This window comes from Malaclemys terrapin, chromosome 1 (assembly GCF_027887155.1).
Source record: "Malaclemys terrapin pileata isolate rMalTer1 chromosome 1, rMalTer1.hap1, whole genome shotgun sequence".
NCBI lineage: Eukaryota > Metazoa > Chordata > Testudines > Emydidae > Malaclemys > Malaclemys terrapin.
The window spans coordinates 300209430-300486748 of NC_071505.1; the positions used below are offsets into that span (position 1 = coordinate 300209430).

Sequence of the window (277319 nt, forward strand, 5' to 3'; positions counted from 1 at the left end):
CTGCCCTGGATCTGCAGATTGCGGGCATAGCAGACCCCGAGAGAATCCCCAATGACCACAGAGTCCGATAAGGTACGAAGGCACCCAGCCAGGTTTATTGTCAAAGAGAAACACAGTATCTAGCTCCCCGGATTAGATATCTATGGTTCTGCTAGTACATATGTGCTTTCTGGCAATGAACCAGTTCAGTCAGTGGCGGGACTTTCCACTGCCCCGTAGGCCAGACAAAGACACTGCCCCAGGGATGCGTTCTTATACACAGGTACAAACAAGTTACACATCACTCCTGACGTATTGAGGTGCAACCCCTCTACATAGCAAGGTACAACCCCTTTACACAGTAAGGTGCCGCCTCTCACCTTGTACATGGTGGTTCGAACAAAACTCTATCCATCATATTACCCTTTTGCCCCCATCCTTGTTATTTGCATGGAATGTGCAAGTATGCGAATGTTCTGATATCTGGTGTCCAGTACCTTTTAGATACGTCTCTTTTTGCAGCATCAGCCCTTTCCTTGCCAGCTTCTATGAGCAGGGCCTGCCTCTGGCTCACAGCTTAACTTTGCTTTATGTTAGCAAAGTCTTGACCATTGTTTTAGTTCAGGCCTCATACTGGGCCTCTGATATAAAGGTTTATGTTTCAGGGCCTCATCTTACTACATTCCCCCACTTTTTGTCTTTTTATGGGGAGGATGTTTACCCATCGTCCCGGAAAAGCATAATGCATGGACTAAAGATAACCCAGTGGGCTAAACACTGTTACGTGGTTACCTTATTTTACCATCCATACACTCATGCCCCATCTGTCTTTTTAATCTGCACATTCCCTCATACAACTGATAGACAGATTTTATTATCCAATTATTTTTTAGTCCCTTATGGTGGGCCTGGGAATGTTAGGCCCGGGACCGTGACTGAGGAATGTAATATTATGATTGAGCCTTAGAGGCACTCCCAAATCATTAATATATATGAATAATATGGATATGGGGCACCTGGCATTGGCCACTGTCAGTAGACAAGATACTGGGCTGGATGGACCTTTGGTCTGACCCAGTATGGCCGTTCTTATGTTCGTAGTGTATATGGGCATATATGTATAGTATGTATGTATACAAATAATAGCACTTTATATCCAAGCATAACAATTCTTTTCCAATCTGTTGAGGTAGTTTGGCCCTTGTGGTACTGCAGATAGCAACCCGCTTTTATTAGGGCAATTACAGTTACCATCTGTATCATTATTCGTAGTAGGCTGAGTGTTTTTGAAATACTGGGATAGGGATTGTGATAATGTGTCCCACAGTGCTATGTATATGAGAAGTAAAACAGAAATTTGAAGTAGTGACACTACCACTGAGGCCTTTATATATAAATATAGTGTAATTAGTTACTACACAGTACTGTCCATTCATGTTATAGATTACCCTTACTGCTGGTTGTCAAACTCTGGTAAGCTTCACTGTTGTCACCTTCTGGTAAGCTTCACTGGGCAGGAAACAGAAGTAGATAGCTTCTCTGTTCCATTGATTGAACTGTTCCAGTGATACACCAGTAGTTGATGTAGATCCAGTTGTTTTTTATGGATGCTGTCTTTCAGATAACCTACTGAATGGACAGTAACCAATTTATCAAATATTGCTGTCAGGATTAGTATTGGTAGCCAGATACTGAACAAAATTGTTTTGAATAACATGCGCCTTAGTTAGGATGCAGTGTCAGTAACCCAAATTATGACTGGTACTAACGGAGAATTTGTTTATCCAATTTGTAGTTACTGTGTAACTTAATTTCTTTACCAATTTGTTTTTTCCTTGCCTTCATGTTGTTTGCTGCCATTAATTTGTTGATATTTACCTGGGTGTTGGTTAAACAGTTTAGCAAGGTTATGCACATTGTATATGTTGTACAGCAATACTACAATACAGCAATAATACAACAGTACAACAATAATACAGTAGTACAGCAATAATACAGTTGTTTTTACACCATAACCAAGTTGAAATTAAATCACGGTTTATCCTGGTCCAGCTAGTGGTTTTTAGCTGTTTGTTAACTTAATTGTCCATATATGGTAGATAGAGGTGTATTTGACCAGTCTCTTAGGCTGGGTCTACACTACCCATCTGAATCGGCGGGTAGAAATCGACCTCTCGGGGATCGATTTATCGCGTCCCGTCGGGACGCGACAATCGATCCCCGAATTGACGCTCTTACTCCACCAGCGGAGGTGGGAGTAAGTGCCGTCGACGGGAAGCCGCAGAGGTCGATTTTGCCGCCGTCCCTACAGCGGGGTAAGTTGGCTGCGATACGTCGAATTCAGCTACGCTATTCGCGTAGCTGAATTTGCGTATCTTAAATCGACCCTCCCCTCCCCCGTAGTGTAGATGTAGCCTTATTTATAAAGCACTTAATTTTTCTTTTCTTGATGCTTGGGGGTTTCTTCCCTGTATACTGATATTTTCTGGTGTCTTCAGGGTGTGATATTTTCTGGTGTTTTTAGTCTGTGAGATACAACTTAAACAACTTTTGTTAGTTAACATAGTAAAGTTTTTTGTTTCTTTTCCTTTTTTGTTTTTGTTTTCAGTAACCCAAACTTAATACACAGTTTAACTTAGTTTGTTTACAATGTAATAAGGACAATATAATAGGGACCAAGTCTTTTATAACACAAGCTATATTTTGCAATTGTTGTATAGACATTAATTTTCACTTGAGGTGCATTACTAATATTTTATACTAAATAAAATTCTTAACTGCTAAAATAGATGCTCACAATTTTCCATGAGAAGGTATATTGCTTTCCCTTGCAGAGTACTCTGTTTTAGCAAAAGAGTTAACAGAGTTTTTACCAGCTTTTTAGAGTTAATTTGCTTGTGATACCAATTTCACTCTTGTTAACTGTTTAGAAGCACAAACTTTAACAACTACTGCTTCCCATTAACATAACATAACAAAAGAAAAGCATATAAAATTAAACCAACTATAAAATTAAACCAAAATAAATTTTAAATACAGGTCCATACAAATACTTTAAGGGTATTAAACTTTCATGATGCCTTGTTGTGTTTGGGAGCCAAAGGTGGAAACCTGTTGAAATTATTTGGTTAGCTATATACATAAGTTGTTATTTTTAAATATTTTTGCTATCACATTCTTATAACTATATTTAAAAGTGCAAATAAATTTATAAAAAGCCCAAACAAGAAATTGACATTTTGTTAATATTATCTTTATCTTAATGTTGAGGTTTCCCCTTACATTTTTTCTTGAATAACAAATAAAAAAACCTTAAAAAACAAAACAAAACTGTGATTGATAAAAGAGAATTCTTTTTGTTTGCAATTGCATTATTTGTTGAGGCAGAAATATATGTATATGTAACTGAAACCTTTTTGAACTTTGCACAAAACATTGGTGCTAATAATACTATGATTATACCCCAACCATGATCTTAAAATAGTGTGGTACCACTATACATATATTTTTAAAAGGGTATAAAATTGACTTTTGTTGCAACAAAATAAAAATAATGAAAAATAGTCACGTGACACACACAACATACAACACAGGACAACACACATGACGTACAGGACAAACTTACAATTAAAAACAAATGGTGCCAGAATTCTATTCATAATTATACAAAATAAGGCAAACAAAAATAAAAAATAAAAAGGGTTAAACATTTGAATAAACAAGTTACTACCTAATTTAAAACTTTTAACATAAATTGATAAAAATATATATTAATATTTGCCAACTGTAGCGTATTAATTTGGTAACAAGGAATTTTGTATTACTTTATATTTAACATTATTTTAAAACTCTGCTATATGGAAATAAGAAAAGTCCATGTTTTAAATATTAGTGAGTGGTTAGGATTAGAAGCAGAGTGTGTATTTCTGTTGCTTGGCACCCATATCTTCAAGAAAGTTAGGAATAATTCCAGCTGTTGCATTCCTAAAGGGTTAAAATAATTAATTTACTGGATTTATTTAAAGTAAAGCTTTTACCTTGTTTTCTTTTTGTTTCTTGTTTTGTTCTATTTTCGATTGCTTTATCTTTTGGAGGTTTCTGTAAAAACTATAACTTTTAACTTCTAAAACAAAGAGAGAGAGACGATGTGAGGAGAGGCAGGGGAAAGGGGGGGGTGAAGAGCAACCTAGGAAGGTAGGGAGACCTGAGCTAAGAGTGATTAACTCTATCAAGGTATTTGAAAGTACTGGCCGCAGCAGTGAGTTTAGCAAATTGAGAAAACATATAAAGGACAAAACTTAACCGGTATATAAAAATATTTGAAAAAGAAGGTTCTATTTTTAGATATGAGCGCGGAGTGTGGTTCCATGGGTCAAAGCGGTTGGGAACCTGCACAGTTGGGAACCGCGCCCCTGGTTTTTAGCCTGGCTCTGAGAGGAGAGTGGGGGTAGTTACATGCTCTTGTAAAACCTGAATTTGTTCCCCCAGTGTTCATTGCTTTTGTGTGCATGCCAAATGGATTGCAGGAGTGCCCTTTTTTACTGCAGTTAACTGTTTTGGGGCAGCTCCATGTGTTAATGTATTAATTCTAGGTGTTAACCCGCTTAATTTTGGCTGCGTGCATGTGTTCCCTCTGTGTGCTGCCCAGGCTCTGCAGATCGCTGGCACAGCAGACCCCGAGAGAACCCCCAATGACCACAGACTCCGATAAGGTATGAAGGCACCCAGCCAGGTTTATTGTCAAAGAGAAACATAGTCTCTAACTCCCCAGATTAGATATCTACAGTTCTGCTAGTACATATGTGCTCCCTGGCAATGGACTGGCTCACTCAGTGGCGGGACTTTCCACTGCCCCTAGGCCAGACAAAGACACCGCCCCAGGGATGTGTTCTTGTACACAGATACAAACAAGTTAGACAATACTCCTAACGTATTGAGGTACAACCCCTCTACGCAGGAAGGTGCCGCCTCTCACCTGGTACATGTTGGTTCGAATAAAACAACTCTATCCATCATATTACCCTTCTGCCCCCATCCTTGTTATCTGTGTGGAATGTGCAAGTATGCGAATGTTCTGATATCTGGTGTCTCTTTTTGCAGCATCAGCCCTTTCCTTGCCAGCTTCTGTGAGCAGGACCCGCCTCTGGCTCACAGCTTAACTTTGCTTTATGTTAGCAAAGTCTTGACCATTGTTTTAGTTCAGGCCTCAGGCCTCATACTGGGCCTCTGATATAAAGGTCTATGTTTCAGGGCCTCATCTTACTACAGCTGTATATGAACATTCTGGCTTGGACTCCCGGGTTTGAGACCTACCCCCGCTCGTGGGGGTCTCAGAGCCTGAGCTCCAGTCTGAGCCCAAACATCTACACTGCAACTTTATAGCCGTGCAGCCCAAGACCTGTGAACCTGAGTCTGCTGACCTGGATCAGCCACAGCTGTGCTGTGGGTCTTTTATTGCAGTATAGACATGCCTGAATCCCAGTGACATTGATGCAACCTGGCAGTGGTGTAAAAATCCACCCTGGTGGACCACTGTTTGCAGGATCAGAGTCTATATTTACATTCCCGAGTTGTATATACTGAAAATCCTCAAATCTCTTCATGCAAGCAATATTTGAGAGTGCAAGTTGGTTAATTCATTAAGCATTCATAAGTCTTGGTTGCATATATAAACCCTAGCTTTTAGAAACACAAAAAAACTGGTTATTCAAAACTGCACATATAGAAAGACATGAAAAGGCAGGCATTGAATTTTGAGAACAAATTTAGGAGCCCCATTGAGGCCGCTCTGAAAATTTAGCCCAAAAGTTAACTTAGATTAAAAGAGGAAAAAATGAGCTTACACATGCCTACTATTAATTGCCGCCCCATACACATACACATTAAGCCATGGGTCCCCAATGCCCTGAGATGGTATAGAGGGGCTTCCACATAGAGGGAGGGGAGAATATTACTGCTTAGGATCATGTCCCACCCTTCCTCTGGAAAACTGGGCTCCTTTCTGTTCTTTTCCTGCCTTTTGAACAGAATAGTTGAGCACATGATCTAATTTAACACGAGTTATGATATGATAGTCCTGTGCTTTCTTTAAATCATTCTGCCAAAAGGCCATGCAAACCAGACAGCTGGAAAACCTGAAGAAAAAAAAAAATAGAGGAATATTCTGAAAGAATGCCAGAGCTCAATGAATAGCTGAGACATCTGGGAACAAACATTGTAAACTCATATTATAATAGATTTTAAAAACAACGTATCATTCTGTAATGCCAACAGACCGCGGTCGTCAGGATCGAACCTAGAATCTCTGGAGATTAGTGCATGAGTCTCTACTGCATGAGCTAAAAGCCAACTGGCTGCTAACTAAAGCTGTAGAGCAAACTCATTAATCTCTCTCTCTAAGTGGTCTCGGTGCCACTAGATGGGACAGAACACCACACCCAGGAGGTGTGTGGGTTACAATTCTGCCAGGTACAATGAACTTCTGTAAGGATCATTGCACTTTAACACGCAAACATCACCAGCTAAAAGGAGAAAAATCAACCTCAATTCCTCCAAAAGCCAAGGGGGTAGAAGTTATTTGTAGCACACCCAGAGGTTTAACAGACCTGGACACCAGTGAATTGAGGGAGTGGAGGAAGAAAAGGGAAGCGAGGTCTAAAGATAGTGATCCCTTACAAAGAACATCCTACCAGTAGTTTCTTCTCATTTGTATTGAGGAGCACTCCAGCTGGGGAATTGTCAGGGATCTCAGCTACAGCAGCATGACACAGGGAGAGAGGCAGCCAAGTCCTGAGCCATTAAGGGTATGTCTACACAGCAATAAAACACCAGACAGCTGACTCGGCCTTCTGGGGCTCAGGTTGCATGGTAATAAAACTGCATGTACATGTCCAGCTTCGAGCTTGGGCTAGATCCTGGGCTCTGGGACCCTGCAACAGGGGCAAATCTGAGAGCCCAGATTCCAGAGTGAGTCCAAATGGCTACACTGCAAGTTTATAGCCCCCCAGTCCAAGCCTTGTGAGCTCAAGTCAGCTGACATGGGACAGCCTCAGATGTTTTATTGCAGTGTAGACATACTCTTAGGGCTTTGTTATGGAGTGAGGACGGTTGCTTAATTGTTTATGACTGCAGGTATGTTTAGATGCTAAGTTTCTGGACCCCACTATTCGGAACCACTTTGATGGCAACAGCCTTCCACCAAGGCTCACTGTTTTGACCAAGTTTGGATTCAGTGAAAAAACAGAGTCTTGATTCTCATTGGTTGCTGAATATTAGTTTTCTTATTTGGATTTCTACAATTATAAAAAGGACTTCTATCCAGAACTAGGTGCCTGGTCAAGTTAAAAAAATAAAACCAAACAGCAGTTTTACCCCAGGTTCAGCCCACAGAACTAAACCTCCTGAGAACATAACACACAAAAGTCCTCTCCTTCGAAGAACCTGACAATCCTGGGGCAACCACAGAGGGAGCCAAGTCAGGCAGTGCCGTGACCTGTAAGAGGATGTGAAATGTTTCCAAACCGTTTTCAAATAATGTTGTTTAGTAAAGTCCTTCCATATGTATAATAAAAGTACTCCCCTAACACCTACAAATCCTGCTCCATGGTCTCTATTCATTCACTAAAAAGGACCTTTTCATAGGTATGCAACTTTAAAGGCTTTGGTTTGGAGCCCTAGTCTGCATTTAAGCACAGAAATGGCAATACAATACACTGAGTGGAGGAGAGAGCATTAATAATATGGAAGGCCTGATGTGGGTTGGCTAGAGCAATTTACCCCACGCAAAAAGGTCTATGGTTGCCTGGCAGGTAACAATAGAACTAATGGAATTAACCTGTTACGAATTTCAGAAATTAGACTAATAAAGAGCAGAAATGCTAATCTCTATTCTGTGCAACAATTTAGCCTCCAAAATAAAGGTAGAAAATCTCTGCACTGCAATTAGAGATAAGTACTGTATTTCATAGTATTTTGCATTTTGTATTATTTTGCATAATAGTAATAGAACTATCTGTATATTTTCAATTGTATGGAAACAGCAAACACCTGAGGAAAACTTCCTCCTTTATGCCTTACCAATGAAAAGGTAAAATGCATTTATACTGAATTGGTTAGTGAGATTATTTTAAATAAGTGTTGCAAATTCCTTTTTAATGCATTTTATTATGTAGTAAATCTCCATCTTAGGGAGAATTTCACATTATATCCCTTTTAAATTTCATCTCTCCTATAAGAAATGTCTTTATTAATACAAAGGGAAAGGATGATCCTGACATTAAAGCACAGGAATGGAAATTGGACCTGTGTTCTATTCTTGGCTATGTGACGGACTTCTCGCCTGAAATTAGGCAAGTCATTGGTTAACTTTTCAAACCCTCAGTTTCCCTCATCTGTCATATAAAGATAATGGACCATCTCCTCAGTGGGTGTAAACTGATGCTACTTCATTGATTCCCTTGGTAGAGCTCTGGTGTTTTACATCTGCTGAAGATATACTCCATTAATTCTTACCTGCCTTCCACTGCTGTTGGGAGGCTGAATTAATTAATATTAAGTGCTTTGGTATTCTCAGATTCTCCACAAATGCAAACTTTCATTAAACTCTGTTTTCTGCCTGTTTATGAGTCCAGGAAATAAAACCAGTGATACATCCAGTGTTAGTTACACATACTTCATGTACCAGAAAAAATAAGCAGCTTGGATGGTATTTCAAATACATAAAATCCGATAAGACCAGGAGTATCAGAAGTGATCAGCAGCTAACATATTAATGTGTTTTGAGGAGATTTTAGTATGAGGAGTGGAACTTGAGAAGGAGGGTCAGGTTTCAAGAGGTTCCTGATTTATTGTAACATCATGGGTTTAGGAATGCAGGCCCAGCCAGGCTGCTATATCACAAACTGTATTGCCTCAGCATATAACACTGGCCTCTCAGTGTCTTCCCTGTAACTCTGCTTGTGTGCCATATCAATTACTACTAATGATAAAGTTGGCACCTAGACATATGCTAGAAATATCTCAGCTTCATTTAGATGTGTAAAGACAAAAAGGGCCACATCCTGCTGATCTTAATCACAGGAGCAATTACATGAACTTCAGTAAAAATTCCCATAGGAATAAAACCAGCAGGATTTTATCCTGAAAATTAACTTCATTGCACATGGTAATCACTAGCAAGATGCACAGGGGATTGCTAAGAGGTTATGATATGGAAAATGCCAAAATATTTTAAAGCACATCTCTACTGGCTTATAAAACTCCCCACACAATTCAGTTCATCCCTGGAAATAGGTAATCTCACTTTGACGCACGTGCAAATATAAGGGAATACTGATCATTAAAGGTCTCTTTGAAAGTGATAAAGTAAATACCTTTCATATGTGCAAAATAAAATTCTCCCTCTTTTAAGATAAAATATGGGAACATGCACAAAAAAAAGATCCTATTCCCCTCCTGCAAGTAAAGAATAACTACTTCTGAAGGCAATGGCCTTCTTTACACTAAGAATTTGAAGCAATATCCCTACCTTTGGTCTAGTACCAGTTCAGCACCCCTCCCGCCATGCTAGAAAAGACTGAAGCACAAATGTACAATGTATGCAGACATTTTTACCACTGTATCACCTGGACCTGCTTTGGTATGGTGATGCCCTGATGTCCATTCTAAGCTAGCACTTCTACTCCAGTCCAGTGGTGTGATTTTCCCTCCATGCTTCATCCCAGACTGTCTTTGCACTGATATACCTCTCCCAAATGTAATTTACATAGTTAGGAAGTAATGGGTTGAATTCAGCCAGGAGGTAAGCAGGCGCCACTTGATTGGCCTCAGAGTAATTACACTTGCTTATGCCATGGCTGAATTTGGACCAATATACCTTGACCTCATCAGTCCAATTAGCATATTCAGGGAAGGATGAGGCAGAGGTCCACTGCTGTGTTTCTGCACTGCCTGCTGCTTCATACAACTTCCTAGGGGCCCTATTCTTTGCATAATAAGACTCCCACTGGCTACCTCTCCACTGAGAATTTTAGCAGTTCCCTCACCAATGGTCAAGCACAAATGCATAATGCTAGCCATGATGGAAGTGTCAGAGTAAAGCCACACAGGGATTTTTATCATTGTGTCAACTAGATCTAGGTTTGGTCAACATGTGATGTTGCATGAAATCACCGACATCTCCCTTGTCTGTGCTAGCATCCTAGGGGCTGGAGCATGTGCAAACTGCAACCATTAACAATGCTGCTTGTTGATGTTGCAATCCCCTCCTTCCTCTATTTTCAATGTGACAACCTGCAGTTGTATAGCTCATTGCCACAGGCTGGCCTCCTGCACTGGGAGTCCCCATAGGATTTGATAGAGCCCTGAGATGAAAGCAGGATAAGTGACTATCAGGGCACAACCTCTGCCAGCACCATACTGAACACTGGGCAGAAAGACAAGGGAGGAAGGGGGGCCCTAAGCATAGCCAGGAGCCCTCTGTTTCTGTGGCATAGTGCCTGCCAGTGAGCATGCATCCCTAGATTTGTTGGTTTAGCCTATTTGCCATCACCATCCTGTGCACACCACTGGACTGGAGTGTGTCTGGGACTGTCACCTCCTTGCTGATGGGGGCCATCAGGAGCTGTGTCTGCACAGCTGAGTTAGGTTGGAGTCGTGACCAGACCAGCTCTTAAGTCATGGTTCTGAATTGGGAGTAACAGGACGTGTCCTAATTCCACCGACATCTGCCTCTCCCTTTGCCTGGTCAGTCCAGGGAGCTTTCTGCGCAGGTGGAGATGGGGGGATGGAGGGGAGGAGGGCAAAATGCTCCACCTACATTTACAAGTGTGACTCTATCAGGTTATTGGAGATCAAGTGCCTGATGCATCCGAAAAGACGTGGTGGTGGTGGTGGGGGGGAGGTCAGCACTGAACTATGCCCCTATTGCCAAGACACTGGGGTTTAGTTTATTATAGGCAATGCATTGCACCATCTGTAAAGTGCCCACATGCAACTCCAGTGTTAGCACTGGAAGGGACTTTCAGAAAGTTGCATCTCCAGGGAGCTGCAGTCTGCAAGGAGAACGGGTCGAAGTGAGTTTAAGTGTTTTCAGCTAGTTATTGGTGAAGCTAAACACAACTGATTTTTGTATAAATACCAGTTAACTCCAGTCTTTGACATAACGCTCCTGATTAATTGCTTCTGCAGCATGGTTGTGCCCAGGCACTGCTTTATGTCATTATGCTGTTTGAATACTTCCAAGAAGTGTTGGCTGGCTAGTTGGTCTTTCCCTTTAAGACTTAGCAATGTTAGAACACACATGGTTGTGAGCTTTGAAAAAACAAACAAAACTGGTTTCTAAATGGATGAGCTGAAGCAGAATGAAACACCAAGACTTCATGTAGGGTTTGTGATGCTAATTCTAGGTCTGCTCAAAAAAAGGAAAGGAAATATTGTATATATTTAATGTAAGGGCAGGCTTTTTAATCATTTGTTTACCATGGAAGTGTGGCAATTTCCTCATCTTAATCTCTGCACTAGCGACAGTAGAAGTTCTTTCTACGTTGAGCAGCAGTTCAGAATCAACTGGGATATGATTTTAAGCAGGCAAGCTAGGATGATGGTTGAGTCTGAGGACACAAGATAAGTTAAGCAAGGAAATCCTGAATTACCATGTAACCGACACTCGTCTGCCTGCGTTCCTTTCAGCGTATACAATATACAGCCGTGCACACTCCTCGGGACCTCGCTCATGCCCAAACCCAGATTTAAGCACGTGGACTTCTTCCTTCTGCACAGTGTCTCATTCCTAACGTTTTAACTTGGTGCTATAGCTCCTGTCCTCATTTTGATTAAAGTTGTAGGGAAACGGTGACTAATCCCTTTCCCCCTAGTCTACGAGCTCTGGATTTCTCTGGTATCTGAGTTTCGCGGGGAAAGTGACAGTTCTTGCATTAAAAGAGAGCAGCCCCGCTTTCCGCAGAAGTTTATCACACGCACTTCCATTGAAATGGTAACGGGTCAAGGAGGTCCACAGCGGGATAATGCTACACAGCAGGAAGGCAGATAGAAAGCTACCGCTAAGAGAGAAACTAGTCCAAGCTAACTGCAGAGGTTTATTGCTGATCAAAAGAAAGCAGCAGCTGAAACAATCTTACACTTCTACAAGGTGAGATGTTACTGCAGCTGGGGATGATTGACTCCCCTTTACGCTGTAATGTTTAGCAGGAACGAATACCTAACATGACTGAGTGCAAATATCGTAGAGTTTGAAACTACTGCACCGATCATTGTTTTTCGAGGGGAGTAGGCAATCAAACGATTATTTGCGGTGTGTTTTCATTGTGCATTTCAGGGGGTTGTCAATTACAGCTGTCACACAAGGGTTTCTTTTGAGTCTGTCCTTTATTTTTTAACCAGTCCTTTTCGCTCTTGTTGGCGCACGGCTGCAAGGTGTAAGCACATTGATTGTTGGTTGTTCACGCCTGACTTCACCCTAGGGACACACGTGCTCTTGGACGTTTTATAGAAAATCAAAAATAAAAAAATCAGCCTAAAACATTTTCAAAAGGAAGGAAAAGGTCACGTCAAACTGGCGAGGAATTTCTCTAGGAGGAGGGTGGCTGAGGCTACCAGCAAAGAGGCCACCTGCACCCTGTGTTCCATTGGAACGGAGCCTGCAGAAAGCTGGTTTTGCTCCTCTGTGGGGACTATCCCCTGATGATCCTGCAGGCGGCGCTTTTAGGTATTTACTGTGCCTCCCCACCAGACCAAAAGAAAAAAGTCCCTAGGAGAAGCGGCTCAGCCACACACCAGGGAGGGAAAGACAGACAGAACTGATCGTGCGGAGAAGCTGACAGAACAAACCAGCGCGCAAGACAATCCAAGGCTTAGATGCGAGGTATCTCTTCTGTGCAAGAGGTGCCTTAATACCGGAGAGCGGATCTCCTGGGCAGGAAAGCATCAACTTCAGCTTATTTGTGTTCTTTTCCCTCTGATGTTCATGCCTCGCAGTTTCTCTTCCAACAGGAAACATTTCATGGAGAGGGATTGTTACTTTTTGCAGTCGGCATGGGATACTCAGGAAGAGGAATGAGACGCCACAATAAACAGCCAGGGAGGAATTTGCCACTCATCTGTTGCACTAAAGCGAAGCTACAGGCGCTGTCTCCTTGGCTGGAAGTGTTGAAGACCACCTGAATTGAGGGAGAGTGTCTGAAAGATGAAGAGAATAACATAGACATGGGGAAAAGTGGATGAGGTGGGCGACTGGAAAAAAAAATCCTAAACGGATTTAATTTATAAATGGAATTGAAATGTGCCCTGATAACAGTTGAAGTAAAAACGCTGGATAGCAACGCATGCATATAAACCAAGTAAGTTCTCACCCATTTTGGAATATTTTCTTCTTGACGCTTTGGTTTTATTGTTGTTCCTCTTAAGAGACGCCACCAATTACTGGAATTAACCAACTTTTGCCCACGGTGACTACAGGGGTTTTGTATCCTTTTGGACCTAGCATTAAGTAACATTTAGATTTTTCCCCTTTACATAATAAACGTGGATTTTTTTTTTTATCGCAATCAGTTTAATTGTTGACATTGTAGACAGTGCCATCGTTTGGGTTATTGCAAGCGAAGTCTGACACCTGCAGGACAACTGAGTATATGAAAAAAAACTGAAGGGAAATAGTTTTGTGACGCCGACTAGATGGCTCAGAAGTAGCGAGTAGACAATAGAATTGGGTGGGTGTGTTTGCGATTCTTGTAATGTAAACCAAAGGATTTATGCAAAAGGCTAATTCTTTGAGACGGTGCTTTCAGGGAGGCGAGTGAAGCTGTTTAACTGGACAGAAGACTGGTTGTAGAGTTAGCGTGAGTTTGCCTTTAAAGTATAGCGGAGAGCAGCTAAGTGACCGTGACCCACAGCTGTTCAGGTGAGGGCTCAGACTGTATCAGGAATCACCTTTGTCTCATTTTAGATTTTGAATTTTACACCCATATATTATTATTTGGCTACAGAGGTACATAAAAGACAGCGCTTTCAGAAAAAAGAATTGGTCCTCCCCTCCCTCCAGGTATAGTGTTTGATTATGACAACTATCATGCTATAGCAAAATATTTTTTCATGGGTTACCAGCCTTGTAATTGCTAACACTCAACCGCTTGGAAGGCAGCTGTACAGCCATTGATAGGACATTTTTCTTTTGTTAGGAATACTGAACTTTCTGAAACTATGATGTAATAAAACTGCAGCACTTGAATAACAGTGTATTTTCATGTAGGAAAGGATAAGTGATAAGCGTTCTAATAATAATTTATCAGCTAAAAGCATGGGGATCTCACAATGGAGTTTTATTAGGATGTAATTTACCAGACAGTAGCAACTCTGCGGGCTGTTTCTTTATCCTGCTATCAACTTGCTATCAGGAAGAGTTACTTATTTAAAATAGTGTTTCTTTCCCCTGATCTGTCTCTGAAGCTTTGACATATCAGCTTTCCTATGTGTCCTGTCATTGTGAAGTTAAACATTGTTTCAATTCTGAAAATCAAAGTGGATGGGGAACAGCTACACACTAAGTGCAGCAAATTTCATGTACATCTTGTATTTTTTCAACATTAAAGTATTGTTTTGTTTTTTTAATTTACAATTTCCCTACTAACCATTGCTACTACAAAATCCTGAAAAAAACATAAAGAGAATCTGGTGGAAGGAGTGTGAGGTTGATGGCAAATGAACATGATGAAAATGAGCCTGAGAATGACTTATATGGTAAACAAACTGACTGAAGGAATTCACCCGTGCATTGAATTTACATTTTCAAGCTCCTGAATATTTTGGCTATTTTACAGTAGTCATAATCCTGTTGAAAAGAAGCAGTTGATGTTCTGGAACCTTAAACAAACACTGACAGAAAATATATACTAAGTAAGGGTTGAATTGTAAAATCCACTGCGATTGGCAAGACCTGCAGCTTTGTTGTTGTATTATTATTATATTTTACAAGGCAGTGTCACTAAATTTTTTTTTTGTTTTACTGGCATCAATTGAGTGAGCCCATGTTAGCATGGCAACTGAAATTTATATTTATCCAAAGTTGCCTCATAAAAGAAGTAATGCCAGTTCTTCCTGAACTAAAATACCTTCTAGCTAGAAGTAAATAGAAATGCTACTCCAAAATGCTTTCTGGTTAGTAGGCACGTCTAAAAATTTAAAAGAAAAGAGACCATAAAACAAAGTTCAGACAATATATTCAGAGAAGGATGAAATTAACATCTGGTTTAGTTATGATAAATGCATCCACATAAACTCTATATAATATAGCATGTATACAATTAAACAGTAATAAGTCACCAGGACCAGATGGTATTCACCCAAGAGTTCTGAAGGAACTCAAATGTGAAATTGCAGAACTACTAACTGTCATCTGTAACCTATCATTTAAATAAGCTTCTGTACCAGATGACTGGAGGATAGCTAATGTGATGCCAATTTTTTAAAAAGACTCCAGAGGAGATCATGGCAATTACAGGCCGGTACGCCTAAATTAAGTACTAGGCAATTTCTTGAAACTATAGTAAAGAACAGAATTATCAGATACATAGATGAACATGATTTGTTGGGGAAGAGTCAACATGATTTTTATAAAGGGAAATCATGCCTCACCAATCTACTAGAATTCTTTGAGGCGGTCAATAAGCATGTGGACAAGGGGGATGCAGTGGATATAGTGTACTTAAATTTTCAGAAAGCCTTTGAAAAGGTCCCTTACTAAAGGCTCATAAGCAAAGTAAACTGTCATGGGATAAGAGGGAAGGTCCTCTCATGGATCAGTAACTGGTTAAAAGATAGGGGGAAAAGGGTAGGAATAAATGGTCAGTTTTCAGAATGGAGAGAGCTAAATAGTGATGTCCCACAGGGGTTTGTATTGGGACCAGTCCTATTCAACATATTCATAATCTGGAAAAAGGGGTAAAATTTGCAGATGATAAAACACTACTCAAGATGGTTAAGTCCAAAGCCGCCTGAAAAAAGTTACAAAGGGATCTCACGAAAATGGGTGACTGGGCAACAAAATGGCAGATGAAATTCAATGTTGATAAATGCAAAGTAATGCACATTGGAAAACATAATCCCAACTATACATAAAAAATGATGGGGTCTAAATTAGCTGTTATCACTCAAGAAATAGATCTTGGTGTCATTGTGGATAGTTCTTTGAAAACATCCACTCAATGTGCAGTGGCAGTCAAAAAAGCTAACAGAATGTGGGGAATCATTAGGGAAGGGATAGATAATAAGACAGAAAATATCATATTGCATCTATATAAATCCATGGTATGCCCACATCTTGAATACTGTGTGCAGATGTGGTCACCCCATCTCAGAAAATATATTGTAATTGGAAAAGGTACAGAAAAGGGCAACAAAAATGATGATGGGGTATGGAACAGCTTCCAAATGAGGAGAGATTAATAAGAATGGGACTTTTCAGCTTGGAAAAGAGACAGCTAAGGTGGGATATAATAGAGGTCTATAAAATCATGATGGGTGTGGAGAAAGTAAATAAGGAAGTGTTATTTACTCCTTCTCATAACACAAGAACTAGGGGTCATTGAATGAAATTCAAAGGCAGCAGGTTAAAACAAACAAAAGAAAGTATTTCTTCACACAACGCACAGTCAACCTGTGGAATTCTTTGCCATAGGATGTTGTGAAGGCCAAGAGTATAACTGGGTTCAAAAAAGAATTAGATAAGTTCATGGCGGATAGGTTCAGTGGTGAGCTGGTGCCGGTTCGCACCGGTTCACGTGAACTGGTTATTAAATTTAGAAGCTGGTTTAGAACTGGTGGTTAAAGGGGTGGGCAAACTCCGGCCCGTGGGACCATCCTGTCCGGCCCGCCTGAGCTCCCGGCTGGGGAGGCTCCCCTGGCCCCTCCCCCCCACTTCTCCCCTCTCGCAGAGCCTCAGCGTGCCACGCCGCTGGCGCCAGCACTCTGGACCGCTCCTGGGCAGCTCTGCAGCTCCTGCCGCTTTGAGCGGCATGGTAAGGGGGTGGGGCTGCGAGCTCCAGTGGGCCACGTGGCACCCATACACGCTGCCCTGAGCAGCATGGTAAGGGAGCTGGGTCGGGGCTGGGAGGAGGGGTTGGATAAGGGACAGGGAGTGGTTGGAGGGGACGGAGATTCTGGGGGGGGGTGTCAGGGGATGGGGAATGCGGGGGCATTGGGTAGGCATGGGAGCTCCAGGGGTCTGTCAGGGTGGTGGTGAATGGGGTCGGGGCAGTCAGGGGACAGGGAGCAGGGCGAGTTGGGTAGGGGGTAGAGCCCTGGAGGGGCAGTTAGGATGGGGGGTCTCAGGCTTGTACTCACCAGGCAGTGCTTAATAACCGGTTCCCTACCGGGTCGTCGTTGGCACTTTGGTGGCGGGTCGTTCACTTGTTCCAGGTCTTCGGCGGCACTGAAGGATGTGCCGCCAAAAACTTGGAGTGAGTGAAGGACCTGCCGCTGAAGACCCAGTAGGGAACTGGTTATTAACATTCTGGCAGCTCATCACTGGATAGGTCCATGAATGGCTATTAGCCAGGATGGACAGAGGTGATGTCCCTAGCCTCTGTTTGCCAGAATCTAGGAATGGGCAACAGATGATGGATCACTTGATGATTACCTGTTCTGTTCATTCCCTCTGAAGTACCTGGCATTGGCCACTGTCAGAAGACAGGATACTGGGTTAAATGGACAATTAGTCTGACCCAGTATTGCTGTTCTTATTTAATGTAGGTCCTACATCCCAATACAAAAAAAGAAAATTATTAGAGGCGGCTTCATCAGGAACTTAAATACTCTAGTGGTAAGGGACATTTCACTTCCTAGATTGATTCCTTTATGAAAAGAATGGACCTGAATAGTTTGAACAAACTTGCCTACACAATATATCCAGATTTTGTATAATATAGCACTATCCACCACAGCAGCCAGTTTTCTGTGAAGAAAGATCAGCTGGATATCACAGTGATTGGTGCCTTGGAAATACTCAAGAAAGATGGATAACTCTTAAGATCTGATCCTGTAGACCTTACTGAGGCAAAAGGAAGGATTGGACCCTAGGTTTCATCACCAAAATAATTTAAGGGCTCTATTCCCCATCCATGGAAGACATTGGCAAAACTTCTTATGGTTGTAGGATGGGGCCCTAAGACAGAATTATTGCTCTCTTTTTCCCCATAGCTTTCCTTTCTGTTCAGACTGTCAAACAGAGAGATTACTTCAAAGACAATCAAAACATACGGATGGATGTCTCTTAAATTCAACCGTACTCTCCTTCTATTGATGCTGACACCATTTCTTCTAGTAGCTGGTCCTCCTTTTTAGAAGACAGTCCATGAAGAAAGCATTCAGACCCTCAGTACCTCTTCCTACGTAGGGCTCAACACTGCTAGGACCACACTCCTCACTTGGCAGGATTGTGACCATCACTTTGAATATGCCAGGGCCAAAATACGTTGCCTGTTAATACACACATGATCAGTGAGCAATAGCACTCCCTTTTTAATAAAGGTTAGTTTGCGTTCGACCACTCAGGCCAACCCATCAAGTACTTGTTCAAGGTGACTTGTAGAAGAAGCTATGTGGCCCAGAGAGCTAAAGTACTAACCTCTCTGTTCCAGAGAGATCTGTTTAAATCCTAATTTAGGTGACAAGTAAAAAGTGAGTTTGTCTCATCCAACACCTGTGGAGATTTGTCTCTATCCCCAAAACACTATGCAGTTTGGCAGCCTCTTCTAGGGAGATACACAGGAATGGTGAAGCTGAAGTGCTGCAGGTCAGGATTGGCGTGTACTGGCAAAACAATAGGGAAAGTCCTGCATAGCACCAGCCTCTGCCACGCCTGACCAGATAGGCTGTGCTATTATTCCCTCACTTCCTCAGGGCTACATTCCCTTTTCAAATGTTAATTTAAAAAAGAAACAGATTTGCACTGGATCTGAAAAGACAACATGGAAGCAGCTAGAAAAGGCTTATTTATAGCATATTTTGAGACAAAGTAAACAAGAATGGAGAGGGGAGGCATTCACAGCAGTTTTTCTACTCAGACTAGAGCACATAATGGCTTTATTTATTGTCAGGCATACTGTTATCTCTGATCTTCTATGTGACTTCAAATCCAAGCTATGTTAGTTTACAATATAGCTGTTTCATCAGCCATAAGTTTTAAAATGACTAAAAGCAAGATGATTTAGAATTAAGATGAAAATTTGCTTTTAATTCACCCCTTTGTAGCCATATTTTGCATCACTGTATGGTATTAAAAATCAATCTATTTTTTTAAAAAAGCCCTAGACTCATTGAGGCAGAGGAAAGACAGAATTCTGCCCTTAGTTCTGATCTGAGTGATTTAACATAGATTTTGATTATATTCAAAAGCTATATGCCAGTATCCAAGTGTTATTGAGATATGATATTGCTGAACAATTCCTTGTGGTTTAATACACTGTAAATAAAAAGGCTCTAAAAACTGACCACACACAAAGGGCTAATAAATTAAAGCTACTTTTTTGTAAAAAAAAAATAAATGGACATCCAGGGAGAAATCCTTTCTAGGTACATTAAATGTCTGACTAATGCAATTTGAAACTGGTAAGGTAAGAAAGCATGAAAATAGGAGTTAAATGCTTTGCACAGCAAGGTTTACAAGGTAATGAAAGATTGTCAGTATGCTGCATAGAAAAAAAAGTAACTAATATACCTTCTGTAGATCATTTCACAGCTTAAAATTCCAGAAGTGCTGCCTCTACTTTTAAAAAATGTATTTCTTATTTAAATAGAACAAGAGGTGTGCTAAAAATGTCACAGAATAAGTACGTATAAAATTAGATTTGTCTTTATTTCCAAATTATTTTGAAAGTAAATTTTGGAAAAAGAGCTTCTGAAAATTTGCTGGGTTTAATTTTTCTTATGTCAAATGTTCAAGAGCCTGAGCCAGGCAAAGCTAACCTCTACATCTGTGAGCCCAGAAGCTGTGGAAGATTCCTGGGTTCATAGATTTATAGATTTCCAAGCCCAGAAGGGACAATTGTGATAATCTAGTCTGACCTCCTGTATAACACGGGCCAGAGAACTTCCCCAAAATAATTCCTAGAGCCCGGCAGGCTAAACTTGTCTGAAAATATCTCCCTGCGTCTATGGTATACAGAATTAGGTGCTCAAATACTATGGTAATGAATGGGAAACTTATAAATATGATTTTTTTAATTAGCCTTTTCTGTGGTAGAGTCTATGAGGCCACAGCACTCCATTCTCTGGACTGGCTCCATCCTTGTGGTGATCTTCCCTGTGATCTAACTGTTCTTTTAGTGTCTAGTGGTGACTTCTCCATCCCAAGATATCACCTCTATGGTTTCCCAGAAGGTTCAATTTCTTTGGCCTCTGCTCTTTCATCTTCACCCTTTCCATCATTTTCTCCCTATTTGCCTTTACTCTCGTGTTTACATGAATGATAGCTGGAGATATCCCTGGATACTTAAGTGATTCCTCGTTCTCAACCCTAACTTTGATCAAGTAAACTTGTTGCTTTTATTTCAACGGTCAGCCAAATATCTTACATGCAAAAGTGGATCTGCTGAGTGAGCAGGAGGAGCACTGCCAAAAACAACCGTAGTTCCAGATCTCCTGTTTACATCCACTAAGCAAAACTGATTCCACTTGCATAAAACCAGAGTATCCAGGCTGTATGTGCGTGGGTGCAGAGCAGCTGGGGAGATAGAATCTATCACTACTGCAGCCTAGAGCCGGGGTTCAGACCTGCGGTTCATCCCTTCCCTTCCCAACCTTTGAGAGCTGCAGTTCCAGTGAAAGGGAATTTCACCCATTGTTTGTAACTGTGGGGTCACACTTAAAACTCAACTCTCTCTTTCCTCCCCACATTCTCTAAGGTCCAAACCTCAGACAAAGTTATTCAGGGGACACATTATGTACATCTCAAGAAGCAGACCATTGGCTTACCAAGTCTAGTGAACAAATAGTTGTGCCCCACGGAGCAAAGTCACAAGGATATTCTGTGCTTAAGTAGCCCTGATTGGCCAACTTTTATGGTTATGCACCGTCTGCATGCTCTCAAACCTGCTGCAGGCCATATAGTGGGCCTAAACCAAAAAGTGGGCATGAGTTTTCTTGGTTTTCAGTTTCTGAAAATTTGCCTGTGATGGGGTGTTCACCCTCACACTAGCCTAGAAGGGGTTGATGAGGCTGAGAAGTGGCCAATTGCTCAGATAAGCCACAGATGAGGTGGCCTGAATGATGATGGAACCCAGCTGAGAAGAAACAGAAGTGGCTAGTATAAAGCCAGGAAGCTGGCAGCAGAAGGAGGCCACAGTGAGGGCTCTGGACAGTAGAGAGGAAAGGAAGGAAATCTAGGGGCAGGGCTTAGGGAAATGGCAGCAAGGTTTAGATGGTACAGACATTGGTTCCTGATTAGAGGGTCCCAGAGGTGGAACCTGGAGTAGAGAGTGGGCCCAGGTTACCCTACCAGCCACTGGGGAAGTGGCACAGTGCTGGCAGTGAGGGAGAAAACTACCATTTTTGGATGGACAGACTTTGATAACCCCCAGAAGGGATTAACACACAGGTGACCTGGATGAGGGGCCAATCCAATGAAGAGAGAGGACCCTGAGTCACTGAGAGAGAGAGAGGGAGAGAGAGAGGCAGGGGGATGCACGAATGAGTGACAGACTGGGGTGCTGGACCTGGATGGAACTCCTCACCAGAACAGCGAGAAGGAGGCACCCCATTGGTGACAGTGCCCATCATCCATGTACAACTTTTAAAAACCAGGAAGTTCCAAGTATCAATTTGAAGAACCAACAAAAATAAAATCTCCACCCTTGAATCCAAATAAACATGATACTCATTTCATCTGCTCCCACTCCTAGTGAATGGCTCAGGAAAACAGATGGCTGTGCTACTTAGTATGATGCCCAGCATACTTGGGTTCTGTCAGACCAAGGAATTGGTAGTGAATTCCACAATCAAAGGCCCTACACTGAAAACCACCTCAACCAGCTGTCAAATATTAAAATCTGGAGGCTGTGAACTCAAGCGAATTGGATATCTCTATCTTCATGTCAGTACATTTGGACAGAGAGAGAGGGGAAGTCTTTTAGGTAGCCATGTAGGGTTTTAAAGAATGAGCCCAACAGTTTGAATTGCAACCAGAAGTGAAGAAGAAACCAATGTAGTGTCTGGAGAAGTGATATAATGTTTTTACTATATGGTCAATATGTTTAGGCAGATAAATTCCCACATTCTGCATCTGCTGTAGATTCCAAGTGATCTTCAACTCTAACCATGTGTAGAGCAGACTGTAGTTATCCAATATGAAAATGAAAAAGGCATGGATGGCAATAGCAAGATCTACATCGAAGAGAAATAGTCACTATTATATGACCAAATGCAGATTAAAAAAAAAAAAAAAAAAAAAAAAAGACATCCCTGTTGACTTTGTCAACTGGGAAGGAATCCATGAATTGCATAAACTTCCAGTTGCCTGTTTGAGATCCACTGTTGGCAAGTTGTTAGCCATCATCTGTGCAATCCATTTACCCTAGCATCAGGTCTTTGAAGCAAATGGCTTTATGCAGAGCAGCACTGAACAGCTCACAATAGCAGCTGTGTGAAATGTGGGTGACTTTAAAGGCTTATTTGTCCAATTTGTTGTCCATCTTATTAAAACAGGTAGAAACTCCAGCCAATGGATCTACAAAGTCTATCACCTGCCTAGTCTAGAGCCAGCTGGTATGTTGACCAATCTTGTTCATACTGCATGACAGTGGCATCAGTAGGGTGATGCCTCTATCTGCAGTGTATTATAGGAAGTTGGCCAGGACACCTGGGGACCACTTTACCATTCCACTACATTTCTACTGGTAAAGGATATAGGACATTGCTGAGAGTGGAATATGGGCTGGGAACTCTGTCTCCACTTAGTCAAGCTATACATACCATAGGAAGTCAGTAATTATTGGATGATATGTGGATAATATACACAACCATCTGTTTTTTTGTGGGGAGATTAGGGGCTTTTGCCTTATCTCCCTACTACGTTGCACCCATTTCTCTAGGTCAGGACAAGAACTAGAATGTTAATTGTCCTCATCTGGGAGAAAAATGTAAAGGCATTCCTACTTAGCATGTATTTTATCTTTAGTAGACTAGAAAACTGGTGTCATATCTAAGAAGTGTACTGGACCACAGAGAGAGCACAAGCTTAGTCCTAGGACAATTTCATCTTCTTCTATATTGCTGTAAACTTCTGGTAACTTGCTATGAAAACAGAAATGCTGTAAATACAAGTGCTGTTTGTTAGTAAATATTTTCTTATTAAAACATTTCCTTTTTAAAAAGTGGGACAGTCCCACTTACATTTTCCATAGGGGATTTAAATTAATAGCAATGGTCTTGTGTGCATTTTGGGGCATATTGTGTCTGATTCAAAACTTACGTACAGTAAATATGTATACAGAGACTTTCAGCAAGAATGTTGGTGCTGACAAATCCACAAGCTGTGGAAAGGGATTTCCAGGCCAACTGTTTCCTAGGCAAACTAAATCAGTGACTGAGTCCTGTCCCCTTCTGCAGGATGCGCTGAATCCTCACCCACTGGCGTCGTAACTCCCATTGAACTTCAAATGTGCAGGGTCTGGCCTTCCAATCACAGCATTGGGAATACAACATACCAAACCAGTGCAAGCGCCCTGTCATCTGTTCTCAGAGTGAGTTAAAATTCGTGTGCGGACAGATTAGCTAGACTAAAATGTGGTGTTCTGTGTGTTTGTGTGAAATTCACCCCTCTGCAAAGTGCCAACACAAAGACTATGCACTATCTATGAAAACTTCAGATGTTTTTCATCAAAAACCCCAATATCCCAAACTGGAAAGTTTTCAGCTGTACTCAGACTCACTGAAGAGTCTAAATTTTCCATGGGACTGCCCCCTCCACCATTATCCAGTCAGATCTAGGGTGGACCCTGCACTGGCTGCTCAAATCCCGCCTCTTGGGAAGAAGAGTTGCACAACCTACACTGCATTCAGTCTGCTTCTGTGGAGGGGGAGGGCAGCATCTAGCCTTTGCAGATGGTCTCAAGAGTGGTTTTTTTCCCCCTTACAACCTACCTTAGTCCACTGAATACTTGGTTATAGCTAAAAGTATTATCTTTGGGTTCTCAGGTGGTAATATCCTAGCTTTAATCTCTAGCTATGTGGAGTTGCTTGTTCTTAATAGATCATTTCCAGGTAAATCCTCTTGTTAAGCTTGAATGCTAACTACTGCGGCATCCTCTGTTGGAGAGGAATTAGAATATCTCATTTGCATTTTGTTTAGACACAATTTTATTTAAACTAGGAGAGAGAATGTTAGCCTTTCATTTTGGATAATAATCCTTTAAGACAAGCAGTGCTGCAGTCAGCCAACAATATCAGATTTTAAATGTTGTTTATGCTGATCTAATCAGCTTGGTTTTTACATTTAACTTATTTGTATAGAGTGCTTGAACCTGCAAAGTACTCACAGCTGTAAAATTTACGCTAAAAAATTCTGCGTGGAGGCTTCAAATACTGGCTAGGTGCCATAGAGAGGGATAGTCTGACCTTGTGTAAAATCAGGGACTACCTATAGAAAAGTGTTGCTAACTTTCCCACCCTTCTAGCAAAAGAGATGCCCATCAGAAAGGCCAATCCAGTGTCCGAACTCTTATACTTTTGAATTTTAAAGGAATTTTTTTAGTAAGTGGACCCTACAGTGCTATAAAATAATTAAGGTTTATGACACTGATGTAAAGCATATGTTATATCCATTTTTAACTGATGGCGGTCTTGTCAAGCCTCAGTTTCCCTAAAGTCTCTCAATGCATATCAGTGGGAGAAGAAGGAATAGAATCCATATTCTAATTTATGTGCTCTAACTATTAGTCACATTTTCTTTTATAGTGAAAATGAAGTCTAGTATAGCACAATTGTGATGCCATATTTTGGTCTCTCCACTTAAATAGAAATATTTTCATTCATGGTTGTTTAACTTAATGGTCTTAAGTTGGAACATATTTGTTTATGTATTGAAGCCAGTTATACCAAATACTTAGAGCTTGGATATTGTACAGTATGTTTATTGCTGCAATATCTTCATGTGTAACTAAACTTCTAATGTGTAGCTCTTCTCTAAATTCTCCTGAAGGTCTATTTTTTTTCCACTGTGCTTACAATATGCTTGCTAAGTAAGGACTCAAATCTCTCCTGTATCTGAGTTCCATTTGGTACAGAAGAGAGGTGGGGGAGCTATCAGAAGCTGGTTGTCTCCTTGATTCTGTGCCCATCAGACCCCAGTGTGAGTAAGAATAACCAAGGGATTGCTATAACTTAGGCTCCTGACAGATGGTCTGAAGGGCCAGCATAGGGCGTGGAGCACTACCACAGCCCTGACATGCTCCCTCTCCTCCCTGGACATAGCTGCTACAACTGGGTGGGGGGCTGGCTGGCTGAGGCAGGAACTGGTTCTGCTGTCTTTATGCCAGTGAGGAGTTCTTTTCTACCAGGGGAATTCTCCATGGGCTAATTACATATCCAGAATCCAGCCCCTTTACTGTTAGTGGTGGAAACAGGCCAGATCATAAGATAGAATCTGGACTGAAGTCTACCCATTCACTCTATCCATTTATCTAAAAAACCCAAGCCAAAACACATCTTTCCTCCATCATACTATGCATTCATTACATTGAATAAGCATGTATTCTTATTGATATTCTAGAGTCATAGGACTGGAAGGGACCTCGAGAGGTCATCTAGTTCAGTTCCCTGCACTCATGGCAGGACTAAGTATTATCTAAACCATCCCTGACAGGTGTTTGTCTAACCTGCTCTTAAAAATCTCCAATGATGGAGATTCCACAACCTCCCTAGGCAATTTATTCCAGTGCTTAACTACCCCGACAGTTAGGAAGTTTTTCCTAATGTCCAACCTAAACCTCCCTTGCTGCAATTTAAGACCATTGCTGCTTGTCCTATCCTCAAAGGTTAAGAACAATTTTTCTCCCTCCTCCTTATAACAACCTTTTATGTGATTGAAAACTGTTCTCATGTTCCCTGTCAGTCATCTCTTCTCCAGACATCTCTTCTTCCCTCACAGATATTTTCTAGACCTTTAATAATTTATGTTGCCCTTGACCTTCCTCGCTTGCCCTTCATTACTCTTGTCACCCGCCACCTCATCATTCTGTCAACTCCAAAAATAGTGCATAAGCTCCTTGAAGCAGTGATATTGCCATCTATTTGTTTTGCAATGCGATAAAACTCAGAAAGGAACCAACCCATTTCACCTTCAAGAATATGGCTGGTCCAAGTTATCCTGTGTGTGGGTAATACATACTCCTTAATGCACAGATAAGGAAGATGTGTCCAAGGAACCCATTAGATGGTGTATCTGCAAAGCAGCTGTCTATTCTGGAGTATTACCAAACGGATTATTAGTTTGTCACAGCTTTCAACTGAACCTATCAGAAAATCTTAATTATCCAGAAGCATTGCTGTGGAGCACTGCTTTCCCCTGGTGTTTATCACCCTGTTTCCATACTATTCCTACTAGGCAATACTGATTAAAGGCAAGGTGGATTGGAGTTGAATGAGAAATCCGGACTAAAAATCAAAATACGATTTCCAACATGGCAAAAAAATGGATGGTATTTCAAAAAAACAACAAACAAAGAACCCCAAACAAGTCAAAATAGCAGGGCCCTTCATTTCAAAACAGCCACATAAATGATTTGTGGGAAAAGCTTAAGACAGCTGTGAGTAATATCACCAAATTAGAATAGGGCTGCTTGTGTATTTATCACAGAGAATTCTTACTGACAGCTCCAAAATAGACATACTTGTATGGCTTGTTTTGCTTTTATTAACATAGCAGTTTGGTACACATTGTACAAGGAGAGCTAAACATGTTCAAGTCTCTAGTTATCTTATTGCATTAGTGTTCCCTTGTTCTGTTTCTTATTTACTCAGAGCAAATGTAATATTCTTGCCTTAAACAAACCCTTTGCACCTACGGAAGGGGTATAATTAAAGGCTATGTTAATCAATAAACACTTCATTGTAAGGAACCTTTATGAGCAACAAGGAATACACTACATTTTGCAGTATTGGGTAATAGAGGCTCCGATTTTAGGAAAGTATTTGAATTATATGCTTAACTTTAAGCATGTGTTGAAGCCAATAGGATTTCAGCACATGGTTAAAGTTAAGAACATGCTTAAGTGCTTTCCTGAATAGGGATGCTTTCCTGAATCAGGGCCTAAGGATTGTAATTTGAAGTATGAGGTGAAATATTACTTATGGTAACAGAGAAAAACAACAGCATGTTCATATATGGTGTTGATGAACCTCAGTTCATGGGTTTTATACATATAAGATAGTCCATTAGTGCATGTTCCTTTTTTAGTCTAAATCCTTTTTTGCATTCTTCCCAGGTATCAGCATATCTGTTCATACACATACAGTTGAGTGTTTCTTCTTTTTTTCCCCTTTAGTGTCCATGAGTACCCCCTCTTTTACAATCTCTCAATGGTGTTTGCTACTGTCTAAGAATACAGTATTTCACTGTTGAGGATGCTATAGTCAAAATTCATTCCATTGCTCTTGCATATCAAAGCTCTTCTCAAAGTCCCAAAAAAGCTAGCAATTTATTTATTTTCCATTTGCACCTATCCTTATTCTCTAACCACCCTACAAAAGATAAAATCACAATGTTGATCAAAATGCATGTACTAACAATAAAATTACTTGGAATTCTGGTGCCCTGATATGAAATCACACAAAACGTTTCCTTGTTCTAGATCTGTCAGATTCAAATTTTCTCAAATGGAGGCTACTCCTTCGAAAACTTGGCCCATTAGATATGAGAGAAGAATAATGTTCTACCCATTTTCTGTTTTATTCAAAAATTCATTAGTTTATTACAAATATATATGCTTTTATTCTCCACTCCAGTAAGCCAAGATACCTTTATAGTGGCGTAGTTCTAGTGTAATGGCATGAAGAATCAAGCCCAAAGTCTTGTTATTGATCATTTAGAAATGTATTTAGTTTAAAACAAGATTCTATTTTCCATAATTGTTACTTTTCATTATGATCTGTTCATTAAGAAAAATTCCACCCAGTCCTGCACTGCAAAACCTTTGGCAGGTCTCCATAAATCAGTTTTTTGTGGCAATGCATGAATGTCTATTTTTAAAAATTGAATATACCTCCATTTATAGACCATCAAAGTATTTTTTCATTGAATTTTACCTTAGCATTTGCACACACACTTTTCTTCAAGAGCAGCACTCACTTGATTGCCTTTACAGCCTGACAACATAGCCCTGAAATCATGTAGCAATTTGGGTGCCCAGTGATCTTTTACATTGGTTATCTTAAAAGTATTGGCTAATTTGCATGGTCCTTAATCTTCATAGGACTGATCTTCCAAGACCAATGTACACTTAGTGCTTGATCCTGCCAGGTGCTAAGCTCTCTGACCTCAGTCCCACAAAGCACATATGTATATACTTGACTCTCAGCACAGGAACAGTCCAAATGAAGTCACAGGACATAAACTTGTGTAAGTGCGTTCCTGTATTGGAGACTAATCTACTCACAGTTTTTGTAAGGGTATAACTAATTCAGTTAGGGGTGTGATTTTTTTTTTTTAATCCAAAATTGTTATGCCAGTACGAGTGCTTATGCCGGTATACTTTATACTCTCATATTGGCTACATCTACACTACAGGGGGGAGTCGATTTAAGATATGCAAATTCAGCTACGTGAATAGCATAGCTGAATTCAACGTATCGCAGCCGACTTACCCCACTGTGAGGACGGCGGCAAAATCGACCTCTGCGGCTTCCCGTCGACGGCGCTTACTCCCACCTCCGCTGGTGGAGTAAGAGCGTCGATTCGGGGATCGATTGTTGCATCCCGATGGGACGCGATAAATCGATCCCGGAGAGGTTGATTTCTACCCGCCGATTCAGGCGGGTAGTGTAGACCCAGCCTCAAGGGAATAAGTTATACCAGTATAAGACACCTTTACACTGGTATAACTGTGTCCACACTAGAGGGCTGTATCACTTTAATTATACAAATATTTCAATATACTGGCATAGTTAAAGTGGTATTATTTGTCAGTGTAGACAAGGCCTATGTACTTGATTGCACTGGAAAATCAGATTCTTAAGTGTCTGAGGGCATCAACTAAGTCCACAAATCACAAGAAGATTTTTTACAAATGTGTCCATGAGAATTAATATACATTTTTCTTGCTGTGAACTGAAAAGGCAGAGCTGATATAAGGCTGATTAAAATACCCTCATTGTTATACCAAATCTTTGGTTACCTCTTCTGGTTTACCATGTTTTAAAGACATTCAGGAATCAGTCTGAAGAATTTTTTATAGCATTGCCAACAGAGAGTAGATCAGTTCTAGGCTGGTGGTCACAACAAAATAATTCAGTCCCAAAAGCTCTAATCCAACAGCAAGCACTGGAAAAGTCCAGTGTTAAACATGTATGTGTTCTTAACCAAATTTCCATGAAAATCAGTATAATTATTCTGACTCAAGGCTGCTAACTGCTTCTGTTTTTATCTATTTATCTTAAACATTAAGCTAAAAATCATACGTTATTAAGGAGTATCAAGTCCTTTTTTTTTTTTTTTTTTAAATTCTTTGAATTTGTGTATTTCCTTATGAAAATGCCACAGAATTCTATGGTAAGAGCTCTGAACACTATAACACATTAATGGAAGCTGTGGCTTTCTACGCCATAGACTTTTTGGCATTTTCTTCTAGGAGGCCATAGACTTTTTTGGCATTTTCAATTATTTGAAAGATACACAGTTCCCAGCTGTGGTATATATACACAGAATAAACATTCTAATGGTTTTCTTAGACTCCGTTTTTGACCCCAGTTCGGCCCATTTTCACCACTCAAGCACACAGAGGCCATAAAGTTATCTTTTATGGCTACCTGTCAGTATAGGGGAAATCCTAAGGGGAAGAGAGACAGTTCTACTCCCCATTAAATCTCCAGTGAGCTCCAGTTTGTGGAATGAACTTGTGGGGGGTCAAAGACATCTTGAGGTTTAGATTACAGCAGTCCTAAGGCTGCTGTAATTTATACCTGGCTGGCCCCAAAATCTGAGATCCAATAAAGGTGATATAAAACTACTTTTGTCCTCCCCCATCCCCAGATCCTGTGGCAAGCGCTGTTTGGCCTGACCCGAGAATTAAGCCAATATCTTTGATTCCATTCTTTATTATCCACAAAGTGCCCCCATTCCCCACAAGGTTTTATGTACAACAGTTCTTCAATCAATTAATCAAATTCATGTAAGTAAGCCTAACAACAACATCTTAAAATGTTTGATTTTTAGATGAACTGCACATGGCCTCCATCATATAAAACTGCTGGAGGAAGCAGGACACCATACTCTAATCGGGCTTGGGAGTTTTCATGAGAAATCTGCTTCTGGTTTTTGATTAGTGATTGGTTAGCGTTTTTGCTGTGCCTGATAGACAAAGAAAAGGTGCTGAGGATGAATGTGATGAGGATGAAGAGGTGACCAGTAAGCTATAAAGGTTTAACTTGGGATGCAGATTGAAAACAAGGATCATATACACAGTATACACAGAACATAGAATTGTTAGTTCAAGTAAAGCCAACTGCAATTTTTTCCAATAACATAAAAACATATTTTTAACAAGGTCCTGTAACAGTAAATTATTTTCTTCAATGATCAGTCTCTGGATAGGGAGAATTCACAGACATTCACTCAGTGTGTTGTCTCCTTTATTGTTTGACAGCTAATCTTTTTACTATTTATAAACTTCTTATTTTTATTGCTTTTCAGTATAATAATATTTTTTTTACTGATTAAAAAATTATATGCTCCATGCTCCAAAGAGCTTGCAAACTGATTACATTTTCTCATTACGGCCTGTCAAAATTAGACAAAAGGTTGGATCTGAAGAAAGAATGACAGGAGCAACTCCCATTTCTCCCATTAGTCTTCTTAGACTTTCTTAGTTTCAATTTTTGTCAGAAACAGCCTTTGATTCAAAGGCAAAAAGACCCTTCTTGTGGTAAGTTAGTTTGCCCTAAACCCAGGGAGCAGGAGGAGCATAATTTGAATTAACATTAATATTTTACCTTGTGCAGATTGTTTCCCAAAACTTTTCATAAAATTAAAATATTTTTTTTAAAAATAAACAAGTTAATCAGTTCATAAATCAAATTGCATTTGAGATATAAAAGTTGATTAGAAAAGAAAGCTAAAAGCAATAGTAATTAAGCATGATTTAAAAGGAGGATTAACAGCTGTAGAATTGAGAAAGATTAGGAAGGTATTTAAATAAAACACATCACATAGAAGGAAGCACAACAGGGAATAGACAATGCCCATGAGATTTCAGAGAGGCATTGCGAATACAGGCAGTGTGCTGTTTAAAAGTGAAGAGCATGGTTTGAAGTATATCAGATAAAAAGATGAACTAGTACAGTGTAGATAGATCACGGGGAGCTTAAATGTTAAGAGAATCTTGAACTCAATCTTGCATTTGTCTAGAAGGCTGTGGAGTGAATAGCACATATGAGGAACATTTGGTTTTTAAGGCAAACATGAACTTGAGCTGCTGAACTATTTTTCAATTGAACTGATATTTTTAATTAATTTAGCTATTTTCATAGTGTTCAGCTCTATGCCAATCAAATGGTGATTCTAGATGCATGAACTAGTATATATCCTTTTGCAATCCAATGCTGCAAAGATTTATGCATATACTTATAACTTCATTCACTGTGTTTGATATCTTAGCCAATATCCTGCAGTCAATGGGAATCTTGCCATTTGGGGGATATCAGTATAATAATAATAATTAATGGAGATATCCCATCTCCTAGAACTGGAAGGGACCTTGAAAGGTCATCGAGTCCAGCCCCCTGCCTTCACTAGCAGGACCAAGTACTGATTTTGCCCCAGATTCCCAAGTGGCCCCCCTCAAGGATTGAACTCACAACCCTGGGTTTAGCAGGCCAATGCTCAAAAGTATGTTAATGATACTTTTGTCTATATTGCACAAACTATCCTTTGGAAGGAGAAGACAAAAGCAAAGCAGAATGATCTGCTATGAGTCTTGGAAGTTGGGTAAGGACAAGTAGGAACAAAGATAGAAAGGCTTCAAATAGGGATCACTGATGAGAAATATGCTACATTTCAACAAACTAATGCAGTCATGCAAAAGAGAACAAATAAAATTGAAAAAGATACTTCAGTTTCAGGCTAGGAGTAGTAATTCTTACCACTATGTATTTTAAAGTGCTGCATAATTGTTGTTGTTATTTACTCTGTGAGGTAAGCATTGCTATCCCAATTTACGGTTTGGGAATTTGATAGCTTAAACAAATTGTTCCATGCAGGGTGTGTCTACACAACAACGAAACCCTGTAGCAGCAAGTCTCGGAGCCTGGGTTAACTGACTGGAGCTGGCACGATGGAGCTAAAAATAGCAACATAGACATTCCTGTCTGGGCTGGAGACTGGGCTCCAAGACCCTCCCTACTTGCTGGGTCTCAGAGCCTGGGCTCCAGCCCAAGCGGGAACAGCTACACTGCTATTTTTAGCTCCATAGCGCAAGCCCCAGTCACCTGACCTGGGCTCTGAGACTCACTACTGCAGGGTTTTCTTGCAGTGTAGACGTACCCTTAGTGACCCAGTGAGAGAGCTGGGATTAGACAGCTGGTATCCTAGGGTGAAATCCTCATCCCACTGAAGTCAATGGGATTTTTGCCATTGACTTTATAAGAGTCAAGATTTCAGCCCTAGAGTTCAATCCTCTAGGCCACACTGCTTCTCAAGAAAGGCATGCTATTTTTGATCAGTCAGGGAAAGACATTACTTATTTGACTGCAGATGGATACATTCATTTTGGAAAAGTAAAGGTTTTGCTCCTGGAAATGTTGAATCAGAATTGTCATGCTCTGTGTTTAATAACTCTGAGTTGGATTCCCTTTCTCCTTGAACCAACTTGGGAATTGTTCCTGAGAGAAAGTTAACACGAACGGAAATGTAATTGGTCATGACTCATTCAAGCTTAGACAAGAGAGGAACATTTATCAGATCTCTGCTATTTTGTTTATGGGAGCCTATTTCAATGCTGGGAGCATAACTCTCATTCTTCCATTTCAAATGTAGATCAAACAGTTCTGTTCCTCAACATGAAAACCCCTGAATCATTGTGTTCTGGAAATGTTTGCTAATACTAGTAATCAATTGTTTTAATTCCAAAAAAATGCATTAAAGTTCTGCTTGCTATATTCCATGACAATCCAGTATTAGAACAACAGATCCAACATGTTAATTTTAAAAAGGAGTTTTGCTATTCACTTGAGCCTTCAATGTTTCAGTATGTTTATGCCAACTCTCCACCCACCTGAGCTTGTCATGCTGAGCTTGGTGAAGATATGTCTCCGTCAGTCCTACTGACTGTATGACAGAATTTAATCGAGTAGGAATCCACTGAGCCATTTGCCCATGTGAAAATGGGTAGAGTTAGACTAGACATTGACCCATTCAGAATACAGGATTGTTTCTCATTCTTTACAGTGTGATTAAAGAAGTCACAATTTTAACATCTCTCTATCTCTCCATCCTCATCTCTCACTCTATCCTTAAACCATTAGTTCAGTGTTTCTGCTTCTCTTCAGGAAATCAAGGGAGAATAAACCCAGACCCAGTCTCAGGATTTATGAGTAGGCCATTAAGATGAGCCATTGCTTCACCTCTTTTCCCTTCCCATTTGTCTATCTAGAAATGCCTACTATTATTTGTACTGAGGTAGTATCCAGGAGTCCCAGTCATGGACACCGAACCCACTACGCTAGGCACTGTACAAACACAGAACATATAGACGGTCCCTCCCACAAAGAGTGTGTGACCGCCTCCATCACTATAGTATCTGAGCACCTGACAGTCATTAATGGATTTTATCAGTGCAATAACCTGAGAGGTTTTAGCCTCAGCATTACAGATGGGCAACTGAGGCACAGTGTAGATTAAGGCCCAGATTTTTAAAGGTATTAAGGCATAGCTCTGCACAGCACCGCAATGCCTAACTGATTTAGTAGCCAAAGTCCTTGAAAGTCAATGGGACTTAGATTCCATAGTGCCTATATCACTTTTGAAAATGGGACTTAGGTGTTGCAACTTCTAAATATCCTTCAAATATGGGCCTGTGACTTGACCAAGGCTGTATAGAAAATCTTTAAGAACATAAGAAGATAAGAACGGCCGTACCGGGTCAGACCAAAGGTCCATCTAGCCCAGTATCCTGTCTATCACAGTGCCAGTGCCAGGTGCCCCAGAGGGAGTGAACCTAACAGGCAATGATTAAGTGATCTCTCTCCTCCATCCATCTCCGCCCTCTGACAAACAGAGGCTAGGGACACCATTCCTTACCCATCCTGGCTAATAGCCATTAATGGACTTAACCACCATGAATTTATCCAGTTCTCTTTTAAACGCTGTTATAGTCCTAGCCTTCACAACCTCCTCAGGTAAGGAGTTCCACAAGCTGACTGTGCGCTGTGTGAAGAAGAACTTCCTTTTATTTGTTTTAAACCTGCTGCCTATTAATTTCATTTGGTGACACCTAGTTTTTTGTATTATGGGAATAAGTAAATAACTTTTCCTTATCCACTTTCTCCACATCACTCATGATTTTATATACCTCTATGATATCCCCCCTTAGTCTCCTCTCTTCCAAGCTGAAGAGTCCTAGCCTCTTTAATCTCTCCTCATATGGGACCCGTTCCAAACCCCTAATCGTTTTAGTTGCCCTTTTCTGAACCTTTTCTAGTGCCAGTATATCTTTTTTGAGATGAGACCACCACATCTGTACGCAGTATTCGAGATGTGGGTGTACCATTGATTTATATAAGGGCAATAATATATTCTCAGTCTTATTCTCTATCCCTTTTTAAATGATCCCTAACATCCTGTTTGCTTTTTTGACTGCCTCTGCACACTGCCTGGACATCTTCAGAGAACTATCCACAATGTCTCCAAGATCTTTTTCCTGATTTGTTGTAGCTAAATTAGCCCCTATCATATTGTATGTATATAATATGATGGCTGAGGCAGGAATTGAATTCAGGCCTCCTGAATCCCAGTTCAGTGCCCTAGCCACCAAATCATCCTTTCTACCTCTTAGGTCCAACCTCTTGCTCTCCTTTTAACCATCGTGATCTCTCCCACCCACTGGTTGCTTTTTGTCATTGTCCCCTTTCATTCTGGGTATGCTCCTCCTGTTTCGCTCCTATCTCATAGGGAAACTGTCCTATTTCCTCTTCCTCCCCATCTCACCCACAATGTTCCAGCAGCTAACAGCAAAGCCAGCTCTTCCATTGCCCCTTCTTCCCCTCCCATATGGCCAAAGGTCTAACTGGGGGATGAAATGAAGGAGCTAATTCAGTTGGAGGTAAACAGCTGATATCTGGGAGAGAGCTTGCAATATCCCTAGCAAAAGCAGGGAAAGCTTAGGCAGCATCCAATGGCCATAAATTGATCAGGGTGCCCCCAAAAAGTTCAGAAAAGCTGCGGTCACAGGCTTCAGGGCTGGAAAACAAGAACTCCACTCATGACAAATGTTGACATTTATTTTCATTAACTAGACATTTTGAAAAAAAATTGTGTGGGAGAAAAAAAAAACAGAAAAAGTGAGACCCCCCCTCCACACACCCAGTATAGCCAATAGCTTGAGCCTGTATGTCCCAGATTCGTTGTGAGTGCTCTAAGCACTAGACTATTGGTTATACTGATGGGGCTCTCTCTCACTGGTTTTCACAAGCAATTCCCTCTTGAAACGGAGAAAATTTGATTTTATTTAATTGGAATTTTCCAGCAAAAAACTTGTCAGAAAATTCCCTGCCAGCTCCATTCAGTAGTTCCTAAGATCAACTTTGAGTGGGTACAAGGAAGACCACGAATAATCAGTAATTTTTAGGAAAAATATCTATGATGCTCTTTCCATCCTAACAATTACCTTCCATTTTGTAATGAAAAGGGCTGGAGACTTACTTAAAAAAAAATTAGTCCATAAGCTAACAGGCTATCCAGAACTGTGAACCCACATCTGCAGGTTTCATGGGCAACTAAATCTCAAGTAAACCCACTAATTGTGTAAAGTATGCTATGTCCCAGTACTGTTATGTGATTTGAAAGTAATATAGGTGATATGGTCATGAGACACTTAAATTATCTCTGCATTTTACATTGTATGGAGTGCTACAGTGTCCTTTTCTCAGATCCTCTAATGCAGCGGTTCTCAAACTTCATTGCACCATGACCCCCTTCTGACAACAAAAATTACTACATGACCCCAGGAGGGGGGACCAAAGACAGAGCCCGCCCAAGCCCCGCTGCCCTGGGCAGGGGGCAACGGACAAATCTGAAGCCCAAGGGCTTCTGCCCTGGGCAGGGGGCATGTAACCGGCTAACCTGATCAGTAGGGCTTGGGCTTGGGCTTCAGTCCTGGGCAGTGGGGCTTGGAGTTCAGACTTGCTGGGGCCCAGGGCCAACACCAGCCTTGGCGACCCCATTAAAATGGGGACGTGACCCACTTTGGGGTCCTGACTCACAGTCTGAGAACCCCTGCTCTTGCAAAGCTTGTCATCTTTAAAGTGTGTTTTGAACTGAGTGATCAAACATGAATGTCCGATGTATTGTTGTTACTGATATGTATCACACTAGTTGATAGCTCTTCTACAACATAGACCCGGGGAAATGACACATTTAGAAATCATGCATAACTCTTCCTGAAACAAATTCATACATCTACAGAGTAATTTTATTTGAGCTGAAAATCTTGACAGTGATACTCTGCTGTGACTATTCTTTATAAATAGTTCTATTTATACAAAATGTGGGTGAAAGTAAAAGTGAAATGGCAGAACACACTAGCATATAGAACCTATGAGGTCCTTCAGACCTCTGTCCTGGGTGATGAGTGGTGCATAGTCCTTACTGTCTTCATGGTCAATCAAATGGGTCAATTTGTAACCAACCATTACAAGCCAGTATGGATGTATCTCCGCATTTCTTTTAAGCCTTGAAGCATCACTCTCATTCATACAACACATGAACGAAATGGGTCCTATAGAACTGAACAGTGTAATAATGAGTCAGCAGTAGCAAGGGCATGAAGAGCAAAACGTAGTAACCAGATTTCATTTGCTTTTTTTTGTTCATACTGATTGCACTGGACATCTCTGGCTGTTTGCACTGCTTACACGTGTAGCAGCTATTTGCCCTCTGAGCTGTATCTTGAAATCAAAGTGCTGCGGAACATACTCTCTCCTTTCTCAGCAGTTTTGGTACAGAAAATACAATGTATTTTTATACTCTGTGACTTTAGGATCAATTCAGAAGGACCTTGCTGACATGGCTTTTCTTCGTAATACATATTGTAGGAAGTCTGTCTGTGGAGAATGACACTACGGCCAAGATTTTGAAAAGTGATTTTGGGTGCCTCAGTTTTTAGTTGCTCATCTTGAGACACTTTTAAAGGTCCTGATATTCATTAAGTGCTGGGCACTAGTCCTCTCCAAATCAGATCTCTTTAAGATGTCTCAGTTTTGCCAACCAAAACCTGAGCTATCCAATATCACTAATTGTTTTTAAAAATCTTGGCCTATCTGCCCACTGTAGAACTCTTACTCTGTGATTTTATACTTTCTTGAGGGTTTCCTCTTTGGGGAAATGAATTTGCTTGAAAAGAAGAATTTCACTGCTCCACCATGTGAAGCCATTTCTATTGTAACAGTAGCCAAAGACTCCAGTGAGTGCTGTATTGTACAAGGTACTGTACAAACAAAACACCAGTATAGTCCCTGTCCCAACGAGCTCACAATGCAAGATCATAAATATTATTACTCCTTGCATTAGATATAAGTAGTTCCACAAGGTCTTTTAATTCACCCCAGTGTAAGGGATCTCATTCCTATTTAACTGATTGCCTTTTTTTTCTTTCTGATTTCATTATAAAAATATTTCTCTCTCAAACCACACAAGCAGCATGTATCCTAATAATGACTATTAATAATAATTTGTAATATAGTAGTGCTTAGAGACCCCAATCAAGGATTAGGGCCCTATAGTGAGAGGTGCTATACAGATAAGTAACCAGAAGACATCCAAGATATTTATTAGTCATTGAAGTCCAAGAAACAAATACATATTACCATTTTAAGTCAGACAATCATAAAAGGGACATACAGCTAGATCTGAAAAGGAATTGTCACAGAAAAATTGTTCTCCAATATGTGAGAGTTAGCTTATGGGTCAAACAATTCCATCTATGACCTGTGTATTACCCTGAGAATCAAGAGTGAGTTGGAGGAAAATAGCATTCAGGAGAAGAGAGAAACCCTACCATTCTGCACCCTAGATACAATTCTCTGCTCTGCCAGTGCAGCTAGAAGCATAGCTAATGAAGGAACAAAATTCAGAGATAGACACTGCTATTGGAAAATACATTCCACAGCTTGGCATCTGGGTCTTGCAGCTGCCAAGTGCAGTCTGTTTATAGTCATCATAAATGTTAACTCTATTGCTAGAAGAGAGTAAAGAGGAAGACAGGAAGAAGCAGCAGGAACCCTAGCAATAGTGAAGATGGTTCAAATTCAGAATTCTCATAACAGAGTACTTATGGCAAGGCAAACGGGGTGGCACTTCATTCTAATCATTTATGCGCTGTACCTGATAGCTGCTATGTCAAAGATCTTTATAAATGGACGTACAGCATGAATTGCAATGGAGTGCAGTGAAACTATACATTTCACTCACGTGAATATAAAAAGAACGAATACTTAAAAGAATGATCATGATGCGCTTTTATCATGGTGTTCTGTAAAGTAGGAAAAGAGATATTAGGGGACAGTATACATCAAAAGTGTTACTGAAGCTTGCCTCCAAATCAAAGTCTGTATCTAAACTCATATCAGCAAACTATGCAATAAGTAATGCTGGCTGTAGATGTTACCATGTTCTAACAGTTTAGGTAGAATAAATAGTAAGTATTTCAACTTTGTTTAAATGTAAAGGAGTACCTGAAATGGTACTGTACTGCATGTCCTTTATTGTCATCTTATGAATGACTAATATTAAGGAGATGACCTTTTAAATAAAAATGTTCTAGATTCCTCAGTCTAACACAGGGGTTCTCAAACTGGGGACCGGGACCCCTCAGGGGGTCGCAATGTTCTTACATGGGCGGTTGCGAGCTGTCAGCCTCCACCGCAAACCCCACTTTGCCTCTAGCATTTATAATTGTGTGGAATATATCAAAAAGTGGTTTTAATTTATAAGGGGGAGTTGCACACAGAAGCTTGCTATGTTGAAGGGGTCACCAGCGCAAAAGTTTGAGAACCACTGGTCGAAAACACATTGAAATACTTAGAAGAATAGAAAATAATGTTAATAACTGAAAACAAAAATACATAAACATTTATTTAAATATAATCCCACCACAATGTGCTCATGCAATTTATTGTTAGCATAGTGAGTCTGCAGAATTGCTTGTTTGCTAGTACGGGCTAAAACAGTTACAAAGAAAAATAATTGGTTAGGAAAAAAAAGTGATTGGCCCTGCATTTGAGAGTACTTGGTTAGTTGCAGGGAGTAGGGACATTTTGTGTAGAGCTGCCTTTTAATAACAAGAGTTGTTATATAAAACACAGAGCATTCTTTCTTACATCAACAGGTACTGCAGCTTCCAACAACTCTGCAAAACATAATTCTCCTTGGACATTTTAATTTAACATAACCTTTAGAAGTTGCTACAAACACTTTGTGCAACTCTTTCACTTGGACTGTAATTATGAAAAGCTGTGGGCATGGGGCAGGGGAGGGGAAAGTCACCATATTAATGTTCAAAAACCTATTTTGTTTATTGATCTTGAAGTACTGCAGTATGTGCAAATACAATGTAATATGCATATTTCTATATTAGCTCGTGAATTTATTCACTCAGGAATGAATTATTGTCTTGTAAAATGAGACACCCATCCTATTCTTCCTTAAGTACAGCGGGTGGGCTTTCCACGTGTATTAGTATTCAAATACAACTGTGAATGAATGTTTTAAATCTTTAGCACTTTAATTAGCACTGGCCTTTGATGGGCAAGCAGTGGAATGTCAGATTCTGTGTAGTCCCACATTTAAAAATATATTGTCCCCAAACCCTTTCCAATTAAAGATTAGGGGGGAAATCAGGTCTCCACTCTCATAAACAATGGAATATTTTTTATCATTAAATACATGTTGTGACAGAGTGCTGGGAACCAACATCTATTGAGTTCCGGGGGTGGGCAGGCACAAACCCTCCCACATCTGAAGTCTAAAGGGAGGAGCTACTGAACCTGGGGACCAAGCAAATTCAAGGAACCAGGAATGACAAACATGATCAGGATCAGGAGTGAGGGTCACAGGGACATAAGCAGGTAACCTGAGGGGGACACTGAGCAGAGAACCCTGGACAGAACCCACTGCTTCTAAAAGGTGTCTATGGAGCCAGCGGATGCGACCTTGAGGAACTCTGCCCGGACACATGAGAGAAGGGAAGAGTGGAAATAGGCCCCAAAGTTGCAGAACCCCTGCCTGACCAGCATCCTCCTCCTGGTAGAATAGATGGCTATCTTGCCCAGTGCCAGGAGGAGGTTGACGAAGAGGTCTCATGACTTTGTGGAGCCACGGATGGGTTGGAAACCAACAGCTGAGCCAGCACTCTGGTCACTTAAATGCCAGTTAATTTCTGCCAAGGACATTGGCCCTTAATTAATGGATTAGAATGGGCTGGAGGGGAGGACTAATGAGCAAATTGGCCTATAAATACAGGAAGTAAGAAAGCGTGAGAAGAAAGTGTATGTGGGTGTGCTCTGAGTAGAGAGAGCTTCTCCTCTGGAGAGAATGAAGAGAAATTAGGTAATACAGTCTATAGCTCAGCAAGGTGGTAGGAAGAGCAAATGTAAATAAACTACACTGGGGTGTTTATCAACGGAAGGTCTCTACATCTGTAGACAGAGTGGAAGACAAGAGGAGCCTGTCACATGTGATTATGTGGGCATCTCCCTATCTAGTTATATTGCAACATCTGATTGTGGCATAGCAGCAAGAGCATGGTGAGTGGGTATTCTCCAGAAATTCTCCTCTGTGTGTAACACCACTAGGGTATTTTGCTGCTGATTTCCTCTCTCTGACAAGCCTCCAGTATACCATCATTAGCAGTGTTTGCTTCAGATATAAGCTGCTTCCATTGTTACTACTGTAATAATCAAGCGGAAAGATATGTATGTATGTAGTGTTAGCATCTAGTAGGTGGTCTATGATTGGAGTGGGGGGGAAGAGAAGCAACATCATAAAATCAAATGCAAAAATGTCATGAGCAAAACATAGTTGAAATAGTACATTTTCTCTCCTTATCAGGAACAGCCTGGAACTGATCCTGTTCCTACTGAAGTCAGTAACAGAACAATAGGTGAAATTCTGGCTCTGCTGAAGTCAACAGCAAACTCCCATTGACTGAAATATGGCCAGAATTTCAGCCAGTGACGTCCTTTGTGCAAAATCAAATCCTTAGTTATAAAATAATTATAGAAGCTAAAGATGGAAAATTTTTATTTTTACTAGATCATCCACTCCATTTCCTGGCTGACATGGGATTTTCCCTGCAGTATGCTTTGGCAAATGTTTTGGCCAGTCTAATTTTAGAATATACTAATGTGATGGGGATTCCACTTCTTCCTTTTGGAAACTGTTTCATGGTCAAATACATCTGTTAGAGTTTCCCCCCCCCCCCCCCAGCTAACAGATTAAAAATTCTTTTGTACAGGTTCATCCTTATGTTCATATTTATACCCACTGGGACAAGCGTATTTCCCCCCCGCCCCATCCTTGATATCTAAACTCTTCAGCTACACGTAGATAGTTCTACCCGTCCCTAGCTGTCATGTAGCCAAGTGAGACATATTCAGGGCCCAATCTAACTCTCACTGAAATCAGTGGTGCTCTTTCTATTGCCTATAATAGGAGATAGTTATTTTAATCTTTCTTTAGAAGACCGTTTCTATTTATGAGTAGAACTGGGTGAATAATACAAACATTTTCCCATTAACATTTGTTCAATTTTAGGTATGAATTAGCTTTTGGCACATGAGTGACCCATTTGAGCTTGTTTTCCATGCATATTTGTGGCTGAATTTTACTAGCATGAATTTTCAGAGAGTAGATTTAAAACCAGTTTTCCATAGACATTCACCCATAAGAACATTAGAATGGCCATACTGGGTCATACCAAAGGTCCATCTATCCCAGTATCCTGTCTTCTGACAGTGGCCAATGCCAGATGCCCTAGAGGGAATGAACAGAACAAGTAATCATCAAGTGATCATCCCCTGTCGCCAATTCCCAGCTTCTGTCAGACAGACGCTAGGGACCCCTGCCCATCCTGGCCAATGGCCATTGATAGACTTATCCTCCATGAACTTATCTAGTTCTTTTTTTTTTTAACCCTGTTATAGCCTTGGCCTTCACCCAATCAGGGAACAGGAAAAATGCCATGCAACAAATCATAACTGAGCAGTATTACTTGAATACAACTATTGAGATTCAAATAGCAACCCAGTAAGTAAACAAAATACATGAAAATGTTGTTAAATAACCAATAAATTGGAGCTAATCACTATCCTGCTCATGGACATTCTGCAAACTTTCATCAAGGAAACTGTTAAGCTTTCTCTCAGCAATAATGATGAGCATGAATGTATTGTAATGGAGATATTATACATCTGATTGGCAACTGCAGGGGGAGGGAAGTGTAAAGAAAATCTTCATTTTTAGTAGTGTTTATTTTTGGAGATCCTTTAAAATGTGGTTGAGTAGAACAATGGGTTGAACATGGGGATAGTGTGTATGTGCACACAGGACCAAGGGCTTGATCCAAAGTCCAATTAATTCAGTGCCAGCTCTTCCATTGACTTCAGTAGGCCTTGGATCAGGTCCCAAAACACCCAACTTCTTTCAAAAGCCTGCCAGCTGCAGAGCACAAGCATAACTCTGCTGGCCTTTTGCTCCGCCTCCACAGGATTTTTTGGCTACCAGTTATACGTACTTTAGGGCATGCTAGCCATCTTGAGTTAGCACAGCAACCTCATTTTTCTATTCAGCCACATTTATGATGCAGATGTGGCCTTTGGATCAAGCCATTGGTCCCAACAACTAAGAGAAAATCGCTTGATATGTAATTGATGTGGATATTGGGCAGATGAAATGATAGATTCACAACGCTATCTTGTTTGCATTTTAAATGGCCCATGCCTTCATTTTATATTAAATTGCACCATTACGCCTGCAACTCAGAGATGGAAGAAGCCTCAGACTGTGCTATAGTCAATTCTTCTGTAAATACTTTACATTTAAGGCATCTCACTAGGCATTTAAGAGGCTGAAAAGATGTGACCTTTTTGACATCCATTCCACAATTTTCTGGGTAAATTCTGGCATGCATTATTCATACTGACGAGAAATGGTATGAATCTAAAACGGAGATGCACAGGGCTGTAGACAGGGAAATGACCTGAATTGATAGCTTCCTTAAAAATATTAGTTAGATCCTCAGCTGGTGTAAATGAATGAAGCTCTATGAAACCAATGAGGCTCCAAGAAGTCAAGGATGCATCCTCACATCCATTCTTTTTATGAGTGCCTTGGAACTGCCCGTCACAATGTCCTTCATAATGGCCCCGAAGGAACAAAGCACTTAAGCACGACAACCAATCCAATTCACATGCTTAAGTACCATTTAAGTCACTGGGAGATAAGGACATGCTAAAGTGTGTTGCTGAATCCTGCACAGCTTTCCCCAGCTCTGTGTGGTAGATTGTGATCGACTTCTGAATCAGTAGCTGCTACCATTTACATTTGTCCTTCCTGTAAATACTGCCTCAAATACAGAACTGCCAGGACATTTCCCAGAAATGGCCATTAAACATCAGTCTTTACTGGGACATCAACCTTTGATATAACCCTTGAATGAAACATGGCATCTCACCGTATCTAAGTGACTGACTGGTATTCTTAACTGGGAACTGAGTAGGTCCCTAGGGAAAGGGGGCAGCTCAAATATTTCACTATAAACTCATCCCTATTGGTATTCTTGAACTGTCCTTAAAAGAGGGTCCTGATTGTTAAAAATCACATTGTGTGTAAAATGAGAGGGGTTTTTCCAAGCAGAGACAATAATTATGCAGCTTCCAAAGCTTCCTGTGAGCCTATAAAATTAGCATTCCACGCATGATCCTCTCTCCCACTTCTTTCTGAAGCTGTGTTAGCTTTATTTAGAGTGAACTGATTTCCCTTAGTGATAGCGATTGAGTTGTTAGCTTCTGTAGGATGATTTGGCCAGGAAATCTACAGCAAGTGTGGCAGGTCCAGTGTTGTGATACGCTGTAAATTGTTGTCTCTACTAGTTTACAATAGCAGAAAGAGAAATAGTCAGGTGCAACAGGTAATTGTTGTTTTCCTTTCCTATTACTGCTACTATTTTGTATTCTTTAGCACTGCGTGCTCAGAAGTCCTTGGGCATCTTAACAAATTCAACCCAATATAGCAACATGTCCTTATAAGTATCTGATAACCCCTTGGGTGCAAGATGAGATGAAAAGAATACAAATCCCCCTCATCTAAATAACAGTAAACACGTGGCTGGAAGGATGCTCTTATGTTTTAAGGTGTTGGACAAGAACTGAAGAGGATCTGGCTTGAACTCCCAGTGCTGCCACAGATTTCTTTAGTGACACGGAGCAAGGCAGCACAATCTCTCTGTGCCTCAGATCCCCATCTATAAAATAATGGATACTGATATTTCTTTTCATCTAACTCTGTGTCTGTTTTGACTGTAAGGTTTTCAGGGCATGGATTATTTCTTATTTTGTGTATGTACAGTGCCTAACACAATGGGGCCTGGTCTCACTTGGGAGTTGTAGGCAGACTGTAATAGAAACAATTATTTGAGGAATACCAAAATACAATACAACAGGTACCCGGGAATAAGTGTGTCCAGATAATACTGCTGTGAGGGAATATCTCAAGTTGTCAGCCAGCATCTTAATTAGCCCAGAATTAGGCTACTTCTGACGGCTCTTCAAGTAAAACTTCTGGTAGGGATCATGTGCAGCCCAGAGTCCTGCTTCTGAGTCTGACAAGAAAATAAATAAAATTACCTGTTTACTTTTTGGTGACTGAAAAATAAGTGTGGGAAAGGGAATCGCTCCCCAAGTGAGTGATGTCTTATGTTTATACAGACTTTACATTGTTGACTTCGCAGTGTGTTACCTCCATATGTTGTATGGGCAAATAAATGTTGGTTGAGCACCCCACTGATTTGAAAGGAAGTTAGTGTCCATAGAAAAAAACAACAAAAGAATAAGAAGGAAATTAATGAAAACTATATTGCAAACCTTTCAAGCATCTAAATAGTGCCTGTGGTGGTATTGTTAATTAGGACTCTGTTCCATTATCCTGTACTAAAGATATTCAGAATAACATGAAGTCTTATATTGCCCCATGTAGGGATAAGTTAAGGAAACTGGCAGCATTTATTTCACATCTTTGTTTTTATTAGCACTCTCTCTAATTTAATGCAACTTTAAAGCAATGTTGTTGCTGTTTCTTAATTATTTGCCACTTGTAAGTAATGTGTTTTTAAAGGTTTTTATTTGCTATTTGCAGTAATTTAGGGAGCAAACTTCTGCCATTAGCGGACCTTTTTTCCCCAAAAGATTTTTGACTCGACGAAGTATAGTTCTTATTGTTACTTATATTCAGGTTATTTATGATTCATATCTGCACACAGCTTTGTGTCCTTGAGGCAACAGAAATTGATGCACAACAGAGGTAAATTTTAACCAAGCAGAACACACCCAACAAACCCACCTACCAATGTACAGAAGTAATCTGTACAAGACTTTCATTTCACACAGCATGAAGTGTTAGACACCATCCTCAACTCCAACTGTTCAGTGTTTGTAAAAGACAGAACTCATTTGTAAATTAATTTCTACTGTGAAACACCTGAGCATTCCTTAATATAACAAAGAAGCTCTCCTGCAGATCAGTGGAGCACCGATTACCTCAGTGAAGCCTGGGTTCTGTAAGGAGCAGGTTAGGGTGGATAGATATGCCTACACTGCCATTAGACACCCACAGCTGGTCCGTACCAGCTGGCTCAGGCTGCAGGGCTGTTTAATCGGGGTGTGGACATTCGCAGGGTCCTCGAGGCCAGGCTCCAACCTGAGCCCGAACATCTATACTGCAATTAAACAGCCCCCAAGCCATATGAGCCCAAGTCAGCTGGCACTGGCCAGCTGCAGGTTTTTGATTGCTGTGTAGACATACCCTACGTGTACAACTGCCCTGTGTGGTCTGGAACTGGAATTGCTCAGCTGGGCTGCAAACTGCTGAACATTTTCATTAGATCAAGTGTTCGATATCTTTAATTTGAATCAGTAGGATCGGAGTTCTGTTTGGTTCTTCTAAGGTTCCTTTATGGTACCTGCCACTGGGATAGTGGAGAACCTTACAAAGTTGAATAATGCAGTATGACTAGGCTCTGTCTTGTGTGATTTTTGTCTCTGTTCCTCTCCCCATGGAGAAGAACAGCGTGATTGCTTTTAAAAAAAAATATGTACTATGAGTTTTTGTTACTTCGGCAGGGGCCTGAGCACGGCTCAGCCACTGCAATGAACATGAAGACTCTACAAAGAGATTTGGTAAGAGCAAAGGCCACAGCTTTTATTAACTGTATAATATAGCAGGTCTAGGAGAGGAGGAGCCAGACAGCCTCTGCCCAGCAGGATCAATCCCATGCAGTTCTCTAACCAAAAGTCCATAAAAGCTGTGTAATTCTTAACTGTAATTCCAGTGTTCAGGACAGCAAAGTCCTTATATATAAGGCATGAAGGCTTAGACAAGGTATGCATTAGATAGTGAAGCCCGTCCCTCAATTTGCAGTACGCAGTAAGGTCCTGCCAGGCACCACCAAGCCATTGGCTGGGACTGCAGCAGCAACCTCTTGCTAATCATTTAAGCTGCATTGTCAACTGGTTCCACAATTATGACACCAACAGTACAAATCCCACCTCCAGTGCTGCAGAATGTGAAAGACCCATGCTGTTAGCTGTAGGTTTTACCATGTATTTGCAGGGGAATGGGGAAGGACATTGGGAAAGCACCCCCCATGATACACAAATGAGCAGTCAAGCTGGGAGTAGGGACTGAAGGCCCCTAAATCCTGCCACCGCACAAAGCCCCAAGGGGAGGAGTGGATGGTCATCACTTCTTCCTAGAAGCCTAGAGGTATCTTTCTCCCCCTACTCTCTGGTGAATGAGGGCTTGCAATTAAAAACCCAGTGAATAACGAATGGGAATGTTTTGCTGCATGCACCTGGCTCTATAATTCCTGTGGGTCAAATCCTATGCTCCTTACTGTCACCTTACTTCAGCAAAACATCCATCGAAGAAGTGAATGAGTACAGCAAGATTTGGATCATTGTACATTTCATGCAGTTAAATTCAGACACTTGGATTTCTAATAAATTCTGATTCTCTGAAGGTGTAACAAGCATTTCCTAAGGGTGCTCTCTGTGCTTTATGGGGGAACACCAGAATGCTTTGAAGCTTTTAATCTGCATAGTTTGCATAATTAGCATGGAATCTCAGGATGGAGTTCAACTAGCTTTGTTGATTCAAGGAATATGAAGAGAGTGGGAGAGAGATGTCAGTTTCCAAGACAAAAGGAAGAGGGTTTTTTCATCTCTTATTAATGTGTCATTGGTAATAGGATGGATCCATAGTTAGATACTCAAGTTACAGTCATGTTAATTGAAATTCATAAAAAATGTTAAATATGTCACATCTTCAAGCCTACCTTTTGATCCAAAATCTTCCTTCACATCACAGAGAACTGGAGTTTTCATGATTTTATTAGTTTAATTACAATAGATTCAGTCTGTTAAAGCCACAAGATATAACAATACCTTTGCTGAGGTATTATTTTTATCAGTTGGGAGTGGAGGAGTCTTGCCTCCCCCCCTTCCCCCCCAGTACTGATATTGTCCATAGACTTTGGCAATATGCACTTTTACAAACTGAAAGTAAAGAAATACATATCACTGCATCTGGAGTGCATTATGAGGCAACAGTTAATGAGTGTGATTCATCTCATTTATACTAGTCCAAATAAGGAGTAACTTTATTCAGTATAATTCAGTCAATGGAATTACATTAGTGTAAAACTGGGATCTGGTCTACATTTAAAAATTAGATTGACCTACCTACGTCACTCAGAGCTGTGCCCAGAGCGCTGCAGTTAGGTCAGCCTCACTCCCGATATAGATACAGCTAGGTCAATGGAAGAATTCTTCTGTCAACCTAGCTGCTGCTTCCTGGAGAGGTGGATTAACTACATTGAGGGAAAAACCTCTTATGTTGATGTAGGATGCCTCTAAGCTATGGCACTACAGTGGCAGAGCTACAATGCCAAAGCTGTGCTGCTGTAGAGAAGGTATATCCTGAGAGGGGAGATGAGAATCATGCCCAATATTTGTAGGAGAATTTGGCCTATTCTATCTACTCTATCACTTGGTTTTGTAATAGTCTGACCCCACGGACTTCCAAATTGACACCAGCATATAAGTGAAATCAGAGTCATGACCAATAAGTGTGTTCCATACATCTGCCTTTTCACTCCACTAGTTAAGGAATGACCTAACCTGAGAGACCTTGTAAGAATTATGAACCTTCAAATTTTCCATTTAGCTACTTGGCAGCAGATTGCAGAAGAGAGTCCATACGTTCCAGAAGTGAGTTGATTCCAGCCACTAACAATTGCACAATCTTTATATTGTTCTGGGAAAGGTTTAATGAAATGCATATTATGAATTATTGATATAGATATATAAAGAGAGATACACACACTCAGTATGAAGTTCTCCATAGGGAGGGTTAAGTGTAGAGACCCATGCCCAAATGACTCCGACCATATCCAGCCAGTCATTAAAGGAATTTTGTGTTTCAAGTGCAGACTGTGCAGGTGGAGAGAAGATGGCTTCACTTTGAATTGGTTGTAATTGAACCTGTCTGCAGAGAACTTTTGACATGCAGAGTGTTACCCCGGGTTCTTTCAACCCAAAGCTCTTGGTAACTTGTATTCTGTGTGAGGTGTTGTCAGGAAATAAATCCGGGGAGACACGGCCGTCCGACCGATAGATGGCTGGCACAAACAGGACAACACAAGAGTGCTTTCACTTAAAGCTAAACTTTACTTAGTCTCACACACTTATACATGTCCGCAACACGTTAGTAAAACACCCTCAACAATTACCGAAGCTGAGTGTGGCTCTCGAGTGGCACAGCGGCTGCCAGTGGGGAACACAAAATGTATCCAGAGGGCGAGTCCAGTCCTGAAGAGTCCCCCTACCTCAGACTTTTCCCCCTTATTTTATACATTAGTCAAGCAAGAGGTTTTCTTCTGATTATTGATTAACTAGGTGTGGGTTTTTCCAGAGTTTGCAGCCTTGAGACCCTGTTAGACACATTCCTGAGGGCATATCCTGCTCTTCTAAGATTCATGTATCAGCAACTTCAACACAATTCTTATCAGGAAGGACGCAGGGTCAAGCTGCCCTTTCTGTGGCATTCAAACCCCCCTCCCCTCCTGCCTTGGTCAAGATGAGCTTGCTGCATGGCCACTTTACAGCCTGCTGATGGCTGCTTTTAGCAATAAGCCATAGTGGGTTCAAACACTTTACTGGTTTGCTGACATCTCCCCGTACACACAGCAGCTGCACAACACTGAGGAGAAGACAGGAGTGTCACGACTGAGGCTTGAGCAGTCCGATCTAGTTAGAGCATGAGTTGAGAATAAAGCCAGGTCAGATACCTTGAGGGTAGAGTCCAAGACAAACCAGAGGGCTAATGAGGAGTCAGGAGGTGGGTAGGGTCAGGTTACCAGGAGAGCAGAAGTAGGTGTTGCAGGAGAAGCAGCCCAAAGCAGGGAGATCCCAATTGCATGGACAACTTCCTGTGCCTGTGCTGGGTTTACATAGAAGCTGTGAACCAACCAGGACCCCCAGCATTCTGCCAATCAGATTCCAGGACTGGAGTCCACTGTCAGAGTTCAGTTTCAATTCTGACAATTGCTAGCTGGTCATTTGGTAGCAGGCTGGAACTTACTATCTCCTAAGAGCCCAGAGAACCAGGGTCCAAGACCCATGGTCTCTGACAAGGGGAGTCAATGCTTGGGGGTATCTAAATTAGCCCATGTTCTGCTGAGGGCTGTATGATTTTGAACTGAAGGGTTTCTTAAGTGAGAATGAGGAGGAAAGGCAGAACATGGTGTGCCCACTACATTTATTTTCCTTAGCATTTCCTTGTGTCATCACTATCGCAGGAAAAACTAGTGCAGATTAACCACTGGCATTTTAATCATTATGTACTTAATGTATTAAAGTATTTCCAAACTTTGACCTTCAGCATTTTTTTCAAGAACTGATACAACCTTCTCATTTTCTTACTTGCAAATATGTGTGGTTTTTTTTAAATTATTAGCATTCTAACTTTATTTTTAAATAGTTGAGACTTGTCTACAATCTTAACTTTGTTTTCACAAAGTTTTTCTTTTTTTACCTTAGAATATATAGTACATGTTGATCTGCAGTATATGTTAAATCCAAAGATATATAAGGCAGAGCAGACTTCTTCCTTATAACAAGTTGCTGCAAATTAGCCAAAAGTTACCAGATTGAATATCCCTTGAAATCAGTGGAGTGTTTCAAGTGGATACCAGTTAATCCCATTGATGTCAATGAGAGTTTGATCAAGCCCCCAAAAATGAATTGGGTTAGGCTGCAATTCTCTGAGGTATGGATAATGTGCTAGTAGCAAAAGTAAACTTAGTTGTGTTAACAGCCTCAATCACATAATAAATCAGACTCAGAACGCTAACTGGAGCCTTTCCTGAGGAAGGAGGACTGTAAAAGATGGTCCATAATTGAGTTCTTCAGATCTCTGTGATCAATCCCATTTTTAAAAACTAATGAACAGATTACCGTATTTTCCGGCGTATAAGACGACTGGGCGTATAAGACGACCCCCAACTTTTCCAGTTAAAATATAGAGTTTGGGATATACTCGCCATATAAGACTACCCCTCTTCCAATGCACACCAAAAAAAAATTAAAAAAACATCAGATTTGATTTCAATATGGTAATTTTAATTCAAATACTTATGACATGCAGGTACTTAGCAGGAAAACTGTCACTTATAAACATAAGGCTGTTTGTCATCAAACATGTAAACATAAAACAGTGCAAGTGGATTAAACTTTTCCTAATTCACTCTAAAGCCAATGGTAAGCGATGTACCTTACCGGCGATTGGCTGGTTGTTGTATACAAAGCCTGCTTGGATTGGTCAGCTCTCCCTGCCTGCCCAGCCCTCCCTGTCTCCAAGACTATCAGAGCGGTAGCGCAAACACGCCTCTTTCACCCATCTGGCCCGCCCTTGTATCCTATTACCTCCTTCTCTGCCTCTCAGATCTCGCACATGCGCGCCTGCGCCGCTTCACTGCAGTCCTCAGGAGCGAGATCTGAGAGGCAGAGAAGGAGGTATGGTAATAGGATACAAGGGCGGGCCAGACGGGTGAAAGAGGCGTGTTTTTCTGGGCACAGCGCCGCTCTATCTCTTTTTTCCATACCCCCGGCGTCCCGGACGCCTGCAGCTTGCTCCGCCCTTCACTTACACCTTCCCGGTGAGGCGCCCCCTCACCTCGTCATCGGGCAGGGATGCGGCCGTTTTTGAGCTCCCCCCACCATATGCGGCGACCGCAGATTCTCCAGTCCGGCTCAGAAGTTTCAGCACCCGCCCTATAAGGCGACACCCGGCGTATAAGACGACCCCCGACTTTTGAGAAGATTTTCCTGGGTTAAAAAGTAGTCTTATATGCCAGAAAATACAGTACTTTGCTTGTTCAGGTTCTATTTAACAAGATTGCTTTATCATGACTATGAGGAGTTTTCTCAATTCATGCAGGGTGCGGGGTTGGGTGGGACAGGGGAGCACACAAAAAATTACATTTCCGGTCTGAACACTTTCCCCCCCCTCAGATCGTTCCTGACTCAGTGCCACACAAAACTCATTAAAAACTTATTCTCATTAAGAAAGACCTATTGAGTCCCTAGATCCATTGAGAGACATAATTTTACTCTCAGGTTTCAGAGTAGCAGCCGTGTTAGTCTGTATCCGCAAAATTAACAGGAGTACTTGTGGCACCTTAGAGACTAACAAATTTATTAGAGCATAAGCTTTCGTGGACTACAGCCCACTTCTTCGGATGCATATAAAGTGGAATAAATATTGAGGAGATATATATACACACATATATCTCCTCAATATTTATTCCACTCTATATGCATCCGAAGAAGTGGGCTGTAGTCCACGAAAGCTTATGCTCTAATAAATTTGTTAGTCTCTAAGGTGCCACAAGTACTCCTGTTAATGTTACTCTCACCAATTTGAGGCAAAGTTTTGGTATTTCACCTTGCACAGCTTGTAACAGGGGATAGTGAGCAACACAGTGAGTCTTCTTAAACTCATAGTATTTTTTATTATATATAGTCTTACCAGTGATGATATATTCCACTGCTTCATTTGAGAAGCATGATACTTAGGTAATTCTACTGCAGCATCTTGTTCCCTATCCTAGTCTATAATTAAAGTGGTGTCAACAGCTGTCAGCCAGCACTTCCATCATGAGCCCCTGTTTTCAGTTTATATTATTAATTAACATTTATTTGTAGATGAGACTTAGCTTATTCCACCCATAGGACAAATTCTCATTGATCAGTTAAAAAAAAATACTATTGTATAATTTCAGAATAGTTTTAAGATTTTTATCTAATCACACAGAGATGAGTTGTTCTGAGTTTCAATCTGTGCTCAAATAAGCATCCATCTGAAGGACAAAGCCCACCGGTGAATATCTGTACTAGAAATAGCAAAATGTAGTAGAAATGTTACCAAAGCACTCATCACCCATAACATTCTATTATTTCCTCTGTCTTGAGAAAGATATGGGGCCTGAAGAAACTCTACAAAAGGTGTATAATTGAATATATGAAATTAAGGTTTCTGTCTACTGGGCTACATTGTTATACAAACACCAGTGCACACTCCATTATAGGAGAAATTTGTCAGGGATTCTTTCTGCCACTATCTCATATGAAGTTATTGTCTTAAAAAAATCAGAGAAAACTGTAAATGCTGTCATCTCCTGAGGTTTGCACTTTCTAAATTTTATTTTAAAATATTTATTATGTTTCGAGCTGTAAGTATTCTTTCCGTAGTCTTTGCTATATAGGGCAGATGCTGATGTTTCACTTTATAGGGTTATGGGTCAAGAAATGTTTTGATTCTTAATTTAGGCCCAAGAATGAACTGTGGAGTCACTTGGAAGGAATATTCTAAGTTAAGACCAAAACATTCCATGATCCTTAAACTGAAAGATCAACATCTGACCTTTGTATAGTGGTATGACAAAGATTTAAAGTCCAGATCCACTGATGTGTTTTAGAACTGTGTTTCCAAATGCATCTGATTATCTTTGTGAGCACCATTTAGATTCTAAACTCTTCATGGCAATGACTGTCATTTTGTGTCACAATTCAGATCCAAGAATATTGTCTGCTGCTAATAATTGAGAATAAAAATATATTGTCATACTTTCAAAATTACTGTTAAAATGCAATTAAACCTACCCTAAAGCCTAAAGAAATGAAAAATGTCAGCAGTAACTAGTTAGAAATGTACAGAGAAACAGCAGAACTAAAATTCATTTTCAAATTCAACACCATTAATCTGGGCTTGAATAGGGATTGGGAGTGGCTGTCTCACTACAGAAGCAGCTTTTCCTCTCCTGGAATTGACACCTCCTCATCTATTATTGGGAGTGGACTACATCCACCCTGATTGAATTGGCCTTGTCAACACTGGTTCGCCACTTGTGAAGTAACTCCCTGCTCTCCATGTGTCTGTATATAATGCCTGCATCTGTAGCTTTCACTCTATGCATCCGAAGAAGTGAGGTTTTTACTCACGAAAGCTTATGCCCAAATAAATCTGTTAGTCTTTAAGGTGCCACCAGACTTTTTGTTGTTTTTTTACTTTGTAACTACTTGAAGATTACCTCTTTTTGCAATTAACAGAGTCTTTGTGAGAAATTCAGATACAGGACCACAGGGCTGAAAATCAAAACAGCAAATACCATTCATTTCAAAATGAGTGACTCTCAAAGTGATGTATAAAATTATTATAGAGCAAGCCAAACCTGATAAGGGATTTGGATGGCTTAGGGGTCAGGTAATTGGTACATAGCTTCTGTGGTGTTCAGTGATCACTCTGTGCTCAAGGTGCTTACAAGAGCTTTGCTTTATTCGGTTTATGGTTCCAGCCGGATAAGCATAACAGTTTTACTTAGCCCTGTCCAGACTCTGCCTTGGAATCTCAATTCTTAGAGGCACAATCCCTAATGCTAATTACCATCAGATCAATGATTCAGATCCAGAGTAGGTCTTCAATGAACAAAAGTCATTCACATTTTATTTTAAGGTTTAATGTGTAAATGACTTATAAGGGGCTAATCATTCTGTTATAGGAATTTTACAGAAATAAGGAGATGGTTATAATGGTTCAATAGAAGGTGTTATAAAGTATTATAGCCAACTTTAAAGTGTGACCAATAGTCATTGCCATTTGATGACTTTTCTATGGCCCATATGGAATGAAAGGGTGGGCTCAGTCAATTGCCTTGTGGACAAGGGTTTGCATCACAACTGGGACTAACTGACAGTTTCCAATGTGGGGAACAAGGACTGAATAGACACAGAGAACAAGCTATTGTCTCTCACAAAGAGGTGCTGCATTCAGCTCTGGGTTGAAGCACATTGAGCAACAATTCCTTCTCCTTTCCTGCTATTCAGTACCTGTTCTGAGTGTTAACAGAGGGCTACTATAGCCAGTTCAGGGCATTTCTGAAGCAGTAATGTCACTCCAGCACTGGAAAGAAAATTATGGTTTTGGGATACCAGAGGCTGCTGTGACCAAGGTGGATGTAGGTTGCTTGATCTCTGAAATGGCCCACAGGCAACCCCCAAACATTGTGGCCTAAAACCCACATCCAACCCCAAGAAATATTACACCCAATTGCTGAAACTTCCAAGATGCCCTCTAGCTCTGCATCTTCCTTTCTGAATCTGAAAACACAGAAGATCTGCCACATGCATGCCCCCTCCTCAAACAAAATGGTGCCTGAGCCAGATGGAAAGCAGATACTGTTGAAATTAAATCTACAGTTTCCATCCTACAGAGAACCGTGACTGAGATTCAGAACACACTACAACTTCTATCCAGATGAGTGGGTGAAGCAGAACACCATTTCTGTAGTGGAAGATTTCAAAGAGAACAAATTACAGGTTATGAAGAACTGCAATGATATCAAGACTGAAGACCAAGCTAAATGATCTAGAAAGCCACTCAAGATGATGTAACATCAGGATTGGGGGTGTCCCTGAGGGAATAGAGAGTTAAACACCTTGAATTTGTCCCTAAACTGCTAAACTAAGGGCAGGGCTACACTACTGCTTAAGTCAATCTAACTTAGGCCACTCAGGGGTGTGAAGAAAACACCCTCCCGAGCAATGCAAGTTACAGCAACCTAAGTGCTGTCCACACTGGTGCTATGTCAGTGGGAAAGACATAGCTTCCGTATCTTGACATAGTGCATCTTCACTAGACGCACTACAGCAGCGCAGTGGCATTGGTGAAGCTGCGCTGATGTAGAGCTTCTAGTGTAGACGTGCCCTAAGTTGTTGGATCTTTTGGTAGATTTGCTTTTATATAGAATGGGCACACTGGACTATTGCCCCAAGCCAGCTCCAGGAGGTTGGCCTCGAGCACTGATTGTGAAATTCCTGAACTTTTCCACTAAGGAGCTTATGCTGCGGAAATCCAGAGGGGACAAAAGGAGCTGCTATTCGGAGAACCAACAATTAAAATACTGTTCTTTCAAGGTTATACCTGTGATGGGGTTGCAGTGAATGCAGCTTTTAACCAAGCGAAACAATTGGCCAGGAAGATTTACATGAAGAATTTTATTAAATACCTAGAATGCTCCATATTAAGAATGGTGAGAAGATAGTATCATTCAGTTCCCCTCAGGAGGCAGAAAAATGCCTAAAAAATGTGCAACCTCCTCCCTCACTAGGGGTCATCTATGGAATGATCTGACTGTATAGAACTTATGTATTGCTCTCTGAGATCTGATATAGTTTCTTTAAGGAAGTTGATGGGTGCTAGTTGGTACTGATATGATAGAGAAAAGAAAAGTAACTCACATTGGAGTGGAAGGGTTATCAATTTACTTGGTATTGCCTTAACTCACAGAAAAGGAACATCAATCTAAAAATCTAACATTTGATTAGAAATTATGTATCTTTTAGCATTGTTTTGCTAGATGGTGCTTCCTTATGAGTTAATGTATCAAGATTCTAGGGTTACTATAGCTGTGATGATTGGACCCCACAGGCTGTGAGAATCTCCAAGTTTCACCTGATCTGGCTGCCCCGCTGGGCAAAGGTGGGTAGTTTCTGTTTTGTTTTTGGACTGTTTAAACAGATTCTTCTTTTTGATTGTATGATACTAATGTGTATTTCTCTCTCCACTATCTTTTCTGCTTTGTTTTTCCGCCACTTATTTTATTCCTCTCTGTCCCGCTCCAGTTGCTGGCAATTTCCTTCATACTCCTCTAGAATATGTACTTGGACTTGACACCCCACCCTTGGATTATATAGCTTTCTCTTGGATATGAAAATTGTGTGCTGCTCAGGAAAATTTGCAATTTCTCATTTATTCAGAAAGTGACTTTATATTTTATCTGGTGTAGTTTAACAGTGAAGGCTCCGAAAATTAAATGCATCTCTTGGAATATAAAGGGTTTTAATTAGCCTATTAAAAAGAAAATACACTCATTGCTTAAAAAAAGAATGTTGACATTGCTATGTCCCAGGAGATGCACATGACAGAACTTGAAGCTTGTAAACTGAAAAGAGATTGGGTGGGTTTCCCAGTTTCTAGATTCTTTAATTCTAAAGCGAGGGGCATCATATACTAATAAATAAAAAGCTGAACAATGTCTGACACTGAGGGCAGATTTACTGATTCCAGAAGATTGGAAAAGGGCAAATATAGTGCCCATCTATAAAAAGGGATAAAAGAACTAGGGAATTACAGAGGAGTCAGCTTAACTTCAGTACCCAGAAAGATAATGGAGCAAATAATTAAACAATTTGCAAACACCTAGAAGATAATAAGGTGACAAGTAGCAGTCAGCATAGATTTATCAAAAACAAATTGTGTCAAACCAACCTGATAGCTTTCTTTGACAGGGTAACAAGCCTTGTGGATAGGGGGAAATAGTAGACATAGTATATCTTGACTTTAGTAAAGCTTTTGATACTGTCTAGCATGACCTTGTCATATAAACTAGGGAAATGCAACCTAGATGGAGCTACTACAAGGTGGGTGTAAAACTGGTTGGAAAACCATTCCCAGAGAGTGGTTCACAGTCATGCTGGAAGGGCATAATGAGTGGGGTCCCACAGGGATTAGTTCTGGGTCTGGTTCTGTTTAATATCTTCATCAATGATTTAGATAATGGCATAGAGAGTACACTTATAAAGTTTGCAGATGATACGAAGCTTGGAGGGGTTGCAAGTGTTTTGGTGAATAGGATTAAAATTCAAAATGATCTGGACAAAGTGGAGAAATGGTCTGAAGTAAATAGGATGAAATTCAATAAGGACAAATGCAAAGTACTCCACTCAGGAAGGAACAATCAGTTGCACACATAGAAAATGGTAAATGACTGCCTAGGAAGGAGTACTGAGGAAAGGGATATGGGGGTCATAGTGGACAACAAGCTAAATGAGTCAGTGTAACACTGTTGCCAAAAAAGAAACCAAACACCGAACATCATTCTGGGATGTATTAGTAGGAGTGTTGTAAGCAAGACACAAGTAATTCTTCCACTCTACTCTTTGCTGATTAGGCCTCAACTGGAGTATTCTGTGCAGTTCTGAGTACCACATATCAGGAAAGATGTGGACAAATTGGAGAATGTCCAGAGAAGAACAAAAAAATTAGTAAAGGTCTAGAAAACATGACCTATGAGGTAAGACTGAAAAAATAGGTTTGCTTATTCTGGAAAAGAAGACTGAGAGGGGACATAACCTTTTAAATACTTGTAAACTGTTACAAAGAGGAGGGAGAAACATTGTTCTTCTTAAGAAGCAATGGAGTTAAATTGCAGCAGGGGAAGTTTAGATTGGACATTAGGAAAAAACTTCCTAACTGTCAGGGTGGTTAAGCACTGGAATAAATTGCCTAGGGAGGTTGTGGAATCTCCATCATTGGAGATTTTTAAAAGCAGGTTAGACAAACAACTGTCAGGGATGGACTAGATCAGGGATCGGCAGCCTTTGGTACGTGGCCCGCCAGGATAAGCACCCTGGTGGGCTGGGCCAGTTTGTTTACCTGCTGCGTCCGCAGGTTCGGCCGATCGTGGCTCCCACTGGCTGCGGTTCACCGCTCTAGGCCAATGGGGGCTGCGGGAAGTGGTGCGGGCCAAGGGATGTGCTGGCCGCCGCTTCCATTGTCCTGGAGCGGCAAACCACGGCCAGTGGGAGCTGCGATCAGCAGAACCTGCAGACGCGGCAGGTAAACAAACCAGCCTGGCCCACCAGATGCTTACCCTGGTGAGTTGCGTACCAAAGGTTGCCAGTTCCTGGTCTAGATAATACTTAGTCCTGCCATGAGTGCAGGGGACTGGACTAGATGACCTCTCGAGGTCCCTTCCAGTCCCATGATTCTATGCCTCCTTCAAAAAGGACTGGAGAGAACATAGAATTGATACCCTTGTGAAGGTACTGATGTCCATTGCTTCTGCCCCCTCTCCAGTTAACCTCAGAATCCACATCAATCTAAGATATGAAATCAATAAAATTCTGTCCTGAAAGACTGAATTGTCTTTGTTTGAAGCAAAGCTGCTAGGAATCTGGCAAGAGAGCTGGCAAGCTATTGGCATATAGACTTAAGCAAAAGGCTAACAGAAATAAGATGATTGCTGATGTTGCAAATAGCAGTAATAAATTATGTACAATAATTTCAGTTTTATTCAAAACTATATTTAGCTGAAGAGGGAATCAGTCCAGAGGCCCTAGATAAAATATTTAGTGGATTCTCTGCCACAGATCTGACTTTCAGAAGGAACTTTTAGATGCACCTCTACAAATCACAGAACTGACACAGGCTATAAAAGAAATGAAGGTTGGAAAGACTCCTAGTGCAGACAGATTCCCAATTGAATTTACAAAATGTTCTCTGAAACTTTAACACTCAGATTATTGAATATGTTCAATGAGGCCAAGGATGAGCAAACTCTCCCACCTACTCTGAGAAGTTGTAACCTCAGTTATTCCTAAACCTGGGAAAGACCTTGGACTATGTAGTAATTACAGGACAATTTCCTTAATCAAAGGTGATAAGATTTTAGCAAAAGCTCCTGCTACGTGATTGGACAAAGTTCTCTCACACATCAGACACAAGTCAGGTAGGCTTCCTTCATAATAGACGTAGCTCAGATATTTTGCATCAACTGATTGATATTATTGCCTCTTTGAGTTTCTAAAGAACCCTTAACTGTCATTTCTTTAGATGACAAAAAGGCCTTTGATGGCATAACATGGAACTCTTTTTCATGTGTTTTATCAAATCTAAATTTTGCTACCAATTTAGTGCTTGGATTAAGCTTTTGTATGCTAACCTGACTTCCCGAATAGTTACCAATGATATTATTTCTTCCCCATTTTCATTGCAGAGAGGTATGAGGCAGGGGTGCCCTCTTTCTGTTTGATTTTAGCTGTGGAATCTTTAACCATTGCCATCCAAGCAGATCAACATATTCATGATATTAGGGTGTACCAAAAAATCCCATAGTTATGCTCTATGCAGATGCTTTTATTCATATCTAAGCCCCAGGTTACCATTCCTACCTTCTAAGCATTATTAATATATTTGGACTCCTCTGGATTTAAAATTAATTGGGGGTAAATCAAAAGCCTTAGGCGTTAAATATACCCACAAAGACCTTTTCTTAAATTGGGACTGTCAATGGCAATCTTATATGAAATATTTAGGAATACCAATTCCCAGAAATATTTAGGGCATCCCAAAGATAAATATAGAACGAATTATTGCCCAAGTGGCTATTGATTTGGAGAGATGGAGTCTGTTAACCCTCACTTTGTGGGGTAAAATGAATATACTGAAAATGAATGGCCTTCCCAGAATTGTGTGTGTCTCAAGGGGGTCTCCCGATTTCTATTCCTCATACTTATTTTAAGAATGTTCCTTTGGAGCACAGGTAAGACCCTGACATAACTAGCAATTTCCCATACTCCCCAATCACAGTGGAGTAGTTCATTGTTAAAAACACTTCAACTATATAATGCTCAATCCATCTATCTTGCTAGGCAATGTGATCTGGGGGATACGACTCTAACCAGCCTCATTCCTACCTCCACCACTGACTTTCTGTGTGATGTAGTTCAGTTTCCCCGGCCATCCTTTGCTAGTATTGTCTATGAATAAGATTGTCCACCCCATAAGATAGGGACTGTCTCCTGCTATGTCTTACAGTGACTTCCACAATAGGTCCCAGGCTTAAAACCTCTCAGTGCAACTGTAATTCAAATAATAACTAGGTATTTATACCATGCTAGTCATTATGGGTAGGTCTACGCTGACTGTGGCAGCGAGCCTCCCAGCTCAGGTTGACAGACTCAGGATCACAGGGCTCATGCTACTGTGTAGACAGCACTTTGATGTTGCAATGCAGGCTAGAACTTGGGCTCTGAAACCACACCCCTCCCTAGGCTTCAGAGCCTGAGCTGTACCATCTACACGGCTATTTTTAGTGTGGTAAGATGAGCCTCGCAAGCCTGAGTCTGTCGACCTGGGCTGGGAGACTTGCTGCTGCAGGCTGTGTAAACATACCCTACTAGGCCATCATAGAAGGCTTAGTCCTAACCTACTTACTTTGAGATTTTGCTTGACAAAAAAGTGCATAATGGAGCTCTCAGCGAGTTAGAAATGTTCAGCCAGTTGGTTGAACACACATTAATGGTTTAGAATCTTGCTCTAGAAAACTGGCCATTGTGAGACTTTAACAGGAAAGTTACTTGCTTGTTTGTTGAGCTAGTCCATTTTCTAAAGCATTTTAGCCAAGCCCTGAAGAAGTCCCCTTTCTTCTGTACTATTGTTCTTGACATTCAATTAGCATAGCCCTTTGATTTTCATTATCCTGGAAACATCCAGCTGTTATGGAAGACATCATCATGGAGTAGGAAATGCCTCTTCCCTTTTAATGTCATGCTACCAGACTGCTTGGAATCTCTCCTGTCTTTCTCAGACAACAGTAGTTACACAAGCTGTGCAAAGAGAGGCTTCAAAATGTGGATTCATTCTCAAAGGTGGATCTCTCTTCTGAAGATATTTTGGATCATCTGAGCCCTCTTACTTAAAATATTTCTTTATCTACTGTGACAGACCCAGACCAGTGGGGTACAGGAGTCTGGTAGAGGGCAAATATACTGGTCATTGGATGAGTAGTTTTCTGTTCCCTGAGTGACCAGAGAAGGGGCTGCACTAGAGTAATCAGGAACCTGCTAGAAGCAGTTAAGGCAGGCAGGCTAATTAGGACACCTGGAGCCAATTAAGAAGAAGCTGCTAGAATCAATTAAGGCAGGCTAATCAGGGCACCTGGGTTTTAAAAGGAGCTCACTTCAGTTTGTGGTGTGAGGAGCTGGGAGCAAGGTGTTGAGAGGGTGTGCTACTTGAGGACCACAAGTGTTATCAGACACCAGGAGGAAGGTCCTGTGGTGAGAATAAGGAAGGTGTTTGGAGGAGGCCATGGGGAGGTAGCCCAGGGAGTTGTAGCTGTCCTGCAGCTGTTACAGGAGGCACTATAGATAGCTGTAGTCCACAGGGCCCTGGGCTGGAACCTGGAGTAGAGGGTGGGCCTGGGTTCCCCCCAAACCTCCCAATTGACCTGGACTGTGCCTTCTTCCAGAGGGGAAGGTCTCTGAGCTGTTCCCCAACCAACATAGTGAATCTCTGAGGCAAGAAAATCTGCCAATAAGCACAGGACCCACTAAGTTAGAGGAGGAACTTTGTCACACTACAGAAACCAGCATTAGAACAATTAAGTTGTAGGTGGAGAAGGGATGTTTTAAGACTTTCTAGTAATTATTAGGAAAGGCTTCACCATACAACACAGGTTCATTTAACCAGTTTGCCACTCTTGTAGGAAAATTGGAGAGTACATTATGTATTTTCCTAGTGAGGAAAATTATGAGGGAGCAGAAATTTTGGCAAGTCAAATATAATAAGGCAAACCAAAAAAGAACTCAAAGAGGAACTAGCTAATGCCACAAAAACATTTTTGTAATTACATCAGAAGCAGTAAGACTGCCAAACAATCAATGGTCCTACTGGACAATCAAGGTGTTCTAAAGAATTCAAGGAGGATGAGGCTTTTGTGGAGAAGCAAAATGGATTTTTTTGCATTGGTATTCACTATAGAGGATGTAAGGGAGATTCCCATACCTTCACCATTCATTTTAGGTGACAAATAAGGCACTGTCCCAGATTGATGTGTTAGTAGAAGACATTTTGGAACAAATTGATTAATTAAACAGTAATAAGTAACCAGGTCCAGATAGCATTCACCCAAGAGCTGTGAAGGAACTCAGATATGAAATAGCAGAACTGCTAACTGTGCTATGTGAACTATCGCTTAAATCAACCTCTGTACTAGATGACTGGAGAGTAGCTAATGTAATATTTTTTTTTTAAAAAAAGGCTTCAAAGGTGATCCTGGCAATTACAGGAAGGTAAACTTAACTTCAATAACAGGCTAATTGGTTGAAACTATAGTAAAGAACAGAATTATCAAACATACAGATAAATAGGATATATTGTGGAAGAGCTTTTGTAAAGAGAAATCATGCTTCAATTCATTAGAATTCTCTGAGGGAGTTAAACAAACATATGCACAAGGCTGATGCAGTTGATATAATATACTTGGAGTTTCAGAAAAAAAATTGAGAAAGTCCCTCACCCAAGCCTCGTAAGCAGTCATGGGATAAGAGGAAAGGTCCTCTTATGGATCCGTAACTGGTTAAAAGTTGGAAAACAAAGGGTAGGAATAAATGGCCAGTTTTCAGAATGGAAAGATGTAAACAGTGGAGCGCCCAGGGATTTGTACTGGGAGCTGTGCTGTTCAACATATTCATAAATGATCTAGGTAAACAGTGAGGTGGCAAAATTTGCAGGTGATACAAAATTACTCAAGCTAAATAAGACCAAAGCTGACTGTGATGAGTTACAGAGGGAACACACCAAACTGGGATGACTGGGCAACAAAATGACATTCAATGTTGATAAGTGCAAAGTAATTCACATGGGAAAAAATAATCCCACCTATACATACAGAATAGGGTTACCATTCGTCCGGATTTACCCGGACATGTCCTCCTTTTGTGTGCTAAAAATAGCGTCCGGGGGGAATTTGTAAAGCACTCACAATGTCCGGGATTAGCAGAGCGAGCGGCTGGGAGGGCTGCAGGGAAGTCCCGGGCTGGACTCAGGAGCAGCTGTAGAGGAGCCGGATCCGCCCTGCATTCTGAGCCGGCAGCTCCCTTGCAGCCCAGTCCAGCAGCACTGTGCAGGGCCAGACCGGGTTTTGTTGTGCAGGGCCAGACCGGGTTTTGTTGTGCTGGGGAGCTCAGCCACGTGTCCGGCTCGGCTGCACAGAGCCCAACACTCTGTTCTGAGCAGCAGGGTAAGGGGGACCGGGGGCAGGAAGGTTCTGGAGGTGGCAGTCAAGAAACGGGGGGGGTTTTTTGGGGGGAGTGGAGAAAGTTTTGGGCAGTCAGGGTACAGGTAGGGGGTAGGGTCCTGGGGGGCAGTTGGGGGGGGGGGTCTTAGGAGGGGGCAGTTAGGGGACAAGGAACAGGGAGTCTTAGGTAGGGGGTGGGGTTCTGGAGGGCAGTTAGGAGCAGGGGTCCCAGGAGGGGGCAGTCAGGGGACAAGGAGCAGGGGGGGGTGTTTGGGAGTTCTGGGGGGGGCTGTCAGGTGGCAGGGGTGGGGAGATGGATCGGAGCAGTCAGGGGACAGGGAGCAGAGGGGTTTAGATGGGTTGGGAGTTCTGGGGAAGGGGTGGGGAGTGGTTGGATGGGGCGTGGGAGTCCCAGGGGTCTGTCTGGGGGTGGGGGTGTGGATAAGGGTTGGGGCAGTCAGGGGACAAGAGGCAGGGAGGCTTAGATAGGGAGTGGAGTCCTGGGGGGCAGTTAGGGGCAGGGGTCCCAGGAGGGGGCAGTCAGGGGACAAGGAGCAGGGGGTGTGTGTTTGGGAGTTCTGGGGGGGCCTGTCAGGTGGCAGGGGTGGGGAGATGGATCGGAGCAGTCAGGGGACAGGGAGCAGAGGGGTTTAGATGGGTTGGGAGTTCTGGGGAGGGAGTGGGGAGTGGTTGGATGGGGCGTGGGAGTCCCAGGGGTCTGTCTGGGGGTGGGGGTGTGGATAAGGGTTGGGGCAGTCAGGGGACAAGAGGCAGGGAGGCTTAGATAGGGAGTGGAGTCCTGGGGGGCAGTTAGGAGCAGGGGTCCCAGGAGGGGGCAGTCAGGGGACAAGGAGCAGGGGGGGAGTGTTTGGGAGTTCTGGGGGGGGCTGTCAGGTGGCAGGGGTGGGGAGATGGATCGGAGCAGTCAGGGGACAGGGAGCAGAGGGGTTTAGATGGGTTGGGAGTTCGGGGGGGGGCTGTCAGGGGGTGGGGAGTGGTTGGATGGGGCGTGGGAGTCCCAGGGGTCTGTCTGGGGGTGGGGGTGTGGATAAGGGTTGGGGCAGTCAGGGGACAAGAGGCAGGGAGGCTTAGATAGGGAGTGGAGTCCTGGGGGGCAGTTAGGGGCAGGGGTCCCAGGAGGGGGCAGTCAGGGGACAAGGAACGGGGGGAGGGTTGGGGGTTCTGGGGGGGCGGGAAGTGGGAGGGGCAGGGGCGGGGCTAGGGCGGGGCTCCTCCCGTCCTCTTTTTTTCTTGCTGAAATATGGTAACCCTAGGGGTAGTCAGGGGACAAGGAACGGGGGGAGGGTTGGGAGGTCAGGGGGGGCGGGAAGTGGGAGGGACAGGGGCGGGGCTAGGGCGGGGCTTCTCCCGTCCTCTTTTTTGCTCGCTGAAATATGGTAACCCTAATACAGAATGATGACTTCTATGTAGGCTGTTACCTCTCAAGAAAGATCTTGTGATTGTTGTGGATAGTTGTCTGAAAACAGCTGCTCAATGTGCAATGACAGTCAAAAAAGCTAATAGAATCTTTGGAACCATTAGGAAAGGAATAGATAAAATAGAAAAAAATCATAGTGCCACTATGTAAATCAATGGTACGATCACTCTTTGAATATCGTGTGCAGTAATGGTTGCCCCATCTTAAGTAAAGATATATTAGAATTGGAAAAGGTATTAAAAAGAAAAGGAAGTACTTCTTCACAATTCACAGTTAACCTGTGGAACTCATTGCCATGGGAATATTGTGAAACCAGATTCAAAAAGAATTAGATAACTCATGGAGGATAGGTCCATGGATGACTAGTACCCAAAATGGTCAGGGATGCAACCCCTGATCTGGGTGTCCCCAAATCTTCAACTGCCAGAAACTAGGACTGGATGACAGGGGATGGATCACTAAAAATTGTCCTGTTCTGTTCATTCCCTCTAAAGCATATGGCCACTGGCAGAAGACAGGATACTGGGCTAGATGGATCATTTGTCTGATCCAATATGGCTGTTCTTAAAGGTAAATAATATATGAACCATCATTGTTAAGACCGAGTTTCATGGTAGCGTCTAATTAATTTCTGTCTCTGGATTTCAATAGCCAGATGAAATGTAATTCTACAGCATTTAGGGATCCAATATGATGATGGTTGTCCTGACTTACAAGTGAATACAGGATAACTAAGAGCCTTCTTTCAAAATAGAAAGGCAGTGAATATTTTTTTCTACAGAGGCTTCTCTGGATGTATTTACAAATTTGAAGAGTTTGTTATGTTTTACTACTTGGAATAATATTTTGCTTCCAAGTTTGATTTGCATAATTCCTGAAGACCAGTTATAAGGGACTATATTAAAACACAGCCTCAGAATTTGATTTTTTTATGTAGGGATGAAAATTTAGGGCTAGATGTAAAGAAATCTCTCTACTGGTCCGGTCCTGCACGTTTGAGCTTGTCATCTTGCAATATAAAACTTGGGTAGAATTTAGAAAAAAACCTCCACCCCACTGTCCCCTATATTGCTATCCAAAAGAAAATCCCCATACCTGAATATGGTGTGCATGTGTGTATTTAGACACAGACACCTGACAATACTATGGCAGCCTGTATTATAGTACATATATCACAGTACATGAATCTGGACTGTTTCACAATTTACATTTGTATTAAAAATCAAGCATATAAAATATCAGTGGAAAACTTTGGGAGGCCTGAAAATAATCCAATAGTTCCTTTACACAACACTCATACAAACCACAGGGAGATAAGGAGTGGCTGAAACACAGGTAATCAGACCTGTACAAATATGTTTCATAAGGCAGAGGATTACGGAAGGAAAAACCTTCTGGGGAAGAAGGAGGATAGGTGCCCTTTGTCTACCAGCCAGGGGAAAAGAGACCTTTTTCCAAGTAGTCAGAAGGAGAAAAGGTAAAACCACCTTCTCAGCAACCAAGTAAGAGGCAAGGTAGGGGAATCCCTTTCCAACAGCCAGGAGGAGATGGAGGGCAGAAACTCCCTTGCTAAGAAGGGAATTAGTTACAGCTTTGAAGCTAAAAGGAGGGAAAGCCCTTTGCAAGCCTGTTTTGCAAAGCATAAGGGAGAAAAGTCAGTGCATACACAGGTACATCCAGCCCTTTGTTTGTTCCCAGAACTCAAATAGCAGCACTGCCATGAAATAATGGTGAGCTAGGGGAAGCATTATAGCTAATTAATGATCTGTCTTATTCATACTAGTGGTGGTGTTTGAGCTCTGGAAATGAACAGGTTGGTCATAATTAATCACTTAAGTGTTCTCCTGTGCATGACATGACCAGAAATGTCAATAGTGCAGGAGCACAAATGGACTTACTTTATACCATATATTTTTATGTGCCATTGCAAACTTGTGTGCAGATACTACAAGGAGCCTCTGTCTTCATGAACAAGGTCAGCTCCCAGACTACTGCACTGGGCAGCACAGCATGGGGAGGAGGTGACCAGTCCTCTGTGGAGAAAGCAGGGCCAGCTCCAGGCACCAGCTTAGCAAGCAGGTACTTGAGGTGGCCAATTCAAAGGGGCGGCACTCTGTCCAGTATCGGGGCGGCAGGTCCGGGTCTTCGGCGGAAATTCGGTGGTGGGTCCCTCATTCCCTCTCTTCCTCTTTGAGCTGCCGCCGAAGAGGAAGAGAGGGAGGACCCACCGCTGAACTGCTGCAGAAGAAGCGGCGCAGTTGAGAAGCAGCAGAAGAAGCAGCGCTTGTCTTTTTTTTTTTTTTTTTGCAGCTTGGGGCGGCATAAAAGCTGGAGCCGGCCCTGGGAGAAAGAAGTTGTTTGGGACTATTTAGAAAAGTTGGATGAGCACAAGTCCCTGGGGCTGGATGCGCTGCATCCAAGGGTACTAAAGGAGTTGGCGGATGTGATTGCAGAGCCATTGGCCATTATCTTTGAAAACTCATGGCGATCTGGGAAAATCCTGGATGACTGGAAAAAGTCTAATGTAGTGCCCATCTTTAAAAAAGGGAAGAAGGAGGATCTGGGGAACTACAGGCCAGTCAGCCTCACCTCAGTCCCTGGAAAAATCATGGAGCAGGTCCTCAAGGAATCAATTCTGAAGTACTTAGAGGAGAGGAAAGTGATCAGGAACAGTCAGCATGGATTCACCAAGGGCAAGTCATGCCTGACTATGACGAGATAACAGGCTCTGTGGATGAGGGGAAAGCAGTGGATGTGTTATTCCTTGACTTTAGCAAAGCTTTTAATACGGTCTCCCACAGTATTCTTGCCAGCAAGTTAAAGTATGGGCTGGATGAATGGACTATAAGATGGATAGAAAGCTGGCTAGATCGTCGGGCTCAACGGGTAGTGATCAATGGCTCCATGTCTAGTTGGCAGCCAGTATCAAGTGGAGTGCCCCCAGTGTCGGTCCTGGGGTCGGTGTTGTTCAATATCTTCATTAATGATCTAGAGGATGACGTGGACTGCACCCTCAGAAAGTTTGCAGATGACACTAAACTGGGAGGAGTGGTAAATATGCTGGAAGGTAGGGATAGCATACAGAGGGACCTAGACAAATTAGATGATTGGGCCAAAAGAAATCTGAGGTTCAACAAGGACAAGTGCAGAGTCCTGCACTTAGGACGGAAGAATCCCATGCACTGCTACAGACTAGGGATGAATGGCTAGGCAGCAGTTCTGCAGAAAAGGACTTGGGGGTTACAGTGAACAAGAAGCTGGATATGAGTCGACAGTGTGCCCTTGTTACCAAGAAGGCTAACAGCATTTTGGGCTGTATAAATAGTGGCATTGCCAGCAGATCGAGGGACATGATCATTCCCCTCTATTCGACATTGGTGAGGCCTCATCTGGAGTACTGTGTCCAGTTTTGGGCCCCACACTTCAAGAAGGATGTGGAAGCACATGACTTATGAGGAGAGGCTGAGGGAACTGGGATTGTTTAGTCCAGGGATCGGCAACGTTTGGCACGTGGCTCACCAGGGTAAGCACCCTGGTGGGCTGGGCCAGTTTATTTACCTGCTGACGTGGCAGGTTTGGCCGATTGTGGCCCCTACTGGCTGCGGTTCGCTGTCCCAGGCCAATGGGGGCGGCGGGAAGCAGCGCGGGCAAGCGATGTGCCCGGGCCGGCGAACCACAGCCAGTGGGGGCCACGATCGGCCAAACCTGCCCCGTCAGCAGGTAAATAAACTGACCCAGCCCACCAGGGTGCTTACCCTGGCGAGCCGCGTGCCAAACGTTGCCGACCCCGGTTTAGTCTGCAGAAGAGAAGAATGAGGGGGGATTTGATAGCTGCTTTCAACTTCCTGAAAGGGGGTTCCAAAGAGGATGGATCTAGACTGTTCTCAGTGGTACCAGATGACAGAACAAGGAGTAATGGTCTCAAGTTGCAGTGGGGGAGGTTTAGGTTGGATATTAGAGAAAAACTTTTTCATTAGGAGGGTGGTGAAGCACTGGAATGGGTTACCTAGGGAGATGGTGGAATCTCCTTCCTTGGAGGTTTTATTTGGGGATTGGTCCTGCTTTGAGCAGGGGGTTGGACTAGATGCCCTCCTGAGGTCCCTTCCAAGCCTGATATTCTATGATTCACACAGTAGGTCTGGATAAATAAAACGGTAAAATGTGTGCTTTATCTTCATTAGTGCTAGTGCTGCTATTGGTGGATCTGCACCAGTGAATGTTTTTCTGAAAAATCCTAGTGTAGAGACATCCTGTGTGATGAGACACCTAGGTACATCTGCTTCTACTTCCCCTTTAACAGCGGCTCTAAAGCAGGCCAGCTTTGCATGTTTAAAATTAATGCTGAAGCATTTAATTATTTTGTGATTTCCAGCTGCTGTCATCAAATCAGAGTGGGCTTGTTCGTTGAAATAGATCTGGCCACCAGCCGACTGGGTTCTTTACTTTCCCACCTGATACAAACTGAAGTTTAACATTTGATTTCATTCCATTCTGACTTGTTTATATTCTATTCTTTTTTGGAAGGGAGGTGTGGGGAGGATTAACTACTAAATAAAGGCATTTGAAAGTCAAGATAGTGGTAAAGATTTCTGCCTACTGAAGACAGATTCCCAGAAATGTAAAATATGACTTCAGTTTTGGAACTTTATTATGTACATGCTGAAAAAGTGAAATCAACAAACTTCTAAAGCACTGCAAAATAGTTGTCTATATACCCATTCAGGGGTACAGATTTACTCAGTATAACCACAGTTTTTTCAATGATTGTAATAGATGCTTGCAGACAACCCCACACAGCCTAAAGATTTGCAAGGAGTGAGCATATTTGCTTAGGTAGTTCATTGTGGATATAATTATAAATCATGGGATGAAACTGAGCATAGGATAAATATCAGGGAAGCATTTTGAAGTGAAGCTTAGTTCCATAATCTTATATCTCCCTTGGTGGGTGATGGAACATTTTCATTTTGAGTCACCAAAATCCTGGACTGGTAGGGGGAAAATCAAAAGTCAAATATTCCTTCTCTAATTTCTGTGATAATCATTGGGAAATCCTTATTCCTGATACTACTAGTACCACTGGGTATTATAGTGGATGACAAAGTGAATACAAGTCAAAAGTGTGATGCTGCTGTGGAAAGATTGATATTTCCCTTTTTCCTCTATCACATTCTGGGGTGTTTTAACAGAAGCGTCATATGTTAGTGTAATGGGGTCAGCACCTGCCTTTCGTGAGCACCCCCCTTTGGCCGATTCCATGTCTGTAATCTCTCATTTTGGAATGGGGCAGTACCCACCTCTCTCAAGTACCCTCTTCTAGTTAGGTGTGAGCCTGCTGTTCTTAGTTCTTAGTTCTTGGTTGAAATGGGGTGGCAGCCCCCCTCACAACTGCCTTCCCCCAGCTGATGGTTTCTTTGGTGGCTCTTCAGTGACTCAGCCCTCTGGCTGAATCACACTGTCTGTAGGTGGAAAAAATAACACCCTTCCAGGGTATAAAGTCTTTACCTTCCCACCAAGGCTTTCTCCCTGGAGACACTGCCCTCCTGTAACTGTCCAACAGGGGTCTTTTCAGCAGCCCATTACGGTACCCTCGCCTGGTCTGGCTAGCTTTTGGGCTCAGGCCTTGCCTGATCCCTTCAGCCATCAGCTCCTCTTTCACTCCCCTGATCTTCAGTAGCCCTCCCTGGGCTCAGTCTTGCCTGCACTGAGCTGTCCATGGTCTTGCTGCTTTTCTACCCAGCCAGGAATCCAGCATTCCCTCTCTCAGCTCCAAGCAGCAGCTGACTGCTTTGTCTCTGCTACTTCCTTTTATATGGCCCTCCTAATCCCGGATTGGCTGCTTCCCCTGCCTCCACTCTAGGCTGCCTGGAGGACTTCTCCTCTGCTCTTTTCTGGGGCACGGTGAGGCAGGGCTGCAAGGCCTCCATCAGGGGGCCACCAGACCTAGTCTACACCATCACAGTAAGACACAGTTCTGCTTTACTTAGCATATCTGAGGCCTCATCTGAATATTGTGTCCAGTTTTGGGCATCACACTTCAGGAAAGATGGGAGCAAATTGGAGAAAGTCCAGAGGAGAGTGACAAGAATAAGTTTGACATATGAAATATGAGGAAAGGTTGAATGGGGGGACATAAGTCTTCAGATATACAAAACAATTGTTAGTGGGTGGGAGTGGTGATCAATTGTTCTCTGAATCCACCAAGGGCAGGACAAGAAGTAAGTGGCTTAGTTTGCACTAAGGGGCATTTAGGTTAAATTTGAGGAAAAACAGCTTGGGGTTATCAATGCTTATGTTAACAACAGCAGTGGGATCTAGCTGGGGACTAGGGTGACCAGATGTCCTGATTTTATAGGGACAGTCCTGATTTTTTGGGTCTTTTTCTTATATAGGGTCCTATTACCCCCAACCCCTGTCCCGATTTTTCACACTTGCTGTCTGGTCACCCTACTGGGGACAAAGTCAGATGGTGTAACTCAGCTGTGCTGGATATACACTTGTGTACTTTCTCTCTCATTTGACATTTGCACTCATCTTGCTGCTTTTGTTCCTGCCACTGCTCACGCTGGCTGTGGACAAATACTGCTGATCCATGTTCTGCCTGTCTGATATAAATTCCATGAACCCCAATTCAGGTCCTCCAGGGGTGAATAACTTAAAGGACTTACTGGTACACCGGAGTCCTGAGTGGGGGCATGGCCTCAACTGGAAGAGGCAGGGCCTTTCAAGATTTAAAGGCCCTGGGGCTCTGGCTGGAAGCCACAGGACCTTTAAATCACCCTGGAGCTACCAGCTGCAGAGGCCTCTGGGAGCCCCAGGGCAAATTAAGGTGCCTGGAGCTCCGGCAGGGATTTAAAGGGCCCGGGGCTCCCTGCAGTGGCTGGAGTCCTGGGCCCTTTAAATCACCGCCGCGGAAGCCGGTCCAGTCTGGCATAGTGTACTGGCTCTTGCCGGTATGCTGTACTGGCTTACTTTCACCTCTGGGGTCCTCTTATAATCATGGAATAGAATCCTAGAATATCAGGGTTGGAAGGGACCTCAGGAGGTCATCTAGTCCAACCCCCTGCTCAAAGCAGGACCAATCCCCAAATAAATCCCCAAATCGCCCCCTCAAGAATTGAACTCACAACCCTGGTTTTAGCAGGCCAATGCTCAAACCACTGAGCTATCCCTGTGCCCCGCTCTGCCCCTTGTTTAATGTCAGGTGGATATGAAATGTTGGCACAATTTAATGTGATTCCCATTAGCTATCTGGGAGAATGTGTGGGAAAGAATTGGCTTCTTAGAAGAGATGTGTGAATGATTAACACTACACTACCTAAGCTGTGTGAACATGAGGTGGGTCAGCTTTGGGAGTGAAAACTAGGTCAGGGAGAAAGAGACAGGGATTGGTGTTGTAGGAGCAGCTTGCGATTTTTTTTTTTAACGGATTTTCCAAAAATCTATTTGTTGCACACACTGAGAGGCAATAGATGTGTGGTGAAGCAGTCACTATGTGTGTGGCTTCATGCAATGGAGCCATAGCACAGATGTCCATTCACCCTACTTTATTCACATCATAAATTCTAATGTTAAGGGATTCCATGACCTCTATCTCCTCCACTCCCAACCAGGTGGAAATGGTCTGTATCAGCTACTGGTTAAAATTCTGAAGACTCAACATTTCATTTTAAACTTTCTCATATTTTGAGGATACAATAAAATAAAATACATCTGAAATTCTAAGGAGAGTGAAATTATAAGAGTATAAGGTTGCTTGAGATGTAACTGTGAAACATTTTCTAATGAATGATTGTTAATCTGTTTGTCACTTTTACACAGCTCTCATCCAAGCAGCTGGTTGCTTTTCAGAAAGAAACCTTAGAATACCGTGAGGTCCCCTCGTCCGTGACAGTGAACTCAGATGCTTCAGCATAAATAGTGTATTCAGATGGACACATTGTGCTGCTTGACATGTCGCTCATAAATTTTGCTTGGCCGAAGTTTCAGACACGTTGCCCTGCCAATTGCTGAGCTCCTTCTAAGTTGCGCTGAGCGCCCTCCACTCCTGTTGATTTCACTGGAATGCTCAGCACCTTGTGAGATCAATTTTAGATATTTAATGAAGTCAAGCAGAATGACTATTTCTGAAGATGAGGAGAGGACTTTACAAGAATTCCTCCCCTCCATCCATTGTGGTTTGTCTTAAGTTTTCAGAAACTATTAAATTCTGCTTGCCATGTCACTGTCTGATAGCCCATGTAACTGCACTGACCCAAGCATGGTGTGTAAGTAGTCTCAAGAGGGGACTCAGTAAGCCTGACCCTACAGTTCCTCTTCAGCATCCTCCTTCTTCCAGGTAGCCCATGTAGAGATGTGAGGGGGTGTTCTTACACCCTTGTCTGGACACTTTGTCCACATCACAATCTAGCCCTAAGCTTTCAGTGTGGGCATAATGAGCTCACAATCCATATTGTTTTTTCAGATTTTAAACGGCTTCTGAGTCTCAAAAGAAATGCTCCTTACATTCACAAGTCTAACTGCCAGTGGGATGACTTACATGCTACTGTGATGTTTTTATTGTTTTGTTTTGTCTTTTAAGGCTCATGTAAGTTTTGATTCTTTTACGATTTTCAACATCTATACTCACCAAGATTGATAATACAGCTGATACAGTACCTATATTTGAATGGCAAAAAAGAGTATTTTTTAGGTATTATGAACCAAGAAAGATTGCTAATGTTAAAGAGACCAGTGCATTACCCAGATTCAACTCCAGTTGTAGCATTCAATTCAGTTGGCTGTAATTGGGATGGTAGTAACACATACCACATGTGACTATTTTTGCATGTGAATTAACATGCATTCTTCATAAACAATAAATTGGTAGGTCACTAGGTGGTGTTTAAGTTGTAGGGAAGCTCTGGTTAAGGTGAGCATTGCAGAGAAGACGTTTGCTATCCGTGTGGCTAGATAGAAAGAGATGCTAATATCAATCCATTTCCATCTTCTCTTTATTAATCCACTCAATTGGACACCAGATCCAGAAAGGAATCAAAAGCTGGTTTTGATTATTTTCCTTGTGGATTTCTTTCTGCTATTGCTCTTATTTCTGTTATACATATGTGGCTTGGATACTTCTGTCAGAGTCCAGTATCTCCACATTTCTCTGAATCCCTTGTGGGCTCATTTCTCCGTTTCCTTACGTTCGTCCTATACTCTGGCACATTTTCCTGCCAGCTCGTATACATTTTGGATTGAGCCCTTACCTGTTGTTTTGTACTAAGTAGGACTCTGAGGCTATGCTGGATCTCTAAATTTAAGTTCCAAAATCCAAATTTAAGCACTTAAATAAGTGTCCTACTTTTCAAAAATGCTAAGCAGCAGTAGTTTTCATTGACTTTGATGAAAGCAGATGAGTGCTTGCTTTTGAAAATCAAGCCCTTTGCTTAGTTGTCTAAGCATTTAAGAGTCTAACTTCAGGCAGTCTTTTTAAAAAAAAACCTTGCTGTGAATGTATATTTACATAACTGCTTTTATTATTTATACCATTTAGAAACATCTTGAGGATTATAAGTATAAATGGTGTAGGTACTACATAGTATCTAAGTATACATTTCCTTCATAAAATCTTTGAAAGTTCTATAGATAAACCATTTCATAATATTTTTCATACTTCCTTTTCATAATACTGTAACAATTTTACTAATTTACAGTACAAAGTAATAAGCTAGTTTCAAAAAGTCAGCATCCAAATAATATTATTTTCAATGTTCATATGCCTGAAAATCATGGAGACAATGAAATTCCTTCTCAAAGGGGAAAGCAACACTGCCAACTTATCTCTTTGTCTAGAGATAATTTAACACAGGGCTGGCTTTAGGAAGTGCAGGGCCCGATTCGAATATCTGGCAGCAGTCCGGGTCTTCAGCAGCACTTCGGCGGTGGGCCCTTCACTTGCTCTGGGTTTTCTGCGGCACTGAAGGACCCGCCACTGAAGTGCCGCTGAAGACCTGGACCACTGCCAGGTGAGTAAAAATTAAAAAGTTAAGCGCTCTTCTTTAGGGCACAGGGCCTTCTTAGGTGCAGGTACGGGACCCTCTGAGGTGCAGAGCCCAATTCGGGGAAATCGGCCTAAAGCTGGCCCTGACTTAACATTTCTCTAATCTTTTGTCCCCCATGAATCACAGACTGATGGAACTCAACCATTTCTGGGGTGACACGTAGCAAACATTTATCAGCACTATAACACACACACTATATAGCACTTTAAAACAGGAAATAAAGAATAACTAGTTGAAATAAAAGGGAATTCAGGTGGCAAAATATAATCGGGCACCATCAGTGTGCTCAAGACTGTATAAAATACAGAAGAAGAAATAGTGCTTCCCCCAATATGTGTCTATAATAATTAATAGTAACTTACATAGCACCTTTAATTCAAAAGAACCCAAAACACTTTATGTACTATATTACCTACAGATGTAACGTCACCTACAACAAGAATAATTCCCAGAACAAGTAGACAACATGTATCAGGTACAATGAGTTTGTCCAGGATGCAAGGATTAATAGCTCTAATCTTGCAACATGTTTCATGTTATTTTGAATAACCACCAGTTATTTCATTGTTGGTTTCACATCTCATCTGAAAGGTGACATATCCAGCAAAAGATTATGCAGATACCATCTAAGTATCATGTTTATTTGTCTCATACATATTGTACTGTAATGAAAACATGTTGGAATGATGCATGTTGAAAGAATTCAGGCACTTCCTAACATACAGATGCTCTTGAGTGCTTAATATTTGTATACCACTTACTCCATTACAACAGTACCACAGGATTTTTTTTTAATTAAATATATTTGCAATGTATAAGCCATGGTAGGCCTTCTCTTTGGAAACCACCCCCTGTATGATCTGTGACTTCACACAATGCTGCTTCTCTTAATAGGCGATGTGCAGGCACACATCTGTGACCATGGATAGAGATAATTTAAGAACACAATTAAATGACTCAACTCAAAGATTCACACATAGGAAAGTATTTGCTACTGTAGTTAATATTCTACCTGTTCCTGCTGGGGGAATCAATGGAGGTTACATTTAGAACAAACAGAAAAAAATAGCTTTTTTTTCATTCAGTTTGCAAAGACTACGTGTGGCATTCATGGTTTTAAGAGGTCATGGAGTCAAAGATTGTAACTGGATTTTAAACTGACCTGGAGAGCTGCTGTTATTGCTGTGCATGCTAAGATAAAGTTGATCAAAACTTGAGCTTCAAGGTAAAAGATGACTGCCATAAGGATCACAGAAGGATTTTTTCTCATATGTGCATCATTGTACAATTAGTTACATGCAGCATGGGATTGCTTTTGCCTTTCTTTGGATCATCAATTACACCTCTACCTCAATATAACGCTGTCCTCGGAAGCCAAAAAACTTATCATGTTATAGGTGAAACCGTGTTATATTGAACTTGCTTTGATCCACCGGAGTGCGCAGCCCCGCCCCCCTGGAGCACTGCTTTGCCGCATTATATCTGAATTCATGTTATATCGGGCCACGTTATATCGAGGTAGTGGTGTATTTGGTCTTGTAGGAGAGAAAGTATTGCACTTCTATCTAATCCATGTACTGAGGTTTTTGTACAATGACATAACTTTCTGGAAGTTATGCTCTTCTGCAACCACAATTGATTGGGCTAGGTACGGGAATCACTGGATGATATTCCCTTGGCCTGTGTTATGCGGGACCTTAGTGAGGTGCTCAGAATAGTCCCTACTCTATGACCTTATCTTAATAGATGAAATCTATTCAGCTTTATAGATGAAATCCTGCTACAAGGAATTCCTGGTACTTATGACCCCTTTTGTTGAGATTTTCTAACCATTTTTTGATTTCTTTAATTGTTACCAGATTCGCAAATCAAGTAAGAACATAAGTGATCTCTCTCCTGCCATCCATCTCCACCCTCTGACAAAGAGAGGCTAGGGACACCATTCCTTACCCATCCTGGCTAATAGCTGTTAATGAACTTAATCTCCATGAATTTATCTAGTTCTCTTTTAAACCCTGTTATAGTCTTGGCCTTCACAACCTCCTCAGGCAAGGAGTTCCACAAGTTGACTGAGTGCTGTGTGAAGAACTACTTCCTTTTATTTGTTTTAAACCTGCTGCCCATTAATTTCATTTGGTGGGCCCTAGTTCTTATATTATGGGAACAAATAAATAACTTTTCCTTATTCACTTTCTCCACACCACTCATGATTTTATATACCTCGATCATATCCCCCCTTAGTCTCCTCTTTTCCAAGCTGAAGAGTGCTAGCCTCTTTAATCTCTCCTCATATGGGACCCGTTCCAAACCCCTAATCATTTTAGTTACCTTTCTCTGAACCTTTCCTAATGCCAGTATATCTTTTTTGAAATGAGGAGACCACATCTGTACACAATATTCAAGATGGTATGCATACCATGGATTTATATAAGGGTAATAAGATACTCTCCGTCTTATTCTCTATCCTTCCCCTCCCTCCCTCCCCCCCCCTCCCCCAATGTGTGGATACAGCTGTGGGAATGACTTCAATTCAGACTCCACTCTGGATACACAAGGTGGTTCAAACTCCATGGCTTGACACTGGTTGAATCAGTACCTAGTCAGACCCCAGGTTTGGGGTACCATAAAGGGGGATACTATCCCTTGTGTGTGTCTACTTAGTTCTCTCTCAAAGAGGAAGTATCATACTCCATAAATCAAATTCTACTCAGTCACACCAGGCAAAACCAGAAGTAACTCCTTTGAAGCCTATGGAGTGTAAATCCAGTGTGAATCAAGTTTCTGATCACCCAGAAGTCATGATATTATGTATGGTCTAAATATTATAATGTTCCTGTGTTACTTAATTCTCATTTGTCCTGAGGCAAATGCATAGTTTTATGTTTAAATAACATGAAACATATTGGAGCAGAATTATATATCAGAGAGGAATAGCTTATATGGGAACACAGATCCTATATAAAATTTAAAATGTCATGTTACAAGTAGGTTTCATCTCAGTGAGCTTTAAAATAACTTTCCGTGACCGAGATGAAGAAGATAAGCTGTTTGATTTATAGCCCAGTTCCAAAATAGAAAATTGATTGTAAATGTCTCTTCTCTAAGAAGGAGCTGGAGGTGATGAGACTGAAAAAAAGTTTGAATTTATTTTTAATTTTACTAAAGGATGAATTTTGAGTGACAGGATTTGGTTGCTAGTTTTGTCTCCCCTCCCCCCCGCAAATTAGCTATTTTACATTGAACTTTCCATAAACTTGTGGTGGCATAATATCTTTTTAAAGACCTTTTCACTTGGTTTAGACCATGCCAACTTCCTCAAAACTGGCCTCATGTATCTGGATTTTTTATATTTTGGTTGTTGTCACAGACTTACTGGCTCTGGGGTATGTAAAACACCAAATATTTTTAAAATAGGTGTTTTAAGTGAGCTTACTAACAGTGACTTAATTAAAATCTGACTGACTAGGTTGCATGGCTTCAAGATAGTACTGCACCTGATTTGCCCAAAGACCTTGGAGAGAGGTGTTGTAACGCAGATGGATTAAGCCAAGTTTGCAAACCATAAGAATCAAGGGTAAGGTGGAGAAGCATCACTTTCCAGGTCGACAAGCCACCTGAGGGAAGACTGACATTCCAGAACCCCCAAAACTGATCACCTCAGGAAGAGGAAGTCATGACCCCAACAAACAGGCCACTCCAGCCTTTGGCCAGTCCCTCCCTGCACCCAAAGGAGTCCTGCTAGTAAGAAGTGCTAGCCAGCATAATATCACTGTCTGGTCCTTGGTGGCAGTCCCAACTCCAACTTGCTGAGAATCCAAGAGACTGTGAGAGTTGAAGCATTTTCAAAACTTTTTTTTATCTTAAGTATCTTTTTATTTTTCCCACTTCTATTTTGTTTGTCTCTTGTTTTTATTAACGAGGAGACATCCCAGCCTTTTTGTCCTTTTTTATTTTTAAGGTATGAAAGTGCGGCTGCCTGCAAGTATGTATATGAGCACACCCATAAAGTCCATATGGGGAAGGCACGAGAAAGAAATGTTCCCCAGGTTTTGACAGCCCAAAATAATGTCTTATAAAATTACAGTGTGCTCTGTGTTCTATGTTTAAAAGCCTTGAGAGACTTGAAATTATCATCTCTAACTTCTTTTAAAGTCTGTATTACAGTATTATAATACAGGAAAAAGGGGTTAGCTAGCACCTAAGAATAGAATTCTAAGGAGGAAGTATTATAATTGGTTTCTGGTTATGGCATAGACATTAGATAATAATTTGGTTTCAGTATTAAGCTACTAACCATCCAAGTTACAGATTTCATTGACTTTGGTTAAATTCCTTAGCTGGGATTTATAACGAATGGCCAGCCACCTTCTTAAAATTTGTATAAGGATGGATTGCTTTGGGCATTAATTTGATGATTTAACTAACTTGATAGTTTAACTCCAATCAAATACTGAGTCTAGTTTTTTTGATTTGATCTCAGTTTGATTTTGATTTGATAGTTATAATGCTCTTAGTCTAGTTTAATATTATTCATAGCACCTTCGCTTCAGTGATATGGTGTTTTGATTTTATTTTTGTCTTAACAAAATGTACAAGAGATTCTGACTCACATTTCTTTCAATACTCAACCTGGGTCCAGTACCTCTGAGGACCTGGGAGAATATTAGCCAATCAACTTAAATCCTGCCCCGTTCCCCCTCATTAATCCTTGGTTCTCAAATTTTATTCCGTTTTATTTTTCTTTAACAAAATCAGTCTCCTCTAGGGACCCCTGCAAAATCCACATAAGATTTCAAGTGCAGCAGGCTGCATTAGGATGTTTATACTAGTGAATATATTTATACACAGACATGTTCACTGCTGGCTCCCTATGAGCTCTACATCCGTCGAGGGTGCTTATGGACAGTTTAAGTTTATTCTTAGGGGGGGTGGCTTAATTTATGTCTGACATGGGCCACACTGAAAATTTTTATTAGCCAGAAGAGCTTGTAATGGTTAGGCAGTGTGTCAACCACACCCCTTTTTTGACCAAATCACACCTTCCCTTTAGAGCGTCACTAGCTGAAGCACAGAAAACATGCAAATCTGCACATAAACATCCTAGAGTATTGAAGAATCACTGCAGCCCTCAGCACACCTCCCTCAGATCTCTTTTCAGAGAGAAGCCAATATCGCAAGGATACTTCAGGATTTCACCATTAGCACAGACATTGTGCTCTATTGTTGGAACTGTTACATAAAGAAACTCTGGTTAGTGCAGCGAGCCTTGAAAGCTTTGCTTTGTAAAAGATGAAGTTGGAGAGAGCCCCTCTGATTTAATCCAGAGGATAACACTGGCCAAGGAGATAGTGAGGTCAACTAAATTGGATGGAGTATTCCTTCCTTTAAAGCATTCTCTGGGTAATCTCCTGTTCCCTCCTTTCTTGCAAATTGACTGCTTCCAATTAATGGTAGGTGCCAGGCTGACAGCCTTGCAGACTGGAGTCCTCTGTGAATTCACAGAACAAGTCCAGTTAAGACAGCAGCAAGCAAGTTTCTCTTATGTTGCTCCACCAAAATGCCTTAACCCTGATCCAGAGAGATCCACCAGTAAGGAGGAGCAAGTGGTGAAGTCTCCATGTTCATTCCCTCTCTTTCCTGAGAATGCCAGCATGAGTGCTGCCTGGCAGTGAAAGCTAGTTGCAGTAGTAAATTTTTAATGAAGGCAGCTGTCCAGTAAGAATAGAACTGAGACCAACTAATTTCATATATACCACTGAGCAGTTATCAGCTAATAACTCTGTGAACTGAACCTTGCTCACTCTACTCACAAGTAGCCACACTGATTGAATCAGGGCTAGTTGTGCAAGTGAGGCAAGTAGGCTTTGGTCCTGTGTTGCTGCCAACTTGGGCTTTATTTGAAGAAGTGTTAGGCCAATTCTTGAGCTTCTGTAAATTCATGTAACTTTGTTGACTTCAGAGCTCTACTGCTCTACACCAGCTGAGGTAATTCCACTCTAATGTCTCCATATCACTTAAGTCACCCATTGATTCATACTTCACATATTTTAAGGGGAAAACAAACTCTGTAATAGTACTCAATGATATAATTCTCATAAGCCCCTGAAACTTGGTCATTAGGCATTTTTCAGTCTTGAGAGAAGATCCCTTAGGGCTTGTCCCCACTTACTGGGGGAATCAATATGCGGCAATCAATCCACCATGGGTTGATTTAGCAGGTCTAGTGAACAGGGCCGGCTTTAGGGCAATTCACCCGATTCCTCCTAAGAGGGCCCCCACAATGTCCCTAAGGACTCTCCGCCGATGTGCCACCGAAGGTACTGGCAGCCAATGAGCTGATGCCGAAGTCCCACTACTGTCTTCGGCAGCAGCTCTTTTGAATCGGGCCCTGCAGTGCCTAAAGCCGGCCCTGCTAGTGAACACCCACTAAATCGACTGCCAATTGCTCTCCTGTCAACTCCAGTACTCCACTGGAATGAGAAGCATGAGGTAAGTCGATGGGAGAGTTTCTACGAGCGACCCAGTGTGCTGTAGACATCACAATAAGTCAACCTAAGCTACATAACTCCAGCTACGTTATTCACGTAGCTGGAGTTATGTAACTTAGATTGACTTAGCTCCATCGTGTAGACCTGCCCTTAATCTGTACTCTTTTTGACCAACATCTTGAGTGACATTGGCTCTGGAGGGTGAAGTGTTTCATGTCTTCTGGGATAGCCTGCAAAAAATGTCCAAACAACCACCTAAATGGTTTATAGCAAAATGTTTATTACGAAAATAATTAATTCAAACTGAAGTAGTGCAAGTATATCCAGTCTTGACAAGAACTAATCTAGAAAGGTACAATCTGTGTAATCATGTTCAAGGTTTATGTCTTAGTTTTATTGTTTCTGTACTCCAGACTGCTAGTTTGTTTGTCTCTTACTTGATGTCAGTGTGAGGCAAACCCACAGCCAAACCAGGGCTGCTCGCTCAGCTGCCCCTCTAACAGACTTCTTCATAGAGCCATGAGCACAGGCATGTACTTGGTGCAGTTCACCACTTCCCCTGACACTTGCCCCGTCTGTGGCATGAGGGAGACCCTGGCACACAATTACATTGAGTGCACCAGATTGCAGCCACTTTTCCAGCTCCTCCAGAACTGTATCTTCAGGTTCTGGCTGCACTTTTCCCTGCACCTCCTGATTTACACACTCTATCTGTATCCCCACAAAGTCACGAGATCTCCTCATCAACCTCTTCCTGGCGCTGGCCAAGGTGACCATCCACCATGTCAGCAGGAGGAAGCTGGATGTCGAGGTGCTCTGTGACTCTGGGGCCTATTTCCAATCCCTCCTGGAGTCATGTCTCCACGCAAAGTTCCTCTGGGCTGTGTCCACTGGCTCCCTGGACACCTTTGAGGAGCAGTGGGTGCTGTCAGGTGTTCTTTGCTGAGTGTCCCCCTCTGGATTCCTGCTTTTATACCTCTGATCCTCACTCTCATCCCTGTTTTTGCATTTGTTGCCCCCTGAACTTATTTGATGCCTGGATCCAGTGACTCCTCCCCTTATGCTGAGTAACACGGCTTTTAGATGTGGGCAGGTTTACGTCCTCCCATTCCCAGTGCTTCAATAAGCACCCCTCCAAAAGAGCTTCAGTGAGTCATCCCTCAGGCAGGTGGCAACATTTCAGCAGGACTAACACACCTTACCCACAAAGCCTGCTGTGACTGAGCCTTCAGGCATGTGGCAGCAGCCTATCTCTGAGCAGAGCCTGGGCACATGCCCCCCAGGCTCAGGTAGTTTCCCAACCTCAGCAGAGCTGCAGATCAGTCTGTCCAACTCAGCCAGGAGCCCTCCTGCTGCGCCATAGTGTAAACAGACTCTCTAGACTCCCAGCCTGCTCTTGATGCAGTTCCTGTTCCTGTCCCAGTCTTGCCTGAGCCCTGTTCCAGTCCTGTCCGTCCCAACTCTGACCTTGCTCCAGCCCGGCCACTGACCTGCTCTAGCCTTCTCTCTGCCTCCTGACCCTTTGGACTGACCACCCAGCTTCGACCTTAGGCCTGTATCTAGACTCCAGCTACACTACTGATTTGCCTTGTCCACAGACTCTGACCACCCAGCTTTGACCTCTTGCCTGCTCCTGAACTCTGTCTGCAGTACTCATTTTGGCTTGTTTATGGACTCTGCTCTTGATTTTGACCCCAGATCTCAGCTCCAGCACGAGTCTTGGCCCAACCCCAATTCTAAATCTGACTTCAACCTCCATTCCAACCACTAGGCCTGAGTATTGGGAGACAACACCTGGCAGTCAGTAGGGAAGTCAATGAGAATTCTAGCCCCCAAGTCCAGTATCTCTTGAATCCAGCTAAGGGTACTCTAGTTGCCTTTGTGACCTGGTGTGATTTTGTTCAGACAGTTGATCTCACAGGGAGACATGACAATCTGTCTCCATCATCCACTGTTCATTGCATACTCTTTAGAATCAGTGGGTTTTGCTGTCAGTTGGGGTTCCTGGCTTCTTGTAACCTTTAGAGCAAGTAAGAGCTACCAACTTAAAGTGCAACCTCAAAAGGAGCACCTCCAAAATTCAATCTCTCTTGCCACATAAATGGCTTTTTGTTTCTCAGCCGAAATTAGTTCCATTCCCCCAGTCCTTGGCCCTAAGAGTGGTCTTATATCAAATAGGACTTCTTGTCAGATTAAAGTCAGTCTATCACAGATATAGACTTTAAAAGATCTCACTCTTCCATCAATCTAACAGATGTCAGGCAATTGCTTTTGCCATGAATAATACACATACAATATGTTAAATTGATCAAAGAGAAATGTGTTCTGCACTTGTCCTAAATGTGTAGGTTTCTTGAGCACAGTGTTCCACATTCACTACCTATGAGATCCTCACCTTACTCACACAGCTAGTCCTAAAAGCAAACCTGCAAACAAAATCCAAAGTGCTCCTTGGACATTGTGAAAGCACATGCTACCCTCCCACTGCTAATCCCAACAAAAGGGTAAAATGTACATGCAAACCTACATGCATTAAAGCTGCTGGACTTAAAGTAACTTTCTCCCCTCAAGAAAAACAATGGCTCAATGGTGAACACAGAAGTCACTCCTGTGGATTTTACAAAGCACTCTACCATCCTCCCAGCTCCCTGACCTCCATCCAATTGCACGGCGCCTGAAGGAGACATGCTGTCATTCGCCATCTTCCCCAGACCTATGCCCAAAAAGGTAAAAGGGACAAGGGGGGAGTTAGTGTGGATTCCACCAAAAGTAACTCCAATTTACGAAAGAATTCTTTTTGGTCCTAAGGGGAGCATGACCTGGAAGCCAGCCACTTTCTACCCTCCCCAAAACAGTGGAGATCCAATTTCATGCAGTTAAGTGTGGAGGCACCCTTGTGCTGTCTAAGGCCAGGGAGAAGTATGCAGCGGGAGCTTATTTCTGTGGGGAAAAAATAGTATGTGATTGTTTAATTAAAGACTGCATGTGCAAGGGGTGGGGAGAGCTGAATTAAAGCTGCACATGCAGCAGAGACTGAATAGAAGTACTAAGGACTTCAAGACAGGTCCCTTGGTGAGGGAATCATAAACATGAAGCAGTACCTTCTAAGCTTAGACAGTTCATTTTGTATAGGGTCCAGTGTATGAGTCAGAGGTCTACACTACATTTGCTTTAATTTAGCACTTTGCACTAGTTTTCCAACTTTCATCCACTTAGGTTTAGAATAAGTTGTATCTAAATCTTTTCATTTTAACAGTAATTTTAATAGTTTATTTTATTAATCAGACAGCAATATACTTTGGATGTTTATATTTTAACATACCTTAATTTGTATAGTGTACATATTATATAGTATGTGTTGTAAGCTGATCAAATTTAATCACAGAATTTACATGATTTATATATAAAATGAAATTATTTACCAACTGTTTGCTCAACCATCTCTAGGACTATTTCAACCATAAAAATAACTATTTGCAAATATTTGAAGAAAGATAGAAACATTTGTAAGCTAAATGATTTGGACTGAATAATTTGACCAGCTGTGCTCATGATCATTTTTCTGGATAAGGAAAACCAGGGCTAAATGCTTTTTGCAAGTAATTCTGTATTTGGAGATCTGTGCAAAATGCAGATTTTTCAAAACATAATATTTCCAAAAAGCAATGAAGAGTCCCATGTCAGTCCAGGCATCTGACAAAGTGCGTATTCACCCACGAAAGCTCATGCTTCAATACATCTGTTAGTCTATAAGGTGCCACAGGTCTCTTTGTTACTTTTTACAGATCCAGACTAACACAGCTATCCCTCTGATACATAATATTTCCAGTGATCTAAAAGTAATCATCCATGGATAATTTTGAAATGTATGAAGTCTCCATTACTAAGTGAGGCTTGTATTTCAGTTAAGTCTTTTGTTCTATATTAAAATGAAGATTGCTTTGTGCAATCTTGCAAAATAAATGTAGGTACGTTCAGAGGAGTCATTTGTGAAAGATACAATAAACTGAAGGAGATCATGTAAACTTGACCCTAGAGATTGAGAGTCAGAGCTGATCAATGTTTTTCTATTAATTTTTAAAGTAACATTATTTTTCACTGTTTATCTCATTGGCGGTAGGTTGGCAGGAGCCCAGAACTCATTGCATGTTGAATTCTAGCTGATCGACTTTTCTAAGTACAACACAGTGGTAGGCGACACTGACATCCAGTGAGCTAGTTCAACATTAAGACTCTTTTGCTCACATATAGCTCCAGTGTATGATCTTGCTTATTTTAGGTTTGATCCTTCCAGGTAATGAGCATTTTCTAGGAGGTGCAAGGTGCCCTCTGCTCATCTCACTCACTTCATAGGGAGCACTGGGTACTGATCATTTTGCCCAAGAAGCAAAGCACCTCCCGGGATCAGGCCCTTTATTTGCAAGATCTCCTTTCTCAGTCTCTGGTTTGCTTCATCAAGTTATATCGTAGATTCATAGGGCCAAATGCTGCCCTCTATTACACCAAGTGCAATCCCATGGACTTTAATGCTTATGTAACCCTTCTGCCCATCTAAGTTGGCAGCAACAAGGGCCGGGTTCTGTATCTAGGGGTTCTGTTTCAATAACGCAATGCAAAACCGGCTCGAGCCCCCACCCAGTGACCTGGGACAATTACATACCACCACCCTGGGTGCCTCTAAGAGGCAATACTTCCCCTCTCGCAAGCACGGAGTCTAAGTGTAACAGAAAATGTTTAATAACATGAGGTAAATGACATCAGCATTAAATTGGAAAAACACCACAAACAGGATTCATAACACAAACCATGAGCAAAAAACCCCACTCCAGCAAATTGGGCTGTGTCCTTTCCCTTTGGTTCTTGAATCCAGCAACCCAAATATCACCCAAAGTCTCTTGGGTCCAGCAACCACCCAAAGTCCCAAAAGTCCAACAGACCCCAAAGTCTCTGTCCCTAGTCAGTGCAGCCCCAGAGTAAAAGGGGGGGGGCACACAGGGTGTTAAGGGGCACCTTACGTGATCCGAGGCCGGCTGGCCATCTCTCCGTGGGGTTCTGCCACAGTCTTCACCACGAGCCAGTCCACTTCCTGCCGTCCACAAACTGCTCCGCTCTACAAGCTGCTCCGCTCCGCTTACCGACCTGTGAGCCGCTCCAGCCATCCCCGCAAACAGCTCCGCTCACCGTTCCTTGGGCCGCTCCAACCAGCCCCGCAAGGCTCCATGCCACTCGCTGCTCCTCCAGTTCCCACAAATTGCTCCACCAGCTGCTTAGCAATATAGCTTCAGGCTCCCCCACTAGTTAACAGCACTCAGTGATCTCAGCTCTTAGTAACTTTAGCTCTTTTGTGATTTCAGCTCTTAGCAATTAGGGGAGCCCCAGTGCTAGTGCACCATTGACCCACAGTGAATTCAGCTCAGCAGCCTGTAACTAGACTCCTAATAGAATCAAAGTTAGCTCTGACATTCAACCATGGACAGAGGAGGTAGTGCAATTGGTGTTTCAAACCCTCAGAGGGGGCCCATGCCATCAGGTACAAATACCTATCCCCATCCTCTCTCCATTCACTGGGTTTTGTAACCCATGCCCCTTGTAAAGCAAGTGCTAGTTAGGTAATGATGAAGAACTCACTCAGTCCTTCTGTCATACAACAGTTCCACTGGCCTTGATTCACAGAATCAGGGTAACAAAACTTTATTCTTCCTGCCCCAATAACAGAGAAAACTGGGGATCCCACGCCAGCCAAAGTAACCACTTTGAGTTGCTGTTGTTTCATGCCAGGCGAGTGGGTGTGCCTATGCAAACAAGATCAGCCCCTGGAGTTCTTTTCCACACTCGCCATAATTCACCACCAGATGTCAGGGTAGAGCTCATCCTGACTCTGCTTACACTTGTGTGCAACTCAGGACAGAAATTTGGCATAAAAGATGTATATTGCCTTCTGGGTGTGATGGAAGATTAAATCAGTTCTAAATCCACATTTGCTTAGCTCTGCCTTCTCTGTACTTTAAGCAGTGGGTTTTTGGCTTGTCTCTTGATTTTTAAATTTAGGAGGTGGTGTTTCTTCTCTGTTGCAATGATTCTGCAAAGGTTGCACAGTCCTTACAAGCAGCACACAAATCTTCAGGAACTATCACTTTCCAAACCAATGTTCTCATTTCCTCTCAGTCCCCACCCCAGGGCATTGGTGGACTGGATCTCTAGTTTCTTTTATGATAGGGAAAAATCCAGCCCAGAGCAGAAGAATTCAGCGGAAAACTTTGGGAGTTCCTGTCTCTGTTTGCTATTTCTGCATGAGGGCACATCTAGCTCTGAGTAAAGATACCAACAAGTGCCACTGTCGATCTATATGTCAAGATGCTTGACGATGCACATCCACTTATCTGTAGAGAGGGTCAAGCCCTAAACTGGTAGTTTGATACATCTGTAACCACCTTGTGCATTACTATGACTCATGAATATATTGTAAACCATTCACGGGGCACTACACCTGTAATCAAGCTCTATGAATTAATTACATGTTTTAAACATTTTAGTTCAAATAAGATCCTCATATCATGAGGCTGATCTCTTTATTTGCTGAAAATAGAAAGAGAAAAACAATCAGCAATTACCAAAAGAAGGAAAAGTGTTATTTAGGAAAATGTGTTTGTTAAATGCATGTCAGCAGCAAGAGGGGAAAAGGTTATACTTTGGTTTTGTTCTTCCTTGTTATTCCCTGGTCCAAGAATGAAGATGTTAGTATCACATATTCTCTAGAGATTTCTGAAAGCCTGAGGCCTTCTTAATGCCCATCTAAGAGTTAAGAAAGAGTAATACCATACAAAAAATGAAAAGCTCATCATAATGTTGTCAGAACTTTTCTTCCAATAAACCACTCTGCTCATATTATGCCATAAGCATCTCCATCTTCTCCGATCTCATGGGGTCAAATTCATCTCTGACTTCCTTCCAAATAAATGGAGTTGCACTAGAGATGAATATACCCCATTTATTTTGTACCAAGTCCAGGAGAGAAGGGGAGGGAAATAACAGTTTCTTTTTAATCAAACATAAATAATTCAAGTAGCACAAGAACAAGAGGACATTCAATGAAATTAACAGGTGGGCAACTCAACCCTGATAAAAGGAAATTCTTTTTCACACACTAGTAATTAAACTGTGGAACTCAGTGCCCAAAAAAGTCATTGAGGCCAATAACTTAAGATTCACAAAGGACTGGAGATTTATAAGGATATCAGGAACATTCAGAGTTATTGGCACTCAACTTCCGGGGATTTCTCTGTTGTATGTAGCACAATCATTTTTAATACCACAGCCAATTAATCCCAGAATTTCCAGGAATATTCTAGTCATCTGTATGCAGAATCCAATTGGTTTCCGTGAAAATCAGAGCACCAGAGAAGCCTGGTTCTTAGGAAGTCAGGACACAGATTGCTTGATGCTGCAGGTGGAGGAATCTCTCCACCCCCATATCACCGCCCCTCCCCCGCCACATAACTGCCTACACATATTGGATGCAGCAGGTAATCTACTATGTAGGGAAGTTGTCTGTGGGCCGTAGTCTAAGGCCTGGTCTACACTAACCCCCCAATTCGAACTAAGGTACGCAACTTCAGCTATGTGAATAACGTAGCTGAAGTCGACGTACCTTAGTTCGAACTTACCGCGGTCCAGATGCGGCAGGCAGGCTCCCCCGTCGACTCCCCGTACTCCTCACGCCGAGCAGGATTACCGGAGTCGACGGGGAGCACTTCTGGGTTCGATTTATCGCGTCCAGACAAGACGCGATAAATCGAACCCAGAAGTTCGATTGCCCGCTGCCGAACCAGCGCGTAAGTATAGACAAGCCCTAAGAGAAGTAATGGAGCCATAGAGAGAGGCAAGGACCTAGAGAGTGCAGGGGAGCAGAGTGGCAAGAGAAAAAGTAAGGACTTGGGGAGGGAAGAGAGTGTGTGGCTGTGTGGGGAAGGGGAAGGCAGCAGGGACCAGAAGAATGGGATAGTGGCGGTAAGGGAAGCAGGGATCCATGGGAGGGGGCGCGGACAAAGGCAATGGAGCAGGGTGAGGAAGCAGGGAACCAGAGAGGAGTGGGAGAAATGGTATTGATGAGGGAAGCAGGGACCTGGTTGGGCAAACTGGAGTTGGGGATGGGAAGGAAAGCAGGGGCCTGGGATGGGATGGGGAAGTGGTGGAAGGTGGAAGAAGCTGGGATCTGGGATGAGGAAGCAGAGACCTTCGCGGGGGGAAGTGTGGAGGTGGGAGAGCAGTGTAGAGGTAGAAACCAGGGACCCCAAGGGGGGAAGGGGGATGGAGGGTGGCTAGGGGTTAAAAGCAGGGACCTGGGAGGAGTGTAGATGGGGAGGGGGAAACAGGGACAGGGTGAGAAATGGAAGGTGGAGGGGAGCAGAGACTGTTCATAACAAAGCCTAGATTTATCAGCTCAACTGCCCCAAGTATTGACTCTGGAAGGAGAAGGGCCGTGTGGGGAAAGGGAGGAATAAATTCCAGCCTGGGGATTGGATGGTGGTGGTAAAGGAGCGTTCTGGTGCCGGAAGAGTGTGGACCTCAGGTGGGAAGGGGATGGTGAGCAGGTTGACGAGTCACTTAAAGGAAAACATTTAGAAAAGAAGGTACTCAGACAGACCAAGGACATATGCAGCTTGGTTACTGACTTTCCTTATACCACTTACATAGGATTACATTAAATTAGTTGTAGTTTGTTAACTAGGGTTTGATACTAAGGTTGCCAATTTTGGTTGGACGTATTCCTGGGGGCTTCATCACATAAGATAATTTTAAATTAAAGATTAATCTTTAATTCCTGGAGACTTCATGACAATCCTGGAGGGCTGGGAACCCTATTTGATACACAGGTATTTTACTGGGTTTTCCCCCTCCTTCAGAGGATTTTCTCTATGTCTCTGTCAAATATCCAAGATTCCCCCCATTTCCTCTTGTTTTTTTATGACTCACCTTTCTCAAGGCCCTTAGAAATAATTCCTCCTTCTGCCTGAGCAAGATTGGAGCCCATCAATGTCACTCCTAAAGTGGATGGAGGGGTTATAAAATAAGGGGCTCACTACTGCTCAAAGGCTAAGTGCTGTGTGAGCTACTCAAATTCTCACAGAGGGAGACAGAGGGAGAAAGAATCTAGGTCACCTGACACTCAGTCTTTTTAACCACTAGGCAATGCTGCCTCTCTACTTGAACTGCAGGGGGGGGTATTTTATTGATCATGTAACCTAACATTTTAGATCCTATCATGTTACTACTTTCTTTTAGACCACAGAGGTTACCAGCTAATTGTTGCCCTGACAGAAGGAACAGATATTGGTATGGTCTTACATGGGCAAAGAATACAGTAACAGAGGCAATACATGCTTGGTGATGTTTAAGATATTAGAATTGCGATTGGATATTTGTTTTAGTTTAGAATGTGCTAAGGATTAAACCAAACCCTTCACCATTATCTGTTAATTCTGGGGATTTTTAAATATTAAGAATATCATGGGCAATGTATAAATGTTATTTTACCTTTTTAATTCCTAATTCTAGTTTACAAGCCAGACTCAGGATACTTGCTAGAATATATTAGTTTAATAGTGATAAGGCTGAATCACATACAAATACTCCAGACTTTAGAAAGTTCACACCTGGATCTGAACTGTGCAAATTAGGTCCGTCTTAGGCTAGATAGAATGTGCCAGGAAGGAGCAAAATCTAGTTGATATGGCACCAGAATCAGCATGGGGAGACCTGAGTGCTTGGCTTGGTCACTGTGACCTTGGCCAAGGCACTTCATCTCTTTGATTCTCTGTTTCCCCTTTTGCCCTTTGTCTCTGTTGTCTATTTATACCAGAAGTTTTCTGGGCAGAGACCATCTCTTATTATGTGTTTATACAGCACCTCTAAATGCTACTGTAATGCATATATAATAATAGTAATCAGAAGCTGAACTGTATTCCAGGAATCCATAACCGATGCACTCTTTCTTTTTAAATTGCAGAGACAAAGTATTAGAATGGCATAAAATATGGCCCAGTTCTATTACAAAAGAAGCGTCAATGCCCCTTACAGAGACCGCATCCCTCTTCGTATAGTGCGAGCAGAGTCTGAACTCTCCCCTGCCGAGAAAGCCTACTTGAACGCTGTGGAGAAAGGAGATTATGCCAGTGTGAAGAAAGCTCTGGAGGAAGCCGAAATTTATTTCAAGATCAATATTAATTGCATTGATCCTCTTGGAAGAACAGCTCTCCTTATTGCAATTGAAAATGAGAACCTGGAGCTCATTGAGCTGCTCTTAAGCTTTAATGTGTATCTCGGAGATGCGCTGCTGCATGCCATACGAAAGGAAGTCGTTGGAGCTGTGGAACTTTTATTAAATCACAAAAAGCCGAGTGGGGAGAAACAGGTACGTGCAAAATTCACTCTTGCTCTTGGTTTGCAAGCAAGTTTCTGTAGGTATATGCCAGGAATTGTCAAAAGGGAACCAAGAGTTTAAAAAAAAAATGACTCTTTCAAATTCAACATGTAGTGTTTTCAATATGATCGGTATCATTTTCATTTTGATTTGAGTGTCTCTGTTCTTAGCATTGGGTATTCTGTTCAATACAATAATATAATTCATGCTAATACATGGGAGATAAAAAGAAGTGTTTTCCTGGGATAGGTGAATGGCTTTGGAAAAACTATGTAATTTGAAACTGGGCATTTCCTTTGAACATTAATTCGATTTCAGATAATTCTGCCATTTTATTGGTGAAATGATTCCTGGACATATTAGGGCAAAATCCTGCTTCATGCAAAATTGCAACCTAACAGGAAGAGAATACTATGGATGAAATCCTGGTCCCATTGAAAATCAATGGCAACACTCTCATTGACTTTAATGGAGTCAGGATTTCACCCTTGATGTGGAGACCATCTACCACTTCAGTGACTGTGAGGCATGGTCAGCGTGACCCCTGGTCTTCATGGTCAGAACCTCAGCCTTGGCTGCATGCATAGCGATAGGCCCTCAACCTGTTCTCATAGGAGTGAAGGCAAACCTGTTCTTTCTCCCCATCATCCCTCAAAGGATGCATCATTAGATAGAAAATCTTTTTTAGAATAAATTGAAAGAGGCTTTAAGGTGTGTCCCTCTCTACCTCCCCCTGACTGCACTAAGCCATCCTCCTTTAGGCGGCCAACATCCTCCATGCCAGACCCATTGTAAGGCCCTATTGAGGCAGGGTAGGATGTAAATTGTAATTTGGCAGATTCTTAGGGATCCTTTGGGATGAAAACCACTCTATAAATAGATGTAAGAGTCTATTCTATTCCTGTCTATTCCAATTTCCATATATTATAGGTGCTATATTAGTGCATAGTGAATTGAAATGACTGGAGCCCTTTCATAGGCAATGCATACAATATGATGTAATTACAGTATCTAGTACTTGCTATGGATATAATTGCAGATGATAAGTAAAAAGTATAATTTTTGTGTCAATAAAATAATAGGAATTCAATGTTATTTTTGGTGAAAGAGTACAATATGTTGGGTCCTTACCCAGCTGTGTATAGAACAATGGCTTTATCTCAGCATAAATGGATGGAAATTAGATTCATTTTATGCTTGCCTCATTTCCATTATTTCTCACCCTATTGCATAGCTCACAGGGTATGAGGAGACAATTCAAAGGAGAAGAATGGTCTTGTGGTTAAGGTACTGGATGAGGAATTAGCAGCTTTAGGTTCAACACCCCACTCTCCATCAAGTCACTTAAACTTTGAAGGCCTTAATTCCTCATCTGTGAAATAGGAGTATGTGATAGGCTCTCAGAGGGCCAGGTTGCCTAGCAGTTAGCATACCTGACCACCATACCCTGGTGTTTCTGTTAGAGGTGATAGAGATGCCCAATCCTAAATCACAAATGTTTGGAGCCTCTACCCACATCTGGGCCTTTTCTCTTAAGTCGGGGCTTGGTATGGGGGGACCAGGCTTTTACTTTCCATCAGGTCCTGATCCAGGGCCCTGTGGGAAGTAACACTTGGAGGGTCATCCCTTCAGAGAGTCAAAGCCTGCCAGCCTGAGCTACTGCCTACCTATGTGCTCCTGGGGTATGGCCCCGAAAGTCCAATCAATCATTTAACAGAAAGTCTAAATGAGCAGGGCCTTGCAGGTTTCAAACGGGGGCAGGGTGGTTGGAGAAGAACCAGCCTGGGACTTTATCTGCTTTGTGGTCCCATTGCAGGCTCTACCTTCAGGCTGACTTCCCAGAGAAGGATTCATCTCTCTTGCAGCCTGTCCACTATTCTTTGCCTGTGCTTCTGAGGTTTTTTTTTAACCCTCTCTTCCAATTGCAGTGGGCTTGCCAGGCCCAGAGGAGTGGGGCTACCTGGGCCCAGTATTGCCTTTTAATAATGATAGATGCTGTAGGTTGGTAATCATGTGGCCTGATGCCAGCTATTCATGATATAGCAGGATGAAGTTCGGATTTCCTTTTGTGCATGTGTTATGTTTTCTATTATCATGTATTATTTGTATTACCACAGTGAATAGGAGTCCCAGCCATAGGCCAGGACCACACTATGTTAGGCACTGTAAAAACAGAGTCCTAAAGGATGGTCCCTGCCTCAGAAGGTTTACAATCTAGCAATAAGACAAGAGACAGCAAATGGATACAGACAGGTGGGGGGTGGGGTACAATGAGACATAGTTGGTCAACATCATAGGTAGTGGTCTGTGCACAGTAACATTCGGGTGGGAAGCCACAGATAAGGTTGTAAGTTCATATCCTGAGAGAGTTTTTGAACTTCCGCTGTCTTTGGCAAAACAATCCTCCTGTCAGTTTGAAGCTTTTTGTACCTCGTCTTAGAGGAGAACTCAGACTTGTATTCCATAACCCACAACACCCACATTCACTCATGCAAACAGCACATCCCAGCATACCCGATAGAAACCCTGTGGGTGGGCTCTGCAAACACTGCAAAAATCTATGAATCAGTTTGCATACTTTGAAATGGTTATGAAATGTTTCATAGACACAAAAGGTGCGAATCTGCCCAAAAATATGAGGTGTTTATAAACATTGCAAGGCATTTTAGCAGAGATTGTGGCCTGGATTTCCAGCCATGTGCCTCCATTTGTGGGCATGCAAGATTCCTCCTGCACAAACATGAGCCTCCACATTGCAAATGCAAACATTGGCATGCGAACATGGACTTTCAGAAAGTCTCCTACAAGATCCCTCACCAAAGGCTCTTAAGCAAAGTAAGCTGTCATGGGGTAAGAGGGAAAGTCCTCTCATGGATCCATAACTGGTTAAAAGACAGAAAACAAAAGGTAGGAATAAATGGTCAGTTTCAGAATGGAGAGATGTAAATAGTGGGGTCCCCCAGGGATCTGTACTGGGACAAGTGCTGTTCAACATATTCATAAATGATCCAGAAAAAGGCGTAAACAGTGAAATGGCAAAAAGTGGAGACAATACAAAATTACTCAAGATAGTTAAGTCCAAAGCAGATTGCAAAGAGTTACAAAGGGATCTCACAAAACTGGAGGACTGGGCAACAGAATGGCAGATGAAATTCAATGTTGATAAATGCAAAGTAATACACACTGGAAAACATAGTCCAACCTATACATACAAAATGGTGAAATCTAAATTGGCTGTTATCACTCAAGAAAAAAATCTTGGGCTCATTGTGCATAGTTCTCTGAAAACATCCACTCAATATGCTGGGGCACTCAAAAAACAAACAAACAAAAATCTAATGGAATGTTAGGCATCATTAGGAAAGGGATAGATAATAAGATAGAAAATATCATTATGCTACTATACCAATTCATACCTTGAACACTGCCTGCAGTTCTGGTTACCCCATCTCAAACAAGATGTATTAGAATTGGAAAGGATACAGAGAAGGGCAACAAAAATGATTAAGGATGTAGAACAGCTTCTGTGTGAAGAGAGAATAAAAGACAGGGACTTTTCAGCTTGGAAAAGAGACAACTAAGAGGGGATATGATAGAGATCTATACAATTGTGAATGGTGTGGAGAAAGTGAATAACACAAAAACCAGGGGTCACCAAATGAAATTAATAGGCAGGAGGTTTAAAACAAACAAAAGGAAGTATTTCTTCACACAATGCACAGTCAACCCGTGGAACTTTTTGCCAGTAGATGTTGTGAAGGCAAAAACTAGAACAGAGTTCAAAAAAGAACTAGATACGTTCATGGAGTATAGGTCCATCAATAGCTATTAGTGGACGACAGGGGATGGATCTCTTGATGATTACCTGTTCTGTTAATTCCCTCTGAAGCACCTGGCATTGGCCACTGTTGAAAGACAGGATACTGGGTTAGATGGACCATTGGTCTGACCCAGTATGGCTGTTCTTCTGTTCTTATGTTGGCCCTTTAAATAGACTAATACTTTACTCACATGCATTGACACCCAAAGAAGCCATTAGCATTAGGTTTCTGCAAATGCAAATGATTTATTTGTTTTTAGGAATTAGTCATGTTAAAGGGAACATGTAAAATGTTTAATTTTTTTTGCAGGTATTTGCACCTGTAAAGCACATGAACATGTGTGCATATTTTGCACTTGCACAACTGGAGGCTACGCTGAGGCCTGACTGAAAATTCATTACAATAGGCTTAGGTTTTCCAACTCAAGTGCCTAAAATTAGCCACCAAAATCCTTATTTTAAGTACTTAGGAAGAGATTTTCAAAAACACAAAGGGCAGTTAAGCCCCCAACAACCCTGAAAAGTCAACTCCCAAATGTGTCTTTGAAAATCTCCCTCCTAAATTGTGGCTTGATATTTTAGCGTATTTTTGTTAATTTGTTATATTTACCATATGGTTTAAATGAATTGTTTTCATACTGGGTTGTTTACAACCCGTTAGCTTTGACTATTTGCGACTTGCTCTTCATTCCTCCTCATGTGTAGTTGGTCACCTAGGCTCTGTCTGTACTTACGGCAGTGTCTAGAGTACAGGCACTACATGTGTAGTTGCATGCCACAGTGAAAGTCAGGCTGCGTCCACACTTTTCACTGCAGTTCGTAGCTTCACGCTGCAGTGAAGGCTCAGTAACCTACAGGAGCCTTTCCCTGCTGCCAGAGCCTCCCTGCTGCCTCCCACTGCCAGAGCCTTTCCCCACTGCCGAAGCTTTGTTCTGTGGTGGGAAAAAGCTGTGGCGGCGGGTAAGCAGTGGAATACTACACTACTAAAAAAGATCAAGGTAGACGTTGGAGGCACTGCTTGGGCCTATAGAGAGTCGTAGGATATATATCCTAGGGTTCAGGCATGTAGGGCACTTTACTCACCTAAGCTGTCTCTCTTGGTCTACACTGCTGTTTATGCCCATGCTAGCTGTGCCTGCAGTGTCTATACTTCTACATGCTGCCATAAACCCTATGGCTTCACTGAGGTCAGTGGGGCCAGGATTTCAGCCCTATCACTATTTCCTCTCCTTGACTGAATGACTGAAACCATTTAAAAAGGAGAAAAATAAAAAGTGCACAAGGATTAATCCATTTCCACTATATTGCTAAAGCTCATGGAACGTTCGGGATTTTCATTAATACATGGAAGTTGTCTGAATACTAGCAAATAATAATGACTATGGCTTGAGAATTATAGTTAGGAAACTTGCAGCTGTTATTTACAGAAGTATTCATGTACAATATCGTTTTACTATTTGACAAGGGGATAATATGTTGTGTGGGGAGGTTGTCGCTAAAACTTACTTCAGCATCATACTCAAAAAGCAACATAAGAACATTTGATTAAACTAAAAGTAATTATTAAATATTTTTAGAGTTTAGAAATTCCTAGATAAGAGTCTATCACCAGCCATCCACTAGATCCCCAGACCCTACCTACTTTCCACATGCAGTATACTCTGCATTCCAGATAACACAGCCTGTGTACTATGGGGATTTTGAGTTTATTATCATTATATGTATCTATTTGGTGCCATCTGGTGCCTAGTAATGAGGTATATACATTTAATCGATTTGGATTCTACTTGACTCCTTCTGTCATTCAGTTAGTGAGTGAGGCTTCTGTGGCATCCATTATAGCAATTCAGGAAAAGGTCATTTTTGTCACTTGCATTATGTTTTCTAAACTTTCTGAGTTTCCCCAGCTGCTGGATCACATGTAAAAGCCAATAACAGGATTTAAGGTAGCTGAGCTGACTAAACTTATCCATGTTCTTCCAAATTATTAATTTTTCATAACCAGATGTCTCAAAAACTATCTGCCAAGATCTTATTGCCTATTATCCTGACCAATAGTAGAATATCTTTCTGAGAAAAGCTGTTTTCCTTTCCACTTTAGGATGAATAACTGGTTGTTATATCATGCTATTTTGCACTGTGCATACACACCCATGTAATAGAATGGAGGAGACTTTAAGCAGATAATTGAATAAAATGGAATGCCGTAGCTTTAACTTAATGTAATAGGTGTGTGCGGCTAGCACCATATATGGAATGTACTGTATTTCATTAAAATTGTGTGCATGGGTATTTTTGGAACCACATATTTCAGAAAGTTAGACAGTTGGAAAGTCTTTGAAATAGCTGATTAGTGGAGTGACAAATCAGTGTGGTAACTCTTCCACTGGTACCGCAGAGGAATTAATTTGTTAAGTTATTCTATTGGAATTCCAGAGGGTATATCAAAAATATGTATCAAGTGGATATGCGTTACATGAAGAGTGTATTTAAATGTTTCTCTGACCTGGAGTGTAGAATGACATTGTCACCTGGGCACCAGCAGATAGGCTCCCTGCTTTCAGTTCTGGTGCCTAGCCATGATATGGCTCACAGAAGCCAGAGCTGCAATTGCAGGAAAAATCCTGTTCAGCCCTTGGCTGGAGCATGCTTAGTCTGGATGGAATCTTTGGGGAATGTAGCAAGGCTCCACTGAGCATGTGCTAACTACAAAATTTCAAAGGCCTATAACTAAGGCTGCGAGTCTGTCATGGAGGTCACAGAAAGTCACGGATTCCATGACTTTCTGTGACCATCATGCAGGGCCGGCTCTAGGTTTTTTGCTGCCCCAAGCAAAAAAAAATTGTGGCTGCCCATCCTCCCCCCGCATGCTTTTTTTTTTGGCTTTTACACATGCTTGCACTTTGCAGTTTTGTTTAGACTGTTTAAAATTTAAAAAAAAATGAAAACAGAGAATTTGTAGTTAGTGAAATAAAACAATTTCCTACTAGTGTAATTTTAACATTTAATTTTAACAAAAACAATTACAAACAATTTGAGTTCAGCTATACACTGTAATGAAAAACATTAGTGTTTTCCAGTTTCTTATAAATTAAAAGAATTTATATGAACTGAATTTTTCTGGTTTTTATACTTGCATAGTCTTTTAATAAGTTGGTGAAATCTAAATTTTTTGCAATAGTACTTTCAATTGAAATTAATGCGAGTCCTGACAAACGATTTTGAGACATGGTGGACCTCAAATAATTTAGCAATTTCAGTTTTGAGAAACTGCGCTCACCAGAAGCCACTGATACTGGTAATGTTAAAAGAATGCGTAATGCTATAGCAGTGTTTGGAGTGAAAAAATCATTTCTTGCTATAAATTCTGATACTTTTAGAGGAGAAGTTTTAGGACTTATTAGCTCAGATAAAGCTATTAATTCATCATACAATTCTACTGCATCAATGTCAGCAGCGTTATCATTACTGAGCGCTAAATGTAGGTCTTGGCAGTGCTTCATGAGTGCTTCTTTGGAAAACTGATTTTTAATATTTCCAATATCCTATAAAAATTCAAAAGTTTCACAATGACCATGCAACTGACAAAATCTTTCTTCAATGGAAGTTATAGCTACATCCAAAATACAATAGAAACATTCAACTTTAAACCTTTCGTTTGGATCGAGACTAGGATCATCATGAGCCTCATAACAAAACTGTCTTGTTTTTTTTCCGAAGACGAATGAATTGTTGAGGTGCAAACGTCGGTTCAAAATCAAGATCCTCTGCTATTGTTGTTGCTTCTTTGACAGTTTCTTCAAAACCTTCATCTGATTGGTATTTTTTTAAAATATTCCAGCGTTTTATTCAAAATCGTCTTTGCCTCAGATATGTCTATGGTTATATTCTGCATAACTTTGCTGGTCAAATTAATTTGATTTAGAATATTATGCCAAATAACCGTGCAACATTAAAATTGAAACTGCATCATTTTCTGAGCCAATGTTTCAGCTTCATGTCGAAATGAAGGATCATACGACAAGTCCTGGCTTATTTCGAATAGTGCATCGTAAATCTCTCCTGATGAATATTGGAGTGGTCTAATAGCATCTATCCTGCTTTCCCATCTAGTTTGAATTAGAGTTTAAATATGAGTTTTTGTTCAAGATGCTTCTTCAAGATTTCCCAACGATGTGTGGAAGCACTAAAAAAGTTGTAAATTGCTTGCACTGTGGTAAAATATGAAACGGCATCTTTAGATGATTTGGCGGCATCACTGACAACCAGATTGAGCGAATGCGCATGGCAAGGAATGAAAAAAGCTCAATTGTTTAAATTCAATATTCTTTGCTGTACACCTGCATGTCTTCTTCGCATGTTTGAGCCATTATTGTACCCTTGGCCATGCATATTTTCTAAAGGTATTCCACAGTGTTCCAATCCCTGTAGAATTACATCTGTGAGGGCTTTCCCAGTAGTTTTGTTCACTGATATAAATTCTAGAAAGTGTTCACAAATTTTCACTTCTGCATTTTCATCAATTTTCAGAAATCGTAAAAATATTGACATTTGCTCGGTTTTGCTCAGATCTTGAGTACGATCAACTATAATTGAGTAATATTTGGCATGTTTCAAATTCGATAAAATTTCATTACGCACTCCATTAGAAATTAATTCTATTATCTCATTTTGTGTATTTTTACCCAAATAATGGGTGTGATCTCTCCATCTTTCACTCTTCGTACATGCTCAGCCATAACATTATCAAATTTTGCCAATAACTCAACCAATTTTAAGAAATTTCCATTGTTATTCTCATATAAAATATCCGAGGATCCACGGAATCCGAGGCACTGTTCGGCTAGGAAATTAATGATTGCCAGTAAACATTCCAACACCGCTTGCCAATGTAGAATTTCTGAATTTAGTTGACGTTGCTGTACTGCATCGATTGTTGTACCGGAACGTAATCTGTTTGACAGCTCAATCCAATTTGTCAATAAGCGTAAATGATTTTTTGATGTTTCATGTTCTTTCAAATGCTGATGCAAATTTCGTCAGTCATTAAAACCTGCAGTTGCCAGAAGAATGTCCAAGTTACAGAACAGTTTACAGCAAAAACAAAAAAATACATCTTTGGTCTGTGAATACACTAACCACGATCTATTAATTTGTTCCCCATTTTTCATTTTTTTTCTTCATACTGGATGTCATAAATCGATGATTCGACTCATTAAATGGATATTCAAATGTAGGATCTAGTTTTGACGGACCTTTTTTCACAATAATCATTCGCATTGCATCAGTAATTATTGTTGGCCATGTACTTGTATCCGATCCTATGTCAGTCTCTCCACCTTCCAATAATTGTTCTTCAGTTTTAGATTTGGATAACAGTTATTCATTTCTGGGCTCTTCTACTGAAGTAGCAAATCTTTGGATGGATTGTGATTGTTCATCTTTATCAGCTAGCGAAGATAATCTTTGGTCAGATTGTTGTTCATCTTTATCAGTTGATAAAGGTAATCTTTGGTTCGATTGGGCTTCATCAGTTGATGAATAATCACCTTCAATGCATTCCTTAGAGCTTTCTCCTTGATTGTCGATATTTTTAAAATAGTTTTTTTCTAATTCTTTTTGCCGTTTCTCTCTTTGTTGCTGGTAGGCAGCACCGGAAAGTCATTTTCATTTTTGGCCTGGCATTTTAGCCCTATAACCACTGGCAATGACGCAAAACGGAAATTAGCACGAAGGGCGCCGATAGAGCAGCACAGTACACACACGTAATCATTATTTGAGTGACCGTGTCACAACGTGACACGATATTTTTCACGTCATGCTCCTATTGCACTACTGTACTTGCCATAGGTAAGGCGCTAGTCACTGGGGCAAGAGAGCTCCTCACGAGCTCGGATACACACTGGATCCAGCCCTGGTGGCGTTTTCCCAGCACTGAGGCCGCCCAGCTGGGAGCCCGAGGGGCATGCAATGGAGAGAGCTCTGGGGCTGGAGGAGCCAAGGAAGAGGTGCTGAGCTTGCCAGACAGATGCTGCCCCTCTCTTGCCAGACAGGTCGCTTGCCCCCTGCAAGGGGGGAGGAAGAAGGAGACTCCAGGCACCGGCGCACTGTGCGGGGCTGGGGAGGGAGGTGGCAGCCTCTGGGGCTCCAGCAGGCAGAAGCTCCCGAGGGGTCCTGGGGACCCTCCCGCCCGGCCCGACTCTTACCTTACTGTGGATCTGGCCCGAGGTGGATTCATCTCCCATTGCCGCTGCTCTTGCGGCTGGGGGTTGGGGCTGCTTCTGGATCCCAGCCCCGCTCATCCTCGGTCTTCGCCTTGGCCCCGGCACGAGTTCGGCTCAGCCCGGGCTGCCGTTCCGCTCCGCTCCCCTGGCAGGAGGTGGTGCGGAGGGGAAGAGGAGGAGGAGGCAGAGGCGAGGGCAAGCCGAGGAGGAGTGGCTCGCCTGGGCACCGTGTTCCGCCCGTCCTTTGCAGCCGGGGCAGGGCTGCCCTACCGGCTCCTGCCTGAGGGGTGGCCGCTGACTATGGGAGAGCGCTGGGGACAAGCTGAGAAGGAGTGGCCCGTCCTCTGCAGCTGGGGCAGGGCTGCGCTAGCAGCTCCCGCCGCTCTCCCACAGTCAGCGGCCATCCCTCCACCTCGGGAGGGAGCCGGTAGCGTGGCCCTGCCCCGGCTGCAGAGGACAGGCTGCTCCTCCTCGGCTTGTCCCCGCCACTCTCCCGCAGACAGCAGCCATCCCATCCCCCAGGCGGGAGTCGGTAGCGCAGCCCTGCCCAGCTGCAGAGGTCAGGCCGCTCCTCCTTGGCTTGCAGCAGCGGGCACAAGCCAAGGAGAAGCGGCCCGTCCTCTGCAGCCGGGGCAGGGCCGTACTACCGGCTCCCGCCTGGGGAGGGAGAGTGGCCGCTGCCCGTGGGAGAGTGGCAGGGACACGCTCCCCACTTAGCCGGCTCCCTGCCCTGCTGCACCCCGGCGGCAGAACAACAAGCTGTTTACTGCCCCCCCCCGGGCGGTCAGGATCCAGCTCAGGACGCTGCCTCAGGTTTGAGCTGGGGCCTCAGCATTATGTTGCCCCATATATTTTGCCGCCCCAAGCACCTGCTTGTTTAGCTGGTGCCTAGAGCTGCTCCTGCCTTCATGACTTCTGCAGTGGCCAGTGCTGGCTCAGGGCAGCCCCTGGGCCAGAGCAGCAGTTTGGGTGTGTGGGTGGGGGCTCGGGGCAGGGTTGGAGGGTGCGAGGGGGCGCTTACCTCAGGGTGGGGAGCTCCCCGGGTCCCACTGGCATGGCTCTTCAGCTCCTAGGTGGAGGGGCCAGGGGACACTGCGCGCTGCCCGTGCCCACAGGCCCCACCCCCACAGCTCCCATGGGCTGCAGTTCCTGGCCAATGGGAACTGCACAGCCCGCACTTGTGGTGCGAGCAGCACATGGACCCTCCTGGTCCCTCTGCTGCCTAGGAGCTGCTGGGACACGCGGAGCTGGGTAGGGGGTCCCTGCCAGCCCCGCCCCCCCAAGCACCAGTGGGGGTCCTGGGCCACGCACCGCAACCCAGCCACCCGCAGCACCAGTGGGGTCCGGGGCTACCTCCCCCAGCTCCCATGGTACTCCTGGACTGCCGCCCTGGAAGCACCCGTGGCCCCCTGGCCAAGTTTTAGTTAGGGGTATATAGTAAAAGTCATGGACTGGTCCCGGGCCATGAATTTTTGTTTCCTGCTCATGACCTGTGCATGACTTTTACCAAAAACACCCGTGACTAAAATGTAGTCTTACCTATAACTTAATCAAATTTGGGCAGATTTTCACAGAGATAGCAAAAAGCACATGCCTGACAAAAAAGGTCAAATGCTGTGAAATGTCAAGTCCCAATACTGAAATGCCCAAATCAATGCTCAAAGCATGGAGGTGCTAAAGTGTCTTAAAGAAAAGGTCACTAAATTTTTTTTAACATGGGCTAAAACAATGTATTTTTCATTAGCTTCATCCCTAGAAATGGCTGAACTGTTTGAGCTGAAAGTTTCCCCAAAAATTCCAGCCTGAGGCAGACTTTTAACTTGGAAAATTTCAGCCCAAACAATTAAAATTTGACAAAGATATAAGCAACTGAAAACATGCTATAATGGAAAGTATTGGTTAACCTTAATACTAGTTGATGCTCCCAGCCTTGCTTATAATATAACATACATACATACCTATTTATAGCCATATTTACTCCCCAGTCCTGCAAAGAGGTCTGTCCACAAGGAATTCCTTGCAGGATCAACACCTTAGTTGGTAAATGTTCAGCTTTTTCATGGGAAGAGGATATCTGCAATATTGAGGCAATAATATTGCAATTATTTATCATGATGGTTTTACCATGTCCAAACGTCTGCACTAGACGTATCACAGAACATACAATTAAGCAAGGATGCTGCCCTGCAGGGTTTGCAGTGCAGATATTAGGCAGGACATGAGTGAAGGAGAGAAAGCAAGATGAGGTGGGTAAGGATGAACAGCAGGCTTAAGTCTGAAGGGGGGAAATGCAATCACTTGATCATTCTGAGTAAACAATGATAGCAGTGGAATTGTTGCCACCAGTCAAAGAAGAGGTTTGCATATTCATCATAGAGTTATTGAGAAATAACCACACATTGTGTTTATGCAGATCCATGAATTCTGACAGCCATAAATAGCCAATCAGAGTATAAGTATACAACTACTGGGAAATAACTGTATAGCGATTATGCAAATCAGACACCCAGAACCTCAGTGTACGAAATTGCTTGATTTGGAAAATACTGTAGTTAGCTTCAGTAACTGTACAACAACCTTGCAATGTGATTGACTTAGACCTAGTCCGTTACAGCGTGTCTTGTAACATTTTTTCTTCATAACCACTGTCTGAAAAGAAACATAAGAATATATTGTAGGGGTTGCCATGTTTAACTATTGCTTTCCTGCAAGCTATTTCCAATCTTGCCCAGTTCTGGATGATTCAGAGGAAAGCAGGAAAACCCTAGGATTGTGCTGAGATTCACTAAGGAACTGGGGGGCAAGTATTTCTTCTATGTCTTCTGGCAATTGGTTTATGCACTGGAGCAAGTGGATTTCTACTTAGCCAATACTTGGCCATGAAGCTGCCTCTTTTGGAATGTCCTTGTTAAGAAATTAATTCAAAGTATGCCCTAAATGAATGAATAGGGAATTACTGGTGTGAGGCAGAGGCAGGAAGAGAGAGAGGGCTGTAAGCAAGTATGATATGATAAATTGTACATATAGTAAACAGTGCAATCTGTTCATGCAGTCTTTTGAAAATGCCATCCCCAGAAGCTCATAAATTGCACTCTATCCATTAGGCACCAGCTGTGGTATTTGTTTTGAAAATGTCTCCCACAGAAGCTCATAAACTGAGTTCCGCACAGTAGATATCAAGTATGCTGCTTAATTGTAGTCCATATGGTAATGAGGGTGGAGGAAGCGATGTGGTGCCATTTTATAGAGCGTGAAGAGAACTATCTTGATGTGGAATGTGCGGGCATTAGAGTTCATTTTCCCCCCTACTAAGCTGCCTGAGTGGTAGCAGAGGATTTTCCCCAGTGGTATCTGATTAATCAGAATTTTCTGACAGGTTGAGAATACTGATAGGCAGAAATGGATGTGAGAGGCTAGGGGTTAGTCTGGTTTGTTAAGAGAGGACACAAAGCAGTCAACTCACATGTTCCATCTTTTCATGTAATCATTTGATTAGTTGAAGTGTACATTTGGCTGCTAGGGAGAGATACGCTGTGAAGATGGAGATGATTACTTGTCCGCTAGATGGAAAGCTGGGTTTGTGGCTAGCTTTCCAGGAGTGGTTTTTCCGAAGATTTTCTTTTTATGTTTGCAGTAGAATTGTTCAAAAGTGCACTAACCTCTTGGCAAGAAGCTTTAACAATGTAGATGTTTTTGTGCACCAGTAGTGGGGTTGGTGGCTTTGCAGAGAAATTTGGGATCACTACTAAAGCAAAACGTTTGTTTCTGCTCCCATAGGATGAATGAATTTTCATGACTTTTCCCAGTTCCTCTTGTATTGTTGCCAGTGTTTTGGCTTCATAGTGACATTGGCAGGTATTCACCACTCATGAAGGTAGTATGCCAAATGAGATGGACCCATGGCCTTTTCTAGTATGCTAAATCCTATGCTCCTAAATTGGACTAGATGCTAAGGAAAAGGGAGTATAGGAGCATCTAACGCCAAACAAAATGATGAGCCTCTTTGTTATTGGCAAGATGAGGAGAATATGGCCACAGTTAAGGCTTACAGAAATCTTAGGGTCAGATTCTCAGTAAGTGACATCACTGATGCTGATTTACACTAGCTAAGGATCTACTCCTTATTTTATTAGGGTTCGGTGCACTAGTTCGATAACTTTATGCAAATATGTGTAATACTTATTTCATATATAGTCCTTTTTATAGACAACTGAGCCAACCCTCCACCAAAAATGTACAACTTTTTTCAAGGTTTCAAAAGGTTTAGTTAACTTTTTTCATTATTTATTATTTTTGCACACTTGCTGGTCCCAGCTGGTACTGTAAAAAGAAAGTGCTATAATACAGAGAGAAAGGTGAGTGTTGAACGGTCATGGTAATTTTTTTTTTTTTAAAGCTTTGAACTAGAACCAACCAGAGGACAATTCCATTTCACAAGCACTTTTGAGGTTTCAAATTTTGTTTTTATTCCTCGTTAGAGCAAAAACAAAAGTCTTTGAATGTTTTTGCAAAATGGAATCAATTGTGTTAAAACATCCATTTTCCACTCTAAAAGCTTTTTTCAGTTCTGCTCTCTCTCTCATCACAAGTGACCAGAGAACCTTGGACCTCGAATGTTTTCTGGAAGAAAGCTTTATCAGAATCAATATATTTCCACAAAATGATTCAGCTTTCACAAAAGAGAATATTTCAAAATCATTTCACTGAAAATGTTCAGACCAGTTCTACTTTGAACATTCAGGCAGTTTGATTTTTCTTTCTCCTAATATGCTAACATCAATCACGGTTTGATTGATCAGTGATATGATGTGACAGCGAGAATTCTAGTTTTCCTTTAATAGTTTTTCCTTAACACTATCATATTTTTTTTCAGTGTAATCATGGGCTGATGTATTTTTTCAAAACATTTTCACTTTGGGTTTCTTTTTCACCACTGCTGAGTGAGAAAAACACACATCCATGCTTGTCGTTAGTCATTACGTGCACTTGGGCAATGCCCTGTGTTACTGGTTATTGACTAGTTACAAAGAGGTACAATGTGGGGGCACATGGATTTAATCAGAAGCAATTCTCAATAATTTTAGAGTATTTTAGCTGCCACTTTTGGAGTGTCTGCTTCTAGGCCGCTAAAGTCATTGACAGTAACTGAATGAAGGATATGTCTGCCTACCAGTAAAGTTGACAAGTCATTGAAAATGAGCATGTTTACCTACAGGCTATGTTTTGGAGCAGTTTACAGACCCAAGGGAGGAGGAAGAGGGATAAAATGCTGAGGGCTTCTTTTGTCACTAATCACACACACATTAGAAAAATCTAAACTGATACAAATATATGGCCTTCTGTTTCTCCCGCTACATGTTGTCGGAGGAAGGGAAGAAAAATAGTCCCCATGCATTTGGGGAGGCGAAAATGATTTTTTTGCAGGAAACTCTTGACCCCTCAAAAATGTTCTGCCTCAGTCAGCATCACATTTGTCATTCACTGGGTAAAACACTCCTATGCTTCCCCAGCCCAAATCTATCAGTTCCATAATCTTTCCTGCCCCCTCCAAAAAAAAAAAAAAAAATCATCCGGTCTCTACTCTTCCCTCCCCAAATTCCATCATTTCACACACATTCCCAATCCTCATATGCCATACTCCCTCTCCTCAGAAAAACAAAACAAAACAAGAATTCCATACTCTTACCCTTGACGGAAATACGTCACTTAAAGTCTGTAAGCTCTTACTCAAGATAAATCTACACAGCAGCTGGAAGGGCACTTCCCAGCACAGATAGACAGACCGGAACTAAAAATAGCAGGGGAGAGTTAAACTCAGTTGAATGGAATCAAAATGCAAGGGGAGGTTAAATGTGACCAAAGACAAAAAAAAAGAAGGTATAATTAATACTACTGGTATCCCAGCAGAGCTGAATCAGTATTTTGAAGAAAGTAAACAGACATGCAAAACCAGTCTTTATCTGGAGGAAGGCTATCCACAGCTTATTATTGTTATTTATATTACAGTAGCAGCTGGAGGAACTTACAGTTGAAATAGACATGGTAAACAGAAGCATAGAGAGGTCAATAGACTTGACTGAGGTGACCCAGCAGCAAACTCAGGACTAGAGCTTAAATCTTCTGAGTCCCTGTCCAGTGCCTTATCTATTGGACCTTGCAGCTTCTCTAAGTGCCCCTGTCATAGCCTGCTATCAAGATTTGCCCTCAGACTGACATCACCCCACTATTTCTTTGTGCAAAGGATTAGGGCACTGACAAAGGAGTGCTTCTATCTGTACTCTTGTAGCCCATTCAAATCCTCACTGAAGATCCTGGGATTGTGATAGGTTAAAGACATCGTTGCTGCCACATAGAGAGTTTAATCTCTTAAAATATGTTTTCTAGTTAGATTTAGGAGATGATAAGCACGCATCTTGGAAAGTCATTTATTTTAAACTAATGTGGGTTAGTTTATTTTGCAATATTTTCCATGCTGTGATTTAACACAAGAGTGAGTGTGTATGGGTATCAGACTGTTAGGGTTTATAGCTAGTGGATTTTATTTAGGAATGAATAAAATTTTAAATGATGTATTTCTAAACGAGAATGCATCATTTAGCTTTTAAATGTACGGATACATTTTTATTATCTGTGTTAGTTGTAATTAGACCCTAAAGAGAAGAAAATACAGACTTCACCTAGCCAATGTCAATCAGAGCTGTGGCCAAAATAATTTTTGAAAAGACACCTTTTGCGTTGGAAATTGAAGTGCTGGGTCTATGCAGGCAGCATCAGTCACATCAGGTAGTTGCTTAATATTCAATGGACATAATCCTAAAAAATCAGAGCATGTCTCTAAAATGTGAGTGCACATCTGTGAGTCACTGCAGACCTTAGTCTCAGCCATTGTCACTCTACTTACAAATCCTTAGAGTGAGGGTGGTGGTGATTTTTTTTTTTTTACAAAAATATTATGTTACTAGATATGTTACTAGGACTTTGTTTTGTTCCTTTGGCACAACAAGTGTGTGCTTTTCTTCTATCCTAATTTTAGATTTAGGAAACTGAATCAGAGAGTTATTAATGGGGTAGAACACTTTTCAGTGAGGTCTTGGAAGCCACGGTAAGGGAGGCAGAGGTTGACAAAATGTTGGATGGCTTTTATTTAACCTATTTCCCATGAAAAACAAAAGCTAAAAATGCTTGTAATAGAGTTATGATGTCACATTTTTACATACTTATGCCTATTTTAACTAGTTTCTTTTAATCAGACACTAGTTTATAGTCATCACCATCATATATGATATTCATTAGAGCTGATCAGGAACTGGACTTTCCATTCTGTGGGAAATTCTGACATTTCAAATGAGAACAAAAAGCCAACATTTCCTGAGAAATGATGTTTTTTTTATAAAGGTTGGAACTATAAAAATGCTTATTTTCAATAGCATTGAAACTTTTCTTATTGACTTTATCATTTTAATTCATTTCATTTTTACGTTATTATATTAAAATAGTAATGATATTACATTTAATATTATATATATATATATATATATATAATTGCATTTGATATTGACTATAAAAGTCAAAACAAAATGAATCAAAACATTTCAGCATTGTCAGTTTGCTTGCTTGCATAGACTCAAACATACTGACATTGTCAAAATAACACATTTTAACTTTTTCTCATCAAAAATGTAATTGAAATTGGTGTGTTCCCACAATACATTTAGATTTTGACAAATCTGTATTTTTTAACAGAAAGCTGTTTCACCGAAATATTTTCAACCAACTCTAATATGCATGTGATAAGAGGATGGATGTATGCTCTTCGTATTATCTTGGAAACTATAACCCAGCTGAGAGCTTTTCAGTGGCTTGCTATATATGAAATGTCTTTGGTGGCTCTTAGTTCAGTTCTAAGTGGACCCAAGTACTTAATAATAATGAATAAAGTACTTTGGCCAAAATTTTAAAACAAGCATAAAAAAGAAGGGAAGAACTCCACAAATTCAATGCCCTGAACTTGCAACTAAATCTGTGTAGGAGCACCCTGCTGCCCACATGGAGCTCCTGGTGGAGCTCTGCATGGACTGGGGCTTGGTCTTTAGTTTTAGAATTGTTGGATTGACAGGTCACTATAGAATGGTGAGATGTACAAGGAATTCTATTGGTTGGCCTAGCGAAGCAGCACTGGAGCTTGTTATAGACCAGAGGTAGGCAACCTATGGCACGCGTGCCGAAGGCAGCACGCGAGCTGATTTTCAGTGGCACTCACACTGCCCGGGTCCTGGCCACCGGTCCGGGGGGCTCTGCATTTTAATTTAATTTTAAATGAAGCTTTTAAACATTTTAAAAACCTTATTTACTTTTCATACAACAATAGTTTAGTTATATATTATAGACTTAGAGAAAGAGACCTTCTAAAAACGTTAAAATGTATTACTGGCACGCAAAACCTTAACTTAGAGTGAATAAATGAAGCCTCAGCACACCACTTCGGAAAGGTTGCCGACCCCTGTTATAGACGGATGTCACTGCTGTATAGTGACAGTTTCCCAGGCTAGCCTGGTACTTTTTCTGTCTGATGCACTACGTTCTGCTTATTATCTTTCTTCATTTCTTATACCTTGTTTCTCTTTTCTTTTTGCTTTGGTTCTTTTTCTGTGCATTTTCTGACAATATATAGCAGCCAACAAATGTACAATTTTATTGTCTGAGATAATGAATCTGGCTTTGTATTGTATTTACCTTTGTATTTTTGTCCTTATTTATTTGCTGCTGTTACAGCTCATCTTTCTTTTCCTTTAAAACAAATAGTTCAAAACAAAACAAAACAAAAACATTGAAGCTTAGAGATAGGTACCCAATATTTAGGCACTCAAAGAAGTGGGCTCATTTTCATAGGTGCTGAATAGCCACACCTAAAATTAAGGTAAGTAGGAGGTGTGGGTGAACCATATAAGTGTCTGGATGGATGAATGGAAGGATAGATATTAGTGCCTAGGGTCTTACTAAAACTCAGCAGGGTGTTGGCTAGCTCCCAGTCAGGGCCGGTGCAAGGAAGTTTCATGCCCTAGGTGAAACTTCCACCTTGAGCCCCCCCCCTCAGCTATCCCCACCCACCCCCCCTGCAACAGCTAACCTAGCCTCCCACCCCGGGAGCCCGCCACCCCCCCTGCCCGGGGAGCCCCCCCCCCAGCAGCTACCCCCCCTCTGCAGCTATCCCCACCCAGGGAGCCTCCCCACCCCCGCGGCAGCTAACCCTGCCCGGGGAGCACCCCCCTCTGTGGCAGCTAACCCGCCTGGGGAGCCCCCCCCTTGCAGAAGCTAACCACGCCCGGGGAGCCTGCCCCAGCTCACCTTGGCTCCACCTTCTCCACTGAGCCCGCCCCGGTGCCATTCTAATTCTCCTCCCCTCGCAGGCTTGCGGCGCCGATTGGAGGAGACTTAGAGCGGGGGCTGAGTGCTCAGCGGAGGAGGCAGAGTGGAGGTGATCTGAGGCGGGGAGCGGTTCCCCTGTGCGCCCCCCCCGTTACTGCAGGCAGCCCTCCCCAGCTCACCTCACCTCCACTCCACCTCCTCGCCTGAGTGGGCTTTTAGGCGCCCGCAACCACTAGGCATCCTAGGCGGCCACCTAGTTTGCCTAAATGGTTGCACCGGCCCTGCTCCCAGTACCAAAAGAAAGGGGACGGGTTGGTGGGAAATCAGCATCCTGAGACTTACACTCCCCGGGAACAATGGGGAGAGGCCAATGCACCAGGTCAGCCTGATTGACAGGGCGGGCAGGCTAATCAGAGAGTCAGGAGGCCAGGGGGTCCTGTCCTCTGTGTGAGCTGGAATTGCCTGGGTCAGACAGAGTGGGGCCAAGCTAGGGAGAGAGCAGGGGCCCCAGCTGAGCTGGGGAGCAGAGCTACACCAGCCAAAGGGGCCAGAAAAGCAGCCCAGGAAGCAGGTCAGTGCTGGGAGCAGAGTCACAGAAGCAGCTCAGGGAGCTGGAGGCAGAGCAGCAGCAGCAGCTGTACTGAGGCAGTGTGGAGCTGGAGCTGGGGCTGGAGCAGTCCGGAGCTGGGTGCAGTGATCAGCTGGGGAGAGTGAGGGGGACCCTGGGCAGTGGGCTCAGCGCAGGGAGATGCCCTCAGCCAAGAGACCTTGCAGGACAGACTTGAAGGGGGATCTTAACCCGATGGGGTGGGGGCGATGCTGGGAAGAAGGGCCCTGCCACCCAGAGCCTGAGGGCGTGTGGCCACCGCCAGAGCAAGTGTCTGACCTGCAGCATCTCTGCAGCACAGCCAGGGCCTGAGAAGGGGCCTGGGACTTGTGAGGAATAGACTGAACTTCCCTTACATCCCAGAGACGCTGGTTGTAATGTCCCCGTGCCACAGAGCAGGGTGATGTGTTTTCCTTTAACCTTTCCTATTTTTTCCTTATTTTTTTTAATTGCTGTTTAATAAATTGTATTTGCTTTGAACTGTATGTAATGATCAGCGGGTCAGGGAAGCGTCCAGTGCAGAGAGAGCACCCTGGAATGGGGACACGCTAGCCCCTGCCCTAAGTGACCACAACAAGGTTGGGGATTGAGCCCCTCAGGAATCCTGGGCCCAGCCTTGTTGGGGTTACGAGGACTCTGCCACACGGGAGAGTGGAAGGGGAACTCTTGAGATCAGGCAGGCCTCTGGGTAAAGGGAGTGGGAGTGAGGACTCAGATCCTTTCGCTAGCCCATTTCACTGGGGTAGTGTATAAGCCAAGAAATTTCCCCACAATAGCGGGACCGTTCCCCCACTTACACAAATACAAACCTGCCCACAAGTACAAGCCAGTGGGTATGTTCTCATCACAGCTCAGCTGTGCCTTCGCTACCACTTCTCCTGCCATCGCAGCTACATTGCTATTTATACTTGTGCTAGCTCCATGAGAGCTAGTGTGAATATGTGTACTCAAGCAGGAGAATCACAGCCCTAGCTCCAAGTGTAGACGTCTTGAATATCTTATGGGCATTCAGGAGTAAGTCCCTTTTCCATGATATCACATTGCAAGGAGCAGAAAAAAAATCTTTGATCTATTTTTATTATTAATATTAGTATTATCATAGTACCTAATAAACCAAGCCATGGACCAGGACCCCAATTTGCTAAGAGCTGCACAAACACAGAGCGGATCGGGTGCTTTCTTTACAAGGCTCTGGTCAGCTTCCCTGTTTAAATATCTTATGCACTCTACACTTTCCCTGGGTCAGGAGTGCTCAAGAATGCCTCACTCTTACCCCAGGAATGGTTTGAAACTCAGTGAGTTTGAAGCAGTCATCACAACAGAGATTTAGATGGATTTCAAAAATGTTAGCAGGCAAGATTGAGATCATAGTACAGTAACTCCTCATTTAAAGTTGTCCCAGTTAACGTTGTTTCATTGTTACATTGCTGATCAATTAGGGAACATGCTCGTTTAAAGTTGTGCATTGCTCCCTTATAATATTGTTTGGCAGCCACCTGCTTTATCCACTGCTTGCAGAAAGAACAGCCCGTTGCAGCTGGCTGGTGGGGGCTTGGAACCAGGGTGGACCGGCAGCCCCCCATCAGCTCCCCGCTCCCCTAAGTTCCCTGTGCGGCAGCTACCCAGCAGGCTATCTATTGCCAGCAGTTCAGCTGTCCCTCTCCCCATTGCCATGTGCTGCTCCTGCCCTCTGCCTTAGAGCTGCTCCCGGGAGCCTCCTGCTTGCTATGCAGCGGGGGGAAGACGGGGACTAATGTCAGGGTATCCCCCTCCCCCCGATCCTCGCCCCTGCTTACCCCTTCTCCATATAGAGCAGGGTGGGGACACAACAGGGCTCAGGACGGAGAGAGCGGGCCGCAACTGCTGTCCCAACTTCCTGATCTTTTTAAAGGCAATGTACTTAGAGTGGGGTCAGCGTACTTAAAGGGGCAATGCACATCTTTCTCTCTCACATCTGTCTCTGTCTGCCATGCTGCCTCCCCTCCCTCAATTCGTTCTGCCTTGTAGAGTGTGAGGCTACATTAACAACCATGTGTTAACCCTTGAGGGCTCAGCCAAGTGCTAGTTCATCATTTAGCAGTAGGGCATTCCCTGGGAAATATCCCACCCTCTTCCAACCTTCTAATTTCACCACCTCAACCAAGCTTCACAATCATCATCTCTGTATACAGTATTAAACTGTTTGTTTAAAACTTGTACTGTGTTATAATATAGTTTTTTGTCTGGTGAAAAAAATTTCCCTGGAACCTAACCCCCCCGTTTACATTAATTCATATGAGGAAATTGGATTTGCTTAACATTGTTTCACTTAAAGTTGCATTTTTGAGGAACATAACTACAACGTTAAGCGAAGAGTTACTGTACACACGACTTATGAATTCTTCTTTTTATTATTGCACTAGGTACTTATAGATGAATTAGAACAAGATCCCTGCCACAGCCTGCTTATATTCTACAAAGACAATGTGCAAACAAGGGATGGGGAATGGAAGAGACTGAGCACTGAAATTTGCTTTTAGTTCTGCTTTTCTCTCTTTCATGCTTACACACCCATACCCACACACACACACAGAGTTCTTGGACTCCCCAAGCTTGTCTGCTCATCCATATGAATAATCTTGAGTTGCAAAAACTTCAGGAAAATGTAACAAGAAAACAAAAATCATGTGACTTGGGGCAAATGTAAACAGCTGCACACTAGAAAGCCTTCTTAACTCTAGGATATGTCTAATAGCCATGCTGCTGCTGAGCCTGTGAGAGTCACCGTTACAATAAGACTTGCTAGCTTTCCATCCTCGCAGGACTTAAAGAAGCTTTGCATATCTTTTCGGAGAACTCTGTCAAGGATTTCAAATGTGTGACTCATTCCAATGAAAAAAGAACAGGAGTACTTGTGGCACCTTAGAGACTAACAAATTTATTAGAGCATAAGCTTTCGTGGACTACAGCCCACTTCTTCGGATGCATACAGAGTCTCTGTATGCATCCGAAGAAGTGGGCTGTAGTCCACGAAAGCTTATGCTCTAATAAATTTGTTAGTCTCTAAGGTGCCACAAGTACTCCTGTTCTTTTTGCGGATACAGACTAACACGGCTGCTACTCTGAAACCTGTCATTCCAATGAGACATTTGAATAGGCCAGATCCTGCGCTCAGAAACCCCGATGAAAATCTGGCATAACTTCATGAACTGCAGTGGAATTGGAGTAATAGTGAAAGATGCTGAGTGCCATGAGAGCAGTCAACTCTAAGCAGGATTAATACCTGATAATGTTGTAAATGAGAGAACAATTTGACTCAATCACTTTGGCGTTCCATATATATTTGGTCAAAAGTCAGTGGGAAATCTTAAAATAATAGAAGGAGATTCAGGGGCTAAACTCACGACGTAATAAAAGCCATAGTCTTTTAGGGCTTACCATTTAAGTGTAAATGTTTCTGTGAGTTAATGTTGCAGTGATTAATAGACTTTTCTATATTTGGGTAAATTCAGATGATCTGAATTCCAGAATGTCTGCATCAGCCTTTAGCTGAATTACTTCAAGATGAAAGACTTTGATAAGCTATGAGAAAAACAAACAGCTAATGGACCAGATATACAAGTCAATCATTGTAATGCTATGCTGTTTGAAGCTGCATCGACATTAACATTTCAGAGAAGATTGCAATTAATGTCATGTTAAGAGAGCCTCGGTTTCGAGCAGGGCTAGAAACAAATATTAGTTTAGTAGAGTCAGACTACAAAAATAATAACTTGTCATAGAGACATATGAATATCTTGAAAAATCTGTGGGTTTTGACTTGTATCTTTATACCCTTGTGTTTTACTCTTTTATCTCTCTCCTCTTCCCCTCTGATTCTCTGATTTGGATACCCAGGGCAAAACTGATTGGTCGTGGCAAATGCTGTCAAAGTGCAGTGGCTTTACTCACAGTAAGCCTTTGTTCTGCCATATAAGGGTCCAGAAAATCTCTTCAAATAACTTCAATTTCCTCAACCTTACTTTGACTTCAGAAATCAAAGTACTGTACCATCCTCGACAGCCGCAAGCTGTGCACTAGTCAGCTGGCATTTCCATCTGTTTCCAGAGCTAGTGAGGAAAGTACTTACTGCAACTGAAACTTAGAGGAGAGAAAAAAAGGGACAAATCTAATGTATTAAACAACCAAACACCAGGACAGATTAATTTAGTAGTGTGTGATGCTATTTTTCCACTAATATTGGCTTTAAGTCTCCAGTCCACACGACACTGCGTGAAGAAGAGATGTGAAGGAGCAGGAGTCCCCAGAGGCCAGAGTTCTTCCAGGGATTCTGGGGGAGTTTACACTAAAGGAGAAGCTCTGCTACCCTTTCACAGGGCAACCCTGAGCTCCTGGCAAGCTGCTCCAACTCTACTGTATGAGGCGAAGGAGGGCTGGGCTATAAAGAATCTGTTGTGAAGGCTACGGCCAGGATAGCCTCGGTCTAATGCAGTGCTTGTGTTCCTGATTGTGATACGGGAACAATGGGGAGACCTTGAGCTCATCTCCTTTTCTTGCATACTGCCACAAGGACCAGCCACTCTGACCCCAAAGGACCCCAATCTTGCTGTATCTAAAGTGCCCAAATGGCATATTCTTCCCTCTCTCTCCTTGCACACTCACAAGTGGTACTTCAGAATCAAAAGTAGTAAAGCAAAATGTTACTGGAACTAGAGCAGAACCTACTCAGCTCTGAGCTGGGAGGGTTGAATCCGCAGCACAGAGTTCAGCCCTGTATGGGCCCTCTGTTTTCCAGTACATCTGATGGACACAGGGCATGGGCAACCTGCTGCTATGACAATCATGTATTCACCCCTGGAGGTGGGAGGGCCATGTCAGGCATTCCAGAACCCACTCCTGCCATTGGGCTGCTGTAGGCTCTGTGCTGCACTTCACCAGTGTTGCACAGGTCTCTGTGTGTGTGTGTGTGTGTGTGTTTCCCATCCATCTCCTCCCCTTCCAATACATCTTCCCAGCACCTAATCTACTTATTCTGGTCTAGCAACATGCTCTGATTTTAGCAGTCAAGGTCAGAAGGCATTTCACCTAAGGATGTGTGTAGCTGTGACCCTGAATTTGCACACCATATTACAGAAACATTTCAGATTAGCAGTATTGCCTCCTGAACTTACTTTTCCATTACCAGAATACAGCTAATTAATGCCTTTGGGCCCATTCTGCAACCCATACACTGAGTAGCGCTTACTTGCAGAAGAAATTGAAGGCGTTTTCCTAAAAAAGCTGCTCTATGTGAAGAAGAGCTGAAAAATCAGGCACTTAAAGGGGAAAAAACAGTACTCACTGGCAGGGCAAGAAATATTCATTTTTATTACCACGCAGTCATATTTCTTTTCAGTTAAATGTCACTCTTTTCCTTTCTCTGCTAATTTCTGCCTAATTCTTCTGTTTCTTCTTCTCCTCCCATTATTTTCATGCACTTTCCCTGTTTGTTCTTAACGTTTCCTCACTCCCAGGGTAGCATTCTCTGAAATGCTTCTAGTTCCATGCGCAGGGCTAATTAAACAGGCAGAACTGCAGGGTCTCAATGCAAGGATGAGATGATGGCATTGGGAGGAGAGATTTAAGTTTATTAGGAACTGGGGAACTGTGATCGGGGTTGGCCCACCTACCCGCTAGGGGGCGGTGGGGAGCTATGAGATCACTGGCCGGCCTGGGTCACGCCTCCGTCAGCGGGGAATTAGCGGCGGGGCAGCCGCCAGCCAGAGTCTGTAGCGCGCCCCTCAGGCAGGGGAGCGCCGGCAAAGGTCAGTAGCGCGCCCCTCAGGCAGGGGAGCGCCGGCAAAGGTCAGTAGCGCGCCCCTCAGGCAGGGGAGCGCCGGCAAAGGTCAGTAGCGCGCCCCTCAGGCAGGGGAGCGCCGGCAAAGGTCCCGGCGTGGCTCGGCCGGGTAGGGGAGCGCAGGCCCACCCTACACCACTGCGCTCCAGCCCAGGGCCCTGACAGTGGCAGAACGGGGGTCCCACCACTGGGTCAGCGGGGTCGTCCCGCTACATAGACTCACCACTGTGCAGCTCTGTCCCTGGGCTACTTCCTACCCGATTGCTCGCCCGAATCCCTCTGGTCCCGTGAGTGCGTCGGGGTAGTCCGCTGCTGGCAGCTCCGGCTCCCCCTCAGGCTCCTCTAGCTCTTCTGGGTACTCGGCTGCTGGCAGCTCCCGCTCCCCCTCCGACTCCTCCAGTTCCTCTGGGTACTCGGCAGCGGGCAGTCCTGGCAGCCCCAGTCCGTCCTCCAGGTGAGGTTTCCATGGGTCCAGGGCCTCCCCTGGTGTGGCAGCAGGCTCTGAAGGGAGCAGCCCACAGTCTGTGTCTGCCTCCCTCCCTGGTGCTGCCCTAACTGAGCTAAGGGCCCCGCCCTTTATACTTCCTGTTCCACCCCTCCCCTTCTGGGGGGTGGAGCAAGCTTGGGCTGGCCCCGCCCACTCAGGCTGAGGGAAAGGCCCTTTACCCTCAGGTTCGGAGGGCAGCCACCCTGGCCCCCTACAGGAACTTTTGGGGAAAGGAGAATCCTATACAAGAAGGATGGGCTCCACCTAATTCAAAAGGGAACCAGATTGCTGGCATGTAAAATTAAGAAGGTTGTAAAGGAGTTTTTAAATTAAGGGCTGGGGAAAAGCCAACTGGTGCAGAAGAGCACACAGTTCAGACAGAGACATCCCTTAGGGGACAGTTTATTGAAGGGGATATTCTGTATCCTAGTAAAGAGGAGAGGCTAGAAATTGATAAAGTACTGGTAGGAACTGAAGAGAACCAATCAAACAAAAAAAGTGCCATTTACTTGCATCACATGAAAGCAGACAACTATATAGTGATAATTTTTATAAATGCTTATATACAAATGCTAGAAGTCTAAATCCTAAAATGGGTGAACTTGAATGCCTGGTCTTACATGAGAATATTGATATAATAAGCCTCACAGAAACTTGGTGGAATGAGGATAGACAGAGGGACATGGTAATACCAGGGTACAAAATATATAGGTCTCTCTAGTGGAGGAGTACCACTATATGTGAAAGAAAACAGAGAGTCAAATATAGCAAATATCTTAAAGGTATCAAACTGTACCATAGAATCTCTATGGATAAAAAATTGTTGCTTGAATTATAAGAGTATAGGAGTAAGAATTCTCTTCCAACCACCTGACCAGTGATTGTGAAATGCTCCAGGAGATTAGAAAGGCAACAAAAGCAGAAAACCCAATAATAATGGGAGATATCAACTATTCCCATATTGACTGGGTACATGTCACCTCAGGATGGCATGCAGAGATAAAATTTCTAGACACTATTAATGACTGCTTCTTGGAGCACCTAGTCCTGGAATAAACAATTCTTTAGTGAATCCTAAGGGGAGCACAGGATCTGGACCAAGAAGTGAATATAGCTGAACTGCTCAGTGATAGTGACCATAATTTAATTAAATTTAACATCCTTGTAAAGGGCAAAATATCAAAGAAACCCACCAAAGTAGCATTGAACTTCAAAAAGGAGAACTAACAAAAATGAGGAAGCTAGTTAAATGGAAATTAAAAGGAAGAGTCACAAGAATGAAATGACTGGAAGCTGCATTTAAAAACACCATAATGGAGGCTCACCCTGTGTGTATACCCCAAATAATAATAATAATAAAAAATAAGCAGAGTAAAAGATGTGGTTGGAGGCAAAAGGCATCCTTTAAAAATTGGAAGTCAAATCCTAGTGAGGAAAATAGAAAAGAACATAAATTCTGGCAAGTCAAGTGTAAAAGTATAATTAGGCAGGCAAAAAAATAATTTGATAAGAACTAGCAAAAGACATAAAAACTAAATTGTTTTTAAGTACACCAGAAGCAGAAAGCCTGCCAAACAATCAGTGGGGCCCTGGATGATCAAGGTTCTAAAGGAGCACTCAAGGATGACAAGGTTTAATGAATTCTCTCTATTGGTCTTCACTGCACAGTAGGTGAAGGAGATTCTCTCACCTGTGCCTTTCTTTTTAGGTGACAGATCTGAGGAATTGTCCTAGATTGAGATGTCAATAGAGGAAATTTGGAACAAACTGATAAATTAAACAGTAATAAATTACCAGGACCAGATGGTATTCACCCAAGAGTTCTGAAGGAACTCAGATATGAAATAGCAGAACTACTTTCTGTGGTATGTAACTTATCACTTAAATCAGCCTCTGGAAGACAGCTAATTTGATGCCAATTTTTTTTTTAAAAAGCTCCATAGGTGATCCTGACTATTACATGCTAGTAAGCCTAACTTCAGTACTGGGCAAAATGATTGAAACTTCCGTAAAGAACAGAAGTATCAAACACGTGGATGAACACAATATGTTAAGGAAGAGTGAACATGACTTTTGTAAAGGGAAATCATGCTTTACCAATCTATTAGCATTTTTGAGGGAGTCACCCAGCATGTGGACAAGGGTGAACCAGTTGAGATACTGTACGTAGATTTTCAGAATCCTTTTGACAAGGTCCCTCATCAAAGACTCTTAAGCAAAGTAAGCCTTTATCAGATGAGAGGGAAGGTCCTCTCATGGCTCAGTAATTGATTAAAAGTTAGGAAACAAAAAGAATAAATGGTCAATTTTCAAAATGGAAACAGGTGAATAGTAGAGTCCCCCAAAGATCTGTACTGGGACCTATCCTGTTGAACATACTTATAAATGATCAGGGAAAAGGGGTAAACAGTGATATAGCAAAGTTTGCAGACAACACTCAAGATTGTTAAGTCCAAAGCTGACAGTGAAGAGTTACAAACGGATCACACAGAACTGGGTGACTGGGCAACAAAATGGCTGATGAAGTTCAGTGTTGATAAACGCAAAGTAATGCCCGTTGGAAAACATAATCTACATATAAAATCACAGGGTCTAAAGTAGATGTTACCACTCAAGAAAGAAATCTTGGAGTCGTCATGGATAGTTCTCTGAAAACATCCTCTCAATGTACAGTGGCAATTTAAAAAAAACCAAACAACTCCCCCAAAATGTTAGGAATCATTAGGAAAGGGATAGATAATAAGACAGAAAATATCATAATGCCACTATACAAAGTCATGGCACACCCATACTTTGGATACTGCATGAAGGTCTGGTTACCCAATCTCAAAAAAGATATATTAAAATTAGAAAACGGTAGGAACAGCTTCCGTATGAGGAGAGATTAAAAAGACTGGGACTGTTTAGCTTAGAAAAGAGATAACTGAGGTGGGATTTAATAGAGGTTCTAAAATCATGAATGGTGTGGAGAAAGTGAACAGGAAAGTGTTATTTACCCATTCACATAACACCAGAACCAAGGGTCACCTAATGAAATTAATAGGCAGCAGGTTTAAAACAAACATAAGGACGTAAAATTGTAAAGGCCAAAAGTATAAGTGGATTAAAAAATGAATTAGATAAGCTCACGGAGGATAGATCCATTGATGGCTATTATCCAAGATGGTCAGGGACGCAACCCCATGCTTCACATGTCCCTAAACCTTTGAATGCCAGAAGCTTGTACTGGGTGACAGAGGATGGATCACTTAATGATTGCCTTGTTCTGTTCATTCCCTCTGAAGCATCTGACACTAGTCACTGTTGGAAGACAGGATACTGGGCTAGATGGACCACTGATCTCACCGAGTATGGACATTCTTAGGTTCTTATGCCTATGCACTGTCTCTCTTCACCTTATAGAGGTCATTCTGCTGTCACTACACTTTCTTCAGACATCTTTTCCCTTCTCCAATGGTTTATTTATTCACCAGACTTCAGGTGAACTTTCTGATTCAACTGTTTATCCCTTTTCCTTTTTAAAGAGGCACTGTGACCCAAGGACCTCTTGGTGCCAGCTGGCAGGGGGCATGAGGGTACATAGGGTTTTACAGGAATCCCCTGCGTAATAGTTCACTGAAGGGTAGCATGTGAAGTATCTATTGAGAGCCAGGAGCCCACTGGTCATCACAATTGTTGTGAAATATATATACAGATAATATTTAAGGGCTTCTTTATCTATACTGAAAATTATATTCTTAAGGTCTTGGAGTTAAGGCAGGTCACCAACAGATGACATATCTCAGAAATGTTCTTTCAAGGCAGGAGGTAACAGACACCTATCTCCCTGTCTGTCCATTTGTGTATTGTATATTGTATGCCACATACTTAGCCCAATTCGAATTGAGAGATTGCAAAATATACAAGAGAGGAAATCTACAGGAAGAAATAAATAGCAGTGGGAGGTCCTGTTTATGAAGAAAGACAAAGGATTGCTCTGGAGTGTAAAGAAACTCACCGAGTCCTTTGCCTAGGAAGCAAACTGACACATGTGCTTGTCTGATGAAAGAAGGGTCACAGCCAAACTGTCTGCAAAAATGCAGCAGGAATTTTGGGTGAGCAATACTGTAGTAGACAGTAAAGCATCCTATTAATTAAGTCTAAGCTCTAGAAGACATGCAATGTTTTATTTTATATGTAACCATTTGTTTCCAATACTTCTACATGAATCTCTGTGCTTTGATAATAAACTGATACTTGATTTCACTGTAAACATGTCTAAGTGCTGTGTGCTGAGAGGAGCAGTGATCTGAGGTGGTACGGGTAAGCTGAAGTGTAACTGTTTCTTTGGAAGCAGTGGATTGGTGAATGCTGTGAGTGTCCAGTGGACATGAGGCTGGACACTCCAGGGAGAGACTTGGAGGGCTCGGGGGTTGGAGTGTGCCTGTCACTAACCTGTAGAGTGACAGTGGGGCCTGTGAGGCGTGGCGACTGCTGGTATTGCCCGTGGCCAGTGGGTTTGGGAGGCAGAGACAAGGCTTCCTCATGTTAAAGGCAGGTGGTGGCAAGGTGCCTCCCAATGCTGGGTACCCCCGGGAAGCATCACAGGCACCATTCCAAATGTTCTTTGTGTTGTTTATATAGCAGTGGGGGAGGGGGGAATCATTCCTTGTGCACCATGTTACAAAGTGACTGTAAAAATAGCGCATTGGTGCTGTAAACAGCTGCTCCCTATGTGCCTTCGAAGTCGTATGTGCTGAGTTCACACTTCCCTTCCTCTCAGCACTGCAAAGCTGTACAAGAGCAAGCTGTTCTTCATTATATATATACATACTTAGTAGAACTGCTGGATAAGTTCTGATTGCAGACTCTTTATAGCTAGTAAAGATGTACAAAGTAGACACATTTTCAGGATCAACTAGGACTGGTAGCAGTTGGCGACATTTTATATTGTGCTAAAAACAATGAATCAGAAGTTGTGAAAGAGGAACAAATGTGGAGTATAAGGATGTCATAGTTACAAGGTCACTTTCTTGACTGGCACTTTAATAGCTGGACTGGGAAAACAGAAGTTAAGCCGGGGTTCCAAAAGAGAAGGAAGATAGAAAAGAATATAGGCTAGGTTTACTCCTGAGGACATTCTGCACCAAAAAATTAAAAATTCTGTGCACAATATTTTAAAAGTATACAAATTTTATTTGTCAAATAAACATGGAGGCTCCAGCATGGCACTGGGGAGCACAGGCCACTAGCTTCACAGAGTTGGGAGATCACTGTGGAGCTCCCCATCACCCCAGGACATGGACTCAGTGGTAAGGCTGCACCCAACTCTGACACAGTGCAAGTATTGGGCCTGCCCCAGAAACACCCCAAGGCCCTGCCCCACCATGCCAGGTGCACCAGGTGTGGGCAGGCAGGCTCAGCAAGACAGAATCCAAGTGGAGGGGCCTGGTGTGGGTTGAGAGGGTTCTGTGTGGGGCAATCTGGATGCGGCTGGCTCAATGTGGGATCCGCGTGCGGGTGGGATTTGGATGCACTGGGGTTGATGGAGGGTTCTGGGTGCAACGGTAATCAGACTCTGTAGGGGGGGTCCAGGTGACAGTGGTTGGGGCTCAGTGGGGAGGGGTCTGGGTGTGGGGGCATAGAGCTCAGAAGGGGGGTCCAGGTGTAGGGGGATCAGTCTGGGGGTCCAAATGCTGGGGTAGTGGGGCTCAGTGGGGTGGGGATCCAGGTGTGGGTGGCTCATTGGGGTGATGGGGAGGTGAGGCTCAACTGGAGGGTCTGGGTATGGGGGGGGTCTGGATGCACAGGGGTTGGGCAGATGGGGGAGCAGCTCCCTTTACAGTGATTCCTCCCCTTGCAGCTGACAAGCGATGGATACAGGAAGTGTGGGGGGGAGGGGAGTTTGCAGAGCTTCCTACAGCTGGGGGAGAAATCCGGGGTTGGGTCTGACATGGCCCTGGATGCCATGAAGGGGAAGAGGAAGTCCTGTCCTCCCCAACCCAGCAGGATAGGAGCCACCAGCTGGGTCTTCCCCAGTCCCTCCCCCTGCCCCACAATGATTTACCTCTCTGCCAGCTACCCAAAATATACTGCTGGAGGAGGGTCGCATGACCACTCTTGTGGCTTCCCTTTGCATCCCCATCAGAAAGTCATTTTTCTGTGAGGAAGCAAAGAAATCTATGGGGGACATAAATTCTGTGCATGCACAGTGGTGCAGAATTTCCCCAGGAGTATAGGTTATAGAATTGTATACAAGGAAAATTAATAAGGGTCAAAGAACAGTTATGAGACAAGGGTTTACAAAAAACCTACACACAAAAGGAAGAGTATTTTAAAACTCTCTTGTGTTGTTCATTGTCTGTCCTTTATATGTTACCTACTTAGGGTCCTATCCTACAAACCATCCCATTTTCCTTCAGTTACACTTATTATTAGGTGTCATGATTAGTGTATTCAGGATTGGGCCTTACAAATGCAAGCTCACTATGGCAGGGACCTCTTTTTCTCTCTGACGGGGAGACTCAAAGCCCCAGTGATTTCTAGAGCCATGCCTCCTCATTATAAAATTTATATTATCGCATCAGGGACCAGAAACAAACCAATCTTTCTTAAGTGACTCATCACCCAGCCCAAATAGATATTGTGAAAAGCTGTAGCCGATAGTTTGAGAATAACCATAGGCTACAATTTGTTAGCGCAAAGGATTGATTCAACAATTACAAATAACAAACAGATGTTGAGAAAAGATCACAATTTATGAATCAAAAAAGGAGCTCCATTTGCAAAATAGAATATTAATTCCAAATTGTTTTGTGCAACTTTTTACAAGAAGAACTATCTGTAGCTTAATTTACTGTTGCTGCTGTTGAAATAAGAGTCTATACATTTTCTCACTTTTTTGCACAGGTGCCACCAATACTGCTGGATAAGCAGTTCTCAGAATTCACACCAGACATTACACCCATTATTTTGGCTGCCCATACGAACAATTATGAGATCATAAAACTTCTTGTACAGAAGGGGGTTTCTGTACCTAGACCACATGAAGTCCGCTGCAACTGTGTGGAATGCGTCTCAAGCTCAGATGTGGACAGCCTTCGCCATTCTCGATCCAGACTCAACATTTACAAGGCTCTGGCAAGTCCATCTTTGATTGCGTTGTCCAGTGAGGATCCTTTCCTTACAGCATTTCAACTCAGTTGGGAGCTTCAGGAACTGAGTAAGGTGGAAAATGAGTTTAAGTCGGAATATGAAGAGCTGTCGCGTCAATGCAAGCAATTTGCAAAAGACCTCCTGGATCAGACACGGAGTTCCAGGGAATTGGAAATTATTCTCAATTACAGAGATGACAATAGCTTGATAGAAGAACAGAATGGTAATGATCTTGCACGATTGAAGCTGGCAATTAAGTACCGACAAAAAGAGGTAAGTGTGCTGGAGAATATTTAGGCATATTTAGTAGCAATAATGTGATAGATAATTGCCTGGAATACATCCCTTTAAGTGAGACAACTTCAGATTGCTGCTTATTTTTTTGTTCTACCGGGGCCTCTTTTTATTATTGGAAGAACATAAGAGGTTGTTACGGTTTATTCAAACTGGAATTTGAAATATTCTATCATATCACAGATCCTGGGGGACTATCTGTTTTGCACCTGAGCATACGTTATCACTAGCACAGAATAATATTAAGCAAGTCTTTGGTAACAGAGTAAGAACTGCAAAGAGTACGTCTCAAAACTGATTAATTAACTGTGTCTGGCTGGTAAAGTGGGCATGTCACATGTTTACATGCTAGTTAAATTACATGCCTGTTGTTACAGAATGGTTTTCTCCAGGAAGGAGTTCATTTTTCTAAATAGATGTAGGCTTGGTAAGTCATTATTATCAATAGGTAAATCCTAAAAGTTTGATATTCATTTTTGGTTTGAATAAGCATCCAAAAGTAGATACTATTCTACACATTTTCTGAGTATGCCAAACTGGACTGGAAATTTAATGAGAATCTGAAATCCCCTGTGTGCCTTTTAAAATTTGTAAGGTTCTTATATGCTGTGGTACAGAATAAGAAACTAGATAGAAAGATCAGTTTTTCATGAGAGTTCCAAAACATGTGCATCTGATCCTAGCCAGAAATTACTGTCATTTGGGAGTTTTGCTTTCAACAGCAGCTCCAATGCAGAAGTGTAAAGTCAAGCAGAAAAGTATATCAGAACATTTCAAACCTTAGTTCTATTCAGGTTTTAAAAATGGGCAAAGGTTCAAAGTGTCGTTACTTTTAATTGAGCCTATTCACCCATTGCTATTAATTCCCTGATCCTGCAAACAATAATCTATATGCTTTACATTAAGCACATAGGTAGAGTTTGCAGAATCTGGTTTAAGCTAACATTTATCAACACACAGAAGTCAACATGATCTACTAATATATATATATATACATATATTTGACTTGGAAAAGGCCTATATTGCTCACTTATTTCATATTTAAATGGCATGGTATGCCATGGTTAAGCCCACTCCATATGATCTAATTCTGGAGAAGGACCTACAGGTGGCCTTTAATATAGCAAGAAATGATTGACACTATCTTTCACTTGCTGTTTCATTATTTCAGGATGCATGCTCACCAGTTTCCTAAATTACTTACTGTGATGTACTTTCAGACATTGTACCTCAGTCCTTTTTGAGAAACTAATCTCTGTGTGTCTCATTTGTATTTCTTAAAATGTGAAATACTACTTTATAATTTATACTTCAATATTCATTTAGCAAATGTTAGCTGTGACTTGGATTTTCCAATGGATTCAAGCATTTAAGAGCAGTTCTGAGTTTGCACAGTGATTTGAAATCCTAATTGTAAAGCTTGAATTTTTCTAATTTGAGTCTTAGGTAGTGAGAGACATCTGAAAGTGCAAATGGCTTATATAGTCCCAGCTGATTTCCATGCCTAATTAAATTGCAGTAATACAGATGATTACCCTTTATAGAGTCCTTGTAATGGCAAACATTAAAGCAATACTGACTCTTGAGACAATGATTCCAAATCACTGGATCATCTACATTTTTGATATTTTTTTCAATTTCTATTAATCTTTTTCACTATTTCTCCCCTGACTAGCCCCTTAAATGGAAGTAGGTTCTACTTATTTTCTCCGCCATATTATTTATTTGCCTATTAGATGCTGGAACAAATATTGTGAAGCACAACAGACCAATTATTTTATTTCTAATGACTACAATAAGAGAAGGTATTGTATGAGATACAAATATGGAAAACCTAGAAGACAAAATAGTTATATGACAGCAAACTCAGAGCTAAATTCTGTCACATCCTGTGCAGATGTATTCTGGGAATTCCATCTTGCCTCATCCATTGTATCCACCCTGGCATAGGCACCAACTCCAGGGTGCTCTGGGGCTGGAGCAAGCATGGAAAAAAATAGTGGGTGCTGGCGGGCCCCGTCAATCAGCTCCTCCCCATTTCCCCCAGCACCTCCCACCCACTGAGGATCAGCTGTTCAGTGGCAGGCTGGAGGCGCTGTGGGGGAGGAGGAGCAGGGGCAGAGTGAGGGTGGGGTACACTCAGGAGAGGGGACAGAACATGGGAAGAGGCAGGGTGGGCAGAGCAGCGGTGGGAAGAGGTGGGGTGGGGTGGAGCAGGGGCAGGAAGGGTGGGGCGGGGGTGGAATCTTGGGGAAGGGATAGAATGGTGGTGGGGCCTGGGGCGGAGCAGGGGTTGACCACTGCCTGAGAAATCAGAAAGTCAATGCTATCTGCTTTGTGCATTTCTGGTGACTGGCAGAAGGTGTTGGAGGCAAAATAGGCTATTTCTATGTAAAAGGAATAGCAGGGAAAGATGTGGGTTATTCTTTAATATTCTATTGTTGATCTGACTTGCCTTAGAACATCGTCTCTTGAGTGATACAACTGTTCTCCCTGCTCTATGGGCTTAAGCCACTGAGAATCAGAATTACGGCCAGATAAATTTGTGTTGTATCAGGAAAAAATATGATTTTGTTTCTCAGCAATCTTATTTGAGTTTTAATCGTTTGGTGGTGGTGGTGGTTGGTTGGTTTTTGCTTTTGTTTTTCTCTCTCTCAACTTAACTCAGTCAAGAAATAGAGGAAAAATAGCCTTTACTTTACATCCAACCCCACAAAATAAAAAAACAAACCAGCTGAACAATAAATTTCCTTCCCTCCCTGACACATCAGTCATCTCATACCTCTCATCCTTTATTATTATTACCATTCATTATTAAAATTACAGCAGGGCTGAAATTGGGGCCCACTGTGCTAAGCAGAGTACAAATACATAGTAAGAGACAATTCCTGCCCTGGAGAGCATCCAGTCTAATTTAAGACAAGAAGCAACAAGTCAACATAACAAAAACTGGAGGAAGGAGGACAAGGATGATAGGAACATCATTTTTCTTTTAAGTTTTACGATGGGACTATTTTTGTTTATTTCTGATATCACTAATTTGTACTGACATCTGTAGGTGGTTTACCACAGACATCTTAGCAGAAGTAGGGTCTTGAGAAGGATTTGAAGTAGATCAGGATTGTGACTTTATGGTCTGACATGGGGGGAGAGTGTTCCATGCACCAGTTTTGTCATGGAACTAGTTCAGAGGTGCTTGTGGGAGAAGAACACAAATGGGTGAAGAAGAATTGCACTGCTGGTGTGCAAAGGAAGGTGACTCTTAAAAACACAAGGCAGGAGAAGTGGAGTCGTGGAGGGGTCTGAAAAATGAGGACAGGATGCTTGATTGAACTGACATAGAGAATGAAAAAGCCTCTCTCGAGTAGATGTGGTCCCTTCAAAGGCAATGTGGTGGTTTACAAGCTGCTGCTAATGTCTGTATATTATTCTTCATAAAGATAAATAGTGAGCATCCGTTTGCAGTGCTGTCAGTCCACATCTTTCTTGAGCGCCAAATTCCCTTTGTAAAGAAAAAACAAAAAGCCTTCAAAAACGTATGCAAATCATTTTGGAAGCTCTGTGCAGTAAAAATTGCTCATGTTCTGCATTTCCATTCTGTTGATATCTGCCACAATACTGTGATCATGTCATTCAGACTTTCTCAGGAGGCATCCCAGCAAAATTCCTTCCCAGCTCTTGGAATCCTGTCAGAATGAATCACTAGGTGGCGAGTCTGATGAAGTGGGTATTCACCCACGAAAGCTCATGCTCCAATATGTCTGTTAGTCTATAAGGTGCCACAGGACTCTTTGTCGCTTTTTACAGATCCAGACTAACACGGCTACCGCTCTGATAGGTGGGGAGTCTATCGGATGGGCAGCCTGCCTCTTTTGCTTCATTAATAAATAACAAGGTTGAAAGACACTTAGAGTTTGAGATGCAGAATGCCTGATAACACCATTGATAGTGTCTGTTGATAATGATATTATCAGTCCAGTGACCAGAATATTACACTCTATATTTTTGGAGTACTTAGTGGCAATATTGCTTTAACACAGGATGCAGGTTAAAGCCCCCAAGCTAGAATTTTTCTCCACTCTGTTAACACTCGTGGTGCTGATTGATTGCAAGAAATGACATTTTCCTGCTGCTGCTGGTCTGACTCCTGTCCCTTCCTTCCCCCACTTGCCTGCTTCCAACACCTATTGTTGCTAGGTAACAATTAGCAAAGTGCATCAGCTGTTCCCTAATGTCCCACAACCATTCAGCACTGTGCAGTGTGACATTTCATTGACCAGCTCTCAGTTGTTTACACCAATGGACGTTGACAATGACCCAATTAGTCATTTCGGCTATCACTGTGCTAGGATCTTGGGGCATGATGAACAATGCCAAAAAGCTTCCTGTTTTCCTGAATCAAATATAAAACTTTATCTGATTCACATATGATTCCTTTCATAGGTGTAGAAGGGATGATACAAATCATAGAATTGTAGGGCTGGAAGGGACCTTAAGAGGTCATCTAATCCTCCCCTCCTACTCCCCTCGTCTAACCCCATATCTGAATTACAGGCCAACATTTTTCTATCAACAAATCCAATGGTCAATCTGAATGCATGTAGATTGTAAACTGCCCAGGACAGGGGATATAAATAAATAAATAATAAACAATTATCAACTAGTCATTTTTCTTTGCATTGATTTCAAAATGCACATTACAAACCTGAGGGATATATACAGAAGAGTTATATTTCTGTATTATTTCTTCAGATATATGTACTTACATGGTATCACAGATCTAAAATGGTACTTTAAGAATGACAGGAAATACTATCACCTTGAGAAACTCCCTCATCTAACCAGGCACTGAGCTTGAATGCCAATATATGTTCTTTTGAAGCTAATAGAAAACATGTATGTGCATGCTCTCTCACGCATGCACGCGCGCACACACACACACACACACACTTTGCTTCTATTATAGTGACTATACTCTTACAATAAAGGTATTGTAATGTTTGTGGTTCCAGATTAGATTAAAGTGATTTTTAAAGATTATTTTTCCTCTTAATATCACTACAGGGCAGAGTTAAGGTTATTTTGGTGCTATAGCTGTACAGTTCTATACCTTGACATGTTTGGATTTCTTTTAAGTGACTCTTAACTCTGAAATATCTTGGTTTATAATGGTTGCTTTTGGGGATGAGCATAACATCCTTGTGATGTTTATTACTCTTAAATTATTTATACATAATCTCAGTTTTAACTCGCTTTTACCTTTTTTTTTTTTTTTTTTTTTGGTCAGGGGATTATATCTTAGTATCTGAACATCTGGAAACATGTACTCAATAAAACGTGAAATGGGAAAAAAGATGCTTGAATGGTTTAATGTTCTCTGGGTCAGTGTCTGATATCACAGCAAATGTTACAGTAATGTAATAGAATTGAATTTAGTGTATTATTCTCAGTCTTTTTCTTCAGCATCTGCATCCTTGTTCAGTCTCCATTCCTGTTCCTTGAAAAGTCTTCCTCCTGTCCTCTGACTTTTACCATTGGCTGCATTTTCAGAATTTGGTCATTGATTTTAATGCAAGTCAAATGAATAAAGTCAGGTTTCTTTGCCACTTATCATTCTGCTTTTCCCCCTTACATCCTTATTTTATTGTAATCCTCCTTTCCTTCCCTTGCATATCTATATGGCCGAATCTCCTTATCTGTCCTATGGTACCCTGAGTCCTTTGCTTGGCTTCTTACAGCAATTCATTTAAGTTTTGATCTAAGTGCATCTGTTTACTGCCCATTCCCAAGTCCATATTCTTGGGACTCTGTCAGCAGGCATTAGTCTGGCCTAGGTGCTGACCTCTTCTCTTTGTTGTTGCTATGTTCTCTACACAAATATATTGATTTTTTTGCAATACCAGCAATTAGGAAAATTAGTACCCCAGTAGATGGAGAGGAGCAGCAGTAGAGAAGTCAAAAGCAACAATCTACCATGTGTGCAAGGGTTGAAGAAGGAGACAGCATCTGATAAATTGAGGAATAATATCAAGAAACAGCAGAGAGCTTTTAGGAGACCAGACAGATAAACATTGTTCAATTTGAAAAGCTACACAGAGTAAAGGGCCTTTGGGAGGTCTTTCAAACCTGTTAACAGCATAAAAACAGTCAATGCTAAACAAAATCCACAGAATTTTCTTGCAGACTTTACAGTATATATTATGTCTTAATGCTCCAAACCTCTGTTTTTCAAGAGATGTTAAAGCAATATTTGTGTTGTTGTTAGTGAAGCTGTTTATGGAGTGACTGATAAATACGAAGCACATTTTTTGAATGATTAGTGAGCATTTGTTAAAATTTGCCAGTCATGCTGTATTCCAGTGTTCCTCATTCTATCTGTAGTCACTAAATGGTTCTTTTGAGACCAAGGGCTTGTTTATACCACCTGTCGGATCGGCAGGCAGTGATCGATCCAGCAGGGGTTGATTTATCGCATCTACTCTAGACGCAATAAATCGACCACCAAGTGCTCTCCTGTCGACTCCAGTATTCCACCAGAGCGAGAGGCACAGGCGGAGTCGACAGGAGAATGTCAGCAGTCGACTCACCGCAGTGAAGACGCCACGCGGTGAATAGATCTAAGAACATTGACTTCAGCTACGTTCTTCACGTGAAGAATGTAGCTGAAGTTGCGTAACTTAGATCGATTCCACACACACACACCCCAATGTAGACCAGGCCCAAGTGCTGCAAACCTTGTTCATTCAAGCAATCTTTATTCACATGGGAGGTCCCATTGACTTCAGTAAGTCGTAAGAGTTACAGGATGGAATCCTGGGTACCCACCCTATTTAGTTAGGTGGTTCATGTGAAAGGGTTAATACAGAAAAGAAGGGTTTCAGAAGCTGGTAGAAACGGTGTCATGGCCTTAGGTTATAGTTAACCAGTGGGATGTTGTTCTGATGTTTTGGGGTTCAGACATGCTTCAGATTAAATCAATGGGAGTTTTATTATCAACTTCTGTGAGGGTATAGCACAAGCAGAATTGTATGTTAGTTCAGTGAATTTTCCCTCCACCAGTTGTAGTCCAGGTAAACGCTATCTGATATTTTTTTCCTAACTTGTATTTGACTCAGCCTCAAAGTTTTTCTTGATTAGACAGACAAGTTGTTTCTTCTCCTTCTCATTCTTGTACCAATTTCCTTCCCCACTACAGCTAGCCCAAACCTTTTAACTGAAACAATTTTATGTCCAAAAATGCAGTCTTGTTAAAATCTGAACATTTTTGTGGGAACGTGTTGTGGGAAATCTAAATATTTGGTGAGAATATGTTGATTTTGATACCATTTTCAATGGGAAAAAAAGTCAAAATGTTTTATTTTGACAGTGTCAAAACATTTTGATTTGACAATGTTTAAATAATTTGTTTTTTCTCATTTCATTTAGACTTCCATATTATATTAAAACATGAATTAAAATTACATTTATATATTATATTTCATAGTATGTAAACATTATAATATTTTAATATAATAGAAAAGTTTAATCAAAATGATAGTCAAAATAAAATGTTTTGACAGTGCTGAACCAGAACATTTCGATAATCCTGACTTCATTTTTATCAGAGTTTTATTTCATGGGGAAATTTTGAAATTTTGGCTTTTCATTCCAGTTTGGAACAAAACAAATGTCAAAATATCAGAATTTCCTGCATAGTGGAAATTCCAGCTTCAGACCAGCTCTGTTTAGCACCATTTCCTCATTGTTTTATCACTTTGACGCTGGTGCCAGTGGAGAGCATACCTGAGGCAGGAAAAGCGAGATGGAAAGAACTACATGTCAGGGATTGCTGTTAAGAATACAAGAATAGAATAACTATTTCTGGCTTTGGCTTTTGTGTACCCACCAAATATTCACCAGTGATTAAGAAATGTGAGCAAGATTATACCAGTTGGATACCAGTCCTCCTCTCTCACAAACGCAAAAACAGAGAATCTGATACATACCGTACCATCTCCCTTTTATTTGTACCTAACATACAATAGCATGAGATTTTCATTTTTTATAGTTAAGCTTGTGAGTGGGGCCCTCCAAGGAAACACATGCACATTTCAATTTGTAACTAATGATGGGCATATTTGTTGTTGTTTTTTTCCCGCTCAGAGGAAGATCTACAGGGGTCAAAACATCAGCTGCTTGCTGCACAGTGACATATTATGTATTAGAAAATAAGATTGTCCAATATTTTTTACATTTTGTTTGGTTTTACTCTTAAAAGTTATATTTAACTTTGATTGACTTTTTGCTTTTTAGCTTTATTATTTAAGGTTAACCCCATTTTTGTTTATTTTCCTTTCTTTTAAAAAGAAATCTTGTTCTTGGTTTCTTATTTACCCAATCTTCTTCCCTCTCTGTGAGTCAAGGCACACCCAAGCTAGATATATTAAACATTTGAAAACCCAAGTGCCGAAAGTTAGACTCCTAAATCCATATTTATGCATGTAAGTAAAAGTAGCCTGATTTTCACAAGTACCACTCACATTGACTTTAATGAGATTTCAATGTGTTGTCAGACTTCTGGAAATCAGGCTCCTTTAATCTGGTGCTTTGAAGTGAATTTCAGAGCTGACTTTCATACACTCAAGGTTAAAAATGTTGACCAGCATTTTCTGAGTTTTGAGTGCTTAACACAATATTCTCATAATATAGTTTATTTGACATGGAATGTTAATAATTTGATGATGGTGCTTCTTGTGTAACTAAGAGGTTATGGTCTCCTGAGCACCTAGGCTAATAAACAGCTCAGCCTTAGTGTTTACATTCTATTAACATCTTGGCCTGTGACTCCTGAGCTTGTTCAGTCTGGCTAGCACTGCATAAACAAGAAGCAGCCACAAATTTCCATATTATATTTTTGAGCAAATTGATGTTGAAAGCTCAATAATCCTTTCGTGGCTAGCTTACCAATAACTCAGTCTATTTAATAAGTTTCCCAGGCCAAATCTTGAGCACCAGACTCAGTGTGAACTCAGTTCTTACTGTAGCTTCCTTAATGAAGCCGCTACGAGCTATTCTTTGAGTAAATGCTGAAGAATGGATTCTACAATCCATAAAGTTCATTTTGTGCCAGGTAAAGGAGGTAAGGGGGAGCGTTGGGGGGCGGGTGCTGAGAGCAGGATAAAAGGGGACATGGTGGAGCCAACCTCCACTACACTAGATTCACTGCTGTATAAGCTCCGGAGCAGCAGAAGTTAGAGTAGTAGCAGTTCGAATTTGCGCTCGGTGTCTGGAGACAAGGGAGTCAAAACCAGTTCACTATAGACACCACTCCCCGCTAGATTTAAGTGCAGCTTGGATACAGTGGAGAACCGGAGCCTGAATAAATGGCTCAGGATTAATAATTACAGCTAATAGGGGTGATCTGATACCAGACAAGCCAAACCTCTGCTGCTGCCCTGCTTGCTAAAACAGAACCGATGGTACTGGTACATACTCTGGACCTGATCCTGGGAGATGCTCAGGATTTCTGCTTGGCTTTGACAAGAGTGCCAGGTGCTCGGCACCTGTCAAGATCAGGCCCAGGCTATTCTTTACAATGTAGTGTGTACTTTGCAGCAGATTACAACAGGCAAATCCTAAGGTTCTCAGTCCAATAGTAGGAGTAGGAGTATTCAGGTTGTCCAGTAACCTGCATGGATAATTATCCCTGAGTGCTTTTTGAATTCATATACATTAACATTTGTGCTAAGAGCAAGAGATAGAAACTGTTCAGTGATTATGAGGCAAAAATAGTAATACATTTCAAAAACCTGAGGTACCTTTTGTGAGGGCCTTAAAGATTAGAATTTGCATTTAATGTTGCAGATATACTTTGAATGACTTCAGCAGCCCTTCTTAATTAACATCCTTTCAGAATCAAATGACTGAATGATTATATATCTAAGAGATATACAAATACCAGGTCAAATATAACACCTCTGGGCAGTTCTTTGAAAGAAACCCGGAAGAAGTAAAGAACTTAGTTATTTTGCAGCCATGTGTCAGGTAGTGAGTGTAGCCATGCAAGCATTAACTAAAAGAATGAAAAGGTGCCGCCTAGTCAGGCGTCTCCATCTAAAAATAATAATAATAATAATAAAATTACCAAACCCCAGAAAAGCTACCTTGGATAATATTTGGACATTTTAACACCAGGAGAAGATATGTTTAGTCTGTGCAGCCCATAACTGTAAGAAGTGAAGTATTCAAGTTTGGGACTATGTCTCCAAAACTCCCATTTCTGCAAATTCTCAGTCACAGTCCTCAAGCTCTTAGATAAACATTTGCCAGGCAGGGGCAAGTTACTCTAAAATAGCCCATATGTTTGCTTTGTAAATCATTTAGAAGCCGTTGTGTTTATAGATAAGACTCCACATAGTGTTAAATAGCATAAATTATGTAAGCAACTTATCTGCTTCACAAGTTTGAAGTATTACTATAATTGGTTATATGCTGCCTATGCTGAATGGGGTTTGGATTTCCCAATGGAAGGTGCAGTGGTTCCTATTAAAAAGATCACATTTACTCACAGTTACCACAACAATGGCAATAAACATACCATCATTATGGAAGTATAAGGATCCACACGATGTAAAATGAATCTCAACATTTTAACTTTTTAAATTGTTCAGAGTGTGTCTACAAGCTTTTGTGAATAATGAATGCCAGGTGCATACTTATCCCATTTCATTACAGTGCCAATTAAATTGTTAATGATGCTGATATTCTTCAATTCCTGAAACTTAGCACAAGTTATTAAGCTGGAGAGAATAACAGTACACAGCACTAATAAGGAACAGCAGCTCTTTTCCATTTTCAGTTCCCTTCCTGTAAGCATTTGGATGCAACTGTATCTTCCTTGAGAAAATTGTTAGTGTGGTTAGCCCTACTAGATAGTATCATTAATAGAGGTTATTCTCCTGTGAGTGTATGTCCATTAGCTTCAGCAGAGTTCCATGTGATTTATGTGAGAAGAACAGACTTGCATTATGCATCTTCTTTTACTTATTCTGAAATTAAAAGGAAGGGGGTTGGTTTTGTTGTCCATATGTCAATGTAGAATCATCATCACTCAAAAGGAATCATTTCCATAATGCCAACTCTAACAGTTCAAAAATTATTACGGTGTGCCAAACATGGAATTGCTTTTAAAATAATATGTTTGTTCTTGTGAAAGTCATATGATTTTTAAGTCTGATTTCTGATTTTTGAACTTTTGGCAGAAAGCCTTCTGATGCCCATCTCTGTATAGGTGTTTCAGGATGAAAAGGTCTGCTTGATATGAAAAGAAAATGGTCCCATAAAAATTGGATGTCTTCCTTCTGACAGGGAGACTCAGTTTTCCTTCTTCAAAATGAGGGATGACATCTCTCCCATCTCCACTCCCTGTTGTCTCTCACCGGAAAACCCCAAATCCACCTCCGCACATCCCTGGCACAATTCAAAATGCCTCCTGCATCCTCTCTCCTCTGACGTTCTCTAACCTGGTACCTGGGAAATACTGCAAAATAAATTCTGGTAATAGTCATTTGAATTTTTAAACAAATTAGCTTTGACTGTGCTCACAGACCTCGTGTTCAGCTTACTGTGGCTATTCTAGCAATGGAGCTAACAGGCTGGAATGTTCAGAAACACTGACTTTCAAGTAACTATTGAAGAATATCAGTAGAAAATGAATTTAGAACTTGTAAATCACTTCAGAAACGCATTTCTTAGAGTAACCTTTATCCGATTAGGCAACACAATATACTTGTCCAGTCAAATTCTCCACTATAGACTAGTCCACACAGCCAGGGGCGGCTCCAGGCACCAGCACAGCAAGTGTGTGCCTGGGGCGGCAAGCCGTGGGGGACGGCCTGCCGGTTGCCGTGAGGGTGGCAGTCAGGCTGCCTTCGGCGGCATGCCTGCAGGAGGTCCGCCGGTCCCGCGGTTTCGGCAACAATTCGGCGGCGGGTACGCCGAAGGCGCGGGACCGGCGGACCTCCCGCAGGCGAGCCACCAAAAGCTGCCTGACTGCCAAGCTTGGGGCAGCAAAATACGTAGAGCTGTCCCTGCACACAGCAGACATTTTGAATATTGAGCCTGTGCATTTAATTGCTTGTAAACAGTCTACAGAATATAAATAGTTTGTAGTGAATAGTTTCAAATAATAGAGAAATTTGAGAAAATTAAGAGCAGTTCATGGACGATTTGTGAACAGAAAAAGATGCAACATTCTTTGAATAAATTATTCACTATGAATTATCTACTCCAGTTCCTCCATCCTCCTCCCTCTCCCAGATGGCACGCTCCAATGTTCTCTCTGCTTCTCCCAGGCATGCTCCACCATTCTCTTTGGTTCTCCCAGGCACGCTCCAGGACCCATGGCAAATTCTAGCCACTCTCCCTTCATCCTTAGCTCACCTTTTCCAGTCTCTCTATACATGCCAGTACCCTCCTGTTCACCTCCCCATTGGCAAACTCCAGCCTACCTACTCCCCTCTTCCCTAGCATACTCCAACAGGATCCTTCCCCTGCTATATCCCTCAACCCACCTATTGCTGTCTCCACTGATACATGTCTGCCTCTCTCTGATTCCTGGTTAATTGCACTAATTTCTTGCTTACTTGGGTGGGAATACAATTGGAATCAGGACTGCATCCAGAGTGGTGGCGAAGCTGATTTAATAAACAAGGGAAAGAATTGTGTGCACTTCGCAAACAGATGTAAGGGGAGAAAACAATTCAAAAGTTCTTTTCCCCAATCCAGATAGTGTCCCTTTAATTCAGAAATGCTTAGTCAGAATTTTAAAATGATCTCACTTCATCGTGCCTGACTTCATTGTTTATCCCTATTGTTCCTTATGATCTTTACTTTAAAAAACTAGCAAAGTTTCTTATGTATATTTTTCTTGTTTGCTCTAGAGCAGTGCTTCTCAAAGTCGGGCCGCTGCTTGTTCAGGGAAAGCCCCTGGCGGTCCTGGCTGGTTTGTTTACCTGCCACGTCCGCAGGTTCGGCTAGCACATCCCTCGGCCCGCGCCGTTTCCCACAGCCCCCATTGGCCTGGGACGGCGAACCACGGCCAGTGAGAGCCGCGATCGGCCGAACCTGCGGATGCGACCGGTAAACAAACCGGCCCAGACCTCCAGGGGCTTTCCCTGAACAAGCGGCAGCCTGACTTTGAGAAGTACTGCTCTAGAATACTTTTAGGGCCAGGCACAGATGGAAGGGCCCTATTGTTCTAATGAGATAGCATATTCGCACTGCTTGCAATGTAGACAGAGTCAGAGTCAACCACTCAAGGCTAGACAGTGGCATTTCTGTGGCAGCCCTACAGTTGCTCCTAGTGTGTCTCTTTACTCCATAGGATGGAATAGCTTCTCCCCCTCATATACTGACCCACTCTGTAGGTCAGTGCAGAGGAGGATTTGAGGATGATGGACTGCAACTTAAAGGACTTTGTGAATCTCTACTTTTCCCTTATCCCAATGAGAGGCAGTTGGTCCAGTGACCAGGGCCCTTGCTTAGTAGTTGCACAGCCTGGGTTCTAATCCTTGCTCTGCCATTAATTTGCTTTGAGAGCTTGGCAAAGTCATTTTGTCTCCTCCAAGCCTTTATCTTTATTATTTGATTGCAAGATTTGACTGTTTCTCACTATGTTTCTGAGCAGTGCGTAGCACAATCAGTCTCTCATCATAGGTGGGGCTATATTCTACAGCAGCGGTTCTCAAACTGTGGGTTGGGACCCCAAAGTGGGTTGCGGCCCTGTTTTAATGGGGTCGCCAGGGCTGGTGTTAGACTTGCTAGGCCCCAGGGCCAAAGCCAAAGCCCGACCCCCACCGCCCAGGGGCCGAAGCCCAAGGGCTTCAGCCTGGGATTGTGGGGCTCAGGCTTTGCCTTTCCTGCCCCCCACTGCCCAGGGTTGTGTAGTAATTTTTGTTGTCAGAAGGAGGTGCAATGAAGTTTGAGAACCCCAGTTCTACAGTAATAAATAACACGGTACTCTCTCAGTCTGGCATTTATTCTTCCTAATGTGTCATAGAGATCATTTTTATAATCTCCCTATTTAATCATAATTCAAGATAAATAAATTATAAGCCAGATTCTCCCCAGCTAATGCCATTTATTTTTGTTTTCAATGGTGGCTAATCCACTGAAAGACTCTGGCAGAACGAATAGTCCAGAGCCTCATCGACACAGGGAACTGGGAGGAATAAAGCTAGCACAACCCCAAAAGTGAGTGGCATTCATTGGAAAAGGCTTATCATCAGGGAGGCTGAGGAAATGCCCTGATTCAGCATCCACCTTTATCTTCAGATAAAGCTCTTGATGAGCCTTGGCAAAAGTGAACACTGCCCCGGAGGTATCCCTGAAGGCAGTTTCAGGCCATATTACAGCTTGGATCTCTGCCTGAGTGAATCTTTTCTCCTGTTTATGGGACTTAGTTGGTGCACGGAGGGGCAATTTACACCACCCTCTACCTGTTTATGTGAATTTGTCCCTATTAATTTCTTTATTTTATAGTAAAGCTCTGCCTAGATTAATTATGCATTGAGAAAATGATATTTTTAAAATCATGTTGTAGAGAAGCAAAGAAGATCATGCCTTTTGGTAATAAAAGACCAGAAGAAATAGCTGTTGTGTTAGCTACCCCTTCAGTTCATTTGAAGTTAGTTCATTAAAGTGTATAAATTCAGCTAGAAGGTGTGCAGAATACGGAAGGAAGGCTGGCTTTAGTCAATGTCCATTTACATCTAATGAGATGGTACAGTATGCACATTTCTGCCTTGGGTTTTGTAACGGAGCAGAATGAGTTTGCTTTTTGCTAATATGAGTAAGAGATACAGACCATGACCAGCTTGACATAAACACAGGCCAGAAATATGCAGGGACAGAATAAGGAAAGGAGAGCACCCAAAAGGATGTGTCCTTTAACTGTGCTCTTCGTTTACTGTTTATAATAATGCATTTCCCCCGCCCCAGTTCATTTGAAATAGAACAGATAACAGGTGGTGTGTGCTGCAAACAATGATCAGCAGTGGCACAACGACCTCTCTATTCATCTGACTTCACAGGTGTTTGCATTTGATTTGGCTACCTGGGTATCAGCAGCCTAGTAGAAGGAAGGGATGGCCAGTTGAGGATGTGCAATGTTAATCCTCTAATTAACACACTGCACCAAAACCATCCTGTCCTTCAAAAGATTTCATTTCTAGATATAACACAGAAGAGATATCATCAGTGTCACAGCTTATCTAAATGTCCAATCCTGAAACCTTCTGAATTTTACCTGCATGTTGCTGAGCCCTTGTAGTGCTTTCTGCACTCGTTGATGTCATGAGAAGGCTTAATTCTTAAAATAGGATTATTTTATATCACTATAAATTATTTGTAAAGGAATATCATATGGAATGCACGCCAGCTTGTCTTACACAACTGTACATACAGTAAGTCACAGTACAGTATATGTAAGGCCAGATTCTCTCCTGGGGTAAATTGGGGTCGCTGCATTGAAATCAATTTACACCAGTTGAAGCCAATGGAGCAATTCCATTTTGCATCATCTGAAGAACTGGCCTTCAGTTTTCAGTCTTGGCTTGATTTCCCTCTGCTTTAATACAATCTGCACTAAAATAAAAATTGTTTTTAAAAAATGTGAGTTTGAGCCCAACGAAAGCAACTCTTACAAATTTCCCCCAGCTGAAATTTAATCGTGATTTACGCTCAGGAAATTGAGCAAAATCCGGCTCATAGAACTCAGTTCCGTTCTAAGATGTATAGAGTCAATAAGAGTTGCATCAGTATATCAGAGGGTAGAACTGGACCTCAAATTGGTTTTGTTTTCTGAGGCTACGTCTTCCTGCCTGAATCGGCGGGTAGAAATCGATCTCTCGGGGATCGAATTATCGCGTCTCGTCGCGACGCGACAGTCGATCCCCGAATCTACGCTTGTACTCCACCAGCGCAGGTAGGAGTAAGCACCATCGACGGGGGAGCCACAGAGGGCGATTTGCCGCCGTCCTCACAGCGGGGTAAGTCGGCTCGGATATGTTGAATTCAGCTACGCTATTCGCGTAGCTGAATTTGCGTATCTTAAATCGACCCCCACCCTGTAGTGAGGACGTAGCCTGAGTCATATATATGTAATGTGCTAGCGAATGGGAATGTCCAAAAAGAAATAATGCCATGAGCTAGGGTTGCCAAACCTCCAGGATTGTCCTGGAGTCTCCAGAAATTAAAGATTAATACAGGGGTCGGCAACCTTTCAGAAGTGGTGTGCCGAGTTTTCATTTATTCACTCTAATTTAAGGTTTTGCATGACAGTCATACATTTCAATGTTTTTAGAAGGTCTCTTTCTATAAGTCTATAATATATAACTAAACTATTGTTGTATGTAAAGTAAATAAGGTTTTTAAAATGTTTAAGAAGCTTCATTTAAAATGAAATTAAACTGCAGAGCCCCCCGGACCAGTGGCCAGGGCCCGGGCAGCGTGAGTGCCACTGAAAATCAGCTCACATGCCGCCTTCAGCACACATGCCATAGGTTGCCTACCCCTGGATTAATCTTTAATTAAAGATTATGTCATGTGACGAAACCTCCAGGAATTCATCCAACCAAAGTCGGCAACTCTATCATGAGCTGGCAAGGCAGCAACTGCATTCACCAGCTTAAACAAAACTGGGTTATCGAAAATCTACAATTTAAAGATCAAACTACAAGTTTTCAACTCAAACATCATTCCCTTCTTACCATATGGATATGAACACTGGCAATCCACCAAAGGTACTGACAGATGTCTCAATAGCCTTGAATACAAATTCCTTAGAAAAACACTAGATATTAATTGAATTACAGTAGAATCTCAGAGTTACAAACACCAGAGTTACGAACTGACCGGTCAACCGCACACCTCAAGTACGCAATCAGGCAGCAGCTGAGACACACACAGTCAAATAGAGTATGGTACTGTGTTAAACGTAAACTATTTTAAAAGGGTAAGTTTAAAAAAAATGGACATTAACAAAACTGTATCTGTGCTTGTTTCATTTGAATTAGGATGGTTAAAAGCAGCATTTTTCTTCTGCACAGTAAAGTTTCAAAGCGGTATTAAGTCAATGTTCAATGGTAAACTTTTGAAAGAACCACCATAACGTTTTGTTCAGAGTTATGAACATTTCAGAGTTACGAACTACCTCTATTCCTGAGGTGATCATAACTCTGAATTTCTACAGTCAATTATAGCAAATGGCACGATTCATCAGAGAGGCAGGAAGGCAGCAGGACACTACAGTGTTAAAAATAGCAATGTAGACATTGGAGGCATTGTTTGTGAGTGCAGAGAGCCATGTAGAGTACATTCCCTAGGGCTATGGAATGTCTTTACTCACCTAAGCAGTGCCTCACCATCTACACTGCTATTTATACCCATGCTAGGGATGTGTGCAGTGTATGTCCTCTACAAGCCTGTGAATTACAGCATAGAACTCACACAGGAGAAGGGGGGGGAGGCGGCTGTGGTAGTTTTAAGCCACCTTTGTGCCCTCCTGGTCTTGTGCTGTTCTGGGGACCGGAAGGGTCCCAGATGTAACTTGGACTACCCTTGAGATCTCTTAACCGCTTGACTCTTTTAGCTGATGCACAGAGAACAGTTTGGGGTGAGGACCTCACCCAGAGTGTTCCACATCTTGCAGGGTGGAGCCCAGGTGTCAAAGGATGTGCTGTGTGAAAATCAATGAGTTTTTACTTGTGCCTCAAGGTTCTGTCTTATGGTTTCACAAGTAAGCTTTTTGCAGTAGGTTTGATTTGAGGAAGATTTCCTGTACTATCAGATGGTTTTCAAGATACTTTGTGGGAAAAGCTTTGTAGGGGAGAGTTGCTGAAGGATCAGTTAGGGAAAGAGAGAGATCAAGATAAGAAAGTAGCTACAGCTGTGACAGCTTGCAAAAACCCACCAATGTTGAACAGTCTCTTTGTCATTCTTTCCAAGCCTGCAAGCTTATGGTGAGCTTATTTTAAGTCAAAGGAGAAATCTCTCTCACACACACAAAAAGCAAGCTCTTAAATATCTCTGAAAGTATTTCCCTTTCTATCTGACTGGCGCTACTCATAAATAAAGTAACTAAAGCAAATTATAACACTAAGTATCATAATCATACTTTAAAGGAGAATAGCTTATCCTCCTTCCCATTAAAGCCAGTATTTCAAGGGCTTTGTAACCTCACTGAAAAATGTGCTGCTTTATTCAGTACTAAGCCTAGGCATAAATGGTTGGAGAGTGGGAGTGGTTTTTTTGTTTATGACAACAGGTTTTTCCAGGTGTAATCATTTTTATAGTACTGAAATTACATGAATGTTAGATAAGACCTTGCCAATGTCTCAGATATGAGATCTTGTTAAGTGGAAGCCAAAGTTGCTTTTAAAAACTGAATGCTCCATTGTAGCTTTTACAGCTGAGCCACGGCTGTACATGCACAGCGGTACCCTACCAGTGACAGGAAGCATTCTTCTGTGGGAGTGACATGCATTGTGCCATGTGCTTAAAAGCATCTCATATGCAACTTTCACCCAGCTGGTAGTGAGGATCAGAGCCCTTACCCTGCCCAGTCCCACTCCCTTTGTTTTATGAAGAAATCCAGCCATGGTAGCCTTGCATATACAAATCTGGCCTTGTGTAAACAAGACTCAAGCACTGGCATTCTGGCTGCAAGTGCAATAGGAGGGATCTCGCTGCATCATCTTCATCTTCAGCCATTGTGCTGATGCAGGCGAAATGTTGTTAATATTATGGCAGCCTTCTAAGAATATTTAGTCTAATATGTATTTTAATTGGTTTGAAGTGGAATAAATAACTGTAGATTTTCAAAGGAAGAGACAATGAGAATAGTGGATCAGTATCAGTATGGAACGCTTTGTTACCACAGCACAATATAGAGAAGAGCTCAGTAAAAAAAGTTTCCTCTTTGTTCCCAGAGGTAGAACACGAACACTTAATAAAATGGAATCCTTAGCAGTTTTGTGTGCTCTTCATCTTCAAAACTTTTACAAATTAATTATTACAACAGTCTTGTGGGGTAGTTAGGTGATAATTATTGTCTCCTGTTTTTTAAACTGGGGAAGGTTAACTTGACAAAGCCAGTCATTGTCAGAATTAAGAATATTTCTTTCTTTCTTTCTTTTGCTTTGGGCACTTTCACATTAATATTAACTTACTGTAGCAAAGTGCAAATCAGCAAATACAATATAATAAATTGTCCATACTCCTAAAAAAATAAATGTTGCCAATAAATACAAATCCACATGTAATTCCTTCAGTCATAACTCAAGTCCTTTGGTCTATCTCCTCTCTAAACTCCTGGGGGGAAAGATGGGCTTTGCAGCATGTCCAGAAGGCTGACAAATCTTGCATATTTCAGAAGAAGAGGAAAACATATCCAAAGATAAGGAGCCTTCAGAAGAAAGACCTCCCTCTACCCACTTCTGTGGAAACTGAAGGTGAATTGTTACCTCACTAGGCTGACATATTTTGCAAGGCAGAGAGTTCTACAGCTAATGGGAAAATAGAGTTACATGAGGGAGATTCTTTTTCCTCTTTAAAGAAAACCCCAGAAAATTCCATTTAAAAATACTACATGAGAAGAACTTTAAGATTATAAAACAAAGCATGGAAAAGTCTTGCAATGCCAAAGATAAGTTTGCCTGGGCATCCTTATTTCTACTCCCCTGTGCACATGCAGTGCAGTACGGTCTATAATAGCTGATCGGGTATTGTTTTACTGCTGGTCCTCTGTTTTTTTCATTGCACAGTTTGTATGGTGAGTAAGTCAGAGTTCAGTAATTAATGAAACTGGAGTCCAGAGGACCATGGTCTCTTTCAGCAACAGTGTTGAATGGTGTGTAATGAATTAGACAGGATGAGTGATAAGTGAGGCTGAGGTCTTCTCATTCCCTGCATAATTCAAATGTTATATAGAATGAGGCAGGGGTGTGTAATGAATGAGAACTCCTGTCTCATTCGGTGCAGCATTCAATGACATTAGCAGTCTGAGGTATGGGGCCACAAATGTGACCAGTGAGGATAAAAATAGCTATTGAACAACAGTCAAATTCACGGAGCACCATCCAATTTGTGCTCTGAATGAGGCAGAGGTCCCGCTGGAATAATAGAATGTGACCATATAATTAAAAACTGTAGCAGACATGTGGGGTCTGAGGGATGTGCAGGGTGAAACTTGCATGGACCATCTAAACTTGGGCATGTCCAGCCTTTTAAGTGATTTATTTTGCTCCTTTAGGGCTCTTTTCATGTAGCACTTAGTATGGAATAGGATATTCAGAATCACATTCTGAAAAATAACAACATTCTGAGTTTAGAGAATGTTATACATATGATTAGGACAGGGTTACTTAATACAGCAAAGTACAGTGCAGTGGAAATGAATAGAATAGAAAACCTTCCTTTAAAATAACAGTGGGCTGTCTATCTTAGTGATTAAAATGGCCATTTCTTAGAAATGTATCCTGTATGACTCACTGGAGCAGCAGTTTGTGCATCCATGCAGGCAATGACAACAGTCTCTGGCGTACGTTTTCCTGCAGGCAAACAAGTGTCCTGTGTACTTTCCATGTGAGAATGTGCCCTCAATCATTAAATGGTCCAAAAGGAGGTGTTTGCTTATGGCCCTGCATATACTGTACAGATCTCCTCCACCCGTCTTGCTTCTTACCCCTACACTGCTAATATGTGCAGAGGCTTATATCTTTAAGAATACAAAATAAAATATATTTGTTTACTGGGAACTAAAAGCAAACACTTTTTTCTTTCATGTTCATAAAGTCTAGCTGGGCAAATATATCCATTACTTTTTGAGCCATGATGCGCTAGGAGGCTACACATTTTGGAAAGATCAATCTGTTACAGAAATGTAACATTGCAATACAGTGAAGCTCATATAAGAGACCACTCTGATCATGCAACCACCCCAGAGTATCTCCAAAGGTACTAAATACATCAGTTTCCAAGAGACTGATATAGGAGACCTCACCCTTGGGGAAAGTGTGGGACATTGCATGTACACAGGAGAGGGGCAAATTTCCTTTCAGATGAGCAGTGAACCTCTATGGAGCCCAGGAGGCCCACAAAGCATTTATGGGCCAGCAGTTGCAGAAGCTAATTTCTATTATATCAGCAGCTGATAGCCAAAACCGTCTCCTTTCTCCTTGCCCATTAGCCTCAGAGGTGTCTGGCCCATGTGATTTCTCTATGGGAGAAAGCAGGCTTGTAGGGAACCCACACAGGAAGTAACACAGACCTCTGGTCTGCATAGACTTCCTGGGCCACCTTGCACAGGGATCTTTGGGGAGCAGGATTTGTGGATCTGTGATCAGGGCCGACGGGGGGAGGTGGGGGTGGAAGCCGGTACAAATTACCGGGGCCCAGCTTCCTGCCCCCTCTCATTGCCTTACTGGGGCCCAGTGGTCTGGAAGGGGACCCGGGACCCGGGTTCTTCCTCCCACCTCGTCGGCCCTGTTTACCCTGTTCGCCCTTGCTGGGAGGCCTGAAAAATATTTTCACCAGGGCCCGAACCGCTCTTGGCGGCCCTGTCTGTGATTATGCTTCCCACATACCAGTCAGAAGTCCCCTCAGCACTATCAGGCCATTCAAGCTGCATGCCGGAGTCCACAATTTCAACCTTCAAGAATAGCAACATGGGACTTACATAGTACAAAACTGTAAAGACATGTAGAGCTCCACAGACAGTGAAAGACCAAATCTGTTACACAGAGTGCCAGATGGAAACTCCAGTAAGAGCATGTTCATAATGGTGGCTGATATAATTCATGCATCTCTTATCATCTGGAAAAAGCATTAAGTGGGTGACTAGCATTTCTTTTGCTAATGGTCTCTGAACAATGCTCATTGAGAGTCACAGTTACAACCTAGTTTTCATGCACTCACTAGTGGCTAGTGATTAACCTGATATCTTAATATTTAACATTTGGGGCCAACTTATACATCTTAGTAAAACAGGACCTATGAGTTAAAGATGGAAATAAGTAAACTACTTGCAAAGAAAAAAAAGCATATATATAGGCTGCTGCACACTTCATGTTCATGTTTATTTACTGAACTAGAAAACCAGACTTCCCTACAATATTTGAATAGCTGTATTTTAAGGAGAAGTATTATATGATATTATTTAATTAAATCTCCTTTGTAATTGTGCTGAGTTCTTATTTATCCCTAGGTATTTAATTCTGCATTCAGTCGGTCTGTGCTTTCCAAAGACACAAAGACAGATTTTTTCAGGACTTGGGCATCTTTGAGCAAGCTTCAGTTCCATACAAACTTGACAGAATACACAGACAGTTTTAAGGAAAGTGAAATAGTTTGGAACACAGCATGACTGAGTTGGTAGCTTTCTAATCACTGAACCTGAACACCATGGGCTCAAATTCTACAGTGGGAGTTGAGTGCATATGTATTTTTTCACACAAGGATGGCAGGGGGCTGCCAGGATGGAACCTAACCCCGTGCAGCTGTTAAAGGTGGTGGTGATGGTGATTGTTGTTAAAAATGTGTTAGATGCTTTAAAATCAAGTAACTAGACAAGGTCCCTATTCCAAGAAGGTTCCAGTCCAGACAGGTATTAGCCAAACAATGGAGGAAGGGGTGCAAGGAAGAGCTCTGGAGTGACTGAATTGTCTTCATCACTGGGGTAAGTCGACCTAAGTTACACTACTCCAGCTATGTAAATAATGTAGCTGGAATTGATGTAGCTTAGGTCAACTTGCCCTGGTGTCTTCACTGTGCTGCATCGATGGGAGATGCTCTCCGGTCAACTCCCCTTACTCTTCTCAGAGAGATGGAGTACTGGGATCGAGCGAAGAGTACTCTGCCATCGATTTAGTGGGTCTTCACTAGACCCACTAAATCAAACCCTGATGCATTGATTACAGCAGTGTCAATCTCCCTGTAGAGAAGACCAGCCCAGAGTGAGCTCCACAATCAGGGACTCTCCACTAGCAGAATGCCCTTCCTTCAGGTCTGCAAGGATGCACATGTAGGGAATGGTAGACAAAGCCCCTCAGCTGATCTCAGCCCCTGCAACGAAGTGAAGGGAGAGAGTGTAGGGAGATCTCCTGTGATGCTCTTACAAATGTTTAGAGGTACAAGAATAACCTAGAAGGAACTCATCTATTTAAGTCACTTTCCTACCCTGCCCTCATTGAAACCTCCCCTAACTCCTGCTTCTTCCCATGAAGCTCCCACTACTTCCATCCCTTCCAAAAGAAAAGCTAAAGTTGTTGTTGTATCTCCCTTCTGAAAGAGTAAGGTGAGCATTGTGAGTAATGTGGTATTATGTGCAACTGCACTGTTAGAACATCCCTGAGCCTGGCTCTAATATAATCATGCCACAAGCTATGCAACTTATCGATTCAAATAATTTTATTGATTACTTTTATGATTGTATATTTATTACAGTAGTGCCCGAAGTATACTAGGGGCGATACAGACATAGATCTCACCTTAAAGGTCTTACAATTTAAAGAGAAAAAACACAAATGGAAGGTGAGGGTAAGGAATATAGCATATAAGAAAAGTGATCAGGGGAATAATTGTGTTAGCTCTATGGATCTTTCCACCTCCTATAAACAGATGTGAACTTGAGTAACAAACTCAGATTGAACTTCTCCATTAAGCTGGTAGATAGAGCTGGTTGGGAATTTTTTATCAGAACTATTTCCTATCAGAAAATGCCCTTTTCACAAAATCAGAATATTCCACTGAAAAATGTCAATTCCCCCTCCCCCAATTTGATTTCCCCTCAGGAAAATCGAAGTGCTGGCTCCCTGGCTGGATGGCTCTTACCAGTTTCATTTTCTGGTGTCAGCTAGGCAGCCAACGGGCCACAGCGGATCTTGGGGAAGGACCCTGCTGAAGGGGAGGTTAAGAACCTGGGAGATCAGCTTCTGGCAGCCCACTTAGAAGACTTGTCAATTTCACTTGCTGAAAGTGAACTTGAAAAGAGCCTTCCAAGCAGGCAGACAGCCACAAGCCAAACAATTTCATTTTAGTTCTCCCTAAACAATTTTTTTTCTGGAAATCCCTTCCCGTCCCTCCCCCAAAATCATGTTTCTGACTTGGGATGGAAAAAATTCAGAAACACACGTGTAGGTGTGTGGGGGGGTGGAGGGAGGAGGATTTCTATTTTCTGGCCAGCTCTACTGGTGAGTTCCTTCATTCTGCACTAACAGGAGCTTGGAAATGGAGTTCAAAGACAGCACTACATAGAATGCATTGGAGTGGATATACAGGGAGATGGGTTTTTTTTGCTTTTTCAATGGTTTGAGCCATTTCAGGACTTTGATGATAGACTTTGCTGATAACCTCTCAGGAGCTAGGCTATTTGGTAGGAAATGGTATAATGTCTCAACTTTATCCTGAGCAATACTAGTAATATTTTTTTTCATTCAGATTCAAATAACAGGGTTGCAAATTGTTTGAGGAATAGAATTCCAATAGGACATTGGAAAAATAAATTTGATCTAGCACGTTTAATTAAAATTGATAATTGAATATCCAAAAAGTAATTGTTATGAAGTTGATTAAATTCACTCTAACTTATCCTTGATGTTTTCTCAGAGCTAAAAATGCAATTTAAGTTTTACATATATATTTTCAGATCTCTCAGTTAAACACATCTAGCTAATTAAAGTAGTGGATATAGATGTGAATTAAAGCATATAGTTGGGTACCTGAGAGGCACAATATTTTCTGTTGCTTTGACATTTTAATGATACCCATTTGCTGTAGTGATGTTGGGAACTAATGGAAAAACAAGAGGGAGAGCCCCAACGCACAGCCTTTCATTTGTGAGACACAGAGGAGGTGGATAGGAAGCCTAAAGAGACTAGCTTCAGTGGCTAGTCTGCAACAAAAACTAGTTTCTGCGAAGTCAAGAGGATGGTTATGTTACTGGGAGCAGGAAAAAAAGATTTGTGAACAGAAAGTTGCAGATGACTGGTGGCAAGACATCCCGAGGACCTGGTTCTGTCCACCGTGATGCAATGAGAGCTTTGTCATTGACTTCAGTGAATGCAAGATCAGGCCATGAACTTTGATGGAGTAGTCAGTGGGTACTGCTGCTATATTAGAAAGCTGGACACCAACAGGGCATCCAGAAAAGCTCTAGTCAAGTTTGGGAATTGCCACAGGACATAGGGTAAGGAGAGTGGACAGATCTCTCAATGCGGAAGCTATCACTGAAGGGGTGAACTGAATAATGGCTATAGTAGCAAGTGAGGGCCAGAGGGAGCAGGAGCCATCAAGAGGGAATATTTAGTTCTTAACCCTCAAATACAGAAATTGGATTTTGGCTGATCGACCAGGTAAGTTAAAAGTTCAGGTGACAGTGATGCATTGCAAAGACCCCGTGTATGTTATCTAGACCAAGTTGCTTCATTTTAGAGATTATTTATCTATTTACTAACTTATTAATTATTTATTTTCATGATTTTTAGGGGTCTGATTTACTATTTTTAAATGTCTGGGGTAGTCAGTACGGCAGCCATCAAAAGGCAGTAGAATGATACACCAAGCTACATGTGAGAGGGCTTCACATACCTGTCATATGATTTTGGACTAGCCAGGAGCTCACAGACTAGCTATTCTATTAACAAAAATAGGAATAAATCATCATTTTTCCCAATGGAGAAAGGTATGCAGCCGGGTCCCCCATGGATCTATAATGGGCCCTGTGCAGTTCAACATATTCATGAATGATCTGGAAAAGGGAGTGAAAAGTGAAGTGGCAATGTTTGCAGATGATACAAAATTATTCAAGATAGTTAAGTCCAAAGCTCACAGCAAAAAGTCACAAAGGGATCTCACAAAACTGGGTGGCTGGACAACAAAAATGGTAGATGAAATTCAACATTGATAAGTGCAAATTAATTCACATTGGAAAAAATAATCCCAACTACACATATATAACAACGGGGTTTAAATTAGCTGTTATCACACAAGAAAGAGATCTTGGAGTCATCATGGATAGTTCTCTGAAAACTTCAGATCAGTGCACAGTAAGGGTCAAAAAGGATAACAGAATATTAGGTACTATTAGGAAAGGGATAGAAAGTAAGATATAAAATATCATAATGCCACTATAGAAATCCATGATGCTCCTACACCTTGAATACTATGTCGGGTTCTGGTCATTCCATCTCAAAAAGGATACAGTGGAACTGGAAAAGGTTCAGAGAAGGCCAACAAAGTGATCAAGAGTTTGTAACGTCTTCCATACAAGAAGAGACTAAAAAGACTGGGACTGTTCAGCTTAGAGAAGAAATGACTGAGCGGGGCAAGGATATGATAGAGGTCTATAAAAAAAGTGAATTGAGAAGTACCCTTTCCCACAATACAAATCCAGGGGTCACCCAAAGGAATTAATAGGCAGCAGGTATATAACGAACATAAGGAGGTACTTTTTCACACAATGCACAATTCATCTGTGGAATTCATTGTCATGGGATGTTGTGATGGCCAAGAGGGTTAAAAAAACCTGAAAAACAAAACAAAGTAAGTGCATAGTATAGGTCCATCAATAGCTATTAGCCAAGATAATTAAGGATGCAACCCCATGCTTGGAGCTACCTTGAATCTCTAGCTGGAGAAGACGATGGGTGGATTTCTCCAAAATGTCCCTGTTCTACTCTCCCTGAAGCTCTGGTATGGCCATTGTCAGTGACAAGATACTGGGCTAGGTGGACCATTGGTCTGACCCAGTATAGCAGTTCTTATGTTCTTAATAGGTGGTAGCAGTTCTAACATAAGGACTAAGGGCTTTTGGACTCATGGGTCATCATACTCAATCGCCTGACTGTGGATTTTTTTTTTTTTTAACAACCTTTAGGAATCACCGTGTAAGATTCTGTGCACGCAATAGACATTTGGTCCAAAAGGGGTTTGAGTGGGTAGCATGGGTTTACATGTACAATAGGCTATGAAATATATATGGTACCAACCGTTCTATTTTGCACCTGTATTAAGTAGTAAAGAAAGGTACAAATTACAAAGAATAGGATAATTCTAGTAGCATAAAAAAAACACCTGCTGCGCAGAGACTGAAGAATAATGAACAGGTTTGTTAATGTTATGTGCCTTAACTTATTGAGTCTTGGAAGGGACAACCAGGAGAAGCAATATTTCACTCATCCTCTTAGCCAGTAATATATATCAGAGAAGCTTTTAGTACAGGCAACAAGCCTTCATTGTCACAAATTTCTGAAGAATGTTTTGGGAGTAGTATGGCTGAACTGACAGAGAGCTAAGTAAATATTTTGGCTGCTGTGTTTTATCCCTACACATGATCCACAGACAATTACAGTATAAATGTTTGAAAGTGGTTAAATAGTTACATGCATTTGGCCATAATATGTCTCGATGATATGAAGCAGACAGGCCCTGTTTGTTATCAAATGGAATAAACATGGGTGGCAAAGAACTGACAGGAGTAAGGGCCTGCAGCTACTCTGCTTACCTGCAGGGCCGGTGCAACCATTTAGGCGACCTAAGCGGTTGCCTAGGGACTAGGATTTGGGGGGCACCATTTTCTTCGGCAGCGACTGCGGCGGCTGGATCTTTGGCCGCCCCGGTCACCGCCGGCATTTAGGCAGAGGGAGCTGGGGCAGTGGAGCGCGGGGAGGGCCGCCTGCAGCAGGGGTAAAACACAGAACATGAGACATACAATGGAGCTGGGGCGGCACGCGGGGGAACTCCCCGCCCCAGCTCACCCCTGCTCCGCCTCCTCCCCAAGCACGCCGTGGCTGCTTCACTTCTCCCGCCTCCCAGGCTTGTGGCACCAATCAGCTTAGGCGCCGCAAGCCTGAGAGGCGGGAGAAGTGAAGCAACGACGGCATGCTCGGGGAGGAGGCGGAGCAGGGGTGAGCTGGGGTGGGGGAGGTGCCTCAGGGTGGGGAGCTGCCGCAAGGGGGGCACCTCAGAGCGGAGGAGGGGAGCTGCCGCGGGGGGGAGCGGGGGTGCCTCAGAGCAGGGGCTTGGGGATGGGGGGGCGCAAGGTGGAAGTTTTTTCTAGGGCGCGAAACATCCTTCCACCGGCCCTGCTTACCTGCTAGCTTAACCCCCAGACAGTCTAATGAGCACAGGTAGGCCCCAGTTAGATGGCTGATTGGTCCCACCTCTGGTTGAGGGGATCAGCAGACCCAGCTCTTAAGGCCAGCAGCAGCATGGCACTGGCTAACAAAGCATAAGCCTGTAGCTATGTTAGCTTCTGCCTTGCTCCTGGCTTCCCTGACTCCAGATAACCCGTTTCTGACTTCTGGTTTGGACTCTGGGTTTGACTCTTGGCTCTGATTCCTGGTTCTTACTTTGGCTTTGACCCTTGCTTCTGATTTCCTGCTCTGGATGCCTTCTCCAACCCCTCGGCCTGCCTCCTGCTCTGACCACTAGGCTAGACTGCCTACACCCCAGTCCCTAACAGTATCTCAGAAATACCAAGAATGCCTTCCGGAATAGTGGGTGAGGAGGAGCTATTGCTATTGCACTTACTAAGAATCAGTTTACATGAAACAGTCTGCTTACAATAATGCCATAGAATACATAATATGAGCACTGATGTAATTCTCAAATTGCTGTACATAAAACCCACATCTATTAGATATGCTAAAACCGGGACTGTACCTCTTTTAGATTGTCCAGTTTAACTTAAAAAGAAGAACAGGAGTACTTGTGGCACCTTAGAGACTAACAAATTTATTAGAGCATAAGCTTTCGTGGACTACAGCCCACTTCTTCGGATGCATATAAGAAGTGGGCTGTAGTCCACGAAAGCTTATGCTCTAATAAATTTGTTAGTCTCTAAGGTGCCACAAGTACTCCTGTTCTTCTTTTTGCAGATACAGACTAACACGGCTGTTACTCTGAAACCAGTTTAACTTAATCTCTGAAGCTAAAAGGCACCTAGTTTATAGTCTATAACAGGGGTCAGCAACCTCTGGCATGCGGCTTGCCAGGGTAAGTACCCTGGTGGGCCGGGCCAGTTCGTTTACCTGCTGCGTCCGCAGGTTCGGCCGATCGTGGCTCCCACTGGCCGCGGTTCACCGCTCCAGGCCAATGGGAACAGCGGGAAACAGTGGCCAGCACATCCCTTGGCCCGCGCCGCTTCCCACAGCTCCCATTGGCCTGGAGCGGCGAACAGCAGCCAGTGGTAGCTGCAATCGGCCGAACCTGCGGACATGGCAGGTAAACTGGCCCAGCCCGCCAGAGTGCTTACCCTTGTAAGCCGCGTGCCAGAAGTTGCCGACCCCGGTCTATAATCTCTGCAGATAATAAGATTTAAAAATTGTTTACCACTACAGGGTTTTTTTTATTGTTGTTGTTTTTTTACTACTGTAAGTCTAGGGCATAAAGCTCATGACAAAAATGTAAAGTATGTTTTGTACTCCACTGCCATAAAAACTGCAGCAACATCCTAATTATGACTATACTGCACTGTTTGTACACTCATCCATAAATCTGGCCAAGTGAATGTGTTTCCATAAGCACTGGGAAGTCTAATTCATAACTATATTTTCATACATAACTAGCTCCTAAGAGCTATATTCAATGTTCATTGTATTTTCTATTATATTAATTAGAATCACTGTAATTATAAATAAGCCTTGGCTGATTTTATGGATGTTTTAATAGTTTGCCGTATGCTGGTTCACTCTACTGAGCAGTCAAAAAGCATAAAATGAAGGTCATAGATTTGATGACAAAAATATTAAAAGTGAAAAGCCGTAGCATCTTCATTGATGTAATGATGCTCACCATTAATTTCTCAAATTTAACTTTTTAAATATTTTCCCTTTTGAAATTGCCTGTTTTATTACCCCCCCAAGTATGTTGTATATTAAATTATATTTTGACCATAATAAAAGGTACTGGGGCATATTCTGATTTCAGTTACATCAGTGCAAACAATGGTTTTACAATGAGATCAAAATATAGTCCATATATGTGACAAAGGGAAAATGTAAATGAATACCAGATTGTATCTGAATAGAGGAGATAGATGAAACAGGTCAGCTTCATGAACAATTATTTTCTTTGAACCAATAATTAAAAAACTAGGGCTGTCAATTAATCGCAGTTAACTCATGGATTAACTCAAAAAAATTGATTGCGATTAATCACAGTTTTAATCGCACTGTTAAACAATAGAATACCAATAGAAATGTATTAAATATTTTGCATGTTTTTCTACATTTTCAGATATATTGATTTCAATTACAACACATAATACAAAATGTACACTGCTCACTTTATATTATTTTGATTACAAATATTTGCTCCATAAAAATGATAAAAAAATAGTATTTTTCAATTCATCTCATAGAAGTACTGTAGTGCAATCTCTTTATCGTGAAAGTGCAACTTACAAATGTAGATTTTTTTTTGTTACATAACTGCACTCAAAAAAACAAAACAATGTAAAACTTTAGAGGCTACAAGTCCACTCAGTCCTACTTCTTGTGCAATAAATCGCTAAGAGAAACAAGTTTGTTTACACTGCCCGTTCCTTATTTACAATGTCACCTGAAAGTGAGAACAGACGTTTGCATTGGAAATTTTGTAGCCGGCATTGCAAGATATTTACGTGCCAGATATGCTAAACATTTGTATGCCCCTTCATGCTCTGGTCACCATTCCGGTGGACATACTTCCACGCTGATGACGCTTGTTAAAAAAACTAATGTTTTATTTACATTTGTGACTGAACTCCTTGAGGGAGAATTGTATGTCTCATGCTCTGTGTTTTACCCACATTGTGCCATATATTTCATGTTATAGCAGTCTCGGATGATGACCCAGCATGTTGTTTGTTTTAAGAACACTTTCACTGCAGATTTGACAAAACACAAAGAAGGTACCAATGTGAGATTTCTAAGGATAGATACAGCATTCAACCCAACGTTTAAAAATGCTTTCCAAAATCTAATCAGGATGGGGTGTGGAGCATGCTTTCAGAAGTCTTAAAAGAGCAATACTCCGATGCAGAAACTACAGACTGAACCATCAAAAAAGAAAATCAACTTTCTGCTGGTGACATCTAACTCAGATGATGAAAATGAACATGCATTGTTCTGCACTGCTTTGGATTGTTATCAAGCAGAACCCATCATCAGCATGGACGCATGTCTGGAATGGTGGTTGAAGCATGAAGGGACATATGAATCTTTAGCGCATCTGGCATGTAAATATCCTGCAACGCTGGCTACAAAAGTCCCATGCGAACGCCTGTTCTCACTTTCAGGTAACATTGTAAACAAGAAGCGGGCAGGATTATCTCCTGCCAATGTAAACAAACTTGTTTGTCTGAGTGATTGGCTGAACAAGAAGTAGGACTGAGTGGACTTGTAGGCTCTAAAGTTTTACATTGTTTTATTTTTGAATGCAGGTATTTTTTCTACATAACTCTACATTTGTAAGTTCAACTTTCATGATAAAGAGATTGCACTGCAGTACTGGTATTAAGTGAACTGAAAAATACTATTTCTTTTATTTTTACAGTGTAAATATTTATAAAAAAAATAAATATAAAGTGAGCACTGTGCACTTTGTATTCTGTGTTATAACTGAAATTAATGTATTTGAAAATGTGGAAAAAATCCAAAAATATTTATATAAATGGTATTCTATTATAAACAGCGTAATTAATCACGCGATTAATTTTTTTAATCGCTTGACAGCCCTAATTAAAAGACATGTTGATCATATAGAATTCCTGTAGCCTCCTCCTCTCTTCCCTATTTTACAGTGACCACCACCACCATCCAATCCATACCAAACACCATTGCAAAGACTATAATCCTTGCTTGTAAATCTCAGCTCTCATTCTCCTCTTTGGGTCTCTCCACTTTTCTCTCCTGCATCGTATTAAAGCTTCTTGCCATTGCTTCTCTGCACAGCTGTCCCCTCTCCTTATCCAACCTCCTCTCTCCTCTGCCCATTTGCTCTTTGAGCCAGTACTTTGGGATTTGTGGAACTGTGTCTAGTGCCTTATGAAAGAGAATTTTCATTCAGTAGACCAGGAACAATTTGGGATAGAAATGACCTTGAAAAACTTGGGGTTTCATACAAATTCTGGAACTTTTTTTTTAAGTTCTACAACACTAAGACTGATTCTCAATTGCCCTACACCAATGTACACAAGTGATTGCAAAGTGGATCTAAAATGGTACTAAATCCCAATGCTTGCATTTTACACCCACTTGGCAATTATGTAAATGTTTACACAAGGTACAGGGAAATGGAGAATCTTACCCATGGTATTTTAAAGGAATTCAGAATGCACATGTCATGATAATCATTTATTTTCCAATCCGTTCTCTTCTCCATTGCAACTACCAAATTTTAGAGAATGTTATTAGAGGCTGGTCTTACATGTCACATCACAAAGAAGGCAAAAGGGAAACCACCCTCCATCAATGCCGATCCCTTTTAGGCACTCTATCATGACCCTTTTTTTTAATGTATGTAACCCGTGTAACTATTATTGATGTCAGAGTGAAGACATTATATGGGCTCTTGCATTTATTAGACTAGATAGTAAAGTATTACAATGCAATATCTTAAACTCTTCGGGGCAAAGACTTCTTTGTACTATATGTCTGTTGAGCTCCTAGTAGAACGGGACTCTGACTGGAGCCTCTAGGCATTACAGTTCTGCAAATAGATCATTTGTTTAAAAAAAAATCTTTAGTTTATAATGCATTTCTGAAGTCCTTTGTGTATTTCCTGGATTGCAGGTCATTATCCTCATCATGATGATCCCGGGTATATTAATAGAGAGAGTGCAAGAATTTAAAAGGCTTCAGTCTCAGTCCTAAAAACACTTATTCACATGCTTACCTGTAAGGATGTGAATTGGTCCTAAATATGTGTGTAAGTATTTGCAGGATCAATCTTTAACTGGCATCTTTCTGTTGCTTTCTCTGTATCTGATGTTATCCATAGTATCTGAGAAAAGCGTTTGTTGTCAATAGGAAATATATTAACATCAATCTTAATGCAGCAAAACTACTGATCAGAATAAGTCAACAACAACGTGAAACTTGAGAACTTGAGAAAGGCCTGTCTACCAGGGATGTAAGGGTGCAGCAATTTTGGTGTGAAATTACAGCGCACTAGCTTGCTGTTCAGTAACGTCCTATGTGGACCCTGCTACCACACACTAAAGAAACAGGCCTGTAGGTAAGAACTGCGAGAAGGAATTCAGAATCATTTGTAGCAAGGTAGAATCACATGAATAGACTAAAGCAGAACAGCCAGGGGTATCTTTGCTGGAAAACATCCTTCATGCTTCCAAATTGCTGGAAGGTCCTAGGAACACATTGTACATGAAAATGAGAAACATAGTGACTGCTAATAAAACGGATCAAGAAATATCATGTCAAAGAACACATAATATAACACCACTGGTGCAAAAGAGGTTATTGATACCTTAGAATGTAAACTTTCCTGTTAAGAAAGGAGAAACAGACTTCAAGGACAATATTCTGGATAAGCAGTGCAAACATAATAAACCAGTGAGACAAAGAATCTGCTTTTTTACAGTCATAAAACATTAAGATAGAAAAATGTAAAAACAATTATTTTATAATTAAGACTACAATTCAGCAAGGTACTTAAGCATCAGCTTAACTTTAAGCATGTGACTAGGCCTAATGACTTCAATGGAGCAAGTAATGTGCTTAAAGTTAGACATATGCTTAAGTACCTTGCTGAATCAGTGCCTAATTTAACTGCAGTGTAGAATCTACTGAATATTATACTGAAATGGAATAGTCTTATAGTAGGGATTTGCAACAGTTATTGACCCATCAATCTATATGTGTGTGTGTGTCTGTCTGTCTGTCTATCTGTCTGTCTTAAACGGGATCAAACCCACAAACCATATGATTGCCTCAGTCCAAGATCTTAGGTTCAGAGTTTCCTAGTTGTGACATGATATGACAGAAGAAAAACACTGTAAGAAGATATGACATGAATCTTCTAACAGAAGGGGCAGAGCTCTGCGAGTAACTGCTTCAACAGCTTCCGTGTTCTCTCTTCACTCACCATTTCCCAGCATTAACATTAACAGCAATTCTGTGACTCGTGAATGCACAGATATCAGGCTACAGACACCAGTTTCATAGACATTTTGCAGAGATTGCTTTTATGCTATTCCAACCAAAGGCTGAGCAATCCATTCTTTGAATTGTGAATTAGTATCCTCCTGATAAGCCACTTATGGCTATTCCAAACTGTACATTGGAATACCGGAAAGCAAAGAAATCATACTGGGCTGATCTTGTAAGCTTCATTTTGGGAATCATAAATTCTCCTCCCCACAGCAATGGCAAATCTTGAAGAGCGTGCATGAAGGACTTTTAGCATAACAGGATTTATTATAGAAGATCTGCTATCCAAATTACTACCAGATAATGGAGAACATCTGGCATTGCTGACAATGAAACTTGCTAAATTTATGAACAGTCAATGTTGTAGTCCTGGTGGAGACACTGAGGCTAATGAACAATATGAAGATTAAAATATATTAACCAATGCTATCCGTGACTCTAGGTCAGATTTTTAAAGATATCTGACAGAGTTGCTAAAAAAAAATTCTATGGAAGTTTTCCATCGTAAGCTGCAGTTTCATCAAAATTGAAGAATTTAGTAGGAATATATTCATAGATTCTAAGGCCAGAAGGGACAATTGTGATTATCTTGTCTAACCTCCTATATTACACAGGCCATAGAACTCCCCCAAAATAATTCCTAGAGTGTATCTTTTAGAAAAACATCTAGTCTTGATTTAAAGATGGTCAATGATGGAGAATCCACCGCAACCCTTGGTAAATTGTTCCAATGGTTAATTACTCTCACTGTTGAAAATGTATGCCTTATTTGAGGCTGAATTTGGCTAGCTTCACCTTCCGGCCATTGGATCATGTTATACCTTTCCCTGCTAAATCGAAGAGCTCATTATTAAATATTTGTTCCCCGTGTAGGTACTTATAGATTTTAATCGAGTCACCTCTTAATCTTCTCTTTGTTAAGATAAATAGATTGACCCTCATTGAATGTATCACTATTAGGCCTATTTTCTAATCCTGTAATCATTTTCATGGCTCTTCTCTGGGCCCCTTCCAATTTATGAACAACCTTCTTAAATTGTGGCACCAGAACTGGCACAGTATTCTCACAGTGGTTGCACCAGTGCCAAATACAGAGGGGAAATAACTTCTTTCCTCCTACTTGAGATTCCCCTGTTTATGCATCCAAGTATCACATTAGCTCTTTTGAACACTGTGTCAAACTGGGAGCTCATGTTCAGCTTATTATTCACCAAAACCCCAAAATCTTTTTCTAAGTCACTGTTTCCCAGGATAGACTCCCCCATAGTGTAACTTCTATAACATTTTGTTCCCAGATGTATACATTTACATTTAACCTTATTAAAATGCACACTGCTTGCACCCAGGAGGTCAGAATAGATGATCAGACTGGCCTTAGAATCTATGAATAAACCAGTCCCCTATTCACTGAACCATACTGCTTAATATTATTTCTTATTAAGCTTGTGTAATGCATTTATATATCTCTAGTGAAAATCATACACAATGCTTGCTTGTACTATCCACGCACAAAAATGAGTCAACTGATTTACTCTTGTTCAAATGATACAGGAAATTTGTAATTCACTTGTACAATATTTTTAGAAATAAAGTCAACAAGTGTAAATTTGAAAATGTGTCTGGAGCAGATGTAGAGTTATTTTCAGGAGGTCTAAACAAAACACTTGGGGAAGGTCTGGATTAGATATATGGCTGATAGAACTGGGTAGTCAAAAGAAACGGTTGCAATGAAAGGAGATTTATTACTACTTGAGGAAATTGTTCACTAGCTATGTCAATGCTGTTATCATATAAAACCATGAAATTGGAGGTCTGGATCTTTTGTAGATTAATAAATCATCTGCATCTGGACATGCTGCTTCATGGATTCTGTTTTATATCTCTGTCTGTGTTCTGCACCACAAGAGCCACTTCACTCTGTCTGCAGCTCATATAGGACTCACATGGCATGTTTAGACATGTTTTGAAACATGCACACAGTTATTCTTGTTTCATGTTTTTTACATCTGCTCGCTTGTTTAAAGTACATTAGATTAATGTCTCAGTGGTATTTGTATATGGAGTTACTTGGTATTTGGCATTTAGTGGAAGAGGACTTCTAGGTCATTGTTTTTAGTTTTCAGTTGCTCATAAACTAAACAGATAAGGGAAAGATAAATTGGAGATGCATGCACGTCTTTCATTTAAAATTTGTGTTTAATTACATGTCAGAGGTTCTTGATGTTAATTGATTCCTGGAGAAGTGGACTTGATTTCGTTCAAAGTGTGCAAGATACTTTAATTACAACTTCAGCCTCAGTGAAAATGACTCAGTGAACAAATCCAAACCTGCCCTGTAAGGAGGATTTCAGAGAATATGAACATGAACCCTCTCAAAACCATTTTCCCAGTTGTATTGAAACACGCTGCTGAATTGGAGGGATCTCAAGGGACCCTGCTAATGGATCTCAACTTTCATTTAAAAATAATATTCTAGTCTTTTTCATTTTGAAGATGGACTTGAAAACAAACCTATTTATCAGCCAATGTAAACTCATCACTAGGATTGACAGAAACAGGGCTACACTTCTGCAACAGGAAGCTGGTTGGGAGCAGAAACCAAACTCAAATTTTGAATGGGTATATTCCAAAGAATCATCTTCCTTATCCTTCCAAAAATCCTTAGTTTAGCATGGAAGACAGGAAATGTGATGCAGGATCAGACCAGCTATCCATCTGTACTGTATCCTTTCCTTGACAGTAGTCAGGACCAGATGCTTTTGGGGAATGGGCAAGAAATCACATAGTGAAAAGACAGCTAGAGGTTAGCCATTTTGTTCACATATATGAAGAATCTGTAGTTTGGAAGGCCACAATTTTCCTTTATCTAGATCATGTAATAGCTATATGATCAGGGAGGAACAAATCATATTTGGGTATTGGGGCAGAACGTTGTTTTACAGGCCAGCTCCAATTGGTTAACAAGCCTCGTTGTTACATTAACATTTTAATTTCATTTCACATCAATATTTTAGTCCTTTTTGAGACGAGAGTTGAGCACCTGCTGCTCACTCCTACAGCTACCATGCCCCAGGTGCACTTGGTATTGGCAAAGTACGGATGCAAGTGAATCTCCCCTTTAATGTCTACCTTGCAAGCTGCACAGCACCATTTTTGCCAAGTTCTCTCTCCAGAACTGCATAAGGAGGAAGGGAGGCAGGACACGCAGCAGCAGCGCTGAATGTGATTCCTACAGTCGCTGCAGTGCACTTGTCTCCCACCTCTGCCTGCCTGCCCGACTCCAGCTCACACTTTGAAGAAACAGGAGCCCTCCTTCCAGGGCCGGCTCCAGGGTTTTGGCCGCCCCAAGCAGCCAAAATAAAAAAAAAAAAAAAAAAAAAAGCCGCAATCGCGATCTGCGGCGGCAATTCAGCAGGAGGTCCTTCGCTCCGAGTGGGAGTGAGGGACCATCCGCCGAATTGCCACCGAATAGCTGGACATGCTGCCCCCTCCAGAGCAGCCGCCCCAAGCACCTGCTTGCCAGGCTGTGCCTGGAGCCGGCCCTTCCTCCTTCCCCCAGACTTCTCACTACTACCTGTTAGCATATAGGCTTGTTTGTCAGCCTGAGATAGAATTTTGGGTTTGACATTTTGATAGTCCTATCTTATACTAATATGTGTGAAGAACAATGAACAAGGAGACTGTGTTTCATTTCCCACAGCCAGATGGGGCTTTTAGTACAATGAGAAAAGATAAGGGATACAGTTAAAGTGTTACAGGTTACCGTGGGAGTATAATATACAAGCATTCCCTAGAAGTCTGCCTACCTCTTCTCTCAAGCTAAGGTCAAGCAACCAGTTAGGAGGGGCAAGGAGTTTGGAGGGCAGGGAGGCATAAGAAACACTAAAAGCCAAAGTAAAGCCTGGCCTTGGTCAGAACACAACCTCACTCCTTACCCCTGCATGGGATACAAAAGAGGAGGGATGAAGACCCCAACTCATGACCCTCCAAAATGGAACATGATCATAAGTTGTAAGGGGTGGGACTAGGGTTGTGCACTGAGGGTATATTTCGGCCTGCTAAGGAGGGGGAAAGGGGAAATGGGAAAGGGAACTAGGGAATGGGGACACAGGCAAGGCTCCGCGGCGTCAGAGCTGGGAACGGAACACTGGGAAACAGACTCTGCCGGTGTATAGAGCTATGGATATGCTTGCTTGGAACTAACTCCAATAAACATAGAATTGCCTGCACTTACGACTTCTAGTCTTCTGCTTTCTGTCTGCGTGAAAAGAACCAGGGGAGGGGGTGAAGGGAAAGCCCTCTAACACTTCCACCCAGGATAAACTTATTTCTCCTTAACCCCCCTTACAAGCCAAGGGGCACCTGCTTCCACCCCACATCTCAGATTAGCCAGGGAAAAGTTGTTCTTTTTCCTGACTCCCCATATCAAGCAGGTGAGGCCTGGAAAGAGGGAAGGAGTATGGAACTGATGAATTTTTAGGAAAAGAGATTGATATAGAATTGACAGATATTGTGGTGAGGGGAAAAGAGCATGGAACTGTCAAACGTTGGGGTGGAAGAGAAAAAAATATTAAATTCAGGGAATGTCACACGTTGCCAAGTGAGGTGAAAAATTTTTGAGGGACATCTTGTTAAAACATTGACAGCACATCACATTGAAACAAGCTGCTTTAATTGCATATGGTATTATTCCATGCAGCTCTAACTTGAGATAAACATCTGAAACCTTGAGGACTTAATATTTTTCCTAATGAAAGAAACAGAGAACACTGTATGATTTTTCTTTTTGTTCCTTTCATATTTCTTACAGTATAACTTATTTTCTTTTTTTTCCTTTTTCTTTTTTCCTTTTTCCCCATTCAAAAATAACAAATTAATAGTCAGGAGATCAGCCTCAGAGCTAGTGCATGGTAAGCCAGTATATCTTTATTGAAAACACTGACATTCTACCAGCATGCAGCAGGTTTGAATTTGGTCCAGGGAGCTGGTTCCCTTTAATTTTACTAACAAAATCCAGAGGTATACAAAAAGATTCACTTTGAATTTTAATTGAGTGCCAGATTCTGCCAAACCTACGAGTAATACTTTCCCTTGCCAGTAGTTCCAATAATTTCAGGGACTATTTAAAAAGTAATATATTACTTACCATGAGTAAGAATTGCAGAATCTGGCCTTCTGTAATTATAAGATTTTGTCAAAAAGCATGACATATAAAACTTATAATTACTCTACATGCATATGATTGGAATTCAAAGCCATCTAAAATTGTTCAGTAGTGATGCTTTAAAAAAACAAATTCCATGAACCAAACAGAAACTAAATGAAAAATTGTTAATGCATGGCTATATTAAGTTTTTAATTTTGATTGACTGAGTATGTGTGTGTTTGATGCAAAAAGGAGCATGTTTCTTTTTTAACCTTTACTCTGTTTGATGGAAGTGTCAATCCTATTATATGTCTACTTATGTCAGTTCTATTACTTCTATCAGAGGGGTAGCTGTGTTAGTCTGAATCTGTAAAAAGCAAGAGAGGGTCCTGTGGCACCTTAAAGACTAACAGAAGTATTGGAGCATAAGCTTTCATGGGTGAATGCCCACTTCATCAGACGCAAGTAATGGAAATTTCCAGAGGCAGGTATAAAAGAGAACGAATGGATATAAACTGGCCGTGGGGAAGTTTAGGCTTGAAATTAGACAAAGGTTTCTGAACGTCAGAGGGGTGAAATATTGGAACAGCCTTCCGAGGGAAACGGTGGGGGCGAAGGACCTGTCTGGTTTTAAGATTAAGCTAGATAAGTTTATGGAGGGAATGGTTTAATGGGATAACACGATTTTAGTCAAAGGAACAGCGTGCCATCGCTGGTAAATAGTATAATGGCTAATGAGGGTCAGGCTGGAGAATCTTGCCTACGTGCTCGGGGTTTTACTGATCGCCATATTTGGGGTCGGGAAGGAATTTTCCTCCAGAGTAGATTGGCAGAGGCCCTGGAGGTTTTTCGCCTTCCTCCGCAGCATGGGGCAGGGATCGCTAGCTGGAGGATTCTCTGCTAATTGAAGTCTCTAAACCACAGGATTTGGGGACTTCAACAGCAGAGTCAAGGGAAAGGGTAGGGACGGCTTTGTGGCCTGCATCATGCGGGAGGTCAGACCAGATGATCATAATGGTCCCTTCTGACCTTAAAGTCTATGAGTCTATAAATCAGTATGGAGATAACGAGGTTAGTTCAATCAGGGAGGGTGAGGTGCTCTGCTAGCAGTTGAGGTGTGAACACCAAGGGAGGAGAAACTGCTTCTGTAGTTGGATAGCCATTCACAGTCTTTCTTTAATCCTGATCTGATAGTGTCAAATTTGCAAATGAACTGGAACTCAGCAGTTTCTGTTGGAGTCTGGTCCTGAAGTTTTTTTGCTGTTAGATGGCTACCTTTACATCTGCTATTGTGTGGCCAGGGAGGTTGAAGTGTTCTCCTACAGGTTTTTGTATATTGCCATTCCTGATATCTGACTTGTGTCCATTTATCCTCTTGCATAGTGACTGTCCAGTTTGGCCAATGTACATAGCAGAGGGGCATTGCTGGCACATGATGGCATATATAACATTGGTGGACGTGCAGGTGAATGAGCCAGTGAGGTTGTAGCTGATCTGGTTAGGTCCTGTGATGGTGTTGCTGGTGTAGATATGTGGGCAGAGTTGGCATCGAGGTTTGTTGCATGGGTTGGTTCCTGAGTTAGAGTTGTTATGGTGCGGTGCGCGGTTACTGGTGAGAATATGCTTAAGGTTGGCGGGTTGTCTGTGGGCAAGGACTGGCCTGCCTCCCAAGGTCTGTGAAAGTGAGGAATCATTGTCCAGGATGGGTTGTAGATCACTGATGATGCGTTGGAGAGGTTTAAGCTGAGGACTGTAGGTGATGGCCAGTGGAGTTCTGTTGGTTTCTTTTTTGGGCCTGTCTTGTAGCAGGAGGCTTCTGGGTACACGTCTGGCTCTGTTGATTTGTTTCCTTGTGTGGGTATCGTAGTTTTGAGAATGCTTGGTGAAGCTCTTATAGGTGTTGGTCTCTGTCTGAGGGGTTGCCTTCCCATAGGTTCAGATGATGAAGATGTGTAGAGAAGGGGCGTGAGTGGAGAGAGTTGAGGAAGCGTTGTTCCAGGTCAGTCATAAAAATGTTGGCATATTGTGGGGCCATGCGGGTGCCCATGGCGGTGCCACTGGTCTGGAGGTATATATTGTCACCAAATTTGAAATAATTGTGCGTGAGGATAAAGTCACAGAGTTCAGCAACAAGTTGTGCTGTGTCATCATCAGGGATACTGTTCCTGACAGCTTGTATTCCATCTGTGTGTGGGATGTTTGTGTAGAGAGCCTCTACATCCATGGTGGCTAGGATGGTGTTTTCTGAGAGGTCACCGATGCATTGTAGTTTTCTCAGGAAATCAGTGGTGTCACGGAGATAGCTGGGAGTGCTGGTGGCGTAGGGTCTGAGTAGGGAGTCCACATATCCAGACAGTCCTTCAGTGAGAGTGCCGATGCCCGAGATGATGGGGCATCCAGGGTTTCCAGGTTTGTGCATCTTGGGTAGTAGATAGAATAACCCCGGTCGGGGCTCTAAGGGTATGTTGATTTGTTCCTGTGTTAGTGTAGGGAGTGTCCTGAGTAGATGGTGCAGTTTTGTAGTGTATTCCTCAGTGGGATCTGAGGAAAGTGTCCTGTAGAATTTGGTATTGGAGAGTTGTCTGGCAGCCTCCTTCTGGTAGTCAGACCTGTTCATGATGACAACAGCACCTCCTTTATCAGCCTCTTTGATGATAATGTCAGGGTGGTTTCTGAGGCTGTGGATAGCATTGCGTTCTGCACGACTTAGGTTATGAGGCAAGCGATGTTGTTTTTCCACAATTTCTGCCTGTGCACGTCGGCGGAAGCATTCTATGTATAGGTCCAGACTGTCATTTCGACCCTCAGGAGGAGTCCTCTGGAAATTTCCATTACTCCATTACTAGGTAGTATACAACACATTGTAAAATAATAAAATAACACTGTAAAAATATTGTAAAGGATGAAAATGAATATGAAAAAGGTTTACTAAGCAGGGAGTATTAGGGATGGCAAGTTCTTTACTTCAGTTATGCAAGAAGCAAAAAGCAAACAGTATATCTACATAAGCTTTGCTCAGTATTCCGATAGATAGAACTAAATTAGAGAATTTTCAGGGAACGTGATGAGGAAAAGCTTTTTTTATTATTGCATTCAATTTTACTTTTTGAAGATGCTAAATTATAGTCCTGCAACAACAATAATTCTTTGTATTTCCATAGTGACTTTTATCTGATGATCTTCAAGTTCTGTTCAAGAGCTGAGTGAATAATGGAAACTTTTTTTGTGAATATGTATTTGAATTGAAAACAAATGTTGAAACATCCATGTCACAACCCTTTTGTGTTTGATTTCCATTAACACTTGAGCAGTTGAGATTAACTAGCATAAATACTTTTAAAAAGTGAATTTTAAGGGCTTCTGTGTATGCTGTACAGAGCATGAGCTGTACCACTTCTGGGGGAGTAACATGAGGGAGTATCCTTTGGTGGGCACCATCTCTCCCAAAAGCCCCTGGCTTCATGGAGGCGCACACACCCAACACCTTCAGGGTGAGGTAGAGATGCCTGGAGAGCCACAATGGGGCTGAGCCAAGTCCCCTCCTGTCCTCTCCACCCATCCTCTTTCCAGTGACTGGCTTACTGGAGGAAGGAGGGGCTTATCAGTCCTTGTTCACATGGGCTGCTATTATGAGTAGTACTTGCATAGGTTGTGTAAATAGCACAGTGGTTTCTCAAAAGCTTTCCTCTGTGTGTCCACCCAAAAGCCAATAAAAATATGGCCCTAAAGTTGGCCTGTGGAGAAAATGAATGGGTAACAATCACATGGAATTGACTTTGTCCTTTCTTTCTTTCCCTTTAGTTTGTTGCCCAGCCCAACTGTCAGCAGCTGCTTGCATCCCGCTGGTACGATGAGTTCCCAGGCTGGAGGAGGCGGCATTGGGCAGTGAAGATGTTGACATGTGCTGTGATTGGACTCCTTTTCCCTGTCTTCTCTGTGTGCTACCTGATCGCTCCCAAAAGCCCATTAGGGCTGTTCATCAAAAAGCCATTTATCAAATTTATCTGTCATACTGCATCGTACTTGACTTTTCTGTTTCTGTTGCTCCTTGCCTCTCAGCACATCGACAGGTCGGACTTGAACATGCAGGGGCCACCTCCAACCGTTGTCGAGTGGATGATATTACCGTGGGTCCTGGGTAAATGTATTACTAAAGAAAATATTGTGGAAAATGTTAAATTCAGACATATTTTGTGAAGATTATTGAAGGAGGAATACACAGTGGAATATTCCATCACAGAATAGACCAGTAGGCCATCTAATCTAGTATTTGGGGACTGTAGCAGATAATTCAGAGGAAAGTTAAAAAAAGCCAGCCTGTTTCTGGCCAATTATAATTCTATACCATGGTAGGGGCAACGGGGTAAGATTCAAGGGATTTTCTTTCTGACCTCAGCTGATGATTAATGTATGCCCCGTAGCATGAGAATTGATAACTTTGTGATTTCTATCCACTGTAGTGCAGATTTATATAAATTACCAATTTGAAATTTACTAGATGCTTCACTTTAGAAAAAGACTATTTACATCTCTTATCTTTCAATTTAGAGTCCCTATCTAAAAAAAGATATACTGGCACTAGAAAAGGTTCAGAAAAGGGCAACTAAAATGATTAGGGGGTTGGGACAGGTCCCATATGAGGAGAGATTAAAGAGGCTAGGACTCTTCAGCTTGGAAAAGAGGAGACTAAGGGGGGATATGATAGAGGTATATAAAATCATGAGTGATGTGGAGAAAGTGGATAAGGAAAAGTTATTTACTTATTCCCATAATACAAGAACTAGTGGTCACCAAATGAAATTAATAGGCAGCAGGTTTAAAACAAATACAAGGAAGTTCTTCTTCACGAGCGCATAGTCAACTTGTGGAACTCCTTACCTGAGGAGGTTGTGAAGGCTAGGATTATAACAGCGTTTAAAAGAGAACTGGATAAATTCATGGTGGTTAAGTCCATTAATGGCTATTAGCCAGGACGGGTAAGGAATGGTGTCCCTAGCCTCTGTTTGTCAGAGGATGGAGATGGATGGCAGGAGAGAGATCACTTGATCATTGCCTGTTGGTCCACTCCCTCAGGGGCACCTGGCATTGGCCACTGTCAGTAGACAAAAAGAAGAACAGGAGTACTTGTGGCACTGTTCTTCTTTTTGCGGATACAGACTAACACGGCTGTTACTCTGAAACTTGTCAGTAGACAGGATACTGGGCTAGATGGACCTTTGGTCTGACCAGGTACAGCCGTTCTTATGTTCTTATGTTTAACATTTTATTTAATACTTGATAAATACTAGATAAGGTCATGGAGGATAGGTCCATCTATTAGCCAGCATGGGCAGGAATGGTGTCCCTAGCCTCTGTTTGCCAGAAGCTGGGAATGAGCAACAGGGGATGGATCACCTCACGATTACCTGTTCTGTTCATTCCCTCTGGGGCACCTGGCACTAGCCACTGTCAGAAGACAGGATACTGGGCTAGATGGACCTTTGATCTGACCCAGTAGGGCCATTCTTATGTTCTTGTTTTTAGCTGTAAGGATGTTCTGTGACAGAGAACAAGACAGTTTGTAGTACTCGCAGAACTTATAGTCTCAGAGTGTGTTGTTGCTAATTTTAAACATTTGCACAGGTCACAGCCATATTTCACAAATAATGAAGGGTGCATAAATTATAATTAGTGCTGGTCAGAATTTTCCAATAAGCTTTTAAATCCAAAACAGACTTTTTTCAAACATGTTTTTTTTTTTTTCTGTGAAAAATTGACTAGGGCTAGTTAACAAATTTCAGTCAAAACATTTTGCCATCAGAAAATGGGGTGTTGTTAAAGTCAAAAGTTTCCACGGTGGGGAATAGGGGGGCAGGAATGATTTCTGCTGAATTTTCTGTCAGGAAAATCAAAAGTAAATGTTTTTGCCTGGGTTCACCTAAAACAAAATATTTTGTTTGGGTCACCGGATTGTTAACCTCTGTGTCTGCCTGAGTGGGTGCAGTGCCTCATGGGGGCTGTAGTTCCAGTTCCCTCATGTCCCCATCCTCGCCTTTAGCCCCTCCTCACTAGCCACACTACATCTGCCAGGATGTACTGTGGTCTCTGCTTTATTTTGGTTCAATTTAAAATTATTCCTAAACAAATCAGGCTAATCTACAATAAACCTGGTTTAAACCAATATAGGAGAGTCCACACAGAGGTTCACACAGGTTCATTACATTGGTTTAAAATCGCAACTTTAGTTAAACTGGTGCTACTGTCCAGTGTTAGTAAGGCTACACACAGATCCTTCCTCACAGTAGGCCCCTGACTTTCTTTCCATCCTCACAGTTCTCTATGAAGCTATTGCACTGAACACCTCCACAACCCTTCCTAGACTCCCTGATCTGTTAGCTTCAAAGGAAAATGGTGATGCATTTTATATTTTTGGCCCAAATTGGGAAGGCTCCAGACGTTGTTGACATTTAGGATATGTCTACATGGCCCTGCAGTTCGGCCTATGTGGGTGTGAATTTCAGCATGGGCTGGTGTGCTGCGCTGTAACTCCCCCGTGTGGAAACTGGTTTCAGAGTAGCAGCCGGGGGGAGGGCGGCAAGCTCCGCTCTCCCCGGCGGTCGGAGTGCCGGGGGGAGGGCGGCGAGCCCGCCGGGGCTCCGCTCTCCCCAGCGGCCGGAGCGCCGCGGGGAGGGCGGCGAGCCCTGTCGCAGCCCCGCTCTCCCCGGCGGCCAGAGCGCCACGCCGCCCCTCTCCAGGTGCCGCCCCAAGCACAAGCTTGGTGGGCTGGTGCCTGGAGCCAGCCCTGACTGCAAGAGAATATAAAAAGCTGCTGAATGACCCACCCCAGCTGTGGATGTACTCCAGAGACTTGTTTTTTTTTTCTCTTACTTATGCTCTAATAAATTTGTTAGTCTCTAAGGTGCCACAAGTACTCCTGTTCTTTTTTCGTGTGGAAACTGTGGGTGCAACCTAGATACCTTTTAGTTTGCACCTGCAGCATCCACATGGGATAGTTACTGTGCAGCATGATAGTGCGCGCTGCAATGCACATCCACAAGGTTCAAACTGTGGATCCATATAGACAAATCCTCAGAATGCAGCTAGATAGTGCCTGACCACTCATGGAGGGGAATGAGAAGGGACTGTTCCTTCTGTCTCCGACACTCCCCAGCAGCAGGGATGCATGTCCAAAGGAAGAGTGCAACATGCACAGACTCCTGCATGCTGATATGCTCTGAGAGGGATTGTGCTTTGTGAGGTATGTTGCTTTCTGGAGTTTGCCCTGGGGACGGGGTCACACAGCTTCCCTCAGTTCCCGGCACTGGGCCACACCTCAGTGCCACAGCTGAGCTCCAAGATTTATTGTCCTTTGTTTGATAAATCTTGTTTTTAATCTAAAAAGACGCCAAAATATAGCTATTGTTTTTGCCAAGAAATTAATCAGTCTGTCGGGCTGGTTAGAGTTACTAATCATATTGACGAGCCAAGCTAATGTCAGGATTTGGGATTCATTTTTTTTAAAATCTTTTCTAATTAGTTATTACAGTTTTTGTATTAACATGAAACAAACAAACAGAACCCAGTGGACCAAGTACCGATCCTGTTGCGCTGGCACATTCCTTCCTTTCAGATAGAGACTCCTATCTTGAGCAGGGAGCCTTCCTCAGCTACCCTGCAGCTGCTCAGCTCCGGCCTAGCAATGCCAGTCTGCAGTTTTCCAGTATCACAATGCCAGGAGGGCACAGTACCCCCTCTCCCCAATATCCCTGGATTGGGGGATAATCATCATCATCATCATCAATAGTTAGCTGTTATATAGCTCTAAAATGCTTTAAAATGGATAGTATCATTATCCCAGTTTGACATGTGGGTAGGTAAATTATACATTTCTGCTTACTGGATGCAGATACATTTTGAAGCATAAACTGAACTTATGTAGCTCTAGGGTAAAAGTCCTATTTTAAAACTGGCAACGTAACTAACTAATCCCCTTTCCCAAAGCAAAGGTTATCCTGGAGCAGCTACAACAGAGCTCAAGGCTATTAACTTTTTTAAACAGTAGACTCATGTTTCTTTCTCCTTGTTAGGGCAGTTCTGAATGTAATTTACATTTTAATGTTACCTTTCTTACTGTGAGTACAGACAAATGGAAGATATACATATTCCTGACTTATCTTCAGTATGGATCTCATAATAGGGGGGAGGGATAACTCAGTGGTTTGAGCATTGGCCTGCTAAACCCAGGGTTGTGAGTTCAATCCTTGAGGGGGCCACTTAGGGATCTGGGGCAAAATCAGTACTTGGTCCTGCTAGTGAAGGCAGGGGGCTGGACATGATGACCTTTCAAGGTCCCTTCCAGTTCTAGGAGATTGGGTATCTCCATTAATTTATAATTTATTTATTTATAATTTAATATATATGGCTCCATGATTTAATACTTAGGAAGCATTAAAATTGTCCATAATTATCTAAATTCTATAAAGATCAAACATTAATTACCATTTTCCTACTAGTATGTAAGAGTCAATGTGTATAATTAACACATGTTAAGAGTCCTTAGAATAGGAAACTCAGTGGAAGAACCTGTATCAGGCTACTTACTCAAAGAAACAGTTAATTTTATAAGAAAAAAAGATCAGTTAAGAAAGTTTCTTCATTCATTTTTTTTGTTTTAGACAATTTACTTGATTGTACACGTTATATTACAATACCTGGTGATTATCTCTGCAGTAATAAAAGTCAGTATAACTAGGACTAAGGGAATAAAACTAAAAAAGAAGAACATTTAGGCTTAATATCTGGATAAACTTCCTGACAGTGAGATCTATTCGTTTGTGGAATGGCCTCCCAATTGAAGTGGTGGAATTTCTATCTAAACAAGACTAAAGGTACAATAGGGAGAAATCCTTCACTGCCAGGGAAACTGTATTATTTTTAAGGCTATGTTTTAGTCACGGGCATTTTTAGTAAAAGTCATGGGTAGGAAATAAAAATTCACAGCCCATGACCTGTCCGTGACTTGTACTATATACCTGACTAATCTTGGGAGTACTGCAGGTGCTTGAGGGGGTGCAGGCGCTGAGGGGGCAGCCCGGTGAGCTGCACAGGTGCTCGGGGAGGGAGTCTGGGGGCACTGCGGGTGCTGTGCTGGGAGGAGCCCAGAACCCCCTCTGGTGCTAGGGTTGGCGGGGCTGGCAGGCTCCCTATCCAGCTTCTCGGAAGTGGTGACATATCCCTCCCTAAGCTCCTAACTCCATGAGTTCCCATTGGCTGGGAACCATGGGAGCTAGGAGCTGAGGGAAGGACATGTTGCCACTTCCGGGGAGACCACCCTCAGGAAAGCGCCGGCCAGAGCCCTCCTCCTCTCCGCACCTGAACCCCCAGCCCTGAGCCCCCACCTAAACTCCTGCTGTTGCTGGGGGTGGGGGGTGTCCCGAGACTGCCCCAGCAGCGGCTGGTGTGACTGGCCCAGTCACGGAGATCACAGAAAGTCACGGAATCCATGACTTCCATGACCTCCGTGACAAACTTGCAGCCTTAATTATTAGTAGTTATTAATTGGCATCCTGAAGGTTGCTAGTTGTTTTCACAGGAAAAATAAAAAGACATCATCCCTGCCCTGAAGACCTTACCACCATTGAGGCAATGAGCAAGAGTAAGTTGGAATGAGCAAGAGCAATAAACAATAGAAGTGAGGGAGTGAGACAGACCAATCTTTTTCATCACTAGATTCGTAGATTCCAAGGCCACAAGGGACCATTGTGATCATCTAGTCTGACCTCCTTGTATAACACAGGCCAGAGAACTTTCCCAAAAAATTATCCATGCCATCACTAGATTCTGTGTGATTGCCCTAATTGCCCCTCTGCACTATGCCAGCAATGTAAAGGGGGTGAAACCAGGCAGAAACAACTCTCTCCTGAAATGTCTCTGGTGTAAGGGGCTTCCCTAACCAACATACAGCTGCCAAACCAGCACTACAGGAGCCCAAATCACAGCCCCTGATGTAGAGGACAAGTCAGAGGAGAGATGATACATGACTGGATCAATGCTGCAGTCACTATTCTCAGCTGACAGACAACCCATAGGGGGCCATTGCAGTCAATGTTTTGAGTTTAGAGCAGCCCTGAGGCTGCTCTAATTTATGTCAGACCTCCAGATAACTCAAGAATAGGGTGACAACAAAGTTGGCTTAAGCCATCTTTTTCTTTCCCGCTCCAGTCTTGCCCTTAGCACAGGAATGGAGGAATAGACAATCAGGACATTCACTTCTATGAATTCTATAGTCAATAGCTGTGTTCTAATAAACTCATTGGTGTTTTCCCCAGTCTGTTCTGTGGGGATGTAGCAAATGGCAATGGGATCTTGATATCATAGTAGTATTAGGTTGGTGTGCATATACTGTTCTTCAGGTGGCTGTCTTTTTTCTGGACCATTCTGCAAGTGACTTAGAGGACATAACAACAAGAGAGAAAGTTTCTCTGACAAAAAAACATCACTGCATTGATAGGGCTCACTTACTGTAGTTGTGCTAGATTGCTGGGGGAAAGAGTGAACAAGAGTGTCAGAAAAAGAAGATGGGGAACCTCTATGAGAGGAAAATTCTTAAGAAGAATAATTTGGGTTCTTATAACTTTATTATTAGTAGTAGTATTCAGATTGTAGAATTTTCCAGGTTGGGTCCATCTCACGTTCTTGAAAGGGCATGGAAAATTCCTATTTTTCTGTTGTTAATTTTCATGTTTCCATAACACTTTTAATATTTCAGTGTGGGTTTGTTTGGATAAATTGAGTGTGTATTTCTATGGTCTTCTCTAGAATATTCAGCTTAATAAGGCTCTGGATAGTATTAAATGTAAAAAGAACAGGGATTTAGTGGCTTTTTTTTAACAATTTGTTTCCATGCCTTGTTCTTTCTGTCAGATTGTTTGATACAGGTTATTAGAGAGTGAGAACCTCTAGGAAAGGAGGAGGCTTGTAAATGGTGCAAAATACACAACTTCATGGCTGAAGAAATTCTAGGTGGGATGAGTTCGATAGTATAGTCTTGTTGAGCATTGAGAGCAAAGTGTATTTGAATCAAGAGGTGGTGCTATCCCACCGGGGGCCCCTAAGCCAGAGTATCTTTGGGTCCCCTCTTACTGACCCCTTAAATATAATAATTGCATTATTTCTGCAAATCAAAAAATATACCAACACAATATATAATAATACACTTGTTAAGTCCATGTTAAATACGATGAATGGTATTTTGGTAATGGTAAACACTAAACTGGGGCACCCTTGAGCTGTTTGGGGCAATTGCTTAGTCTGCTTATATCTAGCAACACTACAAATGGATATGCAAAAGTTCAGTATGAACTGTTTATAGATGTGACATTAACAGGGGAATCATTACCAGCAACCGGTCAGGAAAGAAGCATAAAACATTGATCAGCAGGTACTGGAAACTGGGTTGTTAGAGGGAGCAGAGATAAAGGGTGATGTGGCCACCCAGATGAAATAACACACACCCAGATGGAGACAAAGGAAGCATGGTGGAGGAAAATGAACACTTACATTGTGGAACAGATCTCTGTCCAAGAAGATTCAATGAATACATATGATATCTGTGAGCTAAGAGAGTAAGTTAAGCATAAATTATGTGACCTTCGGAACCACTGTAACCCAGGGCTCAAAAATGAGAGGGAACGAAATCCTGTTTTTTCAAATAATGTTATTCGTTTCCTTTGTTCTGCATATTAAGGTTGCCCAAACACTTTCCATTATAAGACCCTGCTTCCAGTTGCTTATACATTTGCCAAACTATAACTGTTTGGGCTACAATTTTCTTTGCAGGGTGTGAGCTAAAATGGTCGAGCCATTTTCAAGAATAGAGGGTAGAAAAAAATGGTTTTGCCCATGTTAAAAACTTGGGCATTTTATGTCCCCCCATATTTTGCAGTAGCAAATGGATGATGCTAACTGAATGAGCAGGTATTCAATATTTTTTTATCTCTTTATTGTTCAGTGCTTGACCCTAGGCCTTTTTTACTGCACACCGTTCAAGCCCTTCTCTGAAGGAAGAATTATTAATTTCCTCATGGGCTTTTCTATGATGCGCATAACTATAGCATCTGATATATAATGTAATGTATGAATAGAAAGCTCAGAAAATAAAGGTAGTTCTTTTAATTAACAATGACCTTCTGAGCCTTGAGTTTTACATAGCCTTTTATCAGTTATGACTGACTTCCATCCCAATGGCAATGGCTTAGAATTACAAACACTCTATTTTTACAAGATAATATAAAAGGTTATAGCATCCAGGCGACCATTTATCCCAATCTGCTGTTTTACTGTAGCCAGAACACTTTATTGATGGAGTCAGTATTTGGCAAGACAGTACATAATACCTGGAGCTTGGTCATATTTTTAAGCAAGCAAGTGCCATCATTGGTGTTATTCCAAAACTGAAATCCTTTTATCTGTTAAAGTAACAAAATGTGCAGCTTAGAGGACTATTCAAATGATTTGTTCTAGTACACATAAAACTACTACTGAAAAGGTTAATATAGTTCATAATGGTGACTCATTCTATCACCACTATAGAACTATGGATTCATGCAAAAAAGATTTTGAAAAAATATAGGACAATTTAAAATTCAAATATGACTATGTATTCAGTTTAACAATGAGATTAAGTACCTACTGATTTTCAGAACTGCTACGGTGACTTGGGAGCTCAAGTTTAATTGAAAATAAACAGTATTTGTGCTCCTAAATCACTTGGGCCCTGCACCTCAAAGGTATTTAGGCACCTAACTCCCATTGATCCTTTGAGTATCTGAGCCTTAGGCTCTTTTGAAAATCCCACTCTTAATTGATAAATATTCTAGATTAATATCTCCATTAAATTGCTATACCGGCACTGAAGCACGGCAATTACTAATTAGAGTAACAAAAAGTGTACAAATTAATTAGTATAGGATTGTAGCATGAACTGTTGGGCTAGATGTTAACATGTATAAAATTAAGGATCTTTTAGGTAATATAGATATAACCCCAGGTTTACCCTTTTTATCCCCTGTAGAATCTTGTGAAAGCAAGAAAATAATTTGTACATTAAATAAACATAATAACTGTTGGCATATTAAAGCCATAAGCAATGCCAATGAAACCTTAAAATATTATAAAACAAATTCCGCAAGATTTATACCTCACATTGAGTGCAGGACATATTTTATTTTCATTGCTATATACAGACTCCTGTGCAGAATATATCTGAGAGCATGGAAGCATATCCGAATATCCTATTTGCTGAGCATGAGTCAACAGCAGCACGGTGCAAAAATATTGAGTTTGCTTCACTATATTTTTTGCAATAATTCCAGTATTTCTCTATTTGTTACACTGGAGACATTGTTATATGTAAAAAATATTTTCCAATTCTGCCTTCATAAAATTAAGAGCCTTCATTAACTTGTTCCTGCCACAAACTAACCATTTCCAAAGAAAAAAACAGTATTTTTAAAATTAAAATCTAGCCTGCATCTGAATTTCTCAAGTCAAAGCAAAACAATTTCTACTACTTTTTTCCTGTTTTTCCCTCCTAGAGTAAGACTTTTGAATACAACACAATTCAATCTATATAGTGGGGAAATATGTTTTCATGTCTGTTTCGGTTCCACTTGGATACAATTAAATAGATAGATGGATGGATGATTTAAATAGTAGCTAGATGTTGTCATGAATTTTAGCTATATTCAGCAACCAGTTAATTCACAGCTTGATCCTGTGAGGTGCTGAGGACCCTGACTGCCATTGAGGCCAGTGGGAATTAAGGGTGTGCAGTACTTTGCAGGATTCATCCTTCATTGCCTTTTGCCTGTAAGAGGTCCATAATCTCCCGGAGTCTAATTAGGTACCTAAATATAAATGAAGGGTCTGAATTTTAAGGAAGGTTTGGAAATGTTGGCAAATAATAACCATTCATTCACCCTGGCATAAGTGTACAGGAAGAACTTATTTACACAGCTCATTACCAACAAGAGGCTGGCACAGCTAGCACCTGCAGACGTCTTCTCCTCCCTGGATTGTAAACTACTCAACCACTGAAACTGAGATTTAGACAGAAAATCAAAAGAAAGCAGCTGAGGATGTCAAACAATGAAAAGGAATAAAGCAATTACTGTCTGTTCAATAGGTCTATTCAATTAGAGTCCTCAGGGTAGTTTAATAAAAGACTCTGTAGCCTCTATGGCACAAGTTGTTTTCTTTATTAACCTGCAGAAACTTACTCAGATACTGTTTTGTTTTTTTTTTGTTTTTGGTTATTACTGGCGTCTCATATATCCTGCAGAGTCTAAATAAGTTAATAACCACCAAATGCACTGCACACAGAGGGCCTTTGCAAGAGTCTGATCAAAGAATACTTTCAAAAACATCCAGGACCAGTTTTTTAAAGGTCTCCAGGTATCTGAAAATGCAGATAGATTTCTAGTGGGATTCTCAAAAGTGCCAAGGCACCTAATTAATTGGTACTTTTGAGAATCCCATAGAAATCTATCTGTATCTTCAGGCATCTAAATATCTTTAAAAACTGGCCCCTAGTGACTTAGGAGTCTATGTCAAAATAAACATAAAAATTGATGCCTTTTATATATTCAAGACCATGAAAACTACATTTAACCCACAGAGGCACCTCCTAGTTCACAGGATCCCAAGATGGGTAAACCTGAAAAGGTTTGGCTGTTCATTTCAGACAAACCCAAAGGTTCCTAGAACATTTGGCCATACCAGATTGAGCTGAAATTTCACAAGATATTCAGTGTTATTGCTTCCGGTCTGTCAGAAAAACTGTGAAACCATCATATCATGTATTATTTCTTTGCCAGAGCCTTGAACTGCAGTGGCATGACAAAATGAGAGGAAAAAAATGGAACATAATTAAAGTAAGATAGATGTACTAAGTTACATCTCATTACAGCTACCACTATAGTTATCAACAACAATGCATATGTGTTTGATAGTAACATTTGGGCAAAGTATCAGAGGGGTAGCCGTGTTAGTCTGAATCTGTAAAAAGCAACAGAGGGTCCTGTGGCACCTTTGAGACTAACAGAAGTATTGGGAGCATAAGCTTTCGTGGGTAAGAACCTCACTTCTTCAGATGCAAGTAATGGAAATCTCTAGAGGCAGGACTTTCAATGTATTTTTAATGTAACTACTATATAGATACATGGTTTTGGAAAATGCCGGAGTACAGAAAATGGCAGGATTATTATTCTTATTTTATTTATGTAATTATTTAAGAGACGATCCCCTTGTAACGGGCACAAGTGTGCCCCTTTATCTTCTGCCATTTCTGCACCCACAAATCAGCCAGAGACCTCTGCTTTGGTGCAATCACCCATGCTCTTTATTTAGAGTACAAGTTCCCCCCATTTGTAGCTACAGACAGTGTCAGGCAAACAGCCTCAGGGACTTCTAGCTTCTGCAGCCAGCAGGGGAGAGCAGCCTCTAACTCCCTGACTCCTCCCTTTCCTCTCCCCTGGCTTCCTTCCTGCCAGCCTCTATGTAGCCCCTGGATAACAAGGCCGGCAGCTGTTCCCCGTTTGCCACTTAGGCCTAGGCTTACTCAGCCAGCTCAAGTTCCCCTTTCCTGATTGGAGCTGGTGTGACCAAGGTCTGGCTCAGGGTTTTCTAGCCAGCACCCTGTCACACACCTCCCCCCTTATGAACCACCAGGTTTGTCCTTCCTCAGCCTCTCCACCCCTGTCTGGTGGGGTTCATCCAGGGAAGCCTCTCCCCCTCTTTCGGGCAATCACCGGCGTCATCTCCTGGAGGCTCCTTCATCCCCCACCCGCAAAAAAGTAGATTGGTCCAGGGGTGGATGACCCCATAGCTCTGCCACCACCCACAGGTCCTCACACCAATCGCACCCCAGCAGGTGTCCCTTCTCCTTTATCCCCTTTTCTTCTGGTAGGGAGTCGAGGCCAATCCTGACCTCCTGCTGGAAACCCCAGGCCTCAGGTTCCCCCAAACCACCAAGCAGGGTCCCCGTTTCTTCTCCTGGGAGCTGTGTTGTGGGGAGCTCCAGTTGTCTCTCTCCTCCCTCTAAGGGGCTTGGGCTGGCCTTCTCTCCACACCTCCTTCCTTCTGTCTACCCTATCCGGGCTCTGATGTCTAGGGTTCTCATGTTCATTACCCCGAGGACCTGGCTCCTCTTCCTCCCTGAGGCTTTTCAGTCTAGGGGTCCCCATCCCCTTCTTCTGGGAACCTTTCCTTCTCCCTCCAGGGGGAGGGCCCCAGTCTGTACCTAACACAATGGGGTATGGTAAACGCTCCTCTACCCCGACCAACTACTGAAGGCAGTAGTTGAACTTGGCATGTCAGAGATTCACTGTTGCAAATCTTGCATCTTACTTCTCATTAGTTGATGTTGTGCAAAGCAACATAGCAACAGAGTGGCTGGCCAATTGTGGGAAAGGTGAGAACCAGCATCTGAATGGGATCCACAGATATTTTTTTAAAAGCAGAAGTACTTTTACTAGTTCAAAATATTGTTTCTCTTGCTTTTTTCCACCAGTCCTGACATTACATTACAATGAGGCATTAGCCATGACTTTGAGAATCCTGGAATATATTTATAAACAACAGAAGGCAGTTTTCCAAATGTTTGTGTTGTGGAGACAGGATAACATTTTCATCTCTCCACAGACACTTGAGAATCAGTTTTATTTTATAATCATTCTAGATTTGCTTTCTAGAAGGGGATTTAACCAAGATGCATCTGATTATTTTTGTCAATTTATATATCATCACTTTGTAATTGATTAATTGTTTTAATGGGAAATGGGGGGAAAAGTGTTGTTTAAAAGTAAAATTTATGGTGAATGATTTAGGAGATTCATTGATAATGGGGTCAAGTATCAGAGGGGTAGCCGTGTTAGTCTGAATCTGTAAAAAGCAACAGAGGGTCCTGTGGCACCTTTAAGACTAACATCTGAAGTTGTGAGGTTCTTACCCACAAAAACTTATGCTCCCAATACTTCTGTTAGTCGTAAAGGTGCCACAGGACCCTCTGTTGCTTTTTATTGATAATGGGATTAATCATCAGTGACCAAAATTTTTTATAATCTGACAGGTGTTTGGGAGTTTATGTGAAAGGAGATTTTGGTCTCAACCCAAATCTTAGTGGATGGATATCTTCATCACCCTAAACATTGCAACATTTCATACCCTAATTAATTGGCACTCTCACCAGAGACTGAACTACCCTTTCCCCAGTAGAGTCACATTGGTGAGGCAGTGCAAGGAAACCTGTATTGCTAATGCCTGTGCTGTTTGTATTTGGTAGATAAAAACTGATACCAGTATTTTTTTAATTTTATTTTAAAAACAAGTATCAAAATAACCAAATGTCCTCTCTTAAAATTAAGTTGAATCTAGTTTTTTAAAGAGCTATTTGATTTTTTTTTTAAACTGTGTTCAGTGGAAAAATGGCCTTTCAAAGATGAAAATTTTCTTAGGAAATTTTTTTTTCCTTTGAATATTTTTTTTCAGTTTTTCAATGAAAAATGAAAACTACACATATTTTGATTTTCTGGAAACTGAATTGTTTTAAGTGTTTCAGTAAACTTTTTTGGTGAATTTTTTTAATTTCAGACAACAAAATCCCCAATTTTTCTAAACCTGAATTTTTTACAAAAATCTGATTTTTCCCACCAAAACAACAAAATAGTGTTTTTTGAAAAAAAAAAAAAAAAAATTCAGTTTTTAAATTTCTTTTTTTTTTTTGTCAACAAACTTTTTAAAAAAATTTCCAATATTGACCAGCTCTGGTTTTATACATTATAATTCTCAAGTTGGATTCAAGACACAGTCCCATTCACCAGTTTTCTGTTATAGTGGTAAGCAGCCTAGCTTTGGGTCTCCACTGTATCTGCTGTCTTCTATTGAATTGCATACAGCTTGTAGTGTTCCTTTCCTGGCTTGCAATCCACTTAGACAAATGTTTCATCTAATGCGTGTTCATCATTTCAGCATATATTTGCGGTGCCCAACCTCTTTCAGCTTTCTATCTTTATGCTCCAGCATCAGATTATAAAGATGGCAGACAAGAGTTTAAAAGCCAAGCTCTTTATAGGCCCTCTTGAAAGCATTTCTGCCCTAAGAATGCTGTTATGAGACCTGCATTTCACAATTAAAGAGACTATTTGCAATTTCATGATCATTTTCTGAAACCTAGGCAGTGCTTAGAACAATGGTTTCTGTAATATGGCTGCTTTCTGCCCATAAACTCATAAAACTGAAGAAAATGCTAGCTATTTTTAATTTTTTTTATGAACAGTCTGGACATAGTTCTGTTGTAGTTTAGATAATGCTTTGAAAGCATTTGTCATTGTCTGCCAGAAAAACAGCCCCCAGCCTTTGTGAGGTTGCATCAACTCAGATCTTAGGCTGTTTGTAATGTCAAATTATTTCAGCAACGATGCTTCCATGACCACTTTATTTTAGTTCCCGTAAACTTTTGTCTTACTAATCATCCCAGTGCCATTCTGTATTGTCCTCAAGCAGTATACTAAGTGGAATGCTTAACTGAGATGAATTGGAGAAGAATTTATTTAGGTGGATATACCCATAAATCTCTAAGGCCACCTTGTGCTGGGGTCTTTCCATTTACACAATTGTCCCTATCCTTAAATCTGGTTAAATTTCCCAACAGCAAGCCAAATTCAGGGACTCTTGGTGAGGTTAGCACCTCTCCCACTCAATCCTTTGAAGAGAGGATGACTGAGTGGGAGAGTGATGCTTCCTAGGGTTATCAGGCTCCTTATTTTCTGATGTCAGGAAAAACATTACAAAACTATCTTTGGCACCAATGAAGGCAAAAGAGGCAATGCCTCCTTGGAGTTGAGTCTGACGTCTCCTCCATGTAGCCACCTTTGGTGAAAATATTGATTATGACTGAAAGGCAATACCTAATTATAGAGTTTATTGATACAAGGCTCGTTAGGCCTCTGCCTAATGTTGCTGAAAGAGATGACTAAGGAAAAGGTGATAAATAACATATTGGTATTTCCCCCAAGTGTAAATAGACTTCACTCTCCATTGCTGTCAGCCTGGCACCTTTATTGAACATTTAAATTCACTTAGAGAAGAAAGTAAAACTGAAAAATGTGAAACTTCAACTGGTATATTTAACCAAAAGACTGTACATATTTATGTAAAATGTACATTTTAAATGTATGCATCCATACATCCTCATAATATGCAAGCATTAATTCAGCACATTCTCCCGAGGGAGGCCTCTAATGATTATAGCTTTAAAGTGTCTCCACATGCCTTTTTTTGGAGCTGTTCAGTTGAGCTCACATCAGACCTCATGCAAAATTTCCCAGAGGCTTTAAATATTTCTGTATCGCTATGTCAAAAGCGATATGTGGGGAGTACACCTGAAAACTGTTCCCAGTCCATCAGGTTTAAAATGAATGTACTATGGTTTTTAATATTTCAGCTAGAAATAGTTTGCTGATGACACTAAGGATTTAAGAGATATAGGAGATTTGTTACCTACCATTGTGAATAACAAAGTTGAAATCTCTATACCCTATGATAGCATAAATTTCTACTGAAATAAGGTAATGGTCAGTTTCTTCAGTTATGCAATTTCCATTGGAACACACAGCTAAGGACAAAATATGGCAATAGTTGCTATGTTAGACTACTTTTTATACACTCCTTAAAATGTAATGAAAAAGTAATAGAAGGAAAGCAAAAGAAAATGAAGCTGTATGCTTAGATGAATGACATGTCAGTTCTCTCTTGCTTAGTGAATGCATTTTGGAAACATGAATCAGAAAATGAAGTCTAAAATGACTGATCTGTATAAAATTCTTCTGAAAACCATGCTTAGAATGAATTCTTTTATATTTACAGGTTTCATATGGGGTGAAATTAAACAGATGTGGGATGGTGGACTACAGGATTACATTCATGACTGGTGGAACCTAATGGATTTCGTAATGAACTCCTTATACTTGGCAACAATTGCTTTGAAAATTGTTGCATTTTCAAAGGTAATCATTCTATTTGATGATTGTTAGCTAATATTTATAAACAAATATATTAAGTAACTAAGGTTATACTTTTTGACTTGCTTCTATATTTGAAAGTTTCTTGGATTGATAAACTACTAGAATGACTCAGTGAATCACTTTACTAACCTGTTAGTTTTGCCATCTGTAAAATGGTTTTAATATTCTTTATCTATGCTATGGGATGTTGGATGGCTTAATTCATCAGGATAAGTAAAGCATTTTGAGATGTTTGGATGTAAGGTACTATAAAAATGCCAAGCATTATTATTATTAGGTGTGGATATTTGTACAAAAATGTATTTTATGTTAGATAGTCTTTGCATATTTTTTTCTACTGAAGCTTTTTATTACTAAGGTTGTCTAATAAATAATATGCAACCTCATATCAGAATTGCATGAAACATTCAAATAAAAGCTTAAAAAACATTAAAAAGCAAAATTTATCATTTTTGAATGCTTTTAGTCCAATTTAATCAATAAACTGAAATTTAATGTAAATTTTGGCTAAATAATAGAAGCATTGTTGGGTAAAATTTGTCCATTTTGCTCCCCATTGAATAAGACATATGACATTATTAACATTTGAACTTTCTTCCAGAGAAACATCCATTTGTTTCAAAAACATGAATAGTTGAATACTGCCTGTTTTCCATATGAATTCACAATATCATGGACATTCCTTGTAAAAATTAAATATTCTGGTTTCAAAATGGTCTCGAATGAAAGAAAGATATATTCAAATTAAATTTCAAGAAAAAGGTGTCAGCACTTTCACACAGCTCTAATCACCTCTGAGTCAAGATAACTTTCTAATTTATATTATTCATTATCATCATTATATTTCAAGGATTTCAAGTTTATTTCCACCAACTATCCAATAACTACATGGCCAGAGTCTCTCCTGTGCCAGGATCCAGTGGGCTAAGAAGAAAGTGAGCATCCGTAAAGGAGCTGATTATAGCTCCCTGTTCTCAAGTCACAGCTGTTCTGGCTGCAGTCGTGGCATAAGTTTAGAGCAGACCTAGGAGCTTCTCTAATTTATGTCAGTTGGCGATGGTTCATCAGTGTCTATATGCCCAGTTGATAATTGGCAGAGTAGAACAGAGCCCCTACACACCTGACCTGCCATCTCCCTCTTCTATCACATTAGGTGTTTCTAAACTTTTTGCCTGCATGACCCCATTTTCAGACTTACTGTTTCCTGTGACCCCAGATCACAACAAAGCAACATAGTGACCAAGGAATCCAAGAAGATTACACATTAAATATATGTAATGCTCGCTAATATGACACATGGGCTTGCACGTTGTGACACAGCTTCTCAAAGTCCGGTGATGTGGTAGAAATTGCATATGTAATCTCCAATTTGACATCAATGGTAGATAGATACTGAGAGTTGATGAACACAAGTGCGCTGAATCCAGCTCCACACAATTATGTGCTCATGAATGTCACTATCAGTTTCAAGGTGCATGCTGAGAGTGCAAGATTATCATTTTTCACAGTGAACCAGAATTCCGGGAGAGAAAGTTGGGCATATGTTACTCGCAAGAATTGATCAGGGGACATTTTGATGGGCTGTTCGATTTCAGCTGCTGGCAAATCCATGGTATCGGGCTTGCACTGAAAGTAGCTTCACACCCAATCATACGTTGTCATGTCCAAGTTGAGGGAAAAGGATGCAAACTGTTCCTCCATCTGGCTGAGCTGCTCAGCCATCACCTGTGTGGGAGGCTTAATAATTTCATTGACAGCCAGGAAATTAGAAAGCTGTGGGAAGGATTCCTAATTTGTCTCTAATAGATAATTCTTCCAGAAAACAATTTTCTTCATTAATCCTGTGAGTCAATCACTCAGCTGAAGAATGTGGGTGTTCTTTCCTTGCAGACCTGTATGCACTTCATTCAGTTTCCTAAATATGTCTGTGACTTAGCCAGGAGGGCACATCTTCCTTTGGTCACCTAGAAAATCAACAAATTCACTCTTTTTGCAGTCCATTGTATAAGCACACAGCTCGTCTCTCAGTTCAAAAAATCATCCCAGTACTTTTCCTCAGCGAGCTTCAGTGTGGAATAAAAACATGTCATGATCAGATCCCATGTCTTCACACAGTTTTGCAAACAGATGTGTGCAAAGAGGCTGATTCTTGATGTAGTTCACAATAGATGATACTGCAAAAATTCACCTAGCTCTGGACTCAGAGCTTTCTATGCCTGTTGTTCTTTGTGATTCATGTAGTGAGTCCACAGAGCAGATGGAGCAACTTTCTTTACCAAGGCATGCAGACCTGCTGGTGGCCTGCCATAGACGGAGTTCCCTTTGTGCAAAAGCCTACAATGTGATCACCAAGGACATTTTTGTTTTGCTTGTAGCCATGTAGTACTTCGAACATTCCTTGTGCTGTCTTGTGTCCAGGAAGAGGGAGACAAAAGAGTGTCTTCAAGGATTGCACTCTCCCATGTATTTCACAAAAGCCAGGAAATGTGCATCGGGACCCTCAGTGCTCACCTCAACTTGAAGAACAAAAGCACCTGTGTTTTTCAGACTCTCCACCAGTGTGTTTTCCTGATCTGCTGCTATCACCTCAATCCTTCAATTCACTGTGTTGTTGGAGAGTAGTATGTCTTTGAATTTGTTTGCCTCCGTTTCCCCACACATTATCTTCACCATTGATTTCATCTGGCAAAATCAAAATCTCTCCAATTATGTAAGGTTTCTTGGCCTGCACAAGGCAGTAACTCTTGTCAGATGATGCCTTTTGTGTGTGGTCAGAGATGGACAGGGCTCTCTTGAATTGCACTTGTTGACATGAAAGTTCTTCTTTCCAGCTCTGGAAAAATGACCTTGGTTTTCCTACATGTTCCCTGTGAAGGGCTTACAAAGGTCATTTAAGTTTATTAGGCTTCAAGCTTTTGCTAGCTAACACTATGTGACATAGCAGGCATTTTGTCCTTTCTTCATTCTTGACAAAAACATTGGTGAAGCCATACACAAAGCCTCACCATATTTGCCCGCACATTTCTTGCATGCTTGGTTTTTGCACATAACTGCATTACTAGACTCACTGCTGGAGGATGAAGCAGATACCCTGTGCAAACATGAGTCCATTGTGCCTCATCTCACAAGTTAGAAAGAGGAATTCATAGTTAAGCAGATGAGGCCAGGACATAGGAAGGCCCTGTGTGCTGATACTACTGCAGCACAGAGACAGTGACTTACACTGATCCTTTATGCTTGAGTGCCATAAGGGTACTCAGGGTGGCATAAAAAAATATGGGCCCTGTCTTAAGGAGTTCATAAGCCACTTCAGATTCCCTCTCAGAAAAAGCTAGCACAGGTTCCTACTCACTCAAGCAGAGAGGATGCTCTGTTGAGAAGGCTGCTGCCCACAGAGAAGCATCTTCTGAATGCTTGCACAGCCAGATGGGGCAAATGGCATCCGCACAGCCACCTCCTCACAGCTCATGTGTTGAGACCTGTTGTACAAACACCACACCAAGAGGCTGCCATTTTACAAAATGCATTCACCACACATGCAAGGTCATGCCATGAGGAGGCTGCCATTTAGATGTACAAAATGGCAACCTCCTAGTGCAGGGTTTGAGGAGCAGGTCCGGACACGTTCAGGGGCAGATGGAATCATCTCGTGGTCCGAATCTGGTCCTTTGGACCTGTGACCCCATCTACTGATGGCACAAAACCATTTGGAATTGCAACCAACAGTTTGGGAACCGCTGCATCTCAACAGGGTGTGTGTAGGGCGGGGTGTAGAATAGTAGCTGCTTGTGCTGATTTCACACCCACTCAGAACTTCTCAGGGGAATTTGCACCTAGGAAGCTGTGGCCAGATTCGAGTCCCTGTGCATCACTCAGGTAGAGCAAAGGTATTTGAAAAGGTGGAGAAAAATCTGCCTCCTTTTATTCAGAAAGCTAATGGAATGTGCTTTAATATGCAGACACAGTTTCATATACAGTGACCAGGAAATAGCATTTTTATTGGTCCAAAATGCAAAATAACAACCTCATTGGTAATGCAAACCTTTCTAAAACATTGTAGACATCCAATTTTTCCTTTTAGAACAATATTAATTTGAAACCATAATAATCCTTTCATCTCCCAGTCAGCTTCTGCCTTCTGTAATCAGATTCCAAGGTGACAGTGTCTGAAGTAATATGCATCCATTACCCTCCAAATTAATGTCATGATGCTAATCAGACTCCAAATGTAAACACAGTAGTGCATAAAATATTACCTTTAATTCTGCAATTATTTGTTTTGTTATGCCTGTGATTTTTAAATCCAACTAGCTTTTTTGTCCTTGTTTTTTTTTTTTTCCACCTTTCCTTTGGTAAAATGATTACATCAGAGTATATAAATAATGCATCTGATATAAGCAACTGAAATAATGAGAGGTTAATTGATTAATCAATCACATTCGTTTCAAATTCTTAAACTATGATTGTTTTCCAGTTGTACAATAAATGAGGACCTAGGATTACAAACACTACCAAAGTGTTATAATATATGACCTTTACTTTCAATTGCTAAACGTTGCATGACTATTTTTTCTGAAATATAGTTTTGCCTGTATTTACTGAAATAATTATATAGGCCCAATTCTCAAATGTGTTCTACCTGTTGTGTATCACTCTAGTGACACAACGTAGCCAGACACCCATCTTAACCAGCTTCCTTGTATAAGAGGCATAGCAGCTCAGTGCTACTCCCTGATGTGGGAGATGTTCCCAGAAAAAAAAAGAGTTAATTGCTGGAAGAAAAAATCCTGGCTGATAACAAACCTTTGAGGCTGCAAGCAGCTGAATGTTATTTAGAGCAGCCTATATGCTGCTCTAAATTACATCAGGGACTGGAGGAGCCCCCCTACCTTTGAAGATCTGGGCCTTGTCTCTTATACCTGTTTATTTACCAACATACAAGTTAAATGTCACATGGTTATAAATGTATTGTAGTCTCATACATTTTAAGTTCATAAAGGCATGATTCATTTTAAGGGATGTAGCTGCTTCAATTGAGGATTATAAATACAAATAGAACTATTTATGCTGTAAAACAAAGGATTCTGTTTATATTTTGAAACTACAGTATGTTTTGCACTGCTAAGTCAAGTACTCCTTCTCTCCCTTTGATGCATTACACCCAAGGATGCTCTTAATGTTTTATTAAACTGAAGCGTGGCTTCCAATACTGTGTGTTTTCAGCTATATAAGAGATTGCACACAGCTGATGTCACTAAATAAGTGGCTCTCGTCCATTAGCATGAAATGCTATGTAATTCTATCACTTTGGGGGCAGAGGACATATTTAGAGTGCATTTCTATCCTGAAAAGTGAATCTGTATATAAACTATGTTGTTGGGCTCCATATTTATTGTCTCAATCATTTCCATATTGAATCTACTCTGCTAATTAGTATAAGGATGGGTTTTTCCCCCTAAATATCAGTGCTTCAAACACTGGGATGCTTAGCCTATCTCTCTGGCATTGTAAAATGGTTTTCACTGATATTTGGCCAATTCCAAAGATTAGACATTCACTTGCACTGGAGTGTTAACTGCACAGTAAGAAAAAGGTATATTTTTTTGTGCTTCAGTTCTGTTGTTGTTTAACATCTTTTGGCTGATTATTCTCAGTTTTTCTCTACTGGTTCTCTGAAATGTACAGTACAGATTGTGACATATGTGTCCTAATAACAATAATTTGAATTTCATCCAAGAATTAACCTTTCATCCAAGAATTTCAAAGCATTTTACTGAGGTAGGAAAAATATTTATCCCTTTATTATAGATGAGGAAACTGAGATACCAAGAGTCATACGTGATTTGATTAAGGTCAGACAGATGGTCAATAGCAGAGCTGCAGCTAAAATGAGGTCTCCTTATTCACATTTATATAATGACTCGACCACAGTGTCTCTCCTTAGGATCATATGATCATTCTGCAATTTATGGTTTCTGCTCTAGAGGGTAAAAAGTAAATATCTGGCCACCTTCCCAATGCTTACAACTATCTTGAATGTTAATCTTGTGTATGGTTTTCTGTGAATAATCATCAGGAACTGTTATTTCATATTCCTTTGGCATCATTAATATACATGATAAATTTGCTTTGAAGTTCTAGTCTTTATATAGTTCTAATCTGTCCATATTTACTTTCTTCAGTTTTCCACAGGTGTGGACTATGTATTTCCCCTATGTATTAAATAGTTATTAAGTACATGACTGCCTTTGCAACATGCCGAAGGGTTGTGTTTGGGCTAGAAGTAGAGTGCAGAAATTGTATCAATTGTTACAATATGAGCAACCCAAGAAATCAAAACTCATGCTCCATCAGAGTTTGGTCAGTGTAAGATGATGATCTGTTAGGAACCCTCCACAGAAGGCTTCATCCAAAGCCCATTGAAGTCAGTCCCATGCACTGTGGAATTGCAGAATCAAAGCTCTGCATTACTGAGGTGGCAGGATATATTTGTGTTTTTACCTTCTTTGAATTACTTAAAATAAGCCATTGCTGGAATCAAGATAAAATACTTTATGTTTCTATGATCTTCTCATTTATAGGAAATCTCACGTTCCTGTACTCACTTCATATTACTCAATGTCTCATGACTCTATATTGACATACTATCAAACAGCCATCTCATATCCTAATTCTTTTTATAACCCTATAGTGTGCAAATGAACTAAAGCAAGTTAATATACTAAATATCCACATACTGTTTTTGGGGAAACTATTGAATGAGCAATTTACAGGAAGCCAGTGGAGGTGGGAAGTTTTGACTGGGTTTGTTTAGTTTCTTTTAGTAAGGATATTTTTTGGCCTTGTTATTAAGCAAGTGCCTTTTCAGTCCCATCATGGTCTGTCTTTATCTAAGATGTAGTTTATATTATATATAATATATAGTATAGTATATTCAGTTTCAATATAAAATTACTGTAGACACATAATTATAAATTTACAGTGCACACAAAGAAATATGTTAACTCCTAGATTTGCTGAGGGTCCTACACAGCTCTGACATTTGATATGCAGTGAAATACCTAATTGCACTCCATGAACATTTGCAGATTTCAATCATAATGATTAGGAAGGAGAATGAGACAGCAATACAAATTGGAATCTGCAGTTTGAATAACAGATTATAATCAGAATATTTCTGAGGTGCCTTGTAACTCCTGAGAAATAAAGGAGGAATGTCCAAAGAGATCATTTATGGAGAAAACAGCCACTTGTGGTTCATAACAAACAAACAAAAATGAAATAAATATTAGCATCTTTAGAGCGGCCCATTTGCTGATATTTCTTTCACTAGGGTTTTTTTTTTTAATAGGCTGTCTTCTCCATAAATGATCTGTTTTCCCTTTTCTCTTTCACTTCTCAGGAGTTCCTGAGCTCCTGAGTAAATGTGCTTATTAAAACCTGTCTCTCAAACAATAGGTATCAATTTGTGCTAGTATCTTTTTCATTCCATGGCCTAGCCATGCAGTTATTCTCTTCTGCTCTTACTAATATTCCTTCTGCCTTTGACATGGTCAGTCAATCTCATTCCTCTTCCTTTTTTTTTCTCTTGATATCTGTGATTCTGTGCTCTCCTGGTTCATCTCTTTCCTTGACAAATAGTCAGTCAGCATTTTAATCCATAGCTCTTCATCTTTCTTTCTTCCCAATGTATCCCTTCTGCCAGGCAAAGTCAGCAGCAACCAGGGCCAGGTTCAATACCTAGGGGTTCCTTTCCATCAATACAACACAGAACTGGCTCAAGCCCCCACCCAGTAACCTGGGGAAATTACACACCACTCCTGGGCACTTCTGAGAGGCAATACTTCCCCACTCACAAGCACAGAGTCTGAGTGTAGAAAAGAAACTTTTAATAAAAGGAGGGAAGTAACTCGGCATTAATTTGGGGAAATACCGCAAACAGGGTAATAAACATAAACCATGAGCAAAAGACCCACCCCGAAGTGAGCAGTGTCCTTTTCCCTCAGGTTCCTAAGTCCAGCAACCCAAAAGTCCCTTTAGCATGTCCATCCCTTCTCTGCACCCAATTCACAGTTGCTGTCTTTGGTCAGTGAAGACCCAGCATTCAGAGGTGCATCTGCAGAGTTCACTTCCCAACCTGGAGGAACCTTACTCGCTCCGCTGCTCGGGCACTCGTCCACTGACCCTCTCTGCCAGCTGCCCTACTGGCTGTTCGCTGTGCCTCTCCACCAGCCACCCTGTTGGCCACTTGCAACAACTCTCCACCTCACCAGCCACTCATTTGCCAGTCGAATGTTAGTCACCTTCTGCTGCCTCCTGCCTCTCTTCTGTGACCTCTGCACATCGGTCTCTTAGTGATTTTTAGCTCTTAGCAGTCTGGGCAGAAACACAGTCCCACCACAACTGATTTCAGCTCTGATTGAGCATTTAAAATAACAAAAGAGGCTCCCAAGGAAGCCTATTTAATGCTTTCTTTGAACAGTCAGGAGAAAGAGGTCAAACCACTCTGTAGACTCCTAGGGAGAGTCCACAACTTCCTGGCTTGGACACCTGTCCCCACCGCTTGTACTTTCACAGGGCTCTGGTATTTGAGCCCCTGGCTTAACAAAGTCCTTTCAGCTGAAGGTGAGCCCCCTCATTTGGGACAGGTTAAGCACAATCCTGCTTCCCTATATTCCTACAATAATTACAGCATTTTGGTAACACCATTTTACTCCCCCTGCATTCAATACTAAAGTGATTTATAACACAACACCAGCCAAAGTTGATTACTTTGAGCGAAGTTTCGCTCTATTTGCTGGATATCTAAGCAGAGCAGGAGCAAACTGTATTTACATAAACACACCCAAAGTCTCTCCACCTCCCAGCTAGCTGTCAAGGAAGAATTCATTCTCTGCTTACACCTTACTTGTTGACATTAGCCTAGTTTCTGTTCTCAATCCCTTCTATACATCTTCCTCTTGACATCATCTGCTCCCACATTTCAACTACTGCATTTATGTGGATCATTCCAAACCTACATCTCCACTCTTCACCTCCTTCATTATGTTTTAATCTTGTAACTCCAAGTGTCCTTCTGATATCTCCAGCCTCTCAAACAATATCTCTCCAAAACAGAATGTACCATTCTTTCTCTCCCATCCCATTACCTTCCTTCTCTATCACTTCACATTTCTGGCCATATAACAGATTCACAATCTCCTTGTCATTTTCAATTATCTTCTTCCTATTTCTCCTTTTAAAAATCAACAAAATCCATCCTTTCATATAATCTCCCTTACTAAAATATTTGTCCATATATTGGTCATATCTTCCTTCAGTTCTCTTCTCTGCTCACCCTTGTCCTCAACTCTCCACCATCCAATCTATCCAAACCTTTGTAGTTAATCTTCCTCTCCTACTTCCCTGGCCCCATTATAGCTCTTGTGTATCCTTTCAATGACTTCTGGTCTGTTAGCATATTCAAGTTCTTAGTCATCCCCTTCAAGTCAGTACAACCTCCTCTCCCTAATGACATCTTTGTTCACTACTTTTCTACTCTCTAACCTCCTTCCAATCCACTCTTCTCACTGCTATCTCAATCTTCTTAGCTACATGCCTTCATTTATGATATCCCCTGCACTTGGCAGGTGTCCTGTTCTCCTCTCCCTCTTTCTCCACCTACAAATGCTCAATCAGAGCATGTCAGCTCTTCAGTACATGGGCATTTTCTCATTATATCTTTATAAAAGTGCCATGTACATTTACAGTGATGTCTAAATTATAGTATATAATAATAATATTCAAAAAAGTCACTGTGAAAAGGATATTGAGGAGTTGCACCTTTATTCTGTCAGTAACTTCCATATTCAATGTTCTCAGTTGGCAAGTCAATTTTTTTTTCTGACTGCTAGCATTGCAAACTCAGCCATCACTCTGCAACACAAGTTGTGCTCTTTCTGCCACTTACCTCATCCCGAGTAATAAGGATTCTACAATCAGAACTGAACTGATGATTTGGTTAATGATGCATGAGGCAGAATAACATGTGTCCTGTTCTTGCATAGCTGTATTGGCTCTACCATGCCAGCGGTAATAAAAGCTTGATTTTATGAGGAAGGTCACTAGAGTAAGGAAATGGTTTTGTGGCTAGGGCTGAGTCCCTTCACAGCTCAGTCATAGACTTTCTGTGTGACTCTGGCTAAGTCACTTTTTCTCTCCTGTGTATCAGTAAAATGCGGATAATAGTACTTCCCTACCGCCAAGAGGTGAATTAATTAATGATTGGTGCTCAGGTGCTGCTGTATTGAGGGCCATATAAGCACCAAGGAACGTAGAGGGAACAAATGTAGCTTGTGTCTGTTTGACTTAGACTTTAGTAGTAGTAGTAATAATACTAATACTACCTATTTCTTATTTTGCACTTTTCATCAGTTAATCTCAAAACACTCTATGACCTTTAAAGTATTTATCCTTACAACATCCCTGTGAGATAGGGAAGTGTTATTATCCCTGTAAGCACTTCAACAGGGATTATGGGCTAGCTTCACATTGCCACACCTTTTAGGCACCTAGAAAATCACTCAAAAAGAAGAACAGGAGTACTTGTGGCACCTTAGAGACTAACAAAAACACGGCTGTTACTAGAAAATCACTGGAATTCACAAAGCCTACATCTGACAACTAGTCTGTTTATACAATGAATAGGGAGAGAGCGGTGTCTCAGAGTGCGATTCACAAAAGCCAGCACACTAGGCATCTCCTCTCTTAATCTAGTCAATGGGATATGTGGAAGAGAGGGATGTGTCCTAAGCCGCCCCCTCACTCCCCCCGGAAGTTTGGCACCTAAGTCAGGCTGGAGGGAGGCATCTCCCTCTGCTTTGGATTCTCCATGGCAAACCCTTTCTTGGTGGTGGGCACCTATGTGGTTTTTGCAAGAAGTCTGAGGGGGGGAATCACTTTTAGCCCAGTGATTAGGGTATACACCTTGGCTGTGGGAGGCTCCTGATTCAAATATCCATTTCCATAGAGAAGGGAGGGAAAAGCTTTTGACCTGGTTCTGCCACCTTTCAGGTGTGTGCCCACACTACTGGGCTGATGTGGCGCTCTCGTCTGTTGAAGCTGTTCCACTGCGGCTACGTCATTAATGTTTTAGGACAAATGTTTTTATTTAAAATCCATTGTCATGAAAAAGTTACATTAACTGTGTTGTGGGGGATTGTTGTCCCCACAGTGCATTCAGAAATTAAGAACAATTCTTTGTTTGAGACAAAAAAACTTTATTTAACTAGCAAATTGAAAGATCTAGCAAGAGTCTCTTCAGTGTGAGCCTATACGCCATTTTCACATGAGGATCAATGTGGAGTGGTCATCACATACAAATTCACTGCATTCTCCACATTGCTTGTGGCTCTTCTGGTCAGCTGACTGTGGCAAATATGTCACTGTAACCAAGGGACAAAATAATAGAGCAACACATTTGGAATACATTTGTACCTTACATACATTTTTGATACAGACAAATGTTTTTTTATGCTTAATTTAAAAAAATGTCACTCAATTGTGTACATACACCTAAGTGAAAATGTCCTAAAACAGCATAGTTGGAGGGCCACCAGTTCATGAGTTATCACAACATATATGCTTGTGGGATACAACTTTACCCCACAAATATAGACGATGGTTAAAAAAAGTCATTGGACAATGGATACTGGATCTCCCACTTCCCCCAAGTGAATGCATTCAGCATGAGGTTACAGAATTATTCTCATGCTTCCTTGTTCTTTCTCTCTCTGTGACCCAGTGACTCTTTCATTATTTATCCGCATGGAACAGCTTTAACAGGAGAGACTGAGGGAGTCTCACCTCAGGCTCTCCCCTAGTCAGTGGTTAGGGCATATAGCTGAGAGATAGCAGACTCCAGTTCATCTCACTTCTCCCTCTCAGTTGGAGTTGCAACTTGAGCTGGTTAGCTCCCACATCCCAGTTGTGTACACTGAGATAAAAGTTCTGAGGGAGGTCCTCTTTCCCCCACTGGCTATTTTGTGTGATCTCACCTCCCAGATCAGACTGCCATAGGCAAGCTCTGAGCATGCTTACCAGATCAGGCCCCACAGTTCCAATGCCTTTCTTCCCCTGGTTCATGCATTGCTTTGGGGCTAAGAAGTCCAGACACCTAGTGTGAGGTAGAAGTTTGCATGCACAGAGACAGAAACATAAGTACTTAGGGAGACTTACTGAAAAAATGTAGATACCAAGTGAATTTAGATGCCTACTATGTTTGAGAGCAGCTGAACAGAGGTTTTGTGAATCCCACTGGGTCTTATTCTGGGATGTAGGTTCCTAAAGTGGTAGTTAGGTGCATAAGTCCTTTTGTGAATTTAGCCCTGTGTCTTTTGATATGTTCTGTACAGCACAGAGCATATTAAAGATACTCAATAGATAATCAATAAAAATTACAGAAGAGTATTTAGAAAGGTTTTATTTTAAAATGCATTTCAACTTCATGGAACCTATTGGTAGGCCTGGACTGGTAAAGGTTCATGATTACATGGATCAGACTGACTGAAAATGAGGTAAGTAAACAATTAGGCATGTCTCAAAGGGAGAACAAATAGATATTGTCATTGTTTTAATATTAGAGATTAAATGATATTCTTATTCTTTATCTACTGTATAGCAACTTTTCAATGATTATCCAAGCCTTGATCTATCAAATGCTTATATATGGAGTCCTTATTCATTTGAGTAATTTCATTGACTTTGCAGGATCCAGCACCTACTTTCAATATTTCAGGAGAGCCAGACCTTCATAAATTTGCTAAATACAATTACAGTGTGTACTGCTTTTCTACTGTCTGTCACAGACAGTTACAAAAAGAGCAGACTTGTAATCCTTTCACTGAAACAAAATCATAAAAAAATAAAAAAAGACGAGTATAAATTATCCTTCAGATAAAGGTCTGGATAAGGACAAACACACAAGCCATATATGTTCTAATATTAAGATTATGAACTCCTTTGAAAAGACAAACCAAACATAGTCCATACCAAAAAGGGCTATTTTTTGTGTTATTCATGCCTGAACAGAATGGCTCAGCAAAGAAACTGAACAACTTGGATTTCTGTATGAAAACAAAAGTATAACTCTCTCTTTTTTTTTTCCAGTATAGCGGCTTACTCGCGCGTCAAAAATGGGATATGTGGCACCCCACATTGGTGGCTGAGGCATTGTTTGCTATTGCGAACATCTTTAGTTCCCTGCGCTTGATCTCATTATTTACTGCAAATTCTCACCTTGGACCTCTGCAAATATCTCTAGGAAGAATGTTACTGGACATTTTAAAGTTTCTATTCATATACTGTCTCGTGCTGCTAGCTTTTGCAAATGGATTGAACCAGTTGTACTTCTATTATGAAACAAATGAACCCGACAGCTGCAAAGGAATACGGTGTGAAAAGCAAAATAATGCATTTTCAACGTAAGTGGCATCTCTACTTTTCATTTGATACGTGCAATATTTTACTGAGTCAGACTGTAAGCTCTACTTAGACTGGCTCAGACTGTAAGCTCTTTGGGGCAGAGACATCTTTTTTGTTCAGCATTTGTACAGCATCTAGCACAGTGGCGTCCTGGTCCATGACTGTCTCTAAGTCATACAATACAAATTATTATTATTATTAATAATAATTAATAATAAATACAGCAATCTATGATAACGTATGGTCTATGCTAGAAAGACGTCCACAGAAGTAACTTAAAAGGGTATGAGCTAAAATGAGAAAAATGAGATGATAGTGTGATTTTGGCAATAAAATACTGATCTGGCTCCAAACAAATAAATTTAACCTGCTAAGAGTTTGCTTCTACAGGCAAATGTTTCTGTGGTTTTCTTCTATGTCTGTTTGTTAAGATTAAAGTGTCATCTTCTGAACAACTTCAGTTTTCAAAAACTTCAAGATTGTACATCCAATTTATCCACACACAAACAAGGTTCCACTGAAGCAGGACAAGGAAAAAAATTCAGTCCAAGCTGCGAGGGAGCCTGAATGCAAGGCCACCTTCAATTGAATTTCTTATAAATGTTCAATCTCTACATTCTTACTTTTGTCTTAAAGGCTAAATAATAATGAGTTTCAGTTTATTTATTTTCCTTCACTTTGAAAGTCAGTGATTTTATTTCTTTAGCTATATCAAGTGACAAGGTTAGTGCCCAATCTGTATTAAATGAATTTTAATTCTCTACTTGAACTTTCACCTTCCACACTGAATCAGACTTCTGATACAAACAGCTGTTACAGCTGAGTTCTGTAAGTCATATTTAGCTACTCACCTGCATTTAAATTGTACCAAGAGCCACTTCCCCACCAGGGTGATGTTGAGGGAGGCAATGATAATTTGGCTGTCTTCACTGGGGATCTGAAGAAGGGTGCTGGCAATGGTTATGGCCATAAAAGAGGCTGTCTAGGCAGGTTGTGGTGGCTCCTGCTTCTTCAGTGCATGAGAAATTGCCAGCAAAGGAGTTTAGTGGTGCATTGTGTCTATGCCTGTCCAAGAACTGCAGAAAGACATGCGGCACAGCCACTTCTTGGAGGCACCCTGGGCCCAATTCTCCACTTACTTGCACCAGATTTACACATCTGTAACTCCAGAGCCCAGTTTAGTTACTCCTGACTTGCACTGGTATAAAAGAGCGGAGAATCAGGCCCTAGGACTTGCATAGACATAGTGTAAAGCCTTGCTCCACACTGCCCAGGAGCAAAGGGCTGATCAGGGCTCAAAATAATAATTTGTAGTTTATTAGCACAGCTTTGTGTTACAAAGAAGTGATATTCTTTCAAACTGTTTAGCTCCTAAGGATCTGTTTCAAAGATGGCACCTTGTTATTTGACATCCTAGCTGCTGTCCTAGCCATATCTCTAAAGGGATATTATATAATTTAACTGTAGAAGCACAATGGCTGGAGGGGTGGGATAGCTCAGTGGTTTGAGCATTGGCCTACTAAATCCAGCATTATGAGTTCAATTCTTGAGGGGGACCACTTAGCGGTCTGGGGCAAAATCAGTACTTGGTCCTGATAGTTAAGGCAGGGGGCTGGACTCAATGACCTTTCCAGTTCTAGGAGATAGGATATATTTATTTATAATGTCATTTTGTGATTGTCTGCTTTATCTTTGAATTTCTGAGCTCTTTACTAAATAAAATGTATGCCTGGGAATTCCCCTATAATTCTACAGCTCCCTTTATCTAGAAGACTCTCAAAGCACACTACCAATTGAATATACAAACTGTTTACTGATACAAACAAATCATTTTAACCCACTGCTGCTGCTTCTATCATATGGCACACCCACTGCTGAAATTCAGACACCAAATTAATTTAGAGGTCTAATTCTGGCCCACTGATGTCAAGACCACACTCTCATTGACTTCAGTGGGATCAACTTTAGGCATGTGGGCCAAAAATGTTCAAGTGTAGGTACCTATATTTAAATAACTGGCCTGATTTTCAGAGATGCTGAGCAGTGATTTGAATAGAATCAGCCACTTACTGAAGGGCCTATTTATGTATTTAGATGCCTGGCTTTAAGTACTCAAGTTTGGAGAGTTTACCAAAATTTCCCTGGAAAATTACATACTTTTGTGTATATTGGGGAAAATTCTGTCCTCTGCTATCACAAAGGGCTTTTTGACTGTGCATGTAGGGAAAGATTTGGATATATATGTATATTTGCGGCTATTATTATCTATTTATTTTTCAGACTATTTGAAACACTACAGTCATTATTCTGGTCTATATTTGGTCTCATCAATCTGTACGTGACCAATGTACAGGCACGACATGAGTTTACTGAGTTTGTTGGGGCCACCATGTTTGGAACCTATAATGTCATCTCGCTGGTTGTTCTACTCAACATGTTAATAGCCATGATGAATAACTCTTACCAGCTCATTGCTGTAAGTTATTTCTCCTTATTAAATCACTTGCAATGAGTATTTTCTCACAGTTTCCACATCCGCTTTTTCCAGCATTAAATCCAATTTAAATATAGAATACGGGGACACATTCTCTGATGTCTTCTAGTTCCTTTGCACTGCCCTTCAAGCACAAACAGACAAGAAAACTGCTGGATTTGGCCAGATGAGAATTCTCCCCGAACTCTGAATGGTGCAAAGCTGCTCCTCACACAACAGTTGTGTTGTGGGAGGGGCAGGGTATATCAAGGTTTCTGTCAGATGGCATAGGTTAGAGCAGGCAGTTCTAGCCCAGATCTGCTCTGAGAATCAGGAATCTGCAACAGGCTGATTGCATATTTTCTATTTTACACTCAAGATTGATTAAGCTTTAAAAAGCTATTTTCCAAACTTCAAGCCAAATCAATGGTTAGTACCATAAATATCCAGTGATTCTTACAGAGCATAAAGATAAAATTAATGGGAACTGGTTGTCCAGATTCCTTAGGCAACTTTGAAAATGTCAGCCTACAAACATAAACATAGATGTAGGAATGATCCTTCATTCCTTGCTCAAGAAAAGCACCCATTCACATTAAAGAGAGATTTCCTTAAGTAGAGATAGCAGGATCTGGTGCGTCTTTAGACCATCACATCTAGAAAGTTTAAAATATTTACTTCCCCACCTTCAGTTCTCTAAGACTTTATGCAAGTGCTAATCCCTTGCAGGAGAGAGTGCAGTAACTGAAACTGGTGTAGTTTCACAAAGTGGTGGCTTTACAAATTGCAAAGACTCTCCTACTAACAGTGAATGCAAAGATGTGGTATTTGATTTGATGACATGCAAGCAAGCGGCAGTAGAGGGATCGGATATTTCCTTAATTGTTCCTGTTTTCTCATTTCATGAAAACTGTATCTTTATTCTAATCAAAACTTTGGGGTTATTTTTTTATATATATATCTTAACACTCATTAAATAGATAGATCTTTGACAGGTGCAGTCATGACTAGAACTGTGTGGAGAATATAAATGCCACTTTGTGAAGGATTTCAGGATTTGTTTTTGATCTGATTAGGAATGCAATCAGAAATTCTTGAAATTCTCTGTGAAAGAAAATTTTGAAAGAATCATTTTGTTTCAATTTTGACGTTTTTAAAGTTGCCTATTATAATCTATGATCTAAACAGAAACTTGAACCTGGACTTCCCCTATGCTAGGTGAGTTCCCCTGATCACTAGGATAATGGGTATTTGAAGGAAAGCAATTTCTTTTCTTTTCTCACCCTGAAAAATTTGGATAAGGATCTGTTTTATCCTGATGTGGAATGGGGAAAAATGTAATCTCAAAAATTTTCCTGGGATAAGAAAATTGTTTTCTGTCCACATCTACCTATATGGTAACAAACCCACAGCTCTGTACAGCACTGTCCTGAAAACAGGAGAGCAACTAGTGTTGCCAATTCTCACTATTTGATTGCAACTCTCACTTTATTTGATGTTTATTTAAATACCCAGCTCCTGGAGGCATATGATAAGGTGAGAATCTCAACTTTCATTTAAAAAATATATAATTTCCACCCCCTATGGTTGCAGGGAAAAGCTCAAAACACCATCTGAGAGTACCCAAAAGACTTAAAAACCAGAAAACAAATTAAAAGAATCCAATATTTTTAAACTCATGATTTTGGGGAAACCTCACTCATGATGTTTGAATTTTTGAGGTTGCCAATTAACAGCGCCTCCACAAAATGGGACCCACATTTTGACCACATTTCCCAGGTCCCACAGCATTGCTCAGACTAATATGTCAGAAAGAAAGTGAATTGCTCTATGTAGAATGCCTGTTGTTATGATGATATGGTACCATAGCAAAAGACCACTGCTAGACAGTTAGTATTTTTTCTATTTGTAATTTTCCTTTGCTGCCTTAGAGGTATTTAATTATTTTAAATATCTGTAGCAATGCAAGAAAGATTAAATGTGACATAATATCCAGACTCTCTCTTACTGGGTAAAACAAGTCAATCGCTGCATTATAATTTCTATCCCAAAGACAGCTATGTTTTTTATAAGCCATTTAATTAGCACTTCAGGATATGTTTAGCTTATAGGGCCCCTGTAAGTTTTTTTTCACCTTGTTAATTTAGCAGTTTGTCAGTTGTTATGTTTCTTGTATACAGGATCATGCAGACATCGAATGGAAGTTTGCTCGAACAAAGCTTTGGATGAGTTACTTTGAAGAAGGAGGGACTCTGCCCACTCCCTTCAATGTTTTACCAAGCCCCAAGTCTCTCTGGTATCTGATCAAATGGACATGGAGACATCTGTGCAAGAAAAAGATTAGAAGGAAACCCGAAAGTTTTGGAACCATAGGGGTAAGGAATATACCATCCTGGTCTTGCGTCTGATGAAGTGGGCATTCACCCACGAAAGCTTATGCTCCAATACTTCTGTTAGTCTTAAAGGTGCCACAGGACCCTCTGTTGCTTTTTACAGATTCAGACTAACATGGCTACCTCTCTGTTACTTGACCATCCTGGTTATTACTCAGTCTCTTCCCATCCCTTTCTAAATAGATGGTTTTTAGCCTTGCAGAGCTGGAAAGTCATGTAGGCCTGGGCCACACTACACAGTTAGGTTGACATAAGCTGCCTTGTGTTGACCTAATTGCTCATGTGGCTACACTTAAATTTGTCTCCCACTGATGTAAGTGCCCCGTTAGAGGAACACAGTAACACCACCTCACCAAGCAGCATTGAGCCATGGTCGATGTACTGAGGTCAAGGCAGCATGAGTGTAGACATTGCATCACTGTATTGTCCCCAACAGTCCTCCAGCAGCTGTCTCAAAATGCCAAGCACTGATGGCTCTTGTCAACGATCTGAACTCCACTGCTCAGAGATCACAGAGGAAGGAAGCTCCTTCCCCCCCACCACACACACACACACACACACACACACATTTTAAAACCCTGGGAATTTTTGAAATGCCTTTTCCTGATTACCCAGCTATCCATTCTCCACTATTCCATTTCCACTGTTGTGTGTAACTGCCCAGGTGACTATGCTGGCCACACTCTCCAGCCTGGGTCTCCTGGGCCGGTGGGGAGAAAAGGCTGTGCATTCACAGCTACAGACCTGCTGTAGAAACATGGACATCTGTGAGCAGGTTGCTTGTGAATGCAGGAGAAGTGATACGACAGGGATCAGCAGCAGTGCTGCATGCGAGCAAAGGCACTGTGGCAGGCATGTCACAGGGAAGCCAACAGTTGATCTGGTGCTGAGCCACAGATCTGCCTTTTTTACAAATGGCTGCATGCCATAATTGGTGGAAACCCCACCACCACACTGCAGACAACTGTGGATCCCTCTGAGGAACCCAAGTCACAGGCCCCTGCTGTGAACAGCGAGGAGGAAGAGGAGGAAGATGGGGGACATCGATCAGGGGGTTCAGCTATGCTTCGAGCCAGGAGCTGCTTGAGACTCCACCACAGTCCATTCAGTCCCAGCAGTCGAGCCTGATACAGGGGAAGGAACCTCGGGTAAGTGTGTAAATGTATTTCCCATTACAGTGATGTACTGATGGAGCTCCCAACTTAACAGGACACAGCTATCAGCTTTTCATTAATGTACTCACACTAGAAAAAGTAGCAGCACAACAAAGAGAGGTAGAGTTATCTGCTTTTCATTCCCCTCTAGAGTTAGGCTGGGGGAGTTTGGATGGGGGACAGTCTCAGCAATTTGCTTATGTACACAGGGATAGCCCTTGAATGCACCTGAGAAATCTTGATCAAACTTTCATGGAGGCACTCTGCCATCCTCTCTCAAAGCTTTCTAGGGATGGCAGCCTTATTTATTTCTCTGTGGTAGGACACTTTCCCATACCAGTCGGCGATATCTTCAGCAGGCACCTTTGCAATAAACAGGCTAGTGGAATATGGGCTCGAGCTGCTTCGGGACACCAGCAGTAGCTGTGCTTTCTGTCTCTTTATTACCCTCAGGAGTGAGATATCAGCTAAAATCACCACCACCTTGGAAATGGGTGCCGATATTCAATGCCCTATACTCATAGTTTCACATAACTGAGCAATTCCCTCTTCATTTCCCTCACCCCAGCAGGCCATGCGCACCGTGGCTGGTGCTGTGAGTGGTGCTGTGCACAAGCACTCTGAAGCAGACGTGTCAATAAGTACATCTTGTTTAAAACTTTAGGGGAGCAAGGGAAGGGAGTTCTGAATCTTAACTTTCACTTTCCGTTGTGACTACACTGACAGCGGTACCTCTGTGTGTTTTATCTGTAGCTGCTGCCATTGTGGCCTTCAGGCATTCCCCTCCTTACCTGTGGAACACCTGATCTAGATAAGGAGGACAAGGAAAGAGCAGACAGAAGACAGGCCCAGGAGTCCCCGCAGGAAAAGGAGAGGAAGATGCACCAGGACATAATGGGGCTTCTCTGGCAGCAAACACACATGCTTCAGACTCTTGTGGACCTTCAGTTTCAACAATCACATTCTTGCCTTCCTTTGCAGTCTATGGAGAACCCCAGTATAGCACCTTCCTTCACTGCCATCACCCTTGCACGTGGCATAAGTGTCTGCATCCCTACCCCTACCACTCCACACAGGGGACAGTAAGGCCAACCACCACTTCACATACACTGATCTGTCAGAGCAGTGGTGAGCAATCTGCAGCCCACGGTCTGCAGTTTCCCCACCACTGTGTCAGAGCCACAGTTGCCGTTCACATACACTGATCTGTCAGAGCCACAGTTGCCGTATGTGTAGTTAAAATGGACATGAATGTACCTTCCGCTTCTTAAGCTCTGTTCCATAAAATTTAAGTTTTTAACATATTTGCTCTTAACTTGCAAAGAATTTTTTTTGCAGTGTTTTTGTTACTCAAGAAAATGCTATTGTTTGGAAAATCTTTATTAGTTCCCAACATATGCTGCAAAATGTCTAGCGGTACTGAAAACACCCACTTACTTGTTATTATATGGCGTGACACAGCTCACAGGATCAGTGGAAAAAACACAGCGTCATGATCATAAATGTATAGCAAGCACCACAAAATTAATAGGTGCATTGACAGTGTTATATTAATTCATGTACATCAAGCACCATACAATACCTAACAGGCCCCAAAATAGCAGGGCCAGGTAGAGCACAGGACACCACAATGAATTAAGGTGGCTCACTGTTAAAGTGCTTTTTCATAGCCTCCCTGAGCTATATAACTCTGTGTTGAGCTCTTCTGATAGCTCTTGTGTCTGGCTGCTCAAACCCAGCAGACAGCTGCTCTATATCCAACCTCCACCCTGGTGGCCACTTTTCCCCATTTGCTTCAGAGATATTATGCAAGACACAGCAGACAGATATAACCGTTGGGATGCTTTTTCTTGCTGACATCCAATCTTGTAAGTAAACAACACCAACATCCCTTCAATCTACCGAAAACACATTCAGCACTCATTCTGCACCTGCTGAGTCGGTAGCTGAATCTCTCTTTGGTGCTGTTGAGGTGGCCAGTGTACGGCTTCATGGCTCAGGAAAGCAAGAGGTAGGCTGCGTCACCCAGAATCACTACTGACATTTCAACATCGCCAATGGTAATCCACCAGTTGGGAAAGAAAGTCCCTGCTTGTAGCTTTGTGAGCAGTCCTGTGTATTTAAAGATGCAAGCATTGTGCACCTTCCCTGACAAGCCAAGATTGATGTTGGTGAAGTGTTCCCGGTGATCCACCAATGCTCACATAACCATGGAAAAGTAGCCCTTTCTGTTGATGTACTGTGTGCACATTGCCGACAGTCACAGTCCTTCATAGCAAAAGACGATTAATGGCGCTGCACATTTATATGACAGTGGCCCCACCGTGGATTTTTGAATGCCAAAGTGATTTCCCCACAGACTGGTATCAATCCAATGTTGCAGACTTGCACAGTGTGATTTCCACTCGCTTCTCCACTGTCAGTGCAGCTCTCATTCTGGTGTCCTTGTGCTGGACGGCTGGGGCAAGCTTGGCACACTGATCCAGGAACGCAGCCTTACACATCCAAAAGTTCTGAAGCCACTGCTCATCATCCCAAACCTGCATGACGATGCAATCCCACAAGTCAATGCCCATTTCTCAGGCCCAGAAGAAGCTCTCCACCGTCTGCAGCTGCTTAGTGCACACCACTAACAACCTTGAATTGGATCTTGCTATGTCCCGCAGCAAACTGTCCTCCAATAAATCACCATGTTTCTCCCAGGTTTGGTTCTTTGTGCAGCTCTGCAAATACTGCAGGATTGTGCATCCTGTGCTTGCAATGCTCAAAACACCAGTGCAGAGCTGTGCAGACTTCTGTCAGAGATGGCAGACAGGGAGGAGGGCCACGCAAGTATGTGGGTTTTTTAAAAACGGTGCAAAAATGGAATTATGGGATGTACAAAGTTGCATGCTAGGAAGTTGACCCCTTACTCCCAGTCATCCCTGTGTGACTTGTTCCTGCCCCACCATGCATTGCCAAAACTTCCCAAAAGACAGTGTGCTGGATGGTGGTAAGTTATACACTGGGATACTTATCCACATTGCACCATACTGTGCATCAGCACACTCACTCCTGGTGAGTACGCGCAGTGCCAACACACCGAGACAATATGCATACCCACAAGCCATATACTAGCTGCGATGGTTTTATGCCATTGGAACTTGCGTCGGCAAAAGTTTGTCGCATAGACATGCCCTTAAGATATGTCTACACTGCAATCAAAGCTGTGACTACAGCACATGTAGACATAAATTTGATCTAGCTGGCTTGAATAACAATAGCAGTGAAGCTGAGGCATCTTAAGTTGACTAGCTGCTCAAGAACATACCCAGGATCCCAGGCCAGCTGCCATGCATGCTGCTGGGGCTTTACGACTATCATTATTACAGTGACCTAGATCAAAGCTAGCTTGGGTATGTCTTCACAGGCAGCAACCACACTTCTGATTGCAGTGTAGATGTCCCCTTAGCTTTCAAATGGGATGGAAGAGCATGACAGTATCATTGTGGTGTGTCATCCTGACACTGAGTTACACTCATGGCATGCTGTTGAAGTAGAGAGACCCACGTATCACAATTTATGCAATATCACCTTGAAAACATGACAGTGTGGTGTCAAATATTGCACCTTTGCCAAAGACCTGCCTGTGGGGTCCAAAAGAGATACCTGTGGCTCCACAGCCATAGTTTAAGTATCACTGACATACCACAGACAAATAGCATATATCCACAATACAGTACAGTATATAATGAATATGTGATAATGGGCTATTAAGTATTGTAAGGCTCTGGAAGCAATGCTCATGAGAAGCCATTCCTATTATAGAGGAAACCTCTTGGAGGATAAGGGCACTTACACGATGCAGGCAGAAGTATTTTCTAATTTTCCTGTATGTGTCATGCTAGATCAAACACACCCCTATTATCATCATTCAGCACAGATTCATAGTGCATGGAGCATAAGGAATTGGGAACCTTTAGGGGAAGAAGGAAAAGGGAGGGATACCCACTAGACAGGCAAAGGCTGGTAGATCAAGTTATCAGGACACTAGCCTTGGATTTTGGAGACATCTATTCAACTTCCAGCTCAGACACAGATTTCCTGTGTGACTGTGAGCAGGTCACTAAGTCTCTCTGCTGCCAGTCCCTATCTGTAAAATGGGGACAATAGTATTTCCCTATCTCACAGGGATGTTGCCAGGATAAATACTATGAAGATTGCGGAGTGCTAGACATAACGGGAAGGGGGGCATATCAATACCTATAAAGGAAAGATACAAGGGATGCAGTCCTGGCTCTATTAAATTCAATGACAAAACTCCCACACACTTTAATGAAGGCAGAAGTTTACCCCAGGAGCAGGGACTGGGGAAATTACATGGAGGATCTGATGTATTCTCCTATCTGGGCCTATTCATATATACCCCTCTTACCTGTTTTCTCTTTCCAACCCCCATGATGATGGTCTAGACTTGCCCCACTCATTGTCCTGTCATATCCTGTCATTCACTTTAATCAGTGAGAGGTTTTTCTCCTGGGTGGACGTATAGAGAAACAAGCATGCAGAGATGACTCACGTGTGATGGATATGCAGAATGACAGCTGAAACTAGTCCAGATTTCCTGAAAAGATGCTGAATTCATGTGTTCCAGACTATGGCCTTGTCGGACAACATTTGCATTGTGAAAGGCTGGTGTGATTGGTTTAGCTGCCACTACTGTAGCTAGGAAAGAAAGAATAGAGAAGGAATAGAGACAGCCACAGAAAGGGAGAAAGTAGGTGTTAAGAAAAAAAACAAGGGGGTATGAGGATGGCACTGAAACAGATTATGAAAAATAGACTGCAGGAATCAGACAAGTGAAAAGAGATGGAGACATTAAAACTCACATAGAAAAGCCAGGAATAAAGAAAGATTGATTCAGAAAGAAAGAAAAGCAAAACAAAAAACAGGAGATGAATTCAGAAAGAATGATGGAAAACTACAATGAACCCCCAAATCCCGTAACAGAAGAAAACGAAACAAGTGCAGATAAGAGCCAGACAGAAAAAAAAAGAGTGGGATTATATTTAAAAGAGAAATATGACTCACAGTGGCAATGTGTTTGTGTATTTGAAGGTGGGGTACATAACATTCATTTATTAAACATTTTGAGCCAGATTATTAGATGGTCTAAACAGCTGTGTTAAATTTAGGGGAGCTATTTCAATTCACACGAGCTGGGGATCTGGGGACCTACTATGTCTTTTAATATCAGTTCAGAATTAATTTAACCTGAATCCTTTTATAGGTATTAATCACTTGGAGATCAGTTTTTAAAATACTGTTAGTGGTAAAGTAAGTCAGGTAATGTCATGATGGCACCCAACCTACCAATATTATGACTGTTTCTCAGTGTTTAAAAACAGGCAGTGAAATAGGTTTTGTTGCAAATAGAATCGAACAAAAATGTCATTGTTTTTTATAGGAAAATTTTTTTTTTCAAAATCACTGTAATTTTTTAAAATGTATTTATTTTTGTTTTTTGATGAAAACTCAGTATTTTTTATTCTTTGTTTTGTTTCTCCCTCATCTGTCCTCTTTCCCTCTCCCCACCCCCCGCCCAGAACCCTGGTTTCTGGTAAATGATATCTACAAAGGAAAAAGGGAGTTAAAAGGAGGGAAAATACTGAAAAGTTATTTTTTTTTTTGTCTTCTGTTTTTTCATGGGAAAAAAAAAACAAAAATTTTGAAAGAAACAACATTTTCCATAAAACTTTTGTGTAAAAAAAAAAAAAAAAGGCTTTTGTCTGCCAACAAATTTTTGAGGGGAATTTTCCAACCAGCTCTCATTGCAAGAGTCTCTCTTTTTCGTTTGTTTGGAACATGACTAATTTTTTTCTGCTTGTGACTCTAAGGCCTGATCCAAAGTCCAGTGAAGTTCTTCTACTGACTTCATTAGGCTTTGGATCAGGCCTAGAGTGGACACACACAATTTCTTGGGGGTACTTCCTTATGAGCTATAACATACCAGACTGTTAAACTGCCTGCCCTCCAAAAAGGGCAAATTCCCCTTTGGTGCAGTGGGCATGGCTGGTGCAGGGGAGTCTTTCATACACCTCTCTTTGCCAGGTACAAGGCAAGGGGGAAAGGGGCAAAATGCCGCCCACCCCCAAATCCTAGTGCCCTAGGTGACCGCCTAGGTCGCCTAAATGGAAGCGCCGGCCCTGCTAACATAAGCATTTAAGAGAAACAAGGTGGGTGAGGTAATATCTTTTATTCCGTTGGTGAGGGAGACAAGCTTTCAAGCTTACACAGAGCTATTCTTTAGGTCTGAGAAAGAAGAACTCTGTGTAAGCTTGAAAGCTTATATTTCTCACCAAAAGAAGTTGGTCCAAGAAAAAATATTACCTCACCTACCTTGTCTTTCTGATAACCTGGGACCAACACAGCTACAACAACACTGCATAAGCATTTACCTCGATTCAGTTTTACTCAGGTTCTTATACCATCCTCATCACATTATCTGAGCACTTTCCAGAAATGTATTAAGTGATGCAACTAGCATTTGTCACGTTTCTCCTTTTTTCTTACCCTTTTCTTTCCAAGGGAAAAATAATGTGAGGTTTTAGCTTGTTTGTTAGTGAAGGTTAGATCAAAGGAGTGCAATCACCCTTGGAATGGAAAGTGGTGACATTTGAGGTGGTGGTTAGATTCTTCAGGAGTTTCTTGCACAGCCCTGGACCAGCCCCAGAGAAAGCAGTGTCTCCTTCAGAGATAAGATTTACCCTAGCCACGGACAGCTGTGTTGTTCCTGAGGAGTGGCATTGTCAAGCATGATACACATCCCAGAGTATCCTTGATCCAGACCTTTGAGCTTCTTGATGATAAGGCCAGACTTTGAATTTGAATTCTACCTTTATGAAAATTTCTAGGTGAAAAACAATTGGCCAGAAAAAAATCATGTCTCTAAAAATAATTTAGTATTATTACATTTCTGACCAGTAAATAGATTTTGCTGCCAAGTCTGCAAAACTGTATTGATTGGCTGGCAATTTAATAAACAGGGTAATAGAAATTATTACTGGTATTAAAGTAATGATTAGAGTCTCTCAAATGAGGTACATGCGAGGTCCTATATGTACACAGGACATCAGAAAGGACTTATTATTATCTTTCTTTTTATCACATGCACAGACAGATTAAGTGACTTGCCCAATATCACACAGAAAATTTGTGGTAGAGCTGGGAATTGAACCAGCATCTTAGGGATTCCACTGCTGTGCTTTAATCACATGACCATGCCTTCTCTTTATTACAGTGATTAATATATTTTTGTCCATGGCTGTTCTTCTACCCACAACTTCCAACTGCACTTCACATACAGCTGAGCTGCGTTTAAACATCAACTTTTCTTTAATAAAAAGTCATTAAAAAATCTAAATCAAAGGTTTTTGAATTCTCACTCTTTTTCTTGCTTAAACAAAAGTGACTATTCAAAGAGGTCCTTCTGGGAGTGGAGCACTAAACAAAGAGAATGGGAAAGCTGTGACTGTTTTAAGTATTAACATTTGGCATGTATGCAGCTTTCATTAAGTTTTGAATCTTGGCAGCACCAATTTTAATTTTATCTTTTTAATAAAAAAATAAATAAATCTTGACCCGTAAACATTTCCTAATTTAGCTTTCTCCATAGCAAAGGGAAAGCTGTGAGTGAAGTCATGTTGAAAGTTTTAGACACAGCTGTGCTGAGAAGAAACAGACTATATAGTTCCTTGTGGGAAAACATCCTTAACTTCAAGATTTAGTATAGTTTCAGTGATTTGATAACAAATTTTCACACGTGACCTCAGTCTTTGGCTGTCCTGGCTATCGTTAAGCACCTAGAACCTTATGTACTTGCCATTGACCTCAGATAAAGTTGGAGGTGGTCAGTACCTCAAAAAATTAAGCTCTGGGGCCATCATTCTCAAAAAGGTCTGTAATTTTGAGCGCTTAACTTCATGAACCCTAATCTTGCATGTTGAAGTGTAGCCACCCAAAAAAAAAAGGCAATCAAAATTTGAGGCTACCTTTGAAAATTTGGGCCTTAGCCTTTAGGAAATTGTCTGTTTCTTAAGTAGATAACACTTGGGAACTGCCTGTTTGTAAGGAGTTTTAGGGGAATGGATGGGGGCACTAGTGTGGGAGGTCAGAGTGGTTTCTTAGAGTTGGGAGGTAAGGCATGTCTCTTGTCTGTAACATGTCCCACTCTACATCACCCTCACCCTGCTGGAAACCCTCATAGGTTTCTGGCACACATTTTTCACAGTTCCCAACCTGAACTGGGAATCAGCAGTGGGTAGAAAGCTCATGGCAGTGAGTTTGCAGAATGTGAGGATCCATTCTGCCGTGAGGAAGAAGAGAAAGGGAATTAGGAGTTGAAGATAGGATCTGAGCATTTTAATTGGAGAGACAGAACTGAGGCATTGAACACTAGTTTGATATTCTATGTGTATACATGCAGGTGCGCACACACGCACACATTTTTTCTTCTCCAGTTTATCAGTGTTGTGCATTAAATACATATTATAATTGTGGTAAAAATATTCTGGAGATATTTGCACGTTGAAAAATATGGTTAGTACTGTCAGCCAAAATCCTGTATTACCAGGCTGTGAGCTGAATGGTCTCTGCACTGCTCCATTGGGAGTTTTGCCACTGACTTCAGTGGGTGCAGGATCATTAAATAACTGATCTTGCTAATCAGTGTTATCTTGCTCCATAGCAGCATAAACTGAGGGAGGCTGAACTTGAGCTGATGTGTTTATTTTGTATTTCACTGTAAATACCCAGAGGGCTGAGCTGTCGTGGTATTTTCTGCAATGCAGGAGTCAGTATTTATTTTGTTTATTGGATTCACTACCTTTACCTCGAGTTAAGCACATTTCAGTGTTATCTTAAAATGATTTTTTTCCTCATTACCAAATCTTCTGTGAGTCAGATTTGTCTTCATGAACCCTAATGCTGTTAGGATTTCCTCAGTCTTCTCCCAACAAGAGGGAGACATCTCCACCTGGTGGCCCACCTTAAAACATTGCAAGAGCAAAGCTGCTTTAATACAGTGCAGGGGAGGGCTACATCACTTCCTTTGCAAAGGGGTTTTGCAGAAACATTGTACTCTGTGGGCACAGTACTCAATGCATTTCCACTCAGTCTTCAGGTGATTGAGTTAGAAGGGACGTAGTAACTTGTATTTAGCATGCACAAAATTACGAAAGACACAGAAATGTAATCAGGAAAAAGCACTGGAATAACTAGAGGGCAACTGCTCACTTAGGGAACCATTCTCCGCAGTGTCTTTTCAGAGAAGCTACCACAACAGAAAATGCAATGTCCCTCCTCCCTTCCCCGCCCCCTACATCCTGCTGTAGTCTCATCATGACTTTGCAGTAAATTACAAAAGAGAAATCAATCACAAATTACAAACCATCCACTAGTACAGGAATGTTACCAATCATAAGTAAATTGTAAATCAGCCTTGACTGCAAGAGCTGGAGAAAATATATGAATGCCTGATTTGTTATAACTTCGGTTTTGTCAGGTCTCCTAGATACATTTTGCCATAGGTTAGACATCCAATTGCATTTGGGATGATAAATGTAGGAGGTAAAAATCAAAAATATCAATCTTGCTCCCACTAACTTACTCTATATCTGCCACTGGTGCGACCTCTGCTGGAATAGTGTGTCCAGTTCTCTTGTCCAAAACTCAAGAAGTATATTCGTAAACTGGAGAAGGTTCAGAGGGGATTCAAAAGAATGATTAAAGAATTAGAAAACATGCCCTATAACGATAGGCTCAAACAGCTCATCTATTTATTTTAAGAAAGAGAAGATTAAGTGGTGACTTGATTACAGTCTATTGCTCTACATGGTGAACAAATATTTCATGATGGGCTTTTTAATATAGTACAGAGCAGTATAACACAATCCAATGGTAGGAAACTTAAGCTAGATAAATTCAAACTGGAAATACAGCATACATTTTTAACAGTGATTGTAATTAACCATTGGAGCAATTTACCAAAGGTTATGGTAGATTCTCTACACTGACAATTTTTAAATCAAGATTGGATATTTTTTCTAACAGATCTGCTCTAGGAATTATTTTGGGAAAGTCTATGGCCTGTGTTATACAGGTGGTCAGACTAGATGGTCACAATTTTCTCTTCTGGATTTGGAATCTATTAATATAAGCTAGGGACAATCAAAGGTATAGAATAAGCAAAGACTTCAATCAGCCCATCTGAATTGTTAATGTTATTAATTGTCATTAATTCATGAGCAGAGTAAGAATCAAATTATTTTTTTCCTTCTTCCTGAGACCCTTTAGGTATCTGAGTACAATCAGATGAGATACCCATTGCTTTGTTGTTGGTAGTGCTGTGAAGCTTCTTTCTGTTGTCCACCATTTGAGCATTGGCCATCTGGCGATGTGGACAGGTTTGGCTTTATTTTGAGTCTGGCCAGTGACCTAATGTTGACCCTTTCATCCAGAGATGAAATATACCATTAATTTGAGGAGACTGCCCTTTGCACTACAGTGCAAAAGTTTACTTGGGTTTTCTCTTTCACCCAAATTCATTCTTCACTGCACCAAACATGAGCAATCAGGCTTTGTGCAGGAAGCTAACGGGTGAGGAGGAAGAATTCACTCTCTAATCTGTGGGGTAGTCATGGGGCACTATTCAGCCCCTGTATAGGTGCTATCCTAGCTTTGAAGGTCAGAATAGTAGCCATTATCCTTCCCCAGCCCCTTTTTGCTGAGGGCATCTCAGTTTGATCACAGATCCTGTGCTCCACTCCACCCTGTCCCACTTAGAGCTCGCACAGATCTCCCCTTTGCAGTATGGAGAAGACACAAGGATGCACTTCTCATTTTGCACGTCAGCAGCCCTCCCTCCTGTCCAGCTCCAGGATGGGCCTTTCACCAGTACCAAAACTTCCCAAAAGACCTTGAACCAGCCCTCAACATCACTTGCCCTAGTGCATCATATTGCTGTCCTGCCACTTTCAGCCAGTTGCTGATGTTTTTTTTTTAAAATCAGTCACTAGCATTAATACCACTCAGTATCTCAATCTGTTTCTTTTCAGAGGCGTGCAGCTGATAACTTGAGGAGACATCATCAATACCAGGTGAAGGCTCATGTTTGTTTGTTTTTTTAGCATGGGTAATTATTAGAGAGGGATGAGATAGGATTTACCCCCCACACACACACACGCATATTTCAAGAAAAATCTCCTTAATTAAAACAATTATTTTTCACTGAGAAAACATGTTGATGAAACATTTTGACTGGCTCTAGAAGTGTTAAAATTTTTGTAGTATCTTAGAAAAGGAAGCAAAAATGCAGTTGATTCAGTGAACGTATGTCCAGTTATCATTGCCAGCGAAACTAACACATTCTTTTAAATCTTTTAGGAAGTGATGAGAAATCTTGTTAAGCGATACGTTGCTGCAATGATAAGAGATGCCAAAACTGAAGAAGGACTCACAGAAGAGAATTTTAAGGTGACTATTTTCATGCTTATCAATGTAATAATAAAATGTCAAATGACTGCAGAGCATCAAACAAACAATCATGCAACTGCCATTCACTTACAGCTTAGAGGACAGTCTGTGTGGCCTGCCTGACCACATGCATTCATTTTGCACACAAAATCTTGCTCCTTTTTTTTCTTTCCAGTACATTGTTTTTAGACTTTCACAGCTATTAAATTAATAAAGAATTATGGGCAGCATAGCCTAATGGTTGGTGTCAAATGACCTGTGTTCTATTCATGGCTATCCCCACGGATTACTAGGTCAGCTTGGGCCAATCATTTAAACATTTTGGACCAGGCTTTTTCCAATGGAAGAAACAGCTTAATTGGCTAGCTGGGGATCTTCTCTGTGTAGGGGAATCCCGAAGTGGAGTAGAGCTTGTGTGAATGACCAGGCTGCTAGAGCAAGATCGAAATACTTCCATATCTCAGAAAATTAGCTCTTCTGCCATGGAGTGCAGGGCTGGATGGAATGGCCAGTGTAAAACTCAATTCTAGCAACTTATGTTTTTTGCCGAAAACGGTCTGTCACTTACAGCAAGTTATCAGCCGCTCCTGCCCTTCAGGCCAGGAGAATGAAACTTTCATAGGCTCAGAGGGTGCTGTTCCTTATGTCCCCTAAGTGATGGATAACCAGAATGTCTTTTTTCTCCCCATATCTTTTCCAAAGTCCATTGTCTTTGTCTCAAAAGCCAGGCAGACTTACTTGGGTTGTAGACTCGAAACTCTGGAGAGTTCACTAAGCGCTTTCTTCCATTGCTTGTTAGTTTGATTGCTTGGTTTACCTTATATGTAAATGTAATTTCACTGTCCTCTGTAATCAAGCTGGTCAGACAGAGGAATCCACACTCTTGTGTCTAGAGCAGGCCTGATTTGTGCATTGCCTCTGAAACACATTTTAAGAACACATTTCCAGCACACATACATAACTGTTTGCACACATCCCATTCATACATCACACAAGGATTTTTGGGACAACCGTGTCACCAGTTTACATGTGATACCTTACATGATACCTCTTAGATACGTGTTATGACAACAGTGTGTTGGAGATTATGTGTATCAGGGCAAATATGATGCTGACAGTTAAGCGTTAAAGTGAGGAAAGATCATTTGATGATGACCTGATCTTGGAAGGGTGATGAGGTTATACTGGTCCTGGTTCCTCAAACTGTGGACTTCAGAAGAAATGATGTTCTTAGTGTCACTGGGTGTCAAACTACAAAATTCAGCTATTAAAACTTTCTAAACCAAAAAGACTGGAAGCTTCTTTAAACTAGCCGGTTATCCTGTGTCTGTAAATTTTGGCAGTGGCATTGAGGGGCTCTTCGGGTCACAGACCCCACCTCCCCCAACTCCCTCCTTGTTTTTAAATCAAAGATTAAATTCAGCAGATCTTGATGAAGCTAATGGGAGAGAGGATGACCTCACCCACCACACCTCTTAGGTTCACTACTGTGCCTTTCCACTCTCACAGACTCTCCCCAGTTCACCCACTAGCACCACTTCCTGAACTCCCAAATCCTTAAAACACACAGTTCCTGGGGCCATCTACCTGGAAGCTAATGCACCTTGTAAAGGGTAATAACATTCAGTGGGTTAAGGAATAGCAGTGAAAATGCTCTGCCTCTGTAGGAGTAGCACAGTCTAGTGAGCCAAACATAGATATGGGAGGTAAGACAGCCAGAGGTCTCATCCTAGCACTGTCAGTGATTTGGACAAGGGGTCTTGGGCACTTTACATAAGCTCTCAGGCTTTCCTCTGGGAAGTATTAATATTCGCTTCTATGACTTCCATGGGAATTGTGAGGACTGATCAGAAGCATTTGCAAAGCACTTAGAAGATGTCAGAGAAAAATTAACATCCATAATACTATATATTTACAAATGAACACATTTGCTAAAACATTCAGGTGTTGTTCTTTATTACAAAGAGAAAAACAAACAAAACCAAAACAGATTCCCAAGTTTTAAATGCTTCCTATATCTTCCTAACTTTTTAGGAGTTAAAGCAAGATATTTCCAGCTTTCGTTTTGAAGTCCTGGGTTTGTTGAAAGGAAACAGACTTTCTAATTTGCAAACTTCAAAAATCAACAAAGAAGCCTCTTCTTTGTTAGAGACTGATGAAAACTGTGCGAGTGGAGGAAAGGAGAAAGTAAAGAAAAAGAACTTCAGCCTTTTTGACATAACTACACTGATTCATCCAAGATCAGCTGCTATAGCCTCTGAACCACATAACATAAGCAATGGAGCTGCACTGATGGTGTCCGAGCCCATAAAGGAGAAACAAAAAAGGGTGAACTTTGTAACAGACATAAAAAGCTTTGGATTATTTCATAGACGATCAAAAACAAGCTCCGTGGAAGTGAGTGCAAATAAAATATACTCTGTGTCTGAAGAAGTTTCACAACAACAGGTGGACGAACAATGCGAGAAAACTACTGAACTGGAAGGGGAAAAATTGGTCATGAACTGTGAATTAAGTGTCCAAGATCTCAGTGACAAGTGCATGCTAACAAACAATAAGCAAACCAACAGTGAGACTTTGGATACACAGTATGAGGAGAATGATTGTGCTGTGGAAACCGAGAAGACAGAGGTACAGGATTCAGACCCCCCCACACCAGAGGATTTGCTGGACAAGAAGTTGGACGTTACCAGTGACTCGGAGATGAACGAAGAGATAGTTGTTCAGGATGATTATGTAACAACGAGGTTGTGATGCAAGTGGGAATGAGCATATACAAATATATATATTTTGCATAGTGCTTTTTTGGGCAGGATGTTTTAAAAGTTATATTAGAAAGTATAGAATTACACTTTATAGTATTCAACAACCATGGCACATGAACTTGTAACATAATTAGGTGAGGGAAAGACAATAGAGGAACCTTCTGTTTTGTAGCCTGCTTTAGCTTTCACAATTTGTTTTACATTTTTTAATAAATGGAAGCATCTTGTATTCTTGTACTGTTGCAATAACCCACAGAAACTTTTTAGCTATCTTTTTTCAATTAAAACAAATGCAATTTCTCTCATATGATAGTTGACTCCTATGATAAATATTTTTCTATGCAAATAAAAAGTAGCTTAATCTTGTAAGCCTTTACTTAACTTTTTTAGTTCCTTAAAGATAATGGGCAGCATAATAATCCATAAGCAGTTTCTGTCAATACAATTATTTAAATGGGTAGAAATTTGATTTGCTTCAAATGTTATGGAAATAAATTAAAACATAATATATCATTTATTTATTGAAAGAGTGTTAATAACTGTACATTATGAATAATTTTCCTATTTGGTTATTTAATTATATTTCCCCATCCCCCATAGAGTTATGACCCTACTGATGACATTGTTACAATTTAATTTGCAAAAAAATTGGGTTGTATAAAATGTTTCCTTTCTTATAGTAAACAAAATGTTTATGGCTTGCTACAATTTTATGACTGTTTATTCCGAAAGAATCCACAATCAGTACCAGCTATTATTTCTCCAAACATCTGCTTTTTCCAAATGTGGACAAACTATGCACTTCAATATACAATTGCTCATTAGCTTCTGCCTTCATATTACAAATGCATTTGCTAAGAGCAAGATTACTTCAGAAAAAAATCCTTCTAAATATTAGAAAAATATGACAGTCTGCTAGGAATATTTGAAAGGCAAACCTAACAGAGGTTTTCTGGATCATCACAGAGTTTTGGGGAACCTAATGGATGATTTTATACAAAAATACTTAAACATTCAAATATATAATAGAAACCTGATAGTATTTTTCATAAATGACAAGTGATTTATTGTCTTAGTCAAAATGAGTATTTTTAAAATTAAACAATATGTTTCTTTTTAATCAGCGACTGGTGTCCTATATTATTAAGATAGAATAAATATAAAAAATGTACACTACAATCTAAAGAAAGACCCATGGAAACTTTTGAATACACTACAATAAGGTAGCCATTCCATTCTTAAATTCATCTTGTTGTGGTAGGTTTTACAGTTTATATTGTCCTGTGTTCGGGGATCCCAGAATACAGAATTATCTTATATACTGGATCCCAAGAAGTACATAACAAAGGTGGAATTAACCATGGATGGCTGATGGATTTCCCTGTTTCTGTGAGCTAAGTAGAAACCAAACGTTTACAGACACATTTTCTAAAGCTCCTAAGTTGCCCCTACAACATGTAAGTGCCCTTGCATGTGGAAAACAGGTAACCATGAGCTCATGTGAGTTTTGCTTGCAAATGTTGGATTTGAATATTCTCTCCTTTAAAAAGCAACAAAGAGTTCTGTGGCACCTTATAGACTAACAGACATATTGGAGCATAAGCTTTCGTGGGTGAATACCCACTTCGTCAGATGCATGCGCCAATATGTCTGTTAGTCTATAAGGTGTCACAGGACTCTTTGTCACTTTTTACAGATCCAGACTAACATGGCTACCCCTCTGATACTCTCCTTTAAAAATATACCTCACAGAATAGATCTATATTTGTGTCCTTAGTTTCTTTTGATTTTTAGGCTAGCTATACAACAGTTCACGGATTGATATTGTTACCCCATGATGTGGCAGCAGCTACCATATGCTCAGTTGGTATTATGTCTCTTCAAAAAATATTGCCTTATAATACTTCTACTGTACAAACTCATTATCCAAATCAAAAGTCCAAGTGTTCTATTAATTTCAATAGGACTTTGTAAAGTAGAAATAATTGCTAGTGCAAATTATATGGTCTGATACAGCTGTATAAACATTTCACAAAATGCTACTTTTACCACAGGAGGCCCTTTAGCAGCAGCCATATTCTTCACACTGAGCTGGACCACAACCAGAACCATGAAAGGCACCTCCTTTTCTTTGGCACTTCAGATAAAAGGAACCCCACTCATGGCCCATTGTGCTAGGCACTGTACAAACACAGAACAAAAAGATGGTTCTTCTTCGAGTGATTGCTCCTGTGTATTCCACAGTAGGTGTGCATGCTCGCCACGTGCACCGGTGCCGGAAGTTTTTCCCTTAGCAGTACCCGTAGTGGGGGAGCACCACTGCGACCCCTAGAGTGGCTCCGCTATAGCGCACTATCAGGGGACGTGTGCTCTCCCCCCACCCTCAGTTCCTTCTTGCCGCCAGTGAAGGTAGTCGGAACTTGTGCTCCAGCTTCACTGCAGCCTTCTCTTCTCTAGCGGTACTGTTCATCAGATCATTTTCTCAACATTAGCTTGGACCCGGGGCATGCCCCGTGCTCCAGGCTTCAAGTCGTGCGACTCCTGGAGCGACCTCCACGCTAAGTGTCTTTGCTGTCTGGGTGAGACTCATATTAGTGACCGCTGCAAAATCTGTAGGTCGTTCAAACCAAGGATTAAAAAGGAGAGGGACTCAGACTTAGAGCTCTCCTAATGGAGTCGGCGTTGGTTCCGACCCTGGTGCGCAGATCGGACTTGGCACCGGCCACCGCGTCGTCTGTATGCAGCGAGGCCCCTTCGACCAGCAGGCACCGCTCTCCTGCCAAAAAACAGGGGAAGAGCTCGGCCTCGCAACGATGCCGCGACAAGGATAAGGGGGAGGCTGGTCCCACGCTGGGCAGCCCTCGGTCCCCCCAAGGCTTAAGACCTTCGACTTGAGTGGAGCGGAGCAGTCGACCCAGACATCCCCGGTATGGATGCCATCGACGCCGGAGGCAGTGCAGGCAGCAAAGGACATTATGTCTTTGCTCGTGCCGAGCTCGCAGCCGAGCACGACCCCCAGGTCTCGGGATAAGCCCCTGTTAGGGGACCGTCCGGCTTCTTCGGTGAGCAGTGGCTTTTGCTCCAAAGGTCGCTCGACGCACCGCTCGATGCACAGCGGCCACTCATCAAGTGACTCCCGGCCACCGTCAACGCCTTCCAGACCCTCTGTCCCGCTGCCGAGACAGGAACCGCGGACCCCTCCTACCCCGCCAGCCAGTGAGCGCAGGCACCAGGAGAGGCGCCGGGAACGCTCCCTGGCCTGACGCGAGTACCGGAGCAGATCTCGACGCGATAGGCGTCGTCATTCGCGCTCCAACTCCCGCTCGACCGGGCACCGCGGCAGAGGCTCTCCACGTGGTACCTCGGCGTCAAGGCACCATGCTTCGCACAGTCGTTACCGCTACCAAAGCAGCTCATCGAGAGGGTACCATTCCTCGTCTTCAAGGTCCAGATCGCGAGGGAGACGCCGACACAGGCACCGCTACCATCGCTCCTGTGGCACTGAGCGCTCTTCAGCCACCTCGGCCTCGGTCCCCTTCCTGTCCTTGGGCCGTGCGTCCCCGCAGGGACTCGCTGTACCTCCCGGTACCCAGCAAGCCCAAGGCTACGGAATCCCGTGGCAGGGACAATGGTGCCAGTGGGTGCCGTGACAGCAGGTAACGAACCAGCCCGGGGCCCATTCGGTCGCTGGAGTGGTCCAAGCCCCATCGGCCTCATCGAGGCGCCCACGGGACAAGTCGACAGGCCAAGACTCGGCAGACATGCATCCGGATTCCGACCTGGGTCTCAATGCCCCGGCACCAATCGTGGTGCCCGACTCCGCGCGTGCCGCGTCTCCGGCACCAGATGACACGATTGTGGCATTGCCACCTTTGGTCCCGCAGGAGGACTTCAAGGCACACCAGGACTTGCTGAAGCGGGTGGCTTCCAGCCTTCAGCTACAAGCCAAGGAGATGGAGGGACCGTCGGACTCCCTCTTCAACGTCCTATCCCCCTCGGCACCGGGCCGTGTGGCACTACCATTACACCAAGGTGTTGCCAACATCACCAGTGCCATGTGGCAAACTCCCACCTCCTTGGCACCGATTTCCAAGAAGGCCGAGAGAAAATACTTTGTGCTGGCAAAAGGTCACGAGTACCTTTACTCCCACCCGGCACCTAACTCACTTGTGATTGAGTCGGTGAACCACAGGGAGCGCCAAGGCCAACCCGCGCCCACCCCTAAAAATAAAGACGCCAGGAGACTCAACTCCTTTGGCAAAAAGATTTATTCTTTGGCCAGTTTCCAGCTGAGGGTAGCCAACCACCAGGCCTTACTCAGTAGATATGACTTTAACTTGTGGGAGTCCTTGCCTAAGTTCAAGCCTCTTCTCCCAGACAAGGATAGGCAGGACTTCCAGGTGCTGGTAGAAGAGGTGTCGGCGGCGGCTAAGGTGGCCCTGCAGGTGGCGTCAGATGCGGCAGATACAGCGACTCGCTCCATGGCTTCCGCAATCTCCATGTGCCAAGTGTCATGGCTCCTGTTGTCGGGGCTGTCGACAGAGGCCCAGTCTCTGATGCAGGACCTCCCGTTCGATGGCAAGGCGCTCTTTGCAGACCAGATAGACATCAGGCTGCATGGGATGAAAGACTCCTGCACCACCCTGCAGACCTTGGGCCACCTGCAAAAGCCTAGGCCTGGTCGTAAATGAGACCAAATCTACCCTAGTACCGGTCCAGAGCATAGAGTTCATTGGGGCTCTCCTAGACTCCTCCAAGGCTACGACCTCTCTTCCCCTGGACAGGTTCGAGACCCTAAATGTTCTCATCGCCTCCATCTCCTGGTTCTCAGTAACCACGGCCAGGGCGTGTCTCCGACTCCTGGGTCACATGGCGGCCTGCACGTATGTGGTCCGCCATGCCAGACTCCGGATGAGGCCCCTCCAAATCTGGCTAGCCTCCCAATTTTCACAAGCCCAGGACGACCTGGACAAGGTCCTCACAATCCTGTCCCTGGTACTGGCTTCCTTTCGCTGGTGGACTCTCCCGAACAATATGCTACAAGGGGTTCCCTTCAGAGAGGCCAGCCCATCAGTAGATCTGGTGTCCGATGCTTTGGACCTAGGCTGGGGAGCCCACATAGGAAACATGCAGACCCAAGGGATATGGTCGACCCCGGATCTGTCCCTGCACATAAATGTCAGGGAACTCAGGGCGATATGCCTGGCATGTACAGCGTTTCTCATGCACCTCCGTGGCAGGGTAGTCAGAGTACTCACGGACAACTCCGCCGCCATGTACTATATTAACAAGCAGGGCGGGACTCGTTCCATAGCCCTCTGCCTGAAAGCCCTGGCCTTATGGGAGTTTTGTATAGCCCACGATATTTCCCTCGGGTGGCTTACCTTCCGGGCGTCCACAATACGCAAGCGGACTGCCTCACCAGGGTCTTCTCCCCCCAGTACAAGTGGTCGCTCCACTCGGAGGTCACTCATCGTCTCTTCCAAGAGTGGAGAACTCCCCAGATCGACCTGTTTGCAACACGACAGAACCGACGTTGCCCCCAGTTCTGCTCCAGGGGAGGGGTGGGGAAGGACGCGATCTCAGACGTGTTCCTCATGAGCTGGTCGGACCAGCTCCTATACGCCTTCCCCCCGCTTCCCCTCATTCCCAAGGTCCTGGAAAAGGTGAAAGTGGACAAGGCATGGGTCATTTTTATAGCCCCGGTGTGGCCCCGCCAGCATTGGTACAAGCCCCTCCTGCGCCTCCTGGCGGCCCCCCCGAGGGCACTGCTGCTCCACCCAGACCTCCTATCCCAGGAAGGGGGGCGCCTCCTCCATCCTAATCTAGCCGTGCTCCACCTGACAGCGTGGCTGCTCCGTGGTTGAATGAGGAGGAAAGCAGGTGCTCGGAGCAGGTGAGGCAAGTCCTCCTGGAAAGCAGGAAGCCGTCCACACGTCGGACGTATCTGGCGAAATGGTCCAGGTTTGTCAGGTGGGCGAGCGAGCGGGGAATCTTCCCCTCTGCAGCTCCTCTCCAGTTCGTCCTGGACTACCTTTTGTCCCTTAGGACTCAAGGTCTGGCACCAGCTTCGGTCAGGGTACACCTAGCAGCCATATCGGCTTTTCATCCACCAGTGCAAGGGCACTCGGTCTTCTCCCACCCTATGACCTCCCGCTTCCTGAAGGGCCTAGTCCATTCGTTTCTGTGTGCTAGACCCGCGGTGCCACAATGGGACCTCAACCTGGTCTTGTCGCGTCTCACAGGACCCCTCTTTGAGCCGCTAGACACGTGCTCTTGGTCTCACCTCTCATGGAAGATGGCCTTCCTCGTGGCGATCACATCTGCTCGATGTGTCTCGGAGCTCAGAGCCCTAACTTCGGAACCCCCCTATATGGTTTTCCATAAGGACAAGGTCCAGCTTTGCCCAAACCCGGCGTTCCTCCCAAAGGTGGTCTCCGCCTTCCATATGGAGCAGAGTATATTTCTTCCCATGCTCTGCCCTAAGCCCCACTCCTCTAACGAGGAGTGCCGCCTCCACATGTTAGATGTGCGTAGAGCGTTGGCTTTTTATCTGGATCGGACTAAGCCGTTCCGGAAATCCTCTCAACTCTTTGTTGCCTTGGCCGAGCGGGCAAGAGGCAACCCATCTCGACCCAGCGGCTCTCCCGCTGGATTACTTTGTGCATACGCACATGCTATGACCTGGCAGGGATCCCCCCACCACCTATCATTAAGGCTCACTCGACGAGGGCTCAGGCCTCCTCAGCTGCCTATGCCGCCCATGTCCCTATTCAAGACATCTGTAGGGCAGCCACGTGGGCATCTGTTCACACGTTTACATCGCATTATGCAATCGTCTCCCAGTCTAGGGACGATGCAGGGTTCGGCAGTGCGGTACTTCATCCTGAACCATTGTGAACTCCTACCCACCTCCAACAGATACTGCTTGGAATCACCTACTGTGGAATACACTCGAAGAAGAAAGGACAGTTACCTGTTCCGTAACTGGTGTTCTTCAAGAGGTGTTGCTCCTGTCTATTCCACATCCTGCCCTCCTTCCCCTCTGTCGGAGTTGTCTGGCAAGAAGGAACCGAGGGTGGGGGGAGAATGCACGTCCCCTTATAGCGGCGCCATTCTAGGGGTCGCAGTGGTGCTCCCCCACTATGGGTACTGCTAAGGGAAAAACTTCCGGCACCGGTGCACGTGGCGAGTGCGCACACCTACTGTGTAATACACAGGAGCAACACATCTCGAAGAACGCCAGTTACGGAACAGGTAACTGTCCTTTCCTGTCCCAATAAGCTTACAACTGGAACCACAATAATAATAATCTAGGCTTGCACAGATGTTCATGCTTTTGGATCCTACCATGCAATGATTTCCAAGTGGGAGTAAGCTCCAATGATGGAACTTGTTGTTTTCTTTGGCTACCCTTATTAGTATTAAACTTGGTGGAAGTAACTATTTTCTCCTCTTCCGCCAGAGAAATACTAGGGATCAAAACTGTAGTCCCTGAATGCAACTTCCATTAACATTAATACAATAGGACCAGCCAAAAAGAACAGGAAAAATAAACCACCCTGAAAAGCATTAGCCTGTAACTCAGCACTATGCAGACAGATTGGCCCCAACACTGTCCTTGCTGCCGTGCTCCTGATCCCCCTCTAACATGGCTTACGCTGGGAAAGCCTGTGGTTGGGAGGCCGGCTTCAGCACTATTTGCCTTGGTTATGATATCATGAAGGAGCAAAACCATGTGTCACACTGAGCAGGAGCCACAGATCAGCAGCCAGTCTTCACTTTGTGGACCCAGAAAACAAAGTTCAGATTTTAAATCACTACCGTAAGGTGCTGAATGACTCCCACCCTATCTGTTTATTTGGGGCATTCAGCTGAAGTTTGACATTCTTTTGTTTTATATTTGGAGGTTAAGGTTAACAAGAAATCCTGCAAATAGCTTCCTAGCCAGTTATAAGACAAACCCTATCATTGGGGAGTGAATAATTCTGAGGGAATCTGGTACCTTAGCTATAACTTTAGACAGATGCAGATATGTGTGAAAGTGCAGATACTACAACATTTCTGATCTTTCTAAAACTTCCTCTTTGGCAACATCTTTGCCTAAGGGCATGGGAAACCTTCCCTCACAGACACATGATACCAAAGCAAGGGACTAGGTCATTAGACCTCTGCTTCAAATTCTACCATATTTGGGCAGTAAGGTGAAAAACCCATTTCCTTTCTGTATCCCAGCTGAACATATAATTATGGCCTGAAAGAGGATGTGTGGAGGGGGCGGGGTGGTGTAGGAGTAGTGGAGGTTACAAAGGTCAGAGTTGAGTCACACAATATGAAATGAAGGAAATCAGGCAATACATTTGTCTGATCCAGTTCTTGGCATTTGCTTGCACAATACAGTATGTACCGTTTTCTTCTCATTTCAGTGCAGTGATCACAGAGAGACATATTAGGTCATCTAACTTTGTAAAGGAGAAAACTAAACTGATATAAGCTAAAGATGTAATCTAGTCCACCTTGTTTCCCATGGAATGTTCCCTGCAATGCCTCTTGAAAGCTGATTTTATTAACAAAAAGTAATTTAATTGTGACAGCACAAGAGCCTCAGCCTAAGAGTTTGCCCTCTCTTGACTCCTCCTAGCGTTCCTTTCCCCAGCCTAAGTTTTCTCCTTGCTCTTGGCTGCCTCTAGGGTGCCATTATCCAAGACCTGTCTGCTCCAGATCCTACCTTCTTGGGAGAGAGAGGTACTCCCAGCTCCTTTATATTCAGGGTGAAGTCTAATGCACAACATGTGACTCTAGTAAATCAGCAATAATTAACCTGAATGTCCCTCCAAGGTTCTAATGCTAACTCACATGGTGGGACAAAAGGAGATACTCTCTGATATGCCCTAACCATTGTATTGTATAGTTTGATCTTTCCATTGTACATGGAACCAACCTAAGTTGTAATCAGGGTAAAGGAACCAGGTGCCTAAAATACCTGAGGATGTGGGTCTAAATGACTAATTTGGTTGAGAGTTTGACTATAACTTATTTGGAGTGGGGGGTTATCAGAGCTGCATATAATATATACATATCTCATAGAGCTGGAAGGGACCCTGAAAGGTCATTGAATCTAGCCCCCTGCCTTCACTAGCCTGACCAAGTACTGATTTTGCCCCAGATCCCCCTAAGTGGCCCCCTCAAAGATTGAACTTACAACCCTGGGTTTAGCAGGCCAATGCTCAAACCACTGAGCTATCCCTCCCCCATACTTTCGCTGCTACTTTATAGTGCAAAATGCTGGGGAATGAGAAAGTATGACATGTCCAAACTGTCTTCATTCCATATAACCTGCCTCAGAAAAAGCCTCCATAGCTTTTGGCCCAGAACAATCTCAAACCAAGATCTATTGACACAGTGCAGGCAAGAGGATCTGAGCACCATCATTGCCAGGAGGCATTGGAGACGGATCGGTCATGTGCTTTAGATGGAAACTGATTCTATCACCAGAGTAGCAATAAGATGGACACCTGAAGGCAAGCAAAAACGAGGCCGCCCGAAAACAACATGGCGAAGAGCTGTGGAAGCTGACCTGAAAAATCTGGGGCACAGCTGGGGAACTATTGAAAGACTTGCCAGAAACAGACAGGAGTGGAGGAGCTTTGTTACTGCCCTAAACGCCAGAGGCGTCATAGGAATGTGATGATGATGATGATTTGGGGGGAGGGTAATATTTTCCCTTCTGATCCACAGGCCCCAAAAGGAGCTAAAAATAAATATTTATTTTTGTTTTAAACTGAAGAAGACTGTTCGTTCATGGTCACCACAATGGGAGATGGATCAGGCCCTAAATGTCTGCTTCTTTAGTTTCTTTTATTTGTCATCTATTCCTCCCTTATTTGTAGCTTTCTATTGTAAATACTGTCTCTTTAAACAAGTATGTTCAGTATTGCATTTTAGGAGCATCAGAGTTGTATTTGCAATCGCAACAGATGGAGTGCTCGAGATGTAGCAGCGCTTTGCATTTCAGCCTCGAGGAAGAGTTGGGCTCCCAAAGAGGGTATGATCACTAATGTACCCTTCTCAGGAAATTAGTAATACAATCTCACTCAGACAGAACTCATGGGATATCATCTCACTGCATGAATTCAGTATGGTCAATTCATAAAAGCTTATATTTTATTTTAAATTATTTAATTTTTTTTAAGAAAACAGGAAGAGCACTACTAGATTTGTCTCTTGTGGTCAACTTAAAACAACGTGGAATACAAAATTATTTTATGCTTTTTTCAGTCAGGCAATATAAGCCATATTAACTAATATGGATAAAACTGTCCTTTCTCTGAAAATTAGGATCTAAACTTCCACAGTAGAAAGACTTTCCCCCACCCCTTTCCTTGATAACTGGTAGAAAAGCTTTAAAACTTCAAGTGCAATATCTGAAGGTTTTCCAGAACTCAGTTTTCCAGGTTTTAGTGCAATAATGCCTTTAGCATATCTAAAAACATTCAACTGACTTTATTTAAACCTACTGGACAGCCTACTTGGCTTCTGAAATATAACCCAAGGAGGGCAAGTATTGGTACTTGCGACCAGAGGCACTAAAAGGGAGTTTCACAAGGGAGTTCTCCAGGTGAAGGAGGAGCAATACAGCACCCTTGGGGTAAGTGACTGTCTGTAGCGTGTGCTGCTTGTTTGTATTTGGGGGTTACTTGCTGTGTGCTGAGCTTGTGTTTATCAGTCTGTTTGTTTGGTTGGTTGTTTGAATGACCGTGTGCTGTGGTTGGCAGTTGGAAGCTGTGAGCTTGAAAGGAAGGTCTGAAAGCTAGAAGCCTCTGGTAATTGGCTGAGCCTTAATCAGTGGGCGAGGCATTCATACAGGCCAGGCCAGGGCTTTATAAAGCAGTGCACAAGCGACCAGGGAGCTTTTGCTAACAGGGAGTTTCGCAAGGGAGTTTGGAAGGGGGGTGGGAAGGGAGCGAGGGTCCCTTGCTGGTTCTATCTGTTTTCCCTTTATTCCCCTTAAAACCTATAAACCAACTACATTCAAAACTTCTTGCATAAACAACCATTTCAGCAGACAGGGGGCTGCAGACAGGGGAGTTTGAGAGGGAGGCTTACGATGGTTAGGAAGACCCATAACACCTGTGCCAGCACTGCTTCTGTCTCCTCCACCTGCGCCTATAGCCAGACAGAGCACCTGAGCATGGATGCTTCTACCCAGATCCTGGTGTGGTTTTGCAGAGACTGTAACTTGCAATTTCCACTTACTGATATCCAGGCTGGGGGGACCATCCAATGTGAGAGGTGCCTGCTGGTGGAATCTCTCAGGCAGCAGGTGGGAGAGCTACAGGAGGAGGTGGCTAGGTTGAGGACCATCCAAATCCACGAGCAATTCCTGGACAGTGTCCATGTGGAGACAGCTGAGGTAGCTGTCCCAGTACACAGGACTGCTGATACACCACTGGTGGAGGAGGAGATGGCTCAGGGTGGACACTGGCAACTGGTTACTTCTGGCAGCAGACACTGCTCCACCCCTGCTCCGAACCCTCCTGCCGTGGTAATAGGTAACCGTTATGCTCTTCTTGATACAGGAGAGAAGGAATCATCCCCTACAGTAAAGGAGGAGAAGCATCGTACCCCTAAGGCTGGGAGGTCTGCTGCCACCACTGTGAATAGGAAACATAGGGTAGTGGTGGTCGGAGACTCTCTGCTGAGGGGGATGGAGGCGCCCATCTGTCGCCCTGACATTTCATCTCGGGAGGTATGCTGCCTGCCGGGAGCCCGTATCCGAGACGTTACAGAGGCATTGTTGAGGATTGTCCAGCCCTCTGACTACTACCCCATGCTACTCAACCATGTGGGCACAAATGATACTGCGAGGTGTGACACTGAGCGGATCAAGAGTGACTACAGGGCTCTGGGAGTACGGGTGAAGGAGTTTGGAGCGCAGGTGGTATTCTCTTCGATTCTTCCTGTCAAAGGTAGGGGCCCGGGCAGAGACAGATACATCATGGAGGTGAATGCCTGGCTGCGAAGATGGTGTCGCCAGGAGGGCTTTGGCTTCCTTGACCATGGGATGCTATTCGAGCAAGGACTGCTAGGCAGAGATGGCGTTCACCTTTTTAGGAGGGGAAAGACCCTATTTGGACACAGACTGGCTAACCTAGTGAGGAGGGCTTTAAACTAGGTTCGACGGGGACAGGTGAGCAAAGCCCACAGGTAAGTGGGGAACATGGAGATCTGGGAGATGGGTCAGAAATAGGAAGGAACGTGGACCATAATGGCAGAGAGAAAGGAGGGTCAGGGCAAAACTGGGAGGCAAGATCAAACCAGTATTTTAGATGCCTATATACAAATGCAAGAAGTATGGGTAATAAGCAGGAAGAACTGGAAGTGTAATAAATAAATACAACTATGACATTGTTGGCATCACTGAAACTTGGTGGGATAATACACATGATTGGAATGTTGGTGTGGATGGGTACAGCTTGCTCAGGAAGGATAGACAGGGGAAAAAGGGAGGAGGTGTTGCCTTATATATTAAAAATGTACACACTTGGACTGAGGTGGAGATGGACATAGGAGACGGAAGTGTTGAGAGTCTCTAGGTTAGGCTAAAAGGGGTAAAAAACAAGGGTGATGTCATGCTAGGAGTCTACTACAGGCCACCTAACCAGGTGGAAGAGGTGGATGAAGCTTTTTTTAAACAACTAACAAAATCATCCAAAGCCCAAGATTTGGTAGTGATGGGGGACTTCAATTATCCAAATATATGTTGGGAAAATAACACAGTGGGGCACAGACTATCCAACAAATTATTGGACTGCATTGCAGACAACTTTTTATTTCAGAAGGTTGAAAAAGCTACTGGGGGGAAGCTGTTCTAGACTTGATTTTAACAAATAGGGAGGAACTCATTGAGAATTTGAAAGTAGAAGGCAGCTTGGGTGAAAGTGATCATGAAATCATAGAGTTTTAAATTCTAAGGAAGGGTAGAAGGGAGAACAGCAAAATAGAGACAATGGATTTCAGGAAGGCAGATTTTGGTAAGCTCAGAGAGCTGATAGGTAAGGTCCCATGGGAATCAAGACTGAGGGGAAAAACAACTAAGGAGAGATGGCAGTTTTTCAAAGGGACACTATTAAGGGCCCAAAAGCAAGCTATTCCGCTGGTTAGGAAAGATAGAAAATGTGGCAAAAGACCACCTTGGCTTAACCACGAGATCTTGCATGATCTAAAAAGTAAAAAGGACTCATATAAAAAATGGAAACTAGGACAGATTACAAAGGATGAATATAGGGCAAACAACACAGGAATGCAGGGGCAAGATTAGAAAGGCAAAGGCACAAAATGAGCTCAAACTAGCTACGGGAATAAAGGGAAACAAGAAGACTTTTTATCAATACATTAGAAGCAAGAGGAAGACCAAAGATAGGATAGGCCCATTGCTCAGTGAAGAGGGAGAAACAGTAACAGGAAACTTGGAAATGGCAGAAATGCTTAATGACTTCTTTGTTTTGGTCTTCACCGAGAAGTCTGAAGGAATGCCTAACATAGTGAATGCTAATGGGAAGGGGGTAGGTTTAGTAGATAAAATAAAAAAGAACAAGTTAAAAATCACTTAGAAAAATTAGATGCCTGCAAGTCACCAGGGCCTGATGAAATGCATCCTAGAATACTCAAGGAGCTAATAGAGGAGGTATCTGAGCCTCTAGCTATTATCTTTGGAAAATCATGGGAGACGGGAAAGATTCCAGAAGACTGGAAAAGGGCAAATATAGTTCCCATCTATAAAAAGGGAAATAAAACTACAGACCAGTTAGTTTAACTTCTGTGCCAGGGAAGATAATGGAGCAAGTAATTAAGGAAATCATCTGCAAACACTTGGAAGGTGGTAAGGTGATAGGGAATAGCCGGCATGGATTTGTAAAGAACAAATCGTGTCAAACCAATCTGATAGCTTTCTTTGATAGGATAACGAGCCTTGTGGATAAGGGAGAAGCTGTGGATGTGGTATACCTAGACTTTAGTAAGGCATTTGATACGGTCTCGCTTGATATTCTTATCGATAAACTAGGCAAATACAATTTAGATGGGGCTACTATAAGGTGGGTGCATAACTGGCTGGATAACCATACTCAGAGTTTTGTTATTAATGGTTCCCAATCCTGCTGGAAAGGCATAAAAAGTGGGATTCCGCAGAGGTCTGTTTTGGGACCGGCTCTGTTCAATATCTTCATTAACGACTTAGATATTGGCATAGAAAGTACGCTTATTAAGTTTGCGGATGATACCAAACTGGGAGGGATTGCAACTGCTTTGGAGGACAGGGTCATAATTCAAAATGATCTGGACAAATTGGAGAAATGGTCTGAGGTAAACAGGATGAAGTTTAACAAAGACAAATGCAAAGTGCTCCACTTAGGAAGGAACAATCAGTTTCACACATACAGAATGGGAAGAGACTGTCTAGGAAGGAGTACGGCAGAAAGGGGTCTAGGGGTTATAGTTGACCACAAGCTAAATATGAGTCAACAGTGTGATGCTGTTGCAAAAAAAGCAAACGTGATTCTGAAATGCATTAACAGGCGTGTTGTGAGCAAGACACGAGAAGTCATTCTTACGCTCTACTCTGCTCTGGTTAGGCCTCAGCCGGAGTATTGTGTCCAGTTCTGGGCACCGCATTTCAAGAAAGATGTGGAGAAACTGGAGAGGGTCGAGAACATGACCTATGAAGGAAGGCTGAAAGAATTGGGTTTGTTTAGTTTGGAAAAGAGAAGACTGAGAGGGGACATGATAGCAGTTTTCAGGTATCTAAAAGGGTGTCATAAGGAGGAGGGAGAAAACTTGTTCACCTTAGCCTCTAAGGACAGAACAAGAAGCAATGGGCTTAAACTGCAGCAAGGGAGGTTTAGGTTGGACATTAGGAAAAAGTTCCTAACTGTCAGGGTGGTTAAACACTGGAATAAATTGCCTAGGGAGGTTGTGGAATCTCCATCTCTGGAGATATTTAAGAGTAGGTTCGATAAATGTCTATCAGGGATGGTCTAGACAATGTTTGTTCCTGCCATGAGGGCAGGGGACTGGACTCGATGACCTCTCGAGGTCCCTTCCAGTACTAGAATCTATGAATCTATGGTATCTTTAATACACAGAACAGTACAATAAAACAGCCTGGATAAAAGTTTAATCATTTTTGTAAATTACACATCATATACTAGCAAAGAGATGTATATGATGCCATTGTTAAGTAAAGTAGAGGTAAGTAAGCATGAACAATATATGTGTGGTAAAGTCGGTCAGGAACTCTGTTTCATCAGAAAATGCCGATTAGTTGACGCAAAATGTGTCATGGAAACATCTCTGGTTTGATAAACTTATACTGAATAATTATCAGGGTTCTGATGGAAACCTGCCTGGTTTCCCGGTGGGCTAATAGGCAGCCCATACTTTCAGGGTCCATGACTCTGGTACAGCCCTGCATACAGAATGCCCTGAGGCTGGGAATTCTGGGCTTCCAAGTATTTGCAGCTCCTGTGCAGCCCCACTATGAGGACTGCCCTAGGACTAGGGACCCCGGGGCTTCTAGGGTCTGCAGCACTGGGGCAATCTGCATAGTGGGGCTTCCAGGGTTCCTGGAGTCAGGATCCTGAAAGCTCCAGGAGCCCGAGCTCTAACTGAAGCTTGGCTTCCAGATGCACAGTAGGGAGCCTGAAAGCCCTGGGAACCCCAGAGCTTCCAGACTACCAGGCTAGCTGGCTCATAGTCTGCCTGAATAGCTGTGGTGAAACTTGTATCGTGATCAGTGGAACTGGAGTCAGAGGTCCAATGTTCCCTGGAGGGACTATTATTGACAGGACACCAGTAGAACAGAGAACGCATGGAGTTAGATTGGAAGCAGTACAGCCATGTGGACAGAGCACTACACAGGATTTAATAAAGTTCCACTTGTTCAACTTAACTGGCATTCAGTTTCACTTTGTGAATGAAAAGTGGTGGCAACATCTGAGCTGTGCGTTCTCTGCAGTGCAAAGGCTGGCAGCACGATCCATGAAACTTGGCCTGAAGCCCACTGAATCCTGGATTTTTGCAGACACAAACCTAGCCCAATGATATGCCTGGTGAAAGGAGGCATTTGAGCTTCATACTGGCCTGGCCATGCCGGAAGACGACAGCATAAAAGTAAAACTGTTACTCTCTCTTATTGGGGAACAAGGCAAAAACATCTGCAGCACTCTGAAGCTCATCCCTGCCACAAGTATCACAGCACCTTTAGGAGGCCTGAGGACTTACTGCTCCCCAAGGCAGAATGAGTGACACAAGATTTTTACTAGAGAACAATCCAAAGGGGAGGGGATAGAACTCTATGTTACTGCCTCATTCACACTGGCAGCTATATGATATTTTGGGGACTTGACAGACTCCCTAATTCATGACAAAATAGTCTGTGGGACTTGGGATCACCACCCATGGGAGCAGCTGCTCTGGGAAGGCAATCTTACACTAACAGATGCTTAGAAATTGCATGTGCAGCAGAAACCTCAAGAGAAAGGATAAGAGCCCTAGGAGGCACAATACCCACAGAAGAACATGAAGTAGTGCAACAGCAAAGGAGAGCAGGTGGCCAGGGTTACATACCCATAGTAAGATGCATTTACTGTGGGAGACCTCATGACTGGGAAAAGGAGAGGTGTCCCACACCAGGACAGTATTGAAAGGAATTTGGCAAGTTAAACTTTTAGCTGTGTGTATGCAAGGTCAAAGGAAGGTTCCAGAAAGATTCAGGCAGACTTGTACAAGAGCAGGATGGCAGATCAGACAGCAGGGTTGACGCAATGACTCCTGAGTCCAAGAGCCTATCAAGTTCAGGCAGTCAGGACAGGAAAACCTCTGTGCGTAGAACAATGTTAGTATGGAAACTCGCTTTGAGATGTCAGCTGGATAGGGATACCTCCTGCAATGTCACAACGTCGAGGCATTGGACTCAGACACTTCTACTACAGGTGCACTCTAATAATGTACAATGGCAGCATATATGGAGCCTGTAGGAAAATGTGACCTCATAGTAATAAACAGATGATACCAACTGAAGTTTATGGTGGTGAATGGTGAGCACCACAACCCCCTCCTGGGGAATACAGCCATACAACCCATGGATCTGATCAGGATGTAGCATCAGGATTTTATAACTGCAGTGCGAGCAGAAGTGGGAGACTCAGAGACAATGGACAAAATTTGAAAAGCACATAGAGATATTTTCAAAGGTGGCAGATGCCTCAAAGGAAATTGTGACAGAAAGAAGATCCCACAGTGGAGGCATCTTGAGGCTTCTGGCTGCACATGTAATTTCTAAGTGCTTGTTAGTGTAAGACTGCCTTTCCAGAAGGTGTTGAGCCCAAGTGTGCTTGCCATGAATGAAAATTCCAGTGGCACTATGTAATCCAGTACATGAGGAGCTCAAAAGTTTGCAGAGCAGGGGTATCATAGCACTTGTGGAGGACAGTGCAACATGGTGGTGGTAAAGTAGCCATCAGGCAAATTACTCCTCTGGATAGGCCCAAAGTCATTAGCAAGGCACTGAAATTATCCGCTGCCCATGACTGATGACTTATTGCCTGAATCTTTATGGTCTGTGATGAGAGGAATAGATTTTGGCACAGAAGCCTGGATGAAGAGTCCAGCAGGCTGACGACTTTTGCAACACCATTTGGTCACTTCAGATGCCTGCACATGCCATAAGCCCAGCACCAGGGGAGTTCCAGAGATGACTCACCCAAACACTGGAAGGATTGTCTGGGGTGAAAATAAGTGCAGATGATATCCTTATTGGGAACAATGATACAGAAGCTGAACAAGACCAGTACAGAAAACTACAAGCCTTTCTCCAGCAATGCAAGGACTTAACCCAGAAAAAATGCAACACATCAGCATGAGGTGACATACACTGGACATCTGCTCACAACAGAGGGACTGAAAGCAGATCCCAACAACATCAAGGCAGTCAGAAACATGCCAGCTCCAGTGGATGTGAAAAGGGTACCGTGCTTCATAGGAATGATAAATTTTCTGTCCAAGTTCTGTCTACACCCGGCTGCAGTAGAGGAATCCATATGTCAGCACACAAGACAGGATGTTGAGGGGGACTGGGCAGGTTCCCAACGCTGAAACAAATCATAACAGATGCCCCTGGCCTGAAATATTACCAGCCAAGAGAGCCACTGACACTCTAGTGTGATGAATCAGAGAAAGGATTGGATGTAGCTCATTTACAGGAACAGCTGGTTGCTTAGGCCAGCAGAGTCCTGTCAAAGACTGAAAGGGTTACACCCAAATAGAAAAAGATCTTCTGGCTGTGGTATTTGGAGTGGAGCGATTCCATCAGTACAACCACCCAGGAATAGTAAAATCAGATGACAAAACCCGAGAGAGTCATGACAAAGTCCCTTAGTGCTCTAAAGAGATTGCAGCACATGTTGATGTGACTCTAGCGCTACCAGGTAGAAATCAGACATTGTCCAGGATGACTGTTGGTGTTAGCTGACACCCTGAGCCAGTCACAGACACCCAGCATAAGCAAGGTGGGATAAGGGGCTCAGGACATTGACTTAATTAACATGCTGTATTATCTCCCAGGTTCAATAGTGAAGCTAATGGAAATCTATGAGGCTATGGAAAAAGACTACAGACAGTCAAGGGAGCGATACTAGCAGGGTGGCCAGAAGACAAAAGTCAAGTACTGATAGAAGCAGAATCATATTTTCAAATTAAAGATAAGCTGAGTGTGCAGGATAGAATCATATTTCAAGGACAGAGAGCTGTTGTTCCTGCCTCATTACATAAGGACGTTATGCACACATGTGTCACACCTGGGCATTAACAGCTGTCTTATACAGGCACAAGAGTACGTTTACTGGTTGGGAATAAGTACACAACTACAGTTCTTGACAGATGGGTTTGTACACCTGCTGGTTGTGTGCTAATCTCCAGCAGAAGGAGACACTGTTAACACATGAGCTGCCTTCCCAACCACAGGAAAAATGTGGGACTAGACTTATTTACCTTCAAGGAAAAGCAGTACTTTACTACAGGGGACTACTATTCAACATTTTGGGAGATTGATGCCCTGCCTGATACAAGAAACAAGTCAGTATTTGGCAAACGGAAGGCCCACTTTGTGAGATGTGGCATTCCAAACACTATATTCACTGACAATTGACCCCATTTATCTTGGGAGGATTCAAGGAATTTGAATTGACCTCTCCTCCTCCCTACTATATCCACAGAGTAATAGTAAGGTGGAATCTGCTGTGAAAATATCTAAGAGGCTGTTACAAAAGGCTGTGTCTTGAGGTTTTGACCCTTTGTTAGCTTTTTTGGCACACAGGAGTACCCAATACAAGGGATGCCAAACCAAACCAGTGCAGGCACTGAGGGGACAAAGGACCAAAACTCTGCTACTAATGCGAGGAGAACTTTTGTAGCCAGAATGGAAACATTGGAAAGAGGAGGTAGCCAACAATCAGTGAAAGCAGGCATTAGAGTATAAGAAGTCAGCCAAGAACCTAACAGCCGTGGAGACAGTTTTGTTAATCAGGTTCACATGTTTAATCCTGGCTTAGGAGAGATTCAGGATACTTTGTTTTCACAGGAATGTGATGTTGCAGGTTGTGAAGGCTCCATGTAAGTTTCCCAAATGAATACACAACAATCGGATATGCATGGGTGGAAGCCCCCATTGATTTCACCAGAGACTCTACACAAGCATAAGTGTCTGCCCACATGGGCCCAATTGCAGGCTCTGGACCTATGTGGGAGAGCCTGATTACCATTTTAGAGTAATGTCTTAATGTCTCACTCTTGCGCTATATAGGGGTGAACACTCTTCCTACATTGGGGAAAGGTAGAGAATGATCCACATTTCACTATTCACTATATCTTCTCTCTTCTGTGGATCAAATGAAAACCCCAGACCAAACACCCCCAAACTTTTGGGAATTCAGATCCAGATTCAAATTGTGCAGGTTGGCCCAGTTCCCATATGGACACAGACATAGCACAGACATGTTCACTGAGGAACATGCATGTTGGGAAAAAGTTTTCATCATCTGGGGGAGAGGGTCGGTTTGTTTGTTATATTTCCCTATTTTGCTCTGTGTAAATATCCTATAAAAACTGAAGTATTCCCACACACTTGTACCCTGAAGCCAATGAAGAGAGAACCAGATGTATGACTCTGAGCCAACGCTTACCCATCAGTCAGCAAGGAACTACGCAACAAAAAGAGGCTGATTAGAGAAAATGTATTCGCCTCACCACTAATGTTCTGAAAAAGAGAGAGAGAGGAAAGCTTTTATGTGGAATGGAAAGAAGCAATTACTGTCCTCGTTTTTCTTGGAGATTCATTTTCCCTATAAAGATAGTAATAGAATCTCACGTGAAATATTCTCATTACTAAAACTTTGAAATCTTACATTTGGTGTGTTAATTTGATCTCTATGAAACTACATCAATTGTGGAGAAAGTATAATATCATTGACTTACATCTCCAGACTGAGTGGAAGTGACACTTTACACCATGAGCTGCCACATTTCATACTTGAGTGTGGTTCACTTGGCCCCCTTTACTCTGTTTCCCTCTCACTTTGAAAAACAGAGGCAGTCGTAATACAAGAAGGCATTCTTCACTTTGATTCTAAAACTATAGTGTAGTGTAGCTGCATGTTTAAACACAGGCCATGTCTCACTCTGGTGGTAGCTGGATCTCATTGGAAGATGGAGTGATTGCTGCAGCTAGTTTGTTTGTATGACTATTTAAGATGCCGTGGCACTTTAATTGCTTTAGAATTGAAAGACTATATAGATTTGAGATACTAGTGCTAATTCTTTTATTACTACTACTCCTACTACATCTGCAGCACCATACTGTTGACCACAAGTGAGCAGGGAAGTCAAATGTTAAGTGGTCCATATTTTTGGCTAGTGTGGTTTCAGGAATCCATTCAAATAAGGTTCTTTTGCAGTTACAGTTAAATCACTAACATTTATAGAAGCATATTATGAATATATCATGTACAAGCATCTGATTCTGCCTTCTTGTTCCTTTCTGTTTTATGTCTCTGTTTAATAATTCCTCATTTCTTCTTTCCATGTTGAGTTCACTCCTCCCCACCCCCATGTTCTTTCAGTCTTTTTATTCCCCATGTCCTTTTCCTGTTCCTACATCTCTTACTCTGCTTTTATTGAAATTTCTCCTTTGTTCCTTCCCATCCCCTGCTCTTTCTTCACTTCCATGCAGTCCGGTCATTTTTCATCCATCCCTTTCCAATCAGTCCCTCTGTTCATTCATTCCTAATGTATCGCTCAGAAATACATCAGACCTTCTTCCAATATTCTCGCCCTCCTATCCATTTACCCCACATGCACCATGGCAGATTTTTATCTTCTCCTGCTGTCTCGATGATCAAGCTGAGGCAAATATTGCAGGGAACAGTGCAATTTTTTGTTTTCTCCCTCACTCCCTAAGAATCAGTAGCAGCTGGTAGGAAGGTGCGCGCGTGCGCACACACACACACACACAATCTAATCTCCCCTGATTTTGCACAATCCTTCATGGTAGTTGACCTCTTTGTCAAGTGAAATCTGAACAAGATATATGTGCCACCACATTTAATAGCACTCAACAGTTTAAAACAAGAAGTGAATAACACCATAGCCTATAGAAACTGCAGGTAGAATTTAGACTGGCAGAATATCATTTACCTCCAATCAGTTTGTCTAGGACACTGAGCACAACATTCCTACCCACTCAGAAAGTGCCATCTGATCATTAATGATGATATGTGATCCGGACTTGGGTTTCATTTTCATGTCCTACCTGGGTCTTGGTTTATATTTGTTACCCCTTATCCACTAAACTTCATATTCATGCTGGTGCTTTTAAAGCCAGTGCAAAAAGGAAGCTGACATGAAGATAGATGGCAAAGAGCACTGTAAGCTTTCCCAGATACTTGCTTGGAAATATGCTAACAGACCTTGTTTGTCTTTTGTCTAAGCGCAAATGATTATTAAAAATAATTTGAACCGAAAGACACAGCCTTCTTTATTTTCATATATTGTTTATTGGCTTTGAAACAGAAGTTCTCAGTTTTCAACATTTTCCCAGAATGATTTCTCCCCTTACAGTTCTCGGGAATAATGGATATATATGGGAATAGTCGCTGCTATTAGTCACGTTTTCTTTGTTAATAGTGACCTTGTGATCTTTGTTTATTTTTCCATTAAGCTATTCTTGTTTATTTAGGACGTGCAGTTGAGTGTGTTTCAACGTAGTGAACTTGAGTGTATTTTTGAGATCCAAATGTTTTGCATAATGTTTGTGACATCTCTTTTTACAGGGGATCTTTGAATAATCGCAACAGAGGAGGAATTCATATGTTCTTTATCTTACTGTGCTGTTCATAGCCTGGTTGATTGAGTACATTATGGAAACTGAAATGTCTTAGTGACTAAATCCACATGGGCCTGATCCTGTGTGGTGCTGAACATCTGCTATTCACACAGATTCCCAGCTGCTATAAAGAGGCATAGCTCCATTGAAGTCCCTGGAACTACATCATTTTACACTAGCTGAGGATCTGGCCCAGTTGAAGTAGAGGGTGCTCAACAGCTCTCAGAACCAATCCCCAAATAAAAAGAAATTCCTTTATCATTCAGAGCACACAGATGATCCGAAAGAGACCATTTAAAGATGGGCTTGCCAAATATATCCCACTGTTCCCATACAGCATCTTTTGTGCTGCTAGCGTAGTAATGACCATCCAGGTAAATGCAGCAGCCACACGTACAGCACTAGCTCATGCACAGCTTGTCATTGTATAACTGTCATGTTGATAGAGGCGGGAATGTTGTCCAGGAAACTAGGGTTATGCCTCAATTTAAACAAAAAGTTGATGTGGGATTTGTAATTTCTGCTTGGGCAGCCACTGGAGCTAGGTGGAAAAGGTATTTGATTATCTGTGCCACTGTAACTGTGTGAAATACTAGTTGAAGACTTTCATGTGGTGGATATTTCCCCAGTTCACTTTGTGTTGTGTCATGTGACACTTGGAACAGTTGCAGCAGAGTTTTAATTTATGCTGGGGTCTGAACTAGCCCCAGGCTCACTCAAGAATACAGGGACCATAAAAGTGGCTTAACGCCATCTTTCCCCTACCCCGTTGCTACCTTGAGCATTGGTTGGCCACAATGGAAAAGCAGAGACTGTGTATCAAATCTCCTCTGCTCTAAGGCAATGTTCAGTTGCATTGCCCTTTGCTGAACTTTTTTTAGTGTAAGACATTACTTCTCTTTGTTTTGTCCCTGCCTTCGAATCAATGAGGCTGACCTCAATGGGCTGATCTGCCCTGCATTAAACAATTTGGTTATTTTTTGCTATTTTCCTCCATTTCAAATTCTCTATTACTTTTAAATACAAACTTTATGTCTTTAAATATGGGAAAGTCGCTTGTCATGTGAGATATATAGGGATACCTTATTTTTATTACTTTATTCAAAGTTATAGCAACATCACAACCTATTCTGGTACAAGTATACAGAATGCACAGCACAAAGACAGCTGTCACAAACTGTCCTGACAACCATATTAAATAGGGTAAATACAGTTTAGACTGGGGGAAACATTTTCAAAAGCACCTCAGTGACATAGAAGCATAAGTCCCATTTTCAAAAGTGACTTAGGCACTCAAGGGACTTGAAAGGCAATTTGACCACTCAAGAAAAAGATCTTGGAGTCATTGTGGATAGTTCTTTGAAAACATCCACTCAATGTACAGTGGCAGTGAAAAAAACTAATAGAATGTTGGGAATCATTAAGAGAGAGAGAGATAAGAAGACAGAAAATACCATATTGCCTGTATATAAATCCATGGTACGCCCACATCTTGAATACTATGTGCAGATATGGTCCTCTCATCTCAAAAAAGATATATTGGATTTGGAAAAGGTTCAGAAAAGGGCAACAAAAATGATTAGGGGTATGGAACGGCTGCCGTATGAGGAGAGATTAATAAGACTGGGACTTTTCAGCTTGGACTAAGGGGGAATATGATTGAGGGCTATAAAATCATGACTGGTGTGGAGAAAGTAAATAAGTGTTATTTACTCATTCTCATAACATAAGAACTAGGGGTCACCAAATGAAATTAATAGGCAGCAGGTTTAAAACAAACGAAAGGAAATATTTCTTCACACTAAAGCAAAGATAGCTCAAGTAACAATAGAAGTGCAGCTGCAGTGGCATGGGTGGTGGCACAGGCTACCCTTGCAAGCATAACCCGCCTATGACCCTGGGTACATACTTGAGAGGCTAGGCCATGCCATTGCCCATATTGCTGCAGTTACATTGCTATTGTTTCTGCAGCTAGCTCCGATCTAGCTAACCAAAGCTACCCCAGGTATGCCCACAGCAATCACACCTCTTGATGCAGTGTAGACACACATGCAAGATTCAACCCCCTCCTTTCTATCACAGGGTTGAAGCTAACTGTAGTCACCTTGTCTGATGAGTCAGCAGTAATCACTGCATCTCTGTGCAGGGTTCTATCACCTTTCCCATGACATTGCCCAGTAATCGGTGTTAAAGCAGTTCAGGTGTGGGTGGGAAAGCAACTAGACATTTTTAATAATTTACCATTTTGAAAGATCAGACGAAGGTACATATTTTGTCTCACATTCTCAAGATTATACCTTAGAATCCTCAAGCTTCTTGGCTTTATCAAAATCAACCCAAAGTTTAGTTAGACAGAAAGCAGCAGTCTTCTGCTGGAAAACACTAGATTTAACAGATTAAATAGTTATTCAGAGTTGGGTTGTATAAGGTATGTCAAGGATCACATAACTACATGATCCCTAATTAAATATTTTTTTTCAATGTAACGCTTAACAAAACTCAGTTCTCGCCCAATGAGAAAACTCATACAATATGAGCACAATAGATACTAAAAAGGTGCTTTCTCCAATAGCACAAATGGTTCCACAGATACTTGGAGTATGGCCATGAATATGAAATTCAATCTTCACCTACAGTGAAAAGTCTTCAAAAATTCCTGAACACTGCTGACTGCTTCTGCATCTTCTGAGATGTAGTGAATACCATATATCCAGTGGATTTTAGACCTGCCTTTGTGATGAAGTTCCACAGAAAGTAATACAAAATAAACCAATAGGACAAATAACTCTAAAATCCCATAGAACTTAACAGAGAATAAAAATGATAAGTTGCTATCTTTTCTTAAGTATCTTATAGAATTCTAGTCCTTCCTGCAGGATGGAATCATTTGAAGCATCCACTGGAACAAATCAATGGATCTGTCCTGAGAAACATAAGGTAGGTGGGAGAATCCACAGATCATGCAGCACATGATGGGAATCCGGTATGTAGATGTGGTGCACTATGTGTATCCAAAACAATATTGTTAGCGTGTATGTATTACACTGTTGCTTCTTCCATTGATGCAGTTCTACTGGTTCAAGTTGCGACAATATATTCTCTAATGTAAGCAACGCTCACCTGTCTCCCTCTCTCTCTGCCTCCTGCTTCTCAGTTTGTGCCCTCTTCTCATCCCATGGAGGATTTTGGTGTGGAGCAGCAGCGCGGAGTGAGGATGGTGGGAATTTCCCGCCTTTTGAGTAAATCAGAATATTTCATCTTGGGGTTTTCACCAAATTCAGGAATGAATATTTATTGTAAAAGCCTTGCTGGATACAGCCAAGGGAAGGGGAAATCTTTTTTAAAAACCAGTAAGTCATCAGACTGCTGGTTGATTGAAATAAGAAAGGCAAATGGGTACTGGAATCCTTCAGAGAACTGACATATCAATTTAAGCTTATTGATATCTTCAGGAACTGTTTAGAACTGACATGGGAGAATTATGTGGGACATCAGTGTCTTAGAAGGGTAAACCAGAATAAAGCCCTAGTTTAAGAAAATTTATTATGGGAAAATACTAAAGTGAAGTTGATGATATTTTTGTTGGAGAAAGACACTTAGTTGACATAAAAGAATGTTTCCAAATATAACACTGAGTTTGAATAAAACTATTCCGCATTTATGAATAAAACTATTCCACATTTATGTGCAATTTTTAAAAATGGGTATAGATAATTCATAATGAATAATTATTTAATCAATGATTTTCCCTCTCTTTATTTAAAATCTGCTCAGAATAAATTTTCATGATTAACGATAGAATAATTTCTGTGAAATAAAGGTTGGCCTGTGGATTGCAGTACACTGGGAGTACTCAAAATTCAAAATTTCAGCTCTCTTGATTAGTTTTTATTAGACACATAGTTATTGTTTCTTGATAGGATGATTACAATTCTTTTCACTTTTCCAGGGCAAATACATGTGTTTATGAAGTTCAAATGTGCTTTTTGTTAAACTTGTCCATTACCAACTTCTGCCAGCAAATATGTTCTTTAGAATATATGCCAAAAACAAAGCCTTTAACAATTTTAAAAGCAAAGAGTTTAAAAAAATCTAATGATATTAGCTGATACTTTTTGATCCTTTTCCTATTAATTTTATGTTTAGACTCATTCCTATTGTTTGTCCCTAGAAAAATCTGCTTTAAGATACATGGCACTGTGTTGCATGCAATGGCAAATAAAGTTTGTTTAAAACATGCTTTCATTTTAGTGCACTGCTTGCAGTATGAACTCGTATTAGTTATGTTCAGAATTGTTCTACATCACAAGCTATGGTTTGGAGCCATAGAAGGCCAAATTAAATCTCCTCTGAGACTGAACCACTCCGGAAAGAGGGAGGAGAAGCAACAGCTGAGTGGTGGTGTCTGGAGTCAATTACTTGATGGCAACATACTATCTCCTGGGCTCTGGGGGAGTGTCAGGAGAAGTGCCCATTGTATAGGAATAGACACAGTTCCTGTCTGGCAGCAGTATGGGACATGACCTCAACTATTTCATCCATCAAGCATGTGCGGTTTCAGGGTCAGAACTCCTGGGTGCTATTGCCATTAGTTTGCTGTAGGGCAAATAATTTAAACCTTTCCTTTCCTCAGTTTTTCCATATGTAAAAATAAATCGAATATTGCTTCCATACTTCACAAGGAGGGTTTTGTGAGGCTAAACTAATTCAATGGTTAGAAAATATTTTGAAAGATGCTTTAAAATAATCCATATCTCATTTCAATAGGAGTTCTGAGAACCTATAAAAGAGCAATTAGTGGTAGGTACCCAACTTTCTGAAAATAAAAAGCCACTTATGGAGAAATATGTTTTGTGTGTTTGAGGTAAATTTTCCATATGGACACCCCTGTTTAAATAAAGTTGTGCTATTATTTCAGATTGATTTTTTTTAAAATTCAAATAGTCTTTAAATCAATATTTTCCCATCTTTCATGGTATATGGTTATATACATCAGAAGTTAACGGTGAATTTATTACAGTCTATAAGTACCTACATGGGGAACAAATATTTGATGATGGGCTCTTCAATCTAGCAGAGAAAGATATAACATGATCCATTGGCTGGACGTTGAAGCTAGACATTGACTAGAAATAAGATGTACATATTTAACCATGAGGGTAACTAACCATTGGAACAATTTACCAAGCGTCATGGTGGTTTCTCCATCACTTACCATTTTTAAATCAAGATGGGATGTTTTTCTAAGAGATATGCTCTAGGAATGGGGGAAAGTTCTATGGCCTGTGTGATGCAGGAGGTCAGACCACAGAAACAAAGCCTTTAACAATTTTAAAAGCAAAGAGTTTAAAAAAATCAAATGATATTAGCTGATGGTTCCATCCATCCTTGGAATCTACGAATCTATGAACTCTGTCAAATTGCAGTTCTTTTGGTTTCCTTTTTCAGTATCAAGGTGACAGCAGCCTCTCCTTCCTTCTTTTGCCTTCACTACAAAGGACTCCTTCAGATTTATGTTCTGGGCCTCACTTCTTTATTCAGTATCAGAGGGGTAGTCGTGTTAGCCTGGATCTGGATTCTTTATTCAGCAGTTCCCTAGGCAGACCAATTAATCCCATACCACAGGTCTTTTCATCTTCTTTTCTGTGAGACCATTTTAATCTCCTTTACACTAACTTTGTTAGTTTACTGTATTTTCCTTGCCACATCTTGCTCCCGCTGCTAGCCTGAGACTGCTTACCTATGGGCTACAGCATAGAGAACACTTTACAAGCATAGCTTTCGTCTGCACACTAATGTGTCTGTTGCTGATGTGCCCAACTGATGTTATCTCCTTCTTTAAGCTGTTCATTGCTGTGAGTCTTTGTTGCCCCTTCGCTTGCCTCTGTGGCTTTCTGCATGGGATCAATATATCAGGTGATAGAAGAGATGGCAGAAACACATCATTCAGATCAAATACACTTTTCCTTAGTTATTAACATTATGATAGCGCCCATAGGCTCCAATCAGGATTCGAGATTCCATTGTGCTAGGTGCTGTACAGACACATATGAGCACAAAGTTCCTGCCTCCAAAATGATACAATCTGTTTAAGACAAGACACAGGAAGTACATTTGAGAAACAGAAGGAGGGAAGTTAAGGGCAATAAAATCAAATAGTTACACGGGCTTGCTATCTTCACAATGTGAAGATGTGACTAATTTAAGTGATGAGGCTGTGGTGATAGATAGGAGGATGTATAGGTGAGTGGAACAGGTGAAGAGGCAATGAGATAAAAGGTGAGCATGGTAGAGAGATGGGGAGAGGTCACCCAGAAAGCAGGAAAGAGGTATTGTAAGGTACTACATGCTCAAGTCACTGATATGTGCCTGCAAGCTTAACTTCCCAATAACAAAGTCTTTTGCATGGGAACGGATATATACATAAGCATGTGCACATATGGCAGCCTGCTTGTTACACCAATGCTCCAAGAGCTACACTGGCTTCCAATAAGCTTCCTGGTGCAATTCAAAGTCTGTCTTTAACCTCTAAAGCCCTACATGCTTGGGAGATGGCTACCTGAGAGATCAACTCTCTTCCCATGCCACACTGCCATAGCAGAGATCAGTGGCATGTCAGGGGCTGAGAAGTGTCTTTCTGGCTGGTGGTAACTGCTTCCAGCCTTGACCCAGTCTCCTAGCTCCTACCTACTCTGCAGCCCAATCCAAGGCTCTGTGGTGGCTGCTCCAGCCCCTATAGAGACCCACCCTGAGTAGGTGGTGACATACACTGGGGCAGAAGCATAGATCAGCCCCCACAATATTTCCACTTTAGGGTCATTAGGATGCTGTGTCTGCCCAATTCCACCACCCCTGGTGCTCAAGATTGTCATACCCCCCCACTAGCCTAGAAGCCAGGCCTGTAAAGTTACCAGGCAGCTGGCATCTCCAGTCTGTCACCCAGCAGCAGCTGTAACCAACTTGTGCTCCATTTTTCATGAACCACTGTGGACACAGACTGTGGGATGTTCCACCTCAAGGGTTTGATGGACACAGGGTGACCAGATGTCCCGATTTTATAGGGACAGTCCCGATTTGGGGGGCTTTTTCTTATATAGACACCTATTATCCCCTGCCCCCATCCCGATTTTTTACACTTGCTATGTGGTCACCCTAGACAGACAGCAGCTCCATGACTCCTGATTGCCTCTCTGATTTATATAAACCCAAAGGGTGTTCCAGGAAGTGTCCAGGCAACAATGCAGATCTTCCTTAGCTGCCATGGCTGTTCCGGCTCCTTGATCTTGAATTCTTGGCTTGTCCTTGGCTTGATTTGGACTTTGTTTCCTGACCTGGACCCTGAAACCTGACTCAGACTCTGACCCTTAGTTTTGACCCTGGCCTGGACCTGACTAAGAACTCCTCCACTACTCCCAGCCTCAGGTTTGCCTCTGCTCTGACTCTAGGTCCTAGCTGTCCTTGTTGAGATCCTGACAAATATGAGTCCTAGCAACATAAAGAAGAGGGATCTGCTGGCAGCATGTTCTTCAGTAGGGGTCATTGACTATGCAGGGATTTAGTGGGTATTTACCAGGGGTGAAAGTAATATTAAATTCTTACTGGTACGGGGGCCTGGCTCCAGGCCCCTGGAGGGGGCAGGGCCTCAATTTACAGATGGACTATAGTGCTCTCCAGCCTATCCCCCTCTTTTCCCCTCATTTCTTTAGACATGCCCCCTTCACTGTGGGTAGCAGGGAAAGTAGCAGAAAAGCTGGGTACGCTGTTCTCTGTGGACTTCTTTATAGTGGGCTGTGGATTAATTTATAGGATTAGCACCCAGTGCATAGGGTGGTGGGCACCTGTAGAGCAGTTCAGATATCTGAAGAAATTAAATAAAACAAATGCATACATACGTATTTGTTGAAGATCTGCAACACTTCTACTCCTGAAGCTCCGTGTCCTTTCCAGATGGTTTGTAATTTCTGCTATGGACAATTAAAGCAGCTACTGTATTATATACTTGATAATTCACAATGGCTCCCTTGGTGCTGTTGCCATTCATTATGTTAGGGCATACTTAGAAGATAACTAAGGGAATATTGCCATGATAAACTAGAACCCTTCCTTGAGTCATTACTATCATTCTAATAGCTACAATGCTTACAGAATGTTTACTTCTCAAATCAGTAAAATAGCTGGAATTCATAAATCAAAGGAGAGTGCATGCTATGTCCTTGGCTATAAACGTCTTAAGTACATTGGGTTCCTTTGAAATCCCATTTTATTTTATTTTTTTGCCTATGTGCAGTAATATATTTTTAATCTAAATTACTAGGTCAGCTACATAATTTAAAAGCAAAAGTGACGAGTCTATATTTAAACTAATTGCCTGATCCATTTAGTATTTCTCTCTAAAAATAAATTTTGAAGTGTTCAAGCATAAAATATTTAGGCATAATATTTTCTTTTTACACTCACCACAACTCAAACTGCTTCTAAACCCAGTTCTTTTGTCAAAATTTACACATACGCAGATACACAAACACACATACAAAATCCAATCTGGTTTGGACAGCAAGTTTCAGCTCATGTTTTTTTTTACTGTTAAAGTCCTAAAAAATGAAGCATTTCATATTTATAACAGAATTACTAATACGTCTATAATTGTTAATGATGGGAGAAAAACTCCAAAGGTTCAGCTCCAGAGATTCTGCTGCATGCAGTTTCCTATTACCGCTCCCTAATTCTGGGCCCCAGCACTGGCCCAGGCATGAGTTCAAACAGCTCTAACTTGTACCAGCTTGTATCAGGTACCCAAAGAGACCGTTTGCTGACTAAACAGCCTGACTGGAGTACAGCTCTGCCCTTCATTGTCCTGGACGTGCCACCTGCAGTGGAGGCAGCAAAGACAGTGCTAGAGAAGCTGGCCACTCGGACTCTTTTCTCGGTGGACTTCATTATAACTGGGGAATCCCAGTAGTGGAGTTGGGGACGGATCTGATCCCTTCTGTGCTGCAGGCATGATACAGAGGGGACAAAGTAGGCTGGCAAATCTGGATGTCAGAGTTTGGATTCAGCTCAGATGAGTTCTAGTTACGCTATGAGAGAGAAACATGTTTTATTCATGCAAGAGAACAAACATGCTTTAACTGGGAACCCTGTCACAGTTGTTTTTACAGTACAGACGGATCCTGATTGGCTTTAGCTACCTTTTTTTTATTTTTTATGCCAGCCAAATTATGGTTAGTTCTAGGAAACAAAGTCCCTACTTCAAATAACCTCATCTTCTTCATCTTCTTTTTCCTTTATGCAGCTTTTTGTGGTGAGGGTCATGGCGGCAGCATGCAGAGTAAGGAGGACCAGACCTCCCATTCCTCTGCAACAGGTTCCAGCTCCTCCTGGGGGATTCCCAAGCATTCCCAGGCCAGCCAGGAGATATAATCCCTCTAGCATGTCCTGGGTCGGCCTCTGGTCCTCCTCCCAGTGGGACATGCCCAGTGGAGTTCCAAAGGAAGCCACCCAGGGGGCATCCTTATCGAGTGCTCAAACCACTTCAGTTGGCTCCTCTTGATCTGGAGGAGTAGTGGCTCTACTCCAAGGGTCTCCTGAATAGCCAGGTCCCTCACATTGTCTCAGAGAATAACTTTATCCCTTGTCTTTGAACTTAATTCTGCAATCCTTATTCGGTACTACTTCAGTGAGACGTGTTTGTTCATACAAGCCAAGCATTCCCATTGACTTCAAATAGACCATGTGCAGGAGCAAGTGCTAGTGAATGTGAACAAGGACTGAAGAATTGAATTCTTAATATGTGCATTTACCAATCTGTTTAATCATTGCATCTCATAGCGGTTGAGTGGGCAGTTCAATGTCAACCCAGGGAGAACGATCTCCTGGTTCTCACAGGGAAAATCACTTGGCAGCTGGACAGAAGACATGGTGCTCTCAGAGGTTGTCATTCCTGCTCCACAATGGGACATTTCCCTTTCTTCAGCTAGGCCACTACATTACAACTCCAGCTGCTCCATTACATGATACCAAGAGTAGCATAGTGTAGTGTCTTCTGAGAAGGGAGATTGGGGTCTGGAACAAGAGGCAGACCTACTGCAGAGGAAGACGTCAACAGCTGGAGCCAAAATTCCTGCTCAGGTATTTGCATTTCTATCTTTTATATTCATGATTATGGTATCCTTGATTGGGCTCAGACTTGACTAGAAATGCCAGCTTTCCAGTTTATACACTTTGTTCAAACAGTGAGCAGAAACTAGGCTTAAGTCAGGGTTTCTCAAAAGTATCCCTTTGAGTAAAAAAAGATCTAGTCTGAAAGGTGACTGTGAAATTGGTGTTGTGGGGATCTAGGTTCGTTGTCTCCTGATCATTTTCCAGAAAACACACAGCTTACAGGTAAAAGGAAGGATTTTCTAACTTCTAGCCCTGGAGTTTTAGCTTTGAAAGACAAGCTGCATCTTTTCCTTCTCACACAACTAATCACAAAAAGTAAAGGCCCACAATGACACTTGTGCAATTCCCTTGCCTTGAGTTCCTTGCAAATTAGTCTATAAATCTGTGGATGATACTCAAGCAATAGAGTCCAACTCCTTCCTTCTCACCTGTGATGGCTCACTGCACTCAGCCGGAGTAAGCAGAAGTAAAACATATCTTCTTACGCTAATAAAAAAATAAGTCTCTGACTGTGCACAGGGAGATGAATTGTTTGGTGAGAAGCTGTCATTTTCCTGGTTTTAAAGTAGAACAGCAGCATCAAAAATGAGTCTGCCATAGAGAACCATTTGTGAGCTTCCATATGCACAATCTATGCCTTGTTACTTACATTCTAAGTGTCCATCTTGCTGTTTATTATATTAATCTCTTTAAGCAAATTTCTCACAGCTGCAATTAAATTTCAAACCTTTAAGTAGCTAAGTAATTCTGACTTTCCCCATCCCCAATATTTTGCTAACAGTTTTCTATGGTACTATATATTAACCAATTAGTTTGACTAGCCAAAATGATCAAATTATATGGCTTTAGGCTTTTAACTTTCAAAAGTATCCTGAATGTTTTTGACTTATCTTGTGGCTAATTAGTAATACCTAATTACTGAGTAAAGCATCAGTAATGCAGAACTAGATAATTTCAGCACATTCTTATGTTCATTAATACTATATTTATACATATAGTGGAGACTAATGTCCATATAAATTCTTTAGAATTATCATTTGAATACCACAGGGCTACACAAAGCCTTGTTCTTTAAATTGAATGGTATTTTAACCATCTATATACATTTAATATTTCTCCTCTTCTGTACTGTTACTGTGCACACTGAGGAATTAGTACTGAAACTGCACTGTACTTTATTAATGCAATGTTAGTAGTCAATTAGAACAAACAGAAAAGCAGATTTTACCATTTTTTTATTATGTAGGTAATAAAGATGCTTCCCATTTCAGGATGCATTTGAGGCAAGGTTATTGGGCACGATGAATTTAAAATAATAGATTTCAAAGCACTAAACAAACAACTTAATGCTCAAAGGAAAAATAAAAGGGAATATCATTTCAATAGTTAGTGCTGATTAGGACTGGAGAGAACCCACACCAAACAGCAGGCAATGTGATCCCTTCAGATAGGAATCTGAAATGTCCATGTCTACAAAAGAGACTTAGGCTAGGTCTACACTACGGGGGTGGAGGGGGTAGATCTAAGATAAGCAACTTCAGCTACGTGAATAGCGTAGCTGAAGTTGCGTATTTTAGGTCGACTTACCTGGCTGTGAGGACGGCTGCGAGTCAACCGCTGCCATGCTGCCGTCGACTCCGCTTCCGCCTCTTGCCGCAGTGGATTTCCGGAGTCGACGGCAGAGCGATCAGGGATCGATTTTATCGCGTCTTCACTAGACGCGATAAGTCGATCCCCAATAGATCGATTGCTACCCGCCAATCCGGCGGGTAGTGAAGACGTGCCCCCAGACGCATACAGCCAGATTCTCATTTACACAAAGAGCAGTGCAAAAGACCTAGATGGAAAAAAGAATCAGGACCAAAGAGCTGAGCCTGCAAACACTTACTTAGGCACATATGTAATTTTATGCATGCCGGTAGTCCCATTGAAGTCACATGTATAGCATTATGAAGTATTTGACAGATCATCAGCTTGGATTCAATATTTGTTACCAGCTACTTTCACCATCACAGCAGAACAGATTTGTACAGCGCTTACTGCATTTAGGCCTCACAGCCCTGATCCTGCAAACACTTACCTGCATGCTTAACTTTACTATCGTGTGTTGCCCAATTGATTTTAATGGGACTACCCTCAGTAGTAAAGTTAAGCATATGTAAGTGTTTGTAGGATTCAGTCCCAATCAAAGAGCACATGCCTAAATGCCATTTACTTCAATGTACCTAAGTGCTTTCTAAATAGGGATGCTTTAGAAAAGGTATTCTCACACATTCTTGTGTGAGTAGTTCCAATTACTTCACAAGGTCTATTCATGTGCTTAATATTATATAAGCGCTTAAGTACCTTGCTTAATCTGGGTCTCCCATCAAGATATTAAATTTCCCCAAACCTGAAGGAAAGCGTAGAAAAACCAGAGTACATTGGTTCTTTACTAAATCTCCATGCCTAAATATATTTTATTATTTAGCATAATGGACAAATAAGCAAATAACTCATAATGAAATATTAAATCTATTGCACTGCCTTTCTGTCTGGGAACTGACTAAGCAGATTGTGATTTTGAATCTTAATTTGTCATTCAAAGTAATTTACTGAATTTACTTCTATGATTGAATAATTCCAGGTTTGTACAATGTTTACAAGTAGTTTGTTGCAATATTTGATAGAATATATTCAAGCCCCAATCCTGCACTGAGTTCCATGGGTGGGGAGGGGATCTCTCCACTTGCATGGGTTTGGGGCTTGGGTTTGTATGGCATGGCCACATAGTATGCTTCTGTCCCTTGACTGGATGCAGAGAAATCTTAGTTTAAGAATACTTGTGCACATGCTCAGACTTACAAATTTGGACACCAAGCCTGCAATATGACAGGTTTCAGAGTAGCACCCGTGTTAGTCTGTATCCGCAAAAAGAAGAACAGGAGTACTTGTGGCACCTTAGAAATTTATTAGTCTCTAAGGTGCCACAAGTACTCCTGTTCTTCTTCAAGCCTGCAATGACATCCATACAAACAGACCTCTGTGCCTGCACACAGCCTGCATCCTGGATGATACCAGGGATGGAAGTGAGGTTCTCCAGAACAAAAACCATGAGTCACTGTAGTGTGAACTAAAGAGCCAAATTCTGTAGCAGGGGCTGCAGCAGACACACTTGCTCTGTGGATTGAGCCCAAAGAGAACACATGTACTGACCAGTGGGCAACCTCCATACACCACAAACTTCACTACAACTCAGTTGCAGTTTCAGGATAAGGGATGTGAAGGGTAACAAGAAGGGTTTCTACAGGTATGTTAGCAACAAGAAGAAGGTCAGGGAAAGCGTGGGACCCTTCCTGAATGGGGGAGGCAACATAGTGACAGATGATGTGGAAAAAGCTGAAGTACTCAATGCTTTTATTGCCTCGGTCTTTGCAGAGAACGTCAACTCCCAGACTGCTGCACTGGGCAACACAGTATGGGGAGGAGGTGAGCAGCCCTCAATGGTGAAAGAACAGGTTAAGGACTATTTAGAAAAGCTGGATGTGCACAAGTCCATGAGTCCAGATCTAATGCATCCAAGGGTGCTGAGGAACTTGGTTGATGTGATTGCAGAGCCATTGGCCATTATATTTGAAAATTCGTGGCAATTGGGGAAGGTCCTGGACATTTGGAAAAAGGCAAATATAGTACCCATATTTTAAAAAGGGAAGAAAGAGAACCCGGGGAACTGTGGACCGGTCAGTCTCACTTCAGTCCCCAGCAAAATCATGGAGCAGGTACTCAAGGAATCCATTTTGAAGCACTTGGAGGAGAGGAAGGTGATCAGGAACAGTCAGCACGGATTCACCAAGGGCAAGTCATGCCTGACCAACCTGATTGCCTTCTATGATGAGATAACTGGCTCTCTGGAATAGGGGAAAGTGGTGGATGTGATATATTTTGACTTTAGCAAAGCTTTTGATACCGTCTCCCACAGTATTCTTGCCAGCAAGTTAAAAAAGTATGGATTGGATGAATGGACTATAAGGTGGATAGAAAGCTTGCTAGATTGTTGGGCTCAACGGATAGTGATCAATGGCTCGATGCCTAGTTGGCAGCCGGTCTCAAGCAGAGTGCCCCAGGGGTTGGTCCTGGGGCCGTTTTTTTTTCAACATCTTTATTAATGATCTGGATAATGGGATTAATTTCACCCTCAGCAAGTTCGCAGATGACACTAAGCTGGGGGGAGAGGTTGATACACTGGAGGGTAAGGATAGAGTCCAGAGTGATCTAGACATTTAGAAGGATTGGGCCAAAAGAAATCTGATGAGGTTCAACAAGGACAAGTGCAGAGTCCTGCACTTAGGAAGGAAGAATCCCATGGACCACTACAGGCTGGGGACCGACTGGCTAAGCCGCAGTTCTGCAGAAAAGCACCTGGGAATTACAGTGGACAAGAAGCTGGATATCAGTCAGCAGTGTGCCCTTGTTGCCAAGAAGGCCAATGGGATATTGAGCTGTATTAGTAGGAGCATTGCCAGCAGATCAAGGGAAGTGATTATTCCCCTCTATTCGGCACTGGTGAGGCCACACCTGGAGTATTGTGTCCATTTTGGTCCCCCCACTAGAGAAGGGATGTGGACAAAGTGGAGAGAGTCCAGCAGAGAACCACGGAAATTATTAGGGGCTGGGGCACATGACTTACAAGGAGAGGCTGAGGGAACTGGTGTTATTTAGTCTGGAGAAGAGAAGAGTGAAGGGGGATTTGATAACAGCCTTCAACTACCTGATAGAATCATAGAATATTAGGGTTGGAAGAGACGTCAGGAGGTCATCTATGATTCTAAGGTTCTTGGAATATGCTTTTCACAATAGTTCTGTGAAAGTCACTTACAATTAACTATCCCCATCAGTGTTCCTGCTAGGAGATTAACTGAAATATTCACAGTAATCAAAGTCAAGTGGGCATAAATGCCACCCTCAGGTCTTCAGATGCCATAGTGTAAGAACCTGAATAGAAGCACAGTTAAAAGCAATTGTAAATGAATATTAGGTGAAAATTATTTTTAGAACATGTCCAGCTCTACTAGTTGGTTAAAATATTTCACAAATTTAATTATTTCATAGTTGTTGTTGAAACCTCAATATTTAGAAAGTCATGCAAACCTAGAATTAATTTAGATCTTTCACTGAAAAAAGACTTCAAGACATCTTGGGATTTAAAATCAAACAAATACCTGACATCAAACACAAAAAGAGAAACAGAGATTAAAAACCTAATCAGTAGAATCATGTAGCTTTTTTTCTAGCCTAATTCATAATTACTGAAACAGCGAGTACTACAATTAATAGTCTACTCAAATATCGGCACTGGAGAATTTGACAGATCATCTTCAGTATTATGAGATAGAACAAAGCGACATTCAGTGAAATTGAAAGGAAACAAATTTAAAATGGATGAAATGAAATACAGTTCACACAATGAATAATTAACTCATGCAGCTCATTGCCACAGTATATCACTGAGGCCAAGAGCTTAATAGAGTTCAAAAATTATTCAACATGTGTATGGCTGTTGATAATACTCACAGTTACAAAAGATAAGATAACATTTTAATCTTAAGAGAGAAACTTTCTGATTTCGTGGTATAAGTCAAACCCTAACTGCTTTGGGTTGGGGGGAACTTCTCTTAATGGGCAGATTTCCCCATCATTATAAATTACAGGGATTCTTGTAGCTTCTCCTAAAGCATCTGGTACTGGCTACTGCCAGAAAACACTGAACAACTGGCTTCTTCCTATTCTAACTATATAGATGATAGAAGAGCATTTGTTTAATTAAAATCCTACTTTTGGGGGAGGGGATCTTTGCTAAGATGTAGTTTGGATAGAAAGTGAATTGAAACCAACCCAGCTCTTTTCCTTACCCACCAGCAGTATTCACAAATGCATAACCTTGCATTACAGGCTGTAGCTTCAATGACATTATGTTGATACAGTATTTTTTTGTGAATTTTACAGTAGAACATATATTTTGGCAAAAAGTACCTAACAGTAAAAATGCAGAGACATTCTTACATACATTCGTGTAAATGTCATTCAAGAGCCATGCAGGTGACAACAGTTACGGATATTGCAACCACCATCTGATATTTTTGGAGCCCATTGTATTAAATCTATGAATGTTTTTTGTATGATTGTCCTCTACTCCATGGGGGAGGGTTACCACAGGTCCTACAGGAACTAAAAATTGGGCAGCGGGGGTGATTAAGGTAATTCGACGAGACAAACAATTCTAGAGAGGTACTGTCTCCAGAAGGGGCTTACATATATTGGTTCAAACTGGGTTTTCCAGAGACTAGGAGACAAAGAAAGGGCTTTTAATACAAAAGAACTGACACAGGGCCTTCTTTCTTATCTGGCAAACAGACAAGATATTCTGTCCAAAGAGGGCCCAACCCTTGCAGAAGAGTTGGAAAGACTTGGGCCTACTAGAACCCCATAAGGCTAATGGGTGACCTCTGGTAAGTTTTAGCATGCATATAGTAACTTTGATTGTTTTTTATGGATTCTCTGTAATGCTTTCACCTTAGGAATGAACGTCTTGCTTAGAAAGAGCTGTGTGGTAACTTGTAACTACTGACAACAACTGTTCTTAACCCTTGGAGAGAAACCAAAGCTCAAGCGCTGGCCTTAGGTGGACTGGCTTGCTAGAGATATTACAATGGAAGCCAGGGACCTGTCCAGACTTAAAACTCAGGCAGAACGGAGAGAGACATGGGTCTTCACTCAAGAGAGGTGATTGTTTGGAGCTGGAAACTTTAAGTGAGTACCCTTGAAGGACTCAGAGGGGGACTGAAACCATGACAATACCATGGCAATGTCTAGGGAACTGTGACAGTGTGAATTGCCATAAGTGCCAACACCAGTAAAAGCAAGTACTATAGAAGGAAAGCACAGAGAAAGAAAAAGGTCTCAATCTTTTGGGGAAAAGAACATCAAAAAGAGAGACAGGAGCAGGAATGAGGAACCACTGAAGAAACAGCAGTTCTTGACCTTGTATGAGCAGCAAGATTCATCTGCTGCTGATTGGAAGAGATTGGAGGTGGTAATCCATGCTGCACTCAGGCAATCTGAAGCAGATGGCATACCCCCTCCAGACAAAGGGGGTGGGGGGCAGAAGAGCTCTCGGCGCCCTGCAGGACATGTAGGGAACTGAGGAGATAGTGCCACGGACAGTCCAGAAGGTGGAGTGGTGATGGCAAGAGATCCAGAGATTTGGAACAGGAATGGAAAAGGCTGTTTGTTCAGGAGAGATGGATCGAGCTGGAGGCAGAGCTGAAGAGACTGACCCGGACAAATGCCACTGGCTTAAACAGCAGAAGAGGGTCAAATCACACCCATGGGACCCAGGAGGAAGGATGTGAGGGCGTATATCTTCAGTGGCTGTCAGGCAAAGAGATGCAGGGGTGATGAGTCCCAGTGCTCTGCTTGTGGCCTGAGTCAATATGGACACCAAAGAACGTTGTGAGACTCTGACTGTGGGAATATGAAAGAAATGGGGGCTAGAAAACCAAATCCATCTTTGTTCTCTTGGTCTGTTAGAAAGAGTGACTCAAACTGGACAGAGCCTTCTGTCCAAGGGCCTTCATCCTGCAGGAGATTTGGAAAGACTTTGGCCTACTAGGGCCCCCTAAGACTGATGTGGGACCTCTGGTGAGCTTTTACCATGCATATAGGAACTTTCTTTTTATATGTTTTCTCTCTAATGCTTTTACTTTAAGAAAAAATGCAGTTTGCTCTGTGAAGGGTGGTTGGTAACTGGTGTACATTGTTATAACCCTTGCAGGAAGAGTCAACCACAGGTACTGGACCCTGGTCAGACCTGCTAGGAAGTAACAGTGTGGTGCAGAGGGACTGCAAGTTTAAACCCTCAGTATGGAGAGAAAGAGATGTGGGTCTCCACTTAAGAATAGTGACAGCTGGGAAGCCTAAAGCCTTAAATGTGTGCCCTCAAGGAAGACCAGGAAGGGGGTCAAAGATGCCATTAACTCTGAAACTGCAACAACAGCCTCTTGACATAATCAGCTAGACAGTCAGATTAATTTTGGATGCTGATGAATGTGAGACCTGAAACTCAGTGAAGCCCTGATATGGAATCAGTGGGGCTTCTGTTGGCACAGAGATCTTCTATGTGGATAAGCTTTCTGGATGGGAGCCTAAGGCACCATCCTGCATGTATTTTTAGACTCTGTCTCACTAATTGCTCTTGCTACATTTTTAAGGAAAAAATTCCTAGGCCAGATCCTGATGTCAGTTACATCAGTATGTAGTTGGAGTAACTCCAGGTCAGAATCTGGCCCTCTTACGAAATGTATTTTAGCTTTTCTTGCTAAGATTTTAGTCTTAAAGTAATAATGGGGGGGGGGGGAATCTGTCCTATGTTCCTACAATTATACTTTTATGTGATGCTCCCACTTAAATTATTCATCTCAACTTTTCTAATAGTATCTTCTATTGTATAATTTGGGAACTATTAGGAATGAAGGTTGTGCCATAGCTGACTGGATCATAATTTTCCCTAGTTTTACAATATTGTCTCCATGAAGATATAACTTATGACCTCAAGGTCAAAATAATTTCACCATTAATATAACTCAATTTAAGACACCATTGCCTATGGCAACATAGCATATTTTTCACTTTTCATTTTTTTATGACTTTAAATGTTACCTTTAAGTTTTCTGGATCCCATTTCTGTTAAATGTGAGTGGGAAACGTTAGTGGATATTTCAGATATAATATATCTGCATGTTTGCATACAGTGATATGCCTTATATAAGCATTTACTTCAACTGGCAGTACTTCATTAAGTAAAAAATAGGGAAAGCCACATTGTGGATACTGCACACATTTTCTGTATCTGATCTTGTCATAACTATAAAGGGAAGGGTAACAGCCCTCCTGTGCACAATACTATAAAATCCCTCCTGGCCAGAGACTCCAAAATCCTTTTATCTGTAAAGGGTTAAGAAGCTCAGGTAACCTGGCTGACATCTGACCCAAAGGACCAATAAGGGGACAGGATACTTTCAAATCTTGCGGGCGGGGAGGCTTTTGTTTGTGCTCTTTGTTTTGGGGGTTGTTCGCTCTTGGGACTGAGAGGGACCAGACATCAATCCAGGCTCTCCAAATCTTTCTGAACAAGTCTCTCATATTTCAAACTTGTAAGTAAACAGCCAGGCAAGACGTGTTAGTTTTTATCTTTGTTTTCTCAACTTGTAAATGTACCTTTTTGCTAGAGTGTTTATCTCTGTTTGCTGTAACTTTGAACCTAAGGCTAGAGGGGATTCCTCTGGGCTCTTTAAGTTTGATTACCCTGTAAAGTTATTTTCCCTCCTGATTTTACAGAGATGATTTTTACCTTTTTCTTTCATTAAAAGCCTTCTTTTTAAGAACCTGATTGATTTTTTCCTTGTTTTTAGATCCAAGGGGGTTGGATCTTGATCCACCAGGAGTTGGTGAGAGAAAGGAGGGGGATGGTTAATTTCTCCTTGTTTTAAGATCCAAGGGGTTTGGATCTGTATTCACCAGGGAATTGGTGTAGAGTCTCTCAAGGCTACCCAGGGAAGGGAATTAGCATTTTGGGAGTGGTGGCAGCAAACCAGATCTAAGCTGGTAGTTAAGCTTAGAAGTTTTCATGCAGGCCCCCACATTTGTACCCTAAAGTTCAAAGTGGGGAAGCAGCCTTGACAGATCTGCTTTATTTTTATTGATGGTGCATCATACAAACAATGAGAAGTTAATATTCAATGGACATTGGAAGCTTGTTTAGGTTCTCATTAATGAGAATACCCCAAAATTTGTTTGCAATTTTCAATGGAGCTAACATTTGCAGAATTAGAGAATCCCAGCATGATAGTTTTCATACAAACAGCATTATTTAATTTATCATTTAAGGAGACAATGCTGCACTCATTAAAACTCAGTGGCTTCAACAGGGATTGGGTCAGGCCCCAAATACACATAAGCATGAAATAGCATAGTTTAAAAATAATAGTGTCTCCTAAATTTCTCAGGCTGACATTAATTTGTTGGTAGCTTGCATATTGTATTCCTTACCTTTCATTATATTATTACAGCTAATTTGCTAATAATGCAATGATGTGGCAAATAATCTAAATTTGATTGACATTCAGTAGAATTGTCTGTTGGCTGGCTGACAGAAAGCACGGGTGTATTAACATTTACTCCATATTCATTCATGTCTCATATTCATTCTAGCAGTTATAACCAATGTTCCAAGATACCAACCTCTCCTCTGTATATTCCCACAGCTTCCTCCTGCTTTATTCCCGAATCTCAGCATGCGTTTCCTATATCAAATAGGGACAGATACACTGTTTGAAATATCAGTCCAAGCAAAGTAAAATCATAAAAATGTAGAGCTGAAAGGGACCTCAAAGTCATCAAGTCCAGCCCCCTGTACTGAGGCAGGATCAAGTAAACCTAGACCAGTGGCGCTCAAACTTTGGTACTGGTGACCCCCTTCAGACAGCAAGCCTCTGAGTGCGACCCCTCCTTATAAATTAAAAACACTTTAAAATATATTTAACACCATTATAATTGCTGGAGGCAAAGCGGGGCATGGGGTGGAGGCTGACAGCTCGTGACCCCCCATGAGGGGTCCCAACCCCCAGTTTCAGAACCCCTGACCTAGACCATCCCTGACAGGTGTTTGTCCAACCTGTTCTTAAACCTAATAGTTTAGTGTAGACATAGCCTTAGAAAGATTTTCCTAGTATCTAACCTAAGTCTCCCTTGCTGCAGATTAAGCCCATTACTTCTTGTCCTACCTTCTGTGGACATGTAGAACAATTGAGCAGTCCTCTTTATAACATCCCGTAACATATTGGAAAACTGTTATCGGGTCCCCCCTCAATCATCTTTTCTCAAGTGTAAACATGCCCAGTTTTTTAGGCTTTCCTCATTTATCTGTTTTTCTAAACTTTTTATCATTTTTGTTTCTTTTGTCTGGACACTCTCTAATTTGTCTACATTTTTCCTAAAGTATTATGCCTAGAATTGGACACAGTACTCCAGCTGAGGCGTCACCAATACTGAGTAGAGTGGGACAATTACCTTCTATGTCATATATGACACTCCTGTTAATATACCCCAGAATGATATTAGCTTTTTTGCAACTGCATCACATTGTTGATTTTCATTCTATTTATGATACACTATAACCCCCAGATCCTTATCAGCAGTATTACCCCCACCAATTAGTCACCACTTTGCAGCTGTGCATATGATTTGTCCTTCCTAAGTGTAGTACTTTGCACTTGTCTTTACTGAATTTCATCTTGTTGATATAAGACTAATTACCCAGTTTATCAAGGTCATTTTGAATTCTAACCCTGTCCTCCAACGTGTTTGAAACCCCTCCCAGCTTGGTGTCATCCATACATTTTATAATTGTATTCTCTATTCCATTATCCAAATCATTAATGAACATATTGAGTTTTGTTTATTGAATGTAAAAAGTTACATAACATGTGAGTGGAAAAACTGTGTGGCATGGACAGTCACACAACCCCGTCTAACTCTTTCACTCAGCACACAACTGCCAGGGCACAAAAGAGGCCTCATACCTTCCCCAATTTCAAGCTCAGCCAATCAGAAGGTTCCTTATGATTCCAGGTGTGACAAACTACATAACCCAAAACAAAGCTGAACCACAACTCTTAGCCTGCTGCTGAGATATCCCTGGCAAGAGTGTTCTAATGAACTACCAAGCTGGTTTGGGATAGGGCAAAATGCAGCATGCAGATCTAGCGTATACAAATCTAAGAGACTGTAAAGATTTTGGATGTCAGAAAGAGTGTAAAGATGAATTACAGCGTGAAATGTGAAACTTCTACAACATTTGTATTTTTCGTTAGAGGAACTCAAAGAAATGCGGAGGAATCCTATCAACATTTTGGAAAAGGAGCATTTTTAAATGGTTGCTGTGCAAAGGGCTGTGCTGCAAATTCAGTTGTTCTTGAAGGGATCCGGTGACAGAATTGGGGACTGAATTCAATCATTAAAGAGAAAAACAGAAGGATTTTAGTCCTGCAGTATGACAAAACCTTCACACGGCCTTAACTGTAGAGTCACTACCCTATCTCCATAAAAACAAGTCCATAATGTTTGCACCATGGAGACACATTGCTGCTGGAATGTCATCTGCATTACTTAAGGGGAACTGTGCTTATTAGGACTCTCAGAACTATCCCTCTCTTTCTTTAACATACCCAAGTTAACAAAAATATCAGTTAGCTGTAGGGAAAATTTAGCCAGGTGATGTAAATTTGGAACAGACTAAGTTCATAATATCTGCCAGTATTAAGAGGGAATTGTATCTTTTACTGTCTATGCTTCACTTACTCAGCTAGACTTTAAGTTATCAGCCATGCAAAATAACCAAACATGGACACTCCCTTACCTGAAAAAGCCAAAGTGTACCATGAAAATGGCAGCCAAAACTAATATATTTAAACTGCCTAGCCGCCAAGAAAAAAACTAAACTACAGTTTCTATAAACTGGCAATTTGCAAAAAAATGGGACCATAGCTACAATTATGTAATGTGGCTTGTCACATTATTATACTAGGAATGGTCAGCACATTGGAAAAAAGACAAGAGTCACGATTTACTATTAAAACAAGGTAAAAGTTACAATAAACCTCTCCTCTCATGGCAAACCACTACGCCTATCAATAATTGAAAATAATTTTGTCATGGTAAATTCAATGTACATCAATCTAACTGTACATGCCCAGCAAAGCTCTGAAACAAAACGGGTGCATGTGCTTACGCCATTTGATAAATTTGCACTGAAGTCAGAGGCATGATTGCAGCACATGTAGCTCGCTCGGGTGCCAAAAGCAGTGAAGCCAGGGCAGCATAGATTTCAGTGAGAGCTAGTTGCCCGAGTACGTCCCGGGAGGACTTATACAGCCCATGCTACAGTGGCTTCACTGCTATTGGTACACCACTAGCTAGATTAAAGCTAGCTCAGGTATGTCTATACATGCTGTAATCTCAAACCCCAAATCTCCAACCATTGCTCTTCTGCCAGGGCCTAACCCAGGTCTCTTGCTTACATTCCATTACCCCGAGGGTGAGATTCACAAAGGGGAATGAGGCATTGCAATGCTCATCATTGCAGAACCTTTTAGGTGCCCTGCCAACTCGTGGAATTCCCAATCCTGAGTTAGGTGCTTAAGTTCCCTACACAGTGTAGGAGCCTAAGAGTGGGATCCACAAAAGCCAGCAAACTGAGCACAGAGACACCTAACTTAGTTAATAGGAAATGCCAAGTAGAGGGGCTCCCACTGGCCACGGTTCACCATCCCAGGCCAATGGGGGCAGCGGGAAGCAGTGGCCAGCACAACCCTTGACCCGTGCCGCTTCCCGCTGCCCCCATTGACCTGGGACGGCGAACCATGGCCAGTGGGAGCTGCGATCGGCCGAACCTGCAGATGTGGCAGGTAAACAAACCAGCCTGGCCCACCAGGGTGCTTACCCTGGCGGGCCGCGGGCCAAAGGTTGCCAATCCCTGGCCAAGACTATGAGAGGGTTCATGGAGGATAGCTTCATCAATGGCTATTAGCCAGAATGGGCAGGGATGGTGTCCCTAGCCTCTCTTTGCAAGAAGCTGGGAATGGGAGACTGGGGATGGATCACTTGATGATTACCTGTTCTGTTCATTCCTTCTGGGGCACCTGGCATTGGCCACAGTCAGAAGACAGGATACAGGGCTAAATGGACCTTTGATTTGATTTGATCCAGTATGGCCATTCTTATGTTCACCTAACTCTGTGCTGATGTGGGGCATCTATCTCCACTCAGGATTCACAGCCATGAACCCTCTCCTGGAGTTAGGCATCTAAGCCTGATCAGCTATTTTTCGTTTAAAAATGAGGCAGAGGAGCTGCTGCCACAGTTTATAAGTTTTAGCCCAATGGTTAGGCTACTTACCCAGGATGTGGGAGTCCTTTGACCGCACTCCTGTCCCTGTTTTTGCATTAGTTGTCCCCGTAATTATTTGAGTTTCAGGCCCTGTGGATCCTCCCCTTAGGCTGTGGGGGGGACCCTTTACCAGCACTTCCTAAAATGAAAAAAAAATTAAAAAAACAAATGTGGGAGTCCCAGGTTCAATTCCCCACTATGGGAGGTGGGAGCGCAATCTCAAATCTCTGCTCCACATCAAGTAGAGGGGAGAATTGAACATAGATCTCCCAATCCTGGGTGAGCGTCCTAACCATTGGGCAGAAAGTTATAAGGGGAGGACATCGCCTTTGCTGGATGTTTTCTGGGGGGTTTAGATGTGCTCTGAGCTTCTCAACCATGCTGGGCCCCAAAGGCAAGAAAGGTGGGGGAGCACCTAATTTGTGAATTGCACTGGGGCTTATGTGTGAGGAAGGTGCTGAGCTTCTGTGCCATGTCAGGACTGAGGCAGCTGTGCACATGCCCGACCATAAAAATCCAGGTACCCCAGGGCCTTTAACATGGAAATTTAGACACCTAAGGGACTTAGGCACCTACAAGGTTAGGTGGCAGCTAAGTAGGCGTTTTGTGGCATCTGTTGGACTGAAGCTCCTAAATTCTCCTTGTGGATCCTACTCTGAATGTATATGGAGCCAATTTCTTTACTATAGTCAGGAATTTGGCCTCTTTAAAGCAAGTCTAGATGGCCTGTGCCAGAGTGGGAACTCAGAACACAGTTAACCTGGCCTCATAGCAACTTGCCAGAAGCCAGGCCACATATATTCATTAGGTTCAGATGGTAAGATGTCCACAGGTGACAGAATGAATGACTTTTGTGGGAAAAAAAACTAAATATCTTTTACACATTTTTTACCCCAGTCCTTCAATGAGATCTGCTAAAGTGGCCCTCACCCATGCAGTGTCATTGGCATTATGGGACTCTGTGGGGTGCAGGATCATTGCTAGCAGATCCCATTACCAGATAGGTGCCATGGAAGTTTAAAGGTAGGAGCCTAATTTCATGTTTAGGCACCTAAATAAAAGCGGCCTGATTTTCAGAAGTGCCAGGCACCCACAGCTCTCACGCAAGTCAGGGGAAACTACTCATGGAATAAGGGTTTGCACAATCAAGCCCTAATTTCTAACCAGAATGTTACAATTTTTCTGCATTTCCAATCTATGAGTCTGATCCAGGGTGGTGCAGAGAATCTCCTGAAAGGTGAGGAGTGGCCACTGACTTTGATGGGAGTTGAGGATGCTGGACACCTCGTAAGAGATTCTCAGCACTTCACAGGATCGAGCCCTAAATTGCTGAGTTCTGGTTTCCAAAGTTGCTGAGCATCACCATCTCCCATTGGCTTCAGAGGGAGTTGTGCGTACTCAGCACTTCTGAAAAAATCAGGTTTTTAATCTGCATTCATAATTTAATTTCAGCTCTGAAATGGAATTATATATCACATTAATTTGTTTGAGAGTGATACATAATCTGTCCTGATAATTATGGGATCCTACATTAAGTATTTATTGCAGCAAATGTCACCTGCTCACATAACAAACTCCAGCTTTTATCCAGAATTATCTGTAATTAATCTTGCATTCCACTTCTGCAGTGACCTCTGATACTAACCCACATCACTAACAATCCGAAAAACTATAGAAATTAGAAATACTTTTAGACCTTGTAGGGAGTATTAATTGCTCTATATTCCAAAATATTTGAATGATGTCCAGAAAGCAGCATTCAAAGAAGGTCTGAGTGACAAAAGTTGACAGAAATAACTTATTGGAATATCATAGTTTTGATTTCTCTGTGACATAGACGTAACCCTTCTGCTAGGTGGAGCCGGCAGCAACCAGGGCCAGGTTCAATATCTAGGGGTTCCTCTTCAACAATACAACAAATAACTGGCTTGAGCCCTCACCCAGTAACCTGGGGAAATTACACACCTGGGCGCCTCTGAGAGGCAATGCTTCCCCACTTCCAAGCACAGAGTCTGAGTGTAGAAAAGAAACTTTTAATGAAAGGAGGGAAGTCACCTGACATTAATTAGGGAAAACGCCACAAGCAGGATTCATAATCATAAAACTGTGAGCAGGACACCCACCCCAGAGTGCGTGGGGCAGTGCCTTCTGCCTCATGTTCTTGAGTTCTGCAACCAACAGTTCCTTTTCTGTGCCCCTCTCTGCTCCCTCACCATGCCCCACTCACAGTGATTGTCCTTGGTCCGTGAGGACCCAGGGTTCAGAGGCGCATCTGTGTGAGTTCACCTCCCACCCTGGGAAGAAGAGACCTGGCTTGCTCTGCCATCTGAGCACTTGCTGTGGCTGACCGCCCTGCCAGCTGTGGTTCCTCTCCGCTGGCTGCCCTGCCAACTGCTCATGCTGCTCCCAACTGTCAGTTACCGTCTGCTGCCACCTGCCTCTTTGCTGTGATCTCTGCAGATCAGTCTTTTAGTGATTTTGAGCTTTTAGCAGGCTGGGTAGAAATGCTGTCCCACCACAAGTGATTTCAGATCTCAATTTGCTCCAATCCCTCAGACGGAGACAAACACCTACAAGATCTTTATCAAGCATTCTTAAAACTACAATAATCACCTGGGGAAGTAAGGAAACAGATTGACAGAGTGAGATGGGTACCCAGAAGTAACCTACTACAGGACTGGCCCAACAAGGAAAATAACAGAACACCACTGGACATCACATTCAGCCCCCAGCTAAAACCTCTCCCAGTGCATTATCAACGATCTACAACCTATCCTGGAAAACGATCCCTCACTCTCACAGACCTTGGGAGGCAGGACATTCTATAACAGATTTTAAAGTAACTATTCTTGAACAAAAAAACTTCAGAAACAGACTTCAAAGAGAAACAACAGAACTAAGGCCTTGGCTACACTTGCAGCTGTACGGCGCTGTGAGGTAAACCTGTCTTCGTACAGCTGAGTAGGGAAAAGCGCTGCAGTCTGTCCACACTGACAGCTGCCAGCGCAGTGGTGTGGCCACATTTGCAACATTTGCAGCTGTGTTGGGAGCGGTGCATTATGGGCAGCTATCCCAGCATTCATGTGACTGTAATGTGCTTTTCAAAACGGGGGGGTGGGGTGGATTGTGACAGGGAGTGTGGGGGGAGAGAGAGTGCTTTTTGGAGCATGTCAGCTCTCTATTTTGCAAGTTCCAAACTCCCAGCCTCCTGCTCATTCATTCACTCACTCAAAGCAAGCTGCAAACTGTTTGCTTTTCTCTGTGGTACGAGCTTTGAAACCGGCACTTCCGCATTCCTGCAGCAGGTCACAACAGTGGAGAGGATTGGCCACTTGACAAGGTGATTAGTACAGCGCTGCAAGCATTTACACTCACACCCGTGAGTCATAGCCACTCCACTGCAGCTGTTATTCTTCTCGGAGATGTGGAGTACCTGCAGCGGTGTACCCAGGGAGATACAGCGCTGTAAGTGCCCTGCCAGTGTGGACAGGGAGTGAGTTACAGCACTGGGGAAGGCTTTACAGCGCTGTAACTTGCAAGTGTATCCACGGCCTAAAATTCATTTGCAAATTTAACACCATTAATCTGGGCTTGAATAGGGACTGGGAGTGGCTGGCTCATTACAAAAGAAGCTTTGCCTCTCCCGGAATTGACACCTCCTCATCTATTATTGGGAGTGGACTACATCCACCCTGATTGAATTGGCCCTGTCAACACTGGTTCTCCACTTGTGAGGTACTCCCTTCTCTTCATGTGTCATTATATAATGCCTTTGCATCTGTAACTTTCACTCTATGCATCTGAAGAAGTGAGGGTTTTTACCCACAAAAGCTTATGCCCAAATAAATCTGTTAGTCTTTAAGGTGCCACCGGACTCCTTGTTGTTTTTGTGGATACAGACTAACATGGCTACCCCCTGATACAGATCTCATTTAAGCACTTAAAAGAACAAAGGCTCCTAATGGAGCCTATTTAGCTCTATGTTTGAACAGTAACGGAGGAACAGGTTAAACCAAACTGGGGACCTGTAGGGAATGTCCACACCTCCTGGCTAGGATACCTGTCCCCTCCCCTCTTACTTTCACAGGGCTCTGGCATTCAAGCCCCTAGCTTAACATGGTCCTTTCAACTGAGGATGAACCCTCATTTTGGCACAGTTCTGCTCTCTTTTAGTCATACAATAAAGGCAACAATATTGATAACAACATTTCACTACCCCTGCATTCTGTACTAAAGTGATGTGTAACCCAACACCAGCCAAAGTTGATCACTTTGAGCAACACAGCTCCATCTGCTGGCTATCTAAGCCGAGTAGATGTGTTCATGTAAATACGGTTTGCTCCTGAAGTTTCTCTCCCTCCCAGCTAGCTGTCAGGCGAAAGTTCATTCACACCCTGCTTACATAGACATTAATATTCCCTCATCAAAGATCTCTATCAAAGGAATTGGGGGAATTCTTAACTGATCTTCCCCAGGGAGTGGGGAGGGGAAAGGGTGTCCTTTCTTTCCCTTTCCCATGAAGCCAGGAGAGGAGCAAAAGGGCAGAATCATGAAGCAAAAATTGGATAAAAAAGGAATAAAAGCAGCAGAGAAAAAGTGCACTATGGTAACGGATAAAGGATGAGGCCCTGCTCAAAGCATTAAAGAACATTAAGAGCCTCCAAGGAAATGAAGTGTTATACTGCAAAAGCCTTAAAGGGACATGGGAGAGAGACAGTAACAGTGTCTGTAACAGAGGCAGAGCTGTTTAACTGCAAAGATGTAGGAAGATGCATTAACAGTGCTAAAAGTAGAGCTGGGTGATTTTTTTTTTTTTTTTTTTGGCAAATAGTTTATTCACTGAAAAATGCAGTTTGGGGTCAATTGTTTGTGAATTCGGGTCAAATACAGTGCCAAGAGTCTAAAATTGTTCATAGCTTCATAGATTCTAGGGCCAGTCTGATGTTCTGTCAAAACACAGACCACTGAACTTCCCCCAAATTATTCCTAGAGTATATCTTTTAGAATAACTTCCAGTCTTGATTTAAAAATTGTCATGATGACAAATCCATCACAAATTTTAGTAAATTGCTCCAGTGGTTAATTACCCTCTGTTAAAAATTTACACCTTATTGCCAAGTCTGAAGTCATCTAACTTCAACTTCCAGACATTGGATCATGTTACTCCTTTCTCAGCTAGACTGAAGAGTCCATTATTAAATATTTATTTCCCATGTAGATACCTATGGACTGAAATCAAGTCATCCCTTAGCCTTCTCTTTGCTAAGCTAAATAGATTGAACATCTTGGGTCTATCACTATAGGCAGGTTTTCCCATCCTTTAATCATTCTCATGGCTTTTCTCTGAACTCTCTCCAATTTATCAACATCCTTCTTGAATTATGGGCACCAGAACGGGACACAGTATTCCAGCAGCAGTACACCAGTGCCAAATATTGAGGTAAAATAACCTCTCTACTCCTACATGAGATTCCCGTATGTATGCATCCCATGATCGTATTTCCTCTTTTGGCCACAGCATCACACTGGGAGCACATGTTCAGCTGATTATCCACCACAACCCCCATATTTTTTTTTCATTTTTTTTTTCAAATATTTTGTTGCCAGGGTAGTGTCCCCCAACCTGTAAGTATGGCATACATTCTATGTTACTAGATGTATACATTTACATTTAGCCATATTAAAACACATATTGTTTGCTTGCGTCCAATCTACATCAAGCGATCTACATCACTCTGACTTGCCCTCTTCATTATTTACCATTCCCCCAATTTCTGTGTCATCTGCATACTTTATCAGTGATGATTTTATATTTTCTTCAGGTCACTGATAAAAATGTTAACTAGTTTAAGGCCAAGAACCGATCCCTGCAGGATTCTACTGGAAACAGACCTGCTCAATGATGATTCCCCATTTACAATTACATTTTGAAACCGATCAGGTAGCCACTCTTTAATTGATGTAATGTGTACCATGTTAATTTTATATGATTCTAGATTTTTAATCAAAATGTTGTGTGGTACCAAGTCAAATGCCTTACTGATGTATAAGTATATTATGTCAACACTGTTATCTTTATCAACCAAATTTGTAATCTCATCAAAAATTATATCAAGTTAGTTTAAATCAAGTCCCATATCAGCCGCTCCATCATATAGCCCAAGATCAATGTCAGGCTGAGAGGCCTATAATTATCCAGGTCATCCCATTTCCCCTTTTTAAAATGAGTACAATATTAGCTTTCTTCCAGTCTTTTGGAACTTCCACAGGACTCCAAGATTTACTGAAAATCAACATTAATGGTCCAGCAAGCTCCTCAGTCAGCTTTTTTAAAACTCTTGGATGCAAGTTATATAGATCTGCTGAATTAAAGGTGTCTTACTTCTGTAACTTCTGTTTAACATCTTCCAGAGATACTAGTAGAAAGGAAAGAGTGTTATCATCACCATGTGGTGAGACTTTATCATCTGTTTGCTGCCAAATAGAGAACAGAAATATTTATTGAGCACTTCTGCATTTTCTCCATGATTACTGATAAATCTTCTATTTCCATCTAGTAATGGACCAACACCATTGTCAGGATTCTTTTTGTTCCTCATATATTTTTTTAAAAACTCTTTTTTATTGTCCTTAACTCTGCTGGCCATAGATTTCTCCTTGTGTCTGTTGGCTTCCCTTATCAATTGTCTACAATTCCTAACTTCTGATTTGTTACCAGCAATTTCCCCTTTCTTCCATTCATGTGCCTGTGTGTGTATAGACAGATATAAATATATTATTTTTTACAGTTGCCTTCACTTCTCCTCTAAACTAGGTTGTTTTTTTAACCAGCACATCCTTCTTCCTCAGTTGTGGGATTGTGACTTTTGGGGCATCTAGTAAAGTGTGGTTAAATGATTCCCAATTATCATTCACATTTTTCTGATTACATTCTTCTTCCCAGCTGATTTGGCTCATAATTGTTTTCAGCTTTGTGAAATTGGCCCTATTACAGCACCATATATATATATATATTACTAGTCTGGACTTTATTCTGCTTGCACATTATAAATGTGATCAAGTCATGATCACTTGTACCCAAGCTACCATTAATTTTTAGTTCTGTGATCATTTCCTCATCATCTGTTAGCCTGATTTAATGCTTATTGAAATCAGTGGAAACCGTTCCACTGAAGCTAATGAACATAGGAATCTGGCATCAGTTTATCACAAGACTTCTCTGATGCATTTAAATCTTGATGCCTTAACCAGATACAAGGGTATATGTTAGGGAAAAGAATACTTTCACATTTAAAAACTACATATTATCTGTTTGCTTGTTTTTTTAACTTTAGGATAAGAAATATGGGCAGTATAGGCACATAATTTAGACTGCCTGGGGCACTGTATAATGTCAGGCCGGCCTAGAAATATTCCTGGGAGAAAACACTTGATTGCTGACTCATACCCCTGCTGCTTCCTGAGCATCACTGTGTTGACTGAATCACCTATTAACTTCTATTGATTGGTTCAATCTACATTTATCACACGGTTACACTGGTACTTACAATGTGCTACATTGGCCAAAGAAGTTAATAATAGTATAGATCTTCTCTCAAGTACTAATTCTCAGAGATAGAATTACTGCAAGAGCATCACCTGTTGTCAGATTAAGAATCAACATTAGTATTTGCTGAGGATGCTGATGCGTGTCTGTTTTATTCTTTTTAGGTCTATTTTAGCTGAAATAAAGGAAGCCAGGTTTGGGATAGAAGGAAGGGTTATTGGTGCTCTGTAGATAGATAGATAGATAGATAGATTTACATGTGCTGGGTTTTCACATAACGTTGTCAATAAGATGACCGCTCACGTGAAAGGGATACAGAAACCCTAGTGTGGAGAAAACTGTAATTTTGATGTTGTATTCTTTTAGATATTTTGCACTGTACAAAACAGAGAAGACACTGTCTCACCAGGAAGGATAAATAATGGAGTGAATTCTTGTTTTTGTAAATCAGTTTTACAATCAGACTCCTCCACAATTTCACAATTAGGAATAATTTATTGGAATATTGGATTACTGTACCTCTTGGTTTAGAATTATAAATATTTAAGATAAATAAATATTTACTGTCTTCTTAAATGAAGGAGTACATTCCACTTAAATAAATAAGGGCTATTCTGTAAAAATCAAGGACTATCATATGCATCTTAAATAAATAAATAAATTAATGGAGATATCCCATCTCCTAGAACTGGAAGGGACCTTGAAAGGTCATCATGTCCAGCCCCCTGCCTTCACTAGCAGGACCAAGTACTGATTTTGCCCCAGATCCCTAAGTGGCCCCCTCAAGGATTGAACTCACAACCCTGGGTTTAGCAGGCCAACGCTCAAACCACTGAGCTATCCCTCCCCTATCTTGATATAGTGAGTTTTTAAGTATAACTCTTCGCCTATCAAAATAAGAATAAGGTAAATTTTTCAAAAGTGGCTGAGTGATTGAGGAGCCTAAATCCCATTGACTTCAATGGAGTTGGGCACCTAAGTAATTTAAGCACTTTTGAAAATTTTACCCATAGCGAGTCTGGGCTCAACTGAACCTTCAGAACTCTGAGTGTACATCACAGTGCACATTGTAAAATCAGTTATAGATCTTAGACACACAAGTGCAGAAGCTGTTTGTACAAGGTTTATGGTGATGCATGAATCCATGCTGGAGGGAAGAGAGTCCTGAATATTTTCAGGATTTTTGTGTCAAATCTCCTATTAAAACAAAATATATTCTTGCATCTAACCCGGTCTCAGCTTTATCCCCCTCAAATCCAGCACTTCCATTAGAAATATACTTCCCCCCCCAAGATATACGTTATACCTCCTTTCTTATACAGTTCCATTACCTTCTTCTTTCTTTTACAGTCTCCTGTTCTTCTTTTATTTTCAGTCTCCTGTTCTTTGGTCTGTTAACCCAATCCAGTAAAGCACATAAGCATCTATGCTACTTTAAACACACCAGTAGTCCCATTGAAGCCAATGGGGCTATTCATGTGCTTAAAGTTATGCACATGCTTAAGTATTAGATCATGGCCTCGTGTAATGTTAGTCTTCCGATCTCTTATCAACTTCAGGTCCACCCCATTTTGACATCTAATGTTATCTATTTATCAAAATATACTATATCTATCTCTCTGTGTCTTCATATTCAGAGTATGTTTTATCATAGTTTTAAAAATGTACATAGCTTATTTACAACACAAGTAATCAAATGGTATCATATGCTTTTTCTTGAAAAAATATTACTAAATTCAACACTTGCAAAGAAAACAAGGAAGCAGAAAACATGAGATGTAGAAACCAGTAAGAATACTGGTGAAGGTTCCATCACTTTAGCCTTTTTTAAAACTAGACTAGAATTGAATAAATGTACAACACTGAACAATTCTGCATTGGCAGCATGATGTTAGGCTGGACTACCTAACAGATGTTTATTCTTTTCCATTGTAATTTGTACCGGAGGGTTTATCTCTGCAACCCCCTCTGTGGCCCTACATTTCACTCTTCCGAGGACTGACATAAAAGGCAAGCCAAGGTGGAGATGGGAAGGTGGGAAGGGGCAGTGCCATAAGGGATGCTGCTACAGCCATTGTGGCTTGCCCCGTAAATGACAGGCAGTACCAGTGATGCTGTCATAACAAAGGCTTCCTTCCAGGCTGCCTAAGTTATGTCTGGGGCTTTTTTAGCTCCTAGATCAGCCCAGAACTGGGATGGCTTAAAACCTCCTTTGTTCTCCTCCCTCTAGGCTGGATTTTTTGTGCTGCCTCTCCTAGAAGGACTGCATAGAATCTGGGCATGTGAATGAATCAATGGAATACCGCAGAGACGTTTTAGGGCTGGCCACATTTAATTTCTTGATTAATGACCTTGAAGAGGGAGTAAACAGTATTGGTGGGATTCACAAAGGTACTTGAATGCCTACACCCCAGACTTTGGCGTCTAAGTCTGGGTTTAGTAGCCTAAGTCTTAGATTTAGGCTCCACTGCAATTCACAAAACTCCTGCTGAATTCTGAAGGTGCCTAAACTCACTCAGCACCTACATTTTCAGGGTAAAAGTTCTCTAGGTGCCTACATTCCTGCCTCTGGGTATGCACAGGGCCGGATTAAGGCAAGGGCTTTAGGGGCTGCAGCCCAGGGCCCCGCAAGGGGGGCCCCTCAAAAATAAATCACCGGCAGCAATCTCCGGGCCGTTAAAAGGGATGTTCAGGCAGGCTGGCTGAATGCCTTAGCCCCACGCTGCTCCCAGAAGCGGCTGGCTGCTGGCACATCTCTGCAGCCCCTGGTGATGGGGCTGGAGGTGGCTCTGCGCTCTGCCCCTGCCCCTGCCCCCAGCATCGTCCCCGCAGCTCCCATTAGCCGGTTCCCAGCCATGCATGCATGCCTGCATGCAGGCAGGCAGCCTGAGCTCTGCTGTGCTGCCGGCCGGGAGCCGCCTGTGGTAAGCACATCCTGGCCGGAGCCTGCACCTCGCACCCCCTCCTCCACCCCAACCCCCTGCCCCAGATCAGAATCCCCTCCTGCACAAAACTCCCTCCCAGACCCCGCACACCCTCCTGCACCCCAATCCCCTACCCCAGCCTCCTACTGCACTAAACTCCTTCCCAGGAAAAGGACTTGTATACAGGGACCCCACAAAATCTAATAGCTCCAGGCCCACAGAAGAGTTAATCCAGCCATGGGTATGCACACTGCTGTCTCACTCTAGGCATCCAATTGCCTAGCTCCCACCTCAATCCTCAGTATGATTCACACACTGGGGAAAGAAAGAAGAACAGGAGTACTTGTGGCACCTTAGAGACTAACAAATTTATTAGAGCATAAGCTTTCGTGGACTACAGCCCACTTCTTCGGATGCATATAGAATGGAACATATAATGAGGAGATATATATACACACATACAGAGAGCATAAACAGGTGGGAGTTGTCTTACCAACTCTGAGAGGCCAATTAATTAAGAGAAAAAAAAACAAAAACAAAAAACTTTTGAAGTGATAATCAAGCTAGCCGAGTACAGACAGTGTGATAAGAAGTGTGAGAGTACTTACAAGGGGAGATAGAGTCAACGTTTGTAATGGCTCAGCCATTCCCAGTCCTTATTCAAACCGGAGTTGATTGTGTCTAGTTTGCATATCAATTCTAGCTCTGCAGTCTCTCTTTGGAGTCTGTTTTTGAAGTTTTTCTGTTGTAATATAGCCACCCGCAGGTCTGTCACTGAATGACCAGACAGGTTAAAGTGTTCTCCCACTGGTTTTTGAGTATTTTGATTCCTGATGTCAGATTTGTGTCCATTAATTCTTTTGCGTAGAGACTGTCCGGTTTGGCCAATG

The 277319-nt window shown here is 42.0% G+C and overlaps 1 protein-coding gene across 2 annotated transcripts; it reads left to right on the plus strand.

Moving 5' to 3' along the window:
* Positions 1-12853: 12853 nt before the first annotated feature.
* On the plus strand, positions 12854-220435 carry TRPC4 (transient receptor potential cation channel subfamily C member 4). 2 transcript variants are annotated; one of them, XM_054015240.1, is made up of 11 exons: positions 12854-13334; positions 92073-92477; positions 125694-126212; positions 169368-169704; positions 185469-185608; positions 198773-199086; positions 201368-201563; positions 203741-203935; positions 216201-216242; positions 216529-216618; positions 218653-220435. In XM_054015240.1, exons 2-11 carry the CDS (start codon positions 92100-92102, stop codon positions 219370-219372), a joined length of 2931 nt encoding a protein of 976 aa, XP_053871215.1. In that variant the 5' UTR covers positions 12854-13334; positions 92073-92099; the 3' UTR covers positions 219373-220435. The 2 variants fall into 2 exon arrangements, with proteins under 2 accessions (XP_053871215.1, XP_053871216.1); XM_054015241.1 differs by lacking the exon at positions 12854-13334 and adding an exon at positions 23707-23726.
* Positions 220436-277319: the final 56884 nt, after the last annotated feature.

Bases quoted from the DNA above. Each gene is read 5' to 3' on its own strand.
- TRPC4 (XM_054015240.1), top strand. From the start codon at position 92,100: ATGGCCCAGTTCTATTACAAAAGAAGCGTCAATGCCCCTTACAGAGAC. The intron at 185,609-198,772 runs GTAATCATTCTA...TTTTTTTTCCAG, and splicing joins AAATTGTTGCATTTTCAAAG to TATAGCGGCTTACTCGCGCG. The intron at 201,564-203,740 runs GTAAGTTATTTC...TCTTGTATACAG, and splicing joins ACTCTTACCAGCTCATTGCT to GATCATGCAGACATCGAATG.